General features: G+C 37.9%; 4 protein-coding genes across 6 annotated transcripts; 2 read left to right on the forward strand and 2 right to left on the reverse strand.

The window, feature by feature from the left end:
• Nucleotides 1-6,531: 6,531 nt before the first annotated feature.
• On the forward strand, nucleotides 6,532-24,093 carry esr2a (estrogen receptor 2a). Of its 2 annotated transcripts, none has more exons than XM_055186991.2 (11): nucleotides 6,532-6,731; nucleotides 9,319-9,482; nucleotides 11,275-11,813; nucleotides 13,880-14,046; nucleotides 14,376-14,492; nucleotides 16,106-16,429; nucleotides 18,914-19,052; nucleotides 22,309-22,442; nucleotides 23,270-23,453; nucleotides 23,534-23,752; nucleotides 23,895-24,093. In XM_055186991.2, exons 3-10 carry the CDS (start codon nucleotides 11,404-11,406, stop codon nucleotides 23,733-23,735), a joined length of 1,677 nt encoding a protein of 558 aa, XP_055042966.2. In that variant the 5' UTR covers nucleotides 6,532-6,731; nucleotides 9,319-9,482; nucleotides 11,275-11,403; the 3' UTR covers nucleotides 23,736-23,752; nucleotides 23,895-24,093. The 2 variants fall into 2 exon arrangements, with proteins under 2 accessions (XP_055042966.2, XP_055042967.2); XM_055186992.2 differs by having other exon boundaries at nucleotides 9,319-9,478.
• A 905-nt stretch (nucleotides 24,094-24,998) lies between these two features.
• syne2a (spectrin repeat containing, nuclear envelope 2a) lies at nucleotides 24,999-165,335 on the reverse strand. The gene is given in 104 exon segments (XM_073855956.1): nucleotides 24,999-25,990; nucleotides 26,094-26,140; nucleotides 28,220-28,411; nucleotides 31,046-31,174; nucleotides 31,264-31,464; nucleotides 31,836-32,038; nucleotides 33,984-34,110; nucleotides 34,247-34,314; nucleotides 35,538-35,787; nucleotides 35,890-36,084; nucleotides 36,218-36,355; nucleotides 37,383-37,565; nucleotides 37,656-37,806; nucleotides 38,108-38,295; nucleotides 38,531-38,693; nucleotides 40,646-40,812; nucleotides 43,036-43,197; nucleotides 47,508-47,663; nucleotides 48,907-49,032; nucleotides 52,368-52,562; nucleotides 52,656-52,875; nucleotides 53,463-53,557; nucleotides 56,404-56,551; nucleotides 56,678-56,832; nucleotides 56,977-57,090; nucleotides 57,207-57,389; nucleotides 60,653-60,857; nucleotides 61,118-61,248; nucleotides 62,519-62,683; nucleotides 63,045-63,206; nucleotides 63,308-63,463; nucleotides 63,548-63,724; nucleotides 63,817-63,963; nucleotides 64,040-64,222; nucleotides 64,319-64,442; nucleotides 66,358-66,563; nucleotides 69,510-69,635; nucleotides 69,857-70,018; nucleotides 70,178-70,372; nucleotides 70,487-70,564; nucleotides 73,759-73,882; nucleotides 74,007-74,077; nucleotides 74,162-74,749; nucleotides 75,214-75,282; nucleotides 76,841-76,930; nucleotides 77,071-77,160; nucleotides 78,019-78,201; nucleotides 78,281-78,403; nucleotides 80,640-80,825; nucleotides 80,963-81,100; nucleotides 81,241-81,423; nucleotides 83,476-83,616; nucleotides 84,083-84,226; nucleotides 84,309-84,459; nucleotides 84,530-84,789; nucleotides 84,993-85,193; nucleotides 85,317-85,461; nucleotides 87,241-87,575; nucleotides 87,871-89,917; nucleotides 90,462-90,691; nucleotides 91,233-91,388; nucleotides 92,524-92,718; nucleotides 95,129-96,520; nucleotides 96,756-97,640; nucleotides 99,242-122,314; nucleotides 123,397-123,762; nucleotides 123,764-123,847; nucleotides 123,951-124,154; nucleotides 124,274-124,375; nucleotides 124,632-124,799; nucleotides 125,438-125,596; nucleotides 125,901-126,051; nucleotides 126,155-126,310; nucleotides 128,501-129,108; nucleotides 130,948-131,101; nucleotides 131,185-131,327; nucleotides 131,410-131,536; nucleotides 132,626-132,738; nucleotides 132,972-133,056; nucleotides 133,703-133,875; nucleotides 137,231-137,365; nucleotides 138,653-139,708; nucleotides 140,798-140,956; nucleotides 141,040-141,216; nucleotides 142,294-142,395; nucleotides 142,553-142,690; nucleotides 143,155-143,319; nucleotides 145,836-146,017; nucleotides 146,098-146,194; nucleotides 146,315-146,483; nucleotides 147,269-147,381; nucleotides 147,468-147,629; nucleotides 147,935-148,072; nucleotides 148,193-148,306; nucleotides 148,466-148,555; nucleotides 148,697-148,797; nucleotides 150,967-151,166; nucleotides 151,311-151,501; nucleotides 152,106-152,198; nucleotides 152,287-152,364; nucleotides 152,474-152,569; nucleotides 154,352-154,413; nucleotides 155,989-156,112; nucleotides 165,199-165,335. Coding segments are annotated over 103 exon segments (44,283 nt in total). The 5' UTR covers nucleotides 156,077-156,112; nucleotides 165,199-165,335; the 3' UTR covers nucleotides 24,999-25,779.
• A 990-nt stretch (nucleotides 165,336-166,325) lies between these two features.
• l3hypdh (trans-L-3-hydroxyproline dehydratase) lies at nucleotides 166,326-168,765 on the forward strand. Its single transcript, XM_073855957.1, has 6 exons — nucleotides 166,326-166,556; nucleotides 166,647-167,131; nucleotides 167,348-167,519; nucleotides 167,616-167,738; nucleotides 167,869-168,006; nucleotides 168,083-168,765. Exons 2-6 carry the CDS (start codon nucleotides 166,653-166,655, stop codon nucleotides 168,206-168,208), a joined length of 1,038 nt encoding a protein of 345 aa, XP_073712058.1. The 5' UTR covers nucleotides 166,326-166,556; nucleotides 166,647-166,652; the 3' UTR covers nucleotides 168,209-168,765.
• A 450-nt stretch (nucleotides 168,766-169,215) lies between these two features.
• daam1b (dishevelled associated activator of morphogenesis 1b) lies at nucleotides 169,216-238,879 on the reverse strand. 2 transcript variants are annotated; one of them, XM_055185693.2, is made up of 26 exons: nucleotides 238,539-238,879; nucleotides 224,195-224,467; nucleotides 213,610-213,699; nucleotides 200,479-200,550; nucleotides 199,936-200,030; nucleotides 198,484-198,817; nucleotides 197,671-197,781; nucleotides 197,406-197,509; nucleotides 197,259-197,325; nucleotides 197,041-197,158; nucleotides 195,574-195,712; nucleotides 195,293-195,351; nucleotides 194,999-195,186; nucleotides 193,827-194,132; nucleotides 193,606-193,713; nucleotides 192,476-192,505; nucleotides 191,992-192,089; nucleotides 185,008-185,092; nucleotides 184,681-184,787; nucleotides 181,409-181,497; nucleotides 180,294-180,462; nucleotides 180,006-180,113; nucleotides 177,674-177,734; nucleotides 177,455-177,586; nucleotides 171,450-171,620; nucleotides 169,216-170,465 (listed from the first exon to the last, which is right to left on the reverse strand). In XM_055185693.2, the coding sequence occupies exons 2-26, from the start codon at nucleotides 224,375-224,377 to the stop codon at nucleotides 170,253-170,255; spliced, it is 3,237 nt and encodes a 1,078-aa protein (XP_055041668.2). In that variant the 5' UTR covers nucleotides 224,378-224,467; nucleotides 238,539-238,879; the 3' UTR covers nucleotides 169,216-170,252. The 2 variants fall into 2 exon arrangements, with proteins under 2 accessions (XP_055041668.2, XP_055041669.2); XM_055185694.2 differs by lacking the exon at nucleotides 192,476-192,505.
• Nucleotides 238,880-288,358: the final 49,479 nt, after the last annotated feature.

Genomic DNA, 288,358 nt, shown 5'->3' on the forward strand with positions numbered 1-288,358 from the left:
TCGTACATATTTTATGAGTTGGCTAATTCGTATGATTTCATACAAAGTTAATCGTGAAAAAACTTACGATTCTCATGAAAAAACAAATCAAACTCCTAACCTCACACCTAACTCCAATGTCACAGGGGTCAAAACTTATCAATATGGGCGTATGAATTCATAAGATTTAGCCAACTCTTAAAATATATTAGTACCTCAGTGGGATCATTTTTGGACAATTTTTTTTGTAGTGTATGCATGTCGCCTGGGAATCAAACCCACAATGCTAGCACAATGGTCTACTAATTGAGCTACAGGAACACTTTTTGCATTATAATTAAATCATAATTAAAATTAAAGCACTTTATATGCTGGCTAAATTGCTTTTACATTCTTGCATTTTGCAGACACTTTTATCCAAAGAAACTTAAAGGGGACATATCATGAAAATCTGACTTTTTTCATGTTTAATAATAATAATTATAATACATAAGTCTTATATAGCGCTTTTCAAAGGACGCAAAGATGCTTTACAAAATGGAACAAACAAAAATGAGATTGCTAATTTAGGTTATATGCCAGTTGAAACAGGTGAGCTTTTAGCAGTTTTTTGTAGGTGGTCAGTGAGTCCGAGTTTCTGATGTGGATAGGGAGTGAGGGTGGGGGCAGCAATGGCGAAGGCTCGGTCCCCCAAAGTTCTGTGGTTTGATTTGGTGATAGGTTTGAGAAGGTTTAAATCGGCAGAGCGGAGAATTCGGAGAGGGAGGTGATGCTGTAAGAGGTCTTTGAGGTATGGAGGGGCTAAGTTATTGAGGGCTTTGTAGGTGATGAGTAGAACTTTGTAGTGAATGCACTGTTGTACAGGGAGCCAGTGAAGCTGTTGGAGGACAGGGGTGATGTGATCTCTGGAGCGGGTGTGGGTGAGGAGACGGGCAGCAGAGTTTTGAACATATTGCAGCTTTTGTAGATCAGTGGAAGGGGGACCATATAGGAGGCTATTGCAATAGTCGAGTCTTGATGTAATAAATGCATGGATGAGGGTTTCAGCAGCAGATGTGGAGAGAGTGGGCCGTAGACAAGCAATATTTTGCAGGTGGAAAAAGGCAGTTTTAGTGATGTTTAAAAAAGTCTTGTGAAATGTCCCCTTTAAGGTTTATTAAAAGTAAATTTAACCCACAACCTTTGTGCTCGACCAGTTGAGCTACAGAAACATTACTTTTTCGTTTTTTTTAAGTAACCTTCCTCCCATGTTACTGATCAAAGTGTTTCTGAAGGACTGTGTTGTGATTCTGATGTTTGGTAACTTTATTTCTAAGGAGCCCTATAACTGTCTAGGGTAAGTGAATCTCAGTTTTATCTGGCCTGTGAGAGCTTTGACAATGGCTGCCAAAAAGGGCAGCAATAAATCTACAGAGATTGTGCAGCCTGACCTGTAGCCCTCACACGTCTCCATTTTCTCTCTGTTTTTTTTTTCTTTCGATGTCTAACTGTATGCATTTCACAAGAAGGATTTACAATGCTTTCCCATCTTTGATCACTCTTTGTTAAATGTTCTACATTAAGCACTTTTTTAATTTCTCTTGTGAAAGTTCTGTGCTAAAGCTGGTGAATCAATGCTGCAGACATATAATTCTGTTGCCTCTGCAGTTCATCATATTTCCCAAAATGCATTTATATAATCAGATGTTTGCCTACAATATGGTCAAAATTTACAGTCAGCATATAATAGTAGCTTTTCAGCAGCTGTTAAAGTCAATTTGAGGAATCGACTGAGCTTGTATCTCTGGCAATTACTTCATATTCCTTCTTTTCTATAAAGAACATAATTTTTTTCTAATTTCCTGAAAGTGAAACATTTTTTATCTCTGGCTCACACAGACAGTATATAGTTACCTTCACCTCATCTTTCATTTAAAGACATGTAAGCCCCGCAACTATCCTTATGAAGAGCAGTGCCATTGACTCTTGCATTCAGGTTGGTCAAGGCCTTACAGCTAAAGAAGGCAGTAAAATAAATCAGGTCCACGCACACTATTATTTTGTGGTGATGATCACTTTATCAAGATTTATTTTGCAGTGTCAACCAACTGTACATTATAGGGTGCATAATGTGGAAAAACAATAGATCACGTCCCGAACATGTTTTTCGGGTGCGTTCTCCGGATGTTGCGTTGCTCGACCGCATACGTCATCAAGGTTCTCACATTTCAGTTAAAATACATTAGAAAATTAAGATTTGTTTCTTTTAAGACATACAATCATTGTTGTTTCATTCTTACCTTGAAATGTAACGGTTGCTTTCCTGAAATTGAACCTGAAATATTAAACCTTGATGACGTAGGCAGTTGACCAATGCGACTTCCGGAGAACGAACCCGAAAACCTGTTCGGGACGTGTCCGGCAGAACTGGTACGAATGGCCACCCTATTCATGTGGCCGATCTTGAGACAATTTTTAAAGGGGCCATGTCACAAGACTTTAAGATGTCAAATAAATCTTTGTAGGTGTGAGCAAAAATGTGCCGTTTTGGGTGTGTCCTTTAAAATGCAAATGAGTGGATGAAGTGCAAACACTGATCACAATGATGGGGGTTTGATACAATTGAAACTCAATTGTGCTGTGAATTATTTTCTCTCTCTTTCTTTTTCTCTGCACTAAATGGCAGTTCTGTGATTGGATAGTGCAGATTAAGGGGTGGTATTATTATAATAAGTGCTCCTTATGACATCATAAGGAGAGCCAAATTTCAACAACCTATTTTTTCATGTTCTTGCAGAGAACAGTTTACCAAAACTAAGTTACTGAGTTGATGTTTATCACATTTTCTAGGTTGATAGAAGCACTGGGAACCCTGGGATCACATAAAACTGATAAAAATGTTTTAGAAATATTATTCACTTATTCATGCTGTATCAGTGATTCATATTTCACAGAAATTGGATATTTTATTTAATACAGTTAATTGGTATTATTGGTTACACCACATGATGAGCAGGCACTGCAAATGACAAAAAGACAAATAGTTAAAAATCCATTATGGCCAGACGCTCACACCATATGATATTTTGACATTTAAGTAACAGGAAACATTAAAACCAACCATAACTGATGGTTTTTAAAAACTTAAAGTAATTACATACATGGGATAAATACTACATATATGATATATTTATATGAATTCAAACCCATTTACTACTGGAAAAAATTTCAATCGGGCAAAATAATTGCCTTAACGTCATTGAGCCGAATGTAAGCAAATAATAAAGAAATTTGAAGACTTTGGTAACTGATGATTTGAATTGATACCATACACTAATACTGAGAAATAATGTTTAATGATATAACCTGCAGGACTGTATACCATCACTTCATCGTTACCATCTGCACAGGTCACAAGAGCCCCAAAAACAGCTGACATTAAAAAGAAGAAGTATTGGCTTCCAGAGAATGATTGATTTGTAAAGAAGAGGAAGATCCCAAAACCCACTGCCACAAACAACGGTGGACACACATTGGTTCAGTGACACAGGACCTCTTGAACGAGGAATTAAAACCTCCTGACTGGTGCTGCCAGGGTCACGCCAGGGGTTCAAGTTGACCCACGGGGGCATCGAGGTCAGCATGAAGCTTTGTAGAAGTGAGAGAGGAAGTCGTTGATGTTATTGTTTTGATTGGCACGTGTTGGGCTGTTATTTAGGGAAGGCATTTTTCTGCTCGCTGGCATTTTCTCGCCTTGGCACTTTACTGACTCTGCAATATATGGCTTGCGTCTAATATAAAAATACTAGCAGGAAAATTTATTATAGAAACGTACTTAATTTACTGGCACCATAGAAAGACCACAACTCAAAATTGAGCCATATGCCTTTCTGAAACTGCAATAAAGGCGGATAAAAGATGCCATAGCAAACATGCCAGCAGACAGTGTATCTTTAGGTTTGAAATAATATGCAAATGTCATTAGTGTAAAAGTAGTCCTGTACCTCAAATGTTAATTTATGATGCTAGCATTAAAATGCACAACCTAAGTTCATTTAAATAAACATATCCACATACAGTATATAAATGTACATGTACCTGAGAACTAAACCCAGCAGGTGCAAATAAAGACTACAGTTCAGAAAAGTCCAGTTTGGTAGCCAATATAGTTTTCTGGGCAAAGTGAATATCTTTTTTTTGTAAAAGTAATTCAATTTCTTTCTCCATCTTCCCACTTTTCTTTAGAGTTCATGATAGTGATTATTGAAATAGTCCTCGAATATAAGGAACAGGAACCCCTTCATTGAATGGTGATTATTACCAATGCAGACCTGCCTGGATTAGATACAGCCAGTCCTGTCTTTACCTTATTCTTCCGACTCGTTTCATCAGCAGGACCCATTTCCACCATTAATAATGAGAAGAGAATAAAATAGACCCCTTCTGAGGTGCAGACTCTCTTCTCCAACAGATTACTTACAGAACACAGTGCACTGTGAATATAATGGTGAAGTAGCTCGAGATGTAGCGTCAAAGTTCCTTATATGCTTAATTAACTACTTTTAGTTTTTAGTTTTATATTTAATATCTCATTTTAGTTTAACATTTTTTGGCCTGTGATAGGTTAATTATCAGCAATTATAAACTTTATGGTCTGCTGTACAGCTCATAATTACCAGAAGTCTTTCGTAGAGCTCATCTAAACAAGTGAGGCGGTCAGACGACTGTCGTAATTACACATAATTTGCAGCACAACAATAAATGATTTTCCCGTGGATGTACAGGTACAGGTAATCACCAAGCCTGTACTTCTTGAACTCTAAAAGCTGGAGCTTTCTGAGGTGCAGGGGTAACAGGTGCAATCATCTCAGCAGGCCATATGGCTGGTTATCTGACATCCTGAATACAGGTGCAGAGAGAAAGTGGGAGAAAAGCACCTAACATTGCATCTCTGCTTAAAGCATGGCTCTCCTGTGGAGATGGCTTTACCTTGCCACATTTCCAAAGCCATTACACGGCACTGTTACCCTTGCTAATGTGCACAAATTACAACCATTCACTCCAATTCCCTGAGGGCCAAAAACTATAACTTTAAATAAGCTGAAAACATCAGACCCGCTGCTCTGGAAATTTTATTTAACTTTCATTTGCAGTGCTAAGTGAGTTTAATTTAGAGCTTTTCCCCATGCATTGTTTTTGGCTGTTGGGTTAAACATGTTACATTAACAAAATGGATAACAGCACTAAATGGGTCAACCGCGTTAGAGTACACTTTCCATTGCTTTACATATAATATGAGAGGTCTGGTTTTTATTAGATAATAGTAAATTGTAATGTTTATTTCATGCCATTATTCTCTTCCACTTTCCAGATACTTTTGCACATTCCCACATCAAAATGCCACTTGCACTATAATGGACACTGGTCATATACACTCACCTAAAGGATTATTAGGAACACCATACTTATACTGTGTTTGACCCCCTTTTGCCTTCAGAACTGCCTTAATTCTACGTGGCATTGCAAGGTGCTGAAAGCATTTTTTTAGAAATGTTGGCCCATATTGATAGGATAGCATTTTGCAGTTGATGGAGAATTGTGGGATGCAGATCCACGGCACGAAGCTCCCGTTCCCCCACAAGATGCTCTATTGGATTGAGATCTGGTGACTGTGGGGGCCATTTTACGTATAGTGAACTCATTGTCATGTTCAAGAAACCAATTTGAAATTATTCGAACTTTGTGACATGGTGCATTATCCCGTTGGAAGTAGCCATCAGAGGATGGGTACATGGTGGTCATAAAGGGATGGACATGGTCAGAAACAATGCTCGGGTAGGCCATGGCATTTAAACGATGCCCAATTGGCACTAAGGAGCCTAAAGTGTGGCAAGAAAACATCCCCCACACCATTACACCACTGCATTAATGAGAAATTGAACATGTGTTCCTAATAATCCTTTAGGTGAATGTATATCTCTGTAATGCTGGACTCTATAGTGCTAATGTTTCTGCTGCTGTTTCTCATAGATACTTCTCTGTACAATGATGATAAAGTTGAATGTAATCCAGTTCTTTTCATAAGGTTTGCTTGAATCTAGCTTCTTAATATCTAATGTCAGAATTTATGAAAGCAATAGATCAGCTGTGGTGTTATTACCACATTTCATAATAAAACTACCTGAAACCATTAATTTACAAGGATTTAAAGAGTTCACTTTTGATTTGCCTTGTAATGTTATTAAATGTTATTATGTTATAATAACATAATAATATATAATATAATGTTATTATGTTGTTAGGATAAAAAAAAATCCTAGTTATATATCTATATATCCTGTGTGCCAGTGCTTTAAATGAAGGCACTAGGAATGAATTATACGCTATGCTTTATTAGAATCCAGTGGGTTTTGCAGCAAATGAACAATTAAATAATTCATCCAAATATAAACGACTGCTCTAATAAAATACCGTGAAGGGCTTCAGTAGCAGACACTAGAAAGCTGGAGGTGGAGGTTCAAGGGGTGTGGTCAATGACGCAAGCACTCTCAAAAATAAGTACGAGCGTTTAGTGACAGAGGGAGCAGAGCGGACTTTAAAGCGTACACAGAGACTGGGTTCCTTTTCTTTTTTCTTTTTTGTGGCTAATTTCCCCCTAGACAAGAATTTTATCACATTTAAAGTGACAGCAAGGAGATAAAATATTCCTTTCGGATACTCACCCACCGGAACAGATGTCAAGACTCTGATGTTGAAAACACCGATTGCAATTGGTAGGTTCACTAGTATCATACTATATTGTGTTACAGTAAATATGAAGTAACTTTTGTTAAATCGCATTATAAGGTTAACGTTTATGTTCAGCGTGCGCGCACAAATACATTTGATGTTGGAGAGCGCGTGGACCCTGTATGACACGAGCTAGTGAATGAAAATGTGCGAATATTAACGTTACATTCACACATTGGTTATTCATCGCTTTCTAACGTAAGTTAATCATAGTAACCTATTAAGGTTAAGAATAGTTTTTGAAAACCATGGTTACTGTAGTAAAACCATGGTTTTGCTAATAGTAATCAATACACGGAAAAAACATGGTTACTACACTTTTACCACAAAAAATACGGTTATGTCTGTCTACTTTTCTTTGTACTGTTTTTATGTTTTGTCAGATGTGAAACAGATAACCTTCTGTGACAGATTTACCATGCTTTATGTATTAAAAGATAATAATCATGTTTTAGCCGATTAATTACCATTTGTACATTACCATAATGTTTTACTTGTTAAATTATGGTCCCTGTATTGAGTCAATTGTAAATTTGTGGTTATACGGTTTTGATACAATGCCATAGTTAAACTCTGTTACTGTAGTAAAACCATGGTCTTCGTAATAGCTGATTCAGGATGAAATGTTTAATGTTATTCAAATTGTGGGTCATTACTTTTTTTTGTTAGTAAGTCTCTTTATAAAATGAAAAATACCAAATAAAGAACCACATGAAGAGATAGATAAACAAAATAATACAGTTTGATATTTGTTTGCATTTTCATATTTATGCTCACATACATGCAGATCCTCTCAATGTCACTTATGCAAACTCCTAAAGGTTTATTTACACTAAACTGACATGCACTGGTTGCTTTTGCCTTGAAAAACCAGTCCCGGTTATTCTGGTGGTGCAAATCTATGCACACAGCATCACTTTAACGGTTAGTTCACCTAATAAAGGAATATTTGCAGTTAATTTACTCACACCCCACAGGCCATCCAAGGTGTAGTTGACATCATTTCTTCAGTTGAACAGTAAAAAGAGGATTTTTTACTAAACTAATATTTTAAGATTGACCTGTAAGCTGTAGGCCATGCTTTGTGATTTATTGACAATAAATTTGTATACTTTCCCACCATAATCATTTTGTGTAGTGACAACCTTATTTGCATATTTAAAATTAGATTTCCATAAATTTGGTAAATTGCATGTGACTCCTACAACTTCCTTTGAGGGTATAAATATAACACAATATAACTGTATTGTAGGTTTTCTAGAAGGTTTATAGGCCCAAAGGTGGTCTTTCCCCAGTTCCCAACACTCCTGCGCAGGGCATGGTTTCCGTCTCGCCTTCTCTCCCTTATCCGTTTTCCGCTAGAGAAGGGAGTGAGGAAAGATCACACCATGGCCTTGGACTTTTTGTGTTTGGTATGCATTGCTGGATAGTGGCCGGGTGCTTTTTTCCCTCAAAAGCTGCATCATGGTAAACCGGTTGTCTATAGAGAATTGATGCGGGCAGCTCAAAGTCTCTTTCTGATTCCAGCTCTCCCCCTCATGTCTTCCTCTATAAATGTCGTGATTTTCTTACCCTCCTCTCAGACGAAATGCTGGAGTTACTGTAGAGAGGAAAAGTTTACAAGGTTAAAGGTTACTGGGCTTTTTAATGGGGAAAACAGATTCTAATTATTATAATAATGTGATTGATGCCAGAACTTAATGTTCTGAAATGACATCTTTTTTGATGGTTTATATGAAGTTTATATGAATTACTGAACACAGGGGGCTTGTAGGGTGCATGGGTCAGGTGGTAAAGTGGGACACTTAAGTTTACATTTATTCATTTAACTAATGTTTTATTACAAAGCGATTTTTACTTATTACAAACAGTTTGTAATAAAAGCCAAATCATAGTACACTATGTCAAAAAGTATGAGCAAGATTGATACACAAGCTAGAACAGAAGTAAATTGCAGAATATAGAACAAAATTCGTATAGTATTTATGGTTTCTTCCTAGTCTGTGTAGTACTGGAAAGCTATTTAGCTGTTTAAAATTACATTAAGTTCTTTAAAGCCTTACTTGTAGAACATTGTGTTAGCAGTGCAAAGGTCACGTATCTGATCCTCAGGGAACACAGTTACAGATAAAAATGCACTGTAAGTCGTTTGGATAAAAATGTCTGCCAAATGCATACAGGTAAAATGTAATGTATTGTATGAGAAGCATCATATTTGATGAGAAATTATCAGTGTCCCTGTTTACTTGTGTTTACCCAATTTAGTATTTAATAAGCACTTAAAATTCACTGCCTGTAAGGTGCAGCAGATCTGTGACTCATTAGGCTAATACAAAAACAGGGGAAACCTGTTTTTAATAATAAATAATCATTTTAAATAATATAAAATATAATAAAATAAAGTTTTATGTAAAATAGGTTTTTGATATTTATCCATTATAGGATAACTGTATTTAACATCACATTTTTTATTAATTTTGTGTTGTTATACATTGTATTTCCTTTTTATTAAATATTTAAAACATGTATGTTTTAGCATGATCTGTCTTTACTTCATGTCTGTTCCTGCAGTGACGTGCTCTATGCCGGATATGTTTTGGCCATCTGCCTGTCCACATTGACACAAGGGTTCAAAAGTCCTCAGCTGACTCAGGTCGAGTCACCGTTGGCTGTCTGGTCAGAGAGTTTTTCGAACTGCTATTTTGTCAAGTACAGTCTGCAACAACAGCGTGTAGGTATGTAGATTAATATGAGTCACTTTACCACTTCACGATTCATTTTAATGACCTAATGTATATTATTATTACAATGCTCTGTCCTACGAGAGACTGTGATACATCTTTCAATCTCTGGGGTGTAATGACACACTACAAAGCTGATTAAAACTGAAATGTTTGTCTTGTTTTTATTATGCCATAATGCATCATTCATTTTAAACAGTTCAACATAAAATTTCATCTTTAGCCGATTAACAACACAGCTGCATTTTCGATGCTTGATACATTATCTTTGTGTTGTAAACTGACTTAAAATGTGTAGATGTATGCAACACATAGATATTTTTATAGTTAAGATTTAGCTAAGTTAAATAAATAAAAAATGTTTACTAGAAAAAAGTCTTTCTTTTTAGCAAAATTGTTTCTTAAATAATAATGAGCCTGCCCGAGCCTATGATGCTGCAGTATATCTCACTTTGCAGTTATACTTAATGCTATTGATTATTGCTGTCAGCATATTACAAAGCAAGGGAACACAATGTATGTGTGTAAACTGTTTTTGTGCTTGTAGAGCGTAGCGCTAGCAACCCCAAGGTCATAGGTTTAATTCCTAGGGAACACACATACTGATAAAATGTGTAATTTGACTACATTCTAAGTTGCTCTGGATAAAAGTGTCTGACAGATGAACTGTTGTTGTTGTGTTTGATGAAGTGCAGGAGTAATTTTAGAAAACATTTATGACAATTAAGTCAAAACAAGAGGATTTCTTTTATTTTTACACAGTTTCTGTTTAATCGTGAATCTAGATGTTCCCTAAATAGAACACAGTGCAGGAATAACCCAGTTCTTTTTAATAAAAACTTACTACACTGTGAAAAGCTTCCCAGCAATCATTAACTGGGATCCAGTCTGTCATCTGTGCTCATTTGGTCGTTTTCTTTATGAAGCTTAATAAAAAATGCATGGTTCTGATCCCGCATGCTGATTGGTCAATACAGTGTTTCACTACTGTGTATACCATATATTAAAAGTTAAATTACATCAGTAATAATACCAAGAACAAAAAGCAACAAACAAGTGTTACATTTAAAAAGTTTCAAAAAAGCAAAATAATTGTTTAAAAATTAATAACATAATTTGTAGTGCTGGGCAAAGATTAATCGCGATTAATCGCATACAAAATAAAAGTGATTTTTGCATAATATATGTGCGTATACTGTGTCTAATTATTGTGTATATTTAACCACACACACATTCATATATTCATTTCAGAATTGTTTTACTTATATATAATTTTTTTAAATTTATTTTTAATATAGAATATATAAAAATATAAATAAATATATATTAACATGTAAATATATAAACATACATGAATGTGTAAAAATATAAAAATTGGCATTTAAATGGTTTAAAGTATAAAACTTTAATATTATTTGAATAATTAAACATTGCAGTTCAGTTACAGTCTGTCATGCCTAATAACAGCTTTAGGTGTCACTATAATATCACATCCTTGCAAAACCTTTTGAATCTTATGGCTTAAGTATTTTTAAATCTTTAAAATCTTTTTAGTCTAGAGATCATGGATATAAAATGACTTATTTAATGATTGGCTCTACATCGATTACAATATCATATCAAAATTTAAATTTGTATTTGCAGACAGTTTCATCCTATTGATGTTCATATTTACTTCCCTTTAAAGGTCACACTATTTTGCTTTATTTCAGTGTGTGTGTTTCTAAAGATAAGCTAAGAACTGTTTACATGTATAGAATGAAAAACATGTTTTCCTTCCCATCAGTTTCCCACATTTCCAGTGGAAAGTTTCCTGCATCATATTTTTACATAATTCTTCATCCATGACTGAGGATTTCAACGTACCATACATCAACAGTCCCCTGTTCATGATGCCACAGCACTGAGCTAATCCATGATTATCATGTCAGAGTATCCCGAGGAAGAAAACTCTGTACCGCAAATGCAGGAAGTGGACTCGAGCCGTTTAGGAAGTCATGTCCTCTCTCCGATCTTTAACTCTGCATCTCCGTCGTTGACGGCGGAGAGCCACCCCATCTGCATCCCTTCACCCTACACGGACCTTGGCCATGATTTCACCACTCTACCATTCTATAGCCCCACTCTGCTGGGTTATGGTGCGACTTCCCTTTCTGACTGCCCATCGGTACGGCAGTCGCTAAGCCCTACTCTATTTTGGCCGCCTCACAGTCACGTTTCCTCATTTGCATTGCATCAACAACAGACACGCCTCCAGCAAAACCATCCGGCCAATGGGAGTTGGACAGAACTTACGCCACATGATCACGCTGAAGAGGAAAACAGGTATGTATTAAAAAGGAGATTTTACTATAGTAAAATATACTCACCTGGAGGATTATTAGGAACACCTGTTCAAGTTCTCATTAATGCAATTATCTAATCAACCAATCACATGGCAGTTGCTTCAATGCATTTAGGGGTGTGGTCCTGGTCAAGACGATTTCCTGAACTCCAAACTGAATGTCAGAATGGGAAAGAAAGGTGATTTAAGCAATTTTGAGCGTGGCATGGTTGTTGGTGCCAGACAATCTGCTCAGTTACTGGGATTTTCACGCACAACCATTTCTAGGGTTTACAATGAATGGTGTGAAAAGGGAAAAACATGCAGTATGTGGCAGTCATGTGGGTGAAAATGCCTTATTGATGCTAGAGGTCAAAGGAGAATGGGCCGACTGATTCAAGCTGATAGAAGAGCAACTGTGACTGAAATAACCACTCGTTACATCTGAGGTATGCAGCAAAGCATTTGTAAAGCCACAACACTCACAACCTTGAAGCGGATGGGCTACAACAGCAGAAGACCCCACCGGGTACCACTCATCTCCACTAGAAATAGGAAAAAGGGGCTACAATTTGCACGAGCTCACCAAAATTGGACAGTTGAAGACTGTCTCGATTTCTGTTGAGACATTTAGATGGTAGAGTCAGAATTTGGCGTAAACAGAATGAGAACATGGATCCATCATGCCTTGTTACCACTGTGCAGGCTGGTGGTGGTGGTGGTGTAATGGTGTGGGGGATGTTTTCTTGGCACACTTTAGGCCCCTTAGTGCCAATTGGGCATCGTTTAAATGCCACGGCCTACCTGAGCATTGTTTCTGACCATGCCTATCCCTTTATGACCACCATGTACCCATCCTCTGATGGCTACTTCCAGCAGGATAATGCACCATGTCACAAAGCTCGAATTATTTCAAATTGGTTTCTTGAACATGACAATGAGTTCACTTTACTAAAATGGCCCCCACAGTCACCAGATCTCAACCCAATAGAGAATCTTTGGGATGTGGTGGAACCTTGTTGAATCAATGCCACAGAATTAAGGCAGTTCTGAAGGCGAAAGGGGGTCAAACACAGTATAATTATGGTGTTCCTTATAATCCTTTAGGTGAGTGTATATACATTATAGGTTAAATTTTGTAATGTATGTGGATACTTAAAAGTATAAAAAAATCTATTTATTTGAATTCTATGTATTTATTATTTCAGAGGTTGTCTTAAAGCTGTAACGTCTTTGGTTAAAACAGACATCAATCAGTTATCAAGCAAGTAGCCTACATAAGTTGGGTTGGGTCGCATTTCAAAGAAAACGTCAGTTGTTTTTCAACAAACATTCAGATAAATACGTAAGGTAACCTGCAGTTTTATGTTGCAAACAGAGATGGCGATATAAACGCAAAAGTTATGGATTGCAGCTTTAAACGGGATCTTATGCCCACTTTTACAAGATACAATATAAGTATCCGGTGTGCCCAGAATGTGTCTGTGAAGGTTCTGCTCAAAATACCCAACAGATCATTTGTTATATCATGTACAAAATGCCCTATTTGGGTTGGAGCAAAAAGTGCTCTTTTCATGCAATTGAGCTACTGCCCTCACTCCCTTACTAAGAGACAGTGAGCGCTTTTGATTAAAAATAGATCTGATTCCTGTCAATACAGTCTGAGACAAACAAATTAAGAAAATCTGGGTAAAATTAACCAGTTAGTCAATGGCCGTGGGTGTGGCTTTGTTTTTTGTGATGTCACATTAAGAAGAGACAGCATGTCTAATAAGATTTTTGGTTTAATGGGAATTAAAAAAAGAAGGAGAGGTTGGATTTTTCTATTGTAAGGTGGTTGTTTTTTTACACACTACCAGCACCCATTCATGTCCAACACCTTGTAAAATTTTGGATAATATGTGCTCTTTAAATTACGATCTGAGACGTCTGATGTTCTAAATGAGATCTTAACTAAAACCATCATGGTTACTTAAAAGACATGACTGGGGTTTTGGAGTTAGGATATTTCTGTAGTACAGCCCTAGATGATTATCTAATAATAAAATTTGTCCTATGCGATCTATAGCAAACCTCTGGTGAAGAGGGTAGGAGATGCTGGAGAAACAGCTTTGTCCTACAGAGGTAAAGCTGACATGCACTACTGCGCTGTCTGTAGCGATTACGCCTCTGGGTATCATTATGGAGTCTGGTCATGTGAGGGCTGCAAAGCTTTCTTCAAGAGGAGTATTCAAGGTATCACGTTCTTCAAGTATTTCATTGTGTTCTTACTTTGTTTTTAGCATCAACACGTCCAATATATATTATGTCAAACAATATACGATATGTCATTACTATATACAGAGCGCTTATTATTTATCCATGCCTAAGTAAATATAGTTGTTTATTCTATGGCACCTTTAACACAATACCCTAATTTTTCCAGAAGCTTGCAATTTTTCAAATTGCCCCAGGTTATTTCACAGTATTTGGCATCTTTTAATGCATTTAACAAAAAGACCCCTTTAAAGTGCGTAAGAACTTCAAGTCTTTGATAAGAGTCAACATTTGATTGATTTTCTCAGGACACAATGACTATATCTGCCCTGCAACCAACCAATGCACCATCGATAAGAACCGCAGAAAAAGCTGCCAGGCCTGTCGGCTCCGAAAGTGTTACGAAGTGGGAATGATGAAATGTGGTGAGGCTTTATCTCTCTCTCTATCTCATTTTTATCCTTCCATACCAAAAGCCATTTACACAGTTAACAAATACAACACCAGGGCTTGCCAAAGCCTGCTGACTTTTTTCCAAAGTCGTGGACTTTAGCCTGTGTCCCAATATTAAGTATATATCATACTGTGATGAAGAGTTTATATGGATTATCATGATAAGGCAATGTAATATTTGGCCCTAGATATTTATAGATGTTGGTCAAAGGTGTCTACCACCAAAGCAACACAGACACAACTCATGAATTATGAATCACTTGAATATTTTCATTCTTGCTTTTATTTGAATGAGATGACATTAAAAAGGATCATTTTATTTAATATTCTTCACTTGGATTGTGGTCTTTGTATGGTTGAAGGGCTTGTCCTCTAAAGATAAGTGATTACTTTAGTCTCTATAGAAGAATTAAGCCCTTGTTGCTGTGGAGACTTGAATGTATTTACTAATCCTTTCTTGTAAGTGCTGTTTTAGCCCTGTCTACTTTCACAGCTTCACTTCAAGGTTAGAAGTAAAAGTGATGTACTTGTTTGTCATTGGCTGATGTGTTTGTTTTGAGTTTTTTTTTTTTACTGTATCAGGATCAAATATCATATTAAATGCACTTCAGCACTGTGAAACCAAAGCTCAGAGTACTTTAAAAAATGTATGTAATCAGTTCAACAAAAGTTTTAGGTAAACCAACTTTTTATAAATTACAATTAATCTAAATTGTAAAAGTTTTCATTTTATTTAATATTTAAGTACACTATACCTAAAACTACTGTTTACCATATATTTTGTATATTGTACCTAAAACCGTTTTACCATTTAAAGGGACATTCCACTTTTTTGAAAATATGCTCATTTTCCAGCTCCTCTAGAGTTAAACATCAGAATCTTACCGTTTTGGAATCGATCTCCAGATCTGGCGCTAGCACCCTCAGCATAGCCCAGCACAATCCACCGAATCCGACCAGACCATTAGCATTGCGCTAAAAAATAACCAAAGAGTTTCGATATTTTTTCTTATTTAAAACTTGACTCTTCTGTAGTTACATTCTTTACTAAGACCAACGGAAAATTAAAAGCTATTGAAAGTAACCAAGGGGACTATTTTCGGACACTGCGTAATATCACTACGCCTGCTGCAGCCATGTTACAGCAGCAAAGTCCTTGATTATTACGCAAGTTTGAGAGTATAGTTCCTAGCATATCTGCCTAGAAAATCACAACTTTTAAGTTTCTGTCGGTCTTAGTACATGATGTAACTACAAAAGAGTCAAGTTTTAAATAGGAAAAATATCGAAACTCTTTGGTTGGTCATTTTAAATGAGTATGTTGTACAGCGAGGAGGTGTTGTGATTTGTTCATGCACTCTTTACACTATAAACATATTTCATATTATTTCTTATTTACAAAAGGAAATATTTGATTCTCCCTTACAATTTGGCCAAAACAAGTGATCTTAAAAGCCAGCGTAGTAACCGTACAGTGAGTACACTTTATAAATGATGATTTTGTATGCAGTGCGCAGGGTATTGAAACAGAAAAGCATTGTAAAAATGAGGTTAACAGGAAACGTGACCTTTGTTTTTCTCACAGGATTACGGCGAGATCGTGGCACCTACCAACAAAGAGGAGGGCAGCAGAAGCGACTGGCACGGTTCCCTGCCAGGACCAGAGCGAGCGTCCAGAAGCCTCAGGAGGTTAAAAGTGTCCCACGTCCCCTCAGTAGAAACGAGGTTGTTACCATGACGCTGAGCCCCGAGGAACTAATAACCCGCATTATCGATGCTGAGCCACCTGAGATTTACCTCATGAAGGACATGAAAAGACCGTTCACTGAGGCCAATGTCATGATGTCACTCACCAACCTGGCCGACAAAGAGCTCGTTCATATGATAAGCTGGGCCAAGAAGATACCAGGTGTGTGTAAGATTTAACTGTAAAGGCCATTTACAGTACAAGAACAGAGTATTCAGTTCTTTATGATATTAGTTCAGTATTTTACTTTGCTTATGACTTTGTTGTTTATGGAACGTTGTAAGCATTGTATCCACAGATTCAATCACACAATAAGTCAAAACTTGTCTTGTTAAACCTCGTCTAAAGTGAAAAAAGATTCTGTTTAAGACACACTGCAGTGTTACTCCAAACACTTTATATTCATTGTTTATCTGAAATACTATTTACAAAACCATAAAAGTCATAAGAAGCACGGGTATGTTTTGTACAGTAGCAATAGCCAACAATACATTGTATGGGTCAAAATGATAATTTTTATGCCAAAAATCATTTAAGTATTATGTAAAAATCATGTACCATGCAGATATTCTGTAGGTTTCCTACCGTAAATATATCAAAATGTATGTGTAGCTTTATTTGGACAACTTTAAAAGCGATTGTCATAATATTTTGATTTTTTGGACCCTCAGATTCCAGATTTTCAAGTAGTTGTATCTCGGCTAAATATTGTTCTATCCTAACAACCATAAATCAGTGGAAAGCTTATTTCAGCTTTGCCTGGCTTTGTGGTCCAGGGGGTCACATTTTACTTACAGTTGCACTGAAAACATTTCTTTATTGCATTATATATATATATATACTCCCATAAATATATATATATATATTACATCCATAAATAATGTTTTGCTTAACAATACGCCATCCAGTCTGTGAAAACCCAGCTAAAGTCATTTTTGTGATTTACTGTTTTATACATAAAGTCATCCTACATAATGTAAAGAACATTCTGTGGAAAATAACCTTAATATCTTTAATATTTATTGAGAAATAACACTGACTGAAATCAAACTTTGGTGCTCCTAATCTCACACCTCAGATTATGAGACTTTAGGGTCACATACAGTACTGTGCAAAAGTCTTAGGCCACCACCACCAGACTTCTTGTTTTAGAAGTTTTAATGTCCATCCATATTTATTTTTCAATTTATTTGTCTCATCCGACCACATGACTTTCTCCCATGACTCCTCTGGATCATCCAAATGGTCATTGTCAAACTTAAGACGGGCCTGGACATGTGCTGGTTTAAGCAGGGGAACCTTCTGTGCCATGCATGATTTCAAACCATGACGTCTTAGTGTATAACCAACAGTAACATTGGTAACGGTGGTCCCAGCTCTTTTCAGGTCATTGACCAGCTCCTCCCGTGTAGTTCTGGGCTGATTTTTCACCTTTCTTAGGATCATTGAGACCCCACAAGGTGAGATCTTGCCCGGAACCCCCGTCCGAGGAAGATTGACAGTCATGTTTAGCTTCTTCCATTTTCTAATGATTGCTCCAACAGTGGACCTTTTTCACCAAGCTGTTTGGCAATGTTCCCGTAGCTCTTTCCAGCCTTGTGGAGGTGTACAATTTTGTCTCTAGTGTCTTTGGACGGCTCTTGGCCATGTTAGTAGTTGGATTCTTATGGGGTGGACAGGTGTCTTTAGGCAGCTAATGACCTCAAACAGGTGCATCTAATTTAGGATAATAAATGGAGTGGAGGTGGACATTTTAAAGGCAGACTAACAGGTCTTTGAGGGTCAGAATTCTAGCTGATAGACAGGTGTTCAAATACTTATTTTTCAGCTCTATTATACAAATCAATAGTGACCTCTCTTGGCCCTAAACACATCTTGAGCGTTTTTGAGCAGAATAAAGTAAAAAGACAAATTTCTTTAAAATGAGAAATTAGGATTTAATTTTATTTAGGTTTAAGAGATCCTGCAGTTTCCTGCTATTGCTGAAGTGGAAGGGGAGTTTACTCTAAAAACTTGACACATCACTTTACAGTTTTTAAAACTATATACACATTTCCTGTATTTTCTGGATGTATTCTATTAAAGAGACTGAGTAACAATTTTATATGATCACTATAACATTGCAAAAAATGTAATTCTGGCACAGTGGCCTAAGACTTTTGCACAGTACTGTATATCTAAACAATTGCAGCACTAAAAACCAAAAAATCATACAGTATTTATATAACTTAGAAATTAGTTTTCCATCAAATCTTTTGGTGGTTATAAAGCACAAGATTTCTCAGCTAATTCTCTGCTTTGAGACCTCTCCCCAAATTGATGTTTTTTTAATATACTTGAAATCACTTCAACACTCGATTTTTCGATGGGTCTTTCTCTAAGCTATTATTAAATCATGTTCTGATCCTGTGATTATAGTCTGAACATTTTGTCGAGTACATCAGCAAACTTTCTCCCAGACTGATTTTTTTTACTACAAGAACTTCTTCTAGTGATTACCTTGCATAGAAACACAATCTCTCTAACTGTTGAAATTGAGAAAGCATTGTGATCACATGTTAACTTTGAGTCTGTGCTTGCTTGAATGCTTAAACAGAAAAGTACTGAAGTAAATTGAATAAAAGTGTTTGATGTTTCCCGCTGCAGGGTTTGTGGAGCTCAGTCTTTTTGACCAGGTGCATTTGTTGGAGTGCTGCTGGTTAGAGGTTTTGATGCTGGGGTTAATGTGGAGGTCTGTTAACCACCCTGGAAAGCTCATCTTCTCTCCAGATCTCAGTCTCAGCAGGTAACTATGTTGAATTAATTCTGCTTATCCCTTCAGGGGCCTGATTTATGAACAGGCACATCCATCTCTACATTCTTTAATTTATCTGTTTACTCTCCTATGCTTTAGATGCACTCCAGTAATTTTCCATTAAAATCTCTAAACAGCATCAAAACAGTACTGCTTATTTGTAAATCAACCTATTAGGGGTCATTTCTTTTTTTAAATGTGTTTTTTATACTGGATTACATGTAAACATCACATAACCTCTTTATGTAATTTTGCATATTTTGTGATATGGATCTAAGATAAACCATTGATGTAAATTGTACCATTTTGCGACATTCAAATGAAATTGGATAAATGAAATGTAATAATATAATGAAATATAAATTGCCATGTGTACTCTTGACTGCTCTGGATTATAATGAGGAATTCTTAACAGCTGATGTTGTAGGAATACAGCCATAAATGGGCTCAGATATGTTACAGCATGTTGGGCTTTGTGGTGAGAACTAGAAAGCTGCAATACCCTTCTCGTTTATGCCTTTGTACCCTATGTTGTATATGTACCTATGTTGTAACGTTAGAAATAAATTGATTCGGCTTACAGTTGCTCTAATCCATTCTAGCCATGGGTGGTTTTGCTCTTTTTTGGACAGCGCTATAAATCTAATCTGTTGCCAGAAAGTACTGTATTTTCATTGGCTGTTTTAGATAAGGAATTCATTGTACCATAGCCATGAGTTCTTGAGTTCAACTTTGAAAATTGCTTCCCAAAGTCAAGAAGCTGCAGAAACAGCGGACGCCTTCTTTCTGACTGCAGTTGCCATTAAATGAATTATACAGGATAATACGCGGTGCATCACCGACATTAAATGAGTCATACAGTATCTACGAGGTCTCTGCGTGTTTCTGTAGGAAAGAAAAACAATGCTTAAATCTCTTTAATATCCCAATGAATTCTTCAAGACAGCAATGAGAAAAGATGGATATGTTTTGTGAGGTTATTTTCTTGCTGACCACATGTGGTTTCAGATGAGATCTCAACCTGGCTTAGATTTACTCGGGCGCAATGCTTCTGACAGTTTAAAGATTTAGATTCTTTTTTTCAGGTATTTGTCATGAATTTCATTCAAGAATCAAATGTGACCCTATCTGTGAAATCCAGGCTTTTTAAAATATGCTCATTTTCCAACTCCCCTAAAGTTAAACATTTGATTTTTACCATTTTGGAATCCATTCAGCTGATCTTCGGGTCTGGCGCTACCACTTTTAGCATAGTTTAGCATAATCCATTGAATCTGATTAGACCATTAGCATCGCGCTAAAAATAATCAAAGAGTCTGGATATTTTTCCTATTTAAAACTTGACTCTTCTGTAGTTACATCGTGTACTAAGACCGACGGAAAAATAAAGTTGCAATTTTCTAGGCAGATATGGCTAGGAACTATACTCTCTTTCTGGCGTAATAATCAAGGACTTTGCTGTCGTAACATTGCTGCAGCAGGCGCAATGATATTATGCAGCAGCCGAAAATAGTCCCCTTAGTAACTTTCAATGGCAGGGGACTATTTCTGGGCACTGCGTAATATCGTTGCGCCTCCTGCAGCCATGTTACAGCTCACAATCACAACTTTTATTTTTCTGTTGGTCTTTTTACACGATGTAACTACATCATGCTACATTTTTAGCATATTTTCAAAAAAAGAAAATATGTAGATATGTAGAAAACAGTAAAATCACAAAAAAATTACACAAAAACAAGTCACAAATGATCTCCTTATTTTTTTATAGCTGTACACTCCAATCCAACTGTCGCATTTGTGCTAATTTAGATTTTTTTCTAATAAAAATAGACAAAATGTTTGAGACAAAAATTTCTTATAGGTTGATATAACATTCACCTTAAATGTTGAACTAAACGTTTCTAATATACAGAACATCCAGAACAGCTGCTTTGTGTTTAAGTTATAAATATGATTTGTGTCATATTGCATTTATTATAAACAATTTATCAGTGTTTGTCATTTTTTATTTATGTGCCCTCGTAAACCTCAATCAAAATCTGAAAATGTACTTCCGCCCTCTTGTTGTGACCATTTTATGATGACTGGGTGGGAACATTCGTTAACTCCGCCCCCTCCAACTATCAGTCTACTGCTGGTTCCATTTCTGAATATATACGATTTTAGCAATAAAAACATAAAAAACGTCATTCGTGGAACAAACGTCATTTTAGAGTAGTTTGTTTCTGATCAAAATAAACAATAAGTCGATTACAAATCATAGCTAAAGAGTATTAAACTACACTGAGCTAACGTTACTGTGTATAATGAATGTTATATGTTAACTACAGATCGGCTGCTAAACCTTCTTTCACATAGCATTGATCCATGATCAATCTTTAGGAAACCAAAACTTTTGTTATTTTCAACGAGGTATTTGTTCCAGAGTTAGCCACTAGCCAGATCTTTAAACAAACAGAGACCAGAAGTTAAGTTCAATCCAGCCGTGTAACCGGGACAACTTGCGTCCCATTGGAATTGAATTTAAATTGATGTCAAAAACAGGATCTAGAATTACAATTCGAATTTGAATTAAAGAAAGCAGAATTGCAATTCGATAGAAATTCAAAGAAATGTATTACATATTCTATAAATTATATTAGTTTGAACTACTTGTACAGATTACATTAACAGGAAATGTTTATCCCCAGCAATTAATGTCACATAACAAATAATTAAGTTTGATTTTTTATAATTGTAATTTTGTGGAACACGATGGAACATGACTTCATTTCCCAGAATGCTTTACTTTAACCAAGTATTTCAAATGGTTGCCAAACAATTTTCCAAAGTAACTTTCCTAACATTGAATTTATGTGAGATTCTTTCTGTTGTGTGACTGTGGAATTTCTTTGAATTGCCATGAATTTAATTCTACTTCCTGCCATTCCAATTCCAATTCAACTTCCTGTAGGGCGGAGTCAATTCAAATTCCAATTCAATTTGTTCACACCAGTGTTTAGTGAAGCTTTCACAGTATGTTGGTCTCTTTCATTGCTGAATTTTAAACTGTAGCAATTCTCAGCATCTCCGAGAGCACCACACGTCTTATTTACTATTGACACATTGGACAAAATTCTAAATTCCAGCTCTTAGCAAGCAGGTTTGAGTTAGCCGGAGATTGTTTGGAGATTAAGGGCATGGACACGTGTTTCTGATGGGGTGAAGTTTAATTTGTGAGACTGATAATTTTTTTTTGTTTTGGCAGGGATGAGAGCAGCTGTGTGCAGGGGTTTGTGGAAATCTTTGATATGCTGCTGGCAGCCACATCCCGGTTAAGAGAACTGAAGTTACAGAGAGAAGAGTATGTGTGTCTGAAAGCCATGGTCCTCCTTAACTCGAGTAGGTATACAGTACAGAATGTTTTTCTCATTAAAAAAAAGTGTTTCATTGGTAAGCCATAAAAAATTGGAATGCCACAAGGCTTTTTTTCATTTTCTAAAGTAAAGGTCTTGGTCTGGTTGGTTTACCGCAAAATCCAGTAACAACACATTTTGTCCAAATGCACTCTCAAAAAAAGTACAAAAGCCGTCACTGGTGTGTATACATTTGGTACCAATATTCATTTTCGGTACTACAGTCACATGCACAGCTTTCATACCTTTATTACTGCAATTGCTCTCATATTTCCTGTTTTCTTTACTGTCTCTATATCATCGAATTTGGCAAAATTCAAACCCCCATCCAAATACTAATAAATTAAAAAAATGACTCACCTCAACAAACCCATAATAAATCTGAGTCTTCACTAGAGGCCCATAACTCTTTTACAAGGTTACTACTATCCTAAACTTTAAGGGAGTGTTGGCAAGGCCTTCAAACCTTCAAACACCGTAAAGACTTAATGGGGACAACACGCCTGCTTTGATGAGGGTTCAACTCTTTCAACCCAAGTATCTATTTCATTAAAGTGAGTAACAGGCAGTACCTGGGCATATGAGGGGAACGCTATTTCTTCCTGCTCTGATTCCCCTGAACTTTTCATCAGAATATTCGTCATAGTTTATCTCCTCGTACTCAGCCTCCAACGTGTCCTGAATGGGAAATCCCTTGGATTCAATGGTATTTTGGGTTTTAGCCTCTATTATTTCAAGCACTCATAAATGTCAGCACCTTATGGCTTTAATCGGCGAAAAACGGCACTTATGCGCATTTGTGCGTCATTGCAGACATGTGTTTGAGCTCTTCTGAAGCTGGAGAGGAGCTGCAGGGACGATCGAAGCTGCCCTGTCTGCTGGATTCGGTGACAGACGCCCTGGTGTGGGCCATCTCGAGGACAGGCTTGTGTTTTCAGCAACGTTCAACGCGGCTGGCCCATCTGCTCATGCTGCTGTCCCACATCAGACACGTCAGGTACAGATAAAGTGGAACGTGCTAGCTTGCATAAAGTTTCTATATTCGTCTTTTTCTCACCCTACTATGTTTGTATGTAGTAACAAAGGTATGGATCATCTGCACTGCATGAAGATGAAGAAGGTAGTTCCTTTATATGACCTACTCTTGGAGATGTTGGATGCCCATATCATGCATAGCTCACGGCTATCTCACACCAGCTCTCAAATGGACCCTGCTCCCAAAGACAGCAAAGGTAGCCTGGATACCCATGCGTGCTCTTCACAGCATGGACAGACTTAAGGACCTTAATCCATCTGGTGAGACTCGAAAAAAAAAATTCCAGCATGAGAAACATTTCGTTTATCGCTTTAACTTCTGGTACTTTTTAAAAGGCAGGGCTAAATGGATAGCACATTATGTTGTTCTCACAGTTTTTCTGATCTCGCTCTTTATCTCCAGGGCTGAAGGACGATTTATAGTTTTTGGTGGATGGATGACAAAAACACTTAAGAGAGGATCGAGCACGCACAAGATGAAAAGCATCACTGATAGCTCAAGCTTTTGTTTTTTTTCTAAAGCCGCAGCCGATGAAAAACTCTTAAAGCCATTTTTGTAAATAGAAAAATAAGAACAACCAACCAACCAACCACAAACACAAGGTTTTAAATCAGATACTTTTGCAAATGTGGCTGAACGGGAACTGTAAGATTTTATATATGAACTGTCCAAAATTATATAATTCGGGATGCTATAAGAACATAAAAACTGTGCCATATAGCAAAATACTAATATGTGGTATTTGTAAAATAGTTAATGACTTATATTTGAACCCATGAGTTAAACCAGAGCAAGATGCCGTGCAAAATGGCCTTACAGCTTACTGCTTTCTTTCGCTGTACCACATTTTAACATCATCATGCTGTTGCTATAGCAACTGATGTAGCTATACCAGATACTGACTATACTGAACAAATAGATTTGGATTATAGTGCACACACCCATTCCTAAAGACTGGAGTTCAAGCTAAAAATGTGCAAAGCCTAGACGTAAGGCTTGTTTTACTTGTAATGCCTTAACTTTTTCTGTCAGAATCAGTAAAAGACAGAAAGACATTATTTAAGAACAGCTGAATGTATGGTTTACGTTTATTTTTAACCAGTAACAATCTTTCTTTCAAGCCTTTTTGCTATAATCTGCCTTTACTGACTGCTTTCGATCACGTAAAGGCCATTTACAAAACATTTGTATATTTTCTATCAATTCATTTATTGATACTGTTCGATATGGCAAGCTCATGACTGTTTAACTGTGAAAACAGAAACATTTTTTGCACTATAATGGTTACTTTTTTTGAAAACCTGACTTGAGAAGCAAAGAGCAGTGAAAATTTTTATGCAGTGCCTACTATAATTATAGTCCATACATTTTAGCTTAATGTTGTTTTACATAAAAGAGGTTGTTAAATTTATAGGAAAATAATGGCATTGGCACATGCAAACAAACAACTCAAGCACAAAAAAGATGTATTATTTACTTTAACACTTTAATAAAAACATTTGTGCATTTATTTAAAGTTATGCGATCTTTGATTTTTTTAAAGCACTGATAACCATTTAAAAACATCTAAGCTAGTAAGAAAATATCATTTGTTATATTTTTTAATCAATGTTTATTTTTCAAACAAGGGATATAAATGCTTGATTTGTGACATTCATTTTCTGTACATTTATGTATGTGTTGTACCTTGCAGTGCATATGTAACTGTTATATTTACACTTGTACGCTTCTGATATGCAGGGATGAATTAAAATTTCTTGTGTACCTGACATTTACTTTTAAAAAATGTTTCTTGTGAAGTTCTTTGGAAAAACAGCTCTTTTGTACATTTCAGAAATGATTTTTTTTGTCAAGTTCAATAATATGCAAGACTTTTAAAATAAGACCACAATGCCTTAATAGCAGGCATCAATTTTGTCACCACTAACTGTGGTTCAGGAACAATCTTGGGCTGTTAAAACAGCACGGTGTACATAATTTCCAATTGCACGTGCTTATAACCTTTAAAATCTTGAAAGCCAGCTGAGACGAAAGAAAAAAACTGACTTTTTAACTTTTACAATAATTAACATCTTCAGTGTGTCTGACATAGGCATAGGAACAAATAAAGTTTGAATCGCATCCAACTCTTTTAACTTTTAAAGAAAATCAACAAAAATACTCAGTAGTATGGCTGATTGGGGAATAAATATTATAAAATCAATTCTATAAATATAAGCATTAAAAATATTGCTTGGAAAAAAGTGAGGTATGCCTCCACGCACTGAATCAGTTTGGAGTCGATGGCTCATGTCGGTGGAGGGCCGTTGGTGTAGTGTAACATGGGATGGAACGAGCGGGCGAAATTGTTGGAATGAGTGCAGCTGGAGTCGTCTTCAGGAAGAGGGACCAGGCAGGCCAAAACCAGCACAAGGAGAAAGAGGATATGCAGGGGGAAAGCGGCTCGCAAGACCCGATAAAAGAATGAACGCTGGGGTGACGCTTCACGCTTCGCTGACCTGTAACGGAACAAACAAAATATTGGTTTACAGCTGCTATCTAGTTGTTTATCCACGTAAATATTTGCAAACTAATGCGAGTACAAATGTGTGTAATGTGTACCTAGAGCGGTCCGAGGATTTGGGGTCTGGTGTAGCAGTCGAGGACTCCTGTAAAAACACAACAGGTAAGTTTGGCACTCAACAGCACTTGGAGACAGTGCCGTCCAACAGGCAATACAGGCGATTGAAAGACGAGGGCCCTCCATGCGTAAAAAACATTTTGTAATTGCACAAATCTCAGCAGGCAGTATGCCCTGCATGCGCATGGACGTTATTGATTAAAATAGGGATCGCAAAGATGGGAGGTGAAAAAACAGACAGGAAAAATTCCCCACATAACAATCTACAGTAAAATGATAATAAATACAAAACCTTAGTATAAGCAAAGACATAAAACATTACAAAATAAGAACAGAGTGGGCTAATTTGCATAGCGTTAATTCCGCGATAGCTTGCGGAGGTGTGTCTCATTGCGCATGCTTGGAAATGAAACGTTTTGGATTATGGGTAATGTAGTATTGTATAACAACGCAATGTTTACGTTACATATTTCAATAAAGATAAAAACAAGACTTATTTTAGTGAGGTTTCCGTGGTTTGGCAAAATATGGCAATAAAACGATACCTTTTAGGAGCTGAAGAGAAAAAGAGAAAAGCAGAGAAAGAAAAGCAATCACAAGGTAAAAGTGGGCCTATTTTTGCTTTACATTGTTTAATGCCTATGCAAATTTAAAAACATTAGAAAAATGTCCATCACCCTTTCTAAATTAACCAACATGAAAAAGACTATTATACTATATCATTTACAGCAGTAAACTGTATAGTAAAATTCTTAGATACTAAAAATATACTATAGTAGGGTTCAAAAACAGTATGCAGTATCACCCTATAGCAATTATTTTGTATTATACCACGGGTCTGTTGAATGCTGCATTCTGATTGGCTGAGAAATGTTCTATGGGTGTTGATTATTTTTCTGTAAACCGCACACCTAACTTTTCAAATGTCTTAAAAATAGGCACCAGAGCAATGTTTGTGGTAACCGTGGTATAAGCGGAATAATTGACTCCGGTCCTTTGAATTATAATGGTGTGCATTATTTTCTTATAATTCAATGGCCTGTCGTCAATTATTCCTTACTTAATATCCATGATATTTGTGTTGATACATACAGTACTGTAGTTCTGTCGCACTACAGTTGTTGCACTAACAACATTGCTTAAAGGTGCAGTGTGTAAATTTTCGCGGCATCTAGTGGTCAGGTTGCGAATTGCAACCAACGACTCCGTGCTCACTGCTCACCCCTCACTTTTGCAACGCATAGAGAAGCTACGGTAGTCGCCATCGGAAAAACATGTCTTAGTCGGAGACAACTTAGTAAAAATGTTTGTCCGTTAAGGGCTTCTGTAGAAACATGGTGGCACAAAATGGCGACTTCCATGTAAGGTGACCCTCATGTATGTAAATAAAAATGTCTCATTCTAAGGTAATAAAAACATAACGGTTCATTATAAAAAGGTCTTTATACACCCCTGATAATATAGTTTTGTATATTATTTTGCATTTCTGTCAAGAGATCTTTCTAAAAACTACACACTGCACCTTTAATATGTTGCACTTAATAAAACTTCTACACTTAAATATATGCATTTTAATTTTTAATTTAACTTTTTAATTTTAAAGTCTCCCCTAGGGCCCCATAACCCCAAGGGCCGGCCCTGATTGGAGGTAATTTAAGCAATTACACCATAAATTCACAGGCATAATGATTTTTTATGATAGCTACCAGCAACATTCGTGTTAACGTTTAAGCTACAACATACAGTACAGACGGTACAGATCCCCAAATAAAGAAATATTCACCCCAGATCAACATGTCTACACAATAAGTACATTATATCAAAATCTTATTTCTTATATAAGTTTACAATAGTTAAAAAAAACGCAGTTCAGTTGCGCAATTTTGTTGTAAAGTAAAATTATGGTGTGTAGGAATTTGAATGGAAAAGAAAAATGCCTCTATGGACATAAAACCATCAAGGTTTGAGTAAATCCTCAAGGTTGTAATAAAATTGAACTTTTAATTTACAACAACATTGGCAGAGAAATAGCAACCATAAACTATCGAGAAGAGGGAGGTGCCCTTTTAATTTGCACTTTTTAATGTTTTCTGCAGAATGCTCTTACCAATCTCTCCTCAATATGCTGGAGATCCTGATTGACCTGACGTGACAGTAGACGCATTTTGCTTCCAATGACGTGAAGTTTTTCTCTGGCTTCAGTGTTTTCCTCTTCTCCTGTATTTGGGAGCAGTTCGGATGCGATCGTCTGGAGGGTGCTCACTTGCTTCTGCTTGCCCTCCAGCTCCTCTGCCAGAACCTGCCACCAGGAGGTGCAACACATTACACATCACCACTACATAGGGAATAGAGACTAAACAGAGATGTAGGCCATGCCTGATCTGTCTTGTGGATGGAGATCAAGTGGATCCAGGGAACTACACTAACCTTTTCCACTGGTGGCACTTGAGCTACCAACTTTTTCAGTTACTGGCGCAAAATATGATTTGGTCGCACATATTTTTTTCAAGTTATATTAAGGCGCTCTGGTTAATAATGAACAATAATGAAACTGTATTGCATACAGATATGTTTTTTATTTTACTTGCCATCTTTTAAACCACATGCCGCCTTGTTTTCTTAAACGTTGCAGTGTTTCTCACAGATCTGAAATTTACTTGGTGGTGGTAACCGGTAAAAAGGGCAATCATTACCCACTGACAAATAATGGTCTACTATACATGTGACGAAGAACTAATAATGTGTGACACAACACAATACTTTGATTTATTGAAAATTAATATTAATTTCACATTATATTTCATTAATCTAAACACTCCAAACTTTCTTTGCCATTAACAAAGCTGACACTGTTTGTCAAAGCACCACGAAAACACTTACTGTTTTTGCACTGATATATGAAGCAATTAGACCCCTTTTATCAAACTCAATATAATACAATACTATGTATAGTATAATAATAGACAGTGCAGGTCTATAGATTATAAATGTGACTGATGTTATGACTGATGTTATAATGGTAATAATTTCTATTAAATAGGCACTTTTACTGCTTCTGCTCTATCTTTCTATTTCTCTCTTGCCGATTTAAAAAGCTTAATCCACTTATTATTTCAATAATATCATTCCACTTATTTTATTTTCAAATCTACTTGCTGTCCCGGTGACAAACTTTACATTGCTTTGCTCGTTTAGTGCAATGGGCTTGACATTAGCACTGTTTTTTGCTACAATCTGTGCAAACTTAATATGGATATGGTTTTAGAAAATATATGGTTTATTAATAATAAGATTATTAAAAACATGTGAGAAAGAAAACGCAGCGCGTGGTCGTAACAAGAACCATCGCCATAGAAACCGAAGGCACGCTAAACTGCACTCGAGCTTTAGCGCGGTAGCGCTCATGGCCGTTTTCCGATCGACTCGGGTTATAAACTCAATATTAATCAGACTTGGGACCCAAAGTAATTAAACTAGGACCTAACCGGACCCGACAGACCATTTAAAATATAAACCCGGAACCATACGGGTCCCGCGTCCTCAGTGAAGAAAGACCTCTGCTCAAGTTCAGAAACATGGAAGACACTGAGCTTGCGTCGCGTCGCACCCAATTCATTGAGAAACAGCTGAGCACGCAAACGCACACTGATAGGGAGAGACACGACGTGCTTTCACGCAAAATGAAGCCAACGTGTTGATGGCTCAGAGCACGTTATAAAACGTATTCTTAAAATCCACATTTATGTTTTAATAAATGCTCATAGTAAATCATAGCATATTGTCTAAAACATTAGGTAGCACATTTGCGACCCATTAAAAATTAGGGTCGCAACGGCAGTTCAAAAGGTCGCATATGCGACCATTTTGGTCGCAGTGTAGCTCCCTGGGATCAAGTATATTTTTCCGGTTTATTTAAAGACGCAATCTGCAACTTTTGCCTCTATATCGCTCTTTACCAAACAAAATCAAAAAATTTAAGGCTATTTTACATACTTAACTTTGATTGAAGTTTATTTAACAAAGTTCGGGAGGAACATGGTCATGTAATCCAACCAATCAGTGTGAAGAGATCTCTATATATTCCTGTCCCTCACCTCTGTCCCAGTTTTTGCAGCATCCCTTCTACACCCCATCACCTCACTGTCAGCGACAGTAGTATATCTATCCCAGTTAAAGGGACACTCCACTTTTTTTAAAAAATATGACCATTTTCGAGCTCCCCTAGAGTTAAACATTTGATTCTTATCGTTTTGGAATCCATTCAGCCGATCTCCGGGTCTGGCGGTACCACTTTTAGCATAGCTTAGCATAATCCATTGAATCTGATTAGACCATTAGCATTGTGCTAAAAAATAACCAAAGAGTTTGAATGTTTTTCCTATTTTCGGACAGTGCGTCGGTCTTAGTACACGATGTAACTACAGAAGAGTCAAGTTTTAAATAGGAAAAATATCGTAACTCTTTGGGTTTTTTTTAGCGTGATGCTAATGGTCTATCAGATTCAATGGATTATGCTAAGCTATGCTAAAAGTGGTACTTCCAGACCCGGAGATCAGGTGAATGGATTCCAAAACGGTAAAAATTAAATGTTTAACTCTAGGGGTGCTCGAAAATATTTTCAAAAAAAGTGGAATGTCCCTTTAAGGGCCCCGTACTCTGGGTTTGGGTAGAAGGCCAAATATGTTTTATCTCATTCCCTATTGATTGCATGTTAATGCGCACTTGTGAAAAGGGTTAAAGTCAAATGATGTCACTTCCCGTGACATCATGCCCGACACCTTATAAATAATGACTATATAATGGTGCTTTATAAACATAATAAAGCACCATACTGTACCTACAAAACCAGCCAAGCTGTCATTATTTATGGAAATCAATTAATGCTATAAAAGATCTCCCAAAAATGGGAAGGGGTAAAAATCCCCTGGCTCACCTTCAAAGCGCTCCTGTGTTCTTGAAGCACGGACGGCTGCACAGACGGGTCGTCCATGTTAACTGTGTAACGTCTGCTGTCTGCGTGGGCCAGCCATAACAGCAGAGACTGTACCATCTCATGATACTCCTGTACGAGTGCAGAGGTTAAAAACAGGTCAATCAGACAGCTCTAAACCAATGGTTTTCTTTTTCGTTTATGTTCTGAATAAAACTGACCTGACAGCGTATGAGGTTATTACGTAAACTGCCCTCCCATCCCTCAAGGCTGTCACAGGCCTCTGTCCAGTGGCGGTTCATGTTGCGCAGACCCTCCTGAAGCTCCTGTGTATCTCCACTTGACTCCTGCTGGAGTTCTCGACCACCCAGATTCAGAGACAGCATCATGGCCTTATAGCGGGCGAATGCCTTTTGCATTTCCTGTGTCAAAATCACAAGACGTTAACTTTAAATCGGTCACTATAGATTTGTTTATATCACTATTGTTTAGTTTCTAGAACAACTGTGCACCTTCAGTAATATTTTATTAAACAGCATAAACAGACACATTTGTATAAATGGCACATCCAGAATGTATTTCATCTACTTATATAAATGTATAGGTTTTTATAAAACGGTTAGTTCCAATCCTTGATTCTGATTGGTCAATAGACGCTTCGCGTCGTGCCTAACAACGCCCTTCAGCCGTTACTTATTCACGATACAGCACAGCCTCTCGTACCTTATTGCTTACTTATATATGATCAAATGCTGTTATAGTAGTGTCAGACTAATAGTGCTGTACTGCTCACTTTAAGCTCTTTGACTCGTGTTTCTAACATCTCCACTGTGGCTGAAGTCTCAGGCCTCTGAAGTCTCTTCAGCTCAGGTCTGACACGCTCCAACCAGGAAGTGATGTCATGCAGGTCAGAGGTCAGCTGATGGGGGTCTCTGCTGCTACACTGCTCTTTGCTCACTGCCCGTGCTTGCAGGAATTCCCAGCGCTCGATCACTCCTGTGAAGAACATTTAAACATAATGTACATTACATGTGTGCAATGATACATTTATTCATTCATATATTCATCTATCCATCCTGATACTACATTTATCCATCCATATTTTTATGAATACAGTTTGGATGAATAGATAAGTGAATGTGTTGTGGGTTTGATCCTTTTTGGATAAAAAATGTGATGTAAAGGTGCGAAGGGCAAAAACTAATGCAAGGTTAGTTGTAACACGGACTGTTTACATTGTTGCACAAGGTTGAGTGTTTAGTTTTTACGGTATTTTTTCACGCTGCCAAAAGACGATCTCCCGCAAATTATTGAAAACGTATCATGTTTTTCCAGAGAGTTATTGATGAAAGAGGGTTTTGGTGGCATGTAAGTAAATTACAACTAACCCCCTGTCTGTTACAATTAACCCCACCTATGGGGTAAGTTGTAACGTTTGCACTTCTGTCACGTTTAGTGTAATTGTCCAAGAATGGTAAATACTAGAAACAAACTTCAAATGTTCATTTGTAGCAGAGATGTGTGTTGCTTGTATAAAAATATAATTAATCAAACTCAAATATTTTTTGAATGACTGAGCCAAAACCCAAAAAGCGTTAAGTTGTGCTCTCCCCTACATGTAAATATTTTGTACTGTAAATATATATATAAAAACTTTTATTTTTGTGAGTAGATGCAGTTGCTAAGGACTTCATTTAGACAACTTGGTTATTTTCTCAATATTTAGATTTTTTGCACCCTCAGATTTTCAAATAGTTGTATCTCAACCAAATATTTTCCTATCCTAAAAACATACATCAATAGAAAGCTGTTTTATTCAGATGATGTATGATGTCACATATACATAAATGAATGGATAAATATGGACAAATGGACATTTATATTTATATAAAAATATATGGGTGGATGGATAAAAGTATTTATTTACACATACATTTATCCATCCATCCATCTATCCATCCATCCACTACTGTAGTAAATAGCTATAGCATCTATTTACCCATCAATACATATTGTGTTATCCATCTTTATGCATTAAAGCAACACGCCCACATTTTGGGAATTTAGCTTATTCACCGTATCCCCCAGAGTTAGATAAGTCCATACATACCTCTCTCATCTCCGTGCGTGCTGTAACTCTGTCTGACGCAGCCCCCGCTAGCTTAGCTTAGCACAAAGACTGGAAATGCATGGCTCCAGCTAGTATACTGCTCCCAATAAGTGACAAAATAACGCGATCATTTTCCTATTTATGTGTTGTGATTTGTATAGTCAAACCGTGTACAAATAACAAGGTGATATGAGACACAGCGATCTTTTAACAGTATACATACTGAGAACTATATTCTCTGAAGACGAAGCACTGCCGCATGGGCGGAGTGATTTGCACAACTCTGACCGAATTCTCTGCTCCTCACCAGTGGCTTCTCGTGTGCTGCGAGCAGATCACTCCGCCCATGCGGCAGTGCTTCGTCTTCAGAGAATATAGTTCTCAGTATGTATACTGTTAAAAGATCGCTGTGTCTCATATCACCTTGTTATTTGTACACGGTTTGACTATACAAATCACAACACATAAATAGGAAAATGATCGCGTTATTTTGTCACTTATTGGGAGCAGTATACTAGCTGGAGCCATGCATTTCCAGTCTTTGTGCTAAGCTAAGCTAGCGGGGGCTGCGTCAGACAGAGTTACAGCACGCACGGAGATGAGAGAGGTATGTATGGACTTATCTAACTCTGGGGGATACGGTGAATAAGCTAAATTCCCAAAATGTGGGCGTGTTCCTTTAAAGCTTTTGAAATAGCCCATCAAGGACGGTACAAGTTGCCTGCCTCTATATGCAATCTGCATCACTGTTTACCCCTTTAAGTTTTATTATACTACTAACATCAAGACTTTATATTCTCAGGTGTATGTGCGCAGACAAAGTCTCTCTACCTGATTGTTTATCTGCAGTGGTTATGCCAGTAAGGCCTTGTTCTTCTTGCTGTTCCTCATCATCCAGGATCATAGAAACTCTATGTACACTCTTAATACTGCCGCTGCACTCTGACATCAGCTGGACCTGTAGATTACACACACACACACACACACACACACACACACACACACACACACACACACACACACACACTCCATTACATTCAGCCTTTAATATCCACGTATGGCATGAAAAGAAGGACTTAAAGTTATATACTCACATAGCCTTGTTTATAAGGTGTGCTGGTGTCTGAAGGTGAAGAGGTCTCTATCTTGTGCCAATTTTGTCCTGTGAGTGAATGACAGGGAGGTTAACCGAGAGATTACTATACATAAGTTACATACAGTAAAATGATTCAAAGCTTCATTATCTCAAAACGTAAATTGAATCCACAAGCACCATGCTATTGAAACCCTACAGAAACCCTTTAAAAGGGACATATCATGAAAATCTGACTTTTCCATGTTTAAGTGCTATAATTGGGTCACCCAGTACTGAAAATGTTGAAAGGAAAACCCAGTAACTTAGTTTTGATAAACCATTCTCTGCATGTGAAAAAATAGGTAATTGAATTTTGGCTCCCCTTGTGATGTCAGAAGGGAATATTATTATAATAATATTGCCCCTTTATCTGCACTATCCAACCACTGCACTGCCATTTAGTGCAGAGAGTGAGAGAAATAATTGACAATTGTAACAAACCACCCTTATGGCGATAAGTGTTTGCATTAAAAAGGACACACCCAAAACGGCACATTTTTGTGTTATAATAAATTATCTATATGGAATTTTGAGCTAAAAACTCTCTTATGTACTCACAAATGATTTTACATCTTAAAAGAGTCTTGTGAAATGTCCCCTTTAAAACTAAAGTATCCCTGCTGGGTTTTCATTTTTATACACTAACATACTATTAGGACAAGCATAGGGTGCGCATTTTAAATAAATGAATAGTATTATTTTACACGTGAGCATGTGTAGGGAGATGAAGAGGTGCACCGAGCTCAAAAATTGTTTCCTTCCCTCCCTGAGAGCCAGACATGGCCGGCTCTCAGCTCCCCTTTAACCAACAAAGCCTCCCCACAGAACCAATGCTTTTAGGATAAGAACACAGAGCAGAGCAAAGTGAGGAAATGACGTTTAGATCCTTTGATTTAAGTGAGTGAGAAAGAGTGGTACGGGGACCAAAAAAAGGTATAAGTACCTTTTGCACTCAATCCAAACTGAAAGAGCATTATAGGAAAATTTTGGGCTTTTGTGACCTCTACACAAAGAGGGAGAAAAGTGTAATGGGCGTTCTAGACATCAGGAGGTCTTAGTTCAAGATGTTGGTTAGATATTTAGACTTCCTGTCTAAGTGGGCACATCTTAGCCAGAACAAGTTAAGTGGATCAGATTTATGCCAAACCCACTGTTAAAGGTCTGGCTATGCAGGACTAGCTGAGACCCAGTAGGGATGCTGTCTGCAACGCTGAGTCACAGCTTCGGTAATGGACAAGTGCTTAATTTACCTGAAAGTGCAGAGAAGAAGGCAGCATCATCCTCCTCCTCATCATGTGAAGAAGAGCCACCCACGTCTCCGGTGTGGTCCCACTCCAAAGGAATTGACTCTACACTGACGGGGGTTTCACGACCAGAGCACTCCTGAGGTGGGGATAAAAGGGACATGGAGGGCTGGCTGGAGGATAGCGTCTCACGGCTGGTACTCCGTGTTTCTACAGAAGTCTCGACGTCTACGATCTCTGGTTGCTCTTGCAATACCTGTTACAAGGAAACGTTGTCATTTTAACTATTATAACACAATTTTAGCAGGAAGTACCTAGAAAAAGTAAAGAAAAATTAAAAAATTGAAGTTCAAGGTACCGGACGGAGGCTTGTGAGTTGCTGGTGGAATCGAGCAACTCTGCCGAACACCTCCTGACAGTATGTGTGAAGTTCCTCCAACTCATCTTCAATGACAACAGCATCTTGATAACAGCTTTTCTGAATCAGACCCTCTCCATACACTATTAGAGCGTCAATCCTGTTGGTATTCAGACTGATCTCCTTCTTGAAACTCTGGAGAGCGAGACACTCAGGTTCAATTTAATTTAATCTAACAAGTAGAACTAGTAAACAAAAAAGACCTAGTCTGTCTCAAACTATAAGGCTTCTCACTTAAATAATGCATATACAAAGCTTGCTTTCTTACCTTTAGTCGTTTCATTGTCTCATGGCGGTCACGTTCAGAGAAGTGCTCCACATTGTTCATCTGAAGGTCTATCTCAGTAAGCCAAACCAGGAGGCTGTCACGGGTTCCTTCAAACTCATCTCTCTGGCTTATAAAATGCTGAATGACAGACAAATAGAAAAAGTGTGAAAAATGACAAAATAATTAAAGGCGACATATCATGAAAATCTGACTTTTTCCGAAGAAGTCCCCAGTGCTTCTATCAACCTAGAAAATGTGAAAAAGATCAACCCAGTAACTTAGTTTTGGTAAACCATTCTCTAAAAGCACATGAAAAAATAGGTCATTGAAAACTTGCTCCCCTTATGATGTCAGAAGGGGATAATACCGCCCCTTAATCTGCACTATCCAACCACGGCACTGCCATTTAGTGCAGAGATCAGCTCATTTGCATTTAAAAGGACACACCCAAAGTGGCAAATTTTTGCTCACACCTACAAAGTGTCAATTTTACATGCTATAATACATGATGTAAGGGATAATCCACGGCTAGCCATGCATTAAAGGATTTTAAAGGGACCATGGCATGAAAATCTGACTTTTTTATGTTTAAGTGCTATGATTGGGTCCCCAGTGCTTCTATCAACCTAGAAAATGTGAAAAAGATCAACCCAGTAACTTAGTTCTGGTAAACCATTATCTACAAGCACATGAAAAAATAGGTTGTTAAAATGTGGTTCTCCTAATGATGTCATAAGGAGCTCTTATTATAATAATACCACCCCTTAATCTGCACTATCCAACCAAAGCACAGCCATTTAGTGAGTTTTAATTGCAACAAACCACCATCATTGTGATCAGTGTTTGAATTTGTCAGCTCATTTGCATTTTAAAGGACACACCCAAAACGGCACATTTTTGCACACACCTACAAAGTGGCAATTTTAACTTGCTATAATGAATTATTTATATGGTGTTTTGAGCTAAAACTTCACATATGTGCTCTGGGGACACCAAAAATTGATTCGACATCTTAAAAAAGTCTTGTGCCATGGCCTCTTTAATGCACGACGTAGAGGCGAAGAACCACCTGATGCGTAGCGAAGTGCAATTGCTGGAGAATATAGATATATAAAAAAACAGAATTTAAATCGAATCTCTTATACAACTATGTCAGTTTACTCACTCGGAGTCTGCGCAGTATGGCAGCCGCTCTCTTCTGCAATGCGTCCCATCGTTCATTACCCTGATCCACCATAGTTCTGAGTCTACCGGCGGCATCAGCGCAGTTTTCTCTGGCCAGTTGTCTGTACTGGTTATTAATCATTTCCAGCTGTGTCAGATTATCCTGTACATGCTTTTGGAAACCCTAAAATAACAATCAAACATTTAAACATTACTATGACCACAAAATCAATTCGAGTACTGCAATTTTCCACTGAGCGTTATTGCCGCAGACCTCATATTTCTTGAGCTCCTCTTTGGCCTCGGCGTACGGGACGTCGGACGAATTGGGTTCGGCAGCAGTTTTCTCGGCCACGTTCAGCCAGGCTTCGAAAGAAGAGTAATCCTCCTGAAACGTACACCACAATCTCCACGTTTTCTCAATCCTGCAGATGCAAAGTAAGCACACAAGCTTTAGTACATTTCTGTAAAAAGGAGACAATTTCTAATATCCCACATCTGATGTAGGTGAGCAAGACAAAGCTGCACACCAGATAATTTTAACGCTGAACCGATTTTTGCCACGTCAGAAGGAAATCACTTTTTTTTGTTGCCTCTGTTGAACAGCAGAACCAGCTATGCAAATTTGCTCATGCCCTCCAAGATACTGAATTCAGATTGAAACCCACTGATTCACTATTTGTAAGCAGGGTTTGAATTTGAAGGTATCAGAAAAAGTGGTCATGCCTTAGCTTCCTCTCAAGGGATATGGAGCAGATGTTTCTCCAGCGCTGGTCCAGGCTTTGTGTGGTCTGCCGGATGGAGTCATTCTCTCCATCGCCGCCGCAGGCGTCTTCATCATGCAGAAGCATATCGCATAGGGTGATCACGGATGTTACCCGCTCCGCATGATGCTCGATGTCACGCTGCAGGTCCTAAACAAGATAACATACACACTTTTGAGATACATACATATCTTGTTTTTCCCCAAACATCACTTTTGGCCATTACTGTGTATTTTATCTAGTGACAAATGTTTTTTAACTTCGTAATCCTTAATATAATTAGTTTCTTTGATATCAGGCTTTTAATCTATCACTGACATAACATTCTTGCATTTTGCCTGTTTAAGCAAAGGCCTTGAGCAAGGAATGCTTCAGTTTTGCTGACCTGCTGTTCCGTCAGTCTCTTCTGGATCTCGTCTCTGTGGCAGACATTGTAGGGAATAGGTTTGGCCAGATCAGCCTCAACACGGGTGAGCCAAGAGCGAAGGTTGTTCATATTCTTATCCAATTGCTGCACTGTCACAAGGGTCTCCGTCAGCTTTTTCACCCTTTGTGGAAAGAGGACAAGCTTATTTATTTTATGATCAAAACCCTGACATATTGTATCTGGATACAACTAATATTTCATCCAAATCAACCATGATGTGGTGGTGGATAACGTGTCCAAATCTACAAACATTACCCCCCCCCCCACTGTGTATTTTATTCTGATGTTAAACAACTAAATGAGTAACACAATACAATCCTAGCTTTGGATGCAGACCTTTTTACTGTACATATCATTGTTTACTTGTGTAATTAAGTTTGTGTTGTTTGGTAGAAACCCAATAATAATAATCTGTCATAGTTCTCCGCAATACACTTGCTGCAAAAACACCACCGGAAAAGGGTCAGATAACCTCAGGTCAGATGACGCGAAAACACAGACAAAGGGTGTTCCGCATGGGCTTATCCTGAGCCCGTTAAAGTGTGACAGTGTGAAGCCTCTCATTATGTTGTTATGCAAAAAAGTGAGCGTACAACCTCCCGAACCATCCGAATAGGAACACCTGCAGATGGTCAAATGGGATTATAGCGTGCCTTAGTACATATCATCTCCCTGGCCCCATTTGTGCCTCTGTTTATAAGGACTAAGGACCACCCCCTCCATCCAACAGGCGCTACACAGAGGGACTTGTACAGACTGCAGAAGCCTGAACAGGCCACATGGCAAAGCCAGTGATACTAGGGAGGCCATGTTAATTCCCCACTTTTAGTACCATCACCATATGGCTGTACAGAAGCACATCAGATTACCAATTGCAGAGACACCAGTGATACAAAATATTTTCCTTCTTATGTTAGTTTCAGCGGAGACAGCGGACACCCCTAGCGTTAGAGAGCAAAGAATTCTGCCTGTTTTTTTAATATTTTGATAACTTAGGGGCTGTTTACATTTGGTATTAAGATGTGTTTTCATCGAAGTTGACGAGAGAGACGTATCACGTTTACACCTGGTATTTAAATCCGTCTCTTTTGTCCACTTTCGACCGATTCTGTCCTGAATACTGTGAGGGGGTGGTCTGTCGAGACGGTGGGCGAGTCTCTCCGCTGTAATTTAAACGCAAGCGGGAGTAATGATGAGTTTATATGGACGCAAACTAATATTATGTCAGAGTTCACTGCTTTAGTTGTAAGTAAACATGCTGCACAGTGTTTTGTAGATGTATATGTTAGAGCTATCTCTGAATTTTCAGCGCAATTGATGAAATAAGATCGCGCAACTTTCACAAGCTTGCTGTGGAGATCAGCCGCTTTAGTTTTATCAATGAAAGGCTAAAAATAGCACTGTACACCGTGTGGTCGTGCCAGAAGTCCGAAAAGACGTAAAACATTGTGTTTAGTAGCTCAGATTAGATAAATGGGCAGAGAGAAGGCGGTCGCTTGTGGCTGTTCGAACACATTCAACCACATGTGCGTTTACAATATAAAAGCAACCCAATCGAAAGTGGTTTCGACTACCTCTGAATGTGGCTGAAAGTGGTCGAAAGTGGACGAGTTCAAAACGCTTTGAACACCATGTTAATGCCAAGTGTAAACAGCCTCAAAATTTTATTTACTTGCAGATTTATTTAATCATTCAAATTTGGCTAGGTGGTTAATATCACATTTTTCTGTGGTGTGACAAACTGAAAACACATTTAATATCTGACTTAACATGGACTTTAATGCCTTAAATGTTTATGTTGTAAACGCATAAATGTCAATAAACAGGTCTACATGAAGAATGAATGAATCAGGGGAACCTTGAATGCAAACCAAAAATGCTTTCAACGAAGTGCAAGCTTTGATCGCTGTAGATGCGAACGATCAATCATTAATCAAATGACACAAACCAACACATGGAAACATAGGAAAGCATCTAAAAATTAACAAAAAAATCAAACAAATATCCTTAAGCCATCTTTCCAAGACAAACCAGACAAGCACATAGTTTAATGTGTTATTGTTTAATTCTCACCTGTCCTCAATGTGGTCGAACAGGTGCTGCCAGCGGTCGTTGACATCACGCAAGGCCCCATTGATCTCCGCCTCTTTAGCCTTGCCACTGGCCAATAGGAGCTGCTCTCCTAGCTGCTTGAGGTGGCTCTTGTTCTCACTGAAGAGGTTAATCTCCTCCACGCAGTCCTAAAAAGAGAGAGGTACAATGAGCACCGGTCTCCCTCTCCAAACCCTCTGGTGTGCTTTAGTCATTATCAATCCCAAACAAAATCAACTCGCATTTTGTCTCTCAATGGGTCTGACAGGTGTCAAAACTATACCCTTCTCTCAGCATGACCTCTCTCTGTAAAGCAAACACTTTTCGGGTCTTTTTGTATTAAGGAGGAATAATTATTCACTCTATGGCTTAAATCTCCTTCATTTCTGCAGCTTTTCATATGTCCCCCCTCTGCTTTTGAAGGTTCACCTGTTTTGTTTTGTTTTGTTTAACCTCCTCTGGTTTACTTTGATCAGCAGCTCTATGGATTTCCCCAGTAACTGCTCTATAGAGAGACAATAGCTGGTTTTCTGATGTGTGATCATTAGTGACATGGACCCGAACCATCTGTAACCTCAACAGTTAACTATGTGCTAATGACTACATATTGTTTGACAGTGCACTGACTGATGGTGAGAGAGAATCTGCATATAGGAGGCCATTGTTGTGTAGGAACAAAGAAGTAAACAGATCAACGCAGGTTTATGCAGTACTGTACTCTGCCCTCAATAGTACAGTACATGCAATAAGCCAGATTAGAATGAAACTACATTAATTGTCTTTGACAAATAATCTATAAAAACTAGCTGAATAATAGTTTCAAAAAATGCAATGCATCTCCTGGGCTACAAACAACATTCTCTTGTTTGTACAAAGTATGTCCGCCGGTGTACGCGGACCCACGCGTACGCGTAAAAACTGAACTACACTTCTGGCTTAAACCAACCTGCATGCCTTAAAGCAATATATTTCCTTTATGGAAACCTTTATATACAGGTAAAAAATGATATAGATGAAAAAGACAGACACACTGCAAAAAATGATTTTCTAACTTAGTATTTTTGTCTTGTTTTCTGTAGAAATATCTAAAAATTCTTAAATCAAGATGCTTTATCTTGATGAGCAAAATTACCTAAGAAAATAAGTCTAGTTTTTAGACAAAAATGATACAATTTAAGTGAATGTTTGCTTAAAACAAGCAAAAATATCTGCCAATGGGGTGAGAAAATCTTGAAATAAGACTTAATTCAAGCAAAATGTTCTTACCCAATTGGCAGATATTTTTTTCTTGTTTTAATCATAGATATTTCTACTACTTTTTTTAAAGGTACAGTGATCGCTTTTCCCAAATGATTGCTTACCATCTGTTGATCACAACCATCTCACAATGTAAAAATGAAAATACTTTGTGTATGTCATTGTGGACCAAAGCATCTGTTAAGTCTGTGAATTAAGCATAGACTGTAAAAAAAGATGGCCCTAGTGTCCGTAATGTCACCCATAGGTTTGTAAAGACCGTTTTTAAAGCTAAAAGTAGGTGGTGCCTGCCATCGCCATCTTGGCCGCGCGTCACTCGCGGATATCTGAAAACGGATAAAGAAGCCGGACGAAAAATTATACAATTTAAGTGAATTTTTTCTTAAAACAAGCAAAATATCTGCCAATGGGGTGAGGAAAAAAATCTTGAAATAAGACTTAATTCAAGCAAAATGTTCTTACCCAATTGGCAGATATTTTTGCTTGTTTTAAGCAAAAATTAACTTAAATTGTATCATTTTTTGTATAATTATAGATATTTCTACTGTTTTTTAACGGTACAGTGATCGCTTTTCCCAAATGATTGCTTACCATCTGTTGATCACAACCATCTCACAATGTAAAAATGAAAACACTTTGTGTATGTCATTGTGGACCAAAGCATCTGTTAAGTCTGTGAATTAAGCATAGACTGTAAAAAAGATGGCCCTAGTGTTCGTGATGTCACCCATAGCTTTCTAAAGAGGCCAGATGGAAAATTATACGATTTAAGTGAATTTTTTCTTTAAACAAGCAAAATATCTGCCAATGGGGTGAGGAAAAAAATCTTGAAATAAGACTTAATTCAAGCAAAAACATTTTACCCCATTGGCAGATATTTTTGCTTATTTTAAGCACAAATTCACTTACAGTATGTTGTATAATCATAGATATTTCTACTGAAAACAAGACAAAAACACTAAGTAAGAAAGTCATTTTTTGCAGTGCAGGTGTTTAATTGTATTGATCAAATTGGTGTACTGATTTAACCGTAAAATGGGTGAAGGATTAATGATATTGCTTCACAAAGTGGATGTGTCTGATCTATTTCTGGGTAAATTTTAATAGCACTTTACCTTTTTAAGCTTCTGTACCATTTCTTCAATTCTGAGGTTTTCGCCCCTGTGTGCCACTTTCTTCTCCATCTGTGTGAGCCAATCACAGAGCTCCTTGTTTTTGTCATTGAAAATGTTCCAGGCATTTAGTCGATCAGCTATTTCCTGTTTGCGACGGGACACCTACACGAAGATGAAGAGGAAAGAGTTAAAATGCAATTTCGGTATAACAAACAAAATGACAGTTCCTATAAACTTGCTTTAGATGTATTGTTTTCCTTCCTGCATTCTGTGGCATATTTTCAATTAAACGGTAAGTTAAAGAGCAACTATGGTCCGATTCACGATTTTACATTTCCTTTGATGTGTAAGTGTGTGACATGTTAATGATATGCAAAAGGTACAAACTCCAAAGTACATGATGATGCGAGTTATCATTTACAACGTAAATCTCTTTTCTTGGACTACAACAAATACACAGATTTTAGGCAACAGTTTACTTCCTGGGCCTGTTGACATGGACAGGACGGTCATTATCATAAATCCTCCTGCTTCAGACTCACAGCCTGTAAGTTAACTCCTGTCAGCATTGCATTGTGAGCGAATCTTTCAAACATGGTAAGGTACGTCACATTTCCGGCTGACGTCAGAGGTATTCAGGCCAACCACAACATACCAGTTACCTGGCCAATAAGGGACATAACACTTTAAGCACTATAAGGGACATAACAAACCTCACTGATTGTTGTGAGTCACCATATCTTGAGAAACAAGAACTGACAATGGGTGATGCTTTAGACTTTGCCTTATTTGCTTTATATTCTACATTAATTGCAACTACTTATTATATTGATCATATTGATTCATGACTGGAACTCAACTATATGATCTCATACGAGTTCCGATCTCTTTTTAATTCCACTGAAAGGGGAATAAAACCTTTTTCTTGCATTTCTGGCACTCTCTGTCCTCTTTGAAGTTTGAAAAGTGCTCTACCCAATTCAAATGTGTACAGTTTTGTACTTTAAAAGCCAGTGCAAGGCATCCCAGCATGAGACTGAACTATCACAGAAGGCCCCAAAAGTCTCATAAATGAAAGGCTTTTAACAAAACACTTGTCTCATGCAGTGAGATTTATTACTGGATGAGGCCCTGTTTACACCTGGTAGTTTTCCCTCTCATGTTTAAACAGCTCGCCTACAGACCATCCCCTCGAATGAATCAGGACAGAAGCGGCCAAAATTGGACAAAAGAGACGGATTAAAACTCCAGGTGTGAATATCTCTCTTGTCCACTTGTGATCCGATCGACCAAAACGCATGCTAATAATACCAGGTGTAAATGTGCTCACGGTACATTTAAGGCCCCTGTGTTTCTGCTTTCTGTCCATGAGAGGGTTTGTCTATTAAGAATGTATTAACATCAAGACGCTCCGGGGTGCCTGGCCAACGCTTTGTAGTTTCCTTCTGCTCGTTTTTCTTTGAGATGGTAAAAGCTTACATGCACCCTGTTAAAAAGAACGACTGTAATTTCAACAGCACATTTGTCAACGAAGCCCATACATTCTCCTTTCTCCTTGAACCATTAATGTCACACAGAGCTGTGCGCGAATGTAGCCTTTCTTTAATGTGACACAATAATTATCAAGCGGTAAGAACGCAAGAAGGTATTGAGATTATTCAGGGGCTTGTTGTTGGACACATTATTTAATAATTCCCATGAGCTCACTGACCTCACCACAAACACAATCACACAAAGACAAGATCTGCTCCTAGAAAGACACAGCAAGGCCTGGCTTTACCATCTGCCCTTTATTCCAGGGAACCAATCCACCTGCCACCTGTTAACTGCAGACACTGACACACATGCACATGCAGACTGACCTCAATAACTCTGAGTTGGGTTCAAGCCAGATTTTTAAATGGAGACACAACAACAAACTCAAAGCGCAATTCTGCAAACTGAAAAAACGGTTCACTAAACAAGGCTCTGGATGTAATCTGGTGAGGCGTCCATGGGTTGGATGTAGGCCATGCAATGATGTGTGATAAATGCAGCCGTTCTGTGTTAATTACTCTAGCTGTTTACAGTTACAAGAGCAGCTTCATCAAACGTCACAGCCAGAGCCATTCAGATACTTTACTTGACTGTGTCACAGCGGACCTGTGCTTTTGGCTTGTACCATGTTTAAGAAGAAACTTAAAAAAAAGTTTTTAATACAAAATATAGGACGCACGTGATACATGTCTGGTTCCGAACCTTACTTCCGGTTTCGTTTTTTTAATGGTCTGATTAGTTGCTAAACTGATCTCTTGAACAAATGCCTCATCAAAAATAACAACTGTTTTGGTTTCCTAGGTAATCTAAGTTGTTTTTTTTGCTTGTTGTATAAATAAACTAAGTTTAAAGAACTTTGTTGTTATTTATTCTTAGCGGAGTTTACCGGAAGTTACGTGCGGACCGCGACAGCCGCTTCTTTATGTTGTTACTGCTGAAACGGTCTATAGTACTGTGCAAAAGTCTTAGGCCACCATCACCAGTTTTGTTGTTTTAGCAAAGTTTTAATGTTCATCCATATTTATTTTTCACTCTTATTTAAGATACAAACAGAAAATACAGGAAATATGTACGCAAAATGAAAAACAAAACAATTTTCAAAACTAAATGTCTTCTTTAGGCATCTGTCAGTATTTAGTGTGACCTCTCTTGGCACGAAACACATCTTGAGCTTTTTTGAGGAGACTGAAGTCCTGAAGGCATTCGATAAGAATTAGAAATTAGGATTTTATTTCATTTAGGTTTAAGAGTTCCTGCTATTGCTCAAGTGGAAGTGGAGTTTACCCTAAAAACTTGACACTTCAGCTTATACTTTTATATTGTTTTAATACTACATACATATTTTCCTGTTTTTTCTGGTTGTATTTTAATAAAGAGACTGAAAAAATAATTATATATGATAGGGCCGAGCAAAAAAATAGATTTTTCGATTAATAATTTTTTAAAACGTGGTTGATTCAGAATCGATTCTCAAAGAGCAGAATCGATTTTTTTTCTTTTTTTTCTGCAAACATTAAATGTAAGATTACCGTTAATCAAATTACTAGTCTTCTTCACTAGATATCTTTTTTGCCTTGTGCATGTCATTCTTTCATTCAGTGCTTAAAATGGCGGTTTTAGGTGCTTCATCGACGTTGATGCCACCTTCACATAAAAAGTAAGAGGTATGGAAGCATTTTAGATTTTGAAAGCAAGACGACAACCATAGTGTGGTGGCTTTTAATTTCATTTTATTAATTACCCACTTGTAAACTTATGTTCACTGTTATTTTTTATTAATATAGTATTTGTATAAAATCTATATTCATTGAGTTGACTCGAGAATCGAGTATAAAAACCGGCCCGAGAACCGGAATCGAAAATTGAATCGAGAATCGAATCGATATGAAAGCTTGTGAATCAAAATTGAATCGATCTGGAACATCTGAATCAATACCCAGCCCTAATATATGATTACTAGACAACAAATCTAATGGTAGCATGGTGGCCTAAGACTTTTGCACAGTACTGTACATTAACATTAGTGGGGTATTTTTCACAGTATTGTGAACATGTCTATTGTGAAGAAAGGCAACCAGCAGCATTGTTGTTTTGGAAATATGTACACAAAATGTAAAAAAAAATGTCTTTCTCGGGTAAAAGTCAGTATTTAGTGTGGCACTAAGCACATCTTGAACTCTTTTGAAGAGACTGAAGTCATCAGATTAGATTTTAGATATTACGATTTCATTTAGGTTTAACAGCTTGTTAATATTAGTCAAGTGTAAGGGGAGTTCACATTAAATAATTGACACTTTAGTTTGTAATTTAATTCTGTTTTTATTTTTTTTAATACTGCATACAATTTTCCTGTATTTCCTGGTTTGATTCTAATAAAGATAAATAATTATATATGGTCAACACCATTGCCAAAACAACAAATATAATGGTGGTTTGGTGGCCCAGTTCAGTACATTAAATTGGTGTATAATGACTGGCACATTTGATTATTGTTCTTGATAACTAATCTCCTAAGCAGTGCTAGTTTTATCTATTGCATCACTCCACTCAAACAAAATTAAATTATTAATAGTATGTGGTAATAAAACTTGTTAATAATGACCACCTGACTAAACATTATCTCTAGCATATTTGCTTTATCTCAAGAAGCCAAAATGTAATTGTCAATGCAACCAACCACTAAAGTGTCAACTTCATTACTAAAGCCCTTTCCTTCAAGACACATTATTGCCAGCATGTCCACAGACTTTATTGCACTTACTACATTTATATGTACCAATTTTCCCTCTCTTTTTCTAAACCATGTGCCATTGTGAATGCAGGCCAGGCCCCAGCGGTGAAAGTATTGTGTGTCTTTTCAATGCTGCCTGGACAACAGCCCCGTGCCTCGGTTTCCCTCCTACTCCCTCTCTCTCCCCCCAAACACATGCACTCACCTTTAGGCACAGTTCTTCCCATTGACTGTGAAGTTCCTCCACCTGTCCCTGAAGCAAGGCTGTGTCCGCTGGCAGCACGTACTGCGAAACGTCCGCCTTCATGTTGGTCAGATCTGTCAATCCTCCAGCCCAAATCTCCAGCGTGTCCTCAGCCTCCTGCATAACACGACGGGCAGCACAAAGTTAACCTCCCCTGCTCTGCCGCACACTACTACTCTCTCTCCCTGTCATTCGTCCACTGGATTAAGACTCGGGACGGGGGAGGGGAAACGGCGAAGGGGGACAGGGGGGAAGAAGGGAGGGCGGTCGGGGGTGGGCAGGGAACCCATTAAAGGCCATTAAAGTGTTGGTGGGGTAAAGGCCAAACGTGTTAAGGACACTATATTTTCCTTTGTTTGAGAGTTTCACCCAATTTCTTTCTTATTAAAGCTTAATCAACACATTCAACACTCACTCATCAGCATGTTTATAACTAAAACAATATGATTAAATCAAGAGGGGGTTATACTGAACCAAAGCCTTTTATATTTTAAGTTCATCAAGGAACTGGCAGATAAAATCACTTTTTATGGAGCAGAACTTAAAACCGTCTCTTACAATTGACCACTAACTACCCATGTAATAGCACAGCATATCTGTGAACTGGCACATTTCGGCAAGCAAGTATCCAAAGATGATCAACGATACATAAAAGAAAAGCCAACTTAACCCATATGCTCTGCACATGTTTCTGGTACATAATTCATTTAGCATGTGCTATCTAAAGTGACTTACAAGTGAGAAAGTATCTTATTGTTTAATGTTAGCTGATTTTACGCTATTACAGTGGGTATCAAAAGTATACAATTATTGGTAAAATTGTTATATTAATACAGTCAATATTGCATAAAATATACAAATATATTTTATATTTTTATAAAAAATACATTACATATGCACCAATATAAAAATTTTCCACCGATACTGATTATTCGGATTAATATCTGCCAATACTGATGCTGATAGTTTGGTTATAGTAACTTTTGGTGGTTAAGCATTTACTAAATTCTGAAGATTAAATTGTCCAAACATTGTTCATTCATATAATGACCATTAACATTGAACATTAAACAGTAACACTTTACTTGAAGGGTTGTGCATAAGACTGACATGACACCTTCAAAATCATGACATGACTCGTGTCATGAACATGAAGGAGATTTTATGCACATTTATGACAACTGTCATTAAGAGTCATTTGTTCAATTATGTCATTTTTAATGCAATGACATTGTTTGAGATGTCTCTGTTATGACAACTTGACATAAACCAATACATCATAACTTGTCATAAACATGACATAGCAGAAAAACTAAGAACAAAGAAACTGCATTTTTTAGACATCAGATGCTTATGATACCTGTAAAATCTGCTCGAGCTCCTTCAGTTCTTCTGTCTTCTCTGGCAGTGGATCTTTCAATTTTGCTTGAATCTCCTCTAGTTCGAGAGCTCTGTTAGCCAGTCCAACTTCACATTGATTCCAAGTCTGTGATGAAACAACAGAAAGTGATCATTATTTTTAATGTTCCATTGTGAAATGCATAAAAACAGATGACACCGTTTAATATTTTTTAAGCAATATTACAGACTCAATAAAAGTTAGGCTTCCAATAACAAGTGTTAAGAAGACAAAAATGTATTCTTTTGTATTTTTGCAAAGCACCTACATAAATCATTTAACAGCATTTTTATAAGTTCATCATTTTTGAAGCCAAACTACTTTTTAGGTAGACACTTCTGGTGTTGTTTTACTGACATAATTCCCATTGCTATACTGTCAACGGTTAAAAACAAAGTTGAAATATAGTATACTGTAATAAGTTTCATGCCAACAAAAAGTTTAAAACAGTGCATATTTTATGTGCATTATATAGCTTGGCTTCTTGTAGTGTCTTAATGATTTTTAAGAGCCAACGCTTTGCTGTGTGTATCTGTGTACAGTCCATCACTGTATTATCTTCGCTTAAATCTCAGATTAGTAAAGAGAAGGACTTCTTACTGTATAGGGATACACCATCCCCCTACCTATTGCGACCAAATGCACAAATAAACGCAGGACACCACTTTCTATGCACCATTCACTTTTGGCAGTCAACACAATGATGTCATCATTCCAAAGATCACAACTAAACTGAGCATTTATTTCAATTTCTTTGTGCACCAGATATAGTACAAAAAATGCATCTCTGACAGGTGTATTTAGACTTTACAGTCATCTCTTGCGGTAAAAGGGCCCAAAAATATTGATAACTAATCTTGCGCTACACCAACCTTTTTACAAAAGGCTCTCTAGAATGAAAATGTCTTTTTCCTTAATATCGCCTGCAACTCACTAGCATTTAACTTGTGCCTACACTAACTGAATCCTATTCATATTTTTAAAAGACTGAACCCTGTAATATACCTCTCCCACACTTGTGGTTTTAATAAGTTAAATAACAGAGAGTTAAAACTTTAAAGCTGCAATTCATAACTTTTGCCTGAAATATCAACATCTATGTTTGAAATACAAAACTGCAGCCAGGTTACTTTTCCTTCTCTACAGCAGTGTTTCCTAACCAGGGGACATAAACTTACAAATGGGCCTCAAGCTGACTTTAAATTAATCAAAATTATACAAAAAGCACTAAAATAAGATAAACAATGATGTTTAAATCATTCATAAATATATAGGAAACATTGATTTGTGTAAAGGACAGATCTGATTGAGGCGTTTCAATTGTTGCAATGGAACATACTCACATAGGCTTTACACTACTACATTTGGTTTGAAGTGAATGTGACTTAAAGGTGCAGTGTGTAAATTTTAGCGGCATCTAGTGGTGAGGGTGCAAATTGCAACCAACGGCTCAGTCCACTGCTCACCCCTCACTTTTGAAACGCCTAAAGAAGCTACGGTAGCCGCCACGAAAACATGTCATAGTCGGAGGCAACTTAGTAAAAAACTTTGTCGGTTAAGGGCTTCTGTAGAAACATGGCGGCACAAAACGGCGACTTCCACTTAGGGGACCCTCAGTCTATGTAGATAAAAAAGTCTCATTCTAAGGTAATAAAAACATAACGGTTCATTATAAAAAGGTCTTTATACACCACTAATGATATAGATTTGTATATTATTTTGAGACCCTTCTAAAAATTACACACTGCACCTTTAAAAATATTATTTATAGTATTTTCGATTGGCTCGTCATGCACATAGGTTCACATGATGCACCGAACCGATTTTGGCATCATTCGTCATGTCAAAATACGTGCCTGCTGCACACACATTGAAAGGGTTCATGATAAAAGAGATGCTCACACTTACAAAATACTCTCAAGACACATGACGGGCAAATACATATTTTGACGAGCTTCAATTTGTGCACCCTCAAAAAGAAATCACTGACCTCCACTGATTAAAGTACCACTTAACTTTTAAGAGAAGTAATACAAAATCTGCCACGGCCTCTGCAGTATCCACAGCAGCAAAAAACACAATTTTGGTTAAGTACCATCTGTAGACGGGTTGAAGTCAACTGTCATGCCAAAGTGACATTTCCAACAAAATAATACCTGACAGCTCAAATTATTATAAGCTTACCATTGTGAATTGGGGTACACTCTCAGAAATAAAGGTACAAAAGTTGTCACTGGGACAGTACACTTTCAAAAAAGTACATAAAGAGTGCATAGTAGTACTTCAAAGGTACATATTGGTAGTTCAAAGATACATATTTGTACCTAACTGGTACATATTAGGACCTTTTTAAAGGGTACTGCCCCAGTGACAGCTTCTGTACCATTATTTTTGACAGTGTAATTAAGATTTTTTTTGTACCTGCTCACTAACTGTTCGTCTGTTTCTTTTTAACAAAAAAAAAATTTTGCAAAGTCTTGAAGGCAAAAACATCGAGTCAAGTTTTTTTTTACAGTTGTGAGACAGCTTGCGGCAGATGATCTGTACAGACATCTACATTAACTGTGCATTGGCTTAGTTTTTAAAGACCTACTGTGTGATGTGGCGCAGCTGCCTCATTTATGGATTACAGACAGATTAATGTTGATCTCTCATGCTCAATATAAAACATTTGGTCAGAGAAATGCAGAGTATGTCGGGTATGTATGTCAGTGGCAGCTGAGCAAGACCACCATTTTAATCATTATTGCTCACAAATTTTATTGCTCTACCCATGCACACGAAAAAGATGTGGGTTTGGTTATTTTCAAGATTGAGGTCCTTATCGTATTTATATGACATATAAGGGGTTCTTAAAGTGGGGTCAGGGGACCCCTGGTGGTCCTCAATGTATAGCCAGGGGGTCTGTAAAATAATTTGTTATAAATTGTTATAGAATTGTGTTATTAAGATAATTATATATTTATATTAATATATTTCCATGCAAATGTTGATTTTAGAAAAGCTTTTAAGACAATTTAAAAAGTATAACTGTTGAGTTCAAATGTAATTCGGAAAAAAAATCCCTCACATAACACATAAGTTAAACCACTATGAAACAAGTGTAAAAATAAGGGAGTTCTTGAAAATGTTTCTCCTCTGTAAGGGGTCCCTGGCCACAAGACAATTCGAGAACCCCTGACATGTATAACCTAAAAAATGAATAGGCAAAATTCTCTAAACCACACTCTTTCAAGGCTTTTGAAGATGGATCTCTCCTCAGACAAAACTTACAAGGGCACCTAACTAGACCGATCACGTAATGCCCAGGCAAATTCATTTGAAACTGCGTCCTCCTCCGAAATGTCAACCCTTTCTGCTTTAATTTCACAGCCCGTTCAAAGCACTTACTGTATCTTGTTTGTAAGAAATGGTTCACGTACATGAGTAACGGCGTTTGCAAGAGTCTTCCTTTCCTTCACGAGGACACAGCTTCTATCCCACGTTTCTTTGAGGGCATCAAGTTCGGCCTGCATGCGTGCTTGTGTCTGCGCATCTGCTAGTGGATAAATCTGCCTGCATGTCTCTGAAGTCTGGTTATACAGATTTTCATGAAGATGCAGTTGTTCCTCAGCCCACTGTGGAAAATGAAACACGACAGTTATGTTAGATTAAGCTCTGCAGCCTAATAAGGACATCAAATATGGCAACCAATTTATTTTTTGACTTACCTCAAAGTCCTTTATAGTGCTTTGGAGGTGCTGTACTGTGCAAGGCACCAGTCCTGCAGGGGGCAGTAGTTCTTCAACGCGCTTGAGGAACTTTGAAAGTTTCTTTAAACCCGAATCATAGATCTGACACTCTTTCATCTGCCTTTCCAGATGCTGGACCCTTTGCCGTGTTCCCAGCCAGTGCTCCTTTATTCCGATAAGGGTTCGGATCAGATGACTCCTGCAGGTCATGAAAAAAGTGTGTCAGTGCTTTTGAGAAGGAAATTGTGCAGAAGAAAATCTTAACTTATAAAACATTAACTTATAAATTGTTATAGTCATTGAGGATCTTTATCTTAAGAAAATATATTTTTTTAAATTATAAAACTTAGCTTTAGCAATCATCTAAAAAAATAAAGCAAGCACTTTTATATGGCTCTCTACAAGACATCCGTTCCTGCAGTGAAAATCCAGACATAATTTAAGCCCATGAAACATCTTGAATGTAACTGTGCAGGAGTTCCATCTGAAGCAGCACTTATCGGCTGAAAGAAATATGATTTCGTGCTGTTTCCACTGTGGTAGCACACACGGTTTTATTTCCTGAAAGCGAGCCAGCTTGTTCCAGAGTTGAGCTCTTCCATACCACATAGCTCCAAGAGTTATGGACGCAGCTGGAGCTTGTGGAAAAACTTAGTTGGATAACCTCCATTTTAATTACTTGTTAGGTGATGATTGCTTTCAGAAAGTTTATTACGCCACATTCTTTTATTTTTTAACCACAGCTGAGTCCTGTCAATATTATTGGGGTTGGAGGGATAAGCTCACCTGTCCTCAATCTGACCAGTTTCCAGTAGTCGTAAAGCTTCAGTGATCATAGCATCCCATAGCTGCTGGCTCATCTGCATCTCCACTTTCAACCTCTGGAAGATTAATTATTAATATATGAATAGTTCTGTAATAACCATTTCAAAAATGAATTTCACAGCATTTTATGAACAACAGATTTTTGTTTTAGATGTTAAATATCTACTATTGATAGCTTTCCATGCACAAGAATGTTCTGAAATTAACTAAAATTTGCATTCAAGTTTGAATAATGTATTACATGTAATACAAATGCAATAACCAAAATGGCAGCTATGCTGGATTTCATATAAACACATTATTTGGAACATCCACTGTAATGGAATATTTGAAAAGTTCAGATTCAAAACATCTTAGACATTTTTTCATGTAAATTACCAGGCTCTTATGTTTATGTTCAGTTTTTACACTTTAAAGGTGCAGCGTGTAAATTTTAGTGGCATCTAGTGGGGAGGTTGCAAATTGCAACCAACGGCTCAGTCCACTGCTCACCTCTCGCTTTTGAAACGCATAGAGAATCTATGGTAGCCGCCACCGGAAAAACATGTTATCGTCGGAGACAACTTAGTATAAAAAGTTTGTCAATTAAGGGCTTCTATAGAAACATGGCGGCACAAAATGGCGACTTCCACATAAGGGGACCCTCTGTTTATGTAGATAAAAATGTCTTATTCTAAGGTAATAAAAACATAACGCTTTATTATAAAAAGGTCTTTATACACCCCTGATAATATAGTTTTGTATATTATTTTGCATTTCTGTCAAGAGATCCTTCTAAAAATTACTGCACATTTAATGGCAATGAAGAAGTTATTAGTCAGTTATTGAAATGCCTTTTTTCACTAATGTCACTTTGGTCATTTCAATGTTTTTTTTTAAAAAGTTGCCAGCCAGCGCCAGCATTTTTTTTTTTTTAAAAGTTTAATGTCTTCCAGAAAATGTTCTTATTTAAATATACAATAAATAAAATGAAAGAAAAGACCTTTCTGCTTTCAAAAAAAAAAAAAAACGTTCTTCATTTGTTCTCTTTTTATCACCTCTCAAATACAGGGAGGTTTCCTTAACTCTTTCCCCGCCATTGATGAGATATCTCGTCAATCAAGAGAAAACGCTTCCCCGCCAATGACGAGTATTTCAGTCTTTCCGCAATACCACTATTATTCACTAGGTGGCGCCCTTCCGCAACTTTTTAAACCGGAAGTATTGCCCTATGGCAAGCTGCTGCATGTCCGTGTCTGTTTTAAAGATCGCTCTGAATGGGATCTCTATGAAAAGTCCGTCACAAAAATGGAATTATCTTTGCGCTTTTTGCTCAAAATGTGGTGTTTTTGCAAAAACCTACCCATATTCAAAAGCTGATTACAAAAGAACTACTCAAGGTAGGATGAAACGGTTTTTTTGTTTGAAAGCAGAGGGTCTGTTCTTTCATTTGGTATATTGTATGTTTATATATTTGAAGAAGAACATTTTCTGGAAGGCATTAAACTTTTGTGAAAATCATGAAAAACGCTGGCGCTGGCTGGCACCTTTTTTACAAAATGCTGGCGGTGAAAGAGTTAAAAACACCACATTTTGAGGAAAAAGCTGAGATAATTGCAATTTATGTGAAGGACTTTTGTTAGAGAACAAATTCAGTTTTTACTGTTTGGCCTTAGTGAATGCTTCAGTGTTTTATAAGTGGGTAAGAGCGCCACCTGGTGGATAATAGTGGAAAAATGAACCCGGGAAAACTTGTCACTGGCAGCGAAGCATTTTCTCTTAATTGACGAGTTAACTTGTCAATGGCTGGGAAAGAGTTAACAAATTTGTCTGTCTTTCGCTGCATGTAAGTTTTTTTTTTTTTGACCAAAAGCTCCACTACTTTGGACAAGACACCGCAAAGAGTTGCAAAATGACTAAAGATGCAACTAGAAACATTTCAGGCGATGAAAGTCAGAATATAAAAATGAAGAAACTGAACCACGTATTAGGGGGCGCTGTGATGCACTTCACTGCCACATTTGGGTTGCATTCAGTCCCAAGTACTCACAAGGGAAACGCTGTCGTTCATCCAATTCATCTTCTGTGCACTTAAGAGTCTTGGCTAAAAATCGGAGTGCCGTTTAGTGGATTCTGTCAACAAAGTGGTATCTCTGAATGGCATGACGCCGGAATTAAGCGGTTTTGAAGGGAAGACGTTTGATGATCATATGATAAGTGTCGAGAACGTTTGATTTATATATTTTTTTCATTTTTGGCGGAGGTGGCGTTTATTGGCTATTGCATCTGAGTTTCTCATTTATTTATATCTATCCATGTCGAAATATAAAAGACATATAAAAAGTAAAATATCTATTCTACACTCTAAAAAGCTTGTATTCTTAGGGGAACCATTTTTAGTGCTAAATAGTACCTATACAGCACCTATGAAGAACAAAAAGGGGTGATATAGCACCACATATGGTTCTACTATGGTTCTACATAGCACAATATGGTTCTACACAGGTTCCCCTATGATAAAGAGCCAGTGAAGCACTTTATGTGCTAAGCACTGTTTGTTTTTAGAGTGTAGACAAATTAAAACAATTCATTGGAGGAGAAACATTTTTCAAACATTAAACACGATACAGATGGTAAACTAAATATCTATAGACCAGTTCAAGAGATGTAAACAACACTGGTCCAGAAGCTCTTCATGTTTCCGTTTTTTAACACTACATAAACGTTGGGATAAAATAAACCAACAGAACATATAAACCTGAATTAACTGAAGTTAAACAAACATCTTAAAGATAATAATATATGTAAAATAAAAAAATAACTGTCACAAACTGTAACAGGAAGTATTTTTGGACCAGCGTTGTTTACATCATTTGAACTGGTCTATATAAAAATGACAACATTCGAATATAGTAAGCCTTACTTGATGCACAGCTAGCTGTTCTCTTATGACAAAACCATTTCCAGACATTTGATTGGACAAACCAGACTCAATTTTATCCATGATCTCCATCCAGCTTTTGCACATCTGTTGGAAGTTCTGAGCACGCAGATGCTCTCCATACAGCTTCCTACAGACAAAGAGTTGATTTGGCATTCACATGACAATAGGGTAACAAGGTTTCTTTAATTTCAGAGTTTGACAAGTCTGCTAAAAGACTTGTTTATTAACAGAACTGTATTTCAGCTTTACTTACCTGTGCATGTCTGTAGCCTGAGAGAAGATCTGAACATATTGTGTGTTGATGGTCTGTAGCTTCTCATCCTCTGTAGAGTCAAGTGTGAGATTGAGGCTCTTCTGATTTAAGACATCAAGGTCAGGCTTAAGTCCACCCAGATCTAACAGAACCATCTATATGTGGGCAAGAAAGAGAGAGAGATTTACATAAAACTAACCATCACCTTATTCATCCATAACAAAGAAAGACTTAAGGCCAAACATAATTAAGACCAAAAATTCCAAAACCGGGAAAATGTTAGGAGGTCACAGATTCACCTTTAGGCTGTCCATGTTGTCAGCCGAGGACTTTGTAATGCATTCAAAGCTGTTCAGTTGTTGCTCCAATGAATTCAATTCTGTGATGAAACTGTGGTGTTCCTCCAGCTCCTCCTATGGATAAAGAACAGCACAACACTTGTGTTTATGAATGTGTAAAGGAGCTACAGTATAGAGGTTTCAATAATTTGGAAGATTTTTGCATAATGTCTTATTTTTAAAACACAAACCTTAACTTGTGCTCCAATTTCAGCAAGTGTTTTGGCAAGATGGACTTGGTCCTGTGACAGCAGTCTGGTTTCTGACTGGATTAATGGGGCTGATAGGGGCTTCACCTGGCCAATGAGAAGCTCTGTAGCCTCCAGCACTTTGTCCACATTGTTTCTCAAAGCCATCACGTTTTTCTCCATGGCCTGTGGAAAACATTATCATCTAGAAATCACATTCACAGCTACTTAAAACAAAAAGGAAATGACAATGATGAGTATTAAAAAACACTAATTTCAATATTTCTACATATAAAAACTTTTCTTCAATATATGAAGAGTTTGGTTCCAAAACGCGATAAACACCATTTTAAAAAAATTTGTTATGGCCAAAATCAGTATTGTATCAGGTCAGTATTAACCCTTATGTGTTCTTGGGGCCATTTTTGTTATTTTTTAGTCTTAATTTGGCCACAACTTTCTCTGTGTTTCAGCAAATGGAATGATTTTTGGTGACAACTCTTATATTTACACATATTTTAAGAAAATGCTTTGAAATAAAAAAACCTCAACAATATACCGTGGGCACATTTACTACCCTTACGTGTTGTTAGTGGCCAAATTTACTACCCTTACGCAGGGGTTAAATTGGGATTTGTTATGTGGGGGGGCTCTGCGGGGAGGGTACTTTAAGGGGTAACATGTTTAATACTGATGACAGCAAAGCTACTGGTGTGTTTTAATGACATTCTGGACCTCTGATAGGATTTGATAAGTTTCAACTTTAAATCTGTGCCAGAGATTGACCACAAATATTTCATAAAGAGCGTCTGAATTTTAAATTATGCAAATCTATGAGTTTGACACCCTATATCCATTTATTGCACATGTCATTATGCACAATTGATCAAACTTTAAATGAAGTAAAAGGAATCAACCTCCTTGAATAATTCTATAAGATAGGCTACCCAAAAAGATTAAATTAACAAGAAAAGTTACAACACACAGTACTGTATCATCAACATGTCTAATAAATTAGCAATAGAGATTCCCTATGCTGGTCAGCAACTAAAACAATCGTAAGGTTTGATTTGTGTAATCAAAATACATAAATGTATTAAACTATACAATGAGTTATATGAAGTGTTATCCAGTTAACATACTGTAATTAGATGAGTGACATACATACTTTAGTCCTTAACACGTTTCTAGTCTTCTATTAAGTTTCCTCAACGTGGGCACCATTATTACCCCCCCCTCTCTCTCTCTCTCTCACGCTCTCTCTCTCTCTCTGTCTCTACAATGTCAAATGATCCTGTGTGAAAGCCGTTCTTGAAGTTCCTGAGTTTATTCGCTCGAGTTGTATAACTTGCGCGAAGACGCGTTTAAAAGGAAAAGCGCGTGTTTCCGCGGCAATTGCGCTGCCCAATTCGCGTCATTTGCATTGCCCCATGCGAGGACGCGTCTGATTGCGTCTTTGCATTGACTTTGTATGTAATCTACTCGCGCAAATCGTTGAACTTGCGTTGGTGAGTATGCCCCATAATGAATGGAAACACATTATTGCCTTCGCGTCAGTGCACACGCACCAGCGCAGCGAGGACACACGCACAAGTGCAGCGGGTACACTGGCACGAGCAGAGCGAGACCTTCAGCCTATGTGCCGGAGCTTAGCCCCGGACAGCCCCGGCCCAATTTAAACCCTGCCCTTACGTGTTGTTAGGTTTGCAATCAAAAAACATTGTTATAATGGAAGTCAATGGGGCAAAAATGGCCACAAACCATAAATGAGGGAGAAAAAAGTCAAATCTGATGCTGCACAAAAACTAAAAATGCATCAAAGCCAATGTTTTTACTAATTTTTGGCATGCCCAAGACTGTGAAAAAGGTGAAAAAAATCCAGTCCACAATCACTTTTTATCATTTTGTGTTTTTTCCCTCCTCAAATCAGTGACATCACTTATGAACTTCGCAATTAAAGAGTTAAACTCATGAAATTTTTGTAAATATTTGGTAGTTTTGATCAGTACTGAGGTTGATTAACAAATTTATGCAAAATAAAATTGAAAAAAATATTCATCTGATACATTTTTACATCCGTTTAATGGCCACTAACAACATGAAAGGATAGTGAATTGGAACAATGCACAAGGGTTAAAAAGTAAATTCTTAATTTTACGCAAAATCCGATATCCGCCGTGTGATTTTGTCATCTTTTTTTCCCTTTTTTTTTCAAGCCGCGACAAACGCCAGTCCTCCTTCTCTGCAAAATGCCATAAATCCACTTAGCAAATCACAGCACACCTTTTCACGCATTGTAAACAATAAGGGCGGTGCTTTGAATACACACAGAATCCTAGTTTTCCTCATCTACTTCGTACTTCTTGATCATTAACAAACAAGCAAAAACAAAATAGTAATTTTGATGGCATTGATAAACCTTTGGTGGTTTTCTGTGGCAGGGAAGAAACGTAAACCATTTACGCAAGAGGCACTCGGGCAAAGGAAACATGCCGGCTGTTGCCTGTTCTCACACCACAGCATCAAGCTTCTGTCATGCTAATACATTGACCCCAAGGGATCAAAAACGTTCCTTTATTTTACGCGAAGTCAACAAAAATCGAGCAGGATGACAGCAGCAATGACAGTGTTCTTAATATGACAAAGTAAGTGTTTTAATTAATGCCATTAATGTTTATTTTTTTTATCAGTGTATACCACTAGTCAACTAAATGAATATAACATGGCAAAGATGAATGCACATTTATATATTGATTGAATAGATTTATAGCATTAAAAAACATCTTTATTTATTGGATTTATTGCATTTTGCGGAAAAAATTATCAGTTTTTATAATAAATCTTTGAAAATCAAATTATGGATTTGAAGTTTTTATGTTATTATAACCTAAAGATGCTATGTGAACGTTTGTAACAGAAAATAGTGGTTTTCATCTTGGTATAGAAAACACGTTTTTACCGAAATTAGTCAAATTGGATTTATTGCGTTTTGGAACCAAACTCTTCATATTTATGTGTGTATATTTAAGGGAACATAGTCTTACTGATATTTTTAACCCAATAACAAAATCCTCAGCACAGATGTTTCATGTTCCTCCGTTTTAAAAGCTCTATTGAATGAAAGTGCTGCAGGCCATCTGTGGCCATCTACATCTTTGCACTTAACATGTTCATGTTGAAATTGGTGAATTAAAGTTTTGTCCTCATCATTACTTTGGAAACCATGTTAATTTCTTAATGGTAGAAAAAGTGGCCCTTGAACCAGAAACTTTTGTATTAATAAACAGCATAAAAGGTAGTTCCACTATGAAAGAGCATTTTTTCCTCATACAAGTAGTTTATTATGCAGCCATAGTACCTCAGATCTATTGTATTTCAAATTTTCTCCTCTGCAGTTGTCTTACTTCTAACTATTTTATCCTGTACTGTATATAGTATACGTTTCTCACATTGATGCTTTTCACCCTGCTGTTGAGGAGCTCTACAGTGTTTTCTCCACCGGTAGGAGAGCACAAAAGTTTGTTAAGCTTCTCCCAGTGCTGATTTAGAAGACTGTGGCTTTCTCCCATGAGACGTTCATATTCCAACCACAGCTGCAGTGCATCCTGGGCATTTAGGAAGTCAGCATGCAGGTCCTCAATTACTGCTTGACGTCTGACACAAAAAAACACACAAACAAACAGAATTTAATACGCTTAACAAAATGGATTTTTTATGAAGTGCGCAGTGATTCAAGCTATTAGTCGATTTTTGCCTTGCTCATGCATTTGAGCATATTTGGCCACTTCTTTACAATAGAAATTGCCTCTGTAATTCTTGAGCAAGAACATGCAGACATCAAATCATGTAAAATAATTAACAGTTAAACAGAAAGTGGGCTTTAACAAGCCAGTAGTGGCTGAAGAATAAAATACCGGCTCTTCTCCTTCTCCAGTCGATTTAACATCAGTGTGGCTGCACCGGGGTTGAGTTTGTCTCTGAAGTTAGATAACAATTCATTTAAGTGGGTCCAAGTCTCTGATCTCTCCAGTTCCCTTTGAAACTTCTGTGAGCAAGCACAAAAAATCATCAGTGGTGACAGGAAAAAAGTAATACAATGTTTTATACAATACTAATTACTTCAAAGCAACAATTTCAAAGCATAGCTGTACGTATGATACAGAAAGTCAATTTAGATTTGACAGAATGCCAAGAATGATGTGGTCTACATATCATCATTAAACTTTGTCTAATATCTAACCTTAAAGGGACTTTTTGAAAATATGCTCATTTTCCAGCTCCCCTAGAGTTAAACATTTGATTCTTACCGTTTTGGAATACATTTAGCTGATCTCAGGGTCTGGCGCTAGCACTTTTAGCATAGCTTAGCATAATCCATTGAATCTGATTAGACCATTAGCATCACGCTCAAAAATAACCAAAGAGTTTCGATATTTTTCCTATTTAAAACTTGACTCTTCTGTAGTTACATCGTTTACTAAGACCGACGGAAAATCAAACGCTGCGATTTTCTAGGCAGATACGGCCAGGAACCACACTCCCACTCTGGCACAACAATCAAGGACTTTGCTGCCGTAACATGGCTGCAGGAGGCGCAAAGATACCACGCAGCGCCTGAAAATAGTCCCCTTGGTAACTTTCAATAACAGGGGACTATTTTAGCGCGATGCTAATGGTCTAATCAGATTCAAACAATTATGTTAAGCTATGTTAAAAGTGGTACTGCAAGACCTGGAGATCAGCTGAATGGATGGAAAGTGTAGTGTCCCTTTAAAGGGCACATATCATGCACATTTTACAAGATGTAATACAAGTCTCAGGTGTGCCTAAAATGTGTCTGTAAAGTTTCCACTCAAAGTACCCACAGATCCTTTGTTGTAGCATGTTCAAATGTACCATTTAATGCAAATGAGCTACTGCCCTCACTCCCTTACTAACAGACAGTGAGTGCTTTTAAAAATATTTTTAATTCCTGTGAATACTGTCTGAAACAACAGTATCTTAAGCCGTATTAAGCTATAATGTGCTAACAAACACATTTAGAAAAGATTTTGGGTAAAATTAACCAGTCAGTCAGTTGTAGTGGGCGGGGCTTTATCAGTGTGATGTCACATTAACAAGAACATCAAAACAGCATGTCTAATAAGACTGCTTTGGTTTAATGGCAAAAGAGGGAGATGCTGGGAGGGGTGGATTTTTTGCCCTTTAGGAATTTTTATAAGAACCCAGAGATAAAAAAAAAACTGATGAATTTGTGGAATGCCAACATCGCTAACGATTTCACAGATTTAGTTACTTCAATGTTGTTTACTCACTTGCAAACGTTCAACGTGAACTCTACACTGCTCAGATGAATAGAGAGGAACCTTGCAAAGCTCCAGCGTGTAGACCGCACTGTCTGTCTGCAGTCCAACTGAACTCATTTCAGATTCAAAGTGCGCCCACTCATCCCTGACTGGCTGCAGGTCGGCCATGAGAGCATTTATCTAAGAGAGGACACACAACGATTCAGCAATCAAAAACTGATAATAAAGCAATTATTCTAAATTCGGATTGGTGGAGATTCTTCAAAGCTGATGAAAGAGAACTTAGGGGTTTCAATAACTACAGCACTTTTGGTCATGTGGACTTGTAGAAAACTTTCTCAATACAGACCATTTATACGCTCTCTAGTTTATGTAGTTTTAGTTCTTTTATAAACATCTTGAACATTTCCATCTCATCTTCAATGCAATTATATAAATGGAAATAACAATTTAGGCATGTCTAGAAAAAGAATCGATGAATTGCAATGAAAACAATACAAGAACACAAATGCTGATGCATTCAAAAGGTTCAAGAATTTATCTGTTCGCTTAAAGCTTTGGAGTCTTGGATGGCTGAATTCACCTGCATGGAGAAAGCTTCATCTCCAGGGTGTTGGCCATCCTTCTGTTCAAACACATGGAGAGCTTCCAGACCTTGTAGCTCCGAAAATCTGATGGTCAGTGTTTCCTTTGTATCCTAAAATAAAACAGTACATTTCAACCAACTTTCTCATTCACTCTAACAACAACTAATACAAAAAAAAATACAAACAAGCAAGTTATGGATAAGAGACCCACCTCACACTCGAGTAATGCCTGATCAATCTGCGAGCGGCTGTCTGGTCTTTTGCTGTTTTTCACCCATTCTGAACGTTGAGAGATCCATTTGCGTAAACGAAGAAATCGCCTTTCTCTGTTTGTGCAGACCTGCCATTTGTCCTCTGTATCATGTATCTTTGAAAAAACAGTACACAAATTCCAATCACAATGGATGGCTTGAAAAGTTACAAAGATTACATGTTGTGCTTTGGTACTCACCATGCTGTCTACCGCGCTCTGTACAATAAGCCATCTCAGATTAAGAGCTCCTAGTTGCTCGGCAAAGATGATTCGTTCATTGCGTTTGGTTGGTTCATTCACAGAGCTCATCTCTTCAACAGACTGGTTCAGAAAGTCGAGACAGGATTGGCGGGAGGTTAACTCGCTCTTCACATTCTAAGATGCATAAATGCAATAAAAGGTTAAATTACTGTATGCAAAACAATAAGGAAGTTGCAGAATGATTGCCAAAATCCTAAGTGTAAAACCTTCAAAGACTGTAAATGTTTCGATAGCCCATTGGAATCCAATGCAAGATGAACCCCAGACTTCTCTTGATCAAGTCGACCTTCAACATGCTCAAGCCAACAGTTCAACTCAGCCAAGATCTGACTCGGTGACTGGCTCGCCAACACCTATAGGAAGATTTGTTTATTAATGGAGAGATGTGTGAGAGCTAGAGATGGATGGAGACACTTTGACGTTTCCTACCTGTTGTTGTTTCTGGTGAATGCTGGGCACCATGTCAGTTAGGTTCATCCAGCCCTGCTCAAGCTGAGTCAGTTGTTTGCGTAGTGTTGAAGACTTGCTGTCTGTCAGCTGCAGTATGCGCATGCCGGCGCAGACTGCAGAATCTTTCTGTGAAGACCTGACGTTCAGCTCTCTTAGGAACTCCTGCATCACACACATATAAGATGGATTTCATTGAGACATTCAGGACTGTATGCGGTCAACATGATAAAGAAAAAAAAAATCGCAAGTTTTAATCACCATGAGCTGGGTAAGGCTGAGTCTGGAGTCCTTAAGATCTGAATCAGAGAAGCTAATCCACTTCTGAACCTGTTCATTAGTACTGCTCATCCACGCTTCAAGTTCAGTTGAGTCATGTTGAAAGCTACAAACAAAAACAGAAATCCACAGCTGTTGCGTTGCATATTATACCAAAGCATGTCCTCTAAACATGATGGCAAGGACCCCCAAATTATGCGATGGACCCCACCCCATCATAAAATACATATCCATTTATATTTTTTTATAAAAAAAAACTGTTAGATAAATAGTAATTTAGATATTAAAAAAGATTAAAAGCATATTTTTCCAAATAATTGGCTAAATAGTAAATATTTATAATTTTGCTCTGTCTTTTTTCTCTGGGACCCCCAGCACCAAGTTTAAAAACCCCTGCTCTAAACAACTCATGAAAATGCAACTCCGAAAAAATCAAGTTTTGAAAAAATGCTCAAAAATTTGGTTCCTACTATCTATGGTGTGTTGCATGGCATGCAGAATACATGTAAATCAGTAAATTAGGAGGTTTCAAGAGAATTAGGATGCTGCCTTAGAAGACAACTGCCTACATAGGCTGCTCACTAGCCCTTGGAGCAGCTAATGTCATTTTTGAACACAAAGAAAAGTTTTAAAGGGATCATTTCACAATACCATTTTAAGATGTCAAATAAATCTTTGGTGTCCCCAAAGTGAGTATGCTCAAGTTTTAGCTCAAAATACCATATAGATAATTTATTATAGCATGTTAAAATTGCCACTTTGTAGGTGTGAACAAAAATGTGCTGTCTTTTCAAATGCACATGAGCTGATCTCTGTACTAAACGGCAGTGCCGTGGTTGGATAGTGCAGATTAAAGGGATAGTTCGGCCAAAAATGATATTAAACCCATGATTTACTCACCCCCAAGCTGTCTGAGTTGCATATGTCCATCGTTTTTCAGACAAACACATTTTCAGATATTTTAGAAAATGTTTTAGATCTTTCAGTTAATTAAATGTGAAGTTACGGGGTCCACGATCTTCAAGTCCAAAAAATGTGCAACCGTCCTTCACAAAATAAATCCAAACCGCTCCAGGATGATAAACAAAGGTCTTCTGAGGGTAATCCGCAAGGTGTTGTTGTAGAAATATCCATATTTAAAACTTTATAAACAAAAATAACTACCTTCTGGTAGCGCCGCCATCTTAGACTCCTCTGTATTCAGGAGAGAGTATTAGCGTAGTGTACGCACTTTTCTTAGTGACGTATGACAAATTCGGAGGGCGAGGGCACAGAGCACCAGCAGAGAAACCTCCGTACGCTGCGTAAAGCTCTCATCCTGAATACGGACGCGACTAAGATGGCAGCATTACCGGATGCAAGTTGTTTTCGTTTATAAAGTTTTAAATGTGGATATTTCTACAACGAAACTGCACGGATTACTCTCAGAAGACCTTTATTTATCATCCTGGAGCAATTTGGGTTTATTTTGTGAAGTAAAAATTACTATTTATCTCACAGTTTAAAGTTTTTATACAAAAATTTAAATGGATATATATTTTATGATTTTGTGAGTAAATCATGTATTTAATATCATTTTTGGCCGAACTATCCCTTTAAGGGCCGGTTTTATCCCCTTCTGACATCACAAGGGGAGCCAAATTTCAATGACCTGTTTTTTACATGCTTTCAGAGACTGGTTTACCAAATCTAAGTTACTGGGTTGTTCTTTTTCACATTTTCTAGGTTGATACTAGCACTGGGGACCCAATTAAAGCACTTAAACATGGAAAAGTCAGATTTTCCTGATATGTCCCCTTTAAAGATTCATGATTTAATTTGAATGTGTTCTTAGCTATTATGGGTTTCATTTTAATAAAAAATGTGTGATGTGTGGGTTTCATAATATTCCCAATTTAATCTCTTTACTTTGACAAAATGTTCCTAGAAGTCAAGGCAAGATGTAAAATGGCCATTCCTTCAATATAAAACTGAATTATTGCTCTTTTAATCATGCTATTTGTGCATGGTGTTTCTCATACCTTTCAATATTCTTTCTGATTGTTTTTGTGGTTTGGATCTTTCGCTCTACTTGTATACGGAGCTCCTGCCAGCGTGTTAACAACAGTGATCTTGTAGTGGTCTGACCGGGCCGCTCACGGCAGCAACCCTTGTTCTGTAGGACCTTGAGTTGGTCCTGGATTTCTCCCACCTCAGGCTTCATGTCTTCCAGGGCTTTGTGCAATTCCTAAAAATAGAGAGAGAGAAAGAAAGAGAGAAAGAGAGTGAGTATCCATTATTTTATACAGTTTTAGCAATAAATATGCTAAATTATGCAATAGAAAAAAAACATTTTGGCTGTTCCTGTAAAAACATTTAAAGGTGCAGTGTGTAAATTTTAGCAGCATCTAATGGTGAGGTTGCGAATTGCAACCAACGACTGCTCACCCCTCGCTTTTGAAATGCATAGAGAAACTACGGTAGACGCCAGCGGAAAAACATGTCATCGTCGGAGACAACTTAGTAAAAAAGTTTGTCTGTTAAGAGCTTCTGTAGAAACATGGCGGCACAAAATGACGACTTCTACGTAAGGGGACCCTCGTGTATGTAGATAAAAACATCTCATTCTAAGGTAATAAAAACATAACGGTTCATTATAAAAAGTTTTTATACACCCCTGATAATATAGTTTTGTATATTATTTTGCATTCCTGTCAAGAGATCCTTCTAAAAAATTACACACTGCACCTTTAACATCTGAAAAGACTTTCTGTTTTACAAAATGTCTTCAGACTATTAAAAGGTTAGAATGAAATCAAACATCTTTAAAGAACCAGAGATGGTTATTTTATGTCAGAATGCTTGTAGCACCTTTATTTTGAGAGTGCACAAAACTTTTTCCTTCACAACCCTAATTATAAAATATTGTGTTGTTTTAACACATGATGCACTATTGATTTTACAAGAGGTCTGCCAAGAAATAAAATATTTTTTCCCACAAAAATAGGAAAACTTAATGTGGTGATCAGGTGGTACTCTGATGTGTTTAAATATGGTACGGTGCTCTCAAAGTTTGAGGACCACTGTTCAAGCATAACTCATCTCATCCACCCTCTCCCTCAGCATCTCAGCCCCTGTTCAATCTGAGTGGCTTGTATGGATGGGAGAGAGTTGGATGCACATCTATTAAAGGCACACAAAAGGGTTGCATGCTGTTCCTCCCGAACCAATCCAGTTGAGTAATGAGCTTTGGTAGTCAGAAGGGGAAAATAATACGGCTCGCTGTTTATGGCTGACTGTTCCGTGTGAGTCAGTGTAGCTGACAAATGAGCTTACACAATCGTGCGGGGGACAAATAATACAAGAGCGTCTGACGCGAACATGAAGTTCTGCTGATATGGCAACCATCATTCTGGGTAATTAAATCTGGAACGAAGTGTGCCGGACTTAAAAAAGTAAAATATTCTTATGCAACATTTAGCCAATGAACAGAGAGGACTCCTTTATGTCTACGACTCACCATTGGCTGGCGAGCAGTGTTGGACAGTAACTAATTACTAGTAATAATATTACTTTCCCTGGTAACTACAGTAGTAGTGCAGCTAATTACTAAAACATGTGTGTAATAATATTACAGTTACCATCAAAAAAAGAAAGAAAAACATCTAGTTATTACATTGTCACAACGTCACCAACGCAGGAAGCTAGCACTTTTTTCATTTAGCCAACATGTTTGCTTGGTTCCACCTGCTTGAGCCATGTTGCCGATTTTTGTATATATATGTAACTGCTTTATTAAATTACAGAAGTTGTTTAAAAAAAATAGCAATTTAGACTGCAAAAATATGCAATTACCAATTATTTATGATGCAATTATTTTTAGGGTGTTATGGAAAAGTAATGTAATCAGTAGTGTAACTAATTACTGGTAGTAATAAGTAAAGTAATAATATTACTTTTGAAAGGAGTAACTAGTAATGAGTAATATAAAAAATAGTTTGTTACACTGTTGGCGAGTCATATAATAATAATAGATAATCCAAACAGCACCGTCGAAAACGTGACGTCCTTTAGGGATGTAACCAATAGCTCGCTCGTTCCTCCATCAGCCAATGACTTCATGGAAAATATAGATAGACAAAACATGCAGCCAATTATACATAATGAAATCAACGATCTCTGTGTGACTTTTTTGTGTGTGTTTGACTTCATGCTGCGCTGCAAGAACTGACAGACAGATGACGTCAAAGTACCGCGAGAGCGAGTCAAAATTAAACTACTCTGTAAGATTTCTTGAAGAGCTCTCGCGGTACTTTGACATCATACAACTGCAACGCTGCATAAAGTCAGTGACGTGGCTGACGTACGACGCAGCTGACTGTTATCTGTTCCGCCCCAGCTTCTTTATTTCTTCTGTTTTGTGCGCCCGAGCTTCATTTACAGTCTGGGGAGACGTAGCTATAAGTTTGAAAAAAAAAGTGTAGCAAACATGTCTGAGGAACAGTTCAGCCGCATCACTACAGTCATGTGACATCACGCGGTTCACAACAGAGCCGGAAGACAATGCTGAATAAAGTCGTAATTCTTGCTATTTTTGGACCAAAATGTATTTTCGATGCTTCAACACATTCTAACTGACCCACTGATGTCACATGGACTACTTTGATGATGTTTTTATTACCTTTCTGGACAAGGAAACTGTACATAGATTTTCAATGGAGGGACAGAAAGATCTCGGACTAAATCTAACGTTGAAACATCTTAAACTGTGTTCCGAAGATGAACGGAGGTCTTCCGAGTTTAGAACGACTACATTATTTTCATTTTTGGGCAAACTAGCCTTATTTAGTAGTCACGCTGTTCCCTTTGAGGGCGGGGGCGAAAACAAAAGCCGCTTATACAGTATGTAAATACACACAGATAATGACACCCCCCCCCCCCCCGCACGCTAGAATCGCCGGAAAAACAAGCCGATTTCAACCGCAAAATGTACGCTTTTAAATATACAAAAACGGCTATCTCAAACATGGAGAGGCTTCTTCGTGATCTCAACTAACAGATTCTGCTATAAAACGATAATCACAAATTTTGAAAAAAAAAAAAACTTTGTTTCTCATTATCTCGAAACTTGTGCTGCCGACTTGTGTCACTGGTTTCTGTGACGGGTCACATATGCACCCTGTGCAAAACTGACCTCATAGGACTGCAGCTGAACCTGCAGGTCGCCCTCCATCTCTGAATCTGCCTTGGACACGCATGACTCGAGTTCATCTAACTGCTTACACAGTTTTTCTGTGACCTCATCACACCGAGACCACTCCTACAACACATGTACAGAAGAGTTAAAGAGATTCAGTGTCTGTTTATTTCATACATTTTATTCTCTTCTGATCTACAGTTGTGACAGTTACATTTGTTCAGGTCTGTAGTGCTTAATTGACACACTGATCTATTAGATGTAAATCTAATCATAAAAACTTTAATTATGGCAGCATTACCCCTCTCTGGAGGATACGGTTTTATCAACCAAATGCACTGCACCTGTAAGTTGTGTTGCATTTGGACTCCAAGATTTTGTGCTTTGTCCTGTAGTTCTGCTATTAAGTTTTCCACCTCTGCCTGGCCATGCAGTGCTCCTTCTGGCAGCTTATGGGACAGCAGCTTAAACATGACAAGGTTCTGTCCCAAACCTCTGAAGTATTTCTGTTACCAGTCAAGTGCAAACAATAAAAAGTCAATGTAAGACATTATACCTACCAATATGTTTATTTTTAATACAAATATTGTGATTAATAATAATAACAACAACAACTGTTTATTAAAACATTAATATGATTTAACAACCACAGCCCAGCTGTGTACCTTGTGTTCTTTAAGCAGACAGTGCAGCTCGCTGCAGTCATGTGGGTGTGCATCCTGACTGCATTGCAGCCGTTCAGAGCCCAGGTCCACGAGACCCTTTAGATTTTTCAGAAGAGCTTCACAACATCTCTGTAGCTCATGACCATTCTGTCCCACAGACCATCTGCGCTCATGTGCCAAGGTACATATGCCACCCTTACAGAAAACACACTTAACATCATATATGGCATAATATCATGGAAAGGAAGGAAGGAGGGAAGGAAAGAAAATAAGGTAGAAAGAAAAGAAGAAAGACATTTTATTGAATACCTTTAGGCATGAAAAGTCCTTGGTGAGTTTGGTTGAAGTCTGAGATTCTCCAGCACTCTCTGACAGATAATCTCTAGTCTGTGTAATAAGAAACAAAAGGGCTTAGATTGACTGAATCAGTCTAATAGATTCCTCTGTAAAATATATTTGGTAATACTTTACAATAAAGTTATATAAGTTAATGCATTAGCTAACATAACTTTCAATACCTCTACAGCAGGGGTCTCCAACTTTTTTGTGGGCAAGGGCTACCACAAGGGATAAAACAATCTGGAAGGCTACTTTTTGATATAGTCTACTCAAAACATTTTTTGTTTTACTTGTTGACATGTTTTAGTATTGTTCAAAATGTTAACCAAGCCCAGCTAATATAAAAAATATGTAATTAATAAATATTACAATTGAGACTATTAATAGAATTTGCTTTGGGGGGCAACTCACAGACTCTCCCCGGGCAACATTTTGGAGACCCCTGCTCTACAGCATTTATTCATCTTATGCTGGGTACACACTAAAAGATAATCAGGCTGTTTTTGATCCAATTTCCTTCCTTCCAACAATCAATCCTAGCTATGTCCCGAATGATCTTGATGGTTCTACAGATTAAATCAGATCTTATCAGATTTTCCCTTGGTGTGAGGTGTGTTAAGAGTGTTCGAACCTGATCGGAAATATGTCGGAGCCGCCCTGATCATGTTTAATATTTACGATCAGAAATCCTGATGTGTGGGGGGAACCCCAAGGACAAACGTGCGCACGCTCTTGAGATTATCACGTGAAATGAAACAATATCGAAGCGAGATGATGGAAGACGGAATCAGTCATGGCGCAGCACAAAGTGAAGTTGATGCAAAGTGAACTTGAACTTTTCTTGAATTTTCTGTGAAAATCATTCCAAACACTATCATTAAAATTTCTTCCTGCATTTCGTCTGCCATGCTTATTCTTAAAGGAATATTCCATTTTCTTAAAAGAAAAATCCAGATAATTTACTCACCACCATGTCATCCAAAATGTTGATGTCTTTCTTTGTTCAGTCGATAAGAAATCATGTTTTTTTGGGGAAAACCTTGCAGGATTTTTCTCATTTTAATGGACTTTAATGGACACCAACACTTAACTCAACACTTTTTTTTTCAACGGAGTTTCAAAGGACTATAAACGATCCCAAACGAGGCATAAGGGTCTTATCTAGTAATACGATTGTCATTTTTGACAAGAAAAATAAAAAATATGCTCTTTTAAACCACAACTTTTCATCTGGGTCCGGTCCAGCGCAACCTAACGTAAATGCGTGGTGACGTAGGGAGGTCACGTGTTACATATATAAAACGCAAATTTGCGGACCATTGTAAACAATAAACTGACACAAAGACATTAATTTATTATCATTCAACATACAACAACGTCGGATCGGTCTTCTTTCAACCAGTTGTAAACACTGGGCGGAGTTTCGCGTTCGTCCTCTGTGACCTCTTGACGTCATGACGTATTACGTGGGGTCACGCTGGCGCATCACGACCGGATCTAGACGAGAAGTTGTGGTTTAAATGAGCATATTTTTTATTTTTCTTGTCAAAAATGACAATCGTTTCGCTAGATAAGACCCTTATGCCTCATTTGGGATCATTTATAGACCTTTGAAACTCCGTTGAAAAAAAACTGTTAATTGTTGAGTCAAAGGTGTAGTGTGTACATTTCATAAGGATCTCTTGACAGAAATACTATATAAAATACATAACTATATTATCAGTGGTGTATAAAGACCTTTCATAATGAAGTGTTACGTTTTTATTTCCTTAGAATGAGACGTTTTTATCTACATACACAGAGGGTCCCCTTACATGGAAGTCGCCATTTTGTTTCTACAAAAGCCCTTAACGGACACACTTTTTTTACTAAGTTGTCTCCAACGATGACATGGTTGCCTGGTGGCGGCTACCGTAGCTTCTCTATGCGTTTCGGTGAACGGTGGACTGAAATGTTCGTGGCAATTTGCAACCTCACCTCTAGATGTACTATAATTTACACACTGCACCTTTAAGTATTAAATATTGGGCTCTATTAAAGTCCATTAAAATTAGAAAAATCCTGCAATGTTTTCCTCAAAAAACATAATTTCTTCTCAAGACATCAACATTTTGGATGACATGGTGGTGAGTAAATTATCTGTATCTTTCCTTCAAGAAAATTGACTATTCCTTTAAGTCTCGCGAGATTTCCTGTGTTCACAGTCGAGACTTTGGTTTAAAATCTGTTCTGTTTGGTGTGTTGTTGTCTTTGACACATCATGGCACACCACACACTATAGGTGCAAAACGGTTCTTCCTAGGATTTTTATCCTCATGTTTGTGGTCCATCACATTTTGAAAATTTTATAAGATGTAAAAAATCTTTTGGTTCACGTTAATTTTAGCATTTACTAATACATTTTTTTAAATCATACATTTAGCTGTTAACATGAATTATACCACGGGTCTGTTGAATGCTGCATTCTGATTGGCTGAGAAATGTTCTATGGGTGTTGATTATTTTTCTGTAAACCGCACACCTAATTTTTCAAATGTCTTAAAAATAGGCACCAGAGTAATGTTTGTGGTAACCGTGGTATAAGCGGAATAATTGACTCCGGTCCTTTGAATTATTTGAAAATAATGCACACCTGCGGTGTAACGGCACTCCGCTTTGCGTCGTGCCGCATTACCACCTTGGTGTGCATTATTTTCTTATAATTCAATGGCCCGTCGTCAATTATTCCTTACTTAATGCACCACACAGTCAATTCAACTTACTATTTTAAGTTTTGACCTGTGATAAGTTGATATAACTTATAAAAACAAGTTGATATTGTTTAACTTAATTTGTTAAAAGTTACAAAAATATATAGCATCACAGATACAACCACAAAGTGCTTTACAAAGTGCAACAGTGCAAACAAATTGCAAGCAATTTAAACAATTAAAAACAAAACATAGAAGCCCAGTCAACTAAAAGCTTATCTGAATAAAAGGCTATAACGAAGTATAATTTGTATTAATTATAACTTACATTAACAAGACTTAATAAATGCTGAAATCCCTTTTGTTCCTGTTACTGTAGCTAATGCATTTACTAATGTTTACTAATCCAAACTCATTGTAAAGTGTTACCAATATCTTTTAATAGTTTTGAACGATTGAACTAGGAACACGGCAGATTTACTGCAAGTAAATCTGACTCATATAAAGATAGTCTGTTGGGCTTGTGAGTGTTTTCGCAGGCCTGAAACTGACCTCAAGTGAACTGGTATCCTGGCATGATTCCAGTGCCTCTGGTCTTTCCTTTAATTTAAGGAGAATTTGAGTCAAACTCTCTTTTTCTTCCACAGACTGTGGCAGATCACTGAATGTTGTTGCACTGTAGGACAAGAAAAATCAGTTTGGAAGTGTTGTCTTGACAAGCATGGTATTCAGTGAATGGTACATCTCTATTCAGTCTCCAAAGTACTTTAGAGTCTTTATCTAGTGGGAGTTCTGCTTACCAAGTGTGCTGCTGAAGTTGAGCAATGACCTCAATCAGATCTCTTTGCTCTTTCATTTCACATTGCATCTCCTAAAGACAGAATTAAATAGTCATGGATTATCTGTTTAAACTTAAAATATTAGATTTAAAGTTAGTACTAGACTTCAGATTTACCAGTGTTGTTTCTTTCTGCGATCTGATATCTTGTAAGGTAGGCGCAGTGGAAAGAATAGCGAACTCTTGCAGCTTTGTCTCTGGATCAGTTGTGATGCATTCATGTTGAGTTTGTAGATCATCAGTAACTTCTACTGTATCACTGTCAGATGATTGTGGGACTTGCAGGTTCTCTTGATTACTTGTACCTGTTTCTATGGTTATAGATTCCTTGTTTTCACCTGCAGACGCTTTGGTCAAATCACTGGTTTTAAAGCCTGTGTTTACCGAGCCTATTGCAGGCTTTGCGGGTACTTCTGCAGTTACCTTGGTAACTTGGTGCATGTTCTCGTGTTCTTTTGTACTTGAAACAGCATCTTTATTTGTTATATCAGGCTCTTGAGAACTTTGATTTGTAAAATCATCAAAGTGTTGGAGTGCTGGTGCAGCAAGAGATGGGATAAGCTCAGTTATTGATCCGTCGTCCGTGACAGATATTTCAGAGAGCAAAGAATCCGGTAAACAACATTCTGGATTTGATTCCTGTAACACTGATGAATACTGGACAGCAGCCAAATCTATTTTGTCTACATCTTCTGGAGAAGATTTCTGAAGACAGATACAACAGTATGGGAAATATTTAGTTGAGGAATTCTATCCATGACATGTGGCAAAATATTAAACACTAGACTTAAATGCTATTATTTGAACTCGTATAAACTAGCAGAAGTATCTTGATTTTCAACAACAGGGTCCTGGTGTTGATGTCAATGCCTGACAGAATCATTCTGTGTGTTTTCACTGCAGAATTTGTGGCTCTGGGCCTTTAGATCAGCATCAGTACCACAACCTCAGGATCTTTTTGCATAATAACATATCTGTTCCTGCCCATGTTTGCAAAACTTTTGCTTTTCTATAATATATGATAATGAACAGGTGACAGAAAGGCAATGAATTAAATGACTCTTGAACTCTTACTTTCGTAAAGCACTTGTAAATAAACTGCACTGTGCATATGTGGGCAGATTAAGCAATACTTAAAGTAAAAGAGTTTTACTGGGTCCAGTCCATACCTTGGTGACACACTTTATTACAGCAGATGTTTCATTCTCATATTCTTCTGTGGGTTTCTCTTCTGGGTCCTGATACAGAGATAGAAGAGAAAATGAATAAAGCTGAAGCACCTGTTAGTGAAGGTGGACATGGTGGTAAATGTGCTTAGTCTGAATCACAAATGAATCATAGAATTGACATTTCCAGAAATACAGTAAAAGCCAATGTTTCGAGATTAAATAAAAAAAGACAGAAGTACAGATAGCCAAATATTATTACAGAATAAACCCTAAAACAGTGTTGTATTAGCCTGAATGAGTTTATTCTCTGATATGGATGGGCTACTTGTACTATACCCCACCTATTACACAGCCACTACAGACATAACATTTTTAATGACCAAAGAGTGCAACAAGAGACATGAAACTATAAAACTATCACATTGTTTGCCTAGATTGTCAGATATACTCAGGGGCATTGCCACGAGGGGGCCTGGGTGGGCCTTGGCCCCCTCATTTACATGTCCGCTACCTCAGATTTCCAATTGCTTTAAAAAAAATAACAAAATGTTGATTTCTTAGTCTGATTGACAGCTGTTTTCAAACTTGATTGGATTAGCTCATGTCATGTGTTGTTGTGCGTAACTTATGCTGTCATCTTTGCATGAGAGTTCATTAATATTTGGTGACAATGGCAGTTGGCGTGCAAAGTACAATATGAAGTTTTTCCAAAAAAAGCACGGAAAGATGAGCGAGAAGAAGAAAATGTGCCATCCATATCATCTGAGTTTACTTCATGTTCTGCTGAAACGGTGAAGTAAATATGCTGTTTTAAATGTGTTAAGCTGTTTTATTTATAGGTGTTAAGCTATATATATATAGAGTGCCCCCATATTTTAAGATGGGACCCCCCAAAACTAAAATTCTAGCTACGCCCCTGGATATACTCATTGTAGGCACTGTACAAAATATTTGAATGCAGAATGCCACAGCCAATCTAGATCAAGTATTTGGGAGTTGTATAACAATACATAAATACTGTTGAAATTTTGGCGATAACGTGATCATAAAAAACATTAGATTGGGATGTAAATATACCTCAGTGCAAGAAAAAAAATGAGTCATTTATACTAATGTAATATAAAGTATACTTTGGGTTTAAATGGGACATTTCCAAGACTTTTTTAAAAGATGTAAAATAAATCTTTGGTGTCCCCGGGGTACATATGTGAAGTTTAAGCTCAAATTAACATATTATACATAATTTCTTATATCATTTTAAATTTGCCACTTTGTAGGTGCAAGTAAAATGAGTGTGTCCTTTAAAATGCAAATGAGCTGATGAAATGCAAACACTGATCACAATGATGGTTGTGCTGTCAATAATTTTTTCTTTCTCTTTCTCTTTGCACTAAATGGCATTGCCGTGGTTGGATAGTGCAGATTAAGGGGCGGTATTATTATAATAAGATCCCCTTATGACGTCATAAAGGGAGCCATATTTCAATGACCTATTTTTTCACAAGTTACTGGGTTTATCTTTTTCACATTTTGTAGGTTGATAGAAGCACTGGGGACACAATTATAGCACTTAAACATAAAAAAGTTTGATTTTACGGTGAAAATTAAGAAATATTTAATGTTTTACCTCTGGAGAGCTGCATGTGAGAGTTCCTGTTGATGATGACGGACTGACACATTCTTCATCATCATTGTTAGGGCTTTCTATAGACACCCGCTTAACAGATCCAAGAAAATTGATACAGTATATTATTTCTGTAGCCCTTACGAATGGACCAAATCAAAACAGATAATCTGGAACATACTCCAGATTAAATTATTTTGAGCGCATTACGTGAGCTGTATAAAGTTACTTACCATATCACCAGTGTAAAGGTGTGACAAAGTGAAATCCACCCCGGTTTGATCAGAAGAGGGAATCGTTTCAGCTGGTTGACCAATAGAGGCCTGAGCAGAGATACAGCACAAATGACAAAAATCTTAAAATAAGATTTTGTGTTTTATTGATTGTTGTTTTTGAATATAATCGAGGCAATACTTGCCTTATTAAATATTAATACATCTTCAAAAAACAATTTTTTTTAAATCCTTTTATTCATCCCACCTAACAACCAAACGATTGATTAGATTCTTCAACCATTTAATTATTTAAAATGTACACTAACAAGGACATGCATAAAGATCATGAGATATCATACTACTGCCCTAACTGTACATGCATACCACAACCTTTGCTAATAAAGTCATGCCAGTAATGATTTAAGACACACAAGGTTTGACATAACAGTAAGAAAGTTCCCATACACAACTTCCCTCGAGTCGGCATTCAAGCTCAAGGATGCTTTACTCCCCTAATTCCCACAGACATGAAAGAAAGGTCATGCACTTCTCACGGACACACTTCTCAAGACTACAAATTTACTGCACTGTGATAAAATGGACTAACATGCTCCTACTAGACAGACTCAAGGTCAAGCTGAACATTAGACTATGAATGTCTCATTATGATGTTGTCTTTGGTGAAATGAAGTGTTATGAGTCCTTCACAACACAATCGATACATTGCACTATGGGCTGATTTTGTAAATAAAATTGTTCAGGTCAGATCCATGCTTAACTGATACTCTGCAAACTTATGTCAGACCAACGAAATATAAGTGTGATGCTTTAAAATGTCTTATTTAAAATGTCTTTTTTCAAATTTGACAAATAAACTTTGAGTAAAAACTGCCTCTCATGGATTCATTTATTAGGCTGAAATGAAATTAACAGGAAAGTTAAATGAACACGGGTAAAGTGACAGACCCTCAGCGCTGCGCTCTGCTCCACAGTGAGATGCTCGAGCTCCTGGATGGGCTGCCGAAGCTCTTGGGCCCAATGGAAAGCTGTTAGAGTCTGTTCTGCACCTGCAGGAAGACCCAGACCCGGCCTGCAGCTCTCAATCTCATCAATGGTCCTCTTCATGGATTGGATATTAGCCAGGATGATCTATTTGAGAAAAGAGAGAAGTTATGCATTTCGAAAATGAGACAACTCATGCATTGCGAATAAACTAAAAGTTGCATACCTCTCGGTTTTGAAGATGCTCTTCAGGAGACATGTCTTCTGCGTCAGTGGTGGATAGGATAGTTCTTATTTTTGTCAGGTTCTGCTCCATCAAATTTACCTCGGTTTCAATTGCATCCATCTCCTACATAGTTATGAGTGAATTCAGGTGAAAATTTAGGGAAGGAAATCATTGAAAAATGGCATTATGCACTGTAAAAAATCCAATTAATGAAATGTTGGACGGGCAAAAACATATAAGTTAAACCAATTTTCTTGTTTGGGCTTAGTTGAGAAGACATATTATTTTAAGTCTACAATGTATGTGCTTTAAGTGTAAATATGCGGTCGGTTAATAAAGATAGCGTCTATTTAAAAATGTGCTCGGACACTTTCGGACGGAGAAGAGCTCCAGATGAGCTCCAGAAAATCACCGGCGCTTAAGCGATCACGCCCAGCGCAGCCTCGCCTCGGCAAGCGCATCAGAAATCGACTGTTGGCTCTGATATCTCTGTGGCGTTTAAACATGTGATTGAATTCATTTTAATTTCTTATATTTAATAATAAAAGGTTTACCGGTATGTTTTAAATCATATTTTAGAATTGCACTTAATTGATATCGCTGTTGAATGATATTTCATATCTTTCACATTTGTTATAACTGGGCTGCGTACTGCCTGCGAATTTGAACTTCAGAGCTGAAGGAGCGAGTGGAGAAATAGTCCCAATATCATAACAATCTTAAATAAAACTTATAAATATACCCGTGTGTACCCGCGTGCATGTGTGTATGTATGTGCGTGCGTCTGTGTATTTTGAATTTAAAATGTCTTTACTCGGAAGGATCTGGATTACAGGTCATTTCATCTGAGATCAGTCCGCACATACAGCCGGAATCACTTACTGTTTCACACAAGGACACAAGTCATCAGCCGTTTCCTCAAGTTCACGTCAGGTAAGTGGTTGTAATTAAATGTTAATTTTAGAATATATTAATCGGCAAAGACGCAAATACTCGACGTTTTTGTAATGACATTTTTGTAAAGATATATTTAAAAGTGTGTTATGTTGTGTGTCCGAAGTAAAGTGGAGGTATTTTAGTTAAGATAGCCTGGATATAGGGTTGGTTTACCGGACAGGGTTTAGAACTCGGTCTTTATTATAATTGGGACATTTTTACAAACAAACCTTATAAAATACAATACTGGCGTGCATTTCGAGACAAAACAATAGCAGTCATATGTTAAGAGATGTCAGTATTTTAGTCAGTGATAAACCCTGTCCGAGAAAACCGCCCAATAGTGTTTAATTATGTGTGATTTCTGAGGAAAATTTGGCCTAACATTAACGTTATTTTAGGGAATAAAGTCTTTCACCGTCAAGCTTTATTATATTAAACATGTTATTTATGTATGCGTGTGTGTTTATATTCCTCTGTTTATGTGAGAGGCAGACCAGAGGGATAAATAGCGAGACTGTCTCCTCTTGTACGGGCTGAAGAAAGTCTCCTAAATGGCCCTGCAGATGTTCTGACTGACTTTGGAGTGCTTTTTTGACTGTTTTATGCCCTCTATTTAAAGAAGACTTAATTCTGTATGTTCAGTCTGTATGATAAGTGAATATGTGAATAAAAAGCTTTTGTTTTTATGTGACTGAAGTTAATTATTTTGTTAACAACACCAGCATAAATTATTTGATAAATTATTTAAAAATGTTATAAAAAAAATCCCAAATTATAAATATTAATTGAAGTAACACATAAAACATTGAGTGAATACTTAAATTTTAATTGACAGAGTCTTTGCTGTAAGTTTTTAAAGATTCAACTGATTAAAACATTTTAGTTGAATGAACTATAAAGCTAATTGAGCAAACATACTTTTTTATATTTGAGTCAAGTTTGGGCCAACAAAAAAACATCAATTCAGGTACACTTTGGAGACAGAAATTGAGTGAATGTAAAATTTCTGTGGAACTAGTTACTAAAAAATAATTCATTGAGCCAACAATTTATTTTTTACAGTGTGGTATTAAATATTAAAAATGCTACATGTAAGATTTGCATGCATTAATAACCTCTTTATTGCATAATGTGTGAACAATCTAGGAAATAAAGGTACGAAATCTGTCACTGGGGCAGTACCTTTTCAAAACGTATACATTTGTACCTAAAGAGTGCATATTAGTATCTTAAAAGGTACATATTGGAACATATTAGCTGTAGTATCGCTTTAAATAAACCTTTCCTGGTATCATATATCCCAACTATATACTCTTTTCACTGTAAATCCTAAGAAAAACATGTCAAGCTGATGGTCCAAATCAAACATGTAAATATATTACTTATCATATCATTAATAACTGATTTTAATATATCTCACAGCTGCTAGTTGCTGAAGGTGTGAAATAGGCTCCTGAACGCTTTGCTGGATGTCTGTGATTTTCTGAACTGACATGTGGAGGAGCTGCTCCTGAGAGCTGGTGTCACACACAGGACCGATCTCCTGCAGGACCGGCTGGAAAGCCTCTAGAGATGCTTTGTATCCCTCGGATTCACCCAGCATCATCTATACACACCAACAAAGAGCCATAAAAAAACAAGCTCATTCAAAGTACCATAACTAACATAATATTATAAAGCTCTACCAGTTAAATTAGACAGGAATCAAGTGTAGATAACTTTAGTGTAAGGCACTGATCTGACCTTGAGAGAGTTGGCATGGGTGTGAAGGCATTTCGCAGTAGTGTAGGATCTGGGGGCAACCAGCCAGGGCTGAGCCTCTCTTAACCAGCAGGTAGAGCTACTGAGTAAACCCTCAAACTCCTGCAGGCAGGCAGGGATCTGATAGGAGAAAACATTGCTTTTAGCTAAGAGGTCAGGGTTTGACTGTGTAGCACTCCAGGTATTTTAAACCTCCTTGGTCCCATATGTAAACAATTCTAATAATGAAAATGAAAGAAGTATTATAGGAAGCATCTCACTTTGCTGATGAGGGCAGTTCTTTGCTCTGCCTGTTTGGCTGTGGTCTGATAGAGTTTCAAGGGCTCAGTGAGCTGGTCCATAAGGACATGCGCTCGGTCAGGCTGCTCCTCGGCCAGCTCCTGAACATCAGCCTCCAGCTCAGCTATCCGAGTATGCCATTGATCCAGCTCATCCCAAATGCGCTGTATACAAACAAAACAGATTTCAATCAGAGAAGAGACAGACTAGAAAAATTTAAAATGGGGACAAATGTTCTGGCTTGAAGGGATAGTTCACCCAAAAAGTCATCATTTACTCACCCTCATTTTGTTTGTACAAAATATATTTGGATAATTATTGGTAAGCATACAGTTGTCGGTACCCACTGACTTCCAGATTATTTGTTTTTCCTACTATGGAAGCCAGTGGGTACCGTCAACTGTGTGGTCACCATCATTTATCAAATATCTTCTTTTGTATTCAACAGAATAAAGAAACTCATACAGGTTGACAACAACATGAGGGTGAAAAATGGCCCTGTCCCAAATGGCGCACTTCATGTGGACTTTCGGTCTCGCAGCCTTAAAGGAATATTACATTTTCTTAAAAGAAAAATCCAGATAATTTACTCACCACCATGTCATCCAAAATGTTGATGTCTTTCTTTGTTCAGTCAAGAAGAAATTATGTTTTTTGAGGAAAACATTGCAGGATTTTTCTCATTTTAATGGACTTTAATAGACACCAACAATTAACACTCAACTCAACACGTAAGGACTATAAACAATCCCAAACGAGGCATAAGGGTCTTATCTAGCAAAACGATTGTCATTTTTGACAAGAAAAATAAAAAATATGCTCTTTTAAACCACAACTTTTCGTCTAGGTCGGGTCCAGCGCGACCTAACGTAAATGCGTAGTGATGTAAGGAGGTCACGTGTTACATATATAAAACGCACATTTGCGGACCATTGTAAATAATAAACTGACACAAAGACATTAATTAGTATCAGTTGACATACAACAACGTAGGAACGGTCCTCTTTCAACACACTTGTAAACACTGGGGCGGAGTTTCGCGTTCGTCTTCTGTGACCTCTTGACGTCATGACGTATTGTGTGGGGTCACCTTGCGCATCACGACCAGATCTAGACGAGAAGTTGTGGTTTAAAAGTGTTTATTTGTTATTTTTCTTGTCAAAAATGACAATCGTTTCGCTAGATAAGACACTTATGCCTTGTTTGGGATTGTTTATAGTCCTTTGAAACTTCGTTGAAAAAAACTGTTACGTGTTGAGTTAAGTGTTAATTGTTGGTGTCTATTAAAGTCAATTAAAATGAGAAAAATCCTGCAAGGTTTTCCTCAAAAAACATAATTTCTTCTCGACTGAACAAAGAAAGACATCAACATTTTGGATGACATGGTGGTGAGTAAATTATCTGGATTTTTCTTTTAAGAAAATGGAATATTCCTTTAAATTGCGCATGCTCGCTTAGTCTATGAGTCCGTAGGGTGTCCCATCTGTCATTTTTTCGCTTCGAAGTGTGCTCATCAGCGCCCCCTTTGAACCCTTGATGCGGTCTTCGGTGAAGCCCGCACTGCAGCAGGCTTCGCGCATCTCTACCAACCCAGAAGTCCTTGCGAAAGAGAAATCAAACCAATCAGACGACGGAAGGGAGTTCACACTGATGGGCAATTTCTCTTCCTATTTCCGGCGTGACGCTCGAGTCTGTCCCAAAATACAACTTCGGTGCACCCTCTTGCTTCAAGGTCGCGTCAAGGGTCCATAGGGTCTGCACTACATGATGTCACCGGAGTGTGCCATTTGGGACAGGGCCTAAATGGTAACTGAATTTTTATTTATGGGTGAACTATTCCTTTAAGTGAAACAACACTTTTATCGTTTACAAGCTTTTAATTTATGTTAAAGGCGGAGTGCACAATGTTTGAAAGCCAATGTTGATATTTGAAATCACATAAACATACACACCCCTACCCCAATAGAATCTGGACCTTCTTTTGATAGACCCGCCCCACACATACGCAACCCCGGTAAGGATGTCTGTTAGTAGACACGGCCCTTACTGCTGATTGGCTACAAGTGTGTTTTGGTAATTGGCCCGACTCCCTTTTCCAAAGCGTTTTTCAAACATTGTGCACTCCGCCTTTAAAGAAAACACGACCTCCGCTAGGACTTAATTCTACATGACACTTTATAAGAAGCACAAACACCTAAGGACAACCAATAAAATACCTTTTGTGTGCGCTCAGCCTCGGAGAAAGTTGGGCTTTTTTGCTGCAGCAACGCCTTTACACAATTCAAGCCCACAGTCACCTCTGTCACCTGCTCACCCATTTTGTGAAGAGGACCACGGGTTTCCATAACTATTACCAACTAAAGAAAACAGAACTGCATTTAGCTATTATTATTATTTGATGTTTATTTAAAGGGATAGTTCAAAAAAAAAAAAAGGAAAATCTGTCATCATTTACCCTCAAGTTGTTCCAAACCTGAATAAGTTAACACAAATGAATATATTTTGAAAAATGTTAATAACCAAACCGATCTGGGGCACCATTCACTTCCATAGTATTATTTTTTATGGAAGTAAGTGATCCCCCAGATCTACTTGGTTACAAACATTCTTCAAAATATCTTCATTTGTATTCAGCCGAACAAAGAAATCTTAAAAAGTTTGGAACAACTTGAGGGTGCATAAATAATGACAGAATTTTCTTTTTTCGTCAAACTATCCCTTTAACACAACACATTGCTGACAAAATATGCACTAAAATATGCAAAAAGTGCACTCAGAATAAAGCTTCTATAATAAAGAAAAATACATTTAAAGAGGAAATACCTTTTCTTTAGCCTCCTTGAGAGAAAGATTAAGCTCTTCCTGTAACGTCTGAATCTCTAAAGGCACACAGCTCCATTTCTCCTGCACTCTGTCCATGACATCCTCCAGTCTGGCTTTCTGTGTGCCCAGTTCCACTTTAACGCTCTATAGTGTGTTAAACACAATAAATACAATCAACATCAATCACTTTGAAATGAAATGGACAAATAAACTGTAAAATACCAACCTGCAAGTGTTCAGCAGCTGACTCCGATTGTAAAATGGTCAAAAGTGAAAGAACATTTTGGTGAATGGCACCCATCTCCTCCTGGACCTTGCCCAACTCCTGGATCTCGCAAAGCACTTTTTGACGAATGTTACCGATCTGATCTCTGTTACTATGCGTGAAAAAGCAAGTCTGTTAGTAGCGGTTCCTTTTTTTGGGCATTTTCATTAATATGACATTACCTTCTGCAGTGACCCTGCGCAGACTCCAAGTCCACACAGATTTGAGGAGACACTTTGAGCTGCTGCAAATTTGAGACCCCAAGCAATCGGGCCATGTGGTGTTGAAGGGAAGCCAGCGTTTGGTGCTCTTGCTCAGTCCTGTCCTGAAGGTTCTCTGTGAGGCTCAGAAGACCCTGAAGCTCCAACAGGGATCGAGTCACCACAGATGAGTCAGGCAAATCATTCTGCACTTTGTCAAGACTCTCCTGTGATTTTTTAAACTGCAATCCAAACACAAGCTAATTAACACAAAGTCATAATTTACTAGGACATAATAGAAAAAAATAAACATCATGATCATAACGTTATGCATTTGGAAGACGCTGTTGTCCAAAATGACTTGCAGTGCATTCAAAGTATGTGCGTTTCCTGGAAATTGAACCCATGCAAAAAAATTGGAGTTTAGGAACATGAAAGTACTAACACGTGTCAACAAATCCCTCCACTCGGCTTCTTTATGTGATGCACTGGCTTTGAATGATTCCACTTTGCACTGCAGCACAGCCCAAGACCTCCACAGATGTCCCAGCATTAGATCAGCGGGTACATTGCAGCGTTGACCCAAACAGCTTTCACTGAACTTCTCCAGCCTTTCAGCAACGTTCTTCAGTTCTGTCTGAAGCACCTGTGGATCAAGATTATTTAACTGCATGTTCATTCAGCATATTTTCACTTACACATAAGGAATTTGATACAAATCTTCTACACAGACACTATAATGTGGCAATACTACAATATGGCAACACACCTTTACTTTCTGGTGTTGGTCCTGGCAGGCATCTAAATGAGTCAGTTTTTTGCTTAAGGTTTTCAGGATTTCAGAATCCGTGTTTTCGAGAAGCTGGTTCATTTCGTCATGGTGACTCTGGTGCACAATTTGGTCTCTCATGCACCTAAATTGGAAAGTACAAATTGAACCATTACAGGGAGCTAGGATAAACCATCTCTAGTACATTTCATTTCATTAAATAAATGTATTTCATTCAGCCCAATCATTACTTTCAGGGAGAAAAAAGGTTTTTAAGTAGTGCACATATGGCAGTCATTTAAAGAGCAATTTTTGAAAAGATGCTTGATTACTTGTACAAGTATTTACTGCTTTGGGTTAACAATTTAGAATCACCGCACAAAACAAAAATGTTTTTTCTATTTAGAAATGCATGTGTCATAAACAGAAGCGGTACTGGTACAGCAACAACACACAAACTTTCCGAATGCAACACCGTCAATCAACAGTGAAGGATAAAAGGGTTTACATTTAAACATTTAATCCAATTGACTCACAAAAGTAAGGAGTACAACTTAGTGATTCATCTTAAAGCAATATTTTAATTGATTTCCATAGTAGGAAAAAACAATTCTATGGAAGTCAATGGGGCCTCTGATCGATGTGGTTACAAACATTCCTCAAAATATCTTCCTTTGTGTTCATCAGAACAATTTTCATTTTGGAGTAAACTATCCCTTTAACACATTCCCCGCCAGCCATTTTTTAAAAAGTTTCACAAAATGCCTTCCAGGACAATTTTCTTTTAAAAATCTATAAACATACAAATATATCAAATGAAGGAACAGACCCTCTGCTTTTAAACAAACAAACAAAACGGGAAAAATATGGGTATTTTTCTTTAAAAATATTTTTTTTTGGCAAAAAAGCTGAAATAATTGCATTTTTGTGAAGGAATTTTGTTAGAGCTCAGATTCAGAATGATTATCAAAACATACACAGAGTTTAAAATTAGAAAATAACTTTTTGGCTTCATTTTATCACAGGGCTCCAGACTAACTTTTTTCACTAGGAGCACAGTGGCCCCCAACTGAAAATTTTAGGGGCGCAAGGAAAAAATTTAGGGGCACACACCGTAAATCAACATGCTAACCAAATATATACATTTCTAATCATTTCCACTGTATTACTAATAAATACTTTCATGATAGATGCAGAAAGTACAAGGTGATGTTTCAAATACAGTGTCACATCACAAAAAAAAGGTCAAATTTACCGGTCGCACATGTGCGACTGGATGTAAAATTCAGTGGCACACTCTCAAATTTTGGTGGCAAAATGCCACCATTTGGTGACAGTCTGGAGCCCTGTATCATACATTGGGTAAGACTAGTGGATAATCGTGGTATTGCAGATGAACATAAAAATTCATCAGGAACACGTTTTTTTAATGCAAATGTTTTCTCTTAATTGACGAGATAACTCGTCAATGGCGGGGAAAGAGTTAAGAAACAATACCGGTAAGTTCTATGGTAAAAAATTTAAAATTTCAACCCAATCAGTCAGGTTATAATTTAATATATGCTGGGTTGTTTGTAACCAAAAATTATTGATTGTTTTATTATAAAAATTGTCTGGGTTCATTTAATCCAACAGCTGGCTTTGCCCCTTTCTGACCCAAAACTGAGTTCAAAAATCCATCAGTTTTAGAGTGTATTGTGAGGGGTCTGGCTAAGGAAACAGCTAAGATCTACCATAATTGAGGAAGAGTAAAGTTGAATGAAAAGAAAAGCAATTTTTGTCAAGGGAAACGACAAGGCACCAGAAGTAGGAGAGAGTGAAGTATAATGATGCAGAGCCAATGGCTCTTTTACACGTTATCAGCAATGACTATTAAAGAAAAACATAATGTATTATAAATGCAGAAGAGTAACCTTTGACTTACCATTTTATGGCCTGGAGTCTTAGTTGAGCCAGGCCTTTGAGTTTGGCTTCTTCCACTAGAAGATGACTCAAAACCTGGATATGAAGTTGCTCAGTAAGAGGTATTGAGAGGTATGTATGCTGAGGTATGCAAGCACCAACGTCAGCTAAGTGGGCCTGGAAACCCTTCACCAAACTGGTATGAGTCTGTTGAATATGGCGCTGTTCCTCTTGGCAATTTTTGAAGCTGACAGGGGGCATCATAAGATTGTATTCGATATGCTGACAAAAGCTCACTGCACTTTGAATGGCCCAGCGGTATTGCTTCAGCGCCTCCCGAGCCTGGAGCAGCTTGTCCTAGACAACCAGACAACATTAATATTCTTTACAGAATTTCATATATTATAGTGAATTTCTAAAAAAATGTCTTAAAAACATTTACAATAAAGATGGTTTCACAATAATAAACAGATCTTAGGCCACAGTTCCCTTGTAAGTGGCTGTCAAGTAGGGCTGGGCAGTACATCAAGTTTTGGGAATATTTTTCCCCCAAAGGGATACAAGATTGGACAATATCTGTCCAACTGGGGCCTTCTAACAGCCTTTCACAGACATATACATACAGTAGATGTATAGATGTCAAGAAGCTTACCATGCGCGTATGGCAATCATTGAGAGTTCTCTGTCCAAGATTGATGATTTTGTCGTAGCTTTCAGCGTCTGTTCCTCTCCCGCAACTTGCCAACATTTGTTGCACACATTCCACCGTCCTAACCAGTGTCCAGTACCTTCGCAGCTCTGCATCAATGGCCTGATTATCAGGCTCCAAGACGGTCTCCTTCAGCTCCTGTCTGACACAGCTCAGAAGATCAGTAACTCCACAGAGCTCTGTGGAGATGCTGAGACCTTCCATGAGAGAGCATCCTAGGGTTTTGGCCTCATTACTGGCTGTGAATTCCCAAGAGGCGATCTGCTCAAAATTCCAACGTATCTTTTGCCTTTCCGCTGTGAGATGGGATGGATAGAGATCTTTTGAAATGGCCTCCAGGTGGTCTGCGGCCTCTTGACATGTCAATTTCACCAGAGGAAGTTCTACCAGAAGAGTCTGATAGAAGCGTAATCTTGTGTCAGCTTCTGGATTTGAGTCGGTGATCTGTGATAGGCTCTTCTTCACTGCCTGACTGGCATTCTCCATACGCTGCCTTAAACTGAGATACTCATTCTGCTTTTTGGCTTGCAGGTCCAACTGATGTAACTTGCCCTGCAAGTCTACTATTGTGTGAAGCATCTCATTCCTCCGATGTTCTGGCCAGTATGGAAGTTCCTGTACCTTACAGAGAAGCTCTAGAAGCATGTGCTTAACAGGTTCAATAGCCAAAAGCGAGTCCCTTGTTACAGGATATGTTTGCCTTGAGATATCAGCACTGATCTGTCTCAAACTCTTCTGAATGACGTTCTGTAGTTTAGCTGAGGACTCTTGAGCATGAAGCAGCTCTTCAAGAACCCAGTGTGATGCCCATTTACGATTCACAACCCTAGAGACTTCTTCGTGTAAGGCTGTAAGCCTGTCAACAAGATGAAGGCTTTCAGATATACTCAGACCATGCTTTATGTTCTTAGTTTCATCTAATAAAGATTGAAGGTTATTTGCTTGTCTCTCAGCTTCCTTTAGAGCTTCTGTGCATAGCTGAAGCTTGACCTTCAATTCTGGAATACTGGTTTTAAGTTCGGAAGCCATAGATTTACCAGACTCCTTCTCCAATACTGAGGTTAGCCAAGAGCTGCTGTCAGTGATCTGTTTCCAAAGCCTTTCTCTCACATGCAACATTCTGTTCATTTCATCAATGGCACAGTTAGTCATCTCTGGAAGTTCATTGTACAACTCCTCTAAGGATTTGAGTGTAGGTGACATGGTGATGGAATCTGCCTCAGTGAGTCCTACAACTTCTCGTTTTAGCTCTTTCAAAACAGAAGCCAACTGAGTCCTCTTTTGAGATATTTCTGACTGCAGTTTCTTCATGTGGTTGACCTGGTGACTTGCCTCTTCAGGAAACAGAGACAACCTTCTACTCCTACTAATTCTGCTCTTGGTTTGTTTAGCCCATGTAATGTATTCCCTTATAATCCTTATTACAGGTGAACAGTCACTGTTGTTAATAGTGTGCAAGCTGAACCTTTCTTGAGTCTGAGCAAGTTGAGAATTTAGACCCTGCATGGCTTCCTCCATCTCTGCAAGCTCTTGCTTTCCTAGTGGACTTGATGAAAGAGCCTTTGAAATTTCAAGCAAGCACAGGTGATGCTCTCTTGATGCTTCCAGGTCAGCAGCTTTGAGAGCCTGTTGTAGTGCATTTTCAGAGTCTAGCTGTCCCTGAGAGGGGTCTGATTGAGAGACTGACTTCTCCAAAAGTTTTAGTTTATGTTGCAGTTCCCTGGCCTCTTTTAACAGTTCAGAAACTTCAGCTGTGCAAATATCAGCCTGCCAAAGACTCCTGGACGCAGTTCTTTCCAAAGTCTGCCATCTCTCCTGCAAGTTCGTAAAAGGTTTGAGGCAGGCAACAGGTCCCTCTGCTTCACCCAGATGGGATGAAATCTGGCAGCATGTCTGCAGGAGCTCCTCAAGCATGCCTCTCTTCTTCTGCATGCTCTTCAAAAATGCACTCAGCTGTGCTGCTTGCAGGGTTCTGCTTTCATTAAAATCCCTGTTAATGAGAAAATTGTGGTGAAATATAGAAATAAATGCATTTATTCACATCCTTATTAAACCAATTAAGTTTAAAGGGGACATTTCACAAGACTTTTTTAAGATGTAAAATAAATATTTGGTGTCCCCGGAGTACGCATGTGAAGTTTTAGCTCAAAATACCATATAGATAATTTATTATAGCATGTTCAAATTGCCACTTTGTAGGTGTGAGCAAAAATGGTCCGTTTTGGGTGTGTCCTTTTAAATGCAAATGAGCGGATCTCTGCACTAAATGGCAGTGTCGTGATTGGATAGTGCAAATTAAGGGGCGGTATTATCCCCTTCTGACATCACACGGAGAACCAAATTTCAATGACCTATTTTTTTCACAGAATGGTTTACCAAAACTATGTTACTGTGCTGATCTTTTTTCGCATTTTCTAGGTTGATAAATGCACTGTGGACCCAATTATAGCACTTAAACATGGAAAAAGTCTGATTTTCACGATATGGCCCCTTTAAGATAAATCTGCACACACTGAAATGTCATGAAAACTCACTGTGTTATTGTGCTGAACTCTGCCTCCAGGGATTGCAATGTATCTTCAAGAGCACAGCTTTGCTGGTAGTACTGTGTAACCTGTTGAAGCTGAGCCTTTTTAAACTCTACCATGGCAGAGGCCTCCAGCAGTGCTCCAGGGGTCCCCTCCATGCTCTGCTTGGGGTCTGTAGAAGGCTCCCCATAATTTGGCAGCTTAGCCACCTGCTTCAGGACACACTGCCTGCAGGTCTAAAATATACAGGGAGACAATATGTCATTATGTAGTAATAGTTGTACATTTTTGTAAGGAAACATTAATATTTCATACTTTATAAACTACATCTGTATTCAAAAACCTTTTGGGGTTAGTTTTTCATGGATAAATACATTTGGAGCTTTAAAAATAAACTAGGATATTGATTAATAGCTCTGACAGTGTTTGGCCGAAAGAAGAAAGTTATAAACTAAATGGCTTGAATGATATTTAAATATGAGGCAATTTTTATTTTGAGGTGAACTAGGGCAGTCAAAAGATTAATCATGATTAATCGCATACATTTTTTAATTTCACACAATATACAATATATCAAAATCTACATATATATTCTTAAATACATGCATGTGTATTTATATATACAAAATAATTACACACAGTGCACACACATATATTATGCAAAAACAAACTTTTATTTTGTATGCGACTATTCGAGATTATTCTTTTGACTGCCCTCGGGTGAACTATTCATTTAAAGGTTTAAGGAAACCCCTGCAAAGAGGGTAAATGCTGTACCTCAGCTTCCTCCAGCTGGTGATTCATATGTGTAATGCTGAGTTGGCATGGTTGATACCGGCATCTGAAAACCCATAGGACAGTCTGTGCCAGACTGATCTCTGACTCAGTAAGTAATGACTTCTGAAAGCAGTCAACCTCCTTCGACCTAGTTTCCTGTCAAAGTAAATGTTAAAAGGCACATTTAATGCTCACTTTTAAAAGATAAGTACAAGACAAGTCTCAGGTGTGCCTAGTATGTGAAGTTACGGCTTAAAATACCCTACAGATCATTTGTAGCATGTCCAAAAGACCCTTTTGGGTAGTAGCAAAAAAGCGCTGTTTTCATGTATGCACCTTTAAATGCAAATGAGCTCCTCACTCCATTCTGTGAATCCAGTCACATTAGCGCTACAGTGTGCTAACACAGTGGTTCTCAAACTTTTTCAACGTGCGGCTCCCCTTGTGTACGGTGCATTCGTTCGCGGCCCCCCAAAGAAATTTTATGACAAATGTGTTCTAAAACGTAACATTTTAATTAAACAAAACATATTAAGTTATACAAAATAATGATGTTGGTTAGAAGCCTTATTTTTTAGGTTTAATTACACAGAATTCATGAAAAATGAATGTATTTTATAAATGTCATAAAACTTGGTCCCCCCTGGCACCATCTCACGGCCCCCCCTGGGGGCCCTTGGCCCCAGTTTGAGAACCACTGTGCTAACAAACACATTTTTAGAAAAGGTAATAACCAGTCAGTAAGTGGCCATGGGTGGGTATTTATTAGTGTGATGTCACATTAACAAGAAAATCAAAACAGCATGTCTAACGAGACTGCTTTGGTTTAATGGCGATTAAAAAGAAGTAGTGGGTGGATTTTTTTTCATTTATTGTAGGGTTGTTGTATTCACACACTGCCAACACACATTTATGTCCAAAAGCATTGTAAAAGTGGATTGTGCCCTTTAATAGGAAATTTAAAGGAAAAATACAGAAAAATTACTGCAATTAAAAGCAGCACAAAGCACAGGAAATTCTCGACAACCTCCTTCCTGTGTAATTTCCTTTCCAAATCCTTCAGGGAATACATCGTACAATCATGTCAAAGACAGACTGCAGTATCTGATAACAGACTCTTTATATTTCTAATAGGTCTCACTATATTTTAAAACAAAAATACATGTTGTTCTTCGAACGGATACAAAAACGCAATCTGTAAAAGTACAGTACTTTTATCTGGTTAAAAGCCTAAATGTTAACTGTCACACCTTGAACATTACGGAAAAAAGCCAGACATTCACAAACTTACCTCAGAAACAGGACTGGTTGCCATGAGTGGCTGAACATGAATGACATTGTCCCTTAAAACAGCCCACACGTTTGTCCCTGAAGGGCGCTCTACATGCTTCAACTTATCCACACCATCTGATTCCGATCCTGTTTTTCGGGACAATTTCTGCCTGCCAGATCGATCTGAATTGGATTTGTGCATTTCTTCTTCATTCTGTAAAATGAATCCAAAAGTTCATCACAGCACAGCTTGCACATGCTCTTAAAGCTCCATTCAAAACAGCTCTCCTCTCAATTCAACTGAATCAGATTTAGAGGGGAAAAAAAACTAGCCTATAGGGAGATGAGCCGTCCCTTTTAATGTAGGTGTGGTGTGCCCTTAGGCCCACAACAAACTCATCAGAAACGGTGTTACACGAAGAAATGTCTACATAGTGTAGCTGCTACAAAGTTCTTGGTTGTTGGTAAACAAAAACATCAGACATATGCACCATATCAAGAACATAATAAAGGTAACCAGCTTATTCTACTAGAACACCAATGTTGTGAGGTTTAATGTAATACAATTCATTTCAAAATTGTGTCAACAGGTATTGCTGGTATTTAAGAAATCATGTTTTTGTCTAGAAGTCTTATATGCTACAAGAGTCATATCCTGTATCTTAAAAATTGTGTACTCTGTGTACTTTATTAAATGAAGTGGCTCCTTGACACGTTGTACCTTCTATTCAGTATGCTTGGGTGCAAAGTGCATACATTTCGGATGTAATACATCCATTATGGTTGCATTGTCACAGACTCAAAAATAGTTTACACAGGCGTTGTTACACAAGAACAATTTAAACACATGGATTACTTTTCTTGGTACATGTATCACTTACAGTACACTTGACAAGCGACACGCGAGTCTTTGACAGGCTAATATTTGCACAGCTGAAGTTTCTGCACTGTTACAAGAGGCCAGAGAGCTGTGACATAAACTTCTGGAGAAGTCAACCTCTCAAATCAGACCCCTCCTCTCAGGGACAGCTGGACTATCCAAATGTTAACTGTTAATTTACCTTTGGGATCAGTAAAGGGGTCAATAAACCAGACCATACTATATGGGTATTTCACGCAAATTGTTTTTTGTTTGTATAATAAGGATTCTGGATAACTAAGGATAATTTCGCATACTGAATTTTGCATACTATGTACATTAGTGGGAAAGTAAATGATTTGGCACACAGGACTGGTCTTCGACAGATCCCATAATTAAGTATTGTATATTGTCATCCTTTTCAGTTCTGAGCTTTTCTTAAAGGCGGGGTGCACGATTTAAAAAAAAAAACGCTTTGGAAAAGGGAGTCGGGCCGAGTACCAAAACACACTTGTACCAATCAGCAGTAAGAGGCATGTCTACTAACCGACATCATTGCCTAGGTTGCGTATGTGTGGGGCGGGTAAATCAAAAAATTCTATTGGGGTAGGGGCATATTTAGGTGATTGCAAATGTCAACATGGGCTTTTAGAGGTCATGCACACCGCCTTCAAAGAAAAACATCACCATTTTTCAATATTTTACTATGTTCTTACCTCAACTTAGACAAATTAATACAAATCTATATTTTTTCAATGTGTGCACTTTTAATCTTTGTACAGTGTCTGGTGAATGTGTTAGCATTTAGCCTAGCCCCATTCATTCCCTAGGATCCAAACAGGGATAAATATAGAAGCCACCAAAAACTTCCATGTTTTCCCTATTTAAAGACTGTTACATGAGTAGTTACACGAGTAAGTATGGTGGCACAAAATAAAACTTTAGTTTGGAGTCATAGGAATGAATGGGGCTAGGCTAAATGCTAACACATCCAAAAAGATTAAAAGTGCACGCATTGAAAAAAGAGTTGAGGTAAGAACATATAAAATATTGAAAAATAATGGTGTTTTCCTTTAAAGTGATAGTTCAGCAAAACATGAAAATTATTTCATTTAATGAAATAAATTTTTTTGAAAAAAATGAATTAAATATGTATATTTTTCTTAATTTTCTTACGAAATCACATCAATTGCCATCAGAAGGCCTTTACTAACCCCCTTGGAGCCATGTGGATTAATTCTGTGAGGGATGGATGCAATTTTTGGGACCCTGTTTTCTACAGTTTTAAAACTTAGGAAAATTTCTAAAATAACTGAAAACATATGCATCTCAGATGGCTTGAGGGTGAGTAAATCATGAAACAATTTAATTTTTTGCTGAACTATCACTTTATTTTTAGCTTTTATAGCTAAAAGCATTTTATAGCTATTTTTAGCTTTTTATAGCTTTATTATTTTATGTTGGTTTGCTACTTTTGATATGTCTGTGTTGGACCCTTGCTGTTTATATATTCTATATAGAAATATAGTTATGTGAAATGTGGATGTCTGCACATCAATTGCCTACAGGCACATTATAAGGCTAATCAAAAAGCAAAACCTGGTAATAATGCAAAATGTTGATAGTGGATTTAAATAAAAACAAACCCAAAGTTGAATAGAAATCAATGGATTTAGAAACATGTCCTCCATTAATGTTGCTATGCATGCATTGGATAAGCCTATCAAATTCAAAATGATAATTATAATTATAAAATGTATCTTACCTGGAAAGGTAAACTGCTCTCTGAATCTTCAGTCCTCTGTTCTTCAGTCTGCATGCTTATGACACTGACTTTTGATCCTGATGTGAGTGTTGTAGGAATTTGTATTGTACACTCTGATGCTACATAAGGTGATACATCTGCTGGCATCTCTGTATGTACTGACTCCACAGTTTCCACTGCTGGTACATCATCTGGAGGATGGTCATCTGTGACATTACTATAGGCAGACATGCTTACTATCTCTGAATGTTTAACCTTGATCTCTGTTTGTATGAGATTCATGGTATCTCTCTGTATGCTTCTTATAGCACCTGGAAGTTTGCCTTCTGTACTCAATGACACTTCAGTGTTTGAATGACTACTGGCTCCAGACACAGTCAGTGATAAATCTGTAGTGGTTTGAAGGCATTCTGAGTCAGCTGTGTCCTTGCTTACTGATTCCACAAATAAATTTACATCCATGTCTTCCTGAGCCCCAGTATTATCCTTCTCTGAGACACTTGATAGCACATCATCCTTTTCTGAAAGGTCTTTTTCATGGTCTTCAGGACTCTTGATATCTGACTGAGAGAATTCACCTGTGCGGACAGAGACCTCGGGACCCCCGTGCTGTGTTGGCTGCAGCGGCTGATATTTATCTGATGGTAGATGAATATCTGAAATAATGGTGTATACTTTTGTTGCAGTTCCAGGTTTTGCATCATCAATCTCTGTGAACAAAACCTCAGATTCAGGGATATCGGACACAAATCTTTGAGACTCTTCAGGTTTTGGACTTTCATCAAGTTCATTATCAGAATCACTTGGCTTAACACTTTCAGTGTGCTTGTTCTCATCAAACTGAACATCTAACAAAGTGTCCATCTTTTTTGGTGGCAGTTCTTCAGAAGAGCTTGTTACAGTATGTTCCTTATGTGTAGCTACATTAAGTAAGTGTTCGACTTCAAACTCTTTCAAATTATTTTCTGAATTGTCTGAGGTTTCCTCATGAACAATTGAAGCATCATCACATTTTGTTGGAGAATCTGGGATACCTTCTGCAGACGAGATCTGGTTGGGTTCGGTAAGATCTGAATTCACTTTAACTGTAACAGGCTTTGTGGTTTCCGGGTTAACTAAACATGACACCTGTTCAGCGACACCTGACTTCACACCTACATCATCTGTCAAGTCTCTGTCGTCTTCTCTTGTTACAGGTCGAGTTACATCCCTTTCAACAGGTGCGAATATGAACTGCTGCTTATCTGTGTCTTTATCTGCTGGGAGGTTCTTTACCTCTGTGGTTTCTGTTTGTATTGAGATGTATTGTGATACGTCTACTGTCCCTTGGTTTTGCTCAATGATTTTTACACTTCTTTGAGCCATGTCATCCACTGCACTGTCTATGGCCATCTGCAAAACAAATGAACACAATTAATATGACTTACTGTATTGTATTTATTTGTTAGACATTTGATGAATACTGTATTACCACAGAATAAAAAAAATGTTTTCAGCAACATGCAGGATGACTTAACATGACCAGCTAACTTATTTCCTCTATAAGTGTCTAGAGAGTGGTAGTAGTAATTTGTCTAGTTCATTTCTGTTATGTTTTAGGACCTTTTTTAGGAAAAAAAAAACTTACCTGCAAAGGAAAACTGCTATCCAAAACCTCAGTCATTTGATGTCTTGAATCTGATGGGAGTGTTACAGGAATCTGTGTTGTACATTCAGCTCTCACAAAAGGCGAAGAATCTGTTTTCATTGACTCTATAACATCTGTATTTGTGTGTACGTATTCCACTGATGTTGAAATGACAGCTTCAGGAAGATGATCATCTGTGGCAGTTTCGGCAGGAACGAGGCTAACTGTCTCTGAATGTTGATCCATTGTATCTTTCTGTACAGTGCCCACTGCTCCTTCAGGTTGGTCTTTTATATTTAATGAAGACTCTGTCAGTGATGTATCTGTAGGCTCAACACCATCAGTGTGCTTTGTGTCATCAAACTGAACGTCTGTTGTAGAAAGATCAGTACCCAAATCAATAGTGATGATCCCTCTTTGAGGAACATCATCAGAAGAGCTTATCACAGCATAATCTTCATCTAGAGCTACATCGGCAGAGTGATCAGCTTCTTTGGTTTCTTCAGTTAAAACAGAAACAGCATCCCATTTTGTTTCAGAAACTGAGCTACTTTGCACCAGTGGGTCCTGGTTGGATTTGGAAAGCTCAGAGTCCAGTTCTATATCAAGGTTTGGGGTTTCAGGGTTGACTTGGCCAGCACAGGACGAAACATGAGGGACATCTGATTTTACACCCGCACTATCATATTCTTTTATTAAAGGACTAGTTTTATCTCTCTGTAGAGATAAAGAAATGAACTGCTGCTGATCTATGTCTGGATCTGTGGTCCCTTTGTGTGTTAGGTCAGATGAAGGCAATACTTCTTGTGTCTTCTTAATTTCCTCAGAGGCCATGGCTTTTACATGCCTACAATCCAATTCTTTCACTGCACCGTCAGTGGACTCCTGCAGAAGAAAAAACAACTTTAATGGCTTAAAATGAACATAAATTAACAAGGTACATTTAATGCATGCTGCACACATGCATCACTGTTCCAGAGATAGAAAAAATTATTTTGGTTTGGATCAACACAGAAAAAAAAGAGTAAACCATTAAAGGAGCAGCATGTGATATTGACATCTGAGGTAAAACTTGGTACCGCATTCTAAATTCAAAACATCCTCCTCAGACCCAATGCTCACATGGGTTGCCAGACACTTGCAGGAGCGAAACTTATGATGGAAAGCATTGAACTTTACCCTGTACATTTATCGGCTAATTCTTTACATTTGATATGCCGAAGCTTTTTTGGGAAGGGTAAAATCTGCTATCTCAGACCCAGTTTGATTGATTGCTTCTATGGCTGCAATATGCTGTGATTGTCTACAAATAGCAACCGAGCTGTCAAAATACACTATTGGGTAAATTGGCATTGGGTGAGACAGACCAAAACAAAAACATTCAAGCTGCATCCCAATTCACCTACTTATACTATGCCCTAATAGTATGTACTGCATTTGTGTTAAAAAATTATTCACCTTATGGGACACACTTAGCAAGTTTTAAAATGTCAATCCAGGTAGTGGCAGCAATTTGCACCAAAACGTATTCATTTTTTATGTAGGCTACTTAAAATATATATTTTTTAAGGTTTTCTTTAAATAAAATGAACACATAAACAAATGAATAAATAAATTAACATTTAAAGAATATTATCTACACTTATCTGAAACTTTCAACGCAGTATGTAAGAAAGTGTTGGTTTAGTGTGCGTTAAGGGCACTGCACTTGGCCAGTTTTAATACATGGAACAGTCTTGTGCAATTACTTTACAGTCGCGTACACGCGCTCTCAAGTGGCCAAGACCACAAGTATGGTTATTTGGACGTAGCCTAGGACATACGAACGTGAAAAGGAAGTAACAAATGTTGCTTGGACGATGTTGTGATCCTTAAGAAATTCAAACATCAGAATACAACTCATCTTTGCATTCGAGCATTTCTTTATTTATTACTTGTCAAGTAATATTTACTATGCAGTTTCATTTATTGATTCAGTGACACATCATTTTTAATTTGTTAAATCTGTGTAGTGCAACTAAACTCCGCCCTCTCGTGGTGGGTTGCGGGTAATATCAGCCGAATTGTATGGCTACTCATTTCAACATACTATGATTTAGGACATACTAATTCTAATTTTTTAATTTCTAATTAAGCAGATTGGAATGCAAGGTCTTACACGTAACACACATTTCAAAGTAGAATAACTGGCTATATGATTGTTTTTCAGAAAGAAAAAATCTGTGAACTCTGCGACTATGTCTCTACGAACATATTATAGTATTTTCTTTATAAACCTACATACTGCTCCTTTTTAAGAACGCAAACATCATAAACATTACTTAACAATTTGAAGAAATTAAAATGCCAAACAATTGTACAGATCTTGCATGCAATCACTCTCCAAGTGCTTAAAGAGTGAAGGCATTTAAAAGCTATATAGCTGATTGCTGACTAAATTCCTCAATTATTTCCCCTCAGAAAAATAAAAGAATATAGTGTCTTACCTGCTCAGAAAAACTGCTATCCAAAACTTCAGTCTTCTGTACTTTGGTGTAACTGCTGACATTACCTAAATCACTGTCATCTTCAGTGTGGACTTCCATTTTGGTGGATGTACCTGTATTTATGATTGTATGTTGGCCTTCTACAATCAGCTGATGTGACTCCTCGTTTTCACTTTTTCTAATGACAGTCTCAATAACATCAGGTGTTTTAAGTGGGATAAGTGTAGTTTGCCCCTGTTCGGGTTGTACTGATTCTTCAGATGAAATAAAAACGTTTTCCTTTTGAGCTACAAAATTATCCTTGTTTGATTCAGAGATTTTTGATTTCACATCACTCATGTCTGAGATGTCATTTTCAAGCGTTTGGTCTTCAGGTTTCCTTGTGTCTGCAGAACTTTTATGTTGCTTCTTGATATCTGACTGAGATAATTCACCTGTACGGGCAGGGTCTTCAGAAGCCTCAAATTTGGTCAAATCCAGCGACTGATCTGATGGTAATGTATCTGAATCAACATCCAAGATTATAGTGATTGCTTTCTTTGTAGTTTCAGGTCTTGCAACTTCACTCTCTGGATATACAGCCAAAGGCTCAACTGATAACTCATCAGGTTTAGGACTGACAACAATTTTAGGAGCAAAATCTCCCTGAGCAGTCTCAACAGTATCAGTGTGAATGTTCTCATCAAGCTGATTATCTAAAACATTATGTAACTGTTTTTCCAAGTCTGAGAAACTTTGTGCCATTGGGACCTGTTCAAGATTGCTAAGATCTGTGTTTAGTTCTGCAGAGAACGCAGGCGTTGGGGTTTCAGAAGTTGCATTTGATTTTACACCTGTGCCATCAGTGGGTTTTTTGTCAACTTTACCTACTACAGGTCCACTTTCATCCATCTTTTGGCCTTCTATAGTCGACTCTTGACCAACACTGGAAAAGTCATTGCTGACACTTAATTTCAAATCTGTTCCACCGGTAGATTCTGTGCCACCATCTATTATAGCTACTGTTTCTTTTCTGTCTGGAGAAACAGACATGAACTCCTGCCATGCTTGGGTTGTTCTCTGTGCTTCGCCATCTTTGTCAAGTAGCTTTACCTCAGAGGTTTGAAGGCATTCTGAGTCATGTGTGCTCTTGTGTTTACAACTTTGTGTCTTTCTACTACTAACACAGCTTGTCTGATCTTTGCCAGGTGTCTTTTTGCTCTTCTTTTTACCCTTGGCAAAATTTGTTGACTTTTCTAGTGCTTTGTTTGCTTCATCAGACTCTTTATCTTGTGCATATTTGCTTTTGTCAACAGCAACCTCATCCTCATGAGATAGTGTGACATCACTCTGGGTAAGCAATGAGCCAAAATCACTTTCTTCTCCAATGTGGACATCCATTTGGGTAGATGTTTCTGTACTCATGATTGTATGTTGGCCTTCTACAATCAGCTGATGTGACGTTTCATTTCCTCTGATGTCAACTTCCATAACATTGGGTGTTTCTAGTTGGATGAATGTAGTTTGCATCTCTTCAGGCTGTACCGATTCCACAAATGCATTTACACCATCTTCATCTTGAACTTCAACATTTTCGGTGTCTGATTCAGAGATTTTTGATTTCACATCACTCATGTCTGAGATGTCACTTTCAAGGGTTTGGTCTTCAGGTTTCCTAGTGTCGGCAGAACTTTTGTGTTTCTTCTTGATTTCTGACTGAGATAATTCACCTGTACGGGAAGGGTCTTCAGAAGCCTCAAATTTTGTCAAATCCAGCAACTGATCTGATGGTAATGTATGTGAATCAACATCCAAATTTATAGTAAATGATTTCTTTGCAGTATCAGGTCTTGCAACTTCACTCTCTGGATATACAGCCAAGGGCTCAACTGATAACTCATCAGGTTTAGGACTGACAACAAGTTCAGGAACAAAATCTCCCTGAGCAGTCTCAACAATTTCAGAGTGGATGTTTCCATCCAGCTGTTCATCTGAAACATTATGTAATTGTTTTATAAAATCTGAGAAACTTTGTGCCATTGGGACCTGTTCAAGATTGCTAAGATCTGTGTTTAGTTCTGCAGTAAATGCAGGCATAGGGATTTCAGAAGTTGCATTTGATTTTACACCTGTGCCATCAGTGGGTTTTTTGTCAACTTTACTTACTACAGGTCTACTTTCATCCATCTTTTGGCCTTCTATAGTCGGCTCCTGGAACTCCTCTTTCTTACTTTTTCTAACGTCAACCTCGATGACCTCAAAGGTTCTCAGCGGGATAGGTGTTTCATCAAGAACATCTGAAGTATCGTCACATTTTGTTGCAGTATCTGGCACACCTTGTGGCAGTGAGGTCTGGTCAAAGTCAAGTTCTGTTTCAAGAACAGCCAAGGGACTTTCAGGGATGAATTGACTGACACTGGAAAACTCATGGCTGACACTTAATTTTAAATCTGTACCACCAGTAGATTCTGTGTCACCATCTTTTATAGCTACTGTTTCTTTCCTCTCTGGAGAAACAGATATGAATTCCTGCCATGCTTGGGTTGTTCTCTGTGCGTCGCCATCTTTTTCAAGTAGCTTTACCTCAGAGGTTTGAAGGCATTCTGAGTCAGGTATGCTCTTATGTTCACAACTTTGTGTCTTTCTACTACTAACACTGCTTGTCTGATCTTTGCCAGATGTCTTCCTGCTCTTCTTTTTACCCTTGGGAACAATTGTTGACTTTTCTAGTGCTTTGTTTGCTTCATCAGACTCTTTATCTTGTGCATATTTGCTTTTGTCACCAGCATCGTTATCCTCATGAGATATTGTGACATCACTCTGGTAAAGCAATGAGCCAAAATCGCTTTCTTCTCCAATGAGGACATCCATTTGGGTAGATGTGTCTGTACCTATGATTGTATGTTGGCCTTCTACAATCAGCTGATGTGACATTTCATTTCCTCTGATGTCAACTTCCATAACACTGGGTGTTTCTATATGGATAAATGTAGTTAGCCTCTCTACAGGCTGTACCGATTCCACAAATGCATTTACAACTTTTTCATCTTGAACGTCAACATTTTCAGTGTCTGATTCAGAGATTTTTGATTTCACATCACTCATGTCTGAGATGTCACTTTCAAGCATTTGGTCTTCAGGTTTCCTAGTTTCTACAGAACTTTTGTGTTTCTTCTTGATATCTGATTGGGATAATTGACCTGTATGGGCAGGGTCTTCAGAAGCCGCAACATTGGTCAAATCCAGCGACTGATCCGATGGTAATGTATGTGAATCAACATCCAAAATTATAGTAAATGCTTTCTTTGCAGTATCAGGTCTTGCAACCTCACTCTCTGGATATACAGCTAAAGGCTCAACTGCTTGGGTTGTTCTCTGTGCGTCGCCATCTTTTTCAAGTAGCTTTACCTCAGAGGTTTGAAGAGATTCTGAGTATGGTGTGCTCTCATGTTTAAAACTTTGTGTCTTTCTACTACTAACACTGCTTGTCTGATCTTTGCCAGGTGTCTTCCTGCTCTTCTTTTTACCCTTGGCAACATTTTTTGACTTTTCTAGTGCTTTGTTTGCTTCATCAGAATCTTTATCTTGTGCATATTTGTTTTTGTCAGCAGCAAAATCAACATCATGAGACATTGTGACATCACTCTGGTGAAGCAAGGAGCCTAAATCACTTTCTCCTCCAATGTGGACATCCATTTGTGTAGTTGTTTCTGTACTTATGATTGTATGTTGGCCTTCTACAATAAGCTGATGTGACTTTTCATTTCCTCTGATATCAACTTCCATAACATTGGGTGTTTCTAGTTGGATAAATGTAGTTTGCTTCTCTTCAGGCTGTACCGATTCCACAAATGCATTTACACCATTTTCATCTTGAACTTCAACATTTTCAGTGTCTGATTCAGAGATTTTTGATTTCACATTACTCATGTCTGAGATGTCACTTTCAAGCGTTTGGTCTTCAGGTTTCCTAGTTTCTACAGAACTTTTGTGTTGCTTCTTAATATCTGACTGAGATAATTCACATGTACGGGCAGGGTTGTCAGAAGCCTCAACTTTTGTCAAATCCATATGATCTGATGGTAATGTATATGAATCCACATCCAAGATTATAGTAAATGCTTTCTTTGCAGTATCAGGTCTTGCAACTTCACTCTCTGGATATACAGCCAAAGGCTCAACTGATAACTCCTCAGATTTAGGACTGACAACAAGTTCAGGAAAAAAATCTCCCTGAGCAGTCTCAACAGTATCAGAGTGGATGGTCTCATCAAGCTGATCATCTGAAACATTATGTAATTGTTTTATAGCATCTGAGAAACTTTGTTCCATTGGGACCTGTTCAAGATTGCTAAGATCTGTGTTTAATTCTGTAGTAAAGGCAGGCATTGACGTTTCAAAAGTTGCATTTGATTTTACACCTGTGCCATCAGTGGGTTCTTTGTCAACTTTACCTACTACAGGTCCACTTTCATCCATCTTTTGGACTTCTATAGTCGACTCTTGGAACTTTGCTTTCTCACTTTTTCTAACATCAACCTCTATGACCTCAAAGGTTCTCAGCGGGATAGGTGTTTCATCATGAACATCTGAAGTATCGTCACATTTTGTTGCAGTATCTGGGACACCTTTTGGCAGTGAGTTCTGGTCAGAGTCCAGTTCTGTGTCAAGAACAGCCATTGGGCTTTCAGGGATGAGTTGACCGACACTGGAAAAGTCATGGCTGACACTTAATTTCATGTCTGTACCATCAGTAGAATCTCTGCCGTCTTCTATTACAGCTACTGTTTCTTTCCTCTCTAGAGATACAGACATGGACTCCTGCCATGGTTGGTTTGTTCTCTGTGCTTCCCCATCATTGTCAAGTAGCTTCACCTCAGAGGTTTCAAGGCATTCTGAGTCAGGTGTGCTCTTAGGTTTACAACTTTGTGTCTTTCTACTACTAACACTGCTTGTCTGATCTTTGCCAGATGTCTTCCTGCTCTTCTTTTTACCCTTGGCAACATTTTTTGACTTTTCTAGTGCTTTGTTTGCTTCATCAGAATCTTTATCTTGTGCATATTTGTTTTTGTCACCAGCAACGTCATCCTTATGAGACATTGTGACATCACTCTGGTGAAGCAAGGAGCCTAAATCACTTTCTCCTCCAATGTGGACATCCATTTGGGTAGATGTTTCTTTACTTATGATTTTATGTTGGCCTTCTACAATAAGCTGATGTGACTTTTCATTTCCTCTGATATTAACTTCCATAACATTGGGTGTTTCTAGTTGGATAAATGTAGTTTGCTTCTCTTCAGGCTGTACCGATTCCACAAATGCATTTACACCATTTTCATCTTGAACTTCAACATTTTCAGTGTCTGATTCAGAGATTTTTGATTTCACATCACTCATGTCTGAGATGTCACTTTCAAGCGTTTGGTCTTCAGGTTTCCTAGTTTCTACAGAACTTTTGTGTTGCTTCTTGATATCTGACTGAGATAATTCACATGTATGGGCAGGGTCTTCAGAAGCCTCAAATTTTGTCAAATCCAGCGACTGATCTGATGGTAATGTATGTGAATCAACATCCAAAATTATAGTAAATGCTTTATTTGCAGTATCAGGTCTTGCAACTTCACTCTCTGGATATACAGCCAAAGGCTTAACTGCTTGGGTTGTTCTCTGTGCTTCGCCATCTTTGTCAAGTAGCTTCACCTCAGAGGTTTGAAGGGATTCTGAGTCAGGTGTGCTCTTGTGTTTACAACTTTGTGTCTTTCTAATACTAACACTGCTTGTCTGATCTTTGCCAGATGTCTTCCTACTCTTCTTTTTACCCTTGCCAACATTTGTTAACTTTTCTAGTGCTTTGTTTGCTTCATCAGACTCTTTATCTTGTGCATATTTGATTTTGTCACCAGCAACGTCATCCTCATGAGATATTGTGACATCACTCTGGTGAAGCAAGGAGCCTAAATCACTTTCTCCTCCAATGTGGACATCCATTTGGGTAGATGTTTCTGTACTCATTGTATGTTTGCCTTCAACCATCAGCTGATGTGACGTTTTATTTCCTCTGATGTCAACTTCCATAACATTGGGTGTTTCTAGTTGAATAAATGTAGTTTGCCTCTCTTCAGGTTGTACCGATTCCACAAATGCATTTACACCATGTTCATCTTGAACTTCAACATTTTCAGTGTCATATTCAGAGATTTTTGATTTCACATCACTCATGTCTGAGATATCACTTTCAAGCGTTTGGTCTTCAGGTTTCCTAGTGTCTACAGAACTTTTGTGTTGCTTCTTGATATCTGACTGAGATAATTCACCTGTACGTGCAGGGTCTTCAGAAGCCTCAACTTTTGTCAAATCCAGTGACTGATCTGATGGTAATGTATCTGAATCAACATCCAAGATTATAGTAAATGCTTTCTTTGCAGTATCAGGTCTTGCAACTTCACTCTCTGGATATACAGCCAAAGGCTCAACTGATAACTCCTCAGTTTTAGGACTGACAACAAGTTCAAGAGCAAAATCTCCCTGAGCAGTCTCAACAGTATCAGTGTGGATGTTCTCATATAGCTGATCATCTGAAACTTTATGTAATTGTTTTTCTAAATCTGAAAAACTTTGTGCCATTGGGACCTGTTCAAGATTGCTAAGATCAGTGTTTAGTTCTGCAGTAAATACAGACGAAGGGGTTTCAGAAGTTGCATTTGATTTTACACCTGTGCCATCAGTGGGTTCTTTGTCAACTTTACTTACTACAGGTCCAGTTTTATCCATCTTTTGGCCTTCTATAGTCGACTCTTGACCAACACTGGAAAAGTCATGACTGACCCTTAATTTCAAATCTGTACCACCAGTAGATTCTGTGCCACCATCTATTACAGCTACTGTTTCTTTCCTCTCTGGAGAAACGGACATGGACTCCTGCCATGCTTGGGTTGTTCTTTGTGCTTCGCCATCTTTGTCAAGTAGCTTTACCTCAGAGGTTTGAAGGCATTCTGAGTCAGGTGTGTTCTTATGTTCACAAATTTGTGTCTTTCTACTACTAACACTGCTTGTCTGATCTTTGCCAGATGTCTTCCTGCTCTTCTTTTTACCCTTGGCAACATTTGTTGACTTTTCTAGTGCTTTGTTTGCTTCATCAGACTCTTTATCTCGTGCATATTTGCTTTTGTCACCAGCAGCGTCATCCTCATGAGACATTGTGACATCGCTCTGCTGAAGCAAGGAGCCTAAATCACTTTCTTCTCCAATGTGGACATCCATTTGGGTAGATGTGTCTGTACTTATGATTGTATGTTGGCCTTCTACAATCAGCTGAATTGACTTTTCATTTCCTCTGATGTCAACTTCCATAACATTGGGTGTTTCTAGTTGGATAATGTCTGAGATATCACTTTCAAGCGTTTGGTTTTCAGGTTTCCTAGTGTCTGTAGAACTTTTGTGTTGCTTCTTGAAATCTGACTGAGATAATTCACATGTACGGGCAGGGTCTTCAGAAGCCTCAACTTTTGTCAAATCCACATGATCTGATGGTAATGTATATGAATCAACATCCAAGATTATAGATAATGCCTTCTTTGTAGTTTCAGGTCTTGCAACTTCACTCTCTGGATATACAGCTAAAGGCTCAACTGATAACTCATCAGGTTTAGGACTGACAACAAGTTCAGGAACAAAATCTCCCTGAGCAGTCTCAACAGTATCCGTGTGGATGTTCACATCAAGCTGATCATTATGTAATTGTTTTATAGCATCTGAGAAACTTTGTTCCATTGGGACCTGTTCAAGATTGCTAAGATCTGTGTTTAATTCTGTAGTAAACGCAGGCATTGGGGTTTCAGAAGTTGCATTTGATTTTACACCTGTGCCATCAGTGGGTTCTTTGTCAACTTTACTTACTACAGGTCCAGTTTCATCCATCCTTTGGCCTTCTATAGTCGACACTTGACCAACACTGGAAAAGTCATGACTGAGCCTTAATTTCAAATCTGTACCACCAGTAGATTCTGTGCCACCATCTATTACAGCTACTGTTTCTTTCCTCTCTGGAGAAACAGACATGGACTCCTGCCATGCTTGGGTTGTTCTCTGTGCTTCGCCATCTTTGTCAAGTAGCTTTACCTCAGAGGTTTGAAGAGATTCTGAGTCAGGTATGCTCTTATGTTCACAACTTTGTGTCTTTCTACTACTAACACTGCTTGTCTGATCTTTGCCAGATGTCTTCCTGCTCTTCTTTTTACCCTTGGCAACATTTGTTTCTAGTGCTTTGTTTGCTTCATCAGACTCTTTATCTTGTGCATATTTGCTTTTGTCACCAGCATCGTCATCCTCATAAGATATTGTGACATCACTCTGGCAAAGCAATGAGCCAAAATCGCTTTCTTCTCCAATGTGGACATCCATTTGGGTAGATGTTTCTGTACTTATGATTGTATGTTGGCCTTCTACAATAAGCTGATGTGACTTTTCATTTCCCCTAATGTCAACTTCTATAACATTGGGTGTTTCTAGTTGGATAAATGTAGTTTGCCTCTCTTCAGGCTGTACCGATTCCACAAAAGCATTTACACCATTTTCGTCTTGAACTTCAACATTTTCAGTGTCTGATTCAGAGATTTTTGATTTCACATTACTCATGTCTGAGATGTCACTTTCAAGCGGTTGGTATTCAGGTTTGCTAGTGTCTGGAGAACTTTTGTGCTGCTTCATGATTTCTGACTGAGATAATTCACCTGTATGGGCAGGGTCTTCAGAAGCCTCAACATTGGTCAAATCCAGCGACTGATCTGATGGTAATGTATGTGAATCAACATTCAAAATTATAGTAAATGCTTTCTTTGCAGTATCAGGTCTTGCAACTTCACTCTCTGGATATACAGCCAAAGGCTCAACTGCTTGGGTTGTTCTCTGTGCTTCGCCATCTTTGTTAAGTAACTTTACCTCAGAGGTTTGAAGGGATTCTGAGTCAGGTGTGCTTTCATGTTTACAACTTTGTGTCTTTCTACTACTAACACTGCTTGTCTGATCTTTGCCAGATGTCTTCCTGCTCTTCTTTTTACCCTTGGCAACATTTTTTGACTTTTCTAGTGCTTTCTTTGCTTCATCAGAATCTTTATCTTGTGCATATTTGTTTTTGTCACCAGCAAAATCAACATCATGAGACATTGTGACATCACTCTGGTGAAGCAAGGAGCCTAAATCACTTTCTCCTCCAATGTGGACATCCATTTGGGTAGATGTTTCTGTACTTATGATTGTATGTTGGCCTTCTACAATAAGCTGATGTGACTTTTCATTTCCTCTGATATTAACTTCCATAACATTGGGTGTTTCTAGTTGGATAAATGTAGTTTGCTTCTCTACAGGCTGTACCGATTCCACAAATGCATTTACACCATTTTCATCTTGAACATCAATATTTTCAGTGTCTGATTCAGAGATTTTTGATTTCACATTACTCATGTCTGAGATGTCACCTTCAAGCGGTTGGTATTCAGGTTTGCTAGTGTCTGGAGAACTTTTGTGCTGCTTCATGATTTCTGAGATGTCACTTTCAAGCGTTTGGTCTTCAGGTTTCCTTGTGTCTACAGAACTTTTGTGTTGCTTCTTGATATCTGAATGAGGTAATTCACCTGTACGGGCAGGGTCTTCCGAAGCCTCAACTTTTGTCAAATCCATATGATCTGATGGTAATGTATATGAATCAACATCCAAGATTATAGATAATGCCTTCTTTGTAGTTTCAGGTCTTGCAACTTCACTCTCTGGATATACAGCTAAAGGCTCAACTGATAACTCATCAGGTTTAGGACTGACAACAAGTTCAGGAACAAAATCTCCATGAGCAGCCTCAACAGTATCAGTATGGATTTTCTCATCAAGCTGATCATCTGAAACATTATGTAATTGTTTTTCCAAATCTGAGAAACTTTGTGCCATTGGGACCTGTTCAAGATTGCTAAGATCTGTGTTTAGTTCTGCAGTAAAGGCAGGCATTGACGTTTCAAAAGTTGCATTTGATTTTACACCTGTGCCATCAGTGGGTTCTTTGTCAACTTTACATACTACAGGTCCAGTTTCATCCATCCTTTGGCCTTCTATAGTCGACTCTTGACCAACACAGGAAAAGTCATGACTGACCCTTAATTTCAAATCTGTACCACCAGTAGATTCTGTGCCACCATCTATTACAGCTACTGTTTCTTTCCTCTCTGGAGAAACAGACATGGACTCCTGCCATGCTTGGGTTGTTCTCTGTGCTTCGCCATCTTTGTCAAGTAGCTTTACCTCAGAGGTTTGAAGGCATTCTGAGTCAGGTGTGCTCTTATGTTCACAACTTTGTGTCTTTCTACTACTAACACTGCTTGTCTGATCTTTGCCAGATGTCTTCCTGCTCTTCTTTTTACCCTTGGGAACAATTGTTGACTTTTCTAGTGCTTTGTTTGCTTCATCAGACTCTTTATCTTGTGCATATTTGCTTTTGTCACCAGCATCATCATCCTCATGAGATATTGTGACATCACTCTGCTGAAGCAAGGAGCCTAAATCACTTTCTTCTCCAATGTGGACATCCATTTGGGTAGATGTGTCTGTACCTATGATTGTATGTTGGCCTTCTACAATCAGCTGATGTGACTTTTCATTTCTTCTGATGTCAACTTCCATAACATTGGGTGTTTCTATTTGGATAAATGTAGTTAGCCTCTCTACAGGCTGTACCAATTCCACAAATGCATTTACACCATTTTCATCTTGAACGTCAACATTTTCAGTGTCTGATTCAGAGATTTTTGATTTCACATTACTCATGTCACTTTCAAGCATTTGGTCTTCAGGTTTCCTAGTGTCTACAGAACTTTTGTGTTGCTTCTTGATATCTGACTGAGATAATTCACCTGTACGGGCAGGGTCTTCAGAAGCCTCAAATTTTGTCAAATCCTGCGACTGATCTGATGGTAATGTATGTGAATCAACATCCAAAATTATAGTAAATGCTTTCTTTGCAGTATCAGGTCTTGCAACTTCACTCTCTGGATATACAGCCAAAGGCTCAACTGCTTGGGTTGTTCTCTGTGCTTCGCCATCTTTGTCAAGCAGCTTTACCTCAGAGGTTTGAAGGGATTCTGAGTCAGGTGTGCTCTTATGTTCACAACTTTGTGTCTTTCTAATACTAACACTGCTTGTCTGATCTTTGACAGGTGTCTTTCTGCTCTTCTTTTTACCCTTGGGAACAATTGTTGACTTTTCTAGTGCTTTGTTTGCTTCATCAGACTCTTTATCTTGTGCATATTTGCTTTTGTCACCAGCAACATCATCCTCATGAGACATTGTGACATCACTCTGCTGAAGCAAGGAGCCTAAATCACTTTCTCCTCCAATGTGGACATCCATTTGGGTAGATGTTTCTGTACTCATTGTATGTTTGCCTTCAACCATCAGCTGATGTGACATTTTATTTCCTCTGATGTCAACTTCCATAACACTGGGTGTTTCTAGTTGAATAAATGTAGTTTGCCTCTCTTCAGGCTGTACCGATTCCACAAATGCATTTACACCATTTTCATCTTGAACTTCAATATTATTAGTGTCTGATTCAGAGATTTTTGATTTCACATCACTCATGTCTGAGATATCACTTTCAAGCATTTGGTCTTCAGGTTTCCTTGTGTCTGTAGAACTTTTGTGTTGCTTCTTGAAATCTGACTGAGATAATTCACATGTACGGGCAGGGTCTTCAGAAGCCTCAACTTTTGTCAAATCCACATGATCTGATGGTAATGTATATGAATCAACATCCAAGATTATAGATAATGCCTTCTTTGTAGTTTCAGGTCTTGCAACTTCACTCTCTGGATATACAGCTAAAGGCTCAACTGATAACTCATCAGGTTTAGGACTGACAACAAGTTCAGGAACAAAATCTCCCTGAGCAGTCTCAACAGTATCCGTGTGGATGTTCACATCAAGCTGATCATCTGAAACATTATGTAATTGTTTTATAGCATCTGAGAAACTTTGTTCCATTGGGACCTGTTCAAGATTGCTAAGATCTGTGTTTAATTCTGTAGTAAACGCAGGCATTGGGGTTTCAGAAGTTGCATTTGATTTTACACCTGTGCCATCAGTTGGTTCTTTGTCAACTTTACCTACTACAGGTCCAGTTTCATTCATCTTTTGGCCTTCTATAGTCGACTCTTGGAACTCCTCCTTCTCACTTTTTCTAACATCAACCTCTATGACCTCAAAGGTTTTCAGCGGGATAGGTGTTTCATCATGAACATCTGAAGTATTGTCACATTTTGTTGCAGTATCTGGCACACCTTGTGGCAGTGAGGTCTGGTCAGAGTCTAGTTCTGTGTCAAGAACAGCCATTGGGCTTTCAGGTATGAGTTTACCGACACTGGAAAAGTCATGGCTGACATTTAATTTCAAATCTGTACCATCAGTAGATTCTGTGCCACCATCTATTACAGCTACTGTTTCTTTCCTCTCTAGAGAAACAGACATGGACTCCTGCCATGCTTGGGTTGTTCTCTGTGCTTCCCCATCATTGTCAAGTAGCTTTACCTCAGAGGTGTGAAGGGATTCTGAGTCAGGTGTGCTCTTATGTTCACAACTTTGTGTCTTTCTACTACTAACACTGCTTGTCTGATCTTTGCCAGGTGTCTTCCTGCTCTTCTTTTTACCCTTGGCAGCATTTGTTAACTTTTCTAATGCTTTGTTTGCTTCATCAGACCCTTTATCTTGTGCATGTTTGCTTTTGTCACCAGCAGCGTCATCCTCATGAGACATTGTGACATCACTCTGGTGAAGCAAGGAGCCTAAATCACTTTCTCCTTCAATGTGGACCTCCATTTGGGTAGATGTTTCTGTACTTATGATTGTATGTTGGCCTTCTACAATAAGCTGATGTGACTTTTCATTTCCTCTGATGTCAACTTCCATAACATTGGGTGTTTCTAGTTGGATAAATGTAGTTTTCCTCTCTTCAGGCTGTACCGATTCCACAAATGCATTTACACCATTTTCATCTTGAACTTCAACATTTTCAGTGTCTGATTCAGAGGTTTTTGATTTCACATTACTCATGTCTGAGATGTCACTTTCAAGCAGTTGGTCTTCAGGTTTCCTAATGTCTGCAGAACTTTTGTGCTGCTTCATGATTTCTGACTGAGATAATTCACCTGTATGGGCAGGGTCTTCAGAAGCCTCAACATTGGTCAAATCCAGCGACTGATCCGATGGTAATGTATGTGAATCAACATCCAAAATTATAGTAAATGCTTTCTGTGCAGTATCAGGTCTTGCAACTTCACTCTCTGGATATACAGCCAAAGGCTCAACTGCTTGGGTTGTTCTCTGTGCTTTGCCATCTTTGTCAAGCAGCTTAACCTCAGAGGTTTGAAGGGATTCTGAGTCATGTGTGCTCTTATGTTCACAACTTTGTGTCTTTCTACTACTAACACTGCTTGTCTGATCTTTGCCAGGTGTCTTCCTGCTCTTCTTTTTACCCTTGGCAGCATTTGTTGACTTTTCTAGTGCTTTGTTTGCTTCATCAGACTCTTTATCTTGTGCATTTTTGTTTTTGTCACCAGCAATGTCATCCTCATGAGATATTGTGACATCATTCTGGTGAAGCAAGGAGCCTAAATCACGGTCTTCTGCCATGTGGACATCCATTTCTGAAGATGTTTCTGTACTTATGATTGTATGTTGGCCTTTTACAATCAGCTGATATTGTCTATAATCAGCTCTATCATCCTCTCTTGTCACATATCCTGTTTCATTCCTCTCTAGAGATACAGGTATGAGCTTCTGCTCACCTGTGTCCTGCCATGGTTGGGTTGTTCTCTGTGCTTCCCCATCATTGTCGAGTTTTGACTCTGAGCCGTGTGTGGTAGGAATTTGCGATGTACACTCAAATATAACAAAATCTGGAGCATTAGTTGCTACTAATTTTGATGTCTCTGTTTGTACCAATTGTACAGATTTCCCTTCTGTTAATGTAACACCATCTGGAGAGTGTCTATCTGTGACATTAGTTGCTGCTACAGTATAAGAGATGTTAGTAACAATGCTACTAACATTGCGTGTCTGTACTTTGCCAGGAGATTTCCTGTTCTTCTTTTTACCCTTACCAACATTTGCCATAGGGTCAGATGATGAGTCTTTCTCTGGTTTAAAACTGACATCAAATTCAAGACCATCATCTCCTTGGGTAGAGTCAACATTAGGAATGATATCATCTAGCTGATCATCAGAAACAGTATTTATTTGTTTTTTGGAATCTGGGAAACTTTGTGCCAGTGGAATATGTCTGAGATTATTAAGATCTGAGTCTAGTTCTGCACTGTCTAGTGCATTTGTGGTTTTGTCACTGGTGATGTCCTTCTCATGTCTCTCCACTACTGTGACATCATGCTGGTGAACCCCAGATACCGCATCACTGTCCTCTCCAGTCTGGACATCTATTTGGCTTGATGAGTCTCTTTTTGTGGATGCATCTTGGCTTTCTTCAGTCAGATGATGAGGCACCTCTTTTTCACCTTCTCTAAGGTCACTCTCCATGATTTCAGGGGTTTTAAAATAGATAAGTCTTTCACTCCATCCTTGATCAATGTTGTCTTGAGCACCAGTATGGTCAGCTAGAACATGAGAGATGCTAACCATCTCCAAATGTTGCTCTTTAATTTCTGACTTTAGGAGATTTGTGGTATCATCCTGAATGGTATTCACTGACATTTCAGGGTTTGACTGACTCGTTTCTAAAGACAAATTCAGTGAAGTATCTGTAGTGTCCTTTAGCTTTATCTCAGGGGTTTGAAGGCAATCTGAGTCAGGTGTGCTCTCACGATTACTAGGTGTCTTCATCTTTCTACTACTATCATTGCTTGTCTGTGCTTTGCCAGGAAGTTTCCTGTTCTTCTTTTTACCCTTACCAACATTTGCCATAGGGTCAGATGATGAACCTTTCTCTGGTTTAAAACTGACATCAAATTCAGGACCAAAATCTCCTTGAGTAGAGTCAACACTAGGAATGATATCATTTAGCTGATCATCAGAAACAGTATTTATTTGTTTTTTGGAATCTGGAAAACTTTGTGCCAGTGGAATATGTCTGATATTATTAAGATCTGAGTCTAGTTCTGCACTGTCTGGTGCATTTGTGGTTTTGTCACTGGTAACATCCTTCTCATTTCTCTCCACTACTGTGACATCATGCTGGTGAACCCCAGATACTGCATCACTGTCCTCTCCAGTCTGGACATCTATTTGGCTTGATGTGTCTCTTTTTGTGGTTGCATGTTGGACTTCTTCAGTCAGATGATGAGGCACCTCTTTTTCACCTTCTCTAATGTCACTCTCCATGATTTCAGGGGTTTTAAAATAGATAAGTCTTTCACTCCATCCTTGTTCAATGTTGTCTTGAGCACCAGTATGGCCAGCTAGAACATGAGAGATGCTAACCATCTCTGAATGTTGCTCTTTAATTTCTGACTGTAGAAGATTTGTGGTATCATCCTGAATGGCATTCACTGACATTTCAGGGTTTGACTGACTCGTTTCTAAAGACAAATTCAGTGAAGTATCTGTAGTGTCCTTTAGCTTTATCTCAGGGGTTTGAAGGCATTTTGAGTCAGGTGTGCTCTCACGATTACAACTAGGTGTTTTTATCTTTCTACTACTAACATTGCTTGTCTGTGCTTTGACAGGAGATTTCCTGTTCTTCTTTTTACCCTTACCAACATTTGCCATAGGGTCAGATGATGAGTCTTTCTCTGGTTTAAAACTGACATCAAATTCAGGACCAACATCTCCTTGGGTAGAGTCAACACTAGGAATGATATCATCTAGCTGATCATCTGAAACAGTATTTATTTGTTTTTTGGAATCTGGGAAACTTTGTGCCAGTGGAATATGTCTGAGATTATTAAGATCTGAGTGTAGTTCTGCACTGTCTGGTGCATTTGTGGTTTTGTCACTGGTGATGTCCTTCTCATGTCTCTCCACTACTGTGACATCATGCTGGTGAACCCCAGATACCGCATCACTGTCCTCTCCAGTCTGGACATCTATTTGGCTTGATGAGTCTCTTTCTATGGATGAGTCTTGGACTTCTTCAGTCAGATGATGAGGCACCTCTTTTTCACCTTCTCTAATGTCACTCTCCATGATTTCAGGGGTTTTAAAATAGATAAGTCTTTCACTCCATCCTTGTTCAATGTTGTCTTGAGCACCAGTATGGCCAGCTAGAACATGAGAGATGCTAACCATCTCTGAATGTTGCTCTTTAATTTCTGACTGTAGGAGATTCATGGTATCATCCTGAATGGTTTTCACTGACATTTCAGGGTTTGACTGACTCGTTTCTAAAGACAAAGTCAGTGAAGTATCTGTAGTTTCCTGTAGCTTTATCTCAGGGGTTTGAAGGCAATCTGAGTCAGGTGTGCTCTCACGATTACAACTAGGTGTCTTCATCTTTGTACTACTATCATTGCTTGTCTGTGCTTTGACAGGAGATTTCCTGTTCTTCTTTTTACCCTTACCAACATTTGCCATAGGGTCAGATAATGAGTATTGCTCTGGTTTAAAACTGACATCAAATTCAGGACCAACATCTCCTTGGGTAGAGTCAACACTAGGAATGATCTCATCTACCTGAACATCGGAAACAGTATTTAATTGTTTTTTGGAATCTGGGAAACTTTGTCCCAGTGGAATATGGTTGACATTAAGATCTGAGACTAGTTCTGCACTGTCTGGTGCATTTGTGGTTTTGTCACTGGTAACATCCTTCTCATGTCTCTCCACTACTGTGACATCATGCTGGTGAACCCCAGATACCGCATCACTGTCCTCTCCAGTCTGGACATCTATTTGGCTTGATGTATCTGTTTTTGTGGTTGCATGCTGGACTTCTTCAGTCAGATGATGAGGCTCCTCTTTTTCAACTTCTCTAATGTCACTCTCCATGATGTCAGGGGTTTTAAAATAGATAAGTCTTTCACTCCATCCTTGTTGAATGTTGTCTTGAGCACTAGTATGGGCAGCTACAGCATGAGGGATGCTAACCATCTCTGAATGTTGCTCTTTAATTTCTGACTTTAGGAGATTTGTGGTATCATCCTGAATGGTATTTACTGACATTTCAGAGTTTGACTGACTCGTTTCTAAAGACAAAGTCAGTGAAGTATCTGTAGTTTCCTGTAGCTTTATCTCAGGGGTTTGAAGGCAATCTGAGTCAGGTGTGCTCTCACGATTACAACTAGGTGTCTTCATCTTTCTACTACTATCATTGCTTGTCTGTGCTTTGACAGGAGATTTCCTGTTCTTCTTTTTACCCTTACCAACATTCGCCATAGGGTCAGATAATGAGTCTTTCTTTGATTTAAAACTGACATCAAATTTAGGACCAACATCTACTTGGGTAGAGTCAACACTAGGAATGATCTTATCCAGCTGATCATCGGAAACAGTATTTATTTGTTTTTTGGAATCTGGGAAACTTTGTGCAAGTGGAATATGTCTGAGATTATTAAGATCTGAGTCAAGTTCTGCACTGTCTGGTGCATTTGTGGTTTTGTCACTGGTAACATCCTTCTCATGTCTCTCCACTACTGTGACATCAAGCTTGTGAACCCCAGATACCGCATCACTGTCCTCTCCAGTCTGGACATCTATTTGGCTTGATGTGTCTCTTTTTGTGGTTGCATGTTGGATTTCTTCAGTCAGATGAGGCTCCTCTTTTTCACCTTCTCTAATGTCACTCTCCATGATGTCAGGGGTTTTAAAATAGATAAGTCTTTCACTCCATCCTTGTTCAATGTCAGTCTGAGCTTCAATATTACCCATCCCTGTTTCAGAAAAACTTGATATCATATCATCACTTTTAGAAAGAGTTATTTCGCGGTTTGGGACTTCAGGTTTCCCAGTCCCACTTGAGCTTCTGTGTTCATTGTTAATATCTGAATAAGTTGGTTCATCTGTGTGAGAGTCTTGTGATTGCAGTGGCTGATTACTGCCTGATGGTAATGTAGGTGAAAAAAAATCTGAAATAATGGTAAATACTTTCTTTGCCAATTTTTGAGCTGATGAGTCTTTCTCAGGTTTGGGTCTGAAATCCGGGTCGGAAGCAAAATCTCCCTGTATACTTGATTTGTTTGTATTTATGATTTTATGTTGGCTTTTGCCAATCAGCTGATGTGACTTCTCATTTTCACTCTTTGTAATGTCAGTCTCAATGAAATCAGGAGTTTGAGTTTCAGGGGTTTCACTTGATTCCACACCTGCACCATCAGTAGGTTGACGATCATCTTTTCTTATTTTAGGTTCAGTTTCACCACTCTTTAGGCCTTCTGTAGATGGGTGTTTTGGCTCCTGTTTTTTGTTTTTTCCAATGTCTACCTCCATGTCCACAGAGGTTTTCACCTTGATAAAGGTTTCTGTTATCAATGTCTTTGTGGTTTCATCATGAACAACTGAAGTGTTGTCATATTTTGTTGCAGAATCTGTGACACTTTTTGACAGTGAGTTCTGGTCAGAGTCCTGTTCTGTGGCAAGAACAGCCATTGGGCTTTCAGGGACGAATGAATCGACACTGAACAAGTGATGGCTGACACTAAGTTTCAAATCTGTAGCATCAGTAGAATCTCTGTCATATTCTCCTATAACAGATCCTGTTTCACTCCTCTCTAGAGATACAGATAAAAGCTCCTGCTCACCTGTGTCCTGACGTGTTCTCTGTGTTTCCCCATCATTTTCAAGTTTTTCTGAGCTGGGTATGGTAGGAATTTGCATTGTACACTCAAATATCACAAAATCTGAAGCATCAGTTGCCATTAATTCTGATGTGTCTGTTTGTACCAACTGTACAGATGTCACTTCTGTTAATGTAACACCATCTAGAGAACGTCCATCTGTGACATTAGTATGGCCAGCTACAGCATGAGAGATGCTAACCATCTCTGAATGTTGGTCTTTAATCTCTGACTGTAGGAGATTTATGCTATCCTCCTGTATGGCATTCAACGACATTTCAGGGTTTGACTGACTCGTTTCTAAAGACACAGTCAGTGAAGTTTCTGTAGTGTCCTGTAGATTTATCTCAGGGGGTTGTTTACAACTTGGTGTCTCCAGCTTTTTGCTACTTACACTGCTTGTCTGTGCCTTGCCAGTAGATTTATTTTTCTTCTTTTTACCCTTACCAATATTTGGAGTCTTTTCTATTGGTTTGTTTGCTTCATCTGAAAATTCATTGTTTTGAGCATGTTTGCTTTTGTCACTAGCAACTTCATCCTCATTAACTACTTTGACATCACACTGGTGAAGCAAAGAGCCTAACTGTGCACTGTGTTCTTCAGTTTGGATATCCATTTGACTTGATGTCCCTGTATTATTGACTTCATGTTGGCATTCTACAATGAGCTGATGTGGATCCTCATTTTTATTTTTTCTAATATCAGTTTCTGCAATATCTAGTATTTTAAGTCGACAAAGTGTTGTTTGCCTCTCTGCAAGCTGTACTGATTCCTCAAATGGAATAACATCTTTTTCATCTCGAGCTTCAAAATGATCATTGCTTGATTCAGACACTTTTGATTTCTCATCACTCTTGTCTGAAAGGTCACTTTCTGGCCTCTGTCCATTAGTTTCTCCGGTGGCAGAAGAAATTCTTTGTTGAGTCTTGACATCTGAATGTGAAAATTCACCTGTCTGGGTAAAGTCATCCGGATCCTCAAATTGTGTCAGGTGCAGTGATCGATCAGATGGTAATGTAGGTGGATCAACATCCAGAAAGATAGTAAATACTTTCTTTGCAGTTTCAGTTTTTACATTATTTTCATTTTCTGGGTGAGCCACAGGGTTAGTTAAGTCGTTCTCTGGTTTAGGACTGACCGCAAAATTAGGACCAAAATCTCCTAGAGTAGAGTTAACACTGTGAATTTTCTCATCTAGCTGATCATCTGAAACAGTATTTAATTGTTTTTTGGAATCTGGGAAACTTTGTGCTAATGGAATATGTTTGAGATTATTAAAATCTGAGTCAAGTTCTGCACTGTCTGGTGCAATTATGGTTTCGTCACTGGTTACTTTCTTCTCTTGTCTCTCCACTACTGTGACATCATGCTGGTGAACTCCAGATACAGCATCACTGACTTCTCCAGTCTGGACATCTATTTGACTTGATGTGTCTGTTTTTGTGGTTGCATGCTGGATGTCTTTAGTTAGATGATGAGGCACCTCTTTTTCACCTTCTCTAATGTCACTCTCCATGCCCTCAGAGGGTTTAAAATAAATTAGTCTTTCTCTCCATACTTGTTTAATGTCGTCTTTTGCTTCAATATTACTCGTGCCCGTTTCAGAAAATCTTGATGTCATATCATCATTTCCTGAAAGAGCCCTTTCAGGATTTGGAACTTTAGGTTTCCCAGTTCCACTTGAGCTTCTGTGTTCATCTGAATAAGTTGGTTCATCTTCAGGTTCCACACATTGCATTGGCTCCAGTGGCTGATAAGTATCTGATGGTAATGTAGGTGAAAAAAAATCTGAAATGACAGTAATTACTTTCTTTGCAATCTTTTGAGCTGATGAGGCTTTCTCAGGTTTGGGTCTTAAATCAGGGTCGGAAGCAAAATCTCCATGTGGACTTGATGTGTCTGTATTTATTATTGTATGTTGGCTTTTGACAATCAGCTGATGTGACTTCTCATTTTCACTTTTTCTAATGTCTGTTTTAATGACGTCAGGTGTTTTTAGTTGCATAAGTGTTGCTTGTCCCTGTTCAGGCTGTACTGATTCCACAAATGAATTTACACCTGTTTCATCCTGAGGTTCAAAATTATCATCATCACTCTTGTCTAAAAGTCTTCCTTCAAGTCCTTGGCCATCAGGTTTCCTAAAGCCAGAAGAACTTCTCTCTTGACTCTTGATATCTGAATAAGAAAAGTCACTGGTGTGGGCAGACTCTTTGGGATCCTGATTTTGTGTCAGATAAAGTGATTGATCTGGTGGTAATGCTGTTGGATCAACATCCAAAATTATAGTATATACTTTCTTAACATTTTTGGTATCTTTTATGTTTGTATCAAGCTTATCATCTGAAACAGAATTTAATTTAATTTCTGAATCTGGAAATGTTTGTTCCAGTGGGATCTGTTTAAGATCTGAGCCCAATTCTGTAGTAAAGACAATCTTTGGGGTTTCAGAGGTTCCACTTGATTCCTCACCTGTACCGTCAGTGGACTCTTTGTCTTCTTTTTTCATTACTGGTTCAGTTTGATCCATTTCTTCATATCTAGATATGAACTCCTGATTATTTGTGTCCTGTTCAGGAGGGATGTTCTCATCATCTATTACTGCTTGTTGTGCTGATTCAGATGTAGGCAATGCATCTTGTGTACTTGTGGGCTTGATTTTTTTAGTCCTATCATCTGTGTCATCCAGTGGACTGACATTTGTGGATTTGTCACTGGTAACATTCTTTTCATGCTGGTGAACAACAGACCCCAAATCCCTGTCATCTGTACTATGGACATCTTTCCAGCCTGAAGTGTCTACATATATCACTGAATGTTGGTCTTCTGTAGCTGGCTCCTCTTTTTTACCTTTTCTAAAGTCAATCTCCATGACCTCAGAGGTTTTCAGCTGGATATCTATTTCCATCTGTTCTAATTGGATGTCTGCCTGATCTCCAATATTAACCATCTCTAATTCTTGGATACCTGATGACACTTCTTCCTTTTCTAAAAGGACTTTTTCAGGCTGTAAGACTTCAAGTTTGCCAGGGCTGTGTTGACTCCTCTGTTGACTCTTGATATCTAAATGAGAATGAACATCTGATGAAAAAAAATCAGTGCCCAAGGAAATATTGTCAATCTTCTTTGATGGTGTTTCATCCGAAGAGCTTGTTACAGCATGTTCTTTATCTGTAGTGACATCAACACAGTACTTGTCTTCTTTCAAATTAATCTCTGTTGTCTCTGCGGTTTCATTACGGATGACTGAAGTTTCATCCAATTTTGTTGCAGAATCTAGGAAACCTTGTGCCAGTAGGTTTTGGTTGGATTTGGTAAGATTTGATTCCAGCTTTGTTGCAAGAACAGCCGACATAGATTCAGGGTTGAGTGGATTACAGGAAGTAATGCAGAGTTTTGGCTCTGACACAAGTGTTGTAGAAACATGTGTTGTAAACTCTGGACTTGCAAAATCTGAAGGATTTGTTGGCATTGATTTTGAGGCTTCTGTATGTATTAACTGCACAGATTTCACTGTTGTTAAGGCCAGATCATCTGAAGGACTGTGATATATGACATTAGTTTGGGCAGCTCTAGCATCAGTGACACAAACTATCTCTGAATATCTATCCCTCATTTCTAACGGTATGAGATTTAAGGCATCTTTCTGGTTGGCGCTTATTGCTCCTGGAAGTTCTCTGTCGGTAGCCAAAGACACTAGAGTGTTTGACTGACTAGAATCTGAAGACACATTCAGTGATGTATCTGTTGTGACCTTTAGCCTTACCTCAGTTGTTGGAAGTGATTCTGTTTTACCTGTTGTCTTATATTTCGAGTAAGAAGTCTTCAACTCTCTGCTACTAACATTCTCAGCATGGTCAGTCCCAGGTGATTTTCTATTCTTCCTACGCTTTTTGACAAGTGTCCATGTGGTTAAGTCATTGGTAACCTCGTCTGCATGACTCTCCACCATTGAGAAATCATGCTGGTGAACTACATAACCCAAATCACTGTCTTTTCCAGTACTCAATTCCATTTGGCCTGATGTGTCTGCAATTACGCCTGTACTTTGCCCTTCTATAGCAGGTTGATGTGGCTCCTCATCTTTTCCGATTTTTGTGTCCATGTCCTCAGAGGCTTTCAGCGGGAAAAGTGCAGTCTGCCTTTGTGCTGGCTCTTCCTGATCTTCAATACTGCCCTCCTCTGATTTAGAAATTCTTGATATCACATTGTCCTTTTCTGAAAAGCAGCTTTTAGGGTCCTGAACGTCAGTTTTTTGGGGGCTTCTACATTCTGTTGGCTGCCCTGGCTGATTGCAGCTGTCTGTCGGTAATGCATGTGAATCAATAACACCCGTGTCCACCTGCAAAAAAAACAAACAAATAAAAACTTACTACTACTTACAATGTTAAAATGGTAATTTCAGAAGATTTGTTGATAATTAGAGAGCTTACCAGTTTTACATGTTATGAAAAAATAGTTAAATAACTATGTAATTGAGTACATTTTTAAGAGTTTAATTGTACATACAGTACAGACCTTTAGCCTTTTATGCCTTAATTTATAGGAACATTGGGCAACATTGAAAAGTGTAATGCTCTTTCTAAAATATAAAATTCTTCTGTTTTTCTGAGAAGCCATCAACCAGAATTGAGGATAATAATGAAGATAACACTGCTAAAAGATAAGCTTTGACAAACACAAACTGAGCTGGATTTAGTTAGAACAGAGTGATTCTGTGCAAATCTCACAGAGGTAAACAGTTTGTCTATGTCCTCATTGACTTTACCCCTGATGCACCCAGAGCTCGACCCATAAAGAGAGAATCAAGTGTTTGTGTATCAAGAAATAATCAGAAACATTGTTTCTTTCTCTTACACTCCAATGTCATTTCACATCTTATTAACGTTATTGTTATATACTGTATGCTATAGGTGATATATATGGATAGCAAACATTTACATTTATGCATTTGGCAGCGTTTATCCAAAGCAAATAAAATGTTAGTAGTGTTGATGGGATATAACTTTTGCTTAAAGTTAGATTTAGAAATTAGAAACACCCTGACAATCATGGCAAACACCCACAACACCTTATCATCATCATGACTGTGTGGGGGCAAACTTACGTTTTGGCCAAAATGATATCAAAGCCTCATGTGCACATAAAAACTTATATAAACCTGCAGCCCAGATAATGTCGGCTATTGAAAAATTAATTTTCCTTAGTGCGTCAGATGTTCCTCTTACTGTATGATGGACTGAAATGGAATTGAAGATCGCCATTAACAGGCAATGTAAAATGCACCTTATGACTAGTTACCTAGAAACAAATTGATTCTAGTCCTCGAAACTAAAAATTATTTCTGACAACACTACGTCATATTCCAGTTCAAGGTACTTCAAAGCCCTCAAAGAACAAAATGAACCAGTACAAGAAAATTACCTTTATTGCTCCGAATCTTTCAAAAGTATCCTCCTCAATATAAGACTGTAGACCACTGGTCCAGGTGCCAGCCTGCTGTTCAAAGGCCACAAAACTGAGATCATCACGCTTTTTATGTGACTGTTCCACTATTTTGATGTGAGACTGAGATTGTGGACCCTGAGCATCCACAGGCTGAGTATCTTTTGGTGGATGGCCTTGTGTTGTTTCAGACTGAAGCTTGATTTGTTCTTGGGCCGTGTGAAGATCTTTGGGCCTGTTGGGATTCATCACCCACTCTTTTTTCTCCATGATCAGATCTCTGGTTCTGCAGATGCTTTCTTGAAGTCGAGTCCCATCTTCAACCAGTGCCTGCAAGTTTTTTTGGACCTGCAATGCTGACCAGAAGTTCAATCTGTTGCAGCAAAGCATCTGCCTGCTCTGCTTCCACTTGCAGCTGCTCTGATAAGCCCTGTCAAAGTTACATGAATATTTAGTGGCAGATAGGCTGAAATGACACTTCAACAAATGAATTATATTTTACATTGTGATATTTTTCATAATGGGACATTTACCTGGATTGTGTTTAGAACCTGTGGGTCTTCGTATTGAGTTGGTGTGCACAAAACATTTGTGATGGTCTGGATGCTTGACAGGTGTTTCGCTATTTCAGATGCCACTTGCGCTTTAGCAGCTACCAACTGTGAGAAGACATCGCTGGTCTCTGAAAAGATCTCCTTCACCTCTGCCATCTTCTTTCTCATCTGACTCTCAGTCACCTATAAAAAGCATACTAATGATGTTATCCTTGATTTATATTTTTAAGATCATTTGTTGATACAGAACAGAAATTTACATAAAACAGCACATTGTGTTTATTGGTGTATCTGAGCATCACCTGCAGCTCCAATGGAAACTCTGGACTTTGCAGAAGATCCTGGATCTCTGATGATCTGCGATGAAAATGTTCAATGTTGCCTTCCTGAGCCCTCAACTCATCCTGGTCAGATTAATAACATTTGACACATCAGGTCACCATTGGCGTTTCAAGCATTCTTAAATGAGTTTTTATCTAAATGTGTTTTCATGTTTTCACCAATTTCTATCTAAAAGTGTGCTTTGTTATCTACTGTAAATTATTGCGTTACTATTTTGTTTTAGTTTTGTTGAAAACTGCAAACATTAAAAATGTGACTTAATCTAAAAAAAATATATATATTTTAAAGCGGCATCTAAAATTAACTAAAAGATTTTACCTCCATGTCAGACACATCTTGATCAGTCTCAAAGGGCTGTGTCTGAGCAAGTGACATCAGCTTTTGGGCAGTCCAGTTCTCTACTTCTCCAGCCAATAAGAGGAGTTTTTCCCAAAGAGAAAACCCAGCCCGAAGGCTGTCTAGGTGATTGTCTGTCTTCTCAGTAACCTGTAATAAGAACATTTGCAGCTTAATGGCAAAACTGACAATTTACATTACATTAAAAATGAATAAAAAACAATCTTGTGATTAAAGGGAACCTATTTCATTGCTAAAAGAAAACGTTATTTTGTGTATTTGGTATAATACAATGTGTTCGCGTTGTTTATGGTTCAAAAAACATCTCAAACGCTCTGATTTTGTACAAAGCTCATCGATCTGAAAAGCGCTCTATCCCTGATTGGGCAGCTAATCTGTAGGTTGTGATTGGTCTGAATACCTCTGACGTCAGCCGGAAATATGCCGCTCCTTACCATGTTTGAAAGATTCGCTCACAAGGCAATGCTAACAAGAGTTAACTTACAGGCTGTATTTCAGAAGCGGGAGGAACCGCCATGTTCACATCAACAGGCCTAGAAAGTACACTGTTGCCTATAATCCGTGTACTTGTTGTAGTCCAAGAAAACAGATTTACATTGGAAACGATAACTGGCGTCATTGTTTACTTTGGGGTTTGCATATTGTTTACACACCAAAGGAAATGTAAGACAGTGAATCGTACCATAGGTGCCCTTTAAGCAATAACAGTACTCAATATAAACATATGAAGTAATCGAAAATATTTAGCTTTATCTAGGTGAACGTACATCAAGCCAGCGATCCATTAGTGTCTCAGCTTCGGTCTCAAATGGGGCGTCAGTAAAGTCAGAGATCATTATCATCTGAGACTGCAGCTGTTTGCACACAGCTCTGAACTCCTCCATCCCATCTCCAAGATCACTCAGCTCTGACTTTATAATGTTGACCTGGTTATGCACACATACACACACACACATGCAATGTAAATATTACTACATTACTGTCTAATTTACATTTGAATAGGTTTTTTATTATGCAACAGCTATTTCCAGTCCTCAAATCTGATTGGATGAGAGACATTATAAGTGTAGCTATAAAACTGTACTATATGTTAGCTGATACCAGCACTCCTACTAGCGCGATACTCTTTATTATATCTGACATTTTGCGGTTAACACTGCCATCTACCGTCCGCTAAGGATAACAACCAACACTCTATGATTTTCCACCCTTTAACCAATAACTCTGTACCTTATTGATTAAGAGCTGTAGGTTGTCTTTGCTCATGTAAGAAGCCTGATCACCCACAGTTTGCTCGGCTCTCTGCAAAGTGCTGCCCAAACTATTACGACAGCTCTGAAACTTCTTCAGGAGGTCGGTCAATGAGATGCACTGCTCACGACTGCAACATATGGGTCCAGATTAAAAACATAATGCTGTGTGATGACAACCTATGCAAGTTGTAATATCATTCCTATAATCATACTGTATCAGCCCCTCCTCACCTCTCAGTGACAGATTTATGGGCATTTTCACAATCCATCTGCAGTTCACTAAGACCTGTGTCTGAGGTGCTTGTTTGTGCAGATGAATCCTTCAGATCCTGAATCTCGGAGCGTAGCGCAACCAGTTTACTCTCGGTTTCAGTCAGGAAGCGCAACCTGAGAGAGAGAGAGAGAGAGAGAGAGAGAGAGAGAGAGAGAGAGAGAGAGAGAGAGAGAGAGAGAGAGAGAGAGAGAGACAAATGTGATCAAACGGATCAAATCAGTTTAAAATTACCTCTATTAAATTATACTAAGGTTAATAGGAACTGCTGTTCACAGGCTTCTTTCATGTAATATTTGCGCCCCTGTTTGTAAAAACAGCCTGTGAAATGTAAGATTTTGACTGAGGAAGCCATGTTACAGACTGAAATCAAATCATTGAGTGAAATGTAACTTTTGGTGCTTGTAATCTGGATTTTACAGGCAGGGTCACATTTTTGAGTTAAAAATTGTGTTGTGAAAAGACAATTGAGTCTGACATTAATGCAAGTTTAAAACATGGGATCTAAATATATATTTGGGTATCAGCTAACATTTGCTAACAGTAGTCGGGTGATTCTCACGAAAACTTGGTTTTAAAATGTCAAGCATGAAAATGTAAAAATTGCTTAAATTTACTTTTTTCCCACCAGACATTAGAAGCAAAGTCTGAAGTATATGGAAACATTCATTTAAAAACTTTTACTTATCATTTAACACTTTTTGTAATTTCAAAAATAAGTCCTAAAAAATCTCATTACCGCAACAGTCAGAAAACATCAATACTGTTAGAAAAGCTAATATATTTTCACATTTTTAAAAATGGATTGTTAATAGTCATGCACAGTAAATTGAAATTCTGAAATAATCTTTATTTTTTAATTGTACGTTTTTTTTTTAGCTCATATACCGCAACACCTCCACAATATACAACTTTTTTTATATTTCGAAGAAACCTGACATATTTTCAAAATGACATGACAAACCTGAAAGAACATAATTTGGAGATTCTGCACATGCATTTAAAATCAAAGTATTATGCTTCTACTAGATTACATATAATATTCAGCACTGTCTCTCCACTCTGTGACAGATGTAAAATAAAAGAGGGCACCTTGTCACATATGTTTTGGTTTTGTTCTGAATTGTTTCAGTTCTGGACTGCTATATTTGATCTTTTCTCAAAAGTATTCCAACAGGAGATTAAGCCAGATCACAATCTGGCAATTCTTGGAGCTTCTGAGACATTAAACACTCTCCCAAATTTGCAGCAAAAATCCATACTGATGGGAATGACTCTTGCAAAAAAGGCAATACTTGTAAACTGGAAATCACCGGATCCCCCATGTTTCAAAGTCTGGATGAGTGAACTGTTTCATGTTATACAATTGGAAAGGATACGTTCCCTGGACCATAAATCCCAACGGCAATTCCAAAAAGTATGGCAACCCTTTGTGGATCTTCTCAAACCAGAACAGTGATCTATTATTACTCACTCTGATTGTACTATTTTTCTTTGAAATGTAATTTTATGTCCATCCATATTCCCCTTTTATCTTCTTTTTTTTATGTTACTAATTTATTTCTTGTTATATGTTCTCTTATGTATACTGTAATATGCAAAATCAAAAAAAAAAAAGTATTATGCTTCTATTAATTAAATTAACATTTAATAAGCATCTGTTCCGGTAATGATAATCAAAATGTCGTTTAAGCATTCTGACAAGAGAATATATCAAATTTAACTGGAAAGATATAAAGAGATGATCTTACCTGGTAGCCATCTTAAAGTAACTGGTTCATGTGCTTTGTCACTCAAAATCAAACTTTATTCAAATTCTGTATGTGTGCTTAAACTGTTCTCAAAAAGTGTTGCGGAGGATGAGAACATCAGGCATGGACACATCATTTTCCTAATTTTTCTTCATTCTTATTATTATAAATGAATATTAAGTAAATTATTTTTCTGTCATGTAAAGTAGTCTAGCAAAACAATCATTTATTTTTTTCTAAATATTTTTGTGTTAATTTGTTTAAATTACAACATAACGCATGTTCAAACACAGCCGGACGCATTGCGGTAATGAGAATTTCAGCAGAAAATGAGATAAAATGAACAAATTATAAATTCTTATGTTGAAATCACACATTGTGCAAGGTAGAACACAGTATGGTGTTAATTCTGATGCTTTTTAATATTACTATATTACACATTTTATATCTTAAATCATTAGTGCCATGGTGTTTCTATGGTTTTGTGAGAATCACCCAGTCACATAAAAAGCAAGATATTAAGATAGTTGTGATTATGTTTTAAATGCAATTCACCTATGTTGTAGAGCAGGAAGTGTGGGCTCCCTCAGCCCATGTCTTTCCAGAGCCGTCTGCACGTCCCTCAGTGTCACCTGCAGGGCCAACCTCTTACTACAAAACGATTTTTCTCTCTGCTCGCCCTGTTCTCTGCCTTTCCCACCTTTTTGTGATCGCCTCCGCCCTACAGCTGGTCTGACCTCAACCTCTTCTGCACGCAGAGCCACAGCTGACACCATCTCATGACAGCTGCTCGGTTTATCATCCAAAGCTATTCTCATGCCAGCATCTTCCAGTATTCGGTCTAGCTGAACCGATTCCTCGCTGATCTGTAAAAGGCTTTGCCGGATGGAGGCTAAATTGGAGGCTGAAGTCTTCTGAGCTGCTATGAGGTCTTCATTCACCTGCTGGAGATGGGATAGGAGGTTCTCGAGGGCAACCAGGGTCGACTTAGTCTTTGTTAAACGCTGCTTTTGTTGCTCTAAGCAGTAAGTGCGGCTATTGAAAGCTTGCTGCAGGGGGAGATGGGCTTGGAGCTTGATGTGACTCAAATCCTCAGGGTCCCTCTTTGTACCTTTATCCTTAGGAAGGCGATTGAGCTCTGTCTCAATACTGTCATATAGACGCTGGACAAACAATAAAATTGTGGTTGTTAAATAAGTTTGGACATGCAAAGTACATCTGGTCTAATTTATAAATTTACATAAAACATATTTAAAGAGAAATCTGAGAGCAAACTTTGGAACTAGATGATGAATAAGCAAAAAATGTTTTCATGAAAAGTAAGGTAACTAATGTTTCTATGCACCCTGAGACTATACCAAGACATATGGTAATTTCCATTAAAAGAAAACCCAGCCTGAATCCAGACATCCAAGTACAGTACATGCTAAGATGGGCAGTTGGGTTGTACTCATATTGACACCTAGTGGTGTAGATGCAGAATTATCCAAAACAAAGTTTTCATTTAAGCCACTGTACATTTACATTTATTCAGTTAGCAGATGCTCTTGTCTTAAGTAATTTACGAATGAGTGAGCATGCACATGTTCCTCTAGGCACTAAATAGTAGAAAACTCAATAAACAATGTTTAATTTCTAATGACTAAAGATGTCGAAAACAGGGGTTACCAATATACAGTGAAGTAATATTTAAATTCCGCCTGTATTAAAAATTTAATTTTTATTGTGGTGTTTATAATATGTTTTAAGACAGCTTATGTGGAAATTCATGTGCAAAACAGCATTGCTGAGTATTTTCACCATAAAATTGGAGTTTTCCAAAGTCTCAAAGACCAGCATATGTCTCAAGAATGCCCAGTTCAAATATGCATTGTGAAAATGGACTTCGCAGTTATGTGTCTGAAACTGACAAATGTAGCATCTATGTACAAATATATGAAGAGTTTGGTTCCAAAAGGCGTTAAAAGCCATTTTTTTTAGTGAGTTACCGCCAAAATCAGTATTATATCAGGTCAGTATTAAAAAGTAAATTATTAATTTTACGCAAAATCCAATATGTCATCTTTTCTCCCTTTTTTCCCAAAACGCAATAAACGCCACTCCCCCTTTTCTGCAGAATGCAATAAATCCGCTCAACAAATCACAATGATTTCATTGAATTCACACAGACTTCTAGTTTTCTCATCTACTTTGTACTTCGTGATCAACAAACAAACAAAAACAAAATAATCCTTTTGATGCCATTTATAAACCTGTGGTGGTTTTCTGTGACGGGAAAGAAACGTAAGCCATCAAAATCGAATAATTTACGCGAGAGGCACTCAGGAGATGAAAAAAATGTTGGCTGTTGCTTGTTCTCATACGACAGCATCAGGTTCTGTCAACAATTTTTATAATAAATCTTTGAAAATCAAGTTATGGATTTGAATTCTTTATGTTATTATAACCTAAAGATGCTATGTGAAAGTTTGTAACAGAAAATAGTGGTTTTCATCTTGTCACTTTCTTGGTATAGAAAACGCATTGTTACCGAAATTAGTCAAAATGGATTTATTGCATTTCGGAACCAAACTTTTTATATCAATCGTCCGAGGCGGTGAAAGAGAGGAGACGGGAACTTATTTCACATATTCAAATCTATAGTCTGAGTGATATGATTGAGTAGTAGAGGCGGGGACTAATTTGCATATTCATACATCCACGTATACTAAATGAGGAAAGGGTGTTACATTCAAGCTGTTTTAAACATGAATAAATTACTGTCACAGGATGGTCCTCTGACCATCATGGCAACCTCCATGAGGATTAGGCTACAGTTTTATAAGGTTACTGAAAGAAAAAGAATCTTAATCATACGTTACTTTAAACAATGTTTTTTTTTGTGTGTGTGTAAAGGTTTTAATGCAGCAATGTGTCAGCACTACAGCACTAATGCGTCAAAACCCATTAACATGCATAACATTTTTCTGCAAGATTGTAAATAAAATCAGAAGATCTTGTACCTTTAGATCTTCATGTAGAGTTTTGCTTTGATCAACAGTGAAGTTTGTAATGTTAACAGGTTTCTGAATTATTTGATTCCACTGATCAGAGATTAGCCCGATCTGAACATCTACTGACTCCAGCAGCTCTATAGCACCTTCAAGGGACTTCACTCTGAACAATAAATAAAACATTATTAGTAACTGCATGTCTTTAAAACCAATCATTGTACAGTAAGTCTGGTATGTGCATCTCACCTGTCCTGAATGAAGATCTGCTGTCCCCTCCACTGCTGAATGAGCTGAGATTTCTCCTGCTCTATATCACAGCCACCCTCCATTAGCTGAGAACACTGAAGCTCAAACTCGAACCACAACGCCTCCGTCTGCTTCTTCAGAGCCTAAACGAGCACACAGGCTTTCTTACAGTATGTGCATATATAAAACCCATCCCGAATCAAGAAAGCAGTAAGAGAGACTGACCAGTAAGTCTTGCAGATAACTTTTTATGGAGTCTGCAGAGATGCTGGGGCTTATGGGAAGCTCTGATCCGATCTGCTCATCGTTCTTCAGCAACCGCTGCTGAAATGCTGATTTTGCCGCCGTGTAGCTGGAGTATAAAGAAATAGGCACTTATTTAGTCCTACATATAAGATACAGGATGGACTACAGGTGGTTACTAATACAAAGTGCTTTTGTAATTCAAATGTTAAAAATACCTATGGACTACCCATGTTGTAACCCTACTGTAACTATGCCCTTGATTTAAAGCTTTCCTTCACCCTGCTAATATAATGTTACCATTTTTTTATAATTTATTTATTTTAAATTATATACATTATATTACATTAATTAATAATTATTTAGATTGTTTTCTATAATTATTCATATTTATTATTAATATTTTATTAAAAGTAAAATTACAATATATTTAGTCATTTGACAGATGCTTTATATGCAAAAGCAACTTACAGTGCATTACAAGATATTTACAGTATTTATCAGTATGTGTTCCCTGGGGATTGAACCCAAAACCTTTTGATGTGCTAAAGCAATCCTCTACCAATTGAGTTACAGGAAAACAGTCCTATATAAGTCCTATTTTAGATTTTTAGATATGTTACTTTCAGTGGCGGCCAGTGACTTCTTTTTTCAAGGGCACTCGATGCAAAGTTCATCACAACATGTTTGTAGGCCGTCATGTGTGTGGTTCGTAGTTTCAAAATATGTGCTCTGCGCATCGAGTGAACCTATGTGCATCACGTATCTTGTCAAAATAAACCCTTTAGATGCATCTGCATCAGGCCCTTATGATAAAAGAAATGTTTGCGTTTGCAAGATACTCGCATAATCTCGCAAAAATGCGTAATCAGAGTTTAATGTTAAGGGAGTGTCTTGCGTGTATTTTGTGAACGAATAAATGGTTTTGACGCGTGTGCAGAAGCCCTTATTTTGACAAAACACGTCATGCACATGGTTTACATGACACAACAAACACATATTTTTTTGAAAACGCAAGCAACACACATGCCACTCCGAACACTTATTTTGAATTAGTGCCCCTCAGATGAGCAGTCACGAGCCGCCACTGGTTACTTTACTGTCAACAAAATCTACTCACTTGCACAGATGTCACCAAAAAAATCAAGGAAATAATATAATCGTGGCAATTTGAAATCCTGTGAGCATAAAAATTTACCTGCTCATAGCTTCGAATCCTGGAGAAACCTTAACATCCTGTACTGAGGTGGGGTGGATGATGGTCTTCTCAGGTATCTGCTTTATTTCCACTGTGTTTATCTGGACAATGGCCTATGAGACAGCAGCCAAATCATTACTACAAATGGGGTGAAGACAACTTTATTTACAAACAGATATGAGCAGATGAACTCCTCTGAGCTTCCCATGTGCTCATAAACAACAGCCAAGCAGGGCTAAGAAGTCCCTGTCATGGTGGCCAATGTTGACATCGATTTCATATGAAATCTAAAAAGATATAAAGAAACAGTGGAATACATTGACATGCAAAACATAAGCATGTGTACCTGTGAGGGGATAAGGCTTTGCGATTGGTCATCGGGCGCTGAAGACTCTTTTAGCGGGACATGATCCTGTACACGTTCTTTCCTGCTAAAACACACACACATTGTGTTTATACCATGGTGGGGACTTTCCATTGACTTCTATGGTTTTTATATGAGACAAAGATGTTTGATAGTTATAGCCGTAAGTCTTTTACTAAACCTCACAAGCCTTTATGACATTATGTAGTATGTTTATTTATCCAGTTTTGGCCAAATGACCATTGGCTTCATTTCTTAAGAGAACACTTAGTACCCAAAGGGGCAGTTTCTCGGACAAGGATTAGGTTAATCCAGGACTAGGCCTTACTTATAAAAGGACATTTTAGTAGTTTTTACAAACATACCTTACAAAAAACAATACGGGTGTGCATATTGAAACAAAACAATGGCACTGATATATGTTAAATTAAGTAATACATTAAGGCAGTTCAAACATGCATTTTATTCTGGGACTAGGATAAACCCTGTCCGGGAAAGCACCCCAAAATGTTTTAACCTGCATCTAGAGTATATAATTTACTTGTATTACAAAAAAACTAAAATGTGTTTTTTACTACATGTAGGTATGACTCTGTATGTAAGGCATATGTATGGCACCTGTGGTATTATTTTATTTTTTTCTTTGCAATGACTTGCGAACCAGAGGGCAAACCTAAATTTACGAAAACCTAAATTTGGTCACTCTTTTATACCTGTCATGGCATGGTGCCAGGTCACTTGTGCGGTGCGGTGTTGTCTCAATCTTCTCAGTGCTCATCCTCAGATGTGTGGTGGTGAGATGTAACGTCTCTGAGGGTTGCACACTCTCATTCATGCTTCTCAAGGCATCCAGATGCCCTGAAGAATCAGCAGCCGTGGAACAGACCTGAGAAATGAAAACACAAGCCTTCAACAAATAAACCCCTTCTAACAATGCAAATAAAACTAAATAGATTTTACATGAATATGTATTCAAAATTAAGAAGGAAAATATGGACACTTAAAACATATCTTAGAATATTTTATCTGAATTTCGGTGCTTGTGTTCATGTGGGCTAATTTATCCGGACCATGTGACGTCACTGTGTTTTGTTTCCGTCATTTTTGTGTCCGGTCACAGCTACACGCCCTGCTTTAGTCTATGGTCACAGCAGCCACCACTACCAGAGGAAGATCAATAAAACACTAACAGGAGGTTCATTACAATATGCATGGGATATGTTGTGCTGATGGCTGTAACAACAGTCGTCAGAGAAACCCCGAACTACAATATGTCCTAAACTACTTTTCCTTAAACTGTTCACTTTACACATTTTTACTAATTTTTTAACATACATTTTTGCCAATATACATTATGAGGAGCGTATGTGGACGTCAGTTGCACGCTTGTTCCCGCTGTTACTTGACAGGACAGCAGACTTTTTTTTGTGTCCCAGCAACTTATTATAAAGACTACAAAACAATTAATTGTAACATATTATGATATTGCTTCACAAGATCCTTGGCATTTATATGAGACAGCAGGTGCACCAAGCAGGTTTCATGAATACTTTTCAGCTCATGAAAACAATGCATTATATGTTACCATTAAACTTTAGAAATATAGTAGAGATAATGGTGTTACGTGTACTCAGAAGATGTGATTCACTGTTAACTTTGGTGTGCAGGGTTGTTATGGTAACAGGGTAGAGAGTGCTAGAGAAGTATTGTTCATGCGCGTTGCTAAATTAAAGCCAAAAATGTTCACCAAGTTGTCTACTCTATGTACAATACCAGATATTATATGATATTATATTATATGAGACCCTTTTAATTCTGGAAATATGAATATTCTGGAATATTTAATACAGAATGAGACAAATATAAAAATGTTGTCGATTTTGCTGGCAGCCGACATCTACCTCCAGATTGTACAATCAGCATTTTGCCTCTGGTAAGCCCTCAATTAAAGGCGGGGTGCATGTTCTCTGAAAGCCAATGTTTACATTTGAAATCACCTTAACAAACACGCCCCCACCCCAATAGAATCTGGACCTTCTTTTAATAGACCCGCCCCACACACACGCAACCCAGTGTTGGTAAGTAGACACGCCCCTTACTGCTGATTGGCTGCAAGTGTGTTTTGGTAGTTGGCCCGACTCCCTTTTCCAAAGTGTTTTTCAAAAATCATGCACCCCGCCTTTAAACTAATACATTTGATAATTTAGCAGCATATTAGATGTGCTGGGTTGGCTGCCATGACAGACACAAATATGGTAGAAGTGACGTCTTTGGTACCCATGAATACCGGTAGATAGATGCCTTCATGTGCTATTGGAAGTACCGTAAGTACGAAGTTCTTTAATGTACACTTGACATGAATCATCTCTATTTCCGAGTTTCTTAGTTGGGCAGGCCATAAACTTTAAACATTACGGAGTGGCTGATATTTGTATAAGTATTTCTCCACAACAAGAACATTGCCCTGTCTTCTCAATGTGAGTTGCACATTAATGTATATAAACATATCCATTTGATGCATATTGTATGTTTTATACACAATAATCTAAAGTGGGGTATAGTGGGCTTATTAGCGTGTTAAAAATCAATTTGCAGCAATAAATGATGCTTGATGACAGCTTACTGTTAGTGATTATAGAGGAATGTTCACTAAAGATGATTATACAGCTGAAAGGCAAATATCAGGTTGACTATAGTTTATCAGCCTGCTTAAACACGCAAGCAGTTAATAAATTATACCTGTAGATTATACCGCTGAAGATTTACAAGTGGCAAATGATGATTCCTTGTGCTATGTGAAAGTTTGCAGTTGCTGAGAAGAAATGTGCACCTCGTGCTCACAAGCAGAGACATGCGGATTAAATACCTGTTGGTTGCGTTCACACTGTGCAAGTGACGTGGAGCTGTTAGTTTTAATCTGACATTTCAAAACAGGCTGGTTACACCCCAAATCAGGCGAAAAGGCTGTTATTGCTGCAAGGACCGCCTGAACAAAAGACAGGGCTTTTGAGTAAAAAAAATAGACAAAAATCTTTCCAGAAATATACAGTAAACCCTTAGAAACAGGACACATGATATTAAATATGATATAAAAACCATTTGATGTTTACATGCAAAAAAAGGCTCATTTGACTTTTACAACAAATCCAAAACACGCTATGAATTTTAGAAAAAAGTTAAACAATAACAATTACTGCAAAAAATGACTTTCTTACTTAGTATTTTTGTCTTGTTTTCAGCACAAATATCAAAAAATTCTTAAATCAAAATGTATTTTCTTGATGAGCAAAATGACCTAAGAAAATAAGTCTAGTTTTTAGACAAAAATATCAAATTTAAGTGAATTTGTCCTTAAAACAAACAAAAATTTCTAAAAATAAGCGTTTAAGCAAAACGTAAACTTATTTTTACAAATTTTTCTTACTCAGTTGGCAGATATTTTTGCTTGTTTTAAGCACAAATTAATGTAGTCTCTTATGAAACGGCTGCAATTCCACAAGGGGGCGTACTTGTTCCTCAGACATTGCACAATAAAAGTGACATCCGAATATATCACTATAAATAGTGAATGAAAATGAGATTCGAACGCATGTCCGCTGGTGAACTAATAGTATACAGTATTTATATCGTTATTCGGTCAGAAAAGTCATGATTGTGAGGCGAACAAATCGTTTTGGATTAAAAGACTTGGATATTCAATTTCCTTGGACTTTGGGGATTTATAAACAATTTGCTTTGGGCAATTTCACCAAAGCGGATAAAAGGAAGATTTTAAAGGTAAGTAAATATTCTAAATCGGCGCCTGTTCAGGTAACTAACAACTACAGTTTTATGACTGCTATAAATCATATTATGCTTTGTGTGTTCGCTTAATGGAATCCTGAGAGTCTAAGCTTTCAAACGATGTGCCGCATGACCGTATATTTTGAAGATTTAATGCTTCACAGTTGCAATGACGTTTACGCAGCCTCATGTGCAAGGGAGGGAGTGTGCTGTGTATGGCACAGTGATCCTTATCAGGTTAAATTTTATATTTTTGTCTAAAAATTTAACTTATTTTTTTTAGGTCATTTTGCTAATAAAGAAAATAAATCTTGATTTAAATTTTTTTTAGATATTTGTACTGAAAACAAGACAAGTAAGAAAGTCATTTTTTGCAGTGATCAAGTTAGTTAAGGAAGGATGCCATCACTCTGAGGTTTGCGTTTATCATTAGTGGCATGCAATGGTAAGTGCTATACCTCCCACTGGGCCATGACGGTCTCCGAGAGGAGCTCCATATCTCTGAGCTGGGCATCAGAGCAGAAAGCATTCATTCCATTCACAGCCTCCAGGAACTCATCCAACACAGCCGGCCGGAGCAGCCATGATGCTGACTGAGGAGGAAAATATTTACATGGGGCGATCAACAATCATCCCAACTCCACATTACTCCCCTAATCCACATAGAAATGTCGGTAACACTTTACAATAAGATTGTATTTCTTAACAGTAGTTAATGCATAAGTTAACATGAATTATTAATCTAAATTTATTAATATTCATATTTTTACTATTTACTAACAGATTTTTTAAATGTTAAAATTACTTAATGCATAGCAAACTAACATGAACAATTTTGTTGGCACTAACAAAGATTAATAAAAGCTGGAAACTATATTGCATAACGGTGTGGTTTCCCAGACAGGCAAGTCCCAGACTAAAATGCATGTTTGAGCTGACTTCATTTCAAAACAACTTGTACTGACATATCATCACATATATCACTACCAATGTTTGTCTTAAGATGCACACCAGTATTGTTTTTGTAAAGTATGTTTGTAAAAATGACTTAAAGGGGACATTTCAAGACTTTTTTAAGATGTCAAATAAATCTTTAGTGTCCCCAGAATATATATGTGAAGTTCTAGCTCAAAACACTATATAGATAATTTATTATAACATGTTAAAATTGCCACTTTGTAGGTGTTAGCAAAAATGTGCCGTTTTGGTTGTGTCCTTTTAAATGCAAATGAGCTGATCTCTGCACTAAATGGCAGTGCTGTGGATGGATAGTGCAGATTAAGAGGCAGTATAATCCCCTTCTGACATCACAAGGGAGCCAAATTTCAATGACCTATTTTTCCACTGGGTTGATCTTTTTCACAATTTCTAGGTCCATAGAAGCACTGAGGACCCAAACATAGCACTTAAACATAAAAAAGTCAAATTTCATGATATGTCCCCTTTAAAATGTACTAATATAACGAAGATATAGTAATCTCCTGGATAAATCTAAACCCTGTCTGGGAAACAATGTGTTTATGTTAGCATATGCATTTCAAGTTGAAATACAATCTTATAGCAAAGTGCTACTACAAAGATTTACACATAAGGAATACTAGTTTAAAAAATTATATCAAAAATAATGCACAGACATGACAAATCAATAGTCTAATAAAAATAAACATAGTCTAATGAGCTTGACATAATGGGCGTTTTAACTACTCACAGAATTCATAAATGGCAACAATGACATCAGTATGTACTAAAAACTTTTGCATGACGCCAAAAGGTGTCAGTATAAGTCCAAGTATTGCATAAGTGCAGCATAACATAATCAAAGACCCTTCTGAGTATGCTCATGATAATCAATGTATCAATTTTAAAGAGAAATGTCTCACCTGCTTCTTCTTGACTAGTTTTTTAGATAGGTCTCTGTTACTGAACACAGCGATGACTTCCTGTAAGTGTTCCTGGAGCCGGTGTTTGGCTTTTTCCAGTCTGCTACTGGCCAAAGCCTGAGCTCTGGCATACACTTCATTCTGTACTGGAACATGAGGAACAACTGGAGTCTTGCTTTGACCTCCATGAAGTTTTGGATGGCCTGACTGTGGTGGCTGACTGTTTTGTTTTTGAGTGGGTGGGAAACTTTGTTTTTGTGTTTGCATTTGTGATGGCTCATGAGTCTGTGGAAAGCTTAGACGTTTAGCCAGTACCTTGTACTTTTGGTGTGGGGCGGTCATTGAGGTAGATTGTGACTTTTCAGGGAAGTGTTGTTCAATTGGCATTTTAGGTTGAGTAACTGTAACGCATGTGTGCAAAGTGTTTGGGCTGGAGGTAGGTGAGGATGAAGACTGTGTTTGTGATGGTTCATGGGGCAGTGGAAAGCTGTGACTTTTGGACAGAACCCTCTGCCTTTGGTGTGGGGTGGCCAGAGAGGTTTGCGATTTTGGTGGAGTACTTGGGCTGAATGAAGATGAGGCAGGAGATTGGAGACTTGTTGATAGTTCAGTGGCACTGGTTTGACTTGGGTCTACACAAACAACCTGAATTTCAGTCTGGGCTTTCATGCGAGTTGTCCTGCCAACAACCGATGACACTAAAGGCAGTTTGAGCTCTGTATGCTGTACCTGACATATAGCTTTTGTTGGATCTTTGGGACTTTTCTCTTGTAACTGAGGATTGGTAGTAGGGGGAACTTGGGGCTGGATGACACTGGTGGCCTGTAGTTGTGTGTCCAGCTGAGAGGAATGACATTTTTGGTTTTGAGGCTCTGCTGGGTTCTCTAAAGAAGATCTGGTGCTTTTGGGGAACATTTGAGCCTGATGTTGTTTAAAGGTTCCAGACTGGAGCTCAGGCTCAGTATATGCACGCACAGTAACTTTGGGAGGCGGCTGGGCAATATCCGACTGTCCTTCACGCTTCAGTCCTTGACCACTGAGCATCTCAGTAACCTCCTGTTTGACATACAAAAAGATTTAAATTAGGACCTTATGACTTGTTTTGCTATATTCTTCTGTTTTCTGATACCTTACATTTAAATCACGGTTGACATTACTGAAAATCCATCCTAGCTCTTCTTGGTGTGTTCATAAGAGCTCATTAAATGACTAGCAATGACCATTTCATTTAAGTAACAGTATGTAAGAAATTTATATCAATTAATCATAAAATGGCCCTGATATTTCACTAGACATTAAGAAATCATTTTCATTTCAAATATTTATATCACTTGACAACAGTGGTCCGGCCAGGATATTGTCATTTAAAATTTTGGCCACCAGTTGTGTGATTGCAGTACCAGTTTTAGCCACAAGTTTTGTGATTGCAGTACCAGTTTTGGCCACAATCCTACATACTGTTCCTTTAAGTAAGATGAAGTAAGATCTTTTCAAATTAATCAGTTTATTTACTTTAATTTACTTTGGTCGTTTCATTGTGTATCATTAAAAGGACACTCCACTTTTTTGGAAAATAGGCTCATTTTCCGGCTCCCCTAGAGTAAAACATTTGATTTTTACCATTTTGGAATCCTTTCAACTGATCTCTGGGTCTGGCGGTACCACTTTTAGCATAGCTTAGCAAAATCCATTGAATCTGATTAGACCATATACGCAATGATATTACGCATTGCCTGAAAATATTCCCCTGCTATTGAAAGTTACCAAGGAAAAATATCATAAGTTTGATCACTTTGGTTATTTTTTAGTATGATGCTAATGGTCTAATCAGATTTAATGGATTATGCTAAGCTATGCTAGAAGTGGTACCGCCAGACCCGGAGATCAGCTGAATGGATTCCAAAACGGTAAAAATCAAATGTTTAACTCCAGGGGAGCTGGAAAATTAGTATATTTTCAAAAAAGTGGAGTGTCCCTTTAAACTTTTTGTCCCCATTCTAGTGTATGTAATTTCATGTAAAAGAGATAAAACTGATATGGATTTGAAACAACATAAGAGAAAATAAGGACAATTGTCATTTTTGGATGTCCTACCACGTATATTGGATTAAATGATACTGATCTGCGTTTAAAATGCATTGGTACCTGACACAGAGAGATAGCCAGTTTCACTCTGTCCTGTAGGACCAATGTATTGAAGTAAGGAAGGGGACAGCTCTTCTGCACTGATTTTACAAGAACCAGCAGTTTTTCAGCTTCTGTCACCACCTGTTCTTCTAGCTGTAATCCTCTGGCGAACAGCGCCTGCAACAGAAATCACAAAGAGATGATGTGAAGGGTTTATTTTAATCTACCAAATGTCTACAAACCATGTTAAATCTGCTCACCTTAGCCCTTTGATGTGTTCCCCGGTGGCCCCTATGCTGTGATTCTTTGAGATGAAGGCAAACCTCTTGGGCCTCGGTGCTCCAGTTTTCAAGCTCAGCCAGCCTCCCTTCTAGCAGAGACGCTGCTCTCTGAAGTCCTTCACAACCTTGGTCCACACGGTTGAGAGTCTCTAACATCTGGAAAGAAACTCAGTTATTGGTCAAACAACCATTATACTCATAATACACTGAAATTGTGGGATGTTTCAACTCATGATTGAGTAAAATATGGACAATCCCAACCACTGGGTTAAGTTAACCATAACAAAAAGACCCAACAAAACCCAGCATAGGTTCATTTAAACCCAGTAGCCATACAGTATCATACAGTATGTTACCTTACAATGGGTTGTTTGTGCTTGAAAAGCACCTAGTGGCAAACAAGGGTACTACAAGCTTTGAGATAAGCGAGAGAGTGCGGCATTATGGTTTTTAAATATGGTTTAAATTACCAATTACCACTTTTTCCAGGTCCCCTACAGTGAAACATTTGATTTTTACCGTTTTGGAATCGATTCAGCCGATCTCCAGGTCTGGGGGTATTATACAGCACCCAAAAAAGTCCCCTTGGTTACTTTCAATAAGCAGGGGACTATTTTCGGGCATTTCGTAATATCATTGCACCTGCTGTAGCCATGGTAGGGCAGCAAAGTCCTTGATTATTACGCCAAATTGAGAGTATAGTCCTAGTCATATCAGCCTAGAAAATCACTTCTTTTAATTTTCTGTCGGTCTTAGTACACGATGTAACTACAGAAGAGTCAAGATTTAAATAAGAAAAATATCGAAACTCTTTGGTTATGTTTGAGCGCGATGCTAATGGTCCAATTAGATTCAATGGATTATGCTAAGCTATGCTAAAAGTGGTACCGCCACACCCAGAGAACGCCTGAATGGATTCCAAACAGTAAAAATCAAATGTTTAACTCTGGGGGAGCTGGAAAATTAGCCTATTTTTTTTTTTTTTGAGTGTTCCATTAAGTTACTCAGTCTACCCATTAAAATATAATATTAAGATAATATTAAGATGATTTCATTAATAGATCAGACAAAATCATAAATGGCTCTGGTCTGGGGGATAGTACCACCCTTGCCCCCCATAACAACAAATGCTATGCGAACAACCCAGCATTTTTTAAGTGTGTAAATACAGCATGTTTTTTTAAAAAATACATCCATTATGCTTTACATTCCCAAATGAAATGTAACCCTTACCTCTGGAAGAGTTTGTCTGAGTTTTTGAAGAGTTTCTTCGTTGCAATCTGGAGATGGAGATAAAGATTGCAAATCTAACTCTGAAATCTTCTTGGTGATGCCCTAAATATGGGATGATAAAGAAAACGTGGTCAATGACAATAAATGAAAAGTGATTATGAGAAACCAATTATGTACCAAATACAAAATAAAGCAACGAACAAGGGAATAAAATCCCAGTATACCAACTATACGAACCATAGCACTATAATCAATATACCTGAAGATTCTTCCTGTAGATTCGTAGAGGTCCAGACGACACCTCCACTGCCTCTCTAAGCACCCAGCCTGCCTCATGCATCAGGCCCTGAGCAGCTTGTACACCCACAACTGCGCAGGTGGGCTGAGGTGCCACTGCCTGAACACAGGAGATTTCACATACGTTTTAATTAACAATTTAAAATGTATTCTATTGTCAGTCTTAGACGCCAACCCCACCATCTGTTGACAATCTTATATATTTGTGAGGCACGTTGCACTAAAAAATCTGATTCGAATTCTGGGTCTTGGCTAGAAAATGCTGCAAAACTACCAAACTTTAGGTTCAAAACAAGACTATTCTGTTTCAGCCAACAATCAATCAATGCATGGGTGTGTGATGTTAAAACAACAAAGAACAAAAAAGCAAGTACACACCTTGATTAACAATAACTACATACTGTATGGTGTGATACAATGCTTCAGTGTCTCTATACACAGACTCGAAGAAAGTGAGTGTGTTTGTCAAGATCATCCACCCAACTTCCTGAGCAACATTCCTGCTGACAAAATGTTCACTCCATCCACTACATGAAGCTCAAATGAACGTCTATATAAACTCACAAATTTGGTCCTTTTAATGAAGTCAGCCCACTGCATGTTGAGTCTGCTGAGCTCATCAGACAGAGAGCGGCCGGTGGAGGCATCAGACATCTCAATGAGAAAGTTGCCAGCCTCGTTCAGCTGGGCTTGACGTGAACTCCAATCAGACAGGTTGGATGACTTCTGCTGAATCATGAATAAGATCAATTGACAAATGTATGAAAAAGGAAATCAAACAAACAAACAACAAAACAAATTGCCATGCCCTGGTTACAGCCTTCCGGATTTGAAAAGTGACTCATGCTGTGGTGCAGCTGAAACACTTTTGTGTTCACTAGCTTTGTTTTCATCCACCTATTTTTATGCAACTATCACATAAAAACGCTGGATGGAAACGCCAAGATGCGCTAAATTGTAATAATAAGCGTAAAAAGCTTATGCTCTCGGATACATTTCTTATCTAATAAGAAAACTTGCACATGAACTACGATGCAAAAATGTCATGTGACGGTATAACTGGACAAATCAGCTTACAGAACTCATTGCACAGCATCTAAAATGTGGTTTTGGAAGTTTTGAAATTAATAGGTAAAGTCTGTCATCTGAATGGTTCGGTAATATTACTTTACAGGACAGTCTTACTGGACTGTCAACTTAAACGTCAGGAATCGACACCTGAAAGCAGATAACAGGTGTATGGTGTTTTGTCTGCAAGCTCTGAGATGATTATACAGAAAAGGTTGTTAGGAATTTCACAATTCGATTCAATTTCGATTCTTGAGGCTTCGATTCAATTCGATTCGATTCGGTTCAATATTGATTTACTTGCTTCGATATCGATTCAATAATAAGTAAATACACAAGCAATTAAGTACCCGAGTATATTTTTAAGTAATGTGTGTAGTATTACTAATGTTTGATCACGTTGATGGTACAGGCTTGAAAGAAGTGCTGCTGTTTGCCATCTTTGCTCTTTCTGTTTTGATAAAGCGCGTCTTGTACAACGCTGAACGCTCTCACTAGAGTGTTGCCCACAGCGGCGCCACTTGCCGGGGGGGCTGAATCGATTCATAGGATTTGATGAATCGATACTGAATTGAGAAACAAATAATTGCAATGCATTGATGAATCGATATTTTTACCCAGCCCTACAGAAAAGGGTTAAATACAGAGGCTTTACGCTTCTCATACTGATATTAAGCATCAGTTTATCAGGAAGTGACAATTCTCCTCTCTAGCTCACTGGATGGAAACGCCGCTGCGTTCAGCGCAGCCAAGTGATTTGCGCTATGCTGGCCAGACCAAAGTAGGTGGAGTTTTCTTTCAGCGGGATTACTATAAATTACTGCAGTATTTATATTTGGGTTAAGTAGTGGAGGAGGAATACAGACGCTGCTGTTGCCGTCTCCATTTCACGTAACTTAACCTGCCTACCTACATCAAGCTACCTGACTTAAAACCCACCTGACATGCCAATTTGAATTGATTGTGTTTCCCATGACACAGCTTTTCTTCCGACGTCTCTATAAGAGCGTAAACTTGTATTATACAGCTCCGGGACACACACAGTACAAGCGTGTGCTTCCCGACACACACAGTACAAGCTTTTCGTCCATTTTGCTTTTTGCGCTTGTTTGGATGCCCCGTTTTTATTGGCCGCGCAGGTAATCGCCACAAAGGCGCAGCACAAAAGTTTAAAGGTGACATAGAATGGCTGAACGGAGTATTTATCCTTTTTCTGTGATATGACATGTAGACAAAAATGTTTTTGTTTGGGTCTGTAATGCCTTAGAAGCTTCCTAAAAACCTCTCTCAGATAGCTCTATTAGGGTGGGGGATTTTAAACAAGTGGTTTTGCACCTATTTGGCTCCCCCTACTGGCTTAACTTGCAATCTCATTACTGATTGGCTGACTTTGCTGCCACTCAAAAAATGTAGCCAATTATTTTAAAGTGGATGGGCAGTTAGATGCCTGTGATGTCATAAGCATCAGTTTTTCAGATTGGGCTGTTTTCTGGCTGACATTTCTAAAAGAGGAATTTCTATGAGACTGAGATGTTTAGCACTTTTTGTATGTTTGTGAATGTGGGTAGACTACCATTATTCAACAAAGACAAGGTAAAAATGGTTTTTCATTCTCTCTCCCCTTTAACTATTTTTCCGCTGGGCTTGCCCTTTGAGCAACAACAACAAACGGTCCTCGAGCTGCACAAGCCATTGAAATAAATGGGTTTCATAGCACAGTGCACACCGCGTCCTGTGTGAAAGCCGCATTATAAGTGAGCAAAGAAAATCCACATTTTGCCTTAATATCTTGTTAATTAAATAGATACTTCCCCCAAAAATGAAAATTCAGTCATCCTTTATGCACCCTGAAGTTGTTCCAAATTTGTACTAATTTTTTCATTCTTTTGAACATAAATGGATATTTTGAAAAATGTTGGGGGACTATTGGCCAGATTTTTTCTACTATGGAAGCCAATGGTGGCCTATTTTTCAAAATATCTTCATTGGTGTTTAGCAGGACACAGAAATGTATATACGTTTGGAACCACTTAAGGTGGTGGAGGTAAATGAAAGAATTTTCAGTTTTGTGTGAACTATCCCTTTAATGCAATATATTCATGCATTTAGTTGAAGAATCTCAACACTTTTAAGGGCTACTGCTACATTACTGCACTACTATATTTCTTAGGATCTACCTTTTCAAATGGTTCCTCCTGTCCCAACCAGACCTTTAGCAGAGACAGAGAGTCTTTGTATGTCTCCCATGCGGTCAGCACACGCTCCAAGCTTGCCTTCGCCGCCTCTGTGGCTTCTGCGATCCCCGCCGCTTCATTCTCAACTTCCTTTACCTGCCTGTTCACCGCAGGTGAGTCTTCAGCTGAAAGGCAGACATAAGTTACCTGACATTAGTTTCATAAAACTAAGGTGTGCCTAAAACTCCCAGCAATGCAGTCTTACCTAAAGCTGCTTTGTTTGTGTAATTGACTGCTGCGTCTTTCAGCTTATGGAGTTCTTCCTTTATCTTCGACACCAGGCCTTGCTTGTCCACAGTGTCCTAATTGGCATATTGTTTAAAGTTAAAGGATTGAATATTGTTTCAAGCCTGTTTATTTTTTATTTATTTGTGGTTAACTGAAAAGTCATCATTATTAAACAGCTCTCCACAGCTACATACATGCCAGTCCTGTAGCAGAGCGCATACAGACTCCTGAGAACCGTAAGGCCCTCTCCACAAAGTCAGCTTTGACTTCAGACGTCCCAGCAGGTCATAAACATGATGCACCTGCTCGCTGTACTGCAACCTGATGTTGTGGTACTTGGCTGTCACTCTGACATTGGTGAAACTATGGAAGAGAATATGGACCATGGTGATAAGGAACCTGTACTCTATCAAATGTGGTAAGAAAAACAGAAACTAAAGGAAAGCCCTGCTGAAAAGACCAACATGAACTTTACATTAGTGCATTTTGCAGACGCTTTAATCCAAAAGCTATACCTTTTCATCAGTATGTGTGTATTTGCATTCAAATCCACACCTTTGCACTATCAATTGACCTACAGGAACATGTTCAAGTTGGTTCAAACTGGTTTATGCTGGTAATACAAAGTTAGCTAATGGACCAGCATAAACATGGTAGTTGCTCAATATGGTCTTTTTGATGAAGGTGGTTGATCAAAGTGTCAGATTGCTATCAGATTTAGCTGCAGATTAAAGGGAAAGTTCACCCAAAAATGAAAATTCTGTCATCATTTACTCGCCCTCATGTTGTTTCAAAATAAAGTAAGATATTTTGAGAAATGTTTTTAACCAAACCGTTTGTGGACCCCATACACTTCCATAGTAGGAAAAATAGAATACAATAGAAGTAAATGGGGTCCACGAATGGTTTGGTTACAAACAATTCTTAAAATATCTTCCTTTGAATTCATCAGAAAAACAAAATTTATACAGGCTTGTAACAACACAAGACTGAGTAAATGATGACAGAATTTTCATTTTTGGGTGAACTATCCCTTTAAGTTTGATATAGGCAAACCAGCATCCAATGCTGGTGACCAGCTTGGTAGTCACTCAGTCATGTTGGTCTTCTCAGTAGTAAAGACTGAATGGATGATTATCTTTGCCAACCGTCTCTTGATCTCCTCCAGCTTCTCGACAGGCACTCGAGGAAGACCATCCTCATCTGTGTTACGGTAATTATTAAGGGTGTCCAATTGTTCATTTAACTCCACAATTAAGACCTGAGGAAAGAGAAAGAACAAACAAAACCGTAAATACCATTCAGTAATACACATTTCAGTGCAAAAGTAGACATCAGCACACTGACCTCGAATTGATCTTGTTTATTCCTCGCGTCTCTGGCAGCGATGGCATGATCTTTAGTTTCACCCTCTTCTGTCAGCACTGCCTCCATAAGCTGAAGCCACTGGCCCACTATGTTCAGAGGGGCTGGCAGACAAACATCAAGCTCTTTTTTGTAATCTTGAAGCTGTGCAAGAGAGAGGAAGCTAGGATTTTGCCGAATTTACGTGACATTTAAAATGTAAGATGCGGTGACGATGCAGCACTACTGTAGCTGTCACTGTAGTGGTACCCTTTCAAAAAGTACACCTTTGCATGTAAAGAGTTCATTTTAGTAGCTTAGCAGTACATATTGGTACCAAAAGTGCATGTAAGGTACATATTAATACCAAACATATAGCTAAATGGTACATATTAAGCCCTAGTGATAGCTTGGAGCCATTAACCCGTTTTTTTTTTCTGACAGTGTAGACAGATTTTGTTTTGACCCACCCTCTCTTCCATTCTATCCCATGCCTTTCTCAGTGCTCGCTGGTCCTCTGTTGGTTTAGCACTGCGCTTCATTGCACCGAGCATCGGGATAACCGGAGATCGTCGATCATAGTAAGTGCTGACAAACTTCTGGAAAGCCTTTATTTAATAATCACACATACAGACATTCAAGGCTTGTCATAACACATTTTGTGAAGAAACAGAATCAACACATACCTTCTGTTAGGTTGTTTACCAATTTTAAATTTGAGCTTCTACCTGATACTTCTCTGCATATCCCTTCTCTTCTGCCGAGGTCCAAGCCTCCGTTAACTCTTGATAGGCTCTTTGCAGCCAATTTGTCATCTCTCTGACTTTCTGACTGGTTGAAGCCTGAGGGCATGGTAGAAAACACCAAAGTGAATCGAAATGAATATTCAGATGATAAAACATGATGAAAAGGTGTCTGGACTTGCAGCAACCGACTCTAGAATGATGTTTTGACAGAAGCAAACGGTAGAGGAATTCATAAGCGCGGTGTGGTGTCTGTACCTGATGCAGCGGGGAGGCCAGCACAGCAGGAGTGAAGAATGGGAGCAGGTTTACAGGAGAGAGGCAGGTGGGAGAGAGCAGAGTTTGAAGCTGCATCCAACCATGAGGCACCAACAGAGAGCAAAAAGCAGAGCATAGACCCAAAAGGGGTTAGAGAGTAAAGAATGACCAGAAAGTGACAGACAAGCAAAAGGACAGATCCGATGGGGATTCAATACGAAATGGCCTAACCTCAAAGACATCATCAGCTGAGGGCACATCATTGGAGTACTGCAGGAACTGAGCAACATATGTCATTATGGACTTCTCATCGGGGTTACTGACATCAATGTCTGAAATGAAAAAGAGTTTGAAAACACACACACACATATATATTAAGGCTTTCAAAAGATTAATCGCGATTAATCGCATCCAAAATAAAAGTTTGTGTTTACATAACATATGTGTGTGTGCTGTGCGTAAACATTATGTATAAATAAAAACACACACATTCATGTATATATTTATGAAATATTTGCATTTAAATACTGTATATACATTTATATAATTTCTATTATATATAAATATAAATATTTTATATATAAATATAACAATTTTTTCTTAAATATCTACATGATTGGGAGCATTTCTATATATAAATAATAATTATACACAGTACCCACACATATGTTATGTAAACACAAACTTTTATTTTGGATGCGATTAATCTTTTGACAGCCCTAATATATATATTCTCCATATATATATTACATTACATGTAAAAATGTAAATGTAAAAAAATGAAATGTTAATGTAAAATAATATTACATTCATTATTACAATATCTTTATATATAATTATAAAAATATTGTAATAATGAGTTAATATTATTTTACATTTACATTTCATTTTTTACATTTACATTTCATATATTTATACAAATACATATACATATATACGTATATATATATACATATATACGTATATATACGTATATATATATATATATATATATATATATATATATATATATATATATATATATATATATATATATATATATATATATATATATATATATATATATATAAAAATTGTAAAAGATATTGTAATAATGAATGTAATATTTTTTTAAACTGAAACTAAAAATCTATATACAGTAACAAACGCACGTTTTACATTCTTTCTAATTGAATATCATTTTCCACACATCAGAGCACAAACAAGTACTAACATTTGTGTGCCAGTCTCTTTGCTAAAACTATGACAGTACATAAGCTTTTGAAGTATTAAAATCATTCAGTCATTGCAAACTATTGCAATATGCATACTGTGATATACATATTTATGATATTTTGATGCTTTCGATTTATTGTGCAGGGCTATTTTTCAGTGTAAGAAATACTATTTTAAATAAAAAAAATATATAATTTATTATTTATTTAACATTATGGGACCGTTTCCCGGACAGGGATTAGACTAGTCCTAGACTAAAACATTTTTAAGAGCTGTCCAAACTGAAAACAACTTGAACTGACATATCTTAGAAAACACATCAGTACTCTTTGTTTTGCATCAAAATTCACACAAGTAATGTTTTTAGTAAGGCATTTTGGTTAAAACTAGTTGTATTTCCTAATTAAACTAAGGCCTAGTCCTGGCTTAAGCCAAAGCCTGTCCGGAAAATCGCCCCTATATTTCTTACACAGAAATATATATGTATATACACAGAATTAGGATTTTAAGTTGGTTTGAAAGGGTACGAATAAATTGGTGGTTCTCAAACTTTTTCAGCATGCAGCCCCCTTCGTGCTTCTCTTCGTACCCCTCCAAAAAATGATGACATAAAACATTCTAAAACTTTACATTTTAATTAAACTGTTGGTTAGTAGCCTTGTTTTTCTGAGGTTAATTACACAGAATGTATGATAAATTAAAGGGGACATTTCACAAGACTTTTTTAAGATGTGAAATAAATCTTTGGTGTCCCCAAAATACATATGTGAAGTTCTAGCTCAAAATACCATATAGATAATTTATTATAGCATGTAAAATTGCCATTTTGCACGTGTGAGCAAAATGTCCTGTTTTGGATGTGTCCGTTAAATGCAAATGAGTTGATCTCTGCACTAAATGGCAGTGCAGTGGTTGGATAGTACAGATTAAGAGGGTGGTATCCCCTTCTAACATCACAAGAACAGCCAGATTTCAATGACCTATTTTTTACATGCTTGCAGAGAATGGTTACAGAAAACTAAGTTACTGGGTTGATCTTTTCACATTTTCTAGGTTGATAGAAGCACTGGGGACCCAATTATAGCACTTAAACATGAAAAAAGTCCGATTTTTATGATATGTCCCCTTCAATGTATTTTTATAAAATGTCAAAAAACTGTGTCCCTTAAGCACAATCTTGGCCCCCAGTTTGAGAACCACCTGCTATAAATAACAAAAAATCTATAAATAATACAATATAAAATCCTATGTACACATGACAAGTATAAAAAGCTTAATTGTTTCACCCTCTGGTTCGAGCAGTCTAGGAATTCCCAGCTCTTTCTCAGCGAGGTGAAAAGCCTTCTCCAGGTTTTCCAGGTGACTGCTGGTCTGGGCTTGGGAAAGATCTACTAGATCAGGTCGAAGAGAACACAGGATGGCCAGAAACAGCTCACCGCTCCTCCAGCTGGACTTAAAGTCCTTCGCACTGGCTGTGCAACCGACTCTGAAGAAATAATAATGATTAGAAGGTCATTTCAGAGAAAAAATATACAGTAAACGGCGATATAAAAACGAATAGAAAAAAACATCTACACAGCTACATAACCATAACACAGGCAAAACTATGTATACATCAACCAACGCTCACTTCTTGCACTGATCGCGGACCCAAAGCAACAAAGACTTCTTAGCAGAGAGACGGACGCGCGTGTGGAGGGGGGATGCTCCTCGAGGAACTGGACTACTGACTGGAGATCCAGGCATCGAATCCAGACTGGACAGAGAGTCCAGAGAGGACGAGCGGGAGCTGAAAGAAAGAGCGCTGGCCAGCTCCTCTATCTGTAGTAATGGATGCAAGTGTGAATATGTAAGCTGTTAGTTACTGCTAAAAGGCAAATAAAAAAATAAACATGCCTTTCTCAGGTCAAGAGTGTTTATTTTTAAACCTATCCTATAATAAAAAAATAATTAACATGTTCATTTTCAATGTTATTTTATCCAAAGGCAATAAATAAATAGTCATTATTGATGTACAGTATGTTGAGTCATAATCTTGTACTTCACATCTTAATGTGAGAAAGACAATGAAATATTTCCAAGACACTACAAAGCCTTTTTACACACAATTAACATTTAATTTGAGTTCAGAAAATAATAGGCAGCTTCTGCACAATGATATTGGATTGCTATGTTTTATAAAAGATACAGATTGTGCTTGAAGCACTATTTGTTCCCTGATACAAAAAAAAAACTGTGAATACATCTGAAACACTAACATGAGACAATTATGAAACAATATATGCTTCCTGTGTACTGTATTTCATTTATAAAAAAAAAATGAATCACTAAAACTTTATTCAGTTTATGAGCTCAAGGCAATGGAAGATGCAAGGTTATGTGTGACTGTTTTTGAATAAACATGATGCTTTATTATTATACTTACATGACAGTGTAGGATGATAGTCCATATCAGACCCAGAACAATAGATGGTTTCCCTTCAAGTATATCTGGGATATTTATGTTCACAAGTTTGATCTGAGGACACACAAACAGTTTGAGATATAAACTTTCCTATCAGTCTCAGAATATCTGAAACATACGTAGCTCTTGTAAGACCACTTACTGATTTATTCCTTAAGAAGTTCAAAGCAGTCTCGATCTTTCCTCTTTGCTGAAACACACCGTGACCTTTCTCCAGCTTCTAAACATGAACCAACAAACTCCATTGTATGCTACAGTACCTGTCAATGCATGCAGTATGTTGTACATTTCTATGATTCAATGTGCAAAACATCATCTCAGAAGCTTACCATGCGCTCGCCGGTCGTCACCTCCAGCAGGTCCAGCAGTTGAGTGCCATCACGAAGATCTGTGAACAGATCCTGGATGGAGGTCTGAGGACTTCTCTGAAACACACCTCAATGTTACTTCGCTATAGTGTTCAAATGGCAGTAAATTTCTGATGTTAAACTGTTAAAATAAGAATAAACTATGAAATAATTTATATGAAACGTAATGTAACGTAAGATACAGTACAGAAAGTGATGTTTTCATAGGGTAAGTACATATTTACAGTTTAAACAGTGATTATTGATGGGGGGATATTTAGCAAAAATGGTTTAAAACTTATTAAAAAACATTTTTGCTATTTATTTGGTGCTGCTACTAATGCACTTCACCTTGAACCCTTTAAATCAGTGGTTTCCAACCTTGACCCCCTAGTTGCCCACAACAGTATTTAAAGGCCCCCCACTCACTCAATGTTATCCAAATAAAATTAACTAGTGCTTGAAATGACTAGACAGATGTATATTTGCTACTAAAATGGCAAAAAATAAACATCTTGTTGTTTGCTTGTTTAAGCTTAATTTAATGCTTGTTCTGTAAAATTTTAATTTTATAATTTTAAGTCCTCTTAAGGCCCCCTTGGAAATCTGCTGAGGCTCCCCTGTGGGCCCCGGCCCCTTGGTTGGGAAACACACTGCGTTTAAACAGGTCTTTAAAATCCATTTTAAGCTTTTTCATTGATTATTTTATGGCTTATTTTATGCATAACTGACTGTCTCAACTCAGTATGTCAGTACTTTTATATTTATGACTATTTAAAAACAACTGCCAAAGTGGAGATAAACAACTATAGTATTTTCTATTCATAAGATGATAAATAATTGTATTGTCTACAAAAGTAAATGTGTCATTATAGTGTTAATCTGTTTTACAGATGCATTACAGATCATTCGATATCTATACAGGTTATCACTTGCTTCAGGAGATTCAAAAACGCTTGTGCCTGAAATGTGGCCAAACAACATTGAAAGGGGTGCACAGCTCATGTTACGGCCCGTTGAAGAGCTCCACTGCTGAAAGGTGAATAACTATTTATAATCAAACTCTCAAAAGACAGAATAGAATAGACCCGGCCATCAATTCAGCAACAGTTTTTGTATATATAAGTACAATTTGGAGCATCCTTTAATAATCTGAAGTTCATTGGAGTAGTATACAGTGGCGGCCAGTGACTTCTTTTTTCGAGGGCACTCGATGCGATGTTCGTCACAACATGTATGTAGCCCGTCATGTGTGTGGTTCCTTTTTTAAAATATGTGTTCTGCATGTCGAGTGATCCTATGTGCATCACGTGTCTTGTCAAAATAAGTGCCTGCTGCAGACGCGTCTAAAGGGTTTATGATAAAAGAGACGCTCGCGTTTGCCAGATACTCGAATAATCTTATGCGTAATCATAGTTTAAGTTTAAGGGAGTGTCTTGCGTGTATTTTGTGAACTTGAGCGTCTCTTTTATCATAAAAGGTTTTGACGCGTGTGCAGCAGGCACTTATTTTGACATGCACATGGTTCATATGACGCAACAAACACATATTTTGAAAACGCAAGCAACACACATGACACTCCGAACACTATTTGAATTAGCGCCCCTAGGATGAGCAGTCACGAGGCGCCACTGCTTCTATATATTTCTCCAATAAAACACAGCAGAAACAAAAAAATTTAATACGCAATATGGCAGTGCAGCATGTGAAACTGCAATATATTTCTATATTTAAATGTTCATTATCCAAACCATGTGTGCAACACTTGCATACTGCATATTACACTCTAAAATAAAATTTGCAGTTGCATTCAAAAACCGTGAGGCATTTTCGTACTTGTTGTGCTTGGATTTACCGTACCTTGGAGAGCTGTGCATTGATCCAGTTTGTAAAAGTTCTCTTTTGAATCTGCTCCTGTTCCACTGTTAATAAAATAACATTTTATTAGATATTTCAATCTAGAACAAACTCATGTTGTAAAACTACATGCTATGCATTCTGTGTGTGCTTAAAACAGTGCAAACTGGCATAACTACATCCATGCACAAATATGTAAAGACCTTGCCAGAACACAGTTTTGTGGCTTTTGGTTCACAGCACATCAGTTCCCAGCATGTCATTCATACGCGTCTATTTTTAAGCTGGGAACGTCGCACGACTGCTGGAAACCTGGCTCAGTTCACCTATTTAAAAGCCTCCGCCTCAAACAACATTTTTCATTATTTCTACATTAAACTTCCCCTCATTTCATTAACTACCCAGACATGTTCGTCGTACAGAAACCCAGACGGCTAAATAACTCATCCATCACAGTCCTGTGCATTTCATTTGTAACTTCATGTGCTATTAAAAGTAGACTGGGACTTTATTAGATTATTATTTAGTTTAATGGGAAAACATTCAACAGGCTGACAATGCTAATATGAGTGCTGCTGGGTAATGAAAAAGTTACCACATGCAAAAGCAGACTGATCTGTGGTACAGTTCCCTCCCCCTGCACCCAGTACATAGTCAGAACAATGGTTGCATTCATAAAACCAAACTAAAACTGCTAACTAATGTGTGGCAATCTTTAACCAGATGAAAAGCATCACTGAGCTAGACACAAACACATGATGTCACTTCAGTGAAAATATCTGTCTTTAAGACCGCCCTGTCGTCATAGCAAACAAATAACCGGTAACCCGGCAACCATGCACCAGCAAGAAGCGACGGTCTGAACCGAGTCCAACACAGGAACCTTGACACACACGTGGGGAAATGACCCTCATGCAGCAATGAAAGGACATGAAACAAGAGACATAACAGCTAACACTACATTAGTAATGCCAAGTTCATGGGTTAGATCCCAGAGTCAATGTTAAAACCTTAAATGCACTACAAGCTGCTTTTAGGTCAAAACGTGACAAAGAAAACAAGTAAAACACAACTTAAAATTCCCTCATTGCCCATCCACAGTCACTATTATCACCACGATCACATTTATACTGTATATGGGCTGCCTTATGTATCGTAAAGGTGCAAAAGTTACCATAGAGTCACAGTACTATGTATATACATGAGATACATGTGTACCTAAGATGAACAGGTTCCAAAAAATGAAAACAAGTCACTTTTTGCCTTTCTTTGATAGACAGAACTTGTAGCACGCCCATTTGGAACATGTTTCTGTTTGAATCAACAGATTATGGTATCCACCCTTAACTTCAGAAAGAGGCGGCAAATAGAAGAGAACTTGTAAAACAAATAAAGCAAACCGCAGATCTCAAGTCGTAAAAAACACATTTGTCATGGGATGATCATTTGGCAAACTGCCACAGGAGAATCCTTTCACTAAATAAATTCCCATCTGTTTGTCACAGTGCAACCTGATTACTTAAGTCAATACGAATTTAATATACAGACGAAGCCTTGCACCTTATCTAGCCGAAAATAAGAGATTATTTGATCAAATCAAACTAAACATTTTTGATTTGATGATGATTATTTAGACTGACCTTGCAAGAGCATGTGTACATCATCGATGTCCATCGGGATGATCCTCTCATCCTCGGCTGGAGAAGAGGTTTCTGCTCCTGTCGCCATTACTCCTGTCTTGATGGTTTTACATACTCATCCCCACTAAAGTGATAGAGAGAAATGATAATGATGATGATTTTTATTACAACACACAGCAAGGGAATGACACATAACAAACATGTCAGGATTTGTCTTTGTGTGAAAGCTTCAGAATTGATTTTGGGTAAGAGAAGACAGATATTTTTCGAAAATCAAAAGTGTTCCTGCAGTGTTCCCTTAGCTTACTAGGTGATCACTAGGAATTGTGCTAGCAACAAAAAGGCGATGGGTTCGATTCCTAGGGAACAAACATATTCTGTATTTTTTTATGTTTAATCAACCTTAATTTACAATTCATTTAAACTTTCTCGACTAGCGAGAAGTTGCCAAATAAAACTGAATTTCTTGAACTTTTTTAGTGATGCACCGGAATGAAAATTGTTGTCCGAAAACGAAAAAGAGGAAATCAAGGCCGAAAACCAAAAACCGAAAGAAATTATTATGCCAATTATTAGTACCATTGCATTCATGGCTATTACTGTGTACTAACTTTATTGGGGTGTGACGGATCACAAAACTATCAGCAAAAAAGGGGTGGGAAAAATATAATAACAAATAAAGAAATTGCAAACATTTATAAAAAAGAACAAAGTTGCACATTAAGTAAGGCTGGAATTAGCATTAGGTACAGAAATCAAATTAAATGAATCATAATACTGTCTTTTTTGTAAAAATTAAATATGATTATTTTTTCTAGAGCTTCAGAAGTGATTTTCTCTTTGTCTTGGGTTGTTTGAGTAACATTAATGACACAGAATTAAGTAGGTTAATTGAGGTTACTGTCTCTTTAAGACCAAATAAGCACAGACTGGTTTCTGACTGTAATCTATACATACACTTAAGACATAAACAAATGTTTTTATTAGAAAAAGAATACTGTGGAGATAATTTTGTTTGTATGTGCCCTGTCAATAACAGAAAGATTTTATGTTTGCTTGGTTTTTTTGAAACGTGTCTCTTCGTGTATGCACTACTGAGTGCACTTAAACGCACACGCACACAGAGACCGAGGGCGAATTCCAAACAGCACAGCATAAATAGTCGCTCCACATAAAAATGTTATGTTGTTTTTCATTGCTTTATCCGCCAAATGTATGTTAATGGACTACAGTATAACCTCATTCACACAGACCTCTGGTCCCAGAAAATACCCGTAAAATTGCCAGACAAGCGTCTGTGTGAACAAAAACTCGTTCCGTTAATCTTCTGGGATCGTTGCCGGAAAGAGGACCTAGTAAGATACGCGGGTAACCCTCTGTGTGAACAAGAAGCCGCAAGAATGCCGTAATGGGCGTGTCGAAGTGAGGACGCGCGCGTCATCATCACAACACAAGTTATGGTTCAGCTCCTTACAACGAGATAACATGCATATAAACATTCATCACGAGAAATGTTGCAAACTAGATTGACGCAGTAATCAGGAAATTATAAATGAGACGCATAAACAATGACGCACGTGCTGTAGTGAGGACGCGCGTGTCATGGCAACATGAAGTTGATTCAACTCTTTAAAATGAGGGATTTACAACATTCACAACGAGAAATGTCAGCAAACTGGACTAACGCAGATATCAGGTAAGTGAGCTCATTACTTACTGCGTTGAAACGGAGATCATTCAGCAGCATAAAAGAATATCGCGTCACGTGCTCATTTGAGCTATAATAAACGAAAATACCCGCGCGTCATCCCAACAAGTCGTTCAGCTCCTCAAAATGCGGGTTTTAAATGCACATAAACAATCACGATGAGAAATGTCTGAAAACTGTATTAAAGCAGAGATCAGGGAGCTCGTCAAATATCCACTCAGAAGCTGAGATCATTCACCAGCATTAGAACGGTGCCTCACGCGCTCCTTTATAATCCTATCATAAACAAAAATGCACGCGAGTGGTTCTTGGAGGGAGAAATAATATATAATATGCAAACTTCAGACGCTGCGTAGAAGAGAGGGCGGGACTTTCAATAGGTCACGTGTCTTTCCGGGACCGTCACATGCCGGATAAACTTGGCAGTGTGAATGAAATAAAATCTAACTATTCCGGAAAAATCCAGGATCCAAATGCCGTGTATTTTACGGAATTTGTGTGTGAAAAGGGCTTATGAGACACAGTAGCGCAATGTCAGAAGGGGATAATACCACCCCCTAACCTGCACTATCAAACCACGGCACTGCCATTTAGTGCAGAGATCAGCTCATTTGCATTTAAAAGGACATTTGTAATTTCAAAATGATTAAACTTAAATTTTTAAGTGCAACAAGGAAAAAGTACACAAACTGAATGCACTGTGAGTCATTTTGGACTTTCATGAAAAAATCAAACTGATGGTATAATGTAGGTCATTGTTTATTGTAGGACGGTTATTGTTTATTGTATCATCATTACTGCATCTCATTTAAACACATTAAGTTCTACATATTTTGATTTTATTTCTGATTCACTATTGTAATAACTGCACAATCAAGATTTGACACAACCGAAGCAATAAACAGTTTAGCAAAATATAGTTTCCTGACTCTCTCATTTTTTAATGTTTATAAGTCTGCAGATCTGAGGACAGCGCTTACGTACAAAAGTGATGAGTCACAGAACACAAGAACCTTCACCAACAGACTCTTAGTGTTCCTGTAGCTTAGTTATCAGACTATTGTATTAGCAACGCAAAGATCACAAGTTCGATCCCCAGTGAGGGAGCACGCCTACTGATTAAAAAAAAAGTATAGACTGAATGTACGACAGGTAGCTTTTGATAGAAGTGTCTGCCAAATGCGCAAGATGTAAATAATTCTGACAGTGCTGTAAATTAGAGAGAAAGATAAACACGAAGAGATAAACATCATCAGCATAAAGTTATAATGTGATGAAGGAAGCCACCGAAGGACGTCAGCCCCGGGGAGATAAAGCAAATCAAATTCCAAACCCACAACTGCCAATAAAGTCTGAAGCAGGATTAATGAACAAACTGCTACAAATGAATTACACCGGAAATAATGTACTGTTTGCTCCTTAAGGGCGACAAATGACAAGTACAAGCAAACACACATACAGACAGACAGACTTTTATTATTATCCCAAAGGAAATTTGTCTTGGACACTTAAGGGGTTTTCACACAACGCTTAACCCTGGGTAATCTTCGTTCTAAACCACACTTTTAACCCTAGGTTGTTATTTCTAGAAGTGGTGATATTCCTGAAATTAACCTTGGGTTATGACGGTACATTCACACGGGGCGAAAGCGCTAACGCTTGAAGAAAGCTTCTCTGAAGCGTGGCCAACAGCCAATCACAGTGGCCACAACACATGCTCCGGCCCTCCAGGACCAGGATTGGTGACCACTGGGATAAAGGGAAGATTTTGATGGTAAGTAAACAAACTGAATCTCGCACTAGGTTATTTGCATAAGGCAATCTGATTGGCTGACGCACACGTTGGCACTTGAAACGTTTAAAAATGTTCAACTTCTGCCACGAGCAACGACAGTGACGCGACGTTGATGGATCCACAATTCAGTTCAGCAACGCATGACATCACCAATTAAAAGTAAATAAGAAGCGTTAACACTTACACCCCGTGTGAAGGTACCATAACACCCTGCTCGGAAGCAAGGTTAGCCCTGCTTTTTACATGCAGTATGAAACGAAGCAGGGTTAAAATATTATGACCCCAATTAAACACAGCTTAACCAGGATTACCTTAAACCAGGGTTTAGAATAACCCAGGGTTAACTATTATCAGTATGAAAAGCCCTATACAGTAATTGCTATTAATTAAAATAACATACATTTTAAAATAACAAAAATCATAAATCGCAAAAACCCCAACACACACACAAACCCCCAAAGCAGTTGAGGGCTTAACCAAACGTTAATAATGCTGAAACACTACATTCTTGTCAGGGTTGACTTATGAGATGGCTTATGGCCTTAATACTGTACACGCTATACAAGTGGTATTTAAACTTGCTTGTTTTTTATAAAAAAGATATCATCTAAAAGGCTTGTCAATAGGAAATTGCTGTTCTTATATTAACACATACATCTATATTTTGGCAGACTTTTTGTCCAAAGCTAAATAGTAGATTACAAAGTAACTTATACAATTTTTAATCAGTATGTGTGTGAGCTATACAGGAGTAACTTTCACATGAACGTATAATGTCTCCATCGAGAACTTCCTAAAATAGAAATCAATTTAATCAATGCATAAATGACTAAAGCCTTTAAATCACTTTTGATTTATCTGTCAGTCATTCACTACGTGTAAACACACACACACATGCGCATGCACGAACGCACGCACGCACACCTGCTGTTTCTGGGTGAGATTCAGAGACACTAAAACTGTGGGTTGCTGCTGTTACTGACACCAGAGGAAATACAGCCTTGGGTACATGCAGACATTGTTACCAGCAGACCATGTACTTTATCCAAACACATACACAGATGGACAGGGATGAAAGGAGATAGTTGAAGAGACCTTTGTGGAATTTAAAGCTAATAATAGTATAGGTTAATAATAACGTGCAAAATATATTCTGCCATAGCAAATACTTGGTTACCTGATGTGAAACACCTTAATTTAGCATAATTCACGTAAACTAATGCAACAATTGTTTAAAGATCCCATTTTTCCTGATCTCATTTTTCAAACCCTATTTAGTGTGTAATGTTGCTGTTAGAGCATAAATAATACCTGCAAACTGATAAAGCTCAAAGTTCACTGCCAGGCGATATATTTTCTTTAACAGAATTCCCCTACAGCGAACGACCGGTTTGGACTAACCACGTCACCAAAGAGCGCTTGTGTTGAATCCGTTTACAACAAAGACGGCTGCTGCTGGAGAATTAAGATTTGAAGATTCTGCCATCTAGTCTGTTATAGAAGATATCGACAATGCATTGATTTTAAAAGAGGAACAGAGAAACACGATCAAGGCATTTGTTGATTGGATTGGAATTTGGATCCTACTACGGGATTGCAACTCAGCGTGCACGACAACGTGGATATCAAGGCTCCAGACTAACTTTTTACACTAGGAGCACAGTGGCCCCCAACTGAAAATTTTAGGGGCGCAACCAGTAAATTTAGGGGCACATACCGTAAATCAACATGCTAACCAAATATTCACATTTCTACTAAGTAATACACTGTATTACTAATAAATACTTTAATGATAGATGCAGAAAGTACAATGTGCTGTTTTAAATTCAGTGTCACATCACAATAAAAGGTCAAATTTACTGGTCGCACATGTGCGACTGGATGTAAAATTCAGTTGCACACTCTCAAATTTTGGTGGCAAAATGGCACCATTTGGTGGCAGTCTTGAGCCCTGGATATAACTATTGGTCGTTGCCATCTCCTTTTTGGAAGCCCGCGGATGAAGTTCATTGAACCTCTTATGAAACGACTGAAATAACATGTTTTTTTTCTAAACAACATACCCAAATTAAAATTACTTTCACACTCAGGGGTGTGCGGTGTCTTGTAGTGAACTACTGTTTACAGTTTTTATATCATAAATCGATCAGAAACGAGATTGTGAGGCAAACAAATCGTTTTGGTTTCGGCTTGGATATTTCATTTCCTTGGATTTTTGGGGATTTATGAAAACAATTTCTTTTGCACAATTTCACTGAAGTGGATAAAGGGCAAGATTTTAATGGTAAGTAAACAAACTGAATCTATGCCGCCCGGTTCAGGTAACTATCAACTAGATTACAGTTTTATGACTGCTATAAATCATCTTATGCTGGGTGTGGGCTGGAATGTAATGGAATCCTGAGAGTCTAAGCTTTCAAACGATGTGCTACATGACTGTATATTTTGAAGATTTAATGCTTCAAAGTTACAATAAAGTTTATGCAGCCTCACTTCCGAAATTAAACATTATGACAGAGAGATTTGTGTTCATAGAAGAGCTCAAATAAAATATGTTAATAAATAAGATAAGGCCACACATAAACTTATTGCTTGTAGTTAGGGATTAGCCATATCACAATGATTAAATAATCGTCCCATCGCGATGGTTTGAGCTCATGGTGATGATTTCAGATCACCGCAAAGATTGCACATCTCTTTAAAAAACACAAGGGGGAGCTGCAGCACCTGTATAAAAGAGGCCGTATCTAATGGCGCAACTTGACTGACAGTGTAACGCGATACATTGCAAAGCCATTTAATACAGTGGGAAAATAACATTGATTCAGTTTTTGAAATATATATTAATTAAATAATTACTTTTAAATATGTGTTATGTGTATTAATATTTACTGCCAGGTAAACCTTGCAAAAGATTTAATCACAACAATGTGTGAAAATTATTTCATGAACAAACAAATGAGAATGAATTAATGAGAATTAAATGTCTAAGCAACAAAACAGACAATTAATCGACATAATTGTCTAACCCCTAAAACAGGCAATTAATCGTCATAATTGTCAAAGCCCTAAAACAGGAAATTAATCCTCATAATCGTCACAATTTATTAGACAATTAACCGTCAGACAAATTTCATAACCGTGACAGCCCTAGTAGGGATGCACCAATACAAATGCTTGTGCCAACGCCGATATTCGTTTACTTAGAATGTACGTTTTCCGATACCAATAGATACTTAGTTTTGATTTTAATTTCTCACTTTTAAGTTATTATGTTGTGAAATCAAGAAGTGCAGAGCATACAAACTGCAATTCTGTCATCACTAGCTGCGTTTCCATTAAAGATTTGCACAAAAGTTAAGAGTTATTTTCTACAAAAACTATTTAGACATGACAGCCTTTCCATTAACAATTGTCATGCGAGTAAAACGTAATTTTCCAGTAAAGCGAGTAAAAAGTAATTCCAAAAACCATGGTGACTACGAGTGTATTTGACTTCATATGGTTTCGTGCGGACCGATATATGGATGACATCAAATGCAGCGAGAGTGACTCAAAAGCATATAGAGCAGTTGACTCCTGAATCGCTCTTATGGTATTTTGATGTCATGCACTTGTCAGTTCTTGGGATGCAACATTTAAAGAATGATCATGTGACTTTTACGCATGCCAGATGACCTGTAAATGCGAAAAATGTTTCCATTGCAATTTTGCGATATATTCCTTTTTCGAATTGCCTGAAAAACCACCTCCCTCGAGAGTAAAAGCTTTTTGCAATGTAGGGGTATTTATGCAAAAAAAAAAATTTTTCCATTGGCTGCATTTTCAATTTGCACAATTTGGAGGGTAATGGAAATTACCAATTACAGCAATTGCAGGGCTCCAGACTGCCACCAAAGGTGGCATTTTTCCATTCCATTTTTCGCACGTGCAACCAGTAAATTTGACCTTTTTTTTGTGATGTGACACTGAATTTGAAACAGCACGTTGTACTTTCTGCCTCTATCATCAAAGTATTGATTAGTAATACAGTGGAAATTAGTAGAAATGTGAATATTTGGTTAGCATGATGATTTACAGTGTGTGCCCCTAAATTTTCTGGTTGCGCCCCTAAAATTTTCAGTTGGAGGCTACTGTGAAAAAAGTTAGTCTGGAGCCCCGATTCAATTGTCACCCAATTCAAAATAATCACACACAGGACACAGCATGAATTTCTTTTGTTTGCCAGGATATAATCTGCCCTGATCATCTGCATTTTTATACAATCGTTTTTAAGCAAAAATTTGTATCTGCCAATACGGATTACAGGCCGATACATCATTTCATTAATTCAAATCAAGCACAATAAATAATATAATTATACACAAATACTTTCAAATTTAAATATCTGAGATGAAAATGGAAAGCATTCACACGCATTATGCTAATGAAATAAATTGGGGACTTAATTTTCAAAATAATATAACAATGCAAACATCTTAATAATCCAAAAATAGCACCTATACTTTGTTTTTGCAATCACTTTGGGTTTAAATGTTATGTTTTATTTTGACTGGGTTAGTGGGATTCATAAAAAAATAAACATGTACAGTCATAGGTTATGCAGTTAAATCACAGGTGACCTACATAACTCTGCATGAGTGCCATTACAGCTATAAACTGTGCTCTCATAATAAGGTGACATATGCGCCCTCATTCTTACTGCTGGACTCAAAGTGAAACTGTATCAGATGACACTGCCCGTGGTAGTTGCATTCAAAGGGGGTTATTATTATTGCATGGACATGGTTTCCAGCTTGGCCTTTTCTTTTATCAAAAGTGTATTCTTCATTTCTGTTGCATACACACCTATTGCACAGGCTTTGGCCCTCAAGCACATCTGTGATATAATATATAATGACACCACCCAAAAACATTCAGCTAATTAGTGGAAAGGCAAGACCAGACAAAGCAGCTCAATACTGAAAAGACCTGCTAGGTGCGGTGTGATACACACATGGGCGGGGAAAGGCATCAATATCCACAGTGGAAACAAATCATATTACTTAAAAAGTAAAACAATGATGTTTAATTCATGCTTGTGCAAGAGAAAATATGGGTGGGTAAGTCATTGTGTTTATGTTTGATGCATTCTGCATATCTCTGATCTTTACACCTGCATTGATCACCTTGCCCTCAGTTACAAATGTAAACAAATATAGTGTTTTAGTATAAGACTGACCAATGAATAAACTTCTTAACTTTCAAGTCTATCAGTTTAACCATATGAACAATTATAGGTGATTTAACAACACAGTTATTTAAAGGCATTACAAATAGTTGCCCTGCAAGTCAGTAGTGAAATAATAAAATGACAGCAGCACAAGGGCAACATGAAAGTTAAACTGGCCAGTGTCAGCTTGCCAATACACTCATGACAGCCTCATGTTAATAATAATGTCTCCTCATTGCAGCTTTCAAAGTCAGGCAAAATCCAAGTCACCCAAATTTCGATTTTATTGAACCTACACGTAATTTAATTGAAAATAAATAACACATCCCAAATTAGTAAAAACATCTTAAAATAACAATTCTGCAAAATTATGATATCCAAAAAACTCATTATGAACTGATATTGCGTTTAATGTCATGATGCTCACCTGACATTACCTGAAACAATTCGTGAATCGAGTTAAATCATTCATTTAACAAAGGTTTATAAACTCACATGAATAAATGCTGTCTTATGTTCTTCACGATTCTTCAATTACTTCCCAAACAGCTCATTAGATCAGGAAAGCATTGAAAGTTGAATTAAAAACAAACTTTGAGTGCAGCGTGGCTGCAGAGATTTGTTTGAAGTGTTGTGAACTCCGCCTTCAAACCTCCTGAAGGACTCCACACGCAGTTTTTCATTCGGAGCTTTCCTTTCGAATCGGTTCGTTAGAATGGCTCGTTTCAGAAGTCAATTTTCCGCGAGTCCCCGTGACAATTTAAGGTTTAATAAATGTGTTACATAAGGTGAATTATATGTGGTTTACAAATGATTACAATATGAATTTCACTCAGTGAAACAGATGGATTAACTTTGTGGAATCGGTTAGAACGAATCATTACAAAAGATTCATTTGAATCGGGATGCGATGGAAGTACGTGCGGCGAGTTACAGTACTGACATGAATATTGTATGCAATGACAGCTCCCTATTTTATTTATTTTTTAAAGAAAAGAATAGCCTACACACACATGACACATCTGTACTATTACTGTAAATAAGAACTTTACATTAAATATTCCCAGAAATATTCTCATTAAATATTTTGTTAAAAACAACAACAAAAAACTGAAACATCGAGAGGTTTAAATCTATTTAACTAAAATATTGAAAATAGTAAACGAATATATAATGAATAATTTATTAGACGTATTAGATGATAGATTTGTCTTGCATAAAAATTTATTTATTTCCTTATGGCTTTTGTATGTGTGCCCTAAATACTGTAACTTATTAGGTATGTTGGATAACTAACCAACACCAACTGGACACACACGATCGAGGTGTCACAACCATGTTGTATTTTAAAAAGCTTTTAGATTAAATTAGAAATTAAGTTTCATCAATGTCATGTTGATTCTGGGTAAATTATTTAACCATGTAAGATATAAAAACTTATTTCTATGTATTAAAATGTGATTTCTTTTTGAAGAGTAAACAGGTTTGCAAATTTGCTGGGAAAATACGAGACTGTGGTATACAGAAAGATTAAATAAAAGACCCGTTGTTTTTATTTTTTTTCCCAATTTATATATGCGCAATTTAAATGTTATTCTCATCCACGCCGCATGGTGGCAGTAATGAAACACGGCTCAACTGCACACAACTTTCCAGCAGAAATCCAGGGAAATCCAGAAACTGCTCCTGGAAACAATCCCAAAAAGTTTCTAAATCGAAGGAAGGAATTATTTGTTACATTCAATCGCAGTTTTATTTCAAATAAACAGCTGCATTAATAACAAAAACCTCATGATTTACTTTATTCGACGTCAATACAAAACTTGCCGTCTCAACTCTGTGCATTTGTAACGGTAAGCAGCCGATCATATCTCGTTAAATCATCTATCATCTATTTATAAAGGTAAAGTTTCATTATTCTCGTAATGTGTTTATATATTAAGTGATCAATGGACTTCCCAAAGCTTCCTCCTCACTCCGGGTCCGTGCTGTCAGTAGTGGACATGCACACGGGTGGAGAGCCGCTGCGCGTGATCCTGAGCGGCTACCCGGAGGTCAAAGGTGATACCATCCTCGCCAAGCGTCGCTATGTACGAGAGCACCTCGATCACCTTCGCAAAGTGTTGATGTTTGAGCCCCGTGGTCACTATGACATGTACGGGGCACTGTTGGTCAGCAGTGAGTTGCCTGAAGCAGACCTCGGTGTTCTGTTCATGCATAATGAAGGATACAGCACCATGTGTGGGCACGCCGTCATTGCGCTCGGGCGCTTCGCGGTGGATTATGGTTTGATCAAAGCGCCCACTTCACCAGAGACACAAATAAACATACACTGCCCTTGCGGTTTAGTCAAGGCTTTCACTCAGTATTCAGATGGGAAAACAGGGGCAGTCAGATTTCACAGTGTACCTGCTTTTGCGTTTGCAACAGATGTGAGCAATATGATGTGAACAATTATGTGCATAATTTCCTTTATAACAAATAAACAAAAGAGAAATTTTGATTGGATTTGATGGTTATAATGGGAATAATATTTATGGAAATTTGTTGTACATTTGAGTTGTCTTTGGATAACGCTCAGGTCTATGCACTGTATGTACATTCAAAAATAATATATGCATTAACAAAATCCAAATTTTTTTCTAGATGTGAGTGTCTCTGTACCTGGATATGGGCCTATCATCGTAGATATAAGTTATGGCGGAGCTCTTTATGCTTTTGTGAGTGCTGACAAGTTTGGATTGGATGTCAACAAGTCCAAAACCAGAGATTTGGTGGATGCAGCAACTGCAGTGACAAATGCTGTTAAGTCCCAGGTACAGAGCTGGAATCAAATTTATGAAAGCAACATAAGTCACACTCATGTGCAATTTTAGAATCACCCATACCTGTGATCCTCGTTCTTGTGATAGGTCAAGTTATCCCATCCTGTTAGTGAAGATTTGGCCTTCCTATATGGTACGATCATTACTGATGGCAAAGACGCTTTCTCTGAGGAACCCACTGCCAACGTGTGCGTGTTCGCTGATGCACAGGTACAACTTAACATGCATACCGTGTTTGATCCGACATGCTAACATACTTTCAAACATATACGGTCTATCAACTGCTTTGTCACTTTCCTACTGAGTGTTTGTAATAGAGGTTTGTTTTATTGGTTATCAGGTTGATAGAAGCCCCACCGGGTCAGGTGTCACTGCTCGCATAGCTCTTCAGTACCATAAAGGCCTGATCGGGCTTAACCAGACCAGAAGCTTCCAGAGCGGAGCTACAGGATCAGTATTCACAGGAAAAGCAATAGAGGTACCAATACCAAATCTCAACATGTCTCACAGGTTTAGCACCGAATCTTTAACACTGAACTAATCTATTGTTGAAGGAGACCACATGTGGAGACTTCAGGGCTGTGGTAGTAGAGGTGGCAGGTCATGCTCACTACAGTGGAGTGGCCAGTTTTACCCAGGAGAGCGATGACCCACTGAGTGAAGGCTTTCTTCTGCGTTGACTCGACTAATCCTAACCCTAGTCCAGTAAAAATTTAAACATTGACTGATCACAGGTACAGTGCAGGTCTCCAGTGTGAGTTTAGGTACAGTATACAAACTGTATCATTGGAGCTAGCAAATCTCTTTGTAAAGCAAATTGTGCAATTTACAATTAAACAAAAAAATAAATCTTGAGTGTTTAAATGGGTTTTTAAAGGGACACTCCACTTTTTTTTTGAAAATATGCTCATTTTCCAGCTCCCCTGGAGTTGAACATTTGATTTTTGCCGTTTTGGAGTCCATTCAGCCGGTCTCTGGGTCTGGCGGTACAACTTTAAGCATAGCAAATTTCCGTCGGTCGCGCCAGACCCAGAGATCAGCTGAATGGATTCCCAAACGGTAAAAATCAAATGGAGTGTCCCTTTTAAGTGTTTCAATTGGGTTGAAATGGTCGTCAGTTAATGGTATAAAAATTGAATAATTGTAACAAAACTAAAGTTAAAGCTAAGAATAAAAATGTAACTAAATGCATATAACTTTTCCGGTTAGAATTAAATATGTGACTGAATTAAACTCAGTAATGCTTGAATAATTTTGCAATGCAAGTGTGTATGTACAAAGAATGTAAATACACGTTATAGGCCGGGCAAGCAATATGCATTGTATAAAACAGTAACAAGGGTACTTGGCCCTATTATGGTTAACCTTTACACACTCCACCTGGTTTAATTGATAATAAATTAATAAATAAGTGGCATGATATAATAGCTTAACAATATTTCAGAAATAACTGAATGGAAACAAATTAAATTGTTCCTGTTTATTTTGCTGTGCTACAATAATGTGTTAATGACCACTAGGGGGCGTCATCTGACCATATTTGCCCCAGAGAAAACTGCAGGTATGAACACGTGGTTTTAATGGAACACACTGACAAACCAGATGTGTTATTTAAGTGTAAACCAGCACTTTGTTTACCATTTACTAACAATCGAGTTAAAAGGACAGCATAACTAAAAAGCAAAACTAACTTTTTCAACTCTTCCATTTATTCAGATTCATCTTACAATGGAAGGCTGTATTTTCCTTAAATTAGAAAAGTCCAATGGAGGTATTTTACAGTGAAAAAGGAAACCGTCACACCATACGACTAGTTTACAGATTAAAAAAGCCTGAAGGGACTCCAGACAGGAGGGAAGAACGTAAAGGAAAAGTATTGCCATGATCATTTTAAATATGACTACATTTCATGTAAAAAGTCCTCGAACAGAGCAACACTTGACATCAGAAACTGCATAGAATCTGTACAGCGACCGTCCACAGTGTTTAAGACAACACGGGCCCCGTTGGCCCCTTTAAAAAATCATTTCCAATTAGCTTGTACCGAATATAACAAACAGAGCCATCTTCCATAATGCCTTTTTTTTGTTATAAGCTACCCACAGCCCTGGTTACTGATGTCAGAAATATCCTTAAAAACACTATATGTATTATTATTAATTACCCTTAGTAAAAGGGCAAACCACGCCATCCCCAAAGTTTTGCAGTCGCATTACTCGTTTTCAGTGACATATTTACAAAGGTTTAACATATTATTTCCACTTGACTTTAAAATACATACCTATAATGCATCAAAAAAGCAAGAAATGGAAAAGCTCATTGTGACGCTTGGCATGCTGAAGTCAGTGGCGTTAATTTTGGCAAAAATAGGTGAAGCTTTTGCCATGTTTCCTGCGCATGGTTAAAAAAGCAGACCTTCAGTTCGTTTTAATCCTGGCAGCTCCAGCACCAAGGAAACACGCTCCAGTACTCAAAGTTTATATTTAAATAAGGTTCATCTCCTTAATATTTAAGAGTCCTTTCTCTTCACTTTAATAAAACAGGTAATGATAAATTGACCGTCTTTGGGTAAACATGCTTTCTTTCTCCTGCTCCGCCCAGTATAGTGTTCAATTTGAGGAGAGGAGTCCCCCCCAGACATTCACCACCACATGATGGTTTTTGGTTGTAATGATGCGAGTCCTGATAATGTGCGTCTCTGTACTTAAGCTCAATGGTGGCTGTTCAGAAGTTAAGCTTGGTAATCGGACGCTCCCTGCCGGTGTCTGACGTCTGGCTGTTGATGCGCTTGCGGTTGCGCTTCATCTTTGACAGGTCCTTATCGAAAACCTCCCCGGAACGCAAAGCAGACACCAGGTCGTCAAACTCGCCCCCGTCGTCCTCTCCGTTCTCTTTGGCTTTTCTGGCCTTTCTTTCCTTTTCTCTCTGCTCCTTAAGCTAAAAGACAAAAGACGATGTCAGAATTACCTTGTGGGTGAGATGTTTTTAAATTGATGATATATATTTTGGCTGGCAATATAAAATGTAATAACTAAGAATATCAGCATGAATGTTTTTTTTATCACTGGGCCATTAAAGGGCCAGTCCACTTTTTTGGAAAATATGCTAATTTTTCAGCTTTTCTAGAGATAAACATCTGATTCCCACCATCTTAAAATCCATTCAGCCGATCTCCGGGTCTGACGCTACCACTTTTAGCATAGCTTAGCACAATCCATTGAATTTGATTAGACCATTAACATAGCACAAAAAATAACCAAAGAGTTTAAATATTTTTCCTATTTAAAACTTGACTCTTCTGTCCCATGCTATTGAAAGTAACCGAGGGGACTATTTTCAGGCACTTCTTAATATCACTACGCCTGCTGCCGACATGTTACAGCAGCAAAGTCCTTGATTATTACGCCAGAATGAGAGTATAGTTCCTAGCTGTATCTAGAAAATCACAACTTTCACAATTTTCTATCGTTCTTAGTACACGATGTAACTACAGAAGAGTCAAGTTTTAAATAGGAAAAAATATTGAAACTCTTTGGTTATTTTTAAGCGCGATGCTAATAGTCTAATCAAATTCAATGTATCATGCCAAGCTATGCTAAAAGTGCCAGCGCCAGACCCAGAGATCAGCTGAATAGATTCCAAAACAGCAAAAATCAAATGTTTACCTCCAGGGGAGCTGGAAAACGAGAATATTTTTTTGAAAAGTAGAACGTCCCTTTAAGCTTCGTAAAGGCAGTATTAGTTTCCATTAGCATTAAATATCTACTAAGCTACAATAGTTGGAATGATGCTTTCTCTGTTTGTAAGACCCTTAAGTCATTTCAGAGCATACACAAAAAATAAAAATGCTAACTTGTTACTGTATTAACAACCAGCTCTAATGAAAGTGTTGTTGGTATAATACGCTAAAGATTTGCAGACCTGAGCCTCCATGCGTGCCCTGCGCTCCTCTTCCTCTTTGCGTCGGCGTATGTTCTCGTTCTCCTGACGGGCCTCTGCAAAGGACTGCAAGAACTGATCGAAAATCCCGAAGAACTCATCGGGCTGCATCTTGTCAGCATCTTCACCAAAGTGCTTGACTGTCTTTATGAACTAGAAAACACAAAGCTCTGGTGATTTGAAGGGCATGACGTTCTCTCCTCTCACAGCAATCATATGAGCATATCTGAGTCACCAACAAAATCTTAAGAGATTCAGAAGAAAAACATATTTTATTCTAGAATTAGATGCCCAAGTAGTAAGGATTATAGTAGCAACCTACAGTAAAACTTTACATTAGTACTGGCCCCACCGCAAAAATGACTAGTTTTTATTTTCCTTTACTCATCTGTTTATAATTTGTAACCCATTCTGACTGATGCAAAATCCTCATGTGCATCAGCCAGGTACAAGATGTCACTGTGGTGACATTATGAAATCGGACAATTTGCAACAATGTTGACCTTCATCACAGAAAACCAAATGCACATGTAAGTGACAAAGGACACAGGTGAATATAGGGCATTTGTATTGTCGAGCTGAAAAGCACAAGTTTTATCCTAAAAATAACAAAAAGCAAGTGGAGCAGAATGCGCAGAAAGTCTAATGGGTCTAATGAACTTCCAGTAAATTAACTATGATGCAAAGGTAGTTATCCGGCACCGGTAGCCAAGCACAAAGTGGTCTTGTTAACCCAGATTTCTCCAGTGGCTGATTACAGCTTAAACACAGGGGACTGGAGTCTTGCCACGGTACTGCTGCTGCCTCGTGCCGTCTCACCGCAGGAAAGGAGGCCAAGCCTTCCCACAATGCCTTTGATGTGCCTTTATCACTGCCATATGGAACAGCGTCTTTATAGGGCTACGTGTGCCTGAGCCAAGGGGCATATATTTATTTCTGTTTTTCCCTGGTTGTATCTCTTCTTATATGTCTATAGGTTAAGACTGAAGGGCTAGGTTACACTCTTAAAATGAATGTGTTAAATTAACACATCTTGTGTCTAGTTAAGGACAACACATCTAGTGTGTTGTCCTTAATTTAACACATCTCTGTGTTATTTTTGGAACAACACACTTTGTGTTGTTTTAACACATCTTGTGTTGTCCCTTTTATTTTTTATGAACTTAAATGACACTTAATGTGTTAAAAACAACACATAATGTGTTAAATAGTTTAACACAAAGCAATGTGTTAAAATTAACACATCCAGGGTGTGTTGGTTTTGGCACATTGCTTTGTGTTGAACTATTTGGCACATTGTGTGTTGGTTTTGACACATTATGTGTCATTTCGTGCTGATTTAGAGTTCATATAAATGAAGGGGACAACACGGGATGTGTTAAAACAACACAAAGTGTGTTGTTCTAAAAATAACACAGAAATGTGTTAATTTAAGGACAACACACTAGGTGTGTTGTCCTTAACTAGACACAAGATGTGTTAATTTAACACATTCGTTTTAAGAGTGTAGGTTAGGGCTAAAGCTTTTTTGCTATGGATAGCAAGAGTAGTACTGTATGTAGGGTTAGAGGGATTACTTTATTCCACAACGTATTGCAGAAAACAGAATTACATGAGACTACTCGAGCATTACTTCTTAGCAAATGGCAGATATTTTACAAAGACAAAATCTGCCAGGGCAGTAAGACAAATACAAAAAATTAAGAAATTGAAAACAGAGGTCTCATGTGAGGTTGTTCACAGGTAAAGTTCTTGTTTTAAGGATATCAACTTATATTTTCTATTCTAAATTCAGTAACTTTATTTTACTGTCTCTTTGTTAAACAATACATGTATTTACTACAGTAAATTATGCATAAATACATGCAACTAACCCCAAACCCAACCCTTATCATTTAGTGCATTTTTACTTAGCACTTAAATGTATAATTACACTGTGACAAGGAAAATGTAAAATAAAGTGTAACCCTAAATTCATAACCCTATTATGCAAAAATGAATATTATGTCATCATTTACTCAATCTCATGTTGTTACAAACCTGTATCAATTTATTTGTTCTGATGAACACAAAGGAAGATATTTTGAGAAATGTTTGTAACCAAACCGTTCGTGGACCACATTTACTTCCATAGTAGGAAAAAAGAATACTATAGAAGTGAATGGGGTGAACTATCGCTTTAACCCCACAACACACTGTCGGGGCTTATTTCGCGATAACAACTGGCTGCTTGTACATTATCCCGCTTATTACATGGCTATTTACTAAGGTAAGTAACATTAAATATCTTATTTGCTAATTTTTAACGAACGCGAGGAAAACACGTTGAAAGTTTTAAGACGAACACACTATTTGGTTTAATCATTTTTAAATATAATGTCATATATGTTATTAAAAACATTTATGTTTAACTTTTGTGTAATATTAAACTTTACCTGGTAAAATGATTTGCAGCATCTGGGTTACCGTGTGTTATAGTTTCAGGCACTTCTTATCTGGGAATAACAAACCTTGGAATGTCGCGACTGGCCGATCAGAATCAAGCATTTCTGAGTGCAGCGTAATAAGAATAAATTAACAGTTTTATAAGCCTGAAATATTATTTTATTAATGCATAATTTTTTTTATAAACCTATCATTAAAGTACAATATTGAGGAGCATTTTACCATATGAAGACACGGTTGAAAAATGTTTTATTATATACCCATTTCCCCTTACTGGACATTAGAGGAAATAGCCTAGTGTGCATTTTAACAACTTTGCACAGGTTGAAGACTTGAAAGCAATGAGAGTTGTATGTCCTGTTCCTCTTCTGTGTCCTGTTGGGCCCCTAGGGGCAAGTGAAAGTGTGAGGTCACTGCATAGGAAGCATTCACAGCGAGAGGTCGAAGGTCAGCAGGAGACAGATGATGACTGTAGCCTGTTTCTACAGCTGGCCTTTGAAGGAAGCTTAAGGAACCACCAGGACGTGCACGTTTACCACCTGAGCCTTAAGTGCAATTTATACTCCTGCGTAGGTTCTACGCCATAGGCTATGCGTTACTTTGTGTAGCCTGACGTGTACCTCACCGCAAGCGCGGTGATTGGTCCACTAGAATCCCTCCCATCAGATACAAAATTTCTTCATAGGCATTTCTGCTTGCGACAGTAAAAACAAAGATGGGCCAAGTTGAGGAGTGAGTACTCGAACGGCATCAAAAATCACTGTCTATTTACCTCCATCACTGCTGGTCTTATTAAATCATACACAACAAGCTGCTGCTGCTTCTTCGTTTGTGGGTTTACTGGCCAAGCTTCTTCTTTGGCTGTTGCACTGCCGCTGTGGGTTACACGCATGGAGACTGCCTACTAGCGGTCTGCATGTGTAATTGCACGTCAACGTGGACGACGACGCTGAAGTATGTATGAAAAATGACGTGTAGCCTTGTCGTAGGGCCTATGCAAAACTATAATAAGCGCTTTACAATCTCATATTTGTGATCTGAGAACAAGCAGTGACTGAAAGATGCTCTGGATAAGCAGGCTGTCAGCGGTCAGACAGCACATTGTTTTTATTCCGTTAAAGGATTAGTTAATTTTCTTTTAAAAAATCCAGATAAATTACTCACCACCATGTCATACAAAATGTTGATGCCTTTCTTTGTTCAGTCGAGAAGATTTTTTTTTCGGAAATCATTTCAGGATTTTTCTCATTTTAATGGCCTTTAATGGACACCAACATTTAACACTTAACACTTAACAGTTTTTTTCAACGGAGTTTCAAAGGACACTAAACGATCCCAAACAATGCATAAGGGTCTTATCTAGCGAAATTTTGACACAAAAAACAAAAAACATGCACCTTTAAACCACAACCTCTCGTCTATCTATGGTCCTGTGATGCGCCAGCGCGACCTCACGTAATACGTCATCACATCAAGAGGTCACGGATGATCTATGCGAAACTACGCGCCAGTGTTTAAAAGTGTGGCGAAAGAGGACCGTTCCGACGTTGTTTTATGTGCACTCTTAAAATGAATGTGTTAAATTAACACCTAGTGTGTTGTCCTTAAATTAACACATCTCTGTGTTATTTTTAGAACAACACACTTTGTGTTGTTTTAACACATCATGTGTTGTCCCCCTTATTTATATGAACTCTAAATCATCACGAAATGACACATAATGTGTTAAAATTAACACATAATGTTTTAAAATCAACACACAATGTGCCAAATAGTTTAACAAAAAGAAATGTGTTAAAATTAACACACCCTGGATGTGTTAATTTTAACACATTGCTTTGTGTTAAACTATTTAACACATTATGTGTTGTTTTTAACACACTAAGTGTCATTTAAGTTCATAAAAAAATAAAAGGGACAACACAAGATGTGTTAAAACAACACAAAGTGTGTTGTTCCAAAAATAACACAGAGATGTGTTAAATTAAGGACAACACACTAGATGTGTTGTCCTTAACTAGACACAAGATGTGTTAATTTAACACATTCATTTTAAGAGTGTGGAATGATACTAATTAATGTCTTTGTGTTAGTTTATTGTTTAAAATGGTCCGCAAATGTGCGTTTCATATATGTAACACGTGACCTTTCTATAGTCCCTTTCACACATACAGTCTTTACTGGTAATTTACTAGTAAATTGCAGTTACCAGATCATGTGTGAACAGAACCTTTCCGGTAAATCAGTGCTTCCAATTTACCAGTAAGACAGGATGTAAGATTACCAGTAATTTACCAGTAAGCGCTATATGTGAACGAAAAATATAGGATTACCGGCATTTAGAACGGACGACGTCAGACTGCGCTGACAGCTTCGGGCCAATCATAATGTTTTAATACAGATGATGCGTTTACCCCCGCACTGTTTACGGATGTTTCCACACACATGCTGCTTGAAAGTCGAGCACACCTGAAGTTTACGTCCACATTTCTTCACCAAAGTTGTTTGAAACAGCTTACCACATACTTGCCGAATCGACGTAGCACGCCCTCTGTGAAGCCTAAAGTGCAAACAGTACTGTCGTTTAAAACGCATTTTCGGTTTGACGTCGCCTCATGCAATGTTGTTTGGTCATCATGAGAAACTTTGCGACTGTTTACCACAGACGTGAAAACAACAAAATACGGACTGTGGATTTGAACGACGTGGATTGTTTACAAATACAACACTGAGCTCACAGCGTGCCACAGGTACTTCCGCTTTCTCAACGAATTTACCGGTATTTTGATACTGATGTGTGAATGATGTCTTAGTGTTAAAAAGACGGAACGTTACTGCATGTGTGAACAGCACATTTTTGTATTTACTGGTAAATTCATTCTGGTAAATTCATGGTAATTTACCACAACTACTGTGTGAAAGAGGCTTATGTCACTACGCAATGTCGCGCATTGAGGTCGCGCTTGCTCGTCACACAGCCGGAGGAAGAAGAGAAGTTGTGGTTTAAAAGTACATATTTTTTATTTTTCTTGTCAAAAATGACAATTGTTTCACTAGATAAGACCCTTATGCCTCGTTTGGGATCGTTTAGTGTCCTTTGAAACTCCGTTGAAAAAAATTGTTAAGTGTTGAGTTAAGTGACAAGTGCTGGGGTCCATTAAAGTCCACCAAAATGAGAAAAATCCTGGAATGCTTTCCCCAAAAAACATAATTTCTTCTCGACTGAACAAAGAAAGACATCAACATTTTGGATGGCGTTGTGGTGAGTAAATTGTCTGGATTGTTTTTTTAAGAAATCGACTAATCCTTTAAGTGCACCCTATGTAGTGCACCATAGGTGATATGCATAGGCGACTGCCTAAAAAACCCATCTAATAAGGTAACTTTGTGTGTTTTTTACAGTTTTACCCTACATAATGTAAAGAACATTGAGTGAAAATATAACCTTGATATCCTTAATATTGGCCAAGCAAGGCCATGACAAAGACAAAGATATTTTATTTTTCTGACAAACAAATGCAGTGCTCCACATTCATACTCACCAGTTCTTTAGCCTCAGTGAGGGAGTCTTCTACGTCAGAGAAACTGAAACTGGCCACTGTAATGAACTGGCTGACCACAGGCACAAACTTATCTCCATATTGCTGAGGACAATTCTTCTGATGTTCTAACTCCTGCACGAAAGCAACAATTTATATAAGCCTTGCTCGTGTAAGATGGACGACAAAATCCTGCAAGTAAACATTCTCAGAGGAACTTACGCTTTCAACGCTCTTCAAACCGCTGCGAAGATTATTGATCTCCTTTTCCAACTCAGTCATGCTGGAAAGATGAGATCACAGTCACTTAACATATATTCATCCCATTCACAATCTAGCATGCGAAGCTTTACTACTGCACATAAATCTCATTTGTTTTCCACAAATCAATCTTTTCAATTGACTGTTTGTGTTATTTAGTGGTGTCGGATTCATTTATCAAGCGATGCGGTTAGTATGTTTACATGAAAACTGTTCATTTGTATAGCTTTTTAACCTGATAGCTTTTTAACCTTTTTGTCTAAACAGGTCACAGTGTGATAAAAAGCCATTGGTCTGAACTTTAACCCGTGTGATGGGGCCAAAGCGACTCCATTAGTGAGATGCTGCATGTAATGAGTGTGAATGGGTCTGTTTAAAGCTGTGCTATTTTTGGAAAAATGACCGCAGTGTGACTGATAGCTTGCTGCTTTCTATCAGTGTCCCCTTTATTCCATCCTACAAACAAATAGGCCATTGTAAGAGTACATCGTATCAGATTATGGGAAACCCCTTAAGACGCATGCAAAAATTTCCAATCCATCCAAAAATGTTGGAATTTGAACATCTGCACCCTTACACACATTACATTATTATTATTTTCAGATTTTGATTGATGCAAATACACTGACTGGTACCCTGCGGCAGGCAGATATGAAATTCCTTTTATTCATTTTACCCCCAATTGGGATCACGAGCCCAATTTGTCTTGTGACTTCACCCGTGGACCAAACCACATCACATTAGTCTCGCTAACAGACTGAAAACAATGCAGCCTTTAAACAGGCTTGAGTTGTTGTGCAGCCACTGTAAATTGTGTCCAACATACAAGAAATGACTTAACATTAGTAGTTCAAGACTTTATAATTGCTATTGTTGACTAAAGGCCTTGGTATAGTCTGTTTTTTTATGCATGTGGGTGATTCTCGCGAAATTAGACTTATGAGGTGCCATGAAACATTTTGATAAAAAAGTTAATGCAAAGTAAGAGTATCAAAATAAGCATACAGTTACAAACATCTCTTCATGTACTATTTTGCACATGATGTCAAATGACATCATACAAACCAATTTTGTTGTTTTTTCCACAATTCAGGGGGACATTTTCATTACCGCAACGTGTATATAACTGGATTTGTGTGCTTTGACATGGAAATATTTATAATTAAAAACATCAAAAAAAAAAAAAAACCTTCAGTGCATGTTATACTATAAACAATTACAGTAAAGAAACATGTGGTATTTGGTGATCATTGGTAAATGTAGAGACAATAATAAGGAATATAAATGTTTCCAAGAAAAATTTTCTCATCCTCTGCAACAATTTTCAATCATTGTTTAAGCCCTCAATGAACAAACATTTTCAATTTGTTGGAAGGGACATAATTGACTGTGACACTCAAGATGGCTACCAGGTAAGCAGTTCTTATTTTTTCTCTCCAGATAAAAGTTGAAATTTTGTTTGTCATAGTACCTAGACAACTTTTTAGTTCTCATTACCGAAACATGAGTTTGTAAATGCATATATTTAATGTAATATCTTGTTGCGGTAATGATAATTTTTGATAATGATAATCTAAAAAAAAAATATTTATATAGGAAATATTTTAAAAAATCCTCTAAAAAAATAATGGTTATAGTAAGTTCAGACCTTAATCTTATATGTGCAAAAAATTGGCTTCAAGGGCTTTAAAAAAAAATCTGATACTGGACACCTTCTAAGTCTAGATTTTGTGAGAATCACCCATACATGAACCACAGCCATTTGACTGATACACGTGTGCTGACGTTTGACGCATGTGCATTGCAACAAACTATACATCTTGTAGCCTACATACTACATACACCTGTACACGCATGTGCAACATACATACAAAAAAAATTGTGTCACGCACACTGTACGCGGACCCTCATGTAAAAAATTTACTATATTAAATGTGTTAGTCACGCTTTGAACTGTATTCGCTGGCATGCCCTTCACAGCCACATGCAAACTTCAAAGGTCATCAGGTGAAGCGTGCACTTTTACTGCTATTGTGGCCATCCATCTGTTTCACTTATATATTTCAGCACCTAAGGCCAAAAGAGCCGAGGGCCCTGTTTCCTGTTAGTATAATTTAGGGTTTACAATGCATATATGGGTAACCAAGGCTCGTATGACCCACAGGGCGGAGGGAAGAGAGGCCACAAAAACGATTTCCAAAATCTATTTAGCGCAAGTAGACCCCAAAGGGCTGTAAATTTCCAAGTTGACGAAAGAATTGCACGCTAGTAGTCACTCCACAGCAATACCTACTTGACTTTGGCAGCTTCCGGCACATTCTGCAGCTCCTCCAGGAAGACCATGACTTTGGAGTACTTCTTTTCCAGGATGGTGATCAAGTAGTGTAGTAGAGTGATATTCCTGCATATTTGAAGCAAATCATGGTTACTATCATACTCTCTAAACTACACAGAGTAAATCATTATGTTTTGTATTGAGACCAGAAGGAATGGACGAAGTGAGCCAGACAGACAGACATATCTCTCATTTGTGGATTGAGGAATGGAAGGAGTGTGATAGACAGACAGACAGATCCCTCACTTGTCGATGCTGGACTTTGTGTCTGCTATCTTATTGAGCGAAGAGATTTTGAAGCCGTATGCGTTGCCTCTCTGTCCTTTGTTCATGTAATTTCCAAACGCCAGCACCACCTCCAGCAACTGCTTGAGATTCCTGCTGTGTAAAACCTCTTTTGAGGCCTTGGTCAGTGCTGCAAAACAAAAATCTAACTGTTACACGAGACCATCCAAACCTCAAATCGTTTGATGATCATGAAATTTGCAATATGTAACATCGAAAATGTCGCAAATGTGCATAGGGCACAATAGGGTCTGCAATAGCTGAATACTCTTAAAGGAATACTCTACTCATTTTCAACATCAAAACATGTTATCACCCCAACTAAGAATTGTTGACACATCCCTCTATCATCTGTGTGTGTGCACGTAAGCGCTGGAGCGCGCTGCGACGCTTCGATAGCATTTAGCTTAGCCCCATTCATTCAATGGTACCATTAAGAGATAAAGCCAGAAGTGACCAAACACATCAACGTTCCCCCCATTCAAGACGAGCAGCCATACGAGCAAGCCCGGTGGTACAAAACAAAACGTAGCGCCCCTCTAAGCGGACCCAAAAGAGAAACTATATTTTATGGCGTAATAGGACTTTTGGGAGTACTTTGACTCGGCGCAGTAACACCCTCCCTCTCCCATTATGAGAGGGAGAAGGGGAGCGGACTTTTCAGGCGAGTCGAAGTACTCCCAAAAGTGCTACCACGCCACAAAATATAGTTCCTCCCCTAAATCCGCTCAGAAAAGCGCTACGTTTTATTTTGTACCACCAAACTTGCTCATATAACTACTCGTCTTAAATAGGAAAAACGTTGATGTGTTTGGTCACTTCTAACTTTATCTCTAAATGGTACCATTGAATGAATGGGGCTAAGCTAAATGCTATCGAAGCGTCGCAGCGCGCTCCAGCGCTTACGTGCACGCACACAGATGATAGAGGGATGTATCAACAATTCAGTTAAGGTAATAACATATTTTAATATTGAAAATGAGTAGACTATTCCTTTAATACTTCAATAAGTGGTGTAGATAAGTTTTATCATTTTTTATAATAAGTTATATATAATTGGAACTGCACGTTCATACCTTCAACTTTGGGTTTGATCTCTGCAATCCTCTCAGCAAATTTCTTCTTGAAGTACAAAGACTGTAACCTCTGCTGGTAATGGTTAATTCTGAGGGGAAGTCAAAGAAAGAGAAATAGTATATTAAATATAACAGGAAGGTGCACCCCTTTGCGAGCCACAACCCCCCCCCCCCCAAAAAAAAGAAAATTCATCTCAAACGTAGGATTTTAATTAAACAAAACATATAAATTGCCGGAGCCGATGGTGTAGTGGGCACCACCCTGTACTTTTCTGTCCTCTCATTAAAGGCGGGGTCCATGATCTTTGAAAGCCAATGTTGACATTTGAAATCACCTAAACAAACACACCCCTACCCCAATAGAATCTGGACCTTCTTTTGATAGACCCACCCCACACATACGCAACCCAGGCAACGATTTCGCTTAGTAGACACTGATTGGCTACAAGTTTGTTTTGGTAGTTGGCCCGACTCCCTTTTCCAAAGTGTTTTTCAAAAATCATGCACCCCTTTTTTTAATACTATCTATCACATAAAGTCAAAAATGGACAAAAAAACTTAGTGAATAATTTTTCGAGGTTTAATTACACATTTTATGATTATACATGTTATGTTTTTTATAAAACGTGGAGCCCCTGGTTTGAGAACCACTGCACTAAATTAACAACAAGCAAACCCTAAACTGGTGAACTAAACATAGCACTGCTGTGTTACGTTCAGCACCCTTGTGCTGGGGACCATGGATACCGCACTTGCCAAGGGCTTTAACCCTCCTAACTTTAGGGCTTAAATCGGACAACCCGGTCAATACTTGGAAAGATTTTGCTTCCATCCTCTAAACTCCAAACACATCAACCGCAGCGAAGTCAAAACATTCACAAGGGCCTCATAAAATAGAGGAAAGAAAACAAGCAAGCCAAGGCACCTGTGCTTTGTTTGGCATTTGGCCGTCTGCTAGATAGCATAACAAGACTGTTGCATAGCTGCAACGATTTGGTTACAGCAAATATTGATGCTGAATGGGATCTTCAGCCTGACCAAATCAATGTGTCACCCAGGCCTCATAACCCTTTTGCTCCTTCCTCCTGGAAATCCCATTTGCTACTGGCACTGTATGTGTGCTCACCAATGCAGTAAATGTAAAGGAGTGGGTGGCCATTATACTGTATATTCCAGGCCAGAATCATGAAATCCACAATGTGGAACTGTGGAGGTAAACAGCAAAATGTTTATTTTGGTGCCTGCCAAGATAAAACCAGTTTAGATCCAAGCCTGGCAAAGGAAACAAGTGGGGTTTATGGGTAGTGTGCACTGTTCCCTTTAGAAATCAGGACATCGTCTTTGAGCTACTTAGAGTTTCGTTGGACAGGCAAAAAAATCAAAATGTGTGGTTAGAAATTAAGATTTTTTACATTTTCTGTCTCAATGGTCAGATCAGATTTCAAGATTGAATAAAAGAGTGATTGGTTTGCATAGCAGAGTATGCATTATGTGTAAATTGTACAGTACTGCCTCCAAAGCATACTGAATGTTGTTTTTAACACTCCTGAAAAAGGTAAAAAAGTTTTCATACTTTTCTTTTCCACAATGTCAAAATCTCCATAATGGCAGACATTGTCAGCACAACACCATGAGACAAAAGACACTAGTGTGGGAACGGATACACCAAATATTTACTGTAAGGTTTTATCACTTGCAGACATCCAATTAAAAAAAAATCAGATTTTAACAAAAGTGTTTATATGAAATTCATATGACACCATCTTAAGGGGTGATTCACATATTGCGTCTTTTGCGCGCTCAAGTTTGTTATTTCAGATGTAGGCGCGCAATATGGAATAATGGAAGCGATGCTGTCGCGATGTGCACATGGTGCGACGCACTCGTTTTATCCAGGCGTGTCCGCACCGTATCGAGTTTCAACGATACGCACCACAGATCATGTGACAAAAACCTACGCGCCTAGTGTTTTCCGCGCGTTTTAGGCGCGGCATGTGAACGGCCCCTAAAGGTGCACTGTGTAGAAATAAGTGGCATTTAGCTGTGAGGTTGCGAATTGCAACCAATGGTTCAGTCCACATAGAGAAGCTATGGTAGCCGCCACAGGACAAACATAGTGAAGAAATTCGCACTATAGATCAGTTTGTCTGTTTAGGGCTATTGTAGAAACATGGCGGTGCAAAATGGCAACTTCCATGTAAGGAGACCCACGGTGTATGTAGATAAAAACGTCTCCTTCTAAGTGAATCAAAACAATACAATACATTATGTAAGGTCTTTATACGCCACTAAAAAAACATAGTTATGTAAATTAAATTGCATTTAGGTCAATAGATCCTCCTAAAATCTACACATTGCACCTTTAATTAGATTTCTTTTCAACATTTCTATTGAAATAAAAATAAAATATAGTCTAAGTAAATCTTTTACATTTATCTTATTTAATAAAGTTAACCTTATGATAAACATTGACTCTGTAGAGCAGTTTGTCTATTAAGGGCTACTGTAGAAACACAAGGGTGCAAAATGGCCACTTTCATGTAAGGGGCCCGCGGTGTATGTAGATAAAAAGGCTCATTCTATGGCAGTGCTTCTCAATTATTTTCTGTCACGCCCCCCCTAGGAAGAAGTTAACATTTCGCGCCCCCCAACTCTCCGCCGCGACTGTAAATAGTATAATTTGTCTATAAAGTGACACATCTGCAAAACATTGTATCCTTATTAACATTAAAGAAAACACAAAAATAGAAATATCGATCAACTTACAACAAAGTATAACTTTATTAACATTGTTTTTTAGTCTGTAACAAAAAAGACTTAAAATGCATCAATTTGCCTGAAAAAAAACAATCCTTATTTAAAGTATAATATTTTTTGACCATTTAATACTGAACAATTTAATTAAATATAATCAATAAATAATTATAAAAACTCAAGCGGCTTATCAGCGTGATTGGGGTGTAATGTCTTTAAGTGACAGTGCAAAAAAAATCACTTCCTGAAAAAGTATTTTCCCCGGGGTCTCGCGCGCCCCCCCTGGTGTTGCTTCGAGCCCCCCCTGGGGGTCCCGCCCCACTATTTGAGAAGCACTGTTCTAAGGTAATAAAAACATAAGAGTTCATTATGTAAGGTCTTTGTACATCACTGAAAACATAGTTATGTGTATTATATTAGATTTATGTCAAGAGATCCTTCTAAAAGTTACACAATGCACCTTTAATCTAATCTTAAAACAATTTTTTTTCTAAATTAATGTTGAATTAATCTTCTACCTGCTCATTTCATAGAGGAAGCGGTCTGCCTTTGCCATGCGATCCAGCTCATGTTTGTGCTCCTCCAGTAGATCCACATCACTCTTCTCTGGGATAAACTTTAACATCTGGAGGATTGAAGAAAACAATCACTCAGTGCTTTGAGGCTATGGTGACATAAGCTCTGATTTAATCGAAAGTGAATGACTATTAATGGAAGAATGATAAACATTGAACATCTTTTACGGGCAGATCAGGTTTCACAGTGTCAGTGTTTCAATCTTTACAAAATATCCCAGAATGCTTTGCTGTCTCTCCCACACATTTCATTGATCCCTGGACATTCACCTGCTCCAGCATGTCCTTAGGCAGATCTTCCTGTTCGTCCATAGTCAGAATAGCTCTCTTTATTTCCTCGTTGGAAAGTTTCAATCGTGAAACACAAGCACAGGATATACAGATCAGGCGGACAGGGACGCATAAATTCATCTGAAAAAAATGAAATCTGAGTGGAACTGATAGGTCTGAATCAGCACAGAACCCACAGAACTCAAATTAATCACCTTGAGGAAATCTGGTTTTGCTGGGATCCGAAGCATTCATTAATTTTCCTTTGGCAAACAGTTAAAATAAACTAGTATATGTTATTTAGAAGAAGTATTAATCGTGAGGCCTTAAGTTGAACCCATGTTTGTTTCAGTTAGGAAGAATTCCTGGCTAGCGCTATATATAATTATTGGAGTGAAGAATTGATATCGCATGACTCGTGTATTGTAAGACAGCGATTGCCTGCTTTAAATAATCTGTGTTCGGCAACATTACATCTGTGGTCTGCCTTTCCCATTCAACTTCTTTACTGTTCCACCAACTTGTTTGATTTATATATAGTATTCATAATGTTTAATTTCTATGCGGTCCATCTTAATGTTTTTGGTCTATTCAAGGTCAGGTGAACCTGAAACCAGGCGTTCATTAAGAGTTTTGAACTGAATAAATAAGCTTTCCATTGATGTAAGGTTTGTTAGGATAGGACAATATTTGGCTGAGATACTATTTGAAAATCTGGAATTGGTGGGTGCAGAAAAATCTAAATTGAGAAAATCACCTTAAGTTGTCCAAATGAAATAAAGCAACATACATTTTTGATATATAGTACTGTGCAAAAGCCTTAGGCCACCTTTCTACCATTAGATTTGTTGTTTTTGCAATTGTATAGTGATCATATATAATTATTATTAGAATACAACCAGAAAATACAGGAAATGTGTATGTAGTATTAAAAAATACGGTCGTTTTGACCCATACAATGTATTTTTGTGCGACTTATGACTGGTTTTGTGGTCCAGGGTCACAAATGTAGTTTTATGTAAATATGAAATACACTATATACAAAAGTATTTGGACACCCCCTTATATTGAACAGGAGGGTTTATTAGAAGGGGTACAGTCATTTTGGAAAAGAAAAGGGCCCTTCCGAAACCATTGTACAAAGATGAAAACAAAATGGTATTGTATGGGATAGCGTTAATATTTTTTTATTGGAACTACTAGAATAGATAAACATGTTTATGAGAAGGGCCAATCCTAATACTTATACTGTACAGTATGTAGCACATTTGTAACTTCAGGTTTGTCAGCAAGCTAAACCAAAGTGACAATATGACGTACAAAAAAGTTGCCACACAAAGTCTTAAAACATAATACATTTGCGCATTTTGTCATTGTTTCGTTCTCATTTTTGTAGTTTACACACAGACAATAATACACTCTCAGAAAAAAGTTACAAGAAGGTACAAAAGTTGTCACTGGACCGGTACCTTTTCAAAAAGTAACGTTTTGTACCTAAAAGGTGCATATTGGTACTTCAAAAGGTACACATTGGTACCTTATGCTGCGTTTATACCAGCCGCGGTGGAGGCGTCAAATGCGAGTGATTTCAATGTGAAGATGCGCGTCTGGAGGTCTCGCGGCGCGGATGAGGCGTTTGGCGCAGTAGACGCAATTCCGCCTCATTTGCGCGTCTAGTTCACGCGAATGGCGCGAATTAAGCGTCTGGTGCGGTACGCTCGAATGGTGCTTTTTGTGCATTTTGCGTTTGACGCCCGAGTTGAAAAATTTGAACTTTGGCGGATTCTCACTCCGCATTAACCAATCAGGAGCCTGCTAGCTGCTGTGGCGGCAGCCCTGCCCGGAGTCACTCATTCAACATGAAGGAACACTTGATATTGTCTGTGAACAGTCACCCGGAGCTATACGACACAAGTTCTTATTTCTATAGAGACAGGAATAAAAAGGACCTCGCTTGGAAGAGTCTCAGTGAGGACATTAGGCAACCTGGTAAGTTGTAAATACACATTTCACTTTTGAGTCACGCAACTTTTTCCGACCCGTGCCGTTTATTTTCCCCCTATAGTAAGGTGACCAAATACAAACCGGTAACTTTCTCAATAAATGCACAATCAACATCAGTCATCTTGCAACCAGACAATCGCATAGCACTTGCCCCTCCCACAAGAAGCAGATTTTGCCTCTGACGTGCGTCAAATGCTTGATTTTTCTGCGCGTCTACAGCGAAAATGCATTCAAACTGTTCAAGCAGAAAACTAGGCACGGTAGGCGCGATTTTGAAGCCTCAAACGTGGTGTAAACGTTGGTGTAAACATTGGTGTAAACGCAGCATTAGAGGTACATACTGGTACTTCACAAGGTACATATCTGTACATATTAGGACATTTTTAAAAGGTACCGTCCTAGTGACAACTTTTGTCACATTTTAATCTGAAAGTGTGGGATAGTTTTAAAAAAATTGCACTGTAAAAGTTTGGGTTTTTGTGCCCCCAAAACACTTGTCATGTAAATGAACGGTCTTTTTTATATTTAACTCTTGTAATTGAAGTCCTAATCACTGTTGGCAGTTCATAGCAGACAACCCACATAGCCCTTTGACAATAGCAATCAAAACAGCTCGGAGGAAAATCTGCAAGTGCAGGCCATCCTAGATTACACGTTATTGATAGAGTAAAGCATCTGATCCAGCGACAGCTTGTGGGTGCAGGGCCAAAAAGAACAGGTGTTTGACAGGCCTGAGATCAGTGTTGGAGGGCGGCCTTCCTTCTTCTGCCAGCATGCAGAGAGGCTGCAAACCGCAGCAAGGACATGAAACACGGCCAGAGCTCTTTCCATGTTACAGTCTATGTGTTAGTAGTGCCAGCCATCGTTTCCAATTCTCAGCATTCTGTTATTAGGTTACTCTTCTAACAAAGTTCACAGTCTTACAGAAGTGAGAAACCCCGGGAAGGAATTAAATGAAATACTGCCAGATTCAGATCATTTAAAGGCAAGCCAATGTCGCTATTAAGACGTTGTTAGTATAACCTCAGGTCTTCCCTGTTTATTATTTAATCAGCAAATAAAAAGGTGGAAGGGGAATTTTAAAGAGACTTTCCATTTCGTGTGGTTACAGACACATGAAAGAAGTGAATCAAGCCTGAATCAAATGAATCAAAGGATGGAGAATCGTTCATGTTGAACTGGCTTACTGTGTTTCATTTCCTCCTCTGATTCAGACCTGTCAACACTGAATTGATTCATATGAACTGAGAGTCTGGGCATATGTTACTCCTCTAGTTAGAAAACCATCTCTCACCATCTGCTGCCCCGCAGCCCATATTCGCCATTTCCAAACCAACACTAATGAGACTGCGGGCTCCAAAAGTGAAACGATATAAATCCCTATGAATCTCAGCTTGGGTGGTCCACAGGGTGGCTGTACAATGGATTATAACCCGCTCTTTGCTTGTGGAGACTCCTAAGAGACCGTTCAGTCACATCGACAGTGTAATATAACCACAGGACACGATCTACAGATGGTGCTGAAGTCAGCTGTTAATGTGCATTAGTCGGGGTTAAAGAGGATCTTGATGTCAGCCATTCACAAACCATCATTAATAAAATGACTAAAAAAATTCTTGATATGGCTTTTGGGAAACAATTATGTGAATTTTTACAAACTAGCTAAAATTGACTGTCATAGTACTTGCAGCATGTTGATTTTTCTTACACTATAAAAAAATAAAAAAGGGACGAACCCAACCCGTTGGGTTGTATTTTATCCATGCCGAGTTTCAACCCAAAATAAAAAATTCTGGGTTGTTTGAACCCATTGTTGGGTAAAAAAAACATTCTGCATTAGTTTAACCCTAAGTCTAAGTTTGTCCATTTTTGACCCAACCATAGCGGTCTATAGTCCCTTTCACACATACAGTATTTACTGGTAATTTACTGGTAAATTGCAGTTAACATGTCATGTGTGAACGAAAAATATAGGATTACCGACATTTAGAACAGACGACGTCAGACCGTGCTGACAGATCAGGCCAATCAGAAAATTTTTTATACAGGTGACGCGTTTACCCCCGAACTGTTTACGGACGTTTCCACACACATGCTGCTTAAAAGTCGAGCACACCTGAAGTTAACATCCACATTTCTTCACCAAAGTTGTTTAAAACAGCTTACCGTCTATTTTCCATATTGCCGACGTCCTTAGCACACCATCTGTGAAGCCTAATGTGCAAACGCAGGTTGACGCCGCCTCACGCAATTTGTTTGGTCACGAGCAACTTCGCGATGGTTTGCCACTGATGTGAAAACAACAAAATACGGACCGTTGATATTAAGTCATAACCCGCCGTTGTTTACAAATACGACACGGAGCTCGCCGGCCGCGCGCCACAACTTCCGCTTTCTCTCCGAGTTTACCGGTATTTTGATGCTGATGTGTGAATGATGTCTTACTGGTAAAAAGATGGAACGTCACTGCATGTGTGAACAGCACATTTTTGTATTTACTGGTAACTTCATTCTGGTAAATTCATGGTAATTTACCAGAATTACTGTGTGAAAGAGGCTATTGAAGCCTCCCTTGTGGCGATTTGACTGTATAGTTACCAGCTCAGTCTCCTTGATAATTTCACATAAATAGTAGAGCTGGTTAAAAAATATCTTTAATTTAACGGAACAATATTAATTCAGAACATCCCTATATACATTTTTTTTTAGACGCATCTCAAAACAAAGGTTTTATTGGCCTGTTTTTATGTTAAGTATTTTAAAGTTTTTTCATTATCATGTATGAAATTGCTAATGAATTTCATTTTTTTAAGTAATGAACGTAAATTGTTCAGTTTGTGCACCTTCACTTTAAAAATATCTGGGTTTTATCTGGGTAGGGTCGGAAGGGTCGTAGATACCCGAAACTAGGGTGGCCATTCGTGCCAGTTCCGCCGGACACGTCCCGAACATGTTTTCGGTGCGTTCTAAGGAAGTCGCGTTGCTCGACCGCATACGTCATCGAGGTTCTCACATTTCAGTTAAAATACATTAGAAAATTAAGATTTATTTCTTTTAAGGCATACAGTCATTGTAGTTTCATTCTTACCTTGAAATGTAACGGTTGCTTTTCTGAAATTAAACCCGAAATATTAAACCTTGATGACGTATGCGGTCGACCAACACGACATCCAGAGAACGAACCCGAAAACATGTTCGGGACGTGTCCGGCGGAAGTGGCAGGAATGGCCACCCTACCCGAAACGTCACTCCAATAAATAATGTGAAAGGGAGCTTTTTGGTGTGCGGATCCTTCTCTTTTGTTACTTATATTTATTTGATCCTGCACCCGTATTTAATTTGGATGTGCGTGATTCTATCGTTTTGCATAATAACAACCCAACATTGGGTCATTTTTAACCCAGCATGTGATCTGTTCAATATTTACCCATTATGGGTCAAAAATAACCCAGACATTTTTAGAGTGTTGTGTGCATTGTATGGGCTTATTTCTTTTTACATTTACTTTTGAGTAAAAAACATTGTAACAAGTAATTAAATTAAACAATTGTGTGGGCCTTTCGTTAATGTAAATGTGGATTACAGTAATAGATCTAAATGGAAGGGTTTTAGTTACCAGCATTTATATTTAAATATATGCATTGTGTGTCTGCACAACTAAAATTTTTAATAAAATATTGATAACTAATTGCAATCGAACCGAAACCAGATTAGCGATAAAAAACTATTTTATTTATATGGTTGCAATATCCAGTCCTAGTAAACAGATGTCTCTTATTTCCTACTGTACATCACACAGCTGCCCATTCATGTACTCTGAGGTAGCAAAGCATTTGACTTCCTCTGAACTCAAGAACCTCTCATGTTTTTGTACCATGCCAGACCACAATCAACTAGTGAGTCATAATAAATGCGAAGCTGTCTGGTTTGCCAGCTGTTACTGTTTGTGGGAGTTCTTTCAAAAAGAAATGTCAATCCTGAGGTGGCAGGGCTTATATCCTACAATGAGATTCAGATCTACTAATATAAGTTATCCATAAAATTGACAAAAAAGGGACTTTCCATGAAGGCTGTTTAATTTCAATGTGTTCTCACAGTAACATTTGTATAAACTTGTGGAAATTAATGTAAACCCTGAATATTATTCACAGACTTGGAAGTTCTTAAATGAAGACTTGTAGAAGTGTCTCTTTAGTATGCATGTAGTTTGGTTTAGTGAGCCATGATAGTCTCATTGTAAAAAGGGAATAAAATATTTCCTGGGGTCTGACATTGACAGAACAATGTTTGAAAAAGAAATGAAGGTAATGAAACATGCTAAATTGATAAAGCTGATGAATTTGCACAGCAAAGCTATTTCCAGAGAAATGCTAACAGCACTGTGAAACGCTGTAGCTCTGTGTTGTAACAGCTGTGAAATAGCTAATCCTAAATCCTTTCTTGGATGCGAAATGGCCAACGTAATCAAAAAAGAAACGAAAAAAAGATTTACAGTAAATCAATCATTTATGCCTGGATTTAATACATTATATAATTAAGGAGCATGTTTGAATAAGCATTTTTGTATTAAATTCTGACATAAATTACATAAATACAAAAGCAGAGCCCTCAAGTGAACAAAGTGAAATATTGTTCTTGGCAAAGACAACAGAGCTGTCAAAAGTAAAAAAAATATTTAATTTTTTTAAGACAATTTCAATTATTGAGACATGAATATTGTTAATTTAAGAAACTCATACTGCATTGATTTACAAAGAATTCAAGGAAGTCACCTAGTACAAATAAAGAAACCAAAGGGAAGGGAATCTTTTACTAATGGGAAATGGCATTGTAACCATGGTGGATGAGAATTTAACACAGGACATGGGAACCACAAGGTTTTACTCACAGGATATGACACTAAATCGGAAAACCAGTGTGCACCACAGACATAACAGCCGCACCTGGAGCAGAGACATGGAGCAGATAAAGCACACTAACCGTGAGAGAAGGATGTTGCAGTTCTGTGCACGTCGTCCATCAATGACAGAGAGCTCTTTGACTTTCTTGGAGCTCAAGATATCATCCTCAGTCTCTTTCTGTGGTCAAAAGATGAAACATTTTAGTGTAAAATTAATAATATTCTAATAAATTTGGAATATTCTCATACAGCTGATGTTACCAACCTTGTATTGTATTAAATGTATTTTTATTTAAGCTTATGCTTAAACATATATTGTGCCTATATATGAATTTCTTTCCAAAAAATTGAAGAAGAATTGCAATGAAGATTTTAAAAATTGATCTCTTTGTATGCATACAGAGACTAAAAATAAGTAAATGTTTCCCCAGTTTTGACTGGTATTGTACCTAAAATTATTTATTTTCATTTCTTTAGAACAAACAAGATACTAATACAAATATGACACAGAGAGTGAGTATAGGTTACAGAGATGACACTATTAGATATTTCATCCACACTTACCTGCTTGCTGTTATTGACCATAAAGAAGTCCTACAACGCAGGCATGAAGCAAGGAAGATGCAGCACATGTTAGAAAGACAGCAGTTTGATGAATTCAGCCAAAACAAACTCAAACAGGCATGTGCACATGATGACATCACAGGGCTGGTAAATGGTGAGGGTGCATGGAAGCAAAGACTTATGGGGGATTGGGGGTCTGCCAGTGCAGTGTCAGAAGGTGTGTGTGCACTAACAAATGCATGCTATATGGTCGTTAACGGCTAAGGTATTACATTTACCTCTCCAATTTCATTTTAGATTAAGAATACATGTTTTTTTATCCTTACAAGCAAGTACATTTCAAGTAGATAAGTCAAGTATAACTTATCTTCCTGCATTGTGATTGGATGGTCACATGGACGAGCGTAGGGTATTTCCTGTAGTTGAATATTTTTTAGTGACCAAAAAAATGCACACGGCGTCTTGCAAGGTACTGGCATTTTGTAAAAGTGCGGCACAATTGAAAAAATATGCTGGCCTCAGGAAAAAAACGCTTTGGTGGACACAGCCTAATTCACTTCTGTCTTTTATTTTATAATCAATCAAATATATGAACAATAAGACAACTTAAATTTGTCTATTGTACAGTAATGAAATTAGAGAGGGCTGGTTGGCTTAATGAATATGGATTTTAATGTATTAAGCATGCTTACGAGCCCTTCAGCAAGTCATTTCGATACCAGCTAAAGTACGTAATGCTTTCAAATTATGATTACGAAGACCGAGCCAAAAGACCTAAGCATCTCAAGATGTATCAAACGTGGTAGAAATTTTCCCTTTTCATCTTCTTCCCTTCCTAATTTGACTGTAAAGATATTTGTGTAATTGCTTAATAATGTCAGCAAGATTGTGGTGTACCAACCATAATAAGGACGGTTTGCCAAAGTCTGAAAACTATTCTGTAATGCCTGGTGGTGATATCTATACATTTTACAGTCTGTTAATTGAAACCTCATGCTTTTGTGATTTTGTGATGCAGGATTACCACAGGCAAACATATAAATATCATGCATGAGGGACGGTAAATGCTTGTAAAATCATTTTGGAATAAACAAAGAAAAAAGGCAAAGAAAGTAGCATTGTTCAGTAACCTGCTGCCTCTGGTAAGCAGAGAAGGTCTTCTCAATGTCCGTCAGATCCAAGATCTTAAAAACTTTGCCGTCATCAACATCTGCCCAGACCGTTCCCTCAAGCTTGCTCTGTGAAAGAGAGACACCAATTTGTGTTTCTCAACTATGAGAAAAGGCCTGAAACAGATTTTTGTGTACATTTGGATAACCCAACCCACTGCTGTGGTCCACGCCAGTCTCACCTCAGGCAGCTTGGACCAGTTGAAGGACTTAAGTGGATTGGTTGGCTGAGGAATGTTTTTCTTCTTCAAGGATGGTCCCAAGGGGGCTCCTGGCGGAGGGGGAGCCATACCAAAGGGAGCCCGTCCAGGTGGTGGTGGAGGACCTCCAGGGGGTGGTGGTGGAGGTGGTGGCATCATAGCACCTCCTGGCGGAGGGGGTGGTGGAGGAGGCATCATGCCACCTGGTGGAGGTGGTGGAGGGGGTAGGAGAGGTCCACCTGGAGGACCGGGGATAGGGGGACCTCCGGGAACACTGGCTATCTGTTTCTAGAAATAAAAAGGAATGTACTTATGTACAGTATCTAAGGGAAATTAATATTAATTATATTATGGGGCGGTTTCAAAGACAGGGCTTAAGCCTAGTCCCAGACTAACATCAAAAAACAATTTGCTCGGACATATCTCAAAATATATCTGTGCTGTGTTGTGTCTCAAAATGCACAACAGTAATGTTTATTTATAAATTATGCTTTGAAAAATGACTTAAAATATCCCAATTTTTTAAGGCCTAGTTCTGGCTTAAGCTAATCCCTGTCCGGGAAACCGCCCCTATATGCTGTATCCAAATGTTGTTTCAACAGTATGCAGACCCATGAACACCCATGAGCGTTCAATCATCTCTAAAGTTATTCCACTAGCTAAAGTTATGCTAGTTATGCATTAATGATGGGTAATTGGGCCTGGCTGTTGACATTTTAACCAATCCCAGAGATGTTCAGAGATGTTCATGAGTGGGTTCGACATCAGTAAACCAGTTTTCTGTTGGTGTCTTATGATGCATGAAAAGGAGATACATACTTACTTGCATATTTTTATTTAACCAACGTTTCGTTTTCGTTTGTCAAGGTATAAATAGATGTCTTATGACGGTGCAACATGAATCACTAAGATCTTTGGTATGATATGATCTTTTCTACCATAACGTTTGAATAGCTGTATGTTTGATTTCATACGTGTCTAAGCAATGGGTGTAGCCAAACCCATTAACTGGAAGGAAGAGTCCGCATACTTTGGTCATGCAAACTATTTGTGACATCATCCGCCTACTGTGCTGGGGCCATGTAAAGTATTTGTGATATTATCAGCATGCCGTGTTGAGGTCATGTAAAGTATTTGTGACATTATGACCGTACCATACTGAGGTCATGTAGTCGGGCAGTCAGTTCTGCCGCCTGCTGCTTGACCAGCTTATGTTCCCCCATTTCTCTCTCCAACTTCTCTTTCATCTTATTAAGCGTCTGCATCATCTCCTCCTTCTCTTGTGTTTTAGCATCACACTCTCGCTCTTTCTTCTCCATCTTTTGCTGAAGCTCGTGGTGGTCTACAGGACACAAAGGTTAAAGGGCAACGTTCAGGTCACAATGTTTTGGCAAACAAATTCCAGCCGATAAAAACTTTCTCTTTCAGTTTTATGGAAAAACTTCAACCTTTTCGCATTTTCTCAGCCTGTTCCTTCCACTGTTTGACCTCATTTTCGTTGACAAGCCTAAAGGGAAAAATGTTAGGAAGTGAGTGGATTTAGGAAAAGACAGATTATTCTAGTACAGATAATCTCAGCATACTTAGTAAAGACTTAATGAGTGGATTTAAAACAAATCAAACAAACTCGCCAACTACAAATTCACCAAAGCCAGACATGAATGCTAAAGATGACAAATCTGGAAAAGCAATTTTGAGGAAATTGTCCGAAACACGTCAGTGAACTCACATTCGAACCACATTCTTCACATTGAAGTTTTCTAATGGGGTGACATCAGGGTCGTGACCTTTATCATTCTGCAGGACCATCTGCTGGACGATACGGTCCAACAGCAGCCAGTACTGCACAGTGTTTCCACTTCTCTTATCTAAAACGGATTCAAAGTGCAGATTTATACATTTCTGCATATGTAACACATTAAATAATCTGAATAATATTTAGTAATACATTTCCAAATTTTGGTATAAAACGGTTTAATATGTGATAAGTTCGATGAAATTCCCAAGAGAGATTAGGAAAACTATGGGTAAGCCAGTGGTTTTCAAACTGGGGGCAGGACGCGAGATGATGCCGGGGGCACAGGTTTATGAAATTATGAAAGTTTATGAAATAGATTAATTTATCCTAAATTCTGTGTAATAAGACTACAAACCAACAGCACTACATTGCATAATTTAAATGTTTTGATTAAAGGATTAGTCAATTTTCTTAAAAAAAATCCAGATAATTTACTCACCACCATGTCATCCAAAATGTTGATGTCTTTCTTTGTTCATTCTAGAAGAAATTATATTTTTTGAGGAATGCATTCCAAGATTTTTCTCATTTTAATGGACCCCAACACGTAACAGTTTTAATGCAGTTTAAAATTGCAGTTTTAACAGAGTTTCAAACGAGGCATAAAGGTCTTTCTAATAAAAAATATGCACTTTTACACTTCAACTTACAACTTTTCGTCCATCTCCGGTTCTGTGACACGCCAGCGCGACCTTACGCACGACATCATCACGTCAAGAGGTCACGGATGACGTATGCGAAACTACGCCCCAGTGTTTACAAGTGTGGAGAAAGAGGACCGTTCAGACATTGTTGTATGTCAATTGATACTAATTAATGTCTTTGTGTCAGTTTATTGTTTAAAATGGTCCGCAAATGTGAGTTTCATATATGTAACACGTGACCTTTCTACGTCATCACGCAATTACGTGAGGTCGCGCTGGAATGTAACAGGACCGGAGATAGACGAGAAGTTGTGTTTTAAAAGTGCATATTTTTATTTTTATTGTCAAAAATGACAATCGTTTTGCTAGATAAGACCCTTATGCCTCTTTTGGGATCGTTTAGAGTCCTTAAAACTCAGTTGAAACTGCATTAAAACTAATAAGTGTTGGGGTCCATTAAAGTCCATTAAAATGAGAAAAATCCTGGAATGTTTTCCTCAAAAAACATAATTTCTTCTCGACTGAACAAAGAAAGACATCAACATTTTGGATGACATGGTGGTGAATAAATTATCTGACTTTTTTTTAAGAAAATGGACTAATCCTTAAATTCAAAGTTTGAGAATTTGAAAATAAGCTAAATACAGTAAAGAAATACAACAGATTTGTTTTGCAAGACTGCTGGTGCCAAATAGTGTCACTATGCTAAGTCAATGTTAAATAAGATGATGGCTGAAGGATCCGTGCGACTCACGGGGCATGAGCAGGCAATGGTGGAGGACAGACATGAAATGCGGGTATGCATCTGTGTGGGCCAGCTTCTTCCGCACAAGCTCAAAGACCTGCGTTGCACTCTTTGTGTCTATATGAAGCTAAAAAATAAGAGAGATTAATCCACACAACAGTCTTGGAAAGTAAGTATTATTGTTTTGATATGATCATGACTAAACCAAATGCACAGCGACTACTCACAGACTCGAAGCGTCTGGATAAAGTGAGTTCATCATCGTTTCTGAGCATCTCAAAGTAATCCAAGTGCCTGAGGACAAAGAAAAACGATTAGATTTGCAGATAATGAAGTTCAAATAAAGATTGACGAGTTACCGGTGTGGAGCTCACCTGTCTAAAGTAGAGTTCTCATGTGACCTGAGTTTATCAATGATGGGCTGAATGCCCAACATGAGGAACTCGTATCGTAAATGAATCCGAAACTCAAGGCTGGACTGTGGGTTAATACAAGAAAAAACGATGAAATCGCAGAACTGTTTACACAATTATAAATTATGAATTTATTATATATTTCTAGAGAAGCAAAGATTTGGATAGAGAGTACATCAAGATTGATGGGCAGAATAGGAAAATGTGTGATGAAAAAAGTGCATACTTCACCAGCTCCTTGACTTAACACAGCATTAATGAAGGACATAATGGCTGTTTTCAGGCTGACCTCGTCCCTGTACCGGCCTGTGCTTCTGTCCAGATCATTCAGCAATGTCTATTAAACAAAATACACATGGTATAAGCAAAACAGCTAAAACCAGCTTTAGAAAGTATGCTGGTTTCACTTTGTTTTAAAGGGCACCTATTACGCAAAATCCACTTTTACAAGGTGTTTGTGGATGAATGTGCTTTGGCAGTGTCTGAAAACAACAACCTCACAATGAAAAAATCCACCCAATCCTTTTTTACTCCCCATTAAACCAAAACTCATTAGACATGCAGTTTTGATTATCTTATTAATGTGATGTCACACTGATAAAGCCCCGCCCACAGCCACTGACTGACAATCTTGCATTAGTTTTCACTCTCAGTGAGTTTTACACTGTCTGCCATATCACAATAGTGTGATACTATTGTCTCAGATTGTATTCACAGGAATCAGAGCTATTTTAATTTTTGGTAAGGGAGTGAGGTGGAGTAGCTCATTTGCATTTAAAGGTACACGCACGGAAAAAGCACATTTTTGCTCCAACCCAAACAGGGGCATTTTGGACATTAAAAATAATAAATAATCTGAGGGGTATTTTAAAATGAAACTTCGCGGACACATTCTGGGCACATCTAAGATTACATCTTGTAAAAATGGGCATAATAGGTGCCGTTTAAGATTGGAGTGATTTGATCAGCTGATAAGTGACCAGAACTTTCAAACCAAACTAAACTAAAATCCAACAATAGTCTATACATATTAACCCACCTGAAACCGTGTTCGTTCACACGCAAACTTCTGATAGTGCAGCATGGCCTCTAGAATCTTCTTGTGACCTCCTGGTACCAAACAAACGGCACCCATGATCTCCAGCACCGCCACTTTGGTCTTGATGTTCTCGGTGGCCAGACTCTGGGCGATGATGTTGATGCTCTCAGAATGCGAGAGCACATGGGCACGACCCTGAGAGTTGTTCATCAGCGCTTTAATGCAACCGATGAGGGACGTGTGGATCTGAGACTGTGTGGTCTCATAATCCATGCTCTTCAAGAAGTTCAAGATGCATGTCAAGCCATCCAGGTCAATGAACCGTGTTACAAACCTATGGAGGGTGAAGTCAGAAGCTGTGCATTAAAGATCAGCTTCATTTGCATAAAAAATACATACTGTAGAAGCCTCATTTTAACAGGGTTATGTCATTTTTTGCTGCTGTGGTTTTAGGAAACACCTCTTTGGATGTGAAACAAGATTGCTTTATCCGGGTATGTGTGACTAATAGAGTTTTTAACTTTCCCATGCAGCTATTTGCGGTTGGATCTAATGTAGTTTTTAAGTGCTGCATCCTTCAATAATGACCTCATTGCAAATCCTGCATTAAACTATGACAGGGTCATAAAACAATCTGTCCTGATACGTGCTGATAAGATTGTTAAGCACTTAAATGTGTCTTTGTAAACTTCAGCAGTTTGTTTTCATGTTGGTACAGTGGTTTTTAAGATCTTAAGGATCATAAAATATTAATACACTTTTAATGTAATAAACCTTTCAGTCATATTTTTACCTTTAGAATTGCTATGCTTTTATTTACAGTCCATTTAAAATGTTAAAGGACGGAAGAAATGGATTAGGGCTGCGACATAAACAGGGTTGGATGGGAACCCACATCTCCCTCAAGAGAGCAGCACAGTTTAATGTGAATGCAGCATGTGTGCATGTACTTATTCTCAGCCACAAAGCTGAAAATGATCAACTCTGTATTATTTATTACATCAGTACTTCAAGTGATTTATGGCCCTTATAAAGCACTTCTCCTTAAATTGAATTGGCCAAAACTGAGAAAAACACATTTGAAACAAACCATCATCATGCACAAAAGACTGGAGTGTTTTGACCCATGGCCTTCAAAGGTCAGTGGTGATGACCTGACCCGGGGATCAGATGGTCAAAACAGGAACTGCTAATCGAATGCATGCATCTGTGTGAGCATGTGTGTGACAAAAGTGATCTCATTTGCTTAATGAGACGCAGTGCCCAAAAGCACACGCCATAAGGAAAGCGTTTGCTTAATAAATGGCGCCCATGGCAATAAAAAAAAATAATTGTGTAAAAAAGAAAAAAAAACTGGAGAGACAGCTGTGCACAACTTAAAATGTTAAATGTTTTTAAAACAAGACAATATATAGTGACCTTTGTATATTATATGTACTATAAAGGAAATACCTCATGGGTTGTGTCCGTAGGGCCGTTTTAAGGCTTTCAATGGTCTTGTTGCGTTCTTCTTCTTCTTCCTTCTCCAAAGCCAACAAAGTCTTCCTCTGTTGGATAAATATGTCATATATTGTAACACAAAAATCAAAAATAGAATATTTTTGACCCCATTTATGTACCCCACCCGGCCTATGGCTGGCATAGAGATGTGACATGTGGATTAGTATTAAGCTGATTTTCGGCCATTACTCTAATTTCTATGTAAACTTCATCTGCATTCTGATGGATTATCTGTTTACATTCTGACCTTAAAACCAGTAAAACTGCAGATTTCAATATCTCGTGTAAACATGATCTTGCATGGTCTGGATTTTAAAACGCATGGTCTGGATTTTTGTTATCAATGTTTTCTTGATCCTACAAACACAAAAATAGTTATATGCCAGTAAACAAAAGCTTAAAATCAGTTAAATATGGACCTTGGACCTGTACCCAAGTGTAAAATGCATAAATGCACTGTTGTCTTAAAGAAAGATCTAAAAACGACATACTCACAGCTGCCATTGAACTAAGCTGGTCAATGTAGAACTCTGGCCAGCTAGTAGCACCTTTATTCTCCTCTTGTTCCTGAAAAACAGTCAAACGCATATCTTAGGAATCAAGGAATAAATATACTATTAGTTGAATAAAATCATCATAGCATTGGCAAAACACATCAGTATGATTATAACATTTGTTTTCTCTTCAAGTACACATCATTAATCCTTTATATTCTGGACGTGGACCATCTACGTACAGATCAGACTCCACACAACAGGAATATGAAACTGGGAATAGGGGAATGTGAAATAACATATCGAGAGCAGGGAAAGAATGTGAGATTTTGGAATGTTATTGGGAATGACATAATTTGGACACTTTTCCAAACTATGCGGACATAAAAAAATGATATCTTATTTTGATACAGGCCAGTTGTGTGAAACCAAATATTTTTTAAACAAATGCTCAGCAGCTCTTCATTTTTATTAAGTTACTCTGTTGATGGTTATCTTTTGACTCATTCCTTTTATTTCCTGCTTTCAATTTTCAATCGCTTTCAATCCTACATTCTTTGAATGTTTTCTTAGCATCTAGCTAATGGTGTGATATTTAAGAACAAATCAGTGGAAATTAATTCATGCTTCATTTCCCCCCAAGAACTAAATTATCTGCATATTGCTTATAGCCAATGTGGCAGAACAGATGGCTATTCAAAAATCCAATTGACAATAATATTAACTCTGCATGTATTCTCACCACCACACCCCCAACACATACACACATGCTCTCCCAAAACATACTCGCTCACAGAAAAAACGAGAGCGCAAATCTAAAACAGAACATCATGCTCAGAGCACTTGTGGCAGAAATAGACCAGACTTTAAGTAGGCCAGCACAGACTCAAAGACACCGGAGACACAGCACCGCACCCAGATTAAGCCAATGCCACATTAGAATAGTGAATTTGCAAAACGATTTTTTTTTAATAAATTAGTCATTGTTCTAAACTACTGTACTAGTTGACAATGCAGTCCTGAAGAACGTTTACATTTGTGCATTTGACACACTCTTTTATCCACGGTTTATATTAATAGTATGTGCATGTTCTCCCTAGGATCAAACCCAAGCAATACTCAACCATTTGATCTACCAGGGACCCTACAAAAAGATATACGTAATTACACCAGACATGTTTTCTGCATTCAAAAACAGCCAGAAGGACAAACAAAACAGAACACAAGGATCTGGAGACATATTTTGATGCTACTTTTGACTGTAATGCTACTTTTGACAATGCTCATTGAGGGACGTTCAAAAGACATAGCAATGATTAAAGTAGTCCATCTAGGGTTGTGCCGATAGACGATAGTATCATGCATCAACGATCGTCAGACATATCGCCAATAGCAGGCTTTTATGACGATAGTTGGTAATAGTTATTATTATTAATTAAATGTTCAATTCAATTTTATTTATATAGCGCTTTTCACAATTGTTTAATTGTTTTAAAGCAGCTTTACATTAATAGATGCAGGCAAAAACACAGAAAAATCATAACATAAGGAGAAGAATACAGCGGGTAAGATTAACCGTACTTGCGAGCGTATTAATAATGTTTGTATATAAGAGGGTGCTAAGTTAAGCCAATGTCAGCAGACGCCCCAGGGGTTGAAAAAACCCCTAGGAGAAAAACCCTGCGAGAAAAGTCCTAGGAGGGAAAAACCCATAGCTGATTCTATAGAGGATATATTATAATAGATACAATTTTGTGGGAATTAAAACATATATATACACACACACACGGATAAGTAGATTAGACCAGGGCAGCTGGTGGTCGTTGGTCTGACATTGGCTGGGCATCACGTTATCATCATAGTTTTACATTAACATGCACATTGTGTGCTTTTCCATGCATGAGATGGTTTGTGGGCTTCATTATGGGCGAGAGAGCTTGTAACACGCTCGGATTCCTTCTCGCACGCACTTGACTTAATAATGTGTGCGTCTTGGACTCTTGCTCGGACCTTAAATGTGCGCGTCTTAAACAGCTTCTAGCACCTGAACTTGTAATGCGCATGATTCAGACTCTTCCTCACACATGATCTCTGACATTTTCTTGCACTAGAGAGGTTGTTAGCGCGCTGAGGGATAAAACGAGCGAGTGTGTTGTTCCCGCTTCCTGGCACGCAGGTAATTTTAGAGTGCCTGGGCTTTAATGATGCACTCGGATTAATGGCAATCAGTTTTAATAAGGTTGCGGTCATGACATGGTTGCCCTTGCTTCTTTATTGTCCACCAATCAAGTGAAATGATCAAATAAATAAATGAGTAAACTATCTTAAAACAGATCTTATTGTGTACCATTTAGGTATAGGTGTGTATACATACTAATATGCACGCTATAGGTACCAATATGTACCTCTAAAGTATTAATATGAACTCTTTGGGTGGAAATGGTACTTTTTGAAAGGGCATCACCCAAGTGATACAGTACCTACTGTAGGAACCATGTAGTCTGACAGTGTATAGCTCTATGCTAAAAAACCAATAAGACAAATCGACCAGAAGACAGACTGCATAAAACACTCAACGTCAATGAGCTGAAACTGGAGCTCTGAGTAAGAAGAGCAGGAATCTAAAGACTGCCTGCATGGTCACTAATAGGAGTTTAATTGTAGCTTTCGTTCACTGAACACAGTGGATTTCAGCATGGTGAGCTCCTGTATTTCACACTTAACTCTGCCAAGCCTTTTAAACAAGGATGGCACCTCACAATTGTGCATCTGTTTTGGACACCTGCCACAGGCCTGGAGACAGTCCCCCGGTGTGCATATGTCTTCTCAACTACCCACTCACCATTAATGAGCAAAGCATTAATGTAGATGTTTGGCAGGTCTCGTGTTTCACGCTGTGAAAGTTCACTACAGGACTTCCTTCTGCCCTCCGTGAGCACTTCATTCTCAGACAGACATTTTTGAATGCTTGTGTAACAGCTGTGATATTTGGGCAGAGGTTGTGTTTGTGGTTCAGAGCGACTTAACACTTTAACTCGTATCAGGAGGTGAGCCAGAGGTCAGTTTGGAGAAGGCCTCTTTCTAGGAACTTAATATGTTCAGTAGTTCTAATAATTATACTGTAAAAATAGTTTTCTTAGCATTTTGTCTTGCTTTTTAAATACAATTTTGGAAAGGTACAGATTCTTGCTTTGTCATTATAAATTCAACAAACTTTAGTGTGCTTTATGCTTAAGTATCTAAATCTAACATTTACTAAAAAAAGACGGATAGTATCAGCATACTGGCCATATGGGTGAAATCAGCCATCAACAGCAAAAGAAACAATAAACTACTGTTTAAACAGCATTGTCTAGTGAAAAACCACGAAAACTACCTAAACAACCTCAATTGTTTCATAGCATTCAAGTGAGAGATGTTACTGATGTTTGACATCTGCCGTGGCTATGGTGGGTCAGAGGCTTTTTTGTCTCTTTTGAACCTGTATTTGTTGGCACGCTGCCCAAAGACTTCTAGTGAAACGTTTGATAGCTCAGCCAATGACCTAGAAACAATCACACAGAGATTCTTCATCTTCTGAAAAAAAAGTCTGACGCTTTACAAAAATGAACATTACAGTAGTTTACGATTACAACACTATTGCTTGATTTTGGAGAAACCAAAGAGCTCAGATTACTGATGCTTATTTTTCTACAATAGAACAATTGAGGTGAGTAAGACTGATATCTACAAGGACAGTTCCTATTTTTTTATGCCAGGAGTAGGACAGTTGATATCTATATCTTACTGATGCTGTACCCTGAGCTTTGGGTCCAGGCCAGGAGTGTTTTGTACACCTCACTGCATTTAAACTGAGAACACGGTGCAGAAAGGGAAAAATGTGCTGAGCAGAAACAGTTTGGGAGTCAAACTTAAAATAGGCCTTGTCCTTGACAAGGGCTAAAAGAACACTACATTGTCCTGTTATAAGAATACTGCACTGTCCTGTTATATGACTACTATACTGTCCTGTTAAATGAATACTAAGCTCTCCCAGTGTTTCCGCTATATACATTCAACCGTGGCGGCCCGCCATGCCTAAAACATCCCCGCCACGCCTGCGGTTGTGGATAGAAGGGATACAGCAAACGAAATCTCGCTGGATGACCACTGTTTTAATCTAATCCTTCAACCAAACCCAACTCTAAACACAAAATTTTACACGATTGTAGGATGTATTTGTATCTCATTTAGCCAGAGCCGCTGTTTTCATCCTAATAACCCTACCTCCAAATCTAATCATTAACTTTTCGGCATTTGCTGTATCCCTTCTAGACAAAACCCACGGCGGCAGCTCGCAAAAAAGCTACATAAATGTCCGCTCTGCCAGACTGGCTGTCTTAGAAATAAATTCCTTTCTGGATTCGCGTTGTTAACTCATTTATAAATAAATCTCCTAAAGTATCATAATTTCTTCCATGGGTTTAGTTTAATGAACAAATAGATTTAAATCAACAGAGGATGATAAGGCTACGTCTCTGTTCTGAGAAATAATAATAAAATAAATAAGCCTATACGAAATATGTTACACTTAAATAATAATTAAATTGACAAAACGAATAAAAAAGTATTTGAGTTTCTGTTTTTTTTTGTGACGCGCTGACCAAAGCAGCAGAAAGCACGTCATGTTTTTAATGATTTTAAGTAAGCACAAAGTTTTCTCCTTATTGTGAGTTTACACAAATAAAAATACATAATTTGAAGTTTCGAATATTGTTTTACTTTTATCTTTATGACTATAAATTTAGGGTAATTTAAGGTGCAAGGTCATCACGCATTTGATGTTCAACGCGGACGCAGCGCAGGGCTGCGAGAAAAGACATGATTAAACTTTCGATTTAACATATAACAAGTTTTTGGACATTCATTTGGAATCACTGTACTCAGTCATACTATCAACTTATCTGGTCATTAGTTATTCAGAATAAGCGCAGTAGCGCGCTGCTGACCGCTCAGCTGTCAATCAATCTTCTGTGCTTTAGATCGACACTCACAAAGTTTCACATTAAATTATATGATATTTTTCCAAAAACAAAAGGCTAAATACTGAATACTACTTACCGTATATGCGACTGCAAGACATTAATAGTCGAATCTGTTTGTAAGGAAACTTACATTATTCCCGTGGAAGAGAAGAACGTTGGTAATAGAAACTTGAGGCAGACGGTGAGACTGTTTTATCTGTTTTCAGACGAAACAGCAGGGTCGGGGTACCCGCGGGATTTGATCTAACGGGTGTAATAATAGACTATTTGCGTGTCATTTGTGTTGTAGATGCAGGTCGGGACTCAATAGACAAGAGTAAAATGCGGGTCTAACATCCAAGACCAAAATTCGACTCGTTTTTAAATGGCCCCGTGCTTTGTGTTTAAGATCTGTCTGAAGACCGTTAAAGGTTTCTATTTAACTGCGCGATTTGCGGTGTGACCGGCTCGGGGTCTTTATGTCAAATGGTCCGGACCGGGTGTGAAATAAAATTGCTGCTGATGGATGTTCGGTCAATCACAGTGGTGCGAATTATCAAACAGGACTGTGCGTGAGTTTGCAACAGCTCTGTAACGCTAAACACGAGCACAACTTGCAATGCACACTACGTTACATTAAAACTACAATGAAATATCCGAACTACATTAAAACTACAATGAAATATCCGAACTACGTACGTAGCTATGTAACGTTTTTTAAGAAAATACATTTTAGATCAAACATAGAAAAGCAATATGCTATAAATATGAGGAAAAGTAAATGACAGCATGAAAATGATAAAAAATACATGTTAGTTTACTGTAGCCTATATTCTACTTTTAAAAAAAATGTACATTTATAATCATCATGGGCGCCCCCTGCCGCCACAGCTGAAAAAAATCCTAGAGGAAACACTGTCTCCTGTTAAAAGAATACTCCACTGTCATGTTATATGAATACTATGCTGTCCTGTTATATAAATACTATACTGTCCTGTTATATAAATACTATGCTGTCCTGTTATATGACTACTATACTGTCCTGTTATATGAATACTATGCTGTCCTGTTATAAGAATACTCCATTGTCCTGTTATATGAATACTATGCTGTCCTGTTATAAGAATACTCCACTGTCCTGTTATATGAATACTATACTGTCATGTTATATGAATACTATGCTGTCCTGTTATATGAATACTATGCTGTCATGTTATATGAATACTATGCTGTCCTGTTATATGAATACTATACTGTCCTGTTATATGAATACTATGCTGTCCTGTTATATGAATACTATGCTGTCATGTTATATGAATACTGCACTGTCCTGTTATATGACTACTATACTGTCCTGTTATATGAATACTATGCTGTCCTGTTATAAGAATACTCCATTGTCCTGTTATATGAATACTATGCTGTCCTGTTATAAGAATACTCCACTGTCCTGTTATATGAATACTATACTGTCATGTTATATGAATACTATGCTGTCCTGTTATATGAATACTATGCTGTCATGTTATATGAATACTATGCTGTCCTGTTATATGAATACTATACTGTCCTGTTATATGAATACTATGCTGTCCTGTTATATGAATACTAAACTGTCCTGTTATATGAATACTATGCTGTCCTGTCATAAGAATACTCCATTGTCCTGTTATATGAATACTATGCTGTCCTGTTATAAGAATACTCCACTGTCCTGTTATATGAATACTCAACACAGCCTCACGGGAAGTCGTGTTATAGTAACGAAAAATTTTGATTAATTTATTCGTGTTTGATGACACGAATTTCCGCTGTTTTTCGTGTCTCTGGAGACGAATGTCTTTTTCGTCCTTCCCAGCACGAATTTCTATCAATGGCTGTTCGTGTCTGTGGCACGACTTTCTTTATCGTGTCATTTTATATTTTGTTTTCTCATCGTTGTTTCCTATTTTTAAATCATTGTCGCTTGGGGTTAGGGTTAGATCCGGGGTTTGCGTTAGGATGTTATTTTTTGCATTGGTTTCTACATGTTTTTCGTCCACTTTTAAAACTATTCTCGCCTGGAGTTGGGGTTAGAGCTGGGGTTTGGGTTAGGAAGTCGCAGAAAGTGATTCTAACCCAAACCCCAAGCGACAATGGTCAAAAAATAGAAAACAACGATGAGAAAACAAAACATAAAATGACACGACAAAGAAAGCCGTGCCACAGACACGAACAGCCACCGACAGAAACTCGCGCTGGGAAGGACGAAAAAGACACCCGCCCCCAGAGACACGAAAAACAGCGGAAACTCGCGTCATCAAACACGAATAAATTAATCAAAATTTTCGTTACTATAACACGACTTGCCGTGAGACTGGGTTGGAATACTATACTGTCATGTTATATGAATACTATGCTGTCCTGTTAAATAAATACTATACTGTCCTGTTATATGAATACTATGCTGTCCTGTTATATGAATACTATAATATACTGTCCTGTTATATGAATACTTTACTGTCCTGTTATATGAATACTATGCTGTCCTGTTATATGAATACTATAATATACTGTCCTGTTATATAAATACTTTACTGTCCTGTTATATGAATACTATGCTGTCCTGTTATATGAATACTATAATATACTGTCCTGTTATATGAATACTATAATATACTGTCCTGTTATATATACTGTCATGTTATATGAATACTATGCTGTCCTGTTATATGAATACTATGCTGTCATGTAATATGAATACTATAATATACTGTCATGTTATATGAATACTATGCTGTCCTGTTATATGAATACTATGCTGTCCTGTTATATGAATATTATGCTGTCCTGTTATATGAATACTATAATATACTGTCCTGTTATATGAATACTATAATATACTGTCCTGTTATATGAATACTATGCTGTCCTGTTATATGAATACTATGCTGTCCTGTTATATGAATACTATGCTGTCATGTAATATGAATACTATAATATACTGTCATGTTATATGAATACTATGCTGTCCTGTTATATGAATACTATGCTGTCCTGTTATATGAACATTATATGAACATATGAGTCCTTGTTAATCAATTTTGACATTTTTACACCAGACAAATATATCAATGCAAAATATGGGTTATCAGACTTTGAGTGATTGATATTACATAGCACTAAAAAACACATATTGGTCGATCCCCACTATAATGTGTTTTTATATGTAATATAACCTTTTTAAGTTTTAGTTACTGAAGACTTTTACAGAATCTTTGAGTCTTCCAGCTTTATCTTTATCCACCAAAGCAATACAACTCTTTTATCTGGTTAATCTTGTTATCACCTAGCTCTTTGATGTGATGAGAGATATCAAAGACAGACAGTCACCTATGACTCATCCTATTTAAGGCCAGTGTTGAGTCTGTGATCAGATTGCACAGCGGATTAGCAGCGTACAAAGGCCCTGGCTGATAACCACTGAGTGAAGAAAGATCAATGACCTTCGGCACCGTGTCAAACACAGACCAGGGGCCTGTTTATATGATTTCTGCATTACTGCTATTTAAGTGATACTTCAAGCTAGAAGTGCTCAGATGGTAGCGATAATCATTGTAACTGAATGTGCGTACAGGTCAGAGGACATGAAAAATGATGTAGCTTTTCATAACACTAAATTAACAGAGATCAAGGTTACAACCCTGTCGCTTCCAAAACCCCTATCTGCACCTGCAAATGGAGGCCTTCCTGTTTGCTTTGGATCAACCGCTACTTCCCTCATCCTTCCACCCTCCTCTCTCAGACTGAAGCTCTGGGGAACAGTGCCAAGCCCCTGCTTTACTAGTTCCAGGCGGGCACTCTGCTGAATCTGCATTAATGCTGGTCCACAGCCATGGCCTGTCTCTTGACAGACATATTCTTCCCTAATCTCATCCATCCGCTCACCATCTTAAATCTTTTTCATTGGTTCCACGTGCAGAATCCGGGAGCGTGACCTCCTGATGCATGTAGAGCAAAATTAAATGTGGCTGAAAGACACTTATCAAAACACAGAAACAGCATCCAAATTGGCAAAATGCGAGCTCTCTGATGCGCTTCCAAAAATAAGGATCAGGTCAGAAAGCAGGTCACACTTTTATATAATAAAAAAAACTTTTAGGGCAATTTTTAGTGCCCTACTTCACTTTGTGTCCCAGGGCAATGACTAATTAGGTCTATAATGGGGACACAGTATATGTGGCTACAGTATATGAGACACGGTTCCCCTCTAACCATTACCAGCTTTTGGATGCGCTACACCCAAGTCAGAAGCTTTCTTCTGTGTTAAATTATTGCTCCATCATTGTTTTAGCATGTATGAAGACATGTATCGCTCTCCAAATTTCATATCCAGCATTCCTTATTTTAGTAGCTGTATCCTGGTGTAACATCCCTTGAAATGGTTTGACTGACAAAATATTTTCACTTATGTTGAAATATTTCCTATAGAATCAGAAAGATTGTGAAAACGGCATTTTATTTATAGTTTATGTTTTTTTCTTACAAAATGGCAATATGCTCATTTTCCAGCTCCCCTAGAGTTAAAGGCGGAGTCCACGATGTTTGAAAAACGCATTGGAAAAGGAGACGGGCCGACTACCAAAACACACTTATAGCCAATCAAATCAAATCAAATGCCGGGTTGCGTATGTGTGGGGCGGGTCTATCAACAAAGAGTCCAGATTCTATTGGGGTAGGGGCGTGTTTGTTTAGATGATTTCAAATATCAACATTGGCTTTCAAACATCATGGACTCCGCCTTTAAACATTTGATTCTTACCATTTTGAAATCCATTCAGCTGATCGTTTAACACAGTCTCACCCCATGTCGTCAATATTTGACGACACTTGACCATTCGTCAATATGTGACGCGGAGGGTATACCTTTCGCGTCATTTTTTGACGAACTGGGGACTTCAATACTATTACGTCCGTTGCATTCTCTTCTCCTATTTTCTTACCATTTTCGCGTCGGTTTAGGGTTAGATTACGCAAAATTAAACAGTGTACGCGAAATTAAACAGTGTACGCGAAATTAAACAGTTGTCACCTGGCGTTGGGGTTAGAAACAGTTGTCACCTGGCGCTGGGGTTAGAGTTAGGTTTGGGTAGGGATGTCATTATGTAAATCTAACCATAAACCGACGCGAAAATGGTAAGAAAATAGGAGAAGAGAATGCAACGTCCCCAGTTCATCAAAAAATGACGCGAAAGGTATACCCTCCGCGTCACATATTGACGAATGGTCAAGTGTCGTCAAATATTGACGACATGGGGTGAGACTGGGTTGGATCGTTGGGTCTGGCGCTAGCACTTTTAGCATAGCTAAGCACAATCTATTGAATCTGATTAGACCATTAGCATCACGCTAAAAATAACCAGTTTCGATTTTTTTTCCTATTTAAAACTTGACTCTTCTGTAGTTACATTGTGTACTTAGACCGACAGAAAATTAAAAGTTGCAATTATTTAGGCAGATACGGTTAGGAAAATACTCTCATTCTGGTGTAATAATCAAGGACTTTGCTAATGTAACATGGCTGCAGCAGGCGTTGTGATATTACGCACTGCCCGAAAATAGTCCCCTGCCACTGAAAGTAACCAAGGGGACTATTTTCGGGCAGTGCTTAATATCACTATCCCTGCTGCAGCCATGTTACATCAGCAAAGTCCTTGATTATTACGCCAGTTTGAGAGTATTTTCCTAACCGTATCTGCCTAGAGAATTGCAGCTTTTAATTTTCTGTCGGTCTAAGTACACAATGTAACTACAGAAGAGTCAAGTTTTGAATAGGAAAAACGTTGAAACTATTTGGTTGTTTTTGGGCGCGATGCTGATGGTCTGGTCAGATTCAATGGATTGTGCTAAGCTATGCTAAAAGTGCTAGCGCCAGACCAGCTGAAAGGATTTCAAAATGGTAAGAATCAAATGTTTAACTCGAGGGAGCTGGAAAATGAGCATATTTTTTAAAAAAGTGGAATGTCCCTTTAAGAAAATAACTTTTTGCAGAAAAACTTAAACAACAAGATTTTCTTTTAATCGCCATCAATGGATTCATCCACATCACTGAAAGGTAACACTGATCACCCATTGTGTGTTTCAGTGCTGTGCTGTCTTGAGTCAAGTAAGAAATCAACCACCAAGATTCATACCAGAAAGCAAACATGAGCTGAAAGGATATGATGTGGCATCTAGAGCATTAGATTCAGATTGCTGTCTGTCTGAACTCGATTAGGTCATTGAGGATAAATGGTACGACTTGGCTGCACTGCAATCTGCATTCCAGAGCATGCAGGGACGTCCAGTATAAATTAATACGTGTGATTTTATAAAACAGGATTTGCTTGTTAACAAAACATTACGCCGGTGGGAACGGCGGACACACGTGAACTCACGCTGATGACTTCACCAAAAGCAACCATGTGCAAAATACAACACGAATTGAGTAAATTCCCTCCGTTCTCAAAACGGATCAATCAAGCCTTTGTAGTCTCCGCTATAGACATCTCATATGTGTAATAAAACTCTAGCTCTGAGGGCGATCAAGTCTTTGTCTAAGATATCAACAGATAATAATAGCCTGTTTTGAGCAGAAAGTACCTTCTGACTTTGTCAAAGGAAGAATGGGTCTGTTTTTGTCTTTTAGGGTCTCACACCATTAGCAAAGGCTATGAATCATCACATTTTGAAGCTCTCAGATGTTCTCAGATTTTGATGAAAGTAATGCCTAAGGAAACAGGCTCACCGAGACGCTGCCAAAGCTACAAATTATCCTGAGTATTGTGAAGAACAGCATGCACTGTGTTTTAAAGGAGCAGCTCACCAAAGATCGTTCCAATAACAATTTTCAACAATCCTTGTGCAGCTCTTGTACAATAGTTCAATAGTTCACAAATGGGACAAAAAGGCATTATAAAAATTATCCATGAAAACCCCCCATTCAAGCAGACTTTAGTCTTGCATGACTGAAATAGCTGTCCGGAGGCGTTGCAAACATGGTCGCACAATGCTACAACTTCACTAAAGAGAAGTCTGGTTAAACTCAATATGAAATAAAGCTATCTTCTACATATACATATCTTCTGTAGACTTTGTATTATAAAGTTTTTCAAGTTATTATAGAGTCTTATGAAGTATATTAAAGAGCACCAATTATCTGATTTACGATTTTACATTTCCTTTGGCGTGTAAGTGTTTATTAGTACGTGTTACTTTTCTTACAAATACACAGATTGTAGGCAACAGTTTACTTCCTGGACCTGTTGACGTAGACAAGACCGACATCATCATAATTCCTCCCTCTTCGGACTCACAGCCTGTAAGTTAACTCCTGTTAGCACTGCATAGTGCGCAAATCTTTCAAACATGGTAAGGAGCGTCACATTTCCGGCTAACGTCAGAGGTATTCAGACCAAACACAACGTACAGATTAGCTGGCCAATCAGGGACATAGCGCTTTTTAAATCAATGAGTTTTGTACATGAATCAGCGCATTTCAGGAAGAGAGGGAAATCTAGAGCTAAAAATGTACGGTATGTGAAAATTGTGTTTTTTAACCATTAACCATGCTAACACACTGTATTATACCAAATACACAAGATTTGACAGTCGTTGAATATCGTTTTGCTAGATAAGACCCTTATGCCTCGTTTGGGATCATTTAGAGTCCTTTATAACTTCAATTTTAAACTGCATTAAACTGTTAAGTGTTGGGTTCCATTAAAGTCCTTTAAAATTAGAAAAATCCTGGAATGTTTTCCTCAAAACACTTAATTTCTTCTCGACTGAACAAAGAAAGACATTAACATTTTGGATGACATGGTGGAAAGTAAATTATCTGGAGTTTTTTAAAGAAAATGGACTAATCCTTCAAGTATGTCTTTGTCACATTGGCAGGAAGTTGTCTTTTAATGTAATAGAATGTCTCTACATAAAGAGCTTCTTTTATAGTTTAGCTCATCCAGCAAACATAAATCTCAACTGACACGTATATGACTATCATGGACAGATAAATGTAAATGTTTAATAGATTACCAATTCTTAAACTGAATGAAAGATGTTTCTTTCAGGTGAAGAGAAGTGACTACAAGAGAGAGGAGGGGTCTAACCTTTTTCTTGCTGCAGTATATCTGCCATTTCTTTTCTGCTGGCAAGGCAAACATGGCCTCTCTGTGCTTCTCTGTCAGGTCCAGCTCATCCTATAATAAAAAGGTCAAAAGAGAAAAGAAATATTAGACATGTTGGAAAAAAAGAGTCTTGAACATAGCAAAACATACTGTAAATCCCTCCAGATAGGGTTAATATCCACCCACAAATCAATGATATCAACATGTAGAAATCACAGAACTCTCTCCTTACCCACAAACAGTTCTGTAAAATCAGAAAGGAAATTAACAAAGAACACAACATGTCGACTTGATCTAAATCATAATGATAACGCCCATGTACATAAGTTCAGAAAAGCTAGCTTTTGCCATCTATAGCGATACTTATTTATAAACAAATTAAAGGTCACGTTCTTTCTAATCCCATTTTTTTAAACCCTAGTTAGTGTGTAATGTTGCTATAATAGCATAAATAATACCTGTAAAATGTTAAAGCTCAAAGTTCACTGCCAGGCGATATATTTTCTTTAACAGTATTCGTCTTTCAAAGCCAGCGAACAGCCGGTTTGGACTACAGCCCTCTATTTCCTGCTTTAATGATGTCACTAGAACAGTTTTTTGACTAAACTCCGCCCACAGGAATACGTCAGTTGCCAGCTAAGCTAACGGCAAGCTAAGCTGCTCTCGAATCACAACACACTAAACAAACTACACAATCACAACTCGATACGTATTTCTGAAGGAGGAACAAGGAAGACATCAGCCCGTTTTGAGGACAGTACAACAGCGCTATACAGATAATTCAATTGTGTGAAAAATACCGTGTTTTTTTACACGTGAAACATGAACACATGCTATATTGCGCTCTGTATACAAAATCAAAGCTTTAAAAAAACAGAAAGAACAGGACCTTTGAATATATTCTTATGTGTGCCTTTAAAATTAAGATGCCTTGTGGAATTTAATTCGAGGTAGCAAACAGGATACACAATTCCAATCCAAATTGTGACCCTGTCTGTAAAATCCAGGCTAAAGTTTTAGCATCAAGTTTTATTAGCCGCATCAATGTTTGATTTCACTAATTGATTTGAATCTTTGACATGATCTTACTCAGTCAATATTAAAAGGTGATACATTTTCATTTTATTGACCATGGCAGAAAAACATTACATTTTCAGGTTTAAATAATCCCCAGAGTCTTCAATATAAAACTGCAGGGACGAAAGTAACACACAGGTGGGTCAAAAGTTACACAATAAAACAAGATTGATTTTTGTGTTACACATGTTTTTTATTAAATATACATGACTATGACCTTGTTAATATGTAACTGCAAACATATTTTGTAATTTATCTTTGTAAAAAAATAATGATATTAGATTTTCATTTTAAATTTCAGTTTTATCAAATGTTTCAAAAGCAACCAACAGTACAAATTTAAATTGATGAGAATAAAACATGTTTTCAACAGTTTGAACACAATGAAAATTAAATCAAATCATATTACAATAATATCAATTTTCAAAATATACAAAATATACAACAGTGTTACTTTCATCCCTACAGGATCTCCTCACATTTAAACACGATTTACTTTAATTTTAATTAAAAGTCAAACTTCAGGATGTGTTAGGTCACTAAATAACCTGTAGATTGATCAGTTCTTTAACACATGAAATGAAAAACACAACGCATTTTAAGAAAAAAATAACTGCTTTAAGAATTTACTTATCATGGTTGAAAGCACCTTTCTGGTTTTACACGCAGACAACGGTGAGTAAATAATGCAATATTTTTCAGCTCTGTCGAGGGTTTGTGTGCTAAAGATGCTGTCATAGTTTGAGATGCAAATGTTATCAGGGCTCTGAGAAAATCGCTTTGTTACTTTCGTCCCACGTTACTTTCGTCCCGGTCTCCCCTACTAACAAAACTGACTTATACAGTTATCGGTTTGAGCCACTTTGCTTTTGTTGTGTTAAAGGGGTGGTCAGTGGCGGGTCTAGACAAATTTCACTAGGGGGGCCAAGGAGGGGCCAGTGTTTTACCAGAGGGGCACATAAAAAAAGGCAAGAAATTATATTTAAAGATTATAGGGGCGGTTACAAGAATTAGTTTAAGACAGGACTAGGCCTTAGTTTAATTAGGAAATAAAACTAGTTTTAACAAACATGCCTTACTAAATACATTACTTGTGTGCATTTTGAAGCAAAACAAAGGGCACTGGTGTATTTTAAGATATGGCATTGCAAGTGGTTTTCAGTTTGGACAGCTCTTACATTTATTTTAGTCTAGGACTAGTCTAATCCCTTTCCGGGAAACTGCCCTGTAAACTTTATCTTACTTTACAATCATATAAATCTTTATTTAATACAAGAGTGAGTGCAGGTGCAAAAGGGGAGCTGGGCTCTTTTCTTAAGCCCCCCAACCGAAAATCATGCAAGCCTACTCAATAAACTTTATGAAATGCAAACTTTTATAAAGACAAACGTTTGTTTTAGTTTACATATAAACACACATTGCCAGACAGTTAGGGACCACAATCTAATCAGTATTTAAAATAATATTTATTTTAAATTGTAAACATTTTTATATGACACATTTAATTATATTCCTCCAATTTTATGCACGTATATGGAAGAGCATATTTACAGCGCTTTTTACAAGGTGTAAACTTTAAAAAGTTAGCGAGATGTTGGTTTTGCCGGTTGTTGATGAGTAACAGCTGTGAATGATCACCGCGCTTAAGCAGCCACGTCACAGGAGAACAGGTGAACAGTGTCCCAATGTCAAGTGAGCTAGAGTCCTTACCAGTGCCCAAACCTGCATACACATTCTCAACATCGGGAAATTGGGAACGAATTGAGACACTCGCTGAGCAGCACCCGCAGCCGGCTACAGTGATTGGGTGCGCCGCTCTAATTTGCCCGTTTAGAACGTTATGCGTTGGATTAGTTCCGCTTTTGGCGCTCGCGTGTAAAATCAAAATAAATGTATACTTTTTTATTTGGTCAGCACGGGGTGGCCACAGGGGTGGCCAGGGACTTGTCTACAGAGGCACGGGCCACCCTTGGCCTCCGTGTAGAACCGCCACTGGGGGTGGTTCAATGGTATTTCAAGCATTCTGACTTATTAACACAGTTATAGAGTTGTTTCCTCATGCTAAACGTAGGCAAAGTGTCAAAAAAGCTTTTGGGCGTGTTACAGAGTATTTCTGTGCCGAATGCACTTCGCCAGGGTTCGTACAAGTTTCGGAAAGTTTTGTTCGATTACAGGTCCAGCTGACATTTCAGGGGTTTTCTATAAGTATCACTTTTTTATATGGGCACTTCCCCCGGAAAACCCCGCCCACCCGTCAATCAGTGGGAGACGCTACAACTTGGAAACATCTTATCACACGACACAGCTTTGTTAAATTTCAAAACTCAACAATGGCACGAAAGAAGAAGTGTGTTTTTGGATGTAAGGAGAAGAAATCCAGCCTTATGAAAACAATGGATATAGTTTATTATCCGGGGTAGCAGCGGAGTTTTGCGTGTGTGTTTGATGCGCTGGATTTTCTCAACCGGGTTACGAGTTGCACGCGGTAAGTAAGACTTCTGTCTTATGTTGAAAATAGGCGCGTGCATATTATATAAATGACACGAACATGTAGTAAATCATAAATTAAACAGTGTTGCATAGTGTTGCATGACTCATACTCGCTCCACCCGCGGTAGTAACTCCTCCTTCTTCATTTTTTGGTACGTTATCGGAAAGATTCGGTAAAGCTAATCTTTCTTTTATAAATCTGATTAAACTAAAGACTCTTCGGAGATATAAAGGATGTCATACTACTCTATAGGTACTCCAGATTAACATCAGAAATGCAGAAACAGCATGTGTTACGTGAGCTTTAATGTAATAAATTTTCTTTCGTTTCCAATTAATGTCAGTTCCACTTCCTGTTATTGTAGTTCAAACGTCAATCCATAATCCTACAAATCATGAATTAAAAGGGATCTACCATAATTAAATTCTGAGTTATGCCCAACCCCAGTCTAAATACACATGAAACACAGCTATGTTGCTCTGGTAATGAAAGTCCTAGAAATAAACCTCAGCCACTTGCAATTTCCTTTAGCTTTACACTTTAAATAGCAGTAAACCACAACAATCACAGTCTTGTGGTTGACCCAGAACAGTGGGTGTAGGTGTCTACAAAGACGGCACTGATGTTTTTGTTTACTTGCTCTCGACATGGGAGTCCCATGCTAACCAAAGTTTCCACTGCGATTTCCCACTAGTATTCACGTTCACACACAAACAGACAAGCTCACACACACACACACACATATATATACACATACTGGATTACTTAGATGTACAACAATTGGCCTTTATCGATTCTTCGAGAATCTCTTGTAACAGGAGGGTGTTGTCCTTAATGGTCTCATCATAATGCATCATTCTGTTGGGAATCGACACAACAAAGTTTTCCCATAGCCTTTTCCTAGACCTCCTATATTAATGCCGCTAGAAGGTAACCTTGCACTTATGTTTGATTTTTTTGGAAACCGATCTGTTATAGCTAAATGCAAGATGGATGTATTGGGCACCAAATCCATGACCACATCAAAAAGAGCATTCGCCAGGAGTGCGTCGATCATTTTTTAAAACACTCTTCAATAAAACACCTGCAGAATATCAGTGTGCAACATGCACAAGGTTGTACAGCCGAAGCAGTCCAGCAATCCCACAGTATGAACTGGACCGCATTCAAAAAATTGATCCAACACCATCCTGTTCATTTCACCAGCGGTACTTAATAAAATGTGCTGTCCTGTTTGTAAATCCCTGTTTCTAACACTACGGAGAGTTCGACCTGCCGAACCTGGCAGTAATGGCTTCCTGTCTGGCAGCTCTCTGTGACAGCGATGTCCCTGGAGCTCCTCGGGGACGCAGGAAAGAGGAAGAGCTGCCGTTCCTCTCATCCGGGCTGGTGTCTCTTCCATGTCTCTCCTTCCTGTGAATCCCCCAGTTTATGTACGAGCTGCACAGTCAGCAAAAGTCTAGACATCTCTCCAGCACAGAGAACACACGCATGCGGTTACTCATTGAAGTTCGGGACGACCGGCCCTCAACCAGGATGTTTCATTCACACACCTTGCCTTATCTGTAGCCGACACGCCACATCAAGCCACAGGCTTTCAACTCAGAACAAACATGAATCCATCAATGCCCTCTTGTTCTCATACAATACTACACAAATCCTTTCAGCACTCATAATGACGCTAATCTCCTTTGCAAAAGTCTCATTTGTAGACTCTGGTGGTGGTGTGAAGGCAGATGGGAGCCATTTATAATCATGCATTTTTATACAAAAACTGTCTTACTGATAAAATGTATACATTTTAATGTGACGCAAGTATGCTCCATCGGACTTTAACCCATGACCTTTATGCTGTTTATGCAATGCTCTACCAATTGAATTACAGGAATGCTGAGCCTCCTCAAAATAAAATGAATAGTACAATTCAAGTGATCAATTTTTTTGATCAATGTGCTTGATTCAAATGCATTTAATGTATTAAACGGTGCTACAGAGAGCTTTTGAAGAAGATGTGACAATAAAATAAACTTGTACAATATGATTAGTTTGATTAATACTGATTTAGACACAGTATGAGCCTTCCCTTTGAAATATTTAAGCAGTTAAATAAGGTCATTTTAATGACAAAATACCAGTCTGGCAGCGTTTATATTAAAACAGTTTACTGGATCCATAAACAGCACTATCTCTGTGCTCATGGTTTATACAGATGATAATTTCCATATGCCAAAATAATACCAAATAAGGGACTATAAAGCAAGTTTGGATCAGACACCGGCAATGTTTAAATATCACATTTGGTGCCAATCCTAACACAAAAGATTTAATATAATCCTATGAAAAATGCCATGGCTAAATCGCATGAAAACCCCCATCATGCATCTCAGTTTTTCATCTTAGCTTGAACAGACCCTTTGTTCAAAGATGTATTTTTGTAATTCAAATGTTTTGGACGTGCTCGGCAGCACAAGCTCTGGCATGAAGCTAAACCTGCATTAAATAAACCTTCTGTATTTCAGTATATTGACTACAGTATGCATTTTCTCATATGAAATATTCCTTCAATGGTAACTTTGTAGTTGTGAAGAAGCAGGCACCTTGCCAGTTACGCAACACTGATTTACAAATTCGGCAGTAACTTGCCAGAACGGCACGTGCTGGGAGCATGAAATCTTTCTGTAAGGTCTTTGAAAAGAGGGCGACTGCTGCTGCTTTGTGTTGTACATCAATTTGAACCCAAGTACAGGGAAGGAGAGGTTAAGAGAGGGTCACACTAAAAACAAGCAAATAGTCTGCTGAGCTGTCCAAGACACAAGCCACTCAAAGAGACCCATTCATGTGTAAAGTGGAAGCTGGCAGAGAAATCGAGAAGGGAGGAAAGCGAGACACAGCATGAATGACATCTACAGCATGCTTCAATCATGAACTACAGCCAGTGGATTATCATAGGTTAATTACTGCTTTTCAATGACGCTAAATTGCTGAGCAAACAAGAACTCTTACAAAAATGAATAATGGCTTTACTACAAATAAAACCCCCAAAAAAGATTGCCAGAAAACAGTTGTAAAAATACAGGACACATAAACAGAACTTTGCAGCTGGCATGTTCTTTTTGATAACAGATAACTTTTGCACATTTCACAATTCCTTAATGTGTCTTATCATGGCAAAGTTTGTAAAAAATCCTTAACAGTGTAACTAACTGATATATATATACATTAATTAAACAACACCAAATTGTTTAAAATACTCATGTACACAAATGTTGAAACATAATTATTTAAATGAAATATCATCAAATAAAAAGAGCCATGAAGGGAATTGTGTGTATGTCTTTTAACTGTTTTTTATTGTAAATTTTACTATGTAAATTTTAGCATTTTTAATCTAAAGAAACATCATTTTAAAATTTTACCGTAAAAGTAAATGTAGTATCCAATTGAATATTATACCATGAAATATATGACAAGTCACACCTTCAACAACCATACATTTCACTTTACCGTAAAATAAAATATAATATTTTGTTAAATCTATTACAGTTTTTATAACTGTATATTTCAAGGTTTTTTTTAGAGTTAATCAATAAACAAGTTTTTACTGTAACATTTTTCCTTTTTTCCATTAAAATTTGAATTTTTTACAGTTTACAGTAACCATACTTTAAAGAGCCACACTGATCCAAAATCGAAAATGACCTGTATTGCAGTGTGTCATGTAGCTGTCCATTAACTCTTTCACCGCCAGCATTTTTCATGATTTTCACAAAAGTTTAATGCCTTCCAGAAAATGCTCCTTTTTAAATACATAAACATATAATATATAAAATAAAAGAACAGACCCTCTGCTTTCAAACAAAAAAATCCGTTTCATCCTACCTTCATGTGTTCTGTTTTTATCACCTCTCAAATATGTGTAGGTTTAATCAAAAACAGCAAATTTTGAGCAAAAAGCTGAGAAAACCCCATTTTTGTGAAGGACTTTTGATAGAGATCAGATGCAGAGCGATCTTTAAAACATACACGGACTTACAGCTGTTTGCCCTAGGGCAATACTTCCGTTTTTATAAGTTGTGGAAGAGCCACCTGGTGGATAATAGCGGTATTGCAGATTGACGAGATGTCTCGTCAATGGCGGGGAAAGAGTTAATGTAAACAATGTGCAAAGTAGTATGTAAACCAAAAAGTGCACAATTATTGCTGAAACCAGTCGTCATATGGATTGAATCTCCTGCCTGACTTTATCCACTTAATACCAACACTTTGCATAATAATCTCCGCCTACAGCCTTGCCCGGGAGAAACGAAAATGACCTGCCCACAGCTAGTTAGTGTGTAAACCTCATATCCTGCTGTGTTTTTAGTTTGTGTTGTTTTCACTACCAAAGGATGAAGATATATGAAGAATCTGTGGTTAAAATTACTTTTTCAAGAAGGGATATACTAAACGTTTGGCTGTGAAGAATCAGTGATTAAAAATACTTTTTACAGAGGGATTTACAAGACGTTTGGCTGTGAATAATCAGTGGTTAAAATTAATTTTTCACGAAGGGATTTACTAGACGTTTAACAATGAAAGATGGTTCAGTACCCACTTTATTTGGAACAACATGCATCTCCTAACCACAACCTGTAGGTATGATTATAGCTACATACTTGCTTAAATTAGTGTTCATGTCTGTCGTCGTTTTTTTATAACCTAGACTAATGATGAATGATGTGTGATGTTGTTGTTTTTTAAACTCTTAATATTTCCTATGACCCGGTTAGCTTACATAAATGCTAACGTCGTTTTTATTGCTTGGATTAATGATGTCGTTGTTTAACCCTTAATATACTGTCAGAGAGTCACATTAGCAAGCGGCTAACACATGCTCACTTATGGGTTTCCTATGACCCGGTTAGCTTACATAAATGCTTAAATGAGTGTAAAATGTTAGTTTCTAACATCGTTTTTATTGCTTGGATTAATGATATATGTATGGATGTCGATAATGTCTTCTCAGTAAATCATGTTAACACTAGGTTAATATATGTTGCACTATTGTTGGTCTGTGCCACTGATCTGTGGTCTGTGCGGAGACTGTGTCAGTTGACCAATCAGACCAGAGTAGGCTACTGAAAGGTGGGGTTTAGTCAGACTGAGTCATTGAACGGGTTCACACGAATCATTTGGGGATCTCTGAGAAATAGGGTCATTTTAAATGTATATTTTGAGAAATTTACAGTGTTTTTTGACCTTGCATGCATTTAAACCTGTTGTCCGGGACTTAAAAACAGTGATAGGACCCTTAAAATTGGCATCTTACTGGTTCTTTAAGCCTGGTTATTCTAGTAAAACCATGCTTTTACAAAAGGTAAAATCAATACACCAAAAACCATGGTTACTATGCTTTTACTATAATAAAACCATGGTTAATTTTCATAAAGGAAGGGGCAGAGGATGGGTGATAATGCTTAATTACTCATTAATTATGAAGGGACTTTGTCAAAATAGGCTTAAAACACATAAAAATGCTTGCTTCACTATATTTTACTGCACAAATACAAATACATAGAGAGGGGGCATTTGTAACACTTGCTTTTTATGTCCCCTAAGGTTAGATTAAACTATCAAAATATTTGAGTGATACATAATGGAATGCAAAACTCTAAGGGCCAGATTTACTAAACGGGGCAAATTAGCATAAGAGCGCAATTCCAAAAAAGCACAGATGGGAGTGGTAATATCTAGGGTTATTTACGAAGAAAGCGCAAACTAAATAACACAGACGCCACAGCTGATTTCCATAATGGCCAACGCAATCTACTAAGAGCAGCACAAATTAGTTCAGGGTCGCAAATAAGTCGAGCTTAAATTCAGCACCATGGACATCACAGCCTAAAATGCGGGGTGTGTAATCCCATTTTACGAAGCTAACATACCCTTAAAAGAACTGGAGGACAAAAAAAATGAAGGTTTACAAGAAGTTTTGAAACATCTGGTATTGTGTCTTCTCCTAGTGACTCCTCTTTTATTTACCTCAGCAAATAAAAAGTAACATGCCTTGGCAAACAATATTTTTGAATAATATGTTCCTCTGGCATTCCAAATAAACTGTTACATGTTAAAACAATCTCCTGCCTTATATCACACGTTGTCTGCTCTTTGTGATGCCTCCTTATTTACCAACAATTTCGGCCATTTCAAGTGCAAAATAATTTGAGACATGCTTTTTCGGCATTATAATGGCGCAAATACAAGTCATAACACACCTGCAAACTAATAAATCGCGTTGATTTAATCATTTAAATAATCGCCTCCCAAAAAAATAAACCGTCTGAAAAGGGAACCTTCTAGAAATGCACATGAAATAATTTCAGTCGCAAAAATAACTATACCACAACTTTTCAGCGCTATTGATCCATTGCGTGTCTTTAGTAAATGTTATTAAACGCCAAAATTGTTGTTTGCGCTGATGCAAGCTGTTCGTAAATCTGGCCCTAAAACTTCTGAGGGACAAAAACTTGGCGAAAAGACAAACCACAGTGTATGAGGGAATCTAGGTCACAGGCTGACTGCAATTTGATCCGTTATTAATTTCTGCCAATCCTCTTTTGTGGCAGTATCGTGTTGTAATTGTCCTTGGCTTTGTCCTTATAAACTTTGCCCATGTGTTGTGTGTAATTTTTTGCCAAGCCTCCTTAAATTCATCTGAAATCTGAGCTTGAGTTTATACTCCAAACACACCAATGCAACATGCATACAAAAGTTTTAATGCGCATTTAATAAAATATTTGAATTATAAGCAAATATGTCAATTCTTCAAAGCTAGACATGACATTTGGCCACTAGATAAACATTTCATGCATTATTTGAAAATGGATTTTGATACCCTAACCTACAAATGAACTTGTGGTCGACTGCTACCAAAGCTCGCCCAGTAGTCAACAGATGCTGACAATCTTAAAAATCAAATGTAATTGCCTCTATACCAAAAACATACAGTATGGTACCTACCACCAGCTCAGAAAACATGGCATCCAGCTCGTCATAGCTGGGGATGGGCAGAGCAGGCTCCATCGCCTGCAGGGCAAAGTCCTCCCGCAGACGATAGGTGATCTCTGGGTGGTCACTGCCCTGGAAGCAGCAGAAGAAGAAGGACGCACCATGCCCTCCACCCCCGCGTTTCCGTGGCGCCATGGCTGTTATAGAGAGGGGGCTCAAGGGATGATAGGAATGAAGGAGTGGTGGTCCTCCCCCAGGTGAGCGCTACACTTGGGTCACTCTGCCCTGCGAAAAACAAGACAAGAAACGTTCAGGTTACCAGATCTTTTCTTAACAAAAAGACATTAATCACACTTGATAACAAAATACAGAGAAAATGAAACAGTCCAGAAAACTTAACTAAGCCTATACTCTTAAAAATAAAGGTTCATCTTTGAACCTTAAACATCTACAGGTTCTTTGTAGTAGAAGTTCTGCAAGAGTTGTAGAGTTCTGCAAGAACCCTTTACTTTTAAGAGTGACTATATGATAATATGCATAAAATGATCAGATTTGTGCATTCTGTTAAACCACATCACACGTGTGAATACGGACCACTGTGCATCACTTCCCATATAGGATTACAGAGACCACGCAAATAAACGCAGCTTGCATCCACATGTGTAGGGCCACATCTATATATAAAACAACAGAAGCCGATTCCGGCTTCAAAGGACCACAGACAAAAATAAAAGTCCTGAACCTGACAGATAAGAGCATCTGGGCTTTTGAGCGGTAGGCTAAATAACACTATTGCCCTTCTGAAATAAACACGTAGAATTAAAGCATGTCATTTGGCATGCAATGCGAAAAGTACGGTATGAACAGTTGCTAAAAGATTAGCGTGTGTTCAACAAGACAAAGTGTAGTAACATCTGTCACTCAAGCCCAAACACAGAAGGTCTATCAGCTGTCTTTATGACTTTGCATTTGTGTGTGAAGCCACAAATAAACAACACATGGCTTGAACAATGCATACTTTTCCACAACTTTTCAAACTGCAAAATCAGCTAAATTCTCAGAGGACGGCGCGAGTTACATACATGCAGGTGTGCGCACACCTGCGAGACATTTTAGAGATGAAAACATGAAGAACTGTTTGCCCATTGGGCTAAAGAAGATGCTGATCACAGATATCTGCCCTGGGGTCTTTAAGTAAAATACTGTGGGAAAAGTCAACATAGTGTTTACATGTAACAGTCATAAGGTACAAAATGTCGAGCATCTTTCTTGGAAAAGTAAAGTATGAGGAACCTAAATGAAAAAATGTCCAGAAACTAGAGTTGAAAATAAATAAATGGCAAAATCATATAGGTGGAGATACAGGAATTCATTGCTTAGCGTTCTGAATGGGCGAGTCTGGCACTGATGCCCTTTCGACCGCCTGTCAGTCACCGATATAAATGGACACAGCTGGAGTACAGCTGAACGTAACGCCCCTCAGCCAGTCTGTTGCCTTAGCGGAATTCCCGACCGCCCCTCCCTAAACCTGGAGTCGGTTCAATCCCAACTGCCACTTTAATCTCAACTGCAATTTGTATGTAATAAGGTCCATCAGGGTGCTTTACAAAATTGTAATGTGCAGAGAAGGTCAACGTGCAAGGTTTCCTAAAATAACCCAGAAATCGCATGTGTTGGGTCTTTGTTCATCTCACCAAACAGTCATCGTCTGGATTTGCTTACAGACGTCCCACCTACCACCACCAGGAGTGATCTGGTTTGGTGGACTCCAAGATCAACCCTCGTTCTTTGAAAGATCACCACAAATTCCTCTATTTTAGTGCGATATGAAAACATGCCCTGCGGAAGAAACCTATGGCCCTGAACCGCACACCAACAAGCATCCTAGTATGGAAAGCTGAAGAAGAGGAGCTCTTCTCTTGCTCACATTTTCTGGCTAACCTCTAGCTGACTCCAAGCTGATAATAAAATAACATTCAGCTTCAGACCATACGGTTAGCATCAAAATAGTTTGAAAGAAGCCACTCACGAGTAATCAGTTTCGCAGCTAAGAGGAATGCTGTTGACGCACGCAAACCAAAACGGTCCAGTCTGCAAATAAAACTATTTATTTAATCGGTATTTCTGTAATGTTTGCCAGTACGCATATTTAAATATTCTTAAAACAAGAAAAATTCCCTTGAGAAAGAAACGTGTGAAATAGTAGTTATATTAGGTTTTACTTACATGATTTTTGCTCACTTGAAATCAAATAAAAACACAATCTGTCTGAAGAAACCTGTGGTTTGAATTAAGAGCCATTTACATGACAAAAATTTTGACCGAAACCAATAGTTTTTAAATGGTTTGGCTGTTCGTTGGCGTTACGTTTTGGGGCCCTGAAAACATCAAATTAACGAAGACGTGATTCAAAGTGCACGTTTTTGAGAATGGTGCATTGTCGTCTCGATGTTAACTACGTGAATGCGAATCACGTAATAATGCTGATGTCATGCACATGTTACATGTTAATTCAGTCTATAGGTATGCGCTGGTATAACCCATAGAAGCGTGCCGCAAAAGCCCTGAAAAATGAAGCCAAAAAGTCTCGATCGCCCCCCAGTGACTGGTCCCAGTATAGGTCATAAACCCCGCCTCCCCCATGTTATTCAATGGGAATTAAGACCAACTAAACAATTTAATTACACTTCAATTATCTTTTTTCCAAAGCTGGTTTCTATCATTTACTGTAGTTTTTATTACACTGATGTAAAGTCAAGTGTTTGTCTTTAAAATAAGTTTGTTTTTAGTTAGTTATTTAATGCTATAAAAATAGTTGTGTCACGTCATGATTGACAGATGTAATATGCGCGTTCTGCAAGAGCGAGGGCGGGGCCTTGATTTCATGGCTTTACTTCCTGCTCACTACTGTGCAGGACTGGTCCCGAAAACGCTACTGTGCAGACTTAAGACCCAAGATGTCAGCGCCATATCGGGACACTGACGGCTTCACTTTTCACCAATGGAAGAAAGCGAACAGGCGTCGTCCATTTTTTTACAGTCTATGGTATAACCAAAGCAACATTGGCGGCCCACATGACTGTGTTTGTGCTGTTCAAGACACTGACTTTATTAAAACTTCTCCAAAAATGTTTAGAAAATTTTGGCGATTTATAGTACAAGGTCACTTGTAATAAACTAGGAACAAGCAAAGGAAAATGTCAATTTTTTTACTACATTAACTACATAGTAGTTTAATGCACACATACAAATTACCCCCATTTGAACTAAAGGGCAATAAACAACTTACTCCGTTTCTAACAGTTGTTTATTGATAGCTGGCCAATGCACAAACTCAAAACAAAAGATCTGCTGAATCAATAAAAAAAATGACTTCAATTGGTAACGACTATAAATGTGAAGTTTTTCAGCTTTAACTGAAAATTTTAAAGGGGACATTTCCCAAGACATTTTAAGATGTAAAATAAGTCTTTGGTGTTTCCAGTGTACAAATGTGAAGTTTTAGCTCAAAATAGCAAACAGATCATTTATTATATAATGTTAAAATGTGCTGTTTTTGGGTGTGTCCTTTTAAATGCAAATGAGCTGATCTCTACACTAAATGGCAGTGCTGTGGTTGGATAGTGCAGATTAAGTGGCGGTATTATCCCCTTTCTGACATCACAAGGGGAGCCAAATTTCAATTACCTATTTTTTCGCATGCTACCAGAGAATGGTTTACCAAAACTAAGTTACTGAGTTCTTTTTCACATTTTAGGTTGATAGAAGCACTGGGGACCCAATTTAAGCACTTAAACATGGAAAAAGTCACGATATGTCCCCTTTAAGTTGAACATGTTTAAATATTTTAGGTATTAGGTTTTTTTTAATAGACCAGCTTTCAAATGCACATTTAAAGTGCTGTCCGAGGTGGGGTGTTGGTCTCTGAGCTCGGAAATTTGGCCTGAATTCCACTCTTCTTGACTGGGATAGATACCAGCTGACAGTGAGGTGTTGGGGTGGCGGAGGAATGCTGCTAAAATGTCATGGGATGGCTATTTATACAGACCTCTTCTTGCGCTAATTGGATTACATGATCAAGTACAATACAATACAAATTTTATTTCTATAGCACATTTTAAACAACGGCCATTGTGCTTAGTCTTCAGCAATCACACAGGCAAAACTAAGTCCTGTTCACCGGTAGAGGCGGCAAGCACGAGTGATTTACATGTTAAGTCAATGCAAAGACGCAAATAGGCATCCAAGGTGAGGCGCGGATGGCGCGTTCAGCGCGAATTGAGCTTTGACACGTAATGCACGCGAGATGAAAAATCTGTACTTTGGCAGATTTTCGAGCCACGTTAACCAATTAGGAGCTTGCTCTAGCACTGACGTGATTACAGGAAGCGAGCGGAGGCAGAAAAACAAAACAACAATGGAGGACAATCATCAGCGCTACACGAGACATCTTCGCACTTTTACATGAATTAAACGGCTCTTGTTTGGAAGAAAGTGAGTGAGGAGGTCGAACAGGAGGTCTGGTGAGCTCACTCAATTTGAGCTATATAAGCCCCTTCCATGATGCGAATTTATGCGTGAATGTCTCGAATGACTATAATAGGCTTTATGCCACTTGCACTACTTCCTGAACTTCAGCCAGCTCCTTGTTTCCTGTCTGCCATTATTGGACAAACTGATTAATCCAGGTGTGCCTGAACTCAGTAGTCACAACAACAATAATCAGACACACCTGGATTAATCAGTTTGTCCAATAATGGCAGACAGGAAACAAGGAGCTGGCTGAAGTTCAGGAAGTAGTGCAGCTGGGCATAAAGCCTATTTCACGCACGAATGTAGAGAGTAAACTAAAAATGTTCAACTACGCGCGAATAACGCGTTTTTGCCGCCTCTTAAGGTCCTATAGTTTTAGAAACCTGAAGAAACCTCTGACTAGAAGATCTCATATTTCTTGTATTTTCTGATAAGGTAAGAAAAGGTTAACTATTTATTTTAATGCAATATCATGCATGTAACCAAACATACTTTTTATGCCAGATTACAATGAACAGTATTATTAATCTGCAAAAAGCAATCAGTCATATAAACCTAGAGGCTATAGCGTGTCCATACACATTTTGACAATTTAATGTGTGATTTCTGTCACTGTCAAACATATAACATGTGTTAATAAGCAGCTCAAATATCTCTCTACTATTCAATAAGCAAATTTCTTAAATTGTTATTTGCTTACGTAAAATTTATGTAGGTAAAGTTAACATGAAAATACAAACTTCAAAAACATAACACTTAATAGCAAACAGCAAACTAAATAGCATATGCACTGTAACAACCTTTTCAAAATAAAATGCAAACAAAATCTAAACCAGATTTTTATGAAACCAAATATCACATGAATGCAAGCAGCCTATGCTGAATATTAAATCGTGATTTCATAAATATGTTAAAAACCTTCAATTTTTCAATGAATTTCTCTTTCCATCATACAATGTGTCTTCACTTTGTATAGCGATCAACCATCATTCATTAAATTTCCCTCAACGCATGCACATTGAACAGTTAAAACAGCCAGCATTCAAAAGGAAAGTGTCCGCATTGACTTGTTGACATGTAATATGAGCTCTCCTTTCTACTGTACCTATTCAGCTGACACAACAAACAGTTGGTCACGTGACTGCTTTGCATGATGAAAACACAATACCCAACGCAACCCTGTGACTGCCACAGGGGTCGGCGGCACTCGACGGTTAATCTTTTACAGAGAGATTCATTATGCTGTATGAAGCAAGAAGCAATTACTGCTAATGCAAAAGACTGAAACAGCAATAAAGACTCACAGCATGTGCCTGAAGCACTAGAAGGAAAATGATGAAAGTTTGTGGCATGTCTATATATAACTTCCTTGTTATTTGCATACAGGTGTTCTTAGTTGGAATTAAAATAAGTAATCATTCTTGTACCAACAAATGCTTATCTAGTACAGTCAAGAGTCATTCAACATTATCAACAGAATCAGAAACGGTCTGCTGACTCATACTGGTCCATGTACTCTTTAAAAAAAATGCACATTTCGTGGCTGTTAGTTCATGTCTGTCAGCTTTGAAGCCTTCCGTATGCCATTCTCAAGAGGTTGTCAAAACAAACCTTTTGCAGATCCAGTACAGAAAATGTACAGTTTCTCTCCTCTAAGAATTGTACTGACAATATTATTGACTCATCCTGCTCTACAGAGATTTTAAGCCAATCAAAATCTCTTTAGCATGAGAATATCCCTCCCCCTAATACAAAATATGATGTCTTTTGGCCATTTTAAAGATATATGTCCTGTTCAGACTTGCTATTTAAAAAGAAAATATGTCAAACGTGATGTAAAGCGATTTCATGGGGTCATTACAGAGTATACATCTCAACGGTTATGTGAAAAAAACATGCATATACTCAAATATTTATCCTGTTTTTAAAATCTTAAACAAACTGGAAAGAATGTACTGTACACTGTAAATAAATAACCAGTAAAATGAACGTAAAAAAAAACATTCTCAGAAAACAAACGGGAAGCAGGTTAGGGTGAAAACCTTTCACAATGACGGATATCACAACTCCCAGACAAGTCTCCTAACAACAGGGTCCCAAGAAGGAAGCAAACGGATTCAAACTTGAATAAAATTGTACAAAAGCTGTCACTAGGACAGTATCCTTTGAAAAGGCCTTAATATGTACAGGTATGTATACATTTGATGTACATATATGCACTTTTTAGGTACAGATGTGTACTTTTGAATGGTTCCTGCCTCCATGACATCTTTAGTACCATTTCTTCTGCTCATTATCATTGCCTACACCATACAAATTTCTCACTCAGAAATGTATACCCATCTGCAATTCTGCACCTGTCCAAATTGAACACACACACACACAATACTTTTATACAAAGTATAGCTTCAATTGCCTATTTAAACCCAGTGGTGTTCATACTGATACAGTAAATGTATTCATCTTCCAACTCGGCTCACCTCTGTCCCTGCGGATGGCCTAATCTCCCGTGAGCCTGTCTGGACAGGCCGCATTCCTCACATATCCAGCCAAGCTCTGCACAAACCCACTGCCATCTCTCACCACTCAACCGCTTGTCACTCTTCTTGTGTCCCCAGGGCACGCGTGGTAATTGGGTTCAAGTCTATGTTTGAATCAAACGCTCCTTAGCTTCTGTTATTTTTTGTCAACAACATGGAGACAAGACAATGTGCCCTGTTGTGACCTCTCACAAGCCTAAATTTAAACTAAGCGCAAGTATTACATTTGATGCATCTTAAATTCAGAATGCATAATGGATGATATGCTGTAATGCATAATGCATAATTAATAATCTGTGCAAAAATTGTCCACTAAGATATAAAGGGCGAATGTAAAACTAGTGATCAATCACATATTACATTTACATTTAAGCATTTGGCAGTAGCTTTTATCCAACGCGAATAGCATTGCAATACATTTTATCAGTATGTGTGTGTGTTACCTAGTGAACCCATTGCACTGCTAACCCAATGCTTTATCACTGAGCTAAACAGGAGTACACATTCTGTTTACGTGACAATAGATTATGCCTCAAAAGCATAGCAATAGTTTGGAAGTCTTGCGATAGTTTTGGCAAGACTACAATATCAACCACAAATGATATTCTAGTTTTATAACTAGTTTTATAACTTTCCCTTAGCAGGCTAACTCTTTTATTTCAATAATACAGCTTTGTTTTTCCATGTACATATTCATTTTTTTAGGGTTTCCTGCAGAAAATTTGTTAGTTAAGGTGGTAGGGTTGGGCAGGTAGACGGGGCCGGGGGGCGTGGCAATCAAATGGGCGGGGCGTACGGGTCATGATGAAAATTAAAATACTTTTATTTAAAACACTCAAATAAAACTTAATTTTGAAGAAACTATGACAGAAAATCAACACATACTAGATTATTAATGAATTAAATTCCTCTAATGGGAATAGCTGCGTGATGAAGTGAAACTAAAGGGTTAATAAACAAAAACTGAAGCAGATGTTATAGAACGTCTGGCGAATGATGATAGAAAGCGCAAAAATTGTAAAAACTGAGTATTTCCTTTCCCACTATTAATTACATTATTATAAAGGAGTGTAACTACTGTAGCATGTAAATATTGCACATAAATAACATGAGCAAGAGCGTTCAACAATTATATCTAATCAACAGGCACGTGAAACCTAGCTAGCAGGTTGCTCAAACAACAAAATCACCAGCTAACTTACTTCAAATTTGCAAGAACTATAGACGAATACAATAACAGGCTTAAATAAACCCAAAACATAAGCCCACTTACAGTTCTCACGGACACGTGTTTTATCAACTGTCTATCCTCCAGACATGACGGACCACTTCTTTATCTCATTTCGGCCGTGTGGCGCGCGTGCATGCTCGCGGTGTGAAGCGCATCCGCGCTGTTCTCCGAGATGTTTTATCAACAGGCTGGCTAGTTATCCTCCAGACAGTGAAGGTCCGCACCACGTCTTTCTCATTTTGGCCGGGTGGCGCCCATGCCAGCTCGCGTTGTAAAGCGCGTCTGCGCTATTCTCAGAGTTGCACTTGACGGCCTTTTGTGCAGCAAAATTGTTTTTCTTTTTTTGGACGGCCTAGTTAAGGAGGTAGGGTTTCCCAGCTTAGGCGGGCCGCCCGAACTACAAAGTGCTGCGGGAAACCCTGAAAAGTTTTAAAGGTCACGTTCTTTCTTATCTAATTATTTAAACCCTACACTGTAAAAAATTTGCTGTAATTTTGCAGCTGGTTGCCAGTAACTTACTGTAGAAGATAAAGTCTAAAAATGTTTCATGTTCATTTAACTTTGAACAAAATGTTGCCAGTAAATAACATAAATGTAAAATCTACGGTAAGTTACTGGCAGCGAGTTGCCAGTAATACCCAGTAATACTGTAATTTCTACAGACATTTTTTTACAGTGTAGTTATAGACTAAAGGTCGGTTTGGACTACAGCCCTCTACTTCCTGCTTTAATGACGTCAGTAGAACAGTTTTTTGACTAAACTCAGTCGCCACTAAACAAACTTCACAATCAGATACGTATTTCTGAAGGAGGGACTTCATAGAACAAGGAAGACATCAGGCCGTTTTGAGGACAGTGTAAACACTGGTATACAGATAAGTAAATTGTGTGAAAAATATGTTTTTTTACACGTGAAACATGAACACATGTTATATTGCGCACTGTAAACACAATTAAAGCTTTAAAAACACAGAAAGAACAGGACCTTTAATGCCATTAGTGCTGTTTACTGAAGCCTTTCCACAAGCAGTGTAATGGAGACTACATTAATGGATACGCTGGTGGTTTGAAATGTCATAATATAAGTTTGATGTGTAAATAATTAGTGTCGCTATAACTTTCTACTGTAAAACAGTGGTCCAATATTAACATTAAAGCTTTAGATCTCTCAAATGCTACATTTATCAAGTTTAAAATTCTTGATATTATATACAGTATGTATGAAATGTAAACAAACAAGCCTCCGGTTACTGCCATCAGCCACATACTGTTTGTGGCATCTGTTCAATCTTTCGCTTTATACATTTCGTCTCAATGTTGTGACCTGTTTTGTAGTCACACACACACCCAAGTCATTCTAAACCAGCTATAGTAACACGACACCTGCAGACAATGGGTGGAGATAGACGGCATTTAGTGTGTGCTGTTGGTTTGGAGATTATGTCTCAATGGCCTTCCAGTCAGTCAGGTCATCAGACCGGAGGAGAAACATTGAGGGAAGTGGAAAGACAAGAATGAGGGCCATATATCAGAGAATACTGCCATTGACTTAATCCACTGTGACAGGCCGGACACCGCACACTTCACCAGGCCTTTTTTGTACGAATGCCTCTACCTACATATGTATTCTCACCTCTTACTCAGCAAAACTGATGACACAATCAAATAAGATTGCTTGGCTAATGCACAGTTTAGACAGGAAGACAAGACATTATGCACAGAGGATGGATGTAGCTTTACTACAAATGCTGCTGTGCTTTACTACAAATAATTGCCAAATTTCAACATATACATGGCATGCATTACGCAAAAATCATGATGGATCTGCTCTGAAACAAAAGTAATATCATTGCGTTACGCCTTTATTTATAAGAACGTAGAGCAGAACAAGATCTCGCAAACCTTCGCAAGCGTTTACTACCACATGAAAAAAGTACAACAGAGTCCCAAACACAATTTACAGTTCTCTTGTTAAATTACATCTTGGCACTAGTTAATATTAACGACAACCAACCAGACTGCCAAAATATTTAGATGAGTAATTGTAGGTGAACTGCAAGTTGGCAATGTTTAGATTCGGTTGCCTGGATGCTGTATGTAATTGTATCCAATGTAAGGTCAACAAAACGGTTTCTGAGGCGTGAATGTCACTATGACAGATCGTCCGGGGACAATTCTGCGATTCAGTTCTCTCTCCAAATACTGACAGCGGGGCAGGTGGTAGCAGTGTTTAACTATGCACTGTTTTATTACTGCAAACATGCCATTTTTCTTGTCTGAAGTGTTTACGCTTAACTCACGACTTAAAGAAAAGGGCCGTTCATACCGACTGTGATTAAATCGCCTTACTGATGGCTGGCTGCTAACACGCATTCCTATTCAACTGTATCGAGAGGCGATCATGTGACACCCAAACAATTTTATAAAAAATGTTTCTCAGCGCAGTACTGATTCGAAATCCCACACTAATCCCGAACACATTTCACGCACCGATACGTCTCTAATGCTTGTCGCAGCTAAAATAGCGGTCTTAAATCAACATTTAGAGAAGAATTGGGGAACCACTCCTATGCTCACCCAAGAGGACCCCTTAGCCAGTATATGGAGAGTGAGATATTGTCTCAGGCTTTGAAAAGAAGTGTTGAGTAACACTGCAAATGTGAGAAAAGACCTTCATTAATCATGAGGGTGGTGGTTATGGCTACGGGCTACGTCTCCCCCTCACGCTCTAATGAATCTGGATGGAGGAGAGAGACCCATAGCACAAGCCAGGCCGGGATTCCTCCGATCAAGCCCCGATGTGAACTCAAAGCTGGGGTCCAGATTCCAAACTCCCTCCTGTCAAGGCTAATTTAGAAGGAAAAACAGGCGGGGAAGATGAAGAGGTTTGAATAGCTTCACCCCCTCGCAGACAGCCTGTCAAACATGTTCAGCAGACAATGAGACCACCATCCCCCCTCTCGACACTTGTCCAAACTGCATACACAAGCACACACAAACACACATATAGCATGAGCATTCCTATCCACACCGACACACCCTCAGAGAGGCCTCCAAAAAAAACTGAGGAGTGATCATGTTTAAAGGAAGTTTAACCTTTTTGTGATTTAAGGGGCTCGTTTTTACTGTCAATTACCCTGACCATAAAAAGCCATAATCCTTGTACACCCAATTAAACACAATTACTGGCACCAGCTGCAATGAAACCAGAAGATGATGACCATAGCTTAAGCTGGCATTTTTATTTTATATTGCCGTTCCTGTAGATCAAAACATATACTGATAAATCAGTGTGTAATTTGAAGATAGTTGGGATAAAACAGCTTATTGCATAAATGTAAATATAACTGCAATATCAAACTGTGCCATTGAAAGCACACTGTCTGGCAAACATACTGTGGGACTCAACTGGGACCACATTAAAACCTAGAATTAGCTCATTTGAAACCTGAAAATACAATTTGAAGCACATTTACCATATGAAGTAATGAATAAGCAAAATTTGAGAAATAAATTGTCAGTAAATGTATAACAATTCAAGTGAAAGTCAGATTTGTTTGCTTCTATTAAAGCATGCAAGATGTTTGGGACATTCTCACATCACGCTGGGATAACATCATCGGTTTGCATAAACATACGCGAGTGCATGTTGTCATTAAAGCAAAAGGGAAATGGCAAACACTAATATATTTGATATTTATCATGTCAGTGATTCAATTAAACATTTTCACTTAAATAATTACTAAAATAAAAAGATTTATAATAATAATAAGCCGAAAACCTTGACTTGGAAGATGTGGTGGGTCAATGTAACGTAAAATATGCTGAAGACAGCAGGCATGTTTGCAAAAGGTAGTTTGAACTTGCCCCGGTGAGGTCTATGTAAGGGCCACGCCTGTGTATGCACTGGCCCGAGGGCCCTGAGATATGTGTAGGTCATAGAGAACAAAATAGAGAGATGTTGGTGAACCCTGAGACCCTTGCATGAGAGGAAATGACACCTGATACAGATGCAATGTGGTTTACTGCCTCCATTGACTACTGTGAATGCTAATTTGATTATTTATATGTCCCTTGTGTGTAGAGAAGTCCTTATGAAACCCACCAAAGTTTGTCAATTTTACTGAAACAAAAGATTGACGTATGACATTGCTATCGCTATATTACCGCTTAGGAAAAATATGAGTTGCATTTATGCCTTTGACAGATGCTTTTATTCAAAGAACCTTGCAGTGCATTACCAAGTACGCATTTTATCAATATACATGTTCGCTGGGGATCAACCCATGCCTTTCGCAATGCTAACGCAATGCTCTAACTAAACTACAATTACACTATTATGCAGGATGTACAAGAATTTTTCTCTTTGCTTTGATTTTAAAGAGCACCAATGGTCTGATTCACAATTTTACATTTCCTTTGGTGTGTAAGTGTGTATTAGTACATGTTAACGATATGCAAAAGGTACAAACCGCAAAGTAAACGACGACGCAAGTTAACGCCTCCGACGTAAATCTCTTTTGGACAACAACAAACACACGGATTGTAGGCAACAGTTTACTTTCTGAGATTGGGAACGCAGACAAGACCGACATGATCGTAATTCCTCGCGCTTGGACCTGCAAGTTAAATCCTGTTAGCATTGCATTGAAAGTGAATCTTTCAAACATGGTAAGGAGCGTCACATTTCTACATTTCTGGCTGGCGTCAGAAGTATTCAGGCCAATCACAACGTACAGTTTAGCTGGCCAATCAGGGACACAGTGCTTTTTAAATCAATGAGTTTTGTACAAAATCAGTGCAATTCAGGAAGAAAGGGAAATCTGGAGCTACAAAAATGTACGGTATGGGGAAAATAATGTGACGCAAACACGTTGTATTATACCAAATACACAAAATAGTGTTGTTTTTTTATCAATGAAATAGTTGCACTAGACTAACTTGCATTTTGATGCCGTTGGTTTATACTGACTCATGTAAATCCAGGAGCTACACCAAGGATGCCACCCATCTTTCCCTTTTTGTTGTCATGGCAACCAACACATTCAACACCAGCCGCCGTTCAACCCTCTTTTTAGGCTAATCTAAGGACAACCAAAATTGATGAACATTTTGGATGACATCTGCCTAAATATGACTCCTCCAATTCTGCACTGAAACGAGTGCTTTGTCAGTTCAATTCAAATCATTGAGAAGATAAACCACCAATCTTGAAACTCAACGGGTGAGCCACGCCCTCTAATTAAAATAATTGTAATATTGTAGCCTATAAACTGATTACCCTTTGACTGTTTAAGCAGAATTCTTCCTTAATAATGTTAAATCGCAAAACAAGACCTAGTGTGACTGTGAACACTTAAAAGGTACAGTAACACCTGCAATGTGACAACCAGCATTTTCTTTGAAAGCAAAAAACCGTAACTAACATCAAATGACAGCTCAGAGCAGATAGGTGGGTACAGTGCCTTAAATATACTGTGAGAAGTGATCAGCTAAGGACAGAAAAATGCAACCTAAGAACATGCTTTTCAACACCTCCCATATGTCACGCGTGAGAGAGAATGCACCCAAACATACACTGAGTCATATAACTTAGTGAAGAAAGACCGCGAAATTAATGACAGTTCAGTGGAAAACCCATAATAAAAGGGTCGTTCTGTTTTCAAGGTGATCTCCATTCTCCTTATCTGCACTCACACAACCCCTTCATAAAAATGGATGCCTGCAAACCCATGAATGATTTTCCTCGCACGCGCGCCGCGCAGCTCTGATGGAGAGTAATGCATAGTTTGCATTAATCAGAGCTGTATGACATGGCACCCATCTAATAAAAAAGCAAGGGCTGAAACCAGCGGACTAGTTCACTATCAGCAGCAGAGCTGTACACGTCCACACACCTGCCCTCACAGCCTGTACAACCAATAAAAGCAGAGATATGAACAGCACGGCATCGTCCATTCCGAACCGCAACCATATTTCTCGCTGCCACGAGACGGAGAAATCTCTAGGATCCTGTCATTAAATCCTCAATGCGGTGCGCGTGTTAACTTACCCGGCTGCGCTTGTGCGTAAAGTCCGTATACTGCTACATCCCTGACAAGGAAATAATACCGGTTCCAGAGCGAAACGACACGCGCACAGGATCTTCTCTAAAGAGCTCGTAAAGCATGTACATTCAACGATGTCACTTCGGTAATCGGAGTCATTCCGGATATACGAGCGTCGTGGGTCAGTCCAAAAATGTGTCCATTTTACCGTCACGCTTAAAATCCTAAAGCCGGCGGTGGCGGACGTGAGCGATCCGACCCGCTGTTCAACAGCCCATTTCGTACAAATGCCCCGCTACCCCCGTCTTTTCCCTTTCTCGCTTTTCTTTTGCTCGGAGGACACAGGCACAAATGATACTATCGACAAACCACGCCTCTTTTCAACACAGTCAGCTCGTTCATTGGACGCGAGCGAAATATAGACTCCGCCCCCTATGCTAGTCGTTTATCCCTCTAGCCGTTGCGTTCTGCTGCGGTGTTTACAGTTTGTTTGAAGAAGGATGGAGAAATAGACAATCTGTATGTTTGAGTGTTCACTTCTGTTTGTTTATTATGGGGGTGCCTAAATGAAAGTCCATGAATGTTGGGTTTTAATAGACTTGACATTGCCATCATCAGCAGTGCATAGATTCCTCCAGAGGGACATTAGAAAGCTAAAGAAATGAAGAATGTTAAAAATATACTTGAAAAGAAAAAGACACATCCTTCATCCAGTCTGTCAAACAAGCACTGATGCTTGCTCAAATGCTTTGGCAATGGAAAAACCATGGGTTTGTTCCCTGCATGGGAACACACATGATAACTTACTGAATGCACTTTTATTAAAAGCATCTGTCAAATCCATAGATGCAAACACTGAGCAAGCTTTTAAAAATAACTTTTTTATCTAGGAATGAGGACCAAACATACTGAATATAGATGTCTGTCCAAGCCATTATAGACTGAGGATGATGACCCCCCAAATGCCACCTGCCACCAACCAGCAAGTGGAAAGAGATGTATTACCAGACTATTGGATATTTGAAATGAGGAAATGACAAGCAAATGAGAAATTACAGCCTATGAGATCTTAAGGTTAACAGAATTTACCCTTCACAATGCTGGTAAATGTGTTCCTGCAGATCAACCGTGTTCGCAGTGCAAAGACTAACACACATAAATATATCGCTGGAATGGACTTTAAGGTACTTTGGATAAAATCATCTTCCAAATACATAAATGTAAATCCTAATTCCCAAAACAACTCAACATACCAATAGCAAATACACTCACCTAAAGGATTATTAGGAACACCTGTTAAATTTCTCATTTATGCAATGGCGTAATGGTGGGGGGATGTTTTCTTGGCACACTTTATTAGTGCCAACTGGGCATCGTTTAAATGCCACGGCCTACCTGAGCATTGTTTCTGACCATGTCCATCCCTTTATGAGCACCATATACCCATCCTCTGATGGCTACTTCCAGCAGGATAATGCACCATGTCACAAAGCTCAAATCATTTCAAATTAGTTTTTTGAACATGACAATGAGTTCACTGTACTAAAATGGCCCCACAGTCACCAGGTCTCAACCCAATAGAGCATCTTCGGGATGTGGTGGAACGGGAGCTTCGTGCCCTGGATGTGCATCCCACAAATCTCCATCAACTGCAAGATGCTATCCTATCAATATGGCCTAAAGAATGCTTTCAGCACCTTGTTGAATCAATGCCATTAAGGCAGTTCTGAAGGCGAAAGGGGGTCAAACACAGTATTAGTATGGTGTTCCTAATAAACCTTTAGGTGAGTGTATGTCAAGAAAAAAAACAACTGAGCTCATTTGGTAAAATAAGAGAGCACATTGACTATATTTGTCATGCATTTGCCCTGTTGTTTAACATTATTTTAACAAATGCTTCCACTTTACAGCTTATTGCCAAACGCTTAAATAAGTTTGTCTTCAAGCAGCAGAACATTGGATTAATGGCTTTAATAGCAAATTAAAGAGAATCTAATGGTAGGGGGTATAATTCCTATTGTTGTCATTTGGCACAAGAGACCATGCAGCAGTTGCAGACAGACTAACAGTGGAAAGCGAGAAAAAACAAAACAGCGAAGCCACCCTCCTGTGGAGCTTGTCTGGAAGAAGCTTCTCTACACCTCTGCAGACCTTCAAGCACAGTGGAGAAAGTGTGATAGTCTTTTATCAATTGATAAGAAGTTAAAGTTGTTTTTTCATATCTGCCCAAATATTTATGGTAAATGGACTCCTTACCCAAAAATAAAATGACATATATCACTACTCATGTTTCTCCAAACTTGTGCACCATTCCTCCAAAAGATACCATTCACTTTAAACTTCAACAATTTAATTTCTGGGTGCACTATCCCTTTAAATATATTAATGTACGGGAGCACACACATGTAAGTCTCTAGGCTAACAACCCAGAAACATAAAGTCGTAGCCTGGAATGTATACAAAAACAAAAAGCACTGCCAAACATTTTATATTTATCTAAAACATCAGCGGTTTTGGCTGGCTTCATTATCTCCCAACAGAAGACAGCCTACTGTATATGAACTCATTAAAGACACAGCACTAACTCAGCTGTTTATTTTTTACTTCATTGGGCTTGACTAATAACTAACAATGTGTATAGAATATGCTTAAAGTTAGTCAGTTCACCTGTTTAATCGAGTAAACAGTTTCATGGCAGGCATCTGCTCGGCTTCGCTCTCTAGACTTCCTTCTGCAAAGCACCAACAGCAGCTGCAAAAACAGATGAACTCCATTCCCATCAGTAAAGCCATGAGAGAGAGAGAGAGAGAGAGAAAAGGAAAGAGAGTTTATGAGGATATTAGTAGCAGAGTATGGGTTAAAGGGCTGATATCTAATGGGGGTTTAAGCCGGAGACTTTTTACTACTTTCTATGTGGACTTTACGGATAATCTGATAAACATTTCGTCCAATATCAAGCTGTCAATTGACAGAATTGTTGAAGATGTTTAGCTAAAAATCTAGAATGTGGATCAGAAGTGTTTTTATTATAAAAGACATTAAAATGTACACTGGAAAAACTGATAACTGTAATACTTTTACAACCGGCACAGAAAAAATATTTTAAATAATCCAAAACAATCTCATGGCTGTGGGGTGATAATTTTGGTGAATTTGTACAATCAAACAAACATTCTCAGAAACAAAAGGTATAAGTTACAAAAGTTGTCACAAGGTTACACTTTGGCACGTAAAAAGTACACTTTTGTACCTAAAAGGTACATACTGGTACCTCAAGGTACATATCTGTACGTAAATGGTGCATATTAGGACCTTTTGAAAAGCTACTGTCCCAGTGACAAACAATATTTAAATAATATATTAATTCATTTTTTTAAATGTTTGACCGCATAGTGGATTTTTGCAAGGTTTGTGTTGTTAGTGTTGTATGTCACTAACGGCATATTCCGGTTTAAAACTGGTTCTTCAAAGTATAAGTAAAATGCAAAGTAGCTGTTTTTACTGCTGGAGTCACGCAATAATATATATATATATATATGTCTACTTCAGGGACCCTGAAATATATTGTATGGGGAAAAGATACACAACGTTTTGTAGAAACATGACTTTTATGTAATTTTTAGGTTATTTTGTTTTTATACCATATTAAAATCTGTTTAAAATCACCCAAAAGAAGGGCAACCTGTACCTTGATGTTCTTGCAGGTTTGGTCATGCCTCTAAGCTCCATCCACGTATGATGACGAGAACAAGGCTTCCACCCTAAGGCGGCTTCCTTTGCAGTGCCACTCAACAATAAGCTTATGAAACCGTCTACATTGTCATCAACGGCCACAAAACATATCATCACGATTACCTCAGATAACAGCTGGATTGCTGTCTCGTATAGACAATAGTAATGATGAGGTCATCGTGCCTCATAAAAGATGATTAGAAACAACGGGGATCCCTGGAGCCTGCCTAAGCCACAGGACTGCCACCATCACAGCGTATGATTCAGGATAACTTCAGCTCTTTATGTTTTTATAGTCATTTAGTGCAATGGCTATTTAAGAAGATGGTTAAATATGATAATGTTGTCTTGTGTTTCTCACCCTCATGTTGTTCCAAACCTGTATTACTTTATTCTTGTAACACAACTACTGTATAGCAGATATACAAGTCATATGAAAATGAGGACGCATTCGTATTTGGATTGTATAGAAACACAGCTTTTTGTGAGATAACTCTTTTGAGTTTTACAAAAAAAAAGTTAGTTTGTGATGCCATGATGGTGAATTAACGCTGACAGATTTTTTTCACAATTGTGAAACCAGGACACATAAAAAGTACCAGGACACCTCCAGCTCATTAAAGAATAAAACCACACAAACGACTTTTAACAGGCAAACTAAAAATAGAAACATGAACCGCTGTCGATTTACTGTAGCCGAAGGGATCACTCATCCTGAGTTCCTATAGCGATGAAATCGCTGCCAAACTTTGTGGCATGTTCTGCCAAATGTACTGCCGTACAAGCTTGGAGACACGCCGTCAAAGACGGAACGAGATCTCAATCTCTTCTCAGCGATAAACATCTGAACACCCTGAATGCCTACAGGACAATGCCACGTCTGGGCTGCAGCTGTTCAGACACAGAGGACTCATTTAGTTTCCCTTTTATGGGATTGTTTCCGCCTGTAAGTAAGGAGATTCAAAGTTATCTGATGCAAAGTTTTTTAGCTCTATTTGGTAATACCTTGGGAGCACTGGGTGTAACATTTCATAAAGGTAAACGATAAAATGCTGTTGCATATGGGAAAAAGAAATCATTGACTCTTGATGTCCATATAAGCATATGTGTGACCCCGGACCACAAAGCCAGTCATAAGCAGCATGGCTTTATTTGTAGCAAAACCCAGAAATACATTGTATGGGTCAAAATTATTGATTTTTTTATGCCAAAAATCATTGTGATATTATGTAAAGATATTTTGTAAATTTCCTACAATAAATATATAAAAACTTTATTTTAGTTAGTGAATACAGTTGATAATGACTTGTACAACTTTAAAGGCAATTCGGGGGGTTAGAAGCACCATCATTTTTTTTGGGGGGGGGGGCAGTAAGCACCAGGCTCTGCAGGCTGTGGAGCCAAGCTGGTTGCGAGAGCCTGTGTGCACTATGTTATTGTCGGCAAGCCCGATGTTTGTGAAGCCTTTTATCGCAGTGCCAGTTTCCAAAATGACTGCAACACCTAAGCCAGTTTCCAAGATGGCTGCCACTCCACAGCCAGTTTCCAAGATGACTGCCACACCCAAGACAGTTTCCAAGATGGCTGCCACTCCATAGCCAGTTTCCAAGGTGGCTGCCACTCCATAGCCAGTTTCCAAGATGGTTGCCAAACCCAAGACAGTTTCCAAGATGGCTGCCACTCCATACGCAGCTTCCAAGATTGCTGCCACACCCAAGACAGCTTCCAAGATTGCTGCCACTCCATAGCCAGCTTCCAAGATGGCTGACACACCCAAGACAGTTTCCAAGACGGCTGACACTCCAGAACCAGTCTCTCCAGCCTCAGTTTCCAAGATGGCCACTTCAGAAATGTTTCTAGGCACAATAGTCTGGTGTCTAAGTCAGCAGATACTTCATTGGTGTCTGTGCAAATGGCTGGTGTCTCAAAGGTCTCAAGTCCAGTAGTCTCAAGTCCAGTGGTCCCAGAGATGTTGAAGGTATGTTCCCTGTCTGTTGTGCTTCCTGTGATGGCATGGGCTTTGTGGTGTGTGTGGTCTACTCTCTGTTCCTCAGTTTCCCCGGAGGATATAACAGCCTATGAACCTGAACTGCCTGAGTTTCCTGTTACAAGCTAAATTTCTGATTCTCCCAAACCTCCTGTTACGGACCATTTGGCTGAATCTGGGTCTCCTAAGTTCCCTGTCATGGTCAAGATAGCATCCTCTAAGTTCTCTGTGTTCCCTGTTTCCGCCAAGATGGCCTTTCCCCTGTTCACTGTGATCTCTGTCTTAGCCAAGGAGGACGACTCAAGGTTCCCTCAACTCTGTGCCCTTGCCAAGATGGCCGAACCTGAGCTCCCTAGACTGTCTGCCTCTGCCAAGATGGCCATTCCTGAGTTCCAAAGACTCTATGTCTTGGCCAAGATGGCCACCCCCGAGCTCCCTGAATTACTTGTGTTCCATGCCCTGGCCAAGACGGCCACCCCAGAGCTTTCTGAACTCCCTGTGCTTCCTGTCCTGGCCAAGATGGCCACCCAGAGCTCTCTGAACTCCCTGTGCTTCCTGTCCTGGCCAAGATGGCCACCTCAGAGCTCCATGAATTGCTTGGGTTCCCTTTATGCACTAACCTAGCCAAGATGGCCTCTCTTCTCTCTGTGCCCAGGTTCCTGTTGACACCAGCACCACCCTGATCCCCAGTGCCTCCCTGGCTTCCTGCCCTGCTCTGGCTCCCTACCCTGCCGGCACCACCCTGGCCTCCGCCATGGCCTCCGTTGGCTCCTCCCTGACCGCCACCTCCGCAGGGTCCTACCTGGTCTTCAGGGCCTCCTCCCCTTCATGGGCATGGCCCACCATCCTGCCCCCTGTTCCACCTCCCCTCCCCCACCCGCTTGGACATTGTTTTATTAGGAGCGTAGTAAGGGGAACTCAGTAGGGGGGCTCTGTAATGAGTACTGTCTGTTTCCCCTCTTTTGTAGTGTGCCTTGTTTCCCTGTAGTATCTGTGTTACTCCACCCCCTTGTTTGTTGACATTGATTAGATACCACCTTGTTTGTTGCCGTAGCAATTCATTGATTGAACACCGTTTCACCTGTGTATAAATAGCCCTTGTGTTTCAGTTGTCTTTTGTCCAGGATTGTCAAGTGTAATGTTGTTCCTCGTGTTTCGTGTTCTCTGTGTTTACTTCGCTGGATTGTACTTTTCTGTCATTTATTAAATCTACTGCATTTGGATCTGCAGTACCTGTCATTAACCCACATTTGCCTGTAAGTACAGTAATGTTTTTGTTAGTTACAATATTCATACACTATAACTATGCATCTGATATTACCCAGTACTTATCTAGAGTTACATAATAACTACCAAGTATGTACCACTGGTAAGTACAATAATGTACAATACAATTTAATTACCATGTAGACACTCAAAAGTAAGTACGACACATTTGTCTGTAAGTACAGCATATTTACTATATATGTGCAAGGTAAGTACACGTACTGTAAAATAAAGTGCTACCATCATTTTCTCATATTTATTAAGAATATTTAGTGAATATATAACCTTAAAATCTTTCAAATTGACTGAGTAAGGCCATGTCAAAGATTAAAATCAATGATTGAAATCAAATAATAAGCCTGCTTTCAAAGACAGGGTCACAGATAATGTAACTTGTATGAACAGTCCATGTCTCCAGTCACTTCACTATACTGTATGTAAATGAGTGGTCAATAGAACCTCTGGTATTTGTGTTTAACAGAATAAAGTCAGTCAAATGATTTAGTAACGGGTTAGCACAAGATGCATGACTTTTCATTTTCGGATATACAGTATATCTATAAGGGTGCCAGCAGACATTAAAAACAATGGCCATAAATTCCTTCACGAAAACATATTTTGGTTCCACTCAATCTGATAGACCTAAACACAGTCTAGAGAAAAGCTGTGCATGCACATTGCTGCCTCAGCCTGCCAATTACACTCACACACAAAAGCCACATCTTCAGCGGCATGACAAATTTAAGATGTGCTATTTCCACAGAAACCACACATCCACCATTCCCTGTTTTTGGACCCCTTCATATCACAAATAAAATATTTGGAGAAGGGCTCTGCCCACCCTCGCCAAGCTTCTAATTAGCAATGGCAACAAGAGATCTGCTTCTCTCAGACTGCTCTTCATCACTAACAGTCCTGTAATCCTCTGCTCTCTTCTTACCAGAACAGTGAAATAGCTTTTATATTGAGCTACCACATATTTAAGTAGGAGTGGGGGACTTTTTCATTAAGTGAGTATTGTACTTCCATCGCTCAGCCCTTGTTTGACTCAAGTTAAATAAGGCATTTAATAATACACCCAGACCAAAGTCTATTGGGTTCCTTTCTCCACCCATTGAAATAGATGTTCATAGACAGTAGGCTACCTCACAAGGCAGGACGCCCATTTGGAGCAAACGCCTTGTATTAAAAAAGAATAGGGAGTGATGATGGTTAAGATAAAGAATGCAATTATGACTAATTAAATAAGAAGGGTTGGGAACCTGAGAAACACAGTGCCACGTGACAACAATAGGGCCAGAGATGAACAAAATGAGATTGAATTTGAACATATCTGACTTAAATTCTCCCTCACCTTAACCGTTCTTTCTTCCCGTCTGGTTTCAGCATATTTAGCTTTGGTTTACAAGGGGACAGGCATATAGGGTACATTTTCCACTGCGCATTCCAAAGCCATGATGTTGACCCAACCTTGTGTCTCTTATCTGGAGAGCCCTCCACATTATCATCATTACCCTAGAGAATCAGTTAAGGTTTTATTTTAAGAACCGTTCTGCTGAGAGTTAATGATGAACTTTCAAAAGACCTTACACTCAAATGCAACTAATTTAGGGAACTTGTAACGGTTTGGGCCATGCAGTGCAGCTGCAAAAAAAGCTAGAACCATGCTTACACCAGACTACTGGAATTTAAAGGTTAACAACTTTGATTTAACTTGTTGATCCCAGATGTGATGTCCTTTTTGACAGTGGAACTTTCACAGAGATGATCTCACGCACCCTATGCGTTTTTCTTTCACACGACGTGCTGGGAACGGCCTGCTGATGGCTCAGTCACGCTGTGTTATCCGCATGCATGACTCTGCCTACACTTACAGTAGAGCCGATAAAAGGCTGCACCAATGAAGGGATCAGAGGCATGGCATCACATTACGAAACCCGATCCATGTGAAACATCTGTATCAGTATTCCCCACACTGCCCTGCATTTTTCATACTGTACAGTCTGAAGCATGCCAGACATGGGTGTCATGAACTTATTTTTGCTTTTCTGAGGGGCTGCTGTAAGTCAAATATCCTTAAGTATATTTCTAAGTAATTATTATAAAACTAGCCTCAAAGTATACTTGCTTATCTTTAGCGCAAAAGTGCACCCTTTAATAAGCACATACAGTATGTATGTGTGAAATGCTTTTGATCCCAGGAATGCATGGATAGCACGGATATTGAGAAACTGTGTATCAGCGCGTACATTTCCCGTCTCAAACCAGACCCGCATGTTTTTAATTGTGCATTGTTATGAGGGCCAAGAGACGCCAGTAAAGAAAAAGCCATGTGATGGTTGGGAGAAAGGAAACAAATCTAGACCTATTGGCCACTGTAGTGCTGCTAAATCCGGTTATCCTCTTACACGATTTAAACCTGCCCGGCTGCACGTGGTTAAGTCAATACACATGTAGATTAGCCGAGCGCCACACCTCTGAACGTATACAAATGAGATTTTGAATGCAACGTAACACAATTAGCAAAAGATCTACAGTAGTAACAGGTGTGCTGGTGAAGCCAGGTGAGGCAGCCGAGCAACCCACATGCTCCGCCCACCAGCTGAGTAAGAGGATTAGCCTCGAGCTAGTAATGAAACGTATGACTCCAGTAAGACTGTACAGTGACCTAATGACTTTTACCTTACTGTGTAGGCTATTATAAAACAAAACGAAAAACCGGTTTGGAAATGGCGGTTTTGAATGAATACAAATGAAATCATTTGCATATATGTATCTATGTATCTATGTATCTATGTATCTATCTATCTATCTATCTATCTATCTATCTATCTATCTATCTATCTATCTATCTATCTATCTATCTATCTATCTATCTATCTATCTATCTATCAGCTCACACAGCTTCTGACGGATTAGGACCTGTGGACTGAACTTGACTGAAGGGCAAAGCACAGCAGGTGGGAATCAACCTCTGTCATTTTAACATGCCTAAACAAGACGGCGTGTTTGTGTGTTTGTGCGAAACAGGACATTTTGTTGTCTTATTGGTATGCATCATAAAACACAAATGAAAGCAGGTCATGTCCTAACAGACATAATCCCTGCATGCTCTTCCTAAACCAGACCAGATCTGCTAGACAATGGCAAGTACGCAAGCCAAGGTCTTTACGATCCACATTGTAGGGCCAGAAAATGTCTTGTTCTGTTTGTGATGCAGTGAAAACTTTAAATGCCGTTTCTCCTTTTGAAGACGGTTCAGCTTGTACATGTTTTGGACAAAAGAAAGTCCCACCACTAGGCGGCCATCTTTGCATCGCCTCTGGGCAGTTATTTTAGTCATGCAAGACTACAATACTATCTCTTTGACTCGGAAACCCTTTCTTTTCTTTGCGGGCTCCGCCATGATGACATTTGAAAGCTGCATGAACACTGGGTAATGGTATCTTTCTTTTATATGTACCTGCCGAGTATGCTCCACCCACAGCCTGCAGGATGCTCCACTGCCGTAAAGCAAGTTTTTGTAGTTTTCACTCAAACTACAGGACCGCGACCCGATGGTTGGAAACTTTTTTAGTGCAGTTTTGGCCGATAGAGGGCTGCAAATTGAATGTGCCGTTCACCTTGTTTCGAGTGGATGAACTTTTTTGGAAACAATATTCTAAGGTAAAAAAACTATTTGGTGTTGCTTTAAACTTGAATCTTCAGTAGTTACATCGTGTACTAAGACTGACGGAAAAATAAAAGTTGTGATTTTCTAAGCAGATATGGCGAAGAACTATACTCTCATTCTGGCGTAATAATCAAGGACATTGCAGCTGTAACATGGCTGCAGGAGGCGATATTACGCACTCCCCGAAAATAGTCCCATTGGTAACTTTCAAAAGCACTACAGTACACAATGTAACTACAGTCTTAGTACACGATGTAACTACAGAAGAGTCAAGTTTTAAATAGGAAACATTTCTAAACTCTTTGGTTATTTTTTTTGTACGATGCTAATGGTCTAATCAGATTCAATGGATTATGCTAAGCTATGCTAAAAGTGGTACCGCCAGACCCGGAGATCAGATGAATGGATTACAAAAAGGTAAAAATCAAATGTTTCACTCTAGGGGAGCTGGAAAATTACCATATTTTCAAAAAAAGAGGAGTGTCCCTTTAATCTTGTTATATGCAATATCTTTGTTTTGAATCACCACATCATCTGTTCACCTCCCCGGTGCTGCTTTCTATTAGATCATCAAAGACCCTTAAAGGAAAATTACAATTTAGAAGTTGGTCTGAGTGTTATTTTCAAACAACATTTGGGGAAAAATGTCTGAGCCGATCTTATCCACATGAAAAATTTCATCACCAAGCTCCATTTTTATAACCAAGCTTTAAAAAAAAGCATTCTATACAGCTTGCGAAACTGCAAGATTTACATGAACCACTTTTATTGTACATTTTGAACTTATAAAAAATTGAAGCAAGCTGTTGAGGTGAATTGTTGCTTTGCTGTTGTGATGATCTCGTTTACATTTCTGCAAAGCAAATCCAATGCGATTTACAGTGCATTCAAAATATACAACAATTTGTGTGTTTCCTGGGAGTCAAACCCATGACCGTGGCATTGCTAGCACAATGCTTTAGCTGTTAAGCTACAGGAACATTTTCTTTATTATGTTTATGTACTAATGCGATAAACAGTATAGTCTGCTGATAGCAGTGCTGTTTGGAGATCGAGGAAAATAGGTCATTGCTTGTCACTGGGCTGAAAGCAAGGGATTGGTCCCCAAAGCCCTAAACGCACAAGCGGATCACAAGACTTCACTCATGTTCATTTAATTAGAAAACGACAAACCACGGTGGGAGGACGTGGATTAAACAAAAACAGGATTTGGCAGAAACATTATGCAAACCCTGGAAAACATGCATACGTGGAAACACGTTGGGGGTCCCTTTACAATAAATGGACAAACGTGCAGAAGAGCTCGCCTTCAAAGTTCTAATTCTAAAAATTTGCATGACATGCTTGGATTGAAACATCCGAAAATGCCCTTATTTTGAAGAACTAGAACAGCTGGTCCTGACACTCCAGGGGACATCAGCAATGAATTCTGCTCAGCCCAGATTCTAGGTCAGAAGCAACCCAGTTCTGCATCTGTACTAGAAGTTAAGAAAAAGGCACAGAACTTTTGTGTACACATAGGCCTGAAGATAATGAGTCAAGGTCTATTGCAAGGGGTCATGCAAACAACACAGCCACCAGAGCACAACTGATCCCACTACATGCTTTATGTACACAAATGCACACAAATGTAAAACCTTGAATGGTGATGCATCCAATTTATAATGAAAAACAAAGATTTATGGAATATATATTTGAATATTTTATTCAAATTATTGCTTAACTACAATGTAGAAAGTTTAAGTTGGATTAAATTAAAAATACTTCTCACTTTAAGTTAACATTTTTAGTGTAAAAATCTGACTTTTTCGGTTTCACCAATTGAAGCCATTTTTTAAAGATTTTTCTGCAAGACTTTACAATAAGGTTGTATTTGTTAAAGGCGCACTAAGCGAATCTGTGTGACGTCACTTTTTGTTGATGTTTGAACTGTTTTCAAACATCAACAAAAAGTGACTGTTCTCATCCCGCTCCCCCTCCCATCCGTGCTTTCATGAACGCGCCTAACCCCCACCCTCAAATCCTTCTTGTCGTTTATTGGCTGGAACACTTTGTTATGGTTTCTGTTTGTACGTTTAGCCACTTTGTTTGTATTGCAGTTTGTGGAGCCTGGGCTGTCTACAGAGATCGCGTTTTTACAGTTTGATCAGCGGACAGGCAGCAAGCAGATAGTGAGGAGATGTTTGCTGTATGTATGTAACAAAAAGTGTTTTATGGTCTAAAACGAGTGAATTTGCTTAGAGCGCCTTTAACAATTACTGCATTAGCTGAATTAACAATGAACAATAAGTTTACAGCATTTATTAATCTTAGTTCGTGCTAACTTTGCTCGTGGTAACATTTACTAATACATTTATAAACGTCATGACTTTTAACATTTATTAATAATACACCATGAACTAACACGTGAATATCTATATACTAGGGATGTGCATCTCTATAACTGGTCCGATGCGATACGCATCTCGATGCATCGCCTACGATACAATACATTAAAGATACATATGAGCAGCTATCGATGCGCTGCGATACGATGCAATTCACGCCTTTACGATACAGTGCAGTCTGATGCAATAAAAAAATATGATGCTATGCAATTTAATATGGTACACTCTTAAAACACTTATGTTAAAACAACACAATTTGTGTCTAGTTAAGCACAACACATTTAATGTGTTGTAACTAGACACATCTCTATGTTATTATTGGAACAACACATTTTCTTTCACATTTAACAATGTATAAACCACAATAACAATTTCTTGACAATTGTTTACAACCAGATATCGAGTGAAATACAATTTAGTGTCTTAAAATATTCTGCTCTATTTTTAATGTATTTGTCATTTAGTAAAATTAAAAGATTTATTAAAACACTGAATCAAAAGTGATCCTTTTAAGGACTGTAGGGTTGAATCATTGCCTACTTTTTCCACTATACCATAAAACAGTCTTGGAGTTAAAGAGACATAGTGGCAATTTATGAGCACTCTTTTGACCCTGTTAAGCTTCCACTTCTACAAAAAAATCCCATTTGTTTACCTTAGGGAGCTCTTACTGTAATATTTTGATTTTACCCCAGTGCTGCAAAATTTAGGTAAAGATTATTATTATTTCTGTTTTTTATAAACTGTATACACCTGGGGACAAAAACATCAATCAAGTCAGGAATTTTATTATTGTTCATAGAGCTTTTTAAAGCTTCTCCAATACAACAACTGCTTCTGCCTAGGACCACAATAGTCATATCCACATTTTGAAGACAGTGTCCCTGAAGTGTTTGTTTTTCCACTGGATTTTCCTTAGTCATGCTGCTACTCACCCACTTACAGCACACCTGGAGATCCGTCACATCACAGCTCTGGACACAAATTAAGACATCGTGGAATTGTAGATGACAGTCCAAGTAACCAAAAAACATGTACAAACAGCTGCATGCTGAAAAGAAAACTGAATGATGGAGAAGGATGTTTTTTTACAAATAGAATGAGGATCTAACAAGCACTCAATCATCATAGAAGAAGATTGAAAGTAATTTTAAGGAGTTTTTAAACATCAGAAAGGAGGCAAAGTCAGCATAAAAGTATAATAGTGGTCCACCCCTTTAAAGGGCTGCTTGAGGGTAAAAATTTGTGTTTAGGGGTTGTAGTTGAGGTTAGGCACTTATTTGTGATGGTTGGATTTAGGGTACCGCGTGTGTAAATTTGGATCAACGTTAGGTGAGAAAATAATGACTATTAATGATGAATTTTCCAATTTGGGTCTACTGCTCCTTTAACTAAAGCCAGTTGAGTGATTCTGACTTAACACCAGCTCCCACACAAGAAATGGCAAACGTGAAGTGTAAATTCTTGCTGTTTTTTTCATCTACACTTTACATACCTTACATGAGACGCTAACTGAAAGAGCTCATTATCAAAGGAATGCTAACAGTAACTTTACAGCTTAGGTGTCGCCAACTGGCTGTCTGCGTAAATCATACCTGTATGGAAAAACATGTACTCGTCCTCTGCCCCAATTCTCAGTCCCTTCTCAAAATGATAGAATGAAGGTCAGAGCTCCACCAGCCACACTTTACCCCCATACAGAACCACAAAGAAGGACGATGCTTCGGTTTGTTTTGGCTGTTGGTTTAACAGTTGATTTATCTGACTAGCCCCAGCAGTGCATGGCAAAGGAAGCACCATTTGCCTCCCTACAGTTAGATTGCGACACTCAGATTATACAGTAGGCCTACAGTAGTTCACTGAGGACGGCAACATCAACACAGTATAGAGAAAACACACTGCCACTAAAGCCGCAGGCCTAAACATAGACACTGCTGGACATCACTCCATGAAATCATCCTATAAGAACGTTGATTCAGAGAGGTCAACAGCAGGAAACCATCAAACGGGAAAATCTGGTTGACATAAACTATTGCATTTATCTGACTGAAGATTTTGGAAAAGATGTATGTTGTACAGTTGCAACACTCTATTTCTCAAGACAAAAAAGTATATGGCAGCAATTAAAATAAAAAAGTTATTAATTTCTGGGGACACTTGGCTTAATATTACCACAGAGAGACACTACATTCTAAAAACTGCTGAGGGGCTAATCACACCAAACGCTTTTTAACAATTGGAAACGCAAGGTGCGTCGCACTGCCTTTAAAGGGGCCCTTCAACATAAAACCGTTTTTACCATGTTGTGTCGTGAATGTGAAAATTAACTTCTACCTCCTCTGTCAGTTCTAGCCACTGAAAAGTAATAAGTGGAGAAATCAGGTCAGTTAGAAAAGCTGATCAGTGTGACCTGGAATTGATCGAGGTTATTACTATTCATGAGCTCTCCAACTTGAGACGTGTAGTTTAGTAAGTTTTTATAACAAGTTACAGCAAGGATTGCTGAACGTCAACCGTTCCGTATTCGGGCCATTGTTTTTCGTCGAGAGACATCATTCCTATTAAACGAGGGAATCATAACAGTTGCTACATGTTTGGATGTTCAGAAGAACGCTGGATTTGAAGAGAGAATCCGATAAAAATGCAATGCTCCTCCATCAATATTGTATCCGGACAGAATGGCGCAGCTTATGTGAGTAAAACACTTTAGTACTATGTGTCACAGTGGCGGCCGGTGACTTCTCTTCCGAGGGACGCAAATTTATGCTTCACACGCTTGTGTGTGTAAGAAAGACACTGTGTCTTAAAGGACAAGTTCGGTATTTTACACTTAAAGCCCTGTTTTCAGATTTTGTGATGAAATAGAACGGTTTTGACTGAAATTGGACATATGATGCTGGCCCGAGAATTTTCGGGTGATCGTTGTTTCACCTCCCACCTCTACAATGGCTGTATAGGTGCACTGGAACAATCCTTCCTAAAATGCATTAAACTTTCGTTTACAAAGACGTGAGACTCACCGAGTGGTCAAGGGTGTTCACCGATATGCTCACACAAAAATCGCTGCAAAAGATGCCCTCCAACAGGTGTTTTAGCATTTGTTGTAAACTTGTGGACCTATTTTTCCAAACGCCTCACACCCGTACATTCTTCCGTTGAGAGCTTGAATAATAGACACTCCAGCCCAGTTGGTGGCGATAATCCGCCTTTGCAAGAATACAAAAAAAGTCCCGGCGCGGAGTATTACCGTACCTCACAGCACATCTAATACAGGTCAATAGAGTTGGACAAAACTACGATAAAACCTGTTGGAAAGCATCTTTTGCAGCGATTTTTGTGTGAGCATATCAGTGAACACCCCTGAACACTCGGTGAGTTTCACGTCTTTGTAAACAAAAGTTTAATGCATTTTAGGAAGGATTGTTCCTGTGCAAACCCATTCTAGAGGTGGGAGGTGATACAAGAAACACCCGAAAATTCTCGGGCCAGCATCATATGTCCAAATTTCAGTCAAAACCGTTCTATTTCGTCATAAACAATCTGAAAACAGGACTTTAAGTGTAAAATACCGAACTTGTCCTTTAAGACACTCAGTTAACAGTAAACTGATTACACAGATGAGATTAAATAAGTATTGAAAGTTAGTTTGACTTCGAAAAACTGTTATCCAATCATAGCAGTGGGCGTTTACTTCCAAGTCGTCAATAGAGACAGAGCGCAGTTATGCAAATTTGAAAACCACGCCCACCGGGGGGAACGCAATCCAACCGTCTCCATTGACTTTGTATTGCGAGAAGCCGCCTCCTTGTCATTTCTGGCTTATAACAAAAACTGAATAATGCCTAAAAGCTGCTGTGTGACAATATGTACAGCTAACAAGCCAAAGAACCCAGAAATAAGTTTTTATAAGCTGTCGAGCAGTAAAACACAGTCTTTAAGGAGAAAAAAGCAGATGGCTGACTACGTTTCCCCCTAGTGGACGCAGTTCTACTAATAGAAGTACTATGAAAAGTTGCCTGTATCCATTTTTGTGTCTTTAAACGCTCGTTTTTTGGGGTTGACAGCTTATAAAAACTTATTTACAGCTTAAACTTAAAATCAGATTAATACCTAAAAGCTGCTGTGTGACATGGTGTACATCTAACAACCCAAAAAAAACGAATACGTTTTTTCAACTTCAAAAAACGAGCGTTTAAAGACACAGAAATGGAAACAGGCAACTTTTCATAGTACTTCTATTAGTAGAACTGCGTCCACTAGCGGGAAACGTAGTCGGCGATCCACTTTATTCTCCTTAAAGACTGGGTTTTACGGCTCGACAGCTTATAAAAACTTATTTCTGTTTTTTTTGGCTTGTTAGCTGTACATATTGTCACACAGCAGCTTTTAGGCATTATTCAGTTTTTTGTTATAAGCCAGAAATGACAAGGAGGTGGCTTCTCGCAATACAAAGTCAATGGAGACGGTTGGATTGCTTTCCCCCCGGTGGGCGTGGTTTTCAGGTTATGACGCGCTGCGCTCTGTCTCTATGCGGCCCGCCCATCAAAACAGATAATTTCTCAAACCAGCCTAAAAACCAGGGTACAAAATGACCTATTACTTATTGCTTTTGCTGTTTTTAGATGTAAAAATGACACAAACGTTATGAGTTGACCTCAGACAACAGTATAAAAAATAAAAACGACTGAGGAAGGGCACCTTTAAAAAAAGAGCCGTGCGAAGCGGCTTTTATATTGCTAGGCAACCGCCGAGTCAGCTGCCTTGTCAATCAAATATTGAAGCGTGAGCGCACTTTTGCTGTTAACTTTCATATTCGCAGAAACTTTAAAAAGAGTACACTTGCTCTGACCTTGTTTGAGGGTGAGAGGCGCACAAACACACAGAAGACAGTGAGTGAGTGGAGTCCGGTTCTTTCAAGCAACTGTAAACTCCTGTCGGCGCAACGTAAGGCCCGCATCTCCCTTCATTCGATTGGACAATTGAAAGACGTGAATGACGTCGGGCGCTTTTCCAGTCAGCGCTCCTTCAAAAGTGCGTGCTCCCTGGCCATACAGGTAGAATAACATTCAAAAGGCGCCTGCAACTGCCATAAACGCGTTTGATGTGATCGACCCCTTTTGTATAGACAAAATTTACATTTCATTGTTGGCTTCTTTGACTACACCCAGTCTGTCTAAGAGCATTATACGCCATTGAATCAAATGTCCCTGCTGAAAAAACAATAAAACCATTGCAGAAAATTCTAATGGTTTCCATTAAAATACCAATAGCTTTTTTACCATTAAAACCACTACACTGTAGGCTAGTGTGTTTTGGGCCATATTCCATTAGAACCAATAAAAAACCCAATAAAACCAATAGATTTTCTGTGATGGTGTCTATTGTTTTTTTTTAGCAGGGGTTTGAGTCTTCACTCAAAACCAGTCACAACTTTTCAGGATCGCTTAAAACTATTAAACTAAATCCATAAACAATAGATCCAAGTTTTTAGTTTAAGTAGATAGTTTTACCATAACAGAGGAGGACATTTTCCTAACAGAATACTTGTGTTTTGGATTGTTATTGCACCTACAGCCCATATAAGGAAACAACCTCTCTCCCATTTTCCTGAGGTCTCAAGTGTTAATAAAACACCAGCCGTCCATATGCAAGGTTCTCAATATCCTGGGAGCAGATCTGCGGAATGCTCCAGCAACCCTCAATGAATTAGGAAAACTTCAACTATTCAAGGAAACCCTGAGGATGACCTGCTCCCTGACCCAGGAGGAATAAAGAAGGTCAAGGGGGCCTCCAAAAAGAAAAAGACCTCATGGCTCTGAGGTCTTGAGCAAATGCATTACTTCAGTAACACCTAGATAGAGAGTTGCATGTTAATAGCTTCCAGAAAGCCATCAATCACAAGACTAAAAACTTGACTCACCAGCTGTTTCGATGCGCATGTCACTGTTTTAGTACAATTTGCTGTCTAGAGAATGGCCATGTTTTACCCCACCATGGGTTGAAACAACCCAACATATACAAATTCTTTAATTTGGCATGGACCATAATGAGGCATGCTTAATCCTAACACTAACCAGCCATGAAAATCCCCACTAGCAAATGTAAAGGCAAAAGCAAGAAGGCAGGGAAGACCAAGTCCGAGATAGAAAATGAAAACAAGCTTTGCAGTAATTACAGTCACCCTACAATACACATAATCTTCTTTGAGCCGAGATGAAGGACAACTTGAGGATACAACCAGAAACAGGATTATATACTCAGTGGTAAGTGTGCAGCGAAACGACAATAAGCTGTCATATTACAAGCTTTCTCTTTATTCATTTTAGCGTAGCTGAAAACAGTGCAACTGCAGAGACAAAAGATCCAAAATGCTGAAGGTGTGTGAATGCGGTACGATTGGTACAGAATGCAGCAAATAGGAGTGGCCTGGTGACATGATGCAAAGTGAAGGCATTGTCCACTCGAAGTCAACCACACCATTTAGAGAATAGGACATTCAAACAGTCACACAGGCCCATTGTTATGGCCAAGTTGAGCGGGGCCCTGTCTCACAAGGTCTGGCAGGGGCCGAAAGGCTCATAGTTTATTGCCGTGCTACGATCTTTCTCAAGCCCTATTAAAAAACTCCTCATCCAATTCTGTAAACAGTCAAACACTGTCTTATTGTGAAAGAAAACAAACGTGTATGTGCAATACGTTTCAGCTGAAGGCTTAGTTTGAGTCTGGAACAGCAGCAACCTCGGCTGTGGTTGGACATAAATTTGAACAAAGGCCTTTGATATCAAAGTTCAAGTTGTTTTTCTTCTCATAAGCATCTGGTACGATGGTAGTTGGATGTTTTTTGGCGTCCCACATGTTTTGGTGTATAGGGAATCCTCTGAGGAGTTTTTTTATATGTTCTAGTTTTTGGCCTGTTGCCATGGTTACAAGCCTAGATACGGAGAAGGGATGCATATAAGAGACCGAATCCTTGATTATTAAAGATTAAAACACTGCTGAAAGTTTAAATGAGTCATTTCATGTAAACTCTACCAGAGAGCTTCTTGATGTTTAATTTTTCAGGCAGGCTACATATCTGCATATATCATGTTTTGTAGCACTGGTAAATCATCTAAATTGCAATATTTAGCAAATTTACTCGTTCTAGTATACTGTAAAAATGTTATGATCACGATGTAAGTAATGACAACATATGTTTTAAAGGGGACATTTCATAAGACTTTTTTAAGATCTTTAAGATAAAGTTCTAGCTCAAAATAGCAGATAATTTATTATAGCATTATCTATATGGCACAGAACTTTTCAAATCCATGCGCTTCAGGAAGAGAGTGAAATCTGGGGCTACAAAATGTATGGTATATGTGGAAAATAATGTGTTTTTTAACCATAAACCACAAACACGAACACATTGTATTATTCCAAATACTCGAAATAACATTGTTTTTAACAATTAAATAGTTGCACTTTAACTGATCAAACCAAACAAATATAGCTTTATCAAATAAACCTATAAGTAAAAAAAATGTAGGGGTTACCAATTAAAGTAATTTTTTAAGATAATCCAACTACTTTTTACAGTGACTTGACAATGACTTGAATAAATTATTATAAACTCATCTAAAGGATTTTTAGGAACACCATACTAATACTGTGTTTGACCCCCTTTTGCCTTCAGAACTGCCTTAATTCTACATGGCACTGATTCAACAAGGTGCTGAAAAAGCACTCTTTAAAAAATGTTGGCCCATATTGATAGGATAGCATCTTGCTGTTGATGGAGATTTGTGGGGTGCACATCCAGGGCACAAAGCTCCCGTTCCACCACATCCCAAAGATGCTCTATTGGGTTGAGATCTGGTGACTGTGGGGGCCATTTTAGTACAGTGAACTTATTGTCATGTTCAAGAAACCAATTTAAAATGATTAGAGCTTTGTGACATGGTTCATTATCCTGCTGGAAGTAGCCATCAGAGGATGGGTACATTGTGGTCATGAAGGGATGGATATGGTCAGAAACAATGCTCAGGTAGGACGTGGCATATAAACAATGCCCAATTTGCACTAAGGGGCCTAAAGTGTGCCAAGAAAACATCCCCCACACCATTACACCACCACCAGCATACACAGTGGTAACAAGGCAGATCCATGTTCTCATTCTGTTTATGCCAAATTCTGAATCTACCATCTAAATGTCTCAATAGAAATCGAGACCCATCAGACCAGGCAACATTTTTCCAGTCTTCAACTGTCCAATTTTTGGTGAGCTTGTGCAAATTGTAGCCTCTTTTTCCTATTTGTAGTGGAGATGAGTGGTACCCGGTTGGGTCTTGTGCTGTTGTAGCCCATCTGCCTCAAGGTTGTGCGTGTTGTGGCTTCACAAATGCTTTGCTGCATACCTCGGTTGTAACGACTGGTTATTTCAGTCAAAGTTGCTCTTCTATCAGCTTGAATCAGTCGGCCTAGAAATGGTTGTGTGTGAAAATCCCAGTAACTGAGCAGATTGTGAAATACTCAGACAGGCCCGTCTGGAACCAACAACCATGCCACGCTCAAAATTGCTTAAATTACCTTTCTTTCCCATTCTGACATTCAGTTTGGAGTTCCATGTGATTGGTTGATTAGATAATTGCATTAATAAGAAATTGAACCGGTGTTCCTAATAATCCTTTAGGCAAGTGCATAAGCCTTCTTAAATTATTTTTGTATTTGTATTTTAATAATTATTATTAAATTTAAGGTTGCAAAACAATTACAGTAATATAAATTCTTAAATATCTTAGCAATACATTTTAAATAAGGGGACAAGATTACCAGCACACCATCTAACAAAAATAGTTTAAATTTCCCCCCAAAATTGTTTGGGTTGACATCAATTTACCCAGATTACCATAATTACCACAATGGTCTTCCTGATATACTTTATAGCAGGCACCAAATCAGAAAGCATACACAATGTGTACATAAAGACACTAAGAAAGAATCACAGTAAGCTTATAAAAACTGCAGCAAAGTATAAGCATTAGCTGAAGTTTGTAGCAATGTGACAGCAGCCAGTCAGAAGATTAAATGCTGTTGGTTTAGTAAAGATACTATCAAAAAACTCAACAATCATACAAACTATAATCAAAGACACTATTGTATTACCAGGTGCTGTCTGTAGACTGTTTGTGTTGTGGCATTGTAGGGGAGACTGTGGTTGAGGCTATTATAAGTTTTCAATATCCAACAAAATTTATACAGTAAACACAAATGTTTAAACTATTGTTTTGGCAAAAATTCAAAAAGTTGTATAATTTAAAACATTTAAAACAAGTGACTACTTGCCTCTCTTACATTTATGAAAAGCACATTTGTTTTTTGGTTGAAATCTACCACCATCAGATTGTTTAGCCTTGCTGTCTTGTATGTCAGTTTGTTTTGTCGGTCTGCTTATTTACTTAATAGCTATAGCAAAAATATAATGACATATAAAAATTAAAGTAACACTTTACAAAAAGGTTGTATACATAAAGTAACAATTAACAAATACTTTATTATTTACTAATATTACTTAAAGGTGCAATGTGGGACATTAAGAAGGATCTTTTGACAGAAATGCAATATAATATACATAACTACGGTATATTATCAGTGGTGTATAGACCTTACATAATAAACTTTATTGTTTTTTTCTAATAATTGTCTTTTTTCTGAATTAACTGTTTTTATCTACACATCACCTTACATAGAAGTTGCCAGAGGCGTCATGCCCATTCAAACTGAGGGGGCACGTGCCGGGCCCCCTTGGGTTTTTTTAGTCAAATGGATTTTGCATGCAACCTCAAAATCAAAGAAGCATCCATTAATCTATTATTTGACTTTTAATCTGTTTAATATGCACAATATTATCAATTATGTGCTGCATCCTTGTCACTTTTTGGAGATTTTTCGCCGTTTTGATAGTGTTTTGATCGTGTTACATTACTTTATTCTGGCGGCAGGCGCTGTGACCGTCTAGACGTTATAATTGTAGAGATTTCTAGATTCATCTTGGTGCAACGACAAAGTTCGCCAGAGTTCACGGGGTTGCGGAGTCACACATGCTGACATATGAGGTAAAATTTGATGCAATAATGCGTTACTTTAATAATTTTATCTACAAATTTGTTTAAATCATTATTAATCATTATTAATCATTAAAATCAATCACGTGGCTATAGTCATTTTCGTTGTTTATATATAATTAGGATTACGCAGTTGTTGTGAAAAATGCATTAATGACACAATTAAACAAGTCATTTATTAAAACTTAAATAAATAAAATATACAGTTTTAGATGTAAATAATATGTCAGTATTCCGATTGAATAGTATTTGATATGAAAGTTAGTCAACATTTTTATTTTGAAGGTTTTTGCATGAAAGCAGGGGTGTTCAGATTGTTAGAAATTAAGTGCTATGGAAAAGACTGAAAGCTCTATAATATTTCGATTGATGTCTGTGTATGCATACATTTCTGTGAGCTGTGCACACTGTACCCCCTTGAAAAAAATTGGTGCATGACGCCCCAGGAAGTCACACTAATGTTTCTACAGTAGCCCTAATAGGATAAACTGCTCCTTAGAGCGTTTTATCCCTACGTTGTTTCAAACGACAACGTATTTGTTTTGTGGTGGCTACCGTAGCTTCTCTCTGCGTTTCGAAATTGAGGTTGGTTGCTGTTCGCAATCTCACCACTAGATGCCGCTAAAACCCACACTGTACTTTTAATTTTAGCATTTACTTATACAATTTTAAAATCAAACATTGTGATTGTTAACATTAGTTATTGCACAGTGAACTAACATGAACAATTGTACTGGCATTAAGTCACATGAACAATGATTAATAAACGCTAATTAATAAAACATTGTTAGTTTGTGTTATTTAATGCATTTACTAATGTTAACAATTACAACCTTATTGTAATGAACTAACAAAAAAAAATTAATTTAGGATTTAAATTATAGGTGTTTAAAACCAACAAACCACTCTAGCCACAACTAGTTGTGATCTCCTCTATTTGTATAGTAGCCTATGGTAATACTGAAACTCAATAATGCAGTCTAGTGTGATGTGTCACAATGGTGGGGTATAATCCCAGCTGTCCCGCCACCACCCTTTCACCAGCGGAAACAATTACGACTCCCAACGGAGTCTCGCCTTTCTCCTCATTAACAAACATGAGCTGTGGAGGGAGCCGAAGAAGCAATTGTCTGATTGGCTGGTGTAACCCTACACCGAATTAATGAACCAAACACCACACACGTTTCGCATCCACAAATCCTTCACCTGCACCCTGGCACGTGGCTTTGCAAAAGAGGACGTTTGTTGATGGGTGATTTAGACAAAAGGGAACACATGGCCTACGCCACACACATCCACCCACCCATGAATTCATCCATAAACATACAGACAGAAGACTGCTTAAACACATCTTTGTTTATTGTACTGGAGGCCTGTGCCACTATATAAAGACACACTATATATACAAACAATACAGCACAAATGTCAAACCTTTCACCCATGTGGTTAATATGAGGACAACGACACACACAAATGAAATATGCATTAGACGGCACTGATTCCTTTACAACTTACCAAAGACAGAATTAGATTGTTCACTATGACTTTAATAAACTGAAAGCTTTATCACTTTTTATTCAAGTAGATTGGGCTTTTAGTTAACAAACTTAAAATATGCAGTTTAATTACTTAGAACAAGGTGAAGATTTTAAAGCGTTGTGAAGCAGTGAATCTGTCCATAATTATTTGGCGAGTTCAGAAGGTAGCCATGTGTCCCCATTTGCATGCTTTTTATCCTCAAAAGAATTCATATTAAAATGCATACCAAATTGTAACGCATACATACTTATAAAATCAAGTTGAAATTGTTTAAATTAAATTGTTAAAGTAAAATAAAAATATATGTTGATTTGACAAAATGCTGCATATTTTTAACAGTGCTTTAGCCCCAGTGACATTTGGGTAAGGGGTGGGGTTTCATTCATGCTTTTTTGGATAATCGTATGTTTTTTATGCTTCTTACAACATACATGTTTATATAAAACTACCACCACTTAAAATAGGTGCGTTTTCCTGTGAGAGATCACAGTAAAGTGATTGTTAAGAATTTGTTTTTGATTTTCTTTATAGCCTGAGTGGGTTAAATGGTTCGACTAAGCTGCTACTTTCCAGCAAGCAATTTTGTGTTTAAAATAAATAAATGAAACCAAACACCTTGTAATCACTGTTGTCTTTGCTTACATGATGGAATATTATACATCTCGCAAGTTATTTTGGCCAAAACAACATGTAACCAATTTCAAGTTTATTTTGGCTAAGTGGGTTACTCGTAGCCGGACTATATTGGGTCTATAGTTAACCCAGATGGTGAAATGATGGCTATTGCTTGCTTCATATGAATGAATAATAACGAAAGACAGGTGACAAATCCTATGTATCTTCACTCCATATGTTTTTCCCCTTTATTCTTTATGTGATTTTAGAAATAACGTTCGCATGCCATGATAGTGCATCTGGGTTTCGCTTTCCACATAAATCGGATAAATGTGATAGCCCTCTAACCGAATGATGCACTTCATCATGCTATTATCACAATCAAAACCATTAATTTGATCGAATCTTCCACTGAGCACATTTTTGAACACTTTCACATCTTTTCAATGTTTGTTCTTAAGGAAACCTCTCCTGTCATCTGCATCACTGTTCCATGGAAAAATAAATGATATTCACTCTTCCTTCTCTCTTTTTTGAGATGTGAAAGACCCTTGGCTCCTATGTGTCATCTTCATGGATTTATTCTTTCTTGAGTGTATGAAGGATGGATGCACTAAAGCTCAGGTGCCTGCGTGTCTGCAGTTCATTACCCTTCTGGCCATAAAGAACACAGAAAATGAGAAACAGCGTCACATTACTGACACACCAGACTGTGAATGTGATGAAAAAGCATCGAGCATCTGTACAAGATCAAATCTTACATTTGGCAGCCATTTTTATCTGAAACAGCTTACAGTGCATTCTTAAAATCAGTGTTTTGCATTGTAAAAAATGACATGAAATCAATATTTTATGTTATACTTTAACTTAACAAATTAAGCTAAACTATTTCAACTTGTTTTTATAAGTTATGTTAACTTATCACAAGTCAAAACTTAAAATAGTAGGTTGAATTGACTCACTTGAAAAAAATATGCAGCATTTTTGTCAAATCAACACATATTTTTATCTTACTTAAAAAAATAAGTTAAACAATTTCAATTTGAATTTATAAGTTAAAATAGTAGGTTGAATTGACATGCAAAACCAAGTTGTCTTAACTTTGTGCTCGCATTTACCTGCGCAATGATAGTAAAAAGTAAAAACATCCACTCTGAGGCTAGAAACATAACTTTGTAAAGTTAAAGGATTAGTCCATTTTCTTAAAAAAATCCAGATAATTTACCCACCACCAGGGCTGGACTGGGACAAAAATTCGGCCCTGGCATTTTGGCCCAAACTGGCCCACACTACACTGCAAAAAATGATTTTCAAGAAAAAAAATCTTAGTATTTTTGTCTTATTTTCAGTAAAAATATCAAAAAATTCTTGGATTAAGATGCATTTTCTTGATGAAGATTACCCAAGAGAATAAGTCTAGTTTTTAGACCAGAAATATCCAATTTGGGTGATTTTGCGCATAAACAAGCAAAGAAATCTGCCAATGGGGTAAGCAAAAAATCTTGAACATTTTCTTAAACACTAAATGCAAAAATTCCCCATGCTTACCCCATATGCACAAAATCACTTAAATTTTAAATTTTGGGTGTAAGACTAGACTTTTTTTCTTGGGTCGTTTTGCTCATTATGAGAGACCATCTTGTTTTGAGAATTTTTTGATATTTTTTACTGAAAACAAGACAAAAATACTAGGAATTTTTTTCTTGAATTTTTTTTTGCAGTGTATAATTACAAATACCACCCATCTTTGCACGCCTTTAAATATGTAGCAATAGCAACTCCAATTCCATAAAAGCACTAAACCCAATTAATAGCAGAAAAGAGTGAGAGTTGACACAACAAACACTTCTAGAACATGTTATTTATTAGTTTAGTTTAGTTTAGTTTAGTTTAGTTTAGGTATCCACACTTATGAATCCTAAAACAAGCTATATGCAATTGGCAAAATTTGCCATTGAATTGCTGACTTTTTAAAAAATACAAGTCCTGCTTACAGTAATATTGAAAACTGATTATTACTTGCAGTACTTACAGGAAGTATTCACTACATTCGCTGAACTAAACTTGTGTGATTACAGTAATAGAGATTTTTAAGATTATCTGTCAAGTGTGTTGTTATATATACAATAAACATATCTTTTTCTGTAAGCAGATCTCCTGGATTGTTTGATTTTGCTTGAAGAGAAATGATACGTTTTGAAACAGACAATCAATGAAAAATCTACGAATCAGATACAATCTCGTAGTCACAGAGCAAAGAGTGCAGTTATTTTATTGCAGCTTTATCACCATAATTTTGTGTTTTTGACTCAGTTTTATCAAGGGGTATCTATCTAAACTTGTGTTTTGAAAGCAGTTCTGCTTACCGCAGTCGCTACACTCACTTATCTTTCGTCTCTCTCCCTCTCCTCACTGACACACTTTGCGTGCTGGTGCTGCGCTGCCAGTGCCACCACCGCCACCATCATCATCATCATCACCAGCGACGCGAGTTGAAGGTCCTGCTGTGTTATTTTAACACATTTTGCAGCGTCTGCTGAAGAGCCTGTTTCTTTTGTTGCGCAGTTTATCTGCGCCTCCCTTGCGTGTTATCTCCATCTCTCTCTCTCTATTTAGACACGTGAACTGACCGATGACGCATGCTCGCTTGCACGGAGACCAAAGCGGTGATTGGGCCAGCTTAATGTCAATCAAAAATAACCAATGGGCTGCTGCTGAGTGGGCCGGTCTATCTAGGAAAAAAAGGACGATGACTGGGCTAGGCAGTCATTGGGCCAGCTTAATGTCATTAAAAAAAAATAACCAATGGGCTGCTGCTTAAATGTCAGTGGGCCGGTCTTTCTAGAAAAAAAGACGCTAACTGGGCTGCTCAGCAGACAAAGATAGTATGAGATGTAGCGGCCCAAAAAGTACGTCGGCCCACCAGGAAACTGCCCGGTGTGCCAGATGGCCAGTCCGCCCCTGCCCACCACCATGTCATCCAAAATGTTGATGTCTTTTTTTGTAAGGTCAAGAAGAATTTTTTTTTTTTTTGAGGAAAACATTTCAGGATTTTTCCCATCCTACTGGACTTTAATGGACCCCAACACTTAACAGTTTTATTGCAGTTTAAAATTGCAGTTTCAACGGACTATAAACGATCCCAAACGAGGCATAAGGGTCTTATCTAGCGAAACGATTGTAATTTTTGACAAGAAAACAAAAATAAGTACTTTTAAACCACAACTTCTATATCTCCGGTCCTTATGCCGTGGAAAGGTCACGTGTTACATATATGAAAGGCACATTTGCAGACCATTTTAAACAATAAACTGACACAAAGACATTAATTAGTATCATTCGACATACAACAATGTCGGTCCTCTTTCCTCTTTCTCCACACTTATAAACACTTACACATACGTCCTACGTGACCCCTTAACGTGATGACGTATTGCGTGAGGTCGAGGTGGCGCGTCACAGGACTTGAGATAGACGACAAGTTGTGGTTTAAAATGTGAATATTTTTTTTTTCTTGTCAAAATTGACAATCGTTACACTAGTTAAGACCCTTATGCCTCGTTTGGGAGTCTTTTGAAACTCAGTTGAAACGGAAATTTTAAACTGCCTTAAAACTGTTACTGTACGTGTTGGGGTCCATTAAAGTCCATCAAATGAGAAAAATTCTGGAATGTTTTCCTCAAAAAACTAATTTCTTCTCAACTCAAAAAAAAAGACATCAACATTTTGGATGACATGGTGGTGAGTAAATTATCTGGATTTTTTTTAAGAAAATGGACTAATCCTAAAATAATAACCTTCGCTCCTTAATTCAATATGGACAACATGCTGAGGTGCAGGAAGCAAAGTGCTAATTAACCAAGATAACCTTATTTGTTTAGAAACCACCTGGAAAATAAACACGATATAATTTAATAAGTGATGCAGGAAAGAGCTTCTTCTCTGCTTACACTCCTTGTTATGCACAGAAAGATGTAAACAATCGCTAGAGTCTAACACAGTGCTGTGGGCCACGACCTAAAAATATGTTGCGTGTTAATGCGAGGTAATGTTAAATGCAAATATTAAAATGCAACTAACTCTGCAATCGTGCATAGTTATAAAAGCCTTTCATATCATTCAAACCCTAACCAACATTAAATTTGTTTACTTGGGGAGGACAAACAGAGTTTGTGCCAATCGCAACATTTTTTGTGAAGTGAACTACTGGCTACTAAAATTAAAATATTAGAATTCAGGAAACATCCAACTTTCCTGTTCAAGCCGTCACATGCTAATAGTTTTCTATATTATTGGATCTGTGCCTGGTCCTGGCAACTTTTTTTGGTAAGAAAATTTGGAACAATGTTGGGTTACTTGATGTCCAAAGCAAAATAAGCAAAACTAGTTAAAGTGGTGGTTTAATGGTATTTCATGCATTCTGACTTATTAACACAGTTATAGAGTTGTTTCCTCATACTAAACGTAGGCAAAGTGTCAAAAAAGCAGTTGGGCGTGTTACAGAGTGTTTCTGTGCCGAATGCACTTCGCCGGGGTTGGTAAAAGTTTCGGAAAGTTTTTTTCGATTACAGGTCCAGCTGACGTTTCAGGGGGTTTTTATACGTATACCTTCTTTTTATGGGCACTTCCCCCAGAAAATCCTTTGACAGCTTTGTTTAATTTCAAAACTCAACAATGGCACAAAAGAAGAAGTGTGTTTTTGCATGTAAGGAGAAGAAAGCCAGCCTTATGGAAACAATGCATATAGTTTGTTTATCCGGAGTAGCAGCGGAGTTTTGCACGTGTGTTTGATGCGCTGGATTTCATTAAAAAGTCCCAATGGGGTCATGAGTAGCATGTGGTAAGACTTCTGTCTAATGTTGAAAATAGGCGTGTGCTTATTGTATAAATGACACAAACATGTAGTGAATCATAAGTTATAAGTGTTGTATAGTGGTGCATGACTCGTACTCGCTCCTCCCGCGGTAGTAACTCCTTCTTTATTTTTTGGTACGTTATCGGAAAGAATCGGTAAAGCTAATCTTTCTTTTATAAATCTGATTAAACTAAAGACTCTTCGGAGATATAAAGGTTGTAATACTACTCTATGTACTCCAGATTAACATCACAAATGCAGAAACAGCTTTAAGAACCAGTGTGTAATGCCAGTATTTCTTTATTTCTGCTTAAAGTGTATATATTTTTTTTAAATAGTGAGTACGAATGATCACTTCATATACTGCGTGATGAGATCAGTGTCTTTTTCTGACATTTTATAAAAAGTATAATCATGCACACAGTACTATCTTCAAAATAGAGACATTATGTTTTTAAAAAAAATGACTAATGTAAATGACTATACTGTTAAACATCACTATATACCTTGCCTGGTCATGCACAAATTATTGTTTTGGTAGGTAAATGAATGCTGGAAAAAGTTATGATGTCAGCTTTCTACAGATAATTTTCTGATGATGTCAGAACACAGCTGAAAAAACTGCTGGTCTGCTGGTTCAGAATGAGTACATATAAATGTTATTTGTATCTTTGCTAAAAAACATGTTCTGTTTCGTATGGTTCCAATAATTTGGCCAAGAAAACATCCCAAGTGAGTTTTTTCTAAACACCACAGGTGAAGAAACATGAAGGAGTGGAAATCAAGAGAGGTTTTGCAAAAGGCTATACAGCCAGAATAAACTGAAAGAGGGTGTTCTGCACATGTCGTCCAAGGTAAATCTAGGAACTGTGAAGATGGGTTTCCTGTTTTTAAAGGAAATGACATAGTATGTCATGTTTTCCTAAAATGAATACATCCTAATGCATTAGAGCTTACATACAGTATCAAAACCCTCTAAGTGCATCTTTCTAAGTGCATACTCTTAATGGACACAAACATGTCCCGTAAATGTTCTGGGATCACTCACACACATATTAGTCATTTAATAATAAGATACACAGTTGGTTGCTCTTTTAGTCTGTACAGTATGTACTACTGTATAGATCAGTGTGCAAGTTATATAAATCAATACAGGTTGACTTTTGAACTCACATTTCCAGTAAAATGGGACAGACTGACTTCTCAAGACCTTAAGAACAGAAGCATTATGGTGAAAAGTCTTGGGAGGGACTCTGTTACTAAAAGCCAGCTGTTTATTTACAGTATATGCAAGCTCAGTATCTGACCAACACAGCATTACTGTCTACACCAGTCAACATGGAAATTCCTGGCTTTACTGTATCAAATGACCTGAGTCCGATTCAAACTTCTGTCACAAACAAGCACCACTATATGTCACCAAATATGTGGTGAGACTTACAGATACCAGATTTCAAGAAGTATAAGGACATGTAAACTAGCAAACTTGATGAAAAAGCCTTGAGCCCACAGCAGTGGGTGTCCATCTAAAGTCCTTGCTACTGAGCAGATGTCCTTGCCCCTTCAGTGGAATTTAATATGTAACTGCCTTTTAAATGAACCAGAACCCTTCTGAGGGTCTCCCAGCTGTTAAATGTTTCCGAACCAGCACCAAGCACAAGTCAAAAAATCAGTCAAATCCCAGAAACACTGAGGTCTAAAGGTTGTTACAGTTAACCACAACGTATTAGCAGTGACCCTTCAACATCTTGCATTGAATGATGTATGGCTGGACCTCCAGGTGCCATTTACTAAACAAAAAACAAAACTTTTACCACAGTGAGGCTTGGGAAATGGCTAATAACACACAAAATCCAGATGGCATTTGTTTATTCAGGTTCATTTAATTATGATGAGTTTAGTAATAGCTTTTAATTTTCTTTGTATGAGAAAATAGAACCCCCCACACTCCAAAAACTGTGTTCTTTCAAGCTGGGTCAAATATGGACATTTTGTGGGTTAATTTTATCCAGCGACTGGGTTCGTCCACATTTGACCCAACCACGGACTAAAACAATTCTGCATTTTATAGTGTGTGTATAGTGTTTAAAGTCAGTGATGTTGGCTTCTTGTAAATAATATTGACCTATTGGTGAATATTTAACGTAACTAAATTGCTTGTTTATTAAAATCATAATATAATCGCCAGGACAAATGTGAAATAAACATAACTTGTCTTACTAAACGAAGACATGAAACTGATCTGACCAGTTATGCTTCTGTCAGCAACACCACTTCAGCTGGCACATCTGTGGAGCAGAACACCTGACAGATCAAAGCTCAGGATCCCACTACATACTAAAGCCATCATTTCACAGCACTGCAGACAGGTGTTGGCACACTTTGGATCTAAAGTACTGTCAACAAACTCAAGATTACAAAGATTAGTATTTATATATCTATAAGAGAAATACCAGTGTTGGGAAAGTTACTTTGCAATGTTATCATGAGTGAGTCATTTGTATTTGAAGTCTGTGTAAAGGTCTTTACACACCGGGACGTTCCCCGGGCGCGTTCATCGTCGACGTTCAACGTCTCGTGACTCAAGAACGAGCGCCAATGTGAGTGCGCACACCCACGCGAAAAGCGCGACGCGCAAAAGCGTCATTTTCAGAAAAACGCCTCGGACGCGTTTTTTTTGGTTTTACGCGGCGCGTTAAAAGTTGGCCGACCAATGAGATTGGCGCTTTTGTTCACGTGCCTGGCGCTGCTGAAGTTCCAGTAAAACACGACTTGGCGGCGCTCAAGCACAAAATGGTCTTGCGGAGCACGTGGAACAGGTAAACACAAAGAAGATGCATCGAGGCTGTGGAGGTTTATGAAGGTGTCGGAGTTCCTCACATCATCGACTGAATTTCGAAGGTAACGTGATATATATTAGAACATTACAATACATAGCTGTGTGGGCCATATTATTAGATTAAACTTTGTTGTCATTACACAAGCACAAGGCAACGAAATGCAGTTAAGGTCTAACCAGAATTGCAAAAGCAGTATAAAAAGTGCAGGATATCAATAATAATTGCATATAGGTGCAGGATTATGTAATACGATGTTACAACTTACTATGGGTGGTACTATGAACATAATACTATGAACATAATCTACAGAAATGTACAAATGGATGTGTACATAAACTAAACAGAACAGTAGTAAAAATTAATATTTAAGTAGTGCATGAATGAATTTGGATTGTAACAGTTAAGAGTGCAATGGCTTAAGTTATTGTGAATAGTTATTCTAATATTCAGTACACAGGGGTGCAAACGATGCAATTCAAATAGTCCAGCAGTGCAAATGAACAGGGAGTATGAAATAGACAGTCCATTAATGTATTGAACAGACCAGTAGTGCAAATCTACATTATAACTGTAGTAATAAAAAATTATTATTGGTGCATTACGATATGTAATGCACTGACATTGAACACTTCATACCATGTCATGTTCCCTTCATACCATCACATGTTTTGTTGTTTGCACCATAGTATTTCATTGTTTGTAACTGGAACCTGTTGTACACAAAAGTGGACAATTACACTGCTTCATGTTCAAAGAAAAATATTTGGTTATTATATTCATTGCTTTTTCCTAACCCCAAATAGCTTGGAGAAATCTTAAATGCAAGCCAAACCAAAGGTGGGGTTTTAGGAGGTTAATTTGTGTTCTGTGTTTAGGTAACATCTGCTGCATTTGTTCAGCCAGATAAAATACCATGAATCTAAATTACATTTGTAATCAAATATTGACCTCATGGATATCGTGGCATGGCCCTCAGTGTGAAAGATTGTTTCTGATGAAAACTAAATTTATCTTTACAGTGTTCACAGCAATATTTCTGCTAAAAATTATGTGAGCAAAAGTGAGGAGGCCCCAGGAAGCACGTCTTCAGGATCATCCAGCACCAGCCGTGACAAGGTCCAATCTAAACAAAAGAAAACAGTCCGAGACGAACCTCTGGAGATGTTCCTCTTATCAAAAGATGCTAAAGGGAAAAAATTGAAAGCGAAGCACAGAAGAGAGAAAGAAGAGCACAGAAGTAGCGCTCTGCCAGTTTTGGGTCACACATATAGATGTTTATTATATACCATTTATATTTAGTTATTTTTTTAATGTTTATACATTCAAGAAATACAGTTGAACATGTACATTTCATAGATATGTTTATTTGCACTACAGTTCACTTAGACTTCTATCATTGTGACTTATTTGCTCTACAGCTCTGCCAGTTCTTGTTCACACAAATTAATGTTTATTATATACCATTTTACTTATGTATTTTAAGTGTTTATACGTTTAAGAAATACATTTGAAAATGTCTAATTTCTAAATGTTGATTTGCACTACCATTCAGTTGCACTACATTCATTGTGACTTTTCTGGAGTGGACCAACATTTCTGAATCCTGTTTTATTTGGTTTTACTGTCATGTCTCTGATTGTTATTGCAAACTGCAGTTCATTCACACAAATAAATGTTTGATAAAAAAAAGAATTGTAAATAACGTGACATTTTGGCACTATGAATATATTTGTACATCAGTATTGTTGACCTCTTATTGTAATAACTACATACCTAATTATTGCATCATTATATTTATAGGCAACACTTACCAATTTGCAGGAGTAATAACATTTTTGGGCACAACAAAAATGGTGGTTCCTTGTTCTACCCACCCACCCTCTATAAAACGAGTATATTGGTAAAAATGATCTTAAATCTTTAGCCAAATCACAAAATACAATACATTTGGCAGGAAATTTGAGAAAATTGTTAACAGAGAAAGTGCTTGTAAAAGATTTGTTAAAAGTACACACATCGGATCACCCATTACCTTGTATTTTGTGAAAGAGTTTTAATTTTGATATAACGAGTTCTATCAAAAATAGTTACTTTTATGTGGAGATGCTGATATATTAACTGATGATAAAAGAATCGAATCAAATAGATTTTATTTAAAAATGTATTCAAGTTCACGGAGATATTGTTTGTACAAAGATTATATATTTATTCAAGAGCCATGTTTGTTTGTTTGCCCGTTAACCAAAAATCGTATATGAATGGTTATTGACTACACGCGAGTGGCTCTCTTCTTCTGTGTGACAAGTGAGTGTCAGAACAGGCGCATAACGTCTCGCAGCGCCGCCCCGTGTACCGGCATATATCTGTTTTGTATTAGGCGCCATCTAATGTCCAGGGAGTGAAATTGCACCTCACTCGGCTCAGCGCCAGGAAAATTCGTTTGGGTGTGAAAGCAGAAAAACGTGACGTTAAACGTCGACGATAAACGCGCACGAAAAACGTCCCGGTGTGTAAAGACCTTAAGTCTAATATTAAAGGTGCAGTGTGTAGATTTTAGCGCCATCTAGTAGTGAGATTGTGAATTGCAACCAAAATGCATAGAGAAGCTAAGGTAGCCACCACAGGACAAACTTGTTGCCGTCTAAGACAAAATACAGTAGTGACAGTAGAGCAGTTTGTCCATTTAGGGCTACTGTAGAAACATGGCGGCACAAAACGGCGACTTCCATGTAAGGGGACCCGCGGTTTATGTAGATAAAAATGTCTTATTCTTAGGTAATAAGCACATAACAGTACATTATTTAAGGTCTTTGTACATCACTGATAATATAGTTGTGTATATTATATTGAATTTCTGTCAAAAGATCCATCTAAAAGTTACACATTGCACCTTTAACAATATTAAGCAACACTAAAGAGTTTTTGCTCTTTGCTCCCCCTACAGGCTAGAAGCGGAATTGTCCATTACCACTGTCGTAAATAATTTAGCCTACTGCAGCAAAGCTGGCTCTGATTGGATTGTAGGTCTGCCATAAAGCAACTTTTTGTAGTTTTCACTCGAACTACAGGACCGCGACCCACGGTTGGAAACTTCTTAGGGCGGTTTTGGCCGATAGAGGGCTGCAAAGTGAATGTGAAAGTGTCGTTCACCCTGTTTCGAGTGGATGAACTTTTTTGGAAACGTCATAGAGAAACAGGATTATCTGCTCTCGAACCCTGGGGGCGTGACTGATGTCGGTGCTGAAACCACGGCCACTTAACGTTCAAATACCACTACAATCTGAATGGATACTCGCAATTGTTAGGGGCGGGACCATGTTTGATGACTCAGTGCGTCATCGAGGCACCGTTTTAGCCCCACCTAAATAATCCTGAATAATGTGGAAAACGGTTCAAAGGTAACTCCACAATTAAGTATTACATAATTCACAATTTTTTATCTTGTTTCAGCAATACATTTCTAACATGTGTTTAGAAACCATTCTCTGAAATGACTTTACACAGACATTAAAGAAAAATTTTTTTCAACCATCTTCTATTCAACTATATTTCATACTTTGCAACTTGTAAGTGATAAAATACAAGTCCCCACATTATTTTCATGTATCCTGTTTCACTTGGAAATATGAATTATGGAAGTATGGATTGCAAGTTTTACGTCAGAGTTATTGTCAATACAGTTAACTCTTTCCCCGCCTTTGTTATCTCGTCAATTATGAGAAAACGTTTCCCTGTCAATTACGCTTCCTTGACAAGTTTTTACAGTAATCCATAATTCTAAATTATCCACTAGGTGGCGCTCTTACCCACTTTTTAAAAAACTGAAGCATCAACTAATTCAACAACATTGTAAACACTGTGTATGTTTTGATCATCATTCTGAATCTGAACTCTAACAAAAGTCCTTTACAAAAATGCAATTATTTCACCTTTTTGCCAAAAATTGTGTATTTTTAAAGAAACCTACCCATATTTGAGAGGTTATAAAAAGAGAACAATTGAAGATAGAATAAAAAGTTTTTTTCCATTTTGTTTGTTTGTTTAAAAACTAATGGTCTGTTCTTTCATTTGGTATTATGTGTTTATAGGCAATTTACAGAAGAAAATTTTCCTGGAAAGCATTTTGAAAAACTTTTGTAAAAAAAAATTAAAATGCTGGCGGGCGACTTTAAAAAAAGGCTGGCGGGAAATTAGGTAAACTACCCTTTTGATGAAATATTTAACAAAACTACAAGCTGGGTGTACTGCATTATAAAACTGCATTACATTGTATACTCTTTGGAGAAGGTCATTTCTAGTATGTTTGAAATAGTATGACCTAAATATGTATATAAATACAAACATGTATAGTGCATACTCTTACACACTCTTTAGTTTGCACTGTGTCAAGTATGTATATGATAGTATGCAATAGCACTGTCATACATGTATTTATTTACTAGACTTTTTTGTGTATACACATGTTAACTAGATAGTAAGTGAATTAGTATGCTTTTGACATCATTCACTATTATTTGTATAGACATTTATATAGTGTGTACTAGTACACTTATGCACATCTACTGCTATCATTTGTTTTAAACATCTGTCAAAGCATCGCCTCAAAAACATTTGCTGACAGAACTTGTCTGATTTGTCATTTGCAGAATAAAAAATTCAATTCTCACCGTTATAAAAAGACAACAAATTGGCAAAGGAAAGTCAATATCGCTTTATTTGATGGTCCACTTCGACAATGTGTTGACTATATAAGTAATGTTTCACCCACATGTAAACTAACTCTCATTAGAGTAAGTAAACTTTTTGCTTAATATCTGTTAACACTTTATTGTGATTGTCTCTTAATTGACTTTGCAAGAACATGTCAGCTTATTTTACTAACCCTAACTCTAACCCCCACTCTAACCGTCTACTAACACTCGACTAAAGACAATATGAAACAGGGACCATTTAATATAATGCAGCTGACAAGTCTTAGCTGCAGAAGGGATGTGTACTGTTACTGTATTAATGGAGCTTTTCTTCTCTTTGCCAGAAACAACAGGATAATGGGTTGGACTTGGAGATGCTCCAGAATGGAAGACTGGTCTGCAATGTCAGTGCATGGACACACTCAACATCCACTTAAGAGGTCAGTGATCTGAATATATGCTGTGCATTCAGATACATGAACTTATTATTATTTGATAACAAATCAGCAATGAACAATGTGTGTTATTTAGACTAGAGGATAAATGTACAATGCATGAAGAGTTGCAAAACTCTCTAAAGTGCAATTAATACTTCTGCATCGAGTGTACAGGCCAATTTATAGTTCTGCATAGGAATTATAACCGCCAGTTTTCATATACTTCTGCGTTATTGTTACAGAACCAAGCCAAAAGTTGAAGAAAAAGCAGCAAGTTGTGTACATTATTAGAGAAGCATCAGCAGTGATAAAGGTTAATATACAGCGACTTTTGTTGTAACCTGAGTTATTAAATATTGCTCCTCAACTTGGTCCATGTTTGTATTTATCGTTGAAAGTGGAAACGTGTATGATGAAATGCAAAAGAGATTTTTTTGACCTGAGGGAGGGGTTTCAGCAGACCAATCACTGCGCTTGCAGTCTGCATAGAAGTGACACGTTGTTACGTTTTTGGAGAAATTAAAAACGCCTATGGCGTAGCTAATTTCTTGTAAATGGGCATTTTTTATCAGGCTTTTATGTTTAGGTTCAGTAATTTCACTTTAAAGGCAATAAAAAGATTATGAGTCAGTAACTGGCATGTCTGTTTTCACAAGGTCACTTTAGTCATTTAATTGTTATTTAACAATTTCACTGCAAAACTGAACTTAGATATGGGCATTATATCTGATTAGCTGTAAAAACACATTTTGTTATTTGCTAGTTAAACTGTTAAAATGCAGCAAGTGTGACTTCTGTGGTAGTCAAGGCCTTAAAAATGAAGTGATATTTGAAGGATTTTTTATTTCAGGTGAGTTATTTCAGGTATTTTATTTGAGTGTGTGTGGGATGAGGGTCATTTTTAGACACTATCTCTCACCTAAATGTTTTCTCAGTCTGCGAATTTGTCTTCACAATTCTATAATGTTGTTGCACAAGCTTACACAGCACACGGACGTTTTAAACAAATGTAATTTACGTGAATACATGCAAAGATGGACTTTTTGTGTGCAGGATTTAAGAAATGATCTGTGCATGTTATGGAAGTACATGCAGGGTGTGTGGCCTCAATGGCCCTTTATTAAAGGAATATTCCATTTTCTTAAAAGAAAAATCCAATTTACTCACCAGAATGTCATCCCAAATGTTGATGTCTTTCTTTGTTCGGTCGAGAAGAAATTGTGTTTTTTGAGGAGAACATTGCAGGATTTTTCTCATTTTGATGGACTTTAATAGACACCAACAATTAATACTTGGCTCAACACTTGGCAGTTTTTTTCAATGGAGTTTCAAAGGAGTATAAACAATCTCAAACAGGGCATAAGGGTCTTATCTAGCAAAACGATTGTCATTTTTGACAATAAAAATAACAAATATACACTTTTGAAGCACAACTTTTCGTTTGGGTCAGGTCCAGCGCGACCTAACGTAAATGCATAGTGACGTAGGGAGGTCACGTGTTACATATATAAAACGCACATTTGCGGACCATTGTAAACAATAAACTGACACAAAGACATTAATTAGTATCAATCCACATACAACAACGTAAGAACGGTACTCTTTCTCAACACTTGTAAACACTGGGGCGGAGTTTCGCGTTCGTCCTCTGTGACCTCTTGACGTGATGACGTATTGCGTGGGGTCACGCTAGCGCATGACGACCGGATCTAAACGAGAAGTTGTGCTTTAAAAGTGGATATTTGTTATTTTTATTGTCAAAATAACAATCGTTTTGCTAGATAAGACCCTTATGCCTCGTTTGGGATTGTTTATAGTCCTTTGAAACTCCATTGAAAAAAACTGTTAAGTGTTGAGTTAAGTATTAATTGTTGGTGTCTATTAAAGTCCATTAAAGACATCAACATTTTGGATGACATGGTGGTGAGTAAATTATCTGGATTTTTCTTTAAAGAAAATGGAATATTCCTTTAAGCAGTGTGTATGTGACTGAAGAATGTGCAGGGTAGAAATTCAACAAAAAATGCATAAAATCTTGTTGTTTTAAACAAAATTATGCTGCAAGATTTTATTTAAACTACATTTAAGTTCCACGTTATAGGCAACATTTTTTCCAAATTCCTGGTTTATTTCCATTAATTCCCATATATTCCTGTTAAAATTGGTGTTTGTGTGTTAGAATGATTTCTTAACAATGTCTGTTCAATGTCTACAGCTTAGAGTGTTCTTGAGTTAATGATAAGGATAGACATGATGTCTGGTATCTTCTGCTGTTGCCACTGTGTCCTTGTTAAAATCTGTTAATTAAAGAGCAAACTTTATTATACCAGAACCTGCAGGCGACCAGCATGGATCAAACAGAACCTCACACGCAAAGGACAACACTGTATGTTTTTTTAGCAATTAACTTCTTCCCAAAAAAAAAAAATTATTTATATAACCCTCTCTCACCCCTTTCAATACATTACACTGAATGGAATATAAATCATCACCTTTATATGAACTAATGTTGCAAAACTTTTGAAAAAAAAACATCTCTCCTTCAAACAAATGGCCCACTATAGAAACAGGAAAACTGGTGTTGTATTGATTTTTGGACTGAAAAGAGCACTTAGTGCTTTTGCCCACCTTTCCAAAGCACTCAAAACAGCAATGCTGGAGGATTTTCCAGCCTTGCTGTTTTTCTCGATTTTATGCCACTGAAGACATGATGTTTATGAAATATAGATTTCATAAACAATAAAGTTGTTGTTTATGACCAAGGCAGGTCCAATAAAATCACCAAGATTTAGAAGTTGAAATTTACTGGATTAGATTATGCAGCACATAAAATCCTGATGTGAGAGATGATGTGTGTACTGTAATATTGCAATGACCATAAAAACCCATTTTAAACATCAGCAACAAAATATGGCGTTTAAAACATCCAAATGTTCACAATTAGGATTATTGGTTCCTTATCAAAGACTCCCAACTAAATTCCTTTCTGTTTTCCCAATGACCCAGTACTTGACTCAATAGGACAACACAAGTCTCTCTCACCATGGCATATTATGTGATTTAGACACGCTGCACATACTGTTCCACATGCTGGATTTGTCCTTGCACTATGAACTTAGTTTTTGGGAACATTTTTGTCATGAGAAATAGCTTGTGTAAGAGGTCACAGATAAGAGGGGTTGTCCACCTCTGCCACTCGGCTATGTTATCACTCGTACGAGGCTAGATACGATGATCTGCTTCATGTCAGTTCTCAGGCCGGCTAAGTATAATAGACATTTCTCTCATGTATCAAAGAACTTTGCCCTATTTACCAAGAAAGCGTTTTTTGCAATGCCCTGCTTTTATCAATGGTTCTTTATGAGAGGGGCTTGAGGGCTCACAGCATGATTGTACGATTACAATCCAGCAGACCGTTTAATGGCTTTCAGCCCAGGGCTTTTTCCATGATGGCTGATGGGTCTAATGTATATCTTCGAGAGACAGATAGATCGATGGTTAGAGAGGCGAACAACTAAAGCTCTGCTCTCTTCACCAGCTGCTGATCACACAGCAGGCGGTGTGGCCCTTATCGTTGCAGAGTCGATGCCTTTAGGTGGTTCGTGACCTAGAGAGCCTGCTAATGGGCGGACGGGAGCAGTCTGACAGTGCCTAACATTGGACCTTAAGGCTATGCAGAAGCAATACCTCTTTATCTCTTTAGATTTTTGTGCAAGGTGAATATTAAATCCAACTTAAGTGACGATGATCACTTTCAAGGTCAGTTGCAATTTTGCTTGGCTTGCTTGTTTTTATACAAACTGCAATAATGTTATTAAAAGTGTATTTTCCCATTTAATAGTGTTTGGGACATAAAGATGCTATGTAGATCAATTAATTGCTGTTACATAGGATATATAAAAAATTTTTTTTATTGTATGTTGCATCTAGCATTGGTGCTCATCTGTAGGTTATTTCCTATTTAAATTCATCCACCCCCTTTACATATTAAAAAAACAGGGCCAGTAAACATCTGAGGCTCAAGAAGATGTGGCCATCTGGAGAGGTGGCCATCCCTGCAGCTGTCACCCAGGCCTCTGTTTGCCAGTCAAGCCCCACCCCCTCACAGGCCACTCCCCCAAGAGGATTCATTCATGCTGCTTCATTCCTTCGAGGAAATGCGTCAGTGTCGCCGCTCAGACTGAGACACCCAATGGTCTGTGACAGCATGGGGGATGAGTATGTTAGGTATTGGTTACACCCAGCATATGGTTATTTTCATTAGAATATCAGGCACAGATGCTTAATTGATGGGTGTTGTTTGAATGAATTTAATATGTCAATAATAAAGCAGTAGTCAGTTTAAAGTCTTGGATACAGAAACCGAGAAGTGAAATGATGCCATTATTTACACATGTCCTTCCAAAGCTATTATAGTATTGATATTGTCTGTGGGACACAAAATCATTTATATGGGTTTAAAGGGGACATTTCACAAGACTTTTTTAAGATGTAAAATAAATCTTTGGTGTCCCTAGTATACATATGTGAAGTTTAAGCTCAAAATACCACATAGATAATTTATTACAGCATGTTAAAATTCCCACTTTGTAGGTGTGAGAAAAAATTGGGGGTGTGTCCTTTTTAATGCAAATGAGCTGATGAAATGCAAACACTGATCGCCATAATGGTGGTTTGTTGAAATTGAAACTCAAGTGTGCTGTCAATTATTTGATTTATTCTCTCTCTTTCTTTCTATCTCTTTCTTTCTTTTTCTCTCTCTCTCTCTCTCTCTCTCTCTCTCTCTCTCTCTCTCTCTCTATATATATATATATATATATATATATATATATATATATCACTTAAAGGAACAGTATGTAGGATTGTGGCCAAAACCGGTATTGCAATAACAAAACTTGTGGCTAAAACTGGTACTGCAATCACCCAACTGGTGGCCAATACACAAAATGACAACATAAAAATCAGTTGAGGGCTGCAACTTTTTAAATGACAATATCCTGGCCAGACCTCTGTTGTCAGTGATATAAGTATTTGAAATGAAAATGATTTCTTAACGTTTACTGACATATCAGGGCCATTTTATGATTAATTGATATAAATTTCTTACATACTGTTCCTTTAAACATGGAAAAGAGTAGGAGAAATATTTAATGACTATAACGTTTATTTCTCTGGAGAAATGCAGTTGTAAATGTTTTATTAATCCTTTTTATCTGCCGTAAAATTGCAGGAATAAGTCCTGGAGAAGAGTTGATTTGTATTTATTTTAAAAACCTGTAATAGCTATACACAAGCGTTGTGGAATTATTTAAACAAAGGCAAACGTAAATGTGTTTGTCTTAGCATATACATGTATTTAGTAAAATACTTTTACACAAAAAATATTTAATGTTGTTCATTTTACTGCTTAAACCTAAGTAAGCGTAATTTGAACACCGAGGTGTTTGTTCATTGCTTTCTGATCCTGCACGAAGCTTTGTTGCCCTCTTCTGGTCATATTGGGCACTGCATGAAACAAAAATCGGTTAAATGATTTAAAATGAGAAATAAACTCCCTCTATCTCTGTTGGTTAAGGATGAGAGTACGCTGAAAACAGGAAAAATTATTTTAAAGTGGATTAGTAGTTAAGCAAACCAACACAGAGTTCGCAAAATAAAGTAGGCCTAGTTTGGGAATGAGATATGTTCTGAATATTCTGGCAAATAACAGCTGAAAACTCTTTAAATAAGTAGTATTTAATTAAACATTGGAAATTAAGAAAATAAGAAATAGTATAACAAGATCTATTTAAATAAAACAAAACCAAAAAAAGTATATTCATTAGCCTATATTGTATGCCCCATGTTTTTATGTAGAAACCATGTTTTTAAGTTTACTATATCCCTACTGAAAAATCCAGCTAAGACCGGCACAAACTGGTAGCTGGATTTAAGCTGGTCCTCCCAGCCTGGCAAAGCTATTGGGTAAGCTGGTCTTCCAGCAAGACCAGCTAAGTCTAGTTAGACCATCTTAAAAAATGACCAAAACACACTAGACCAGCTTAAAAAGTGACTGAAACACAGCAGACCAGCCTGCTACCCTGCTAAAAAAACAATGGACACCATCACATAAATTCTATTGGTTTTAATGGGAATTTTATTGGTTCTAATGGAATATGGCCCAAAACACACTACACCGTATTGGTCTTTGTTGGTCTCTAATGGTATGTGTTGGTTCTATTGGTTCTATGTATTGGTTCTAATCGAATATGGCCCAATACACAGTGGTTTTAATGGTAAAAGCTAATGGTTCTAACTTCCTATTGGCATTTTAATGGAAACCATTAGAATTTTCTGTAATGGTTTTATTGTTTTTTTCAGCAGGGACCACCGGCAATACCTGCTTAAACAAAGCTGGAAGACCAGCTAAAGCCAGCTCAGCTTTCTTAGCTGGATTTTACAGTAGGGATTAGCACAACCATGGTTTTACTACAGTATTTTGGTATTTACAGTTAATTTTCGTAGAGGTAACATCGAGACATGGCAAAGTTTGTTTCTATTGACAGTCCTTTTTCAATTTATTTTATCGGTAAAGCTCTTATTATAATTTATATTGTTGTGAATCTAGTGATCTTACAGCAATTTCTTTATCTTTATCTAACCACTAGGAGGCGCCATTTAATCGTTAATGTTTAGTTGCTGTAATTCAATTCTCATTCGTTGCGCTTGTCCAAATTTAACAGCGAGATACGTTAAAATAAATATGTAAGAAATGCTTAAGATAATATTTAGATATATTTCCATTGATGTTCATGCAGTTTGTACATTTTTTATCATGTATGACGACATCATTTTTCCAAAGAGAATAACTTCACCCCTCATCATTTGAATGATCATATTCTTATTATGTTAATTCCTGAAGCCTCCTCCTTGGTATATTTATCATAATTGTAGTTTATATAAGCTTTATTTTTATTTTTTTTATATGTCTTTTCCACATTTGTATTTAGTTAATGGAAGCTAATAATTCTTTAGCTTCTTTGTCACAATCCATAAAAACATTATCCTATTTGCAGAAGGATACAATGGCTGGATACAATATTCAGGTTGTTGGAATAGGAAAATGACGTAGAGTAATTTAGCCAGTGTAAGGCAGTTAAAATTGTGTCTGTGGTCAGTTAAATTATGTGTTATTATTCTGCCATTGATAAACCATGTATTACAAAGCAAGCTATTCTTCAATGTGCACATTTTAAAAATACAATTCATGTAAAGGAGGTTCCAGTTCATAGTCATGTTGCGTGTCCTCTTAACCTGAATCTCCAAATTATAGTGTGTTCCCTCAGTCTCTCGAGCAAGTTTTAAGTAGGCCTATGTGTAGATTAAATAAGACAAAATAGTTAGATTTTAATTATTTATTTTCAATCTTTGACATTGCCTTGCTCAGTCAGTATTTTTGAAGATATCAAGGTTATATTTTCATTTCTTTTTGTACATAGGAAACAGTTAAAAATAAAAAACTATAAATGAGAAAACAAGCAGGGTCACAAATAATCTCCAACATTTAATTGTGCCCATGCATGTAATACATTTAGTGCTTTTAATGTCAATTAGCTATTATTTCCTCTGTATAGGTCATGTAAACCTTCTAACAAATAGGTTTGACTTCAAGTTTGACTTTGACTTAATGCAGTTAACATATCACCAACCTTATCGCCCATCCTTTGTGGATTATTTATGACAATGTCAACAGGATATTAAAGGTCACACAAACACCCTGTCAAAAAAGAAACAGTGGCATAAAAATGCACACATATGTGCTCTTCATTCTGATCAATACAAAGCATCACCTGCCCTTAGGCAACAGGTAAACGCATTGATAATTTGTCAGTTCAATGGCATAAACCCTGACTTGCAATAGGTGGGGAATTGTGAATAAAAGTCAAAACATTAAAATCGACATTTACCTACAAGGTGACTATTAAAGGTGTTGAAGCATAACATCCGCTGGTCAACAAATGACTGTCACACCGCAATAGATACAGTAAAAAGAGTCTTATAATCTGCAGCCTGACATTTATGCTGTTGTCCGTGGTGGCACAAGACCAATGTTTCATGAAAGAAATCAGCTTTAAAAGTGTTAAAACATGGATACAGTTTCAGAGAATATAGTGCAGTTTGTCAAAAACCTCCACCTTCAGAAATATATATGAACATACATCTTTACAATGTACTTTATATTTGCAAACATAATACTTAAAGAATACACAATGAGGATTTTTCTTGAGCACATAAAGTGTATATGAAATAGGCTTTTGGGAAATATGTGATGATGTTTTAACGGTTAACGCAGCAACATTTGTCGTATTGAGTAAGATATGCAATTTTAAAGAAGCCCCCTGGGACAGGTGAGACTCCTGGAATGTTGAACAAGAAATTATAATACTCTCATGATAACAGGTTATATAATAAATTGAATCTTCATCCGTACTTTCATAAAACTACTATTCCTTATTTACTACTATTACTTATCAGTGCTACAAAAAAATCACTAACATTTTAAAAACAAAAACTAAAATATGAGGCAAATACTGATGCAGAATTGAATGAAGTAGATAAACAGCATTCAGTAGAGAGCAAGATAAGACCGGAGAGCAAAATTACCCTCGGTGAAAAATGAGCGCTAGTGTAATTAGTGTGAGCGCTTTTGGCTGCATGATTAGAGACACATCCTTGATTTTATTATAGACTGTAATAATTCAGGGAACAACAACAAATATTGCAGGGTGGCAGAAAACTCGAAAAAATTACTTTTGATTTGTGAATCTTTTACATTTTTTTATTGCTCTGCTCAGCTCCTGCAGAAATTATTCTTGTTTCTATTACCTAAAACTCAGAGAAGACAAAAACTTTATAATTTATATGATTTGTGACCCAGCCAGTCATTTTTGTGATATACTTTTTTTCTACCTAATGTAAAGAACATTTTGTAAAAATATAACCTTGATATCTTAAGAAAATTACATTATAAAACTTCACAGGAACTGATTTGATCTGGAAAACTTTGTGTCAGTATTATAATAAAAAAAACACTTCAATATCTTATAAACCTGTTCTAAATGATTTTCTGTGGGTTTGTATGTATATTGCACATCTTTTCCTCATCTGTCTGAAAGACAACATGGCATCTAATTAGTATGTTGAAATATCAGTGTTTACTCCCACAGGCTGGAGTTTCCCCCTAAATGCCCACAGCTGTACACAGCGGATGTCTTCATTACACAGAGTCTTATCAGGCAGAGCGAGCGTCAGCTACATTATGTGCATTATCAGCTGCTTTCTGTCCATTCATCTTCCTTCATTACTGGGAAGTGACAATGACATAATGTAAGTGTCTTGCCATATCGATAAGCTTAATTGCTCGGCCTGTTTTCACTGTAAAGAATGAAGATACTACTATTTTCTTGAGTTATTGCCGGTTGACATACAGTATGCACTATCATTCAACAGTTTAGGGTCCCTTAATCATTCTGCATTTACATTTTATTCCACGTTTTAAAGGGGCCATGGCACAAGACTTTTTAAGATGTCAAATAAATCTTTGGTGTCTCCAGAGCACATATGTTTAAAGTCAACCCATCCTCACTCCCCAAGGCTTCAAAATCTGAAGCATGTTCAAACGCCTTCAGTGTCAGTATGAAGACACGAAGGGTGCCCCTATGCGTCACTATATCGACGAAATGGGAACTCCGTTGCTTTCATGCTAATCCCTCAGCGTCGGATATAGACGAAAGGGAATCCCGGAAGGTGATGCCGTCACGTGATGTGACGTTGGGCAGGATCATGCCGCTTCTGGATGGTAACTACTCAATTTTTGTTCCAAATTTTTTACCATTGTCGCTTGGGGTTGGGGTTAGAACGACTTTCTGTTACATAAAATTAGATTCCTAACCCAAACCCAACTCTAGCCCTAACCCCAAGCGACAATGGTTTAAAGATCAGAAGACAAAAAGTATAAACCAATACAGACATCCTAACCCAAACCCGAACTCTAACCCTAACCCCAAGCAACAATGGCTTAAAAATCAGAAGACAAAAAGTATAAACAAACTGACATTCAAACCTCAAGTCTAACCCCAACCCCAAGCAACAATGGTTTAAAAATTGGAAAAAAATTGAGTAGTTACCGTCCAGAAGCGGCATGATCCTGCCGATCGTCGCATAACGTGACGGCATCACCTTCCAGGATTCCCTTTCGTCTATATCCGACGCTAAGGGATTAGCATGAAAGCAACGGAGTTCCCATTTCGTCGATATAGTGACGCATAGGGGCACCCTTCACGTCTTCATACTGATGCTGAAGGCGTTTGAACATGCTTCAGATTTTGACGCCTTGGGAAGTGAGAATGTGTTGGTAAAGTTCTAGCTCAAAATACCATATAAATCATTTATTATAACATGTTAAAATTGTCACTTTGTAGGTGTGTGCAAAAATGTGCCGTTTTGGGAGTGTCCAAATAAGCGGTTTGTTGCAATTGAAACTCAATTGTGCTGTGAATTATTTTCTCTCTCTCCTTTTCTTTGCACTACATGGCAGTGCTGTGATTGGATAGTGCAGATTAAGGGGCAGTATTATTATAATAAGAGCTCGTTATGACATCATAAGGAGAGCCAAATTTCTCATATGCTTGTAGAGAATGGTTTACCAAAACTAAGTTACTGGGTTGATCTTTTTCACATTTTCTAGGTTGATAGAAGCACTGGGGACCCAATCATAGCACATAAACATGGAAATAGTCAGATTTTCATGCCATGGCCCCTTTAAAATAATATAAAATATAATTTATCAAAATTATAGAATAACATTTTATTTTACAAGTTTATATTTCAAAGTAGCATTTGCTTAGAATTTGCAAAAATGTATACTCTTGGCATTATTATGAAGGACCTTGTTAAAGTTTAACCCTGATATGCTTTTAGTTAGATTTTCATTGGCTGCTTTTTCTTCATTTTTTACTCCAAGTCATCCATTTCCAAAATGTTTTTCTTAAAAAAAAAGCTTTGTAATGAAAAAATTATGTGAGGTATATTTCCAACCCAGCGTCACTCACAATACGTACATCTGGCTTCATCTCTGCATAACCTAAATACATTGCCCCAGGTTCATATCGCAACATCTTATGTCTGCTAGAGGTGTCTGGATTTTTAACATTTACAAAGCAGACACATATACAAATTAAAACCTGCTGAAATTTGTTAAGGCCACAATATGTAAGATTTTTGTGATAAAATATAAAAAAACCCACTTGTGATATATTTCATGAATATATGAAGCTTCGCTGTCGTTTTTATTGTAAAAACGCGACCTCTAGTGGTGAAATCCTACATATTGTGCCTTTAAAGGTCCCGTTCCTTCTGTGTTTTTGAAGCTTTGATTGTGTTTACAGTGTGTAATATAACATGTGTTCATGTTTCACGTGTAAAAAACTCAATATTTTTCACACAATTTATTTATTTGTATAGCGCTGTTTTCACTGTCCTAAAAACGGCTGATGTCTTCCTTGTTCTATGAAGTCACTCCTTCAGAAATACGTATCGAGTTCTGATTGTGTAGTTTGTTTAGTGTGTTGTGTTTCGATAGCAGCTTAGCTTGCCGTTAGCTTAGCTGGCGACTGATGTATTCATGTGGGTGGAGCTTAGTCAGAAACTGTTCTACTGATG

This window comes from Misgurnus anguillicaudatus, chromosome 18 (assembly GCF_027580225.2).
Source record: "Misgurnus anguillicaudatus chromosome 18, ASM2758022v2, whole genome shotgun sequence".
In the NCBI taxonomy this organism is placed as follows: domain Eukaryota; kingdom Metazoa; phylum Chordata; class Actinopteri; order Cypriniformes; family Cobitidae; genus Misgurnus; species Misgurnus anguillicaudatus.

What these genes read in the sequence shown, in the direction of transcription:
- daam1b (XM_055185693.2), bottom strand. Translation starts at nt 224,377, where the DNA reads ATGGCGCCACGGAAACGCGGGGGTGGAGGGCATGGTGCGTCCTTCTTC. An exon ending in GGCTGAGAAAATGCGAAAAG is followed by an intron (nt 195,187 to 195,292) that starts GTTGAAGTTTTT and finishes TGTGTCCTGTAG; the next exon opens with ACCACCACGAGCTTCAGCAA. An exon ending in TGGTCAATAACAGCAAGCAG is followed by an intron (nt 192,090 to 192,475) that starts GTAAGTGTGGAT and finishes TTTTGACCACAG; the next exon opens with AAAGAGACTGAGGATGATAT.
- l3hypdh (XM_073855957.1), top strand. Translation starts at nt 166,653, where the DNA reads ATGGACTTCCCAAAGCTTCCTCCTCACTCCGGGTCCGTGCTGTCAGTA. An exon ending in CCTGCTTTTGCGTTTGCAAC is followed by an intron (nt 167,132 to 167,347) that starts AGATGTGAGCAA and finishes AAATTTTTTTCT; the next exon opens with AGATGTGAGTGTCTCTGTAC. An exon ending in GCGTGTTCGCTGATGCACAG is followed by an intron (nt 167,739 to 167,868) that starts GTACAACTTAAC and finishes ATTGGTTATCAG; the next exon opens with GTTGATAGAAGCCCCACCGG.
- esr2a (XM_055186991.2), top strand. Translation starts at nt 11,404, where the DNA reads ATGATTATCATGTCAGAGTATCCCGAGGAAGAAAACTCTGTACCGCAA. An exon ending in CTGGGCCAAGAAGATACCAG is followed by an intron (nt 16,430 to 18,913) that starts GTGTGTGTAAGA and finishes TTCCCGCTGCAG; the next exon opens with GGTTTGTGGAGCTCAGTCTT. An exon ending in CCAGATCTCAGTCTCAGCAG is followed by an intron (nt 19,053 to 22,308) that starts GTAACTATGTTG and finishes TTGTTTTGGCAG; the next exon opens with GGATGAGAGCAGCTGTGTGC.